Below are 288,358 nucleotides of genomic sequence, written 5' to 3'. Positions count from 1 at the left end.
GTCATATGCTTGGATGCGTATTTTTCAATTTTTTTTTTCTTCTCTTTTGATTTCTATTGGCCGTCCCTATTTAGGACAAGTGGGTGACACAAAATAAACAAAACATAGAACTAGTAGAGCATGTTACAGGGTGGAACAATAAATTGTCACCACCACTCAAAAAAAAATCATGATTCCATTATTCCCATTTGATGAAAACCGGTTTTCTTTTTTCTACTTTTTTTTTTCAGACCAGCAGATCATGACGAATTGTATACAGATCCCAGGTGCGATAGGAGCCTTCTAACATGTCTAGAAGTGGCACAATGTTCTTCCTCCCCCGACCATAACCCGCTGGACTACTTCGTTTGATCATATGTCGAGAACATAACCAATATGGCCGCCCACAACACCAAAGCCAGCCTAATTGCCGCCATCCGCCGAGTGTTCGCCGAGTACCTCTCCATCCCATGTTTAAAAAGGATGTGTCCTCTATAGTATTAGACCTGACCGAATGGTTACTTGTTTGCATAGACCAATTCATACCATCCAAATAATTCCAACAAAAACCTAACAGCCAGCCATGGTTCTCCCCTGAATGTGCTGAATCTCTCGACAAAGGCTTAATTTCTAGGGCAATTGCTCTTGACATATCAAAGCGCTTCGATAAGGTATGGCATAAAGGCCTACTTCACAAGATTTCCAGCTACGGTATAACTGGAAATGTTTTCTCTATCATTAAATCATTTCTCTCTGATAGGCTCATAAGAGTAGTGGTTGATGGGCAGAAATCAGAGGCCCACAGTATTAATGCTGGAGTCCTTCAGGGGTTAATCCTAGGTCCAACTCTCTTCTTGGTCTACATCAATGATCTTCCAAAACACATACTAAAATGATTCGTTGACATCTATGCTGATGACACGACTATATATGGCAACACATCAAAAGCCGTAAATGGCAACGATCTCTCTGATTATCTCCTCAGATCTTGAGCGCGTGGTTCAGTGGGGGAAGAGGTGGCTGGTTACCTTTAACGTATCTAAGACCAAGCTCCTATCATTACATCATAAACCCTCTGATCCCCATCTAGCATCGATTGAAATGAATGGCTCTCGTCTAGGGGAGGCCCCATATTTTGATAAGTTTCTGGGTTTGACTTTTATTCCTGATCTGAAATGGAACACATACATCAAGTCTGTGGCCAAGGTCACTGGGAAAATGGTGGCATCCTTCTACCGCTCCAGAAGATATCTCACTAATGATGCAATTCTCTATCTGTATAAAAGCCAAGTACATCCAAGGATGGAGTACTGCTGCCACATCTTGGCAGGAGCTGCTAAAAACAGTCTATCCTGCCTTGACAGAGTACAAAATAGACTTCGTGGCTTAGTGGGGGATGCCCTTTTCTCCTCCCTGCAACCTCTCTCCCACAGAAGAGACGTTGCGAACCTGTCTCTGTTTTATCGTTATTTCCATTGCCAAGTGCTCGTCTGAGCTCCATTCTCTGGTCCCCCCTCGCCAATCTTTTACAAAAAACACCCGACTAGCTGAAACCACTGTCAATAATTTTCCTCACTCTTTATCCGTGCCTAAATCAAAAGTAGATTCCATGAACAAAGCTTCTTTCTCAGAACTGCACGGTTGTAGAACTCTCTGCCGCTTGCCTGTTCCCCCCCCCCCGAATTCAACTTGGATGTCTTCAAGTCCAACACGAACAAATTCCTGTTGAACCGCCCCCTTAAGTAATGACACCTATCAAATCCCCAATACTAAAAATTACTACGATACTATCCCACTGATTAGTGTACACACAATAACCCTTATCAACGAGTGGCTCCTGGGCCTTGATAAGTGGTGACCCCCATGTAAAAAAGAGAGCTCCCGCCACCGCTTGTGAAAAAAGCATGCTATCAGTTCCGAATCCGTATCTAGGTGGTGATTGAGGCTGAAGGCGGCTACATTGAATAGCTGTCTACTCTACTACATAATCAAGTTACCTGGATTAACCTTTGCAATAAAGTTTTAAAATAAATCTGTAGTGTTGTTTTCTTTAGGGAGACAATTTTAGTGTTTGTTACGTTGTTATATCTTTTTTTTTTTACACAGTGATCACCACTTATCAAGGCCCGGAAGCCACTCAGGGATAAGAGTTATTGCAAGTACATTACGTTAGTGTGGAGATTTGATGAAGTGTTTACTTAGGGGGCGGTTCATTAGGAATTTGTTAACGTTGGCCTTGAAGACATCCAAGTTGTATTACGGTGGGAAGCAGGCAGACGCAACAGAGTTCCACATGCGTGAAGTTCTAAGAAAGAAGCTTTGTTCATGGAATCCGCGTTTTGATTTAGACACAGATATAGAGTGGGGGAAAGTTTTCACAGTGGATTCAGCTAGACGGGTGTTTTTCGTGAAAGATTGGCGAGGGAGGACCAGACATTGGAGTTCAGACGAGCACCTGCCATGGAAATAACGATAAAACAAGAATAAGCTCGCAACGTCTCTTCTGTAGGAGAGAGGTTGCAGGGTAGAGAAAAGGGCATCCCCCACTAAGCAAAGAAGTCTATTTTGTACTCTGTCAAGGCAGGATAGCAGCTCCTGCCCAGATATGGCAACAGTATTCCATCCTTGGACGTACTTGGCTTTTATATAGATAGAGAATTGCATCAGTAGTGAGATATCTTCTGGAGCGGTAGAAGGATCCCACCATCTTTCCAGCGACCTTGACAACAGACTTGATGTACGCGTTCCATTTCAGATCAGGAGTAAAGGTAAAACCCAGAAGCTTGTCAAAACACGGGGCCTCACCCAGACGAGATCCATCCATCAAAATATCATAATGGATTGAGTGTTTGATTATCTTATCAGAGTTAATGTCGTTGTGTGTGTGACATGCATTTTCAACATACCTTCTCTGTCTTGTTGGTCCATCTGGAACATCTCGTCTGGGAGGGAGACTGGTACCTGTTTTTGGGGACGAAGATTCATTTCACTCCAATACAAGAAATTGGTTCTATAGTTTTTTATTCACCTTCCAGATCGATCGCAGAAGAATGGAAAGTGACTTTGGCCTGTGTGGTTTCTTCTTCTAGGTCTTATTTCTACCACATCAGCGTTCGTCCCCTCCTCCAGCGAAGAGGCTGGAGACAACGGCGAAGCCGTCCACTCTCTTCCAAGTCCCAACCAAATCTCCCCGATTCAGCTAACCTGATCACATGACTCACACGCAATGCGATCAGCTGATCTTGACTTCCGGTCAACGTGTCTACACTATAACTCACTCCCCCTCTCTCTCTCTCTCTCTCTCTCTCTCTCTCTCTCTCTCTCTCTCTCTCTCTCTTTCTCTCTCTCTCTTTCTCTCTTGATCCATTCTATAACACAGGTACTTTTTCCATCTCAGGCGAAGTGATCAAGATCAGCAAATCCTTTCTCCTCAAGTCATTATACTAACTTTTGCTACGTTGTTCGGAAGAAGGCGCTGTGCCCAGGACACGAGAAACGTAAACATAGTCACGCTATACAAGAGTAAAAGGGACCGCAGAGATACAATACAATAATTTAAGAGTTATCTCGCTACTGAGCCTCATTGGCAAACTGTTTCCCCGCATCGTTCTGATGAGACTAACAGTTTTTGGTAAGAGAATATACCCTGAATCACAGAGTAGCTTTCGCTCCCAACGTTCCACCATTAAATTAATCTTCTGACTACTCCAACTCCAGAAGAAGTGCAGAGAACAAAATAGGCCACTGTATCTTGCCTTCATTGCCCTTACAAAGGCATTCGACCTAGTCAGTAGAGATGGACTATTCAATATGCTGCCTCTCAATAGCTGCTCTCCTAAACTCCTGAACCTTATAAATGTCATCTTATGACGGTATGATAAGCGCCGTGCAATTAGATGGAAACACCTCGGCTTAATTTGGTGTAAAAAGCAGTGTAAAGCAGGGATGTGTGCTTGACCCTACGCGATTTGGCATTTTCTTTGTCCTTCTCCTGCGATATGCTTTCAATTCGTCAGAATTCGGAGTTTACCTTCGCTCCAGATCGGATGGCCGCCTTTTCTGCATAAACCGCCTTCGGTCCAGGACCAAAGTACAAGTTAACATCAGGAATCTGTTGTTTGCTGATGATGCGGTGGTAACATCTCACACTGAAAAGGGACTTCAAAGACGCATGGACAGGTTTTCCAATGTTTGCAAAGAATTCAGCCTCACCTGAAGAAAACCCAGATTATGAGCCAAGAAACCTCATCTTCTCCCATGATCAAGGGCAATGCTTAGGTGTAGTCCATCATCTCCAATGTCTCAGGTCTACAGTCTCAGACAACCTATCTCTTCATGTAAAACTCAACATGCGCATCGAAAAGACATCGACCACGCTTGCAAAATTGACAATTACGGTGCGGGGAAATAAACATCTCATTATCTCCGAAAAAGTGAACGTTTATATGGCCTGTGTCATCAGCACCATTTTGTATCGCAGCGAGGCATGGACAACCTACAACCACCAAGAACGGAAACTGAACACATTTCACATGCGTAGTCTGCAGAGAATTTTTGGAATTTCTTGGAAAGACAAAATTACAAACAATGCTGTGCTCGCAAGGGCTGGTATCTTTTCCATTTTCACTCTCCTTCGCCAAAGATATCTACGCTGGATAGGACATATGCACCGCATAGACAATGCTGTAACTTAATCCCCCATTGAGGAGCGTTAGAACTACGCTGAAGTAGCTTTTTATTCCCGAGTGACCCCAGATAAACCAAGGATTTAAGATAGAGAAGATAAATATAGATATATTTTAATTCACTGTCAAAAGGATATATTCGTTTTTTTTTCTGGTTGGAAGACCTGAGATATTTTGTTATTTGGGAAAAACTCAAGAACAGGAAATGTGAGAATGTTAGACGAACATATTGTACTGGCTGAGTGATGGCTGATGACCTCGAGGTTATGGGATATTTAGTCTTGAATGGGGTCTCAGATAGTTGGGGCTTAGCGTGATTTGATTGGCTGGGGAGATTTCCACCCCTCCCACATCAGGACGATACGCTATAAAATTAAACAGTTGGTGTCGTGACCAGGATGATCTTGTGTTGCCACGGAAGAAGAAAAAAACGGTGTTGGGATTGCGTTATAATCCTACATTATTGGTGCAGAAGAAAGAGACAGATAGACAGACGAGGATATCTGAAAACAAAGGAAGGGGAGACAGAAAAGAAAACCAATAATGAGATGCCCGAATAAAAAGAAGAAGAAGAAGAAGAAGAAGAAGAAGAAGAAGAGGAAGAGGAGGAGGAGGAATAAAGAAAACAGCGCCTGAAGGAAGACTTTGAGCCAGAAAAAGAATTCGCACGCGTGAAAAAAAAAAAACGTTTGAAGATTTTGAAAAAAAAAAGAGAACAGAGAGAGAAACAGAAACGCCGGTTAAAAAAAAACGGTTTAACATTTTGAAATAGAAAAGGAAAAAGAGAGAAGAAAAGAAAGAGACACTTTTGCGCGCCGCGAAGCGACGAGGGAAAGAGGGATGGAGAGAAAGAAGAGTACAACACAGGCGGGTAAGCGAACCTTTTTTTTCTTACTTCTACTGTCTGTGCAATTTGGCCTAGAGAGAGAGGGTAAGAAGGATAAGAGAGAGAGAGAGAGAGAGAGAGATAGATAGAGAGAGAGAGAGAGAGAGAGAGATCGTAAGATAGCGTATTTTTTTTGCTGTCGCTGTGAAATTAACAGTTGGTCCTGCATGTTTCCAATCCCATAGCAGTAATAGCAATGAATTAATGAAAGGAAGGGGTACAAGCGAAAGTTGTTTTAGAAGCGTAGAGTTTTCCTTCTGGGATTGAGTTATATATATATATATATATATATATATATATATATATATATATATATATATTGTTGAATTAAAAGGCAGGCTTCAGAGAGAAAGAAGAGAAAGCTTGTTGTTTTAATGCTAAAACAATTGATTGTAGCCCAATTGACGCTTAAACGAAGCTTATATTTTTTCTTTATTGAATTAAAAGCTTGAAAGAAAAAAAAATGAAAGAAATTGGAAAAAGGTTTTATTGTTTTTGCTTGAAGATTTTTTTTTTTTGGTGATTGAATAATTGTTTTTTATTATTATTCTGTTGGTGTTGTAATTTTTCTCTCTTGTGAAGTAATTGATATTGCGTGTATTTGAATATTTTAATATCATGGGGGAGTAGAGAGATAATCCAGAATGATGATGAGATAAATCCTTGCGAGAATGTCTAGTTAAAACGTAGATGAGCGGATCGCGTGATTAGGGCATTATAACAGCAAGCAAGGGTCATGTCTGGAACGGTGGTAATGGTGGCAGAAGTCAGGGTGGAATTAACTTTTTACGATGAAGGAGAGAAGGCCTTAGCAACCCTCTCGACCATGGTGACTTACGAAGATATCAAGAAACAACCCGGCAGCCCGGAGAAATCTCTGGAGGGCCGGTGGACTGACTTGATTCTGGTTGATGTCACCAGGGGTCAGCAACAAAAGGTTCGAATGACCTTGGGTTACATGCGGTCAAGATTAAATGAGAATTGTGGAAGAACGCCTACCTCCTGGGGAACGAGAAATCGGAACTGGGATGATGTGTGGCCCCATGACCCACCCGATGTGAGATTGGAAGGAAAAATGAGTACCCTACCTCGAGAATACGCCTATACTATTTTAGCGATATCACTGGTTGTTGTCGAGAATTAAACTGTTCAGAGTTGTGTTTTATGTATTCAAACGAGAATAATTGAAGATATAAATTTTTGAGAGTTGAATTAATTTTTGAAGGAAAATTGTTTTTGTTACCTAAGTCTGCAGGGATTTCGTCACTAACTAAAAAAATTTTAGTTGAATTCAGTTGAGAATAACTAGAAGCGTTCATTTCGGCGATTGAACTGACTTTTGGAGGAATTTGAATTTTGCCTCAGTCAGAAAGGATTTCTTAACTTGCGAAATAAGGGTCAAAGAGGCCGCAAGAGAAGACTGAATGAAAATAATTGGAAATAATTATTAGCGTCACTGAGTGAGTAATTGTGCGCGAAAAGTGATTTATTATTTTTTAGAGGGATTTTCTATTACGAGTAAAACAGGTACGTGATGTTCGCACCTGGAGATATTAATTGAAAAAAAAAACAGAATTTCTCGTGCGATAACTAGGCGTTAACTGAGTCTCCTTGAAGGGCGCGACCCGCGAAGTCGTTAAATATCACGCCGTTTGGTAATTGATTTTTTTTAAATTAATTAAAATGAATTACGGAGCATTTAAACTGAATTCTGGGAGTAAGAAGTTCGCCGATTCTTGCTAACCTCGTGTTGCATCTCTGGATACGGGTCCATTCGGACATGCTCCCTGGGGGGACGCTGGGGCGTGTGGATAGCTCTCTGTAGTTGTTTTATTAATCGTCCATAAGGAGACAGATGCCGAAATTGAGGTCGTTGTCTGCACGAGCGTGTGTGCGTCGCACGGAGAAAAGAGTATTATGAGAACGTCTTTTGAAATATCGAAAGGAATTCGATAAATTAGGGGGCGGATCTAGCTTCCTGTAGTTTTGTTTAATATTTTGACTGTCCACGAGGGTACGGAGTAATTTTAGTGAAACTGAATTGGTTGTTTAAACAGCCTGTGACAAAAAGGTACTCGACTTTTTGTAAATAATTGTGTACTGACAGACGGAATTTTCCTCGCTTGTTCCGAGCGTGGGCGTGATCAAGCTGATGTATCTGTGGAGACCAGGAGAGATGGTCTGTTAGCAGAGCAGCGAGCGGTAGCTGGCAGAAGGAGGGAACTGTGTAACGCGACGTGGACATTGACGCGAATTGTTAACCCTCGGTGGCCCTGAGCACCCCGTTCGCTCTGCTTTTGGTTATGAAAAATAGCATTGATGAACGCTCCGCCTGGAGGACGGTTGGGGAGATCGATGCCTGTCAGTCATAGCTGCGTTAATTAATACAAGAAATATTTGAGAAGTAGACTAATATATCCGAATATTAAACTCTTGGAGGATAAAACATTAGTGTTTGTGTTTGAATTATCAAAGAGGATTGGGTAGAGCGAGGAACCAAATATAAGGTTAATCAAGTGTACCCTATTTACTGGACACACCCAAGCCAGTTACAGAGTGGAGTCAGAGTATGTAGCATTTTATATGGCAAAAGATAAATTTATGCTGTTGAATCGGCGAGAGACAGGAATATGCCGAAATAATGGTCTTGGAATTTGCCGGTCACAGAGTCTGTTGTATGTCATTGGAGATCATAAGTTGCGTGTGTTGGGATTATTTCAGGGGGGTGAGAGAGTGATATATAGCGTCTGCAGGATTGAAGTGGCAAGTGAAGGTCTTTTGCCACTGTTTATACGAGTAGCTGAAGGCACCTGGTTGGCATCCACGCAACAGAAGATGGAATTGTCTAAGGTATGCGGTAACACGGCTGCTGGGATAATCAAGGTGGGACCACCTTTAACTATGGTAAAACTGGACAGGGGTTGTGAAGCCCAGGGAAAGGGCATATGATTACCTGCGTATTATCAGGTTGAGGGACGGTATTTGTTAAAAGCACCTGAGGTAGAGTGGGCGAATGACTAATTGACTAACCTCACTGATCTCTGGGATCCCCTGATCCATTGTTCAACGCCACATACCCGACTTAGGCTACCAAAAGCTATGGGAAGAGCAATCCAAATAGATTCGAGTGAATTACAGGCCCGATTAAACGGTCTGGAGATTACAGAAGCTAGGGATAGGCTTCATATATATATATTAATTTTAAAATATACTTTATTTTTAAAATATAATCATCCTCTTTCTCTCTCTCCCTCTCTCTCTCCCTTTCTCTCTCTCTCTCTCTCTCTCTCTCTCTCTCTCTCTCTATATATATATATATATATATATATATATATATATAAGCCTGATTATTTGTATTATTGATATGTGTACAATTTTTAGTATTGTATACTTCATTGCTGGAAAATGAAACCTGATCACCCAAATGACACACAAGGCTTCTTTTCTTTTCTTTTCTCTCTGTTTTATCTAAGATTCTAGCAGGGCGCTGAGCTGAGAACCGTCGAAAGAAAGTCCCAACGATACCTTGAATGACCGTCTATTGAGGTGAGAAGAAGTCCTCAATGAAAGAAAATCTCACAAGATGCTTATGAAAGAAGACTTGAACTGTGAAATAAAAGGTGAAGGTTCAACTATAACTGCTTAGGGTGAGAAAATTCCCCTAGCTCAATAAATAGCGGGTCCTTTGAGAACCCTGATTAGGGCTGCATACCCTTTATTACGAGACTGTGCTGTTGATAGCAGCGAAGCGAAAAAAAACTTGAAAAAATAAGAACTCTTGTAAATTGTGACTGTAACTCTGTGGAAAGAAAATTGAACTATGATAAAATTGATGAGAAGTAATTGGAAAAAGGGTAATAACTATTATAAAGGATTGAAAACAAAATGGGACAAAACTTTTAAACAAGGGAAGTAACTCTTATGAGCTACTTGATGAACTTAATGCATTTTATGGAGTGACAATTTTTAAAATAATGATTATCTTATCTTTGAATTATTAATGTGAATTGGAAAAAAAGAATATATAACCAAAGAAAAAACATTGCATGTAAAAAAAAAGAGAAACTGTATTAGCCCTGACGAACTTTGAACTCTTTACATTTTTGATGATTTTACGAATTTTTTTGAATTAACTTTCTTATGAACTTTTGAATGTAAAAGGGGGAGAACCCTGCATAAAAAGGATGGATATGGGATTGTGTATATGTTATCTTGTTGACGGATAATTTGAGGATGGAGAGAGGGATTTGTGGGGAAAAAAATATGACGGCGAACTGTAAAAAGGGATGGAGCGGTGTGTTAAGGAATATATAGTCTAATTGGGGTGAATGTAACGTAATCCCCCCATTGAGGAGCGTTAGAACTACGCTGGTAGCTTTTGATTCCCAAGTGACGCCAGATAAACCAAGGATTTAAGATAGAGAAGATAAATATAGATATAATTTAATTCACTGTCAAAATGGATATATTTGTTTTGTTTTTTTTGGGGGGGGTGGAAGACCTGAGATATTTTGTTATTTGGGGGGGGGAGACCTGAGATATTTTGTTATTTGGGAAAACTCAACAACAGTAAATGCGAGGATGTTAGACGAACATATTGTACTGGCTGAGTGATGGCTGATGACCTCGAGGTTATGGGATTTTTAGTCTTGAATGGGGTCTCAGATCGTTGGAGCCTAGCGTGATTTGATTGGCTGGGGAGACTTCAACCCCATCAACATCGGGTCGATACGCTCTAAAAATTAAACAGATTGCTTGTTGAATTCGGGGAAAACAGGTCGTATAAACCCGCCGTTCCCTTGAGAGGGGCCCCTCCATCTACCTCATCCAACCGTCTGTCGCTGTCTGTGAAGAGATTTGAGAATTTGGAAAAACTTACTACGAATTGAATGAGAATTGTAAAAACATTTTTGTACATAATTTTGTGAAAATTAAGCTTCTGCAGATAGACTACACTTGTTTGTCTTTCTTCCTGCCTGCCGCTTTGATATTCACTTTCAGCATACCAGATTTCATGTAGCAACCTCAGAGAAGGCTAGATGACACGAGCCGAGAATTCTAGAGAAATAAGAGTCCTTAACCACCTTCTCCCAAAATATATTTTCTACGGTGAATTCATTACTGGCAAAAGGAAAGTTAGTCGTCCTTACCTCTGCTATGTCGACGTAGGCAAACGCAACATCAAAGCATGTGATATTGACCCTACACGCTTTGAGCCCAAAGCCAAAGTCCGCAACATCCGGAGACAAACAGTAATTAAATGTATGACTACTAGTGAAAGATACGTCGCAGAACGGGCGGAGACCAAAAATACTATTCAATATGGCCAGTCAACAAAATCCTATAGATCACTAACACAATACACCGACTTTCACCTGCGACGTTTGCAACCCACAATGTAGATCGAAAATTGGCTTTTTCAGTCACATAAGACGGGCTTACATCATCTTTACAGGTGCAGCTCCATAGTCTTCTAATCTGACGGATGCCAACAATAATAATGTAAGTATTACGATCTTTTAATCAATTTTGAGCACTATACATATTGCTTCACCAGTGAGTTCATTGGAACTTACAATATTCTTATGCTTTCCAACATTAATCCTCTACTACAGGGGTCACCAAACTACGGTCCGCGGGTCGAATCCTGATCCAAATATGAATTTCCTTGATAAAACGTATGGAACACAAAACTTTGTGATAAAATTTCAATCTGAATATTATGTTTAGAATACTAGTTTTCATGCTTGCGGAGACCTCCTGATTGCTTTGTTCTTTTAATGCGATATTTTATTTCTTCCAGCCCTCCCCTACTTTTGGTGAGCCGTAACTTCACCAGTGACCCACAAATCCTCGGCTTTTCTTGTGTTTCAACAGGATTTTGATTACGTTTCTAATTCAATGTTTCTTTTTCATTTCCAGCTTCCATTTTCTTCATCCCTTATTATGGCGCACCACCCCATGGCTTAACATGGAATGATGAACTTAGTTTTTCGTCTTTCCCCCCCCCCCAGAGCTTCCGTTCTGGCTTGCAAGTATTGAATAGAATGATTAATCGGCTTACGTTCGTCATTCTTTCAGTTAACCGGTTCGCAGTAAAAATAAAAAAACATTGATGACCGCTGCTCTAGTATACCTTCTAATATAACATAACTAAGATACTGAGAAGAAACATAAAAGGACAGATATAAGCATTTTAGACGATTCAACAGGATTCTGCTAAATACCTTTCTTGTCCAATTCAAACGAGATATGCGTTTATAGTTGCTGCACATATTTTTCAATTGCACAAGGAAACCATAATGTAGCCATGACAATATTGGTAAACATGCCCGTCAATCAAAGTGTTGTAAATCAACTGTTTAATTTGCACTACAATTAGTTTTCCAACACAGTAAAAGGCCAATACATGTATACCGTCTACGTCAGGTGTTCATCATTTCAACTGCCTCCTAAATTTTACTGAAGACTGGAACAGAATCCATTTCAGCAATGACACCATTCTTAGACAAGCTATCACGCCAGTAATGATTAAAGACGAAATAGTGAACGGATCATTAGGTTACTTGCATCTTTAATCGACATTGTGCCATCTGTTTATTTTAATGACGTTATATTAGAATCGCGATGACCATTGATGGTCTTCATCAAGCCATAGATTACTTTATTCTCTTTAATATCAGCAACATCAGCTGGATATCACGAGACTTTCATCCTCATCATTTATTATACATCCTCATCATTCATCATACGTTTATCTACGTTCCATCTGCATTCCAGATTTAATAGGTAAGTATGACGATTCCGCCTACTTCAGATTCTGCAATCCGCCATCAACGCGCCTTGATGAAATCCATGTTGCGTGTGTAGTTGTGCGATTTAAACATTATTTTAATCGATGCAGTTTGATTGTTTTTTTCTTTGTTAGTTCAAGAACGTCTATTGTCGTCTCATAGATACATTTGTTATAACACTCCAGCATATCATCAAAGACTTTGTAGGTGAAGCCTATTTCGTAGGTCTAGAGTCGTTTTCACATCCTTCAGCTTGGTAATATTTATTCTATAAAAACACTTGATGTTACTGAATCGTCTCTCCGCTCGAATTAATAAACTCATATGAGCACATACCAGACAATTATCGCCATAGCACTTGGCTTTCACTTTAACTCGAACCTAGAAGGTCGTGTCTATGGGTGATGACGTAATTAATCAAATGCCATTACTTGGATCGTGAATGCCCACATGTTAGTTATCACTTTTAACTGGAAACACATGCTAGTTATCACTAAATCTAACTACGAACATATTTGCAGTAGATATGAGGTGCGTTCAATAAGTTTCCAGACTTTTTCCGTATGGGAACTTTTATTGATAGCACGCACATGAAACTCTAGTCTCCTTCGAAGTAATCTCCTCTGGCTGCAATGTACGTATACTCTTCCAGCAACTTCTAGAAGGTCCCATGGAAGTTCTCTTGTGTGAGCGTGTCAATGACCCTCTTCACAGCCTCTTTCATCCTCTCAATTTTCTCATAATGAAAACCTCCTTTAAGAAAAAAAGATTTTCCTTGGGCTTAAGGAATAATCAAAAGTTACAGGGAGCAAGGTCTGGACTATATGGAAGATAGAGAACTGTCTTGATGCCTATCTTGATCAAATAGTCAGTGACAAGGATGGAGTTGTGAACTGGTGCATTCGCGCAAATCTTCCACATCTTCAGTTTCTTGCGAATAATTAAGTGTGTAAAGTTGACAATGACATCAAACTGTGCACTTATTGTCTCTATAGACACACGACGGTCCTTATCCATGAAATTCTTTATTTGGCCAATCAACTCTGGTGTTCCAACTTCTTTACTTCTCCCACGCTCATCATAATCACTCACATGCCCCCTGCCTTATTTGAATCTCTTATACCACTTCAAAACTGATGCTCAATTAATATACATGATGGTCCAAAATCAGTCTGAAACATTTCGTACGTTTTTCTGTCATTTTTCCTAAGACAGAATTTTATTGCATATCGTCCTTCTAAAGTATCCTCCCGCACAGATTGCATTTTTGAAATTAACCCGTTGTGACAATCAGGCTGAAGTAAGATGTATTCCAATTCCTGCAGTAGCTGTTCATTTGAATCTGAAATCATAAAAATTGGTCAGTCATCTCATATGTATAGCAATAATATACTGAATTGTCAAGAGTCCACGACAATTTTATATGCCTGTACAAAAAGTATGAAAGCTTATTTAAGACACCTCGTATTTACACGCTGCCCAACTCAGCAAGATGAGACACAAGGTAAGAAAGTGGGGATGTCAAGCCAGCCTTCCTAAAGGAGGGGCACACTGGCCTAGCAAAAATTGTCTGGTCATCCCCATCGGCATTCTCCAGCAGAGGATCTTCAGGCAACAAGAAATAAATTTGTCCCACCCGAAAGCCGGGTAGCATGACTTTGGAGGGTGGACCTCCTAGTTAATATCTGGACGACGTACTTCAGTCCGACAGGTACTGGGCCAGATCCTGGCCTCGCACCTGTCAAGAATGGATTTTTGACTAGTACTAGTACTGTCTATCCAGTTTCCAAGCAACTGAGGCAGCAAGGAGACTCATCCTTCAACTTAAAAAATAATGGGAAAATATTTGCCGTAAAAAACGCTACCTTCTCTTGTTCCGATTTTATAACATTTGAATGAACACCATGTTTGATAATTTCTATCAAAACTCTCATTGAGATTTCCCAGCAAAACATTTTATCATCTCGGAGAGAAGACAGGATTACTCTGCAGATTTTTGTAAAATAAAATCTTATTAGTTTAGATAGACTGTCCAATGCAGGAACATAAACAAAAATTAAGTTGCATGCCGCTGACCAGCAAGCGGCAAACATAAATGTACTTATTTGGACGACAAGAAAGATTCTCACCGTTAAAACATCCTATTTTATCAGTGAAAATCCTTCACCATGATGCATCGTTCTCTGTCCGGTTTCTGCTCTAGTAAAATCCAAATTCGGACAAATTTACACAACTATTATGCTAAAACAATCTTGTCTATAAAATTAAGAGTTAAAAATAATAATAAATATTCATCCAAACTTCTTGCCAACTCCCGACCAACTGTAATCTTCACCAACCGTTCTCACTGTCTCTCTCCCTCTCTCTCTCTCTCACTCTCTCTCTCTCTCTCACACACTCTCTCTCTCACTCTCTCTCACACGCACACACACAGAGTAAATACTATGTTAATGTGTCAAAGGTATCTGATGTGTCACTTGACACTGATGAAATAATGTAAGAGAGCCTTCTACTCCAATAGTTTCTTCCCCAAAACCGCTCAACTTTGGAATTCCCTCCCGGGTTCCTGCTTCCCCAACTGTACTGATATGCAGAAGTTCAAGTGTAACGTGAACCGACATCTTTCTGTCCAACTCCCCACATAGTACCCTGTAGCTTATGTCCCTGATAGTAGCCCCCTACATCAAAGTGGCAATGTGCCTTGTTTGGGGTGAAAATGTAAAAAAAAATTTCATTTAATAAGAAAGAGAAAAGTAAATAATAGGCCAATTGATCAGCAAATTAGCCTATTACTGATTAATCTGCAAAGTGGCAGATTATGCCGATTACCTGCCGACCACCCTTAATATATATATATATATATATATATATATATATATATATATATATATAGTCATCCACAAACAGTACTGTTTTGCTGTTTCACAGCTCATTAGTGCGGCTAGACAAGCCAGGATCGAAACCCGACCTCTCAAATAACAGTCAAGGCTTCTCACCATTGCACTATACGGCTAATGCTGTGTGGGTTATGAATTAACGATGTTTTGACATTATATATATATATATATATATATATATATATATATATATATATATATATATATAATTTTACGTATCTTTTTTTATTAATATTATTCAATTTCCACCCCAAATAAGGCAAGTGCCACTTTGAATTAGGGGGCTACTATCGGGGACATAATTAGCGGGGGGATTATGAAGGGAGATGAGTAGAAATATGTTTCTTCACATTACACTTGACATTTCGTCGATGGGACAGAGGCTGAAGCCTAGATGACAGTTCATGACCTATCAGGTTGGCGGCTCTCTTTTGAACCCTGTCCAGAAGTGAGTGACAAGCTGCAGATGCACCAGCCCAGATGTGACAACAATACTCCATATATGGACGAATGGTGGCCTTATAGAGGTACAGGATACTTTCAGGCGTAAGTAATTTTCTGGCACGGCAAAGGGAACCCACCTTCTTTGCAGCAGACTTGGCAATGCCTTCAATGTATATATTCCAGTTCATGTTCCCTGTAAACGTTAGGCCGAGGAGTTTAAAGGATGTACTTTCAGGCAATGTGTTCTTGGCGATTGCTTTTGGAGGTAGAAAAGGTTTCTTGTAGTTATTGAAGGAAACAAACTTAGTCTTGGCAGCATTGAATGTGAACATCCATTTTTGTCCCCATTCCACTACAGATTGGAGGTCTTCCTCTAGTGTTTCTGCCATTTCCTTAGATATGTGTTCATCTGTTTTCCCCTCATGCCTGTTATAGAGGGTGATGTCATCGGCAAATATATCCATCTCCGAAACAATTTATTATTTATTATTATTCAATTTTCACCCCAAACAAGGCACAGTGCCACTTTGAAGCAGGGGGCTACTATCAGGGACTTAATTAGCGGGGTCATTATGAAGGGAGATCAGGGAGGTCATTAATGAATATCAGGAATAATAAAAGTCCAAGGATAGACCCCTGGGATACTCCCGCATTTATGTCATATTGTTTAGATGTAAGATCGCCGAGGACAACTTGGCTTTTTCTCTTACTTAAGAATGATTTAATTACATTATGAATTCTTCCAGTGATATCATATGATCTCATTTTCCTTAGAAGACCATCGTGCCATACCCTGTCAAAAGCCTTAGATATATAAAGGGCTACCGCTCTACCCTCTCCTGTTTTGTCCAGTGAACGGTATATACGTTCAGAGACTACAATTAAGATATCTGCTGTTGAACGAGCTTGCCTGAATCCATATTGTTTGTCAGTCAGGAGTTTAGCAGCTGTTAGGTGCTGGACTAGGGCTTGATTAACTAAGGACTCAAATATTTTGGCGACAAGCGGGAGGAGGCTAATGGGGCGATAATTTAGTGGGTCAGTTCTTTCACCAGAATTCATGAAGACTGGTACAACAGAAGCGGTTTTCCAGCAGTCGGGAAAGGAATACTCGTTAAAGTATTCTAAAGTTTGGAGAAAACTGGAGCAACTTTAGCAGAGCATTTTTTTAATAGCACAGCCGGGATGAGATCTGGTCTACATGCTTTTGAGGTATCTAGGTTCTTTTATGATACCATGCACCTGAGAAGGGGTGATTTTCAAATCGTCTAGAGTGGCGTCTGTCCGCAAAGGAAAGTCGGGGAGGGAGTGGTGTGCCGGGTCCAGTGTGGAGTTGAAGGCAAACCGACTGGCAAGCAGATTATCCTTGTCGGTTTCCGTGCAAGCAACTTCAGGATTTTTTGATAGTGGGGAATTGCTTACTGCCCATTATTTACTATACTGTTGTAGATTTTCCAAAAATCACGGGTTCCCAATTTCTGTGCTTCGATGCGTTTTCTTGTGGTTTCAGGGTAATCTGTCTTAGCTGTTGCTATTACTCTCTTACAATTATTTCTGGATTCTATACACTTCTGTCTGTTTGAACTGGACTTATGTCGATAGAATCTGCGGAACGCATGCTGCCTTTGAGCAATGGCAGTTGCACAAGCAGAGGTAAACCATTGGGGAGAGTGGTGTCTGCTATAGAATTTATGTGTGGGAACATGGACTTCAATTGCAGTTTTGAACCATTCACTGTTCAGCTGGAAGAGAAAAGATATTTTGCCATGGGGCATCTCTAATGAGTTCCCTGATGGCTACCTAGTCAACCTTTTTGCAACACCTCGTTGTTTTGAGTAGTGGGTTTTAGGGTGAGAATTTAGGGTGATTTCTACCATTATCACAGCGTGATCAGCATTCCCGAGTGGGCTGTGGGCATTTGTTGTACAATCATTGGGAACTGTTGTCAGAAATAGATCTAGAAGTGAGGCATGTTGACCTTGCTGGTCTGGGAAATGTGTCGGGAATGTAACCGTCTGAGATAAGGAATGGGATATAGCGAAACTATGTGTTGTGCTACCAGCTACGTCTGTGTAATTAGAGAATCCAAGCCAGTTACTGTGGTGGACATTGAAGTCACCAAATACATGTACTTGCTAGTATCGAGGGAAAGTGCTATATCTATGCTGTCAGAGACTTTGTTTATTAGGGTACATTCCTGGGTTGAGGGAGAGCGGTAGGAATGGGATATAGCGAAACTATGTGTTGTGCTACCAGCTACGCCTGTGTAATTAGAGAATCCAAACCAGTTACTGTGATGGACATTGAAGTCACCAAATACATGTACTTGTGCGCTAGTATCGAGGGAAAGTGCTATATCTATGCTGTCAGAGACTTTGTTTATTAGGGTACAGTCCTGGGTTGATGGAGAGCGGTAGAGAAAATACAAGTAGCTAATATTATATTGCATATTTAGTCTGAAACACATAAAGGCCTGGTCGTCTGATTCTAGTTTTATTTCTCTTGTCAGGAGAGGGTGTTACGAATATAGATTCCAAGCCCATGTATATGTATGTCCGGCAGAGTGAGAGAAACCCAGGCATGTTAAAGTGGTTAGAGGGAATGGAGGAGTGAAGGTTAGTTTCACTTAAGCTAAGATATCCAGGGTCTTTGCAAGGAGATACGATTCAACATCATCTAAGTTAGTTCTAAGCCCGCGGATATTTGTAAATGAAAGCCTCAAGGGAGGAGACAGGTTGGTTTTCTTTGAGTTTGGTCCTTGTTTAAACGTAACTTTTGCTTGAGATGTCATTTCATTTTGTTTAATTTAAAAGTGTCAGTTATGGTGAGGGGGTTAGGGGTGCTGCACAAGTGGTTGTGCAGAATATCAGACATGCAACACAAGTAGACCATCAGCTGTCCTCACCTGCAGGATTATGGCCCCAGGAAAGCCCACCGGGGATGAGTGCAGGGTCCGTTTCCATGCATAACATGACACTACAAACATCCCGATATTATACAACTGTTGATGGAGCAGCCGCTCTAAGCGCTACCAAAGAGTTAGGACACCTGTACTATCAGTCCGAACAGCAGCCAGGAAACTGCCAATCCAGTACCCTCAATCCATTAGGCAAAGTCAGCCCAGCCCAACTGGACCGTCATATATGGTACTGAATCACCCCCCCCACACACACACACAGTGTCCATTTTAGGGGGATGGGATGTGGCCGGAGCGGGGAAAAAACGGCGTTCATTGCCCTAGTCAGGAAACAAGGTCAACCACTGGGTGATTCTGACGAGTCCATGTGATAGCACCTCTACGCCTGGCTAACAGGCAAAGAAGGAGTATGAGATCCGGGCGATAGACAGAGCCTATCTCCTCCTTAAGCAGTTTAGGTTTGCCAATCGGTAATTTATTTGAGTCACCAGCTCTAGGAAGGTTGTTTTCCAGGACTGAAGAGATATCTCTCCCCTAGGTTTGGCTTCAGAGTTTTCCTTCTCCTAGACGGATGACCTGGGAAGATCTACAGGTCCATCAGCACCGAGAGGGTTCGCCTCGCGCCTGGGTCCTAATCCAGGTATTTCTGCGGCCCCGCATGTGTAGTTTATATTAATCGTTTTTTAGGTTAATATCTACTGAAAAACGGTTATTTAGGTTAACATCTACTGTGAAATTATACTTTTCGAAGTGATTAAAAGGACATTACTATGCTTTTCATTTTCATTGTTAATGGGAGAGGGGATAGGTAAAAATTCATGCAGTGGAAGCACTTTATTTGCAACAACATTGGTTTGACAGAGACGAGTTCATGTAAGGTTAGATATAGTTTTGTAAGTTCAGGAATAGGATAATATGTTAAAGTAATTAAAATTTGGCATATTCTGTAAGTATAGTTAAATATAGATGGATGGATAAGTGGCATGTTTTCAGTGTATACAAATGTATGGCATTTTAGACATTGAGTACGTTGTCTTCAGACTTCTAACCAGGGAAGAGAGCTTCGCCTTTCTCTTAATATCCGGAAGTTTGTATCAATATGAGTACCGGTTACGTTTATGCCCAAATTATTGCAATACTATCTCCTGTCAAAAGAAAGATATTAAGGGTTGCCTTTCATTATAGATCATTTTTAATATATGTATAGGACTATAACTAGTAAGTATTTACTTTGAAGCTTAGTTTTGGGATAAGAGTATAATCAAAAGCATGTCTAAAAATCTTTAGGTGTTAATGTGTATCGATTTACGAAAATTCAGTCTATTAGGGCTTAGGGTGACAGCTAGGACGCCCTCCAAGTTACGTACAATGGATTAGATTTAATGGCAACTTAGGAAATAGAGCAGTCAGTGATCAGGAGAGAGGATTTAAGTAACAGTGCAGCATACTTACACGTTAGGGTATAGAGTTTGGGATAGAGTTTTAAAAAGGGGAGTGTCATGCAAAACAGACAAAGGCAGTCATGTTGGAGGCAAAGTATCTAAAGGATATACGTAGCATACTAGCAGCGGTGTTTTTTGTGGTTATGAGAAGAATTACAGGTTTTGTGTAAAAAAAAAATACATAGTGTCGTGGTTTATTTTTCATGTCCATAGACTAGGTCAGGCACAAAACACTTCAAGAGAGTCTCTGATATTGTAACTGCGTCTATCTAATTTTTTAAAAGTTGAATAGAGTATTATGAGGTGTTTATCTTTGCTTGGGGATAGAATGAGGATTTAAGGTAAAATTCAAGTAATATAAGGAATCAAATGAGGATGTTGAACTGCTCAGGAGAAATTTTTGTATCTATTCAGAAAAGTGTCTTAGTGATATAAGATTTGAGAAATTAACAGTCCGAGGATACTGAAAGTTATGAGTTGATGAGGGTCCAGTATAGGCGATTAGATGTAGGTAGCAAGGTGGTTTTAGTTTAGCATGTGCGACTTGTACATATTAAGTATACAGCTTAAGTTGTATCCTCTATCGTAAAAGGAAATCCGTTTGTAATGCGGTTGGCTAATTTGACAAGAAAAGAAGCGTGTAAGGTTGTTTCAATAGAAAGAGCTTATCTAATTTTTTATGATATCAGCTTATAAACAATTGTAAAGATTGATGAATTGCTGACAAATAGGAGCCCATCTTCCTGGTGTTTCGATAAAGTAACGGATCAAAAGCATAGGTTTTATAACTAGGAAAACACACACCCGGAATAGGTGTCCGGAAAGGGGGTGGCAGTGTGCGAGGGGGGCACTTTCTTATTTATTTAATTAATTTTCTAATTTTTTTATTTATATTTATTTTTTTGCATCTTATCATGGCTGTTTATATCAAGTATCATACTTAAATCAAGTTTTCTGTCATCTACGTAATCTATAGGGATTTCCCACCTACCCACTACTACCTCGATATATCATGGTAAAAAAAATTTTAGTCAGGAAATTGTTTTAAAATAAGTGAAGTAAGAATGGTTAAGATGTGTCTGAGAAATAAGAAAAATAAAATGAAACTGGACAGAATGATATGTACACACACGAAAAAAGAGGGTTAAATTTTGTTGGACTTTTTAAGAATGTTCGAATAAAATGTACTTAGCTTAAATTTATGTTCAGTGTTTATTTCAACTGTGCTCAATACGCGGCTAGGTGCTACATTTTCAAAACTTACAACTTACTATGTATGAATGTTGGACATTGGCCGGATGATGCTGAGTTTTCGGGAAAATAACGGGAGTTCTGTTTCTTGACCTGTGACTTCAATCCTGACAGAACAAAGGATTTGAAGCTACATATAAACAAATGTTTGGGTTTTTTTGTGAGTCAAGAGAAACAGGAGACAGATAAACGCCGACGGTTGAACAGAGCAGTTGTCTGCATTCCTTCGTCGTCGCTAGAACCCGCCACCTATCTCTCTTTCCCTCTTCCGCTCTCTCTAGCTCCATAACTACCGGTTTGAATTGTCAAAATATAGTTGTTTTATAAACAAAAAGAAGTTAATTGTTATCTGAAGAACAGCAGATTTAAGACGCGCGTTTGCTGTCATTTAAACGTTTGACAAAAAACAAATATACATTCGCACGCACGAAAAACACGGCAATCGATTTTATGTATACATTTTCTACGCTCGCTTATAATAATATATATATATAAGTTTCGTGGTTCAATTTTAAATTCTGAAAAAACAACATATAGAGACATATATTCCATTTAAGAATTTATTTCTTGGCAAAGGAATATATAGAAGGGGTTATTTTTAATTTCCTTAATCCATGGATTTTCAACAATGACATTGGACTACTCCCGATAACGGACTACCCAGGTTGTATCAACTTCTCTTTTCGTATAATTTTCTCCATATAATTATCCACAACCACTCAAAAAACTATTTTCAATAATTGTGCTGAAAAGCAAAATAGCGTCCATTCGCAGCTGAACATTTTGGTAACTGCATTTCATTTCCTCTGATGATATTAGCCACTGTTGAAAATCCATGGATTAAAGAAAATTAAAATAACCCCTTCTATATATTCCTTCATCAAACATTGAATTCTTAAATCGAATGTATGTCTCTATATGTTGTTGTTTTTTTTTTTTTCAGAATTAAAAATTGAACCACGAAACTTATATATTGCTCTATTCTTAAATATTGAGCTTTTCCTTTTTGGCTAGGATCTCCTTGAAAGTATTACTTCAAGTAATATCTATCAGGATTTTTCATCTGAATTCTATCAGTGTCTTATCTCGCTTATATATATATATATATATATATATATATATATATATATATATATATATATATATATATATATGTGTGTGTGTGTGTGTGTGTGTGTGTGTGTGTGTGTGTGTGTATAACTACTTAATTTACTCACATAAAATTAATATACGAAAGTATAGATTTATGCATAAGCTTTAAGTATTTACTTCAAAAGTGCTCAATACGTAGGTAGAGCTAGTTAGTAAGTTATAAAATGCATATGGCGATTAAGCTACACTGGATATTCCGCGTTTCATCCACTTTAGGATTCTTCAGGCTCATGCGCGAATTCTGTTGTTGTGTATCGTTTTTATATGCTCCTCTTCTATTGATAAATGCATTCTCATTGGCTGATAGGAAGGGTGCCGGTGGATACTAGAAAGCTGATTGGCTAACTAAAATTTCAACAGAAGAGGAGCATATAAAAACGACAAACAACCACAGAATTCGCGCATAAGCCTGAAGAATCCTAAAGTGGATGAAACGCGGAATATTCAGTGTAGCTTAATCGCCATATACATTTTATAACTGACTATATATATATATATATATATATATATATATATATATATATATATATATATATACAGTTCAGATATTAATATTAGTTACAATGCATCTTCTCAGCTGTCCACCCTGAAAGAATGCATGGTATTGTGTAGTACTTGCCTCCAGCCATTGTTCAGATCGTAGCTGAATAGAGCTGATATAATTATTCCATTTAAAATGCTGATGGTCAAGAATGGTTGACTTACTCCAGGAGACTACGTATATTGCTAGAACAGTCAACCACGTACGCAGCTGTGTTAGCAGAACCAATTCCTGTAAAGTAAAATGATAAAATTTTTAATTCAAAGGGATATTACGACATTTATACACACGCACATATACATGAGGTGTCTTAAATAAGTTTCCAGACTTTTTCGTATTTTTTATTAATAGTACATAAAAACTCTAGTCACCTTCGAAGTAATCTCCTCTGGCTGCAATGCACTTGTTGTACCGTTCCAACAATTTAATGAAGGTCCCATGGAAGTCCTATTATTTGAGAGTGTCAGCGCCTCTCGTCACAAACTCTTTAATCTCCTAAATTGTTTCATAACTGCAGCGTATAGAGTTTTACTTGGGCTTAGGGAATAACCAAAGTCACAAGGAGCAAACTCTGGACTACAGAGAGGATGAGGAATTGTCTTGGTCATGATAACGTCTTTCTTTCTGATCTTCTCTGATTACTCATGCGACAAATTTCGCGCCAATCTTCTGCATCTCCAGTTCCTTGCGAATAATTGTGCAAAATTCCAACATTGACATCAAAATGTGCACTTATGTCTCTGTTGACACACGACGGCCTTATTCATGAATTTCTTTATTTGACAAATAAACTCTGGTGTTCTGATTTCCTTATTCCTCCCACACTTCTTCTCGTCATCCCTCACAGACTCACTGCCTTCTATGAATCTCCTATGCTACTCAAAGCTGTCTGCTTGAATATGCAATATGGTCCAAAAGCGGTCTGAAGTATTCCATACGTTTTTGTGTCATTTTTTTTCAAGTTTTAGACAGAATTTTATTGTATATCGTTCTTGTAAAGTGTCCTCACGTCTAGATTGCATTTTTGAACGTCACGTGATGTGACAACCAAGCTTTGGTAGCGTGCATTCCAATTTATGCTGTGGCTGTTCATTTGAGCCCTAAATCAGAAAAATTGCTCAGTCATCTGATAAGAAGTATAGTAATAATATACTGAATTTTCAAGTGTTTACACCTGTACAAAAAAGTCTGAAAACGTATTGAAGGCACTTCGTATAGATAGATAGATAGATAGATAGATAGATACAAACAATAATATACATTCAATATATAAGTATATATGGTGTTTTATAGAGGCGACGAACTTTATTTGCGTTGACTGCAGATTTGGCAACTGTCGGTTCATTCGAACTCGTCGTGGTGTGGCAATTCGTCATGAAGAGACTAACACCCGAGCAGAATTTACATAATTGACAATGATATGATCAATTTACCGAGAGAAGTAGTTGATGCTTGAATAATTTCACGAAATTCATCCGTCAACTGGCCACCTCGTTCGTACGATTTAACTCCATCAGATTATTTTCTTTGGAGATATTTAAAGACCGATTTCTACGCTGATAAATCAAACACAACAAGCACAATAGACCACTTGAAAGACAACATAGACGTATTAATGGCGTATACTTTGTGAAACTTGGACCTCTAGATTACGCCATATACACGGAAGCCGGTGGGGATCATATGCTCGAAATTGTATTTAAATTATAAATGCTAAAAATTAATTTTTGGAAAAAGCGTATATTTGTATAATCTATACTCTATAAATTTTGTATGTGTGTGTTTGTACATTGATATTTATATTAAAACCCCCTTTTCATATTTATAAAGAAAATACAACTCTGTTATATATTAGTCGTGGAATTTCATTTACTAGCAAAAGATCTAGCTAATTTGCATATGTTTTTAAACATTCATTTTAATTAACTTCCTAATAATCTTTCGTTTTTTTTATAAGGTGATCATCTTTAGTTAACTATTACGTGTAATTACATTAATGCAGATATTCTAAATGATTTATACTTGCGTAATATTTGCGTAAAAAGGTCATCATAAATAAAAACCTCTTTCTATACATATTTATGTATGCGTATATATATTTGTTTAAAAAGGTTTGCCTACCAAACACCTCTGTCAGTTTTTAGTCTGCATACATGAAACTTAATATATAGGGCATTCGAATCTATGCGAAACTTTATATTTGGGTCTTAGCCGGGGAAAATTGGTGGAAAAGTGTGAAAATTTAAAAAAAAATGGAATTTGGCAGGTAAAGTTCGAACGACGTATTACGAATATGCATGCGCAACGTAATAGATATTGGTTAATGATTTAATTTTTAGCCTTGCAGATAACATATCTTCATAGCTCAGGCATTAACGTCAAAGTAAATCGTAAGCTAAACGTTTTGGAGTATTGTTGAAAAAAAAAACTCACCCATAACTCCACGGGCTGCTTCAATAACAGGATTCATTTTATCCATGATCCGAATTTTTTAAATTCGTTTTCGAAAAATAGAGCAGATTCTTTGTGTTTAAAAGAATATAAAAAGTTGGTGCTTATAGCATTGTGGCATTTTCAGGAACAAATGCTGTGTTCCAAAGTGGTTCTGAGGCCTTTAAATTGTTGATTAGAAAGTAATTTCACGATACAAGTAAAGATTTTTTATGTCTATAACTCAAAGAATATAAAAAATTCTAGAAAAGCGGCATACTGATGGTCTATCTTCTACCCTATAGTTTTTCTCTATACAGTCTTTACTTTTATAATGTTCGACTTCTTTTTAATCAGCAAAACATTCACTATTAGAACTCATCCTGACTACAATGACTTTATTCATTTGTGTACCAAAAGTAAATGCAACTTCTATGAACAGGGTTTCTTTTCAAGTACTTGTTATCCGTCTGCATCATGGTCATTTTCCAACCTTAGGCTAACAAATATTGTACTCTTAAGTTATCCATTTTGTTTTTGAATCTTGTAGATGAGGTTTGATTGCAAAAACCTGTGGCGTAACGGATAAAGTCCTTGATATGATCTAGTTGTAAAGTTACAATCTTCTGAAATTTGAAGGTTCAATCTCCAGTAAAGGCGATACTCAAAATACAATTGCGAGTTACTTAGGATTTCTATCCGGTCACAGCCGATAGAACTAGAGCATACTACCTCCGAGGATTAAATCAAGTATTTTTTTTTTAATTCTGTGTAGATTCCAGAGTTCCGTAGTAAGATTTCCAAGTTCGACAAAATACATCTGGAGACGGTCGGAGGTTACAGCGATTGAAACGTTGTAAAAACAAATTTAAGATAAGAATAGTAGTCCGAAAAATCTAAATAATACCAATAATTAAATTCTATCCATTACACTTATTGTTTCTAAACCTTTCATAATATGGTTCATTAGCAAACTAACAATGCCATAAGCCCTTATCGTCGAGGTGTAATATAACGGACACACAGCATATATACATATATATATGATGATTGCAACGTCTTGTCAGACAAGTGCCACTCTCTCAGTCACTAAACGTCCATGTGCCCGAAGATGACTTTTCAGCTCGGCCACCGACTTGCACACTCTCAAGCAGACATGACACTGAAAGCGTCCATTGGTTTGGATGAAACTAACAACAGCAGAACTTGTATTATCGTGCGCTTTCATGTGATTAACAAAACCTGCCTTAGACAACAGAGTCCGATCACACACCTCACAGATCCAAAAATTTCCATGGTTGCGCAGCAGGGTTTGGCATTTCTTACCTGCTCTCTTGAGCTTTCCTTGGTCTATTTTGGCTGCTCCAAAGTGTTCTGTGCACCTGTATATCAGTGTCCTCCACCGCTTGCGATCATACGCTAGGGATTCCCAACTGTCAACAGGAATATGAAAGCTCACCAGACTCTCCTTGATACTTTCATGAAAACATTTTTGGGCTTGTGCCGAGGTCTTTTTCCAAGAAAGAGCTCACCATAGAACAACTCTTTTGGGAGTCGATAGTCTTCAAGCCGGATATGATGACCCTTCCAACGAATCTGGTTCTTAATAACAATGCTAGCAATACTGGTTGTTTTGGCCTTATTTAAGACGAACGTATCAGGAACAAAGCTATCCCACTTTAAATCAAGAATGTATCTAAGGCAGTGCTGATGGAACCTCTCAAGAAATTCTATATGTGACCGGTACAAGGTCCATGTTTCAGAGGCATAGAGTAGGGATGGCACTACACATTGCTTAATATACTGAAATTTTAGTTGTCAGAGTTAGATCACCGTCAGACCAAACTCTATCTTGTAACTTTCCAAAAAACATCATATGCCTTGCTGATTCTCTGTCTTAATTCCGCATCGAACTTTTCCGTAAAAGCAGGTGTACAGCCAAATTTTTCCAGCACTTTCCAGTGAGCCTCACGGTTGACTGTCAAATGCCATGGTTAAATCCACAAACACCTGGCAAAGAGGCATACTGTGAAGAAAGAAGTGGCTTACCGTTAAAGCGGCTGCGCGTTTGTGCATGCAAAGCACAAATTGAGAATCAAGATGGCGCCCGCATGCGTTTATGTGGAAAAAAGTCTCGTGGAATCTCGAGGAATCTCAGAGAATCTCGTACCCTAATTCCATAAATAACGAGGAAAGAAAAGCGGGAGGACAGACGATTTTTAGTCACTAAAGCGAACGGACATGTGTAAAAGAAGAGGTAGAAGAAAAGAGTGTGGTGAACGAAACAAACAACGACTCGGTTGAAAGTAGAGTTGTAACGAACACAAGCTATTCCGGTATGACGTCAGGATTTGACCCCAAGCTAATTCCCCTGTTTGATGGCAGTAGCACTGATCACTCAGTGCAGGAATGGGTGGAAAAAGCAGAATTAATATGTCAGCTCAGTGGGATGAAGCGTATAGAATGCGTGGTCTCAATACGCCTCACTGGGGGAGCATATGCAGTATACCAGCAGTTGGCGTATGAGAAGAAGACAGATTTTGCCTGCATCAAGCGCGCCCTTTTTACAGCATTTGCGTTAGTTCCAGTTACTGCATGGAAGGAATTCATGGCCCTAAAATTACATCCCGGGGAAACGGTGGATGTGTATCTGTTTTTTTTTTTTTTTTTTTTTTTTTACACGGTGATCACCACTTATCAAGGCCCGGAAGCCACTCAGGGATAAGGGTTATTGCAAGTACATTACGTTAGTGAGGAGATTTGCTGAAATGTTTACTTAAGGGGACGGTTCATTAGGAATTTGTTAACATTGGACTTGAAGACATCCAAGTTGTAGTCCGGAGGGAAGCAGGCAGACGGAACAGAGTAGGTTGTTCCGATTTCAATACACCCAAGAAAGTTCAATGGCGTAGTCTTGATCGCTTACTCGATGACGGGATTGATGTGCGATTTCTGTATTTCTTGCCTCACCAGTGGTTCGTAGGAAAAAGTAGGCTGAGCTAAAAAAGCTATCGGTCCTTTTTGGAGGGATATCAGACAAAGGCTTGGTGTGCGCCTTTGTTGCAGGATTACCTAAGAGTGTGGAAGATCTGCTCCGTGCCTCATCCCAAGTGGACGAGATGGACATATCGGAAGTATTGGCGCGGGCACGAGCAATACTAAAGAAAGCCCTAACACTATAGACCAAGCGGCAGCTGTACAACCATCACAGGTTAGATTGCAGGACCTGGGCGCAGCTACAACCTACTATAAGTGTGGAGGACCCAACCATTTGGCCCATGATTGCCTTTCGTCACGTCAATCAACTCGGAAACTTGACGGGTCGCAGTGCTACAAGTGCAAAAAACGCGGACACCTGGTCCGCACCTGTCCGGGAAACGGGCAAGGGGAAGAAGCTACAGCGCCAGTCTTCTCCCCAGATCGTCATTGAGCAGGGCGCTACCCACTGTAAGCATACACATTAATGGAAGCGAGCGCCTCGCGCTTGTGGACACTGGGTGCACCCAGACTCTCGTAAGCAAGATATGCTGTGCCACTTGGAAAGCAGAGAGAATTCCGGTACTAACTGTAGGCGGAGGTTCACTAGCCTCTTGTGGGTTTTTTTTTTTTTTTTTTTTTTTTTTATTCAATTTTCACCCCAAACAAGGCACAGTGCCACTTTGAAGCAGGGGGCTACTATTAGGGAATTAATTAGCGGGGTCATTATGAAGGGAGAAGAGTAGAAAGATGTTTGTTAACATTACACTTGAACTTCTGCATATTATTGCAGTTGGGAAAGCAGAATCCCGGAAGGGAGTTCCAAAGACCCGCAGTTCTGGGGAAGAAACTATTGGAGTAAAAGGCTTTCTTGCACCTAGGGATCTCCACTGTAAAGGGATGAGACTTAGTAGCTTGTCGGGTTTGTCGGGGGTAGTTACGTCGGGGAGGTACAAGTGTTTGCAGTTCGTCAGAGCATTCACCATTAAAGTATTTGTAGAACAGGCAGAGGGATGCAACATCTCGTCGATGGGACAGAGGTTGAAGCCCAGATGACAGTTCAGGACCTATCAGGTTTGCGACTCTTTTTTCCGCGCAAGCATCAATGACGGGCCTGCAGTACCCGTGCGAGCCCTGGTTGTGGAGGGAGAGCTCCTCGGGTACGACCTACTCATGGGTATGGACTTGATTACACAACTGGGTGGAAACTTGCACGGTGTAGAATAGTAGATACCATTGTTTTGTCTTGGATATGAACCCATGGTCAAGGTTTTAGAGTTGTCTGTGTGAGAAACTTCTGGTGGGAAGTTACTTAATTAATATGCACAGGTGATTTTACCAATTTAGCCAATCAGGGTGAATTCAATTTTGACGTTATGAAGATAGATCGCTTGTTCCTCCGGAGACTTTGAGTGGTTCACTTTCTTTTTTCTCCCATATTTATAATTACTTCTTTTTATTTTTTTATTATTTTGTACTTTTCCCTACGAACCACTGGTGAGGCAAGAAATACAGAAATCGCACATCAATCCCGTCATCGAGTAAGCGATCAAGACTACGCCATTGAACTTTCTTGGGTGTATTGAAATCGGAACAACCTACTACTATACTTATGTACCGGTGAACACCATGGACTTCACCGTGTTATATTGGTCAAGTTTGACCAGGATATGACTTTTGAATTGGTTTATTTAAAACAATATCAATGAACTATCTAATTATTTAAAACAATATCAATGAACTGCCTAATTATTTAAAACGATATCAATGAACTATCTAATTATTTAAAACAAATAAAAAGAATGTTTATTAACGTCACAAATAGAATATCAAATCTCTCCGCTAGCAAGGAAATATTTAACGAAAACAAAGAATATTGCGATAATACACTCAGGATACAGGGAATGTATTAAATATTTAGGTAAATATAGCCAATGTTACTAAAAAGTTGAAAACAATGCAAAGTTAATAACGTATCTCATATAGTATGTCTTAAAAAAACTGCAGTGAGAAAAATTAACAATAACATAAACCTTACAAATAATAATAATAATACAGGGGATAATACTATAATAGTGACCTGGAACTTAATGGAAAATGTAAATACGGTCAACATAGGAGAAAAAACACAAAATAAGATAATAATAGTAAAATGAATACTAACAACGGGAAAAATAGGAAAGGGGAAACATGTTAGTTTAACCTTCCATTTAGCGATTATATAAAACTGATACGCCTGAAGAATTTATAAAATTATTGATAATAGTTTTAAATAGAATGTGACACTAAACAAACTTCTTAATAAAAATACATTCTTGGACTCCTTTTGTTCGGCTGACTGTTGAAGAACTCTAATTTATTTTCTTCGCCAAATCTTGTAAGAATATCTAAGTTGGCAGTTGTTTACTATATTCACATATATGTGCTACTTTTGGAAGATTAGAAAATTCTAAGATTTAGCAACTTCATGTTAAAAACTTGCTAGCTTTAGCAAGTGAACAAAAACAGCATATCGAAACGAACCAGAGAAAGAAAAAAAGTTAACATTTAGCATTCATTCAAATCACAACTCAGTGTCTAATCTTCCACATCACTTCCATAAAAATTTTACTTTTCTCTAAAACCATTCAAATAAAATTTAAGTAATGAATATAAACAATTACTTAGGCGTTAAGCATTAATCATTTGGAATTTTCAGGCGTTCGTATGTAAAATGTTATCACTATAGGCGTTTATTTTAATGTAATTATATATATATATATATATATATGTATATATATATATATAAATGAATATACATGTACATATATATATGCATATTTTTTATTTGCGCCTTCAAAGAATGTCTCCGAGCCCACTCTGAAAACTCATACAACGCATACATAGGCCACACAACAACAACCTATAATTTAGCTGACAATAGTGCCATAAAATAACACCTAACATCCCATGCTAAAAACTTACAGTCATCAGACATTAGAAATATCCTAACTAACAATACAAAAAATTCGATACATTAACAACTGTCCACGACGACTAAAATTGCTAGAAGCCATACTTATAAAAAAAACTACTGCCCTTTTTTCATCGAATCTCATTTAACACCGGGATAAATATACTAACAGTATTTAATAACTAACAAGAAACTAAATAAACAAACTATAAAATGCGAAAATCAAAATTAAAAATAAACATTAATCGGCCCTAATCTTCCTGCACCCACCTTTATAACCAATAAAAAAAAGAAAATTATAAATACACCAAGCCTCACAGTAAAAGGGAAAGAAAACAATAACAACAACAATCGCTCTCGCTGATAATCGGACGCACCGATAAAGAGCGCTTGAGAAGAATATGGCTAGACAACAACGTTTGGGCACCATTTTATACAAAGCCAGCTGAAATTTTTAAAAAGACCGCTCGGCGATTGGAAAATATATCCAGAAAAATCGAAAAAGATTAATTTGTCGTGTTCAATCAGACTTGCTTGAATAATTACTTGCTGCCAAAATATACAAATATATATATATATATATATATATATATATATATATATATATATATATATATATATATATATATATATATAGGGTGTTCAATAATTAACGTTACAAAATTTTTGCCCATATTTATTAAATAAATCCAACAATACAGATCACCAAAACGTAAATATATATGATAGTATTACTAGATTCAAAATATCCTAACTTTATTTAATGTAATCTTTGCATCAATAACCTGCTGCAAACACTTCACACGAGTTATGAATGATTTTTATGGAATTTTAGCTCATTCCTAACGTAATTTCTTTTTCAGAACCTCCAAATTGGTATCGTTGAAAGCTGAAATTTTGATCTCTAAGACAGACAAAGGAGTAGACTAACCTACACTCCTCCACCCCCTCTAACTACTTTAACATGCCCGGATATCTCCCACTCTGCCGTAAGGACTCTGACAGACATATGCACGGACTTGGAGTCTATATTCGAAACACCCTGGACTAGAGAAAGAAAACTAGAATCAGACGATCAAGCCTTTATGTGCTTTAGACTTAACATGCAACATAATATTAGTTACTTTTATTTTCTCTGCTGCTCTCCCTCGACCCAGGACTGTACTCTAATAGACAAAGTCTTTGACAGCATAGATACAGCACTTTCCCTCGACACTAGCGCACAAGTTTATGCATTTGGTGACTTCAATGTCCATCACAGTAACTGGTTTGGATTCTCTAATTACACAGACGCAACTGGTATCACACACATAGCTTCTCTATATCTCATTCCCTATCACAGGCGGTTACGTCTCCAACCCGTTTCCCTGACCAGCAAGAACAACACGCATCACTTTCAGATCTGTTTCTGACTACAGTTCCTGATGATTGTGTTACGAACGCCCGCAGCCCACTTGGGAATGCTGATTATGTAGTGATAATAGTTGAAATCACCCTAAACTCTAGAGCCAAAATGGAGAGTCATTGCTCAAAACAACGAGATATTATAAAAAGGCTGACTGGGAAGACATAAGGGATCTCATTAGAGACGCCCCATGGCGAAATATCTTTTCACTTCCTGCAGAACAATGCGCAAATGAGACCACTGAATGGTTCAAAACTGCAATTGAAGCACATGTCCCAACGCGGAAATTTTATAGCAAGCCGCACTCTCCCCAATGATTTACGTCCACATGTGCAGCTGCCATCACGCAAATGCAGCACGCGTACCACAGATTTAACCGACATAAATACAGTTCAAACAGACAGAAGTATATAGAAGCCAGAAGTAACGGTAAGAAAGAAATAGCGACAGCTAAGAGAGAATTTACTGAAACCACCCAAAATCGCATCGAAGCTCAGCAATTAGGAACCGGTGACTTCTGGAAAATCTACAACAGTGTAGTAAATAATGGGCAATCAACAATTTCCCCACTATCCAACAATCATGAGGTTGTTTGCTCAGCAACCGAGAGGCTAACATGCTTGCCAGTCGGTTTGCCTCCAACTCCATACTAGACCCTGCTAACCACCCTATTCCAGACTTTCCTTTGCGGACAGACGCCATACTGGACGATCTGAAAATCACACCTTCTCAGATGCATGCTATCATAAAATCTTGACACTGCAAAAGCATGCGGACCCGATCTCATCCCAGCTGTGCTATTAAAAAAGTGATTTGCCGAAGTAGCTCCAATTCTCTCCAAACTTTACAACAAATGCCTTAATGAACCTTGCTTTCCTGCTTGCTGGAAAACTGCTTCTGTGGTACCAGTTTTCAAGAATTATGGCGAACGAACTGACTCAGTAAATTATTGCCTCATCAGCCTCCTCCCACTTTTCGCCAAAATATTCGCGGCCATAATTAACCAAGCTCTAGTCCATCACCTTACAGATGCTAAACTTCTGACTGACCAACAATATGGATTTAGGAAAGCCAGTTCGACAGCAGACATCCTAACCGTAATATCCGAGCGTATATACCATTCACTGGACAAAGCTGGGGAGGGTAGAGCGGTAGCTCTAGATATATCTAAGGCTTTTGACAGGGTATGGCATGAGGGTCTTCTCGGGAAAATCAGATCATACGGTATCACTGGAAGAATACTTTACATAATTAAATCCTTCTTAGATAAGAGAAAAATCCAGGTTGTCCTTGATGGCCGTATATCTAAACAATATGATATAAATGCGGGAGTGCCTCAGGGGTCTATCCTTGAACCTCTATTTTTCCTAATATTCATAAATGACATCCACGACAAAATTTCCTCTGAAATGGGTATATATGCTGATGACGCCACGCTCTATAACAGACACAACAGGAAAACAAATGAACACATATCTAAAGAAACGGCAGAAACACTAGAGGATGACCTCCACTCTGTAGTGGAATGGGGACAAAAATGGATGGTCACCTTCAATGCTGCCAAGACTAAACTAGTTTCCTTCAATAACTACAAGAAACCTTCTCTACCACCAATAGCAATAGCCAAAGACTCTTTATTTGAAAGCGCACCTTTTAAACTCATTGGCCTAACGTTCACAGGAAACTCCACATTAACGTAATGTACTTGCAATAACCATTATCCCTGAGTGGCTTCCGGGCCTTGATAAGTGGTGATCACTGTGTAAAAAAAAAAAATAAAAAAAAAAAAAATCGGTCGGAACAATTATATTGAGAACATAGCCAAAACCGCTGCGAAAAAGGTAGGTTCTCTCTACCGTGCTAGAAAGCTACTAACGCCCAAAAGTATCCTGTATCTCTATAAGGCCTGCATTCGCCCATGTATGGAGTATTGTTGTCATATTTGGTGCATCTGCCACTAGTCTCTCGCTCCTAGACAAGGTTCAAAAGAGAGTTGCCAATCTAATAGGTCCTGAACTGTCATAAAAGCTTCAGCCTCTATCCCATCGACGCAATGTAGCATCCCTCTTCCTGTTCTACAAGTACTTTTACGGTGAATGTTCCGACGAAATACAAGCACTTGTACCCCCTCTACGTAAATACCCCCGACAAACCCGCTAAGCAGTACAATCCCACCTCTTCACAATAGAGATCCCTAGATGTAAAAGACCCTTCTACTGCAGTAGTTTCTTTCCCAGAACCGCTAGACTTTGAAACTCCCTGCCAGGTTCCTGCTTCCCCAACTGTACTGACATGCAGAAGTTCAAGTGTAACGTGAACAGACATCTTGCTGCTCAACTCCCCACCTAGTACCCCTGTAGCCTGTGTCACATTGACACTTTGACATCAAAGTGGCAATGTGACTTGTTTGGGGTGAAAATGTAATTAAAAAAAAAGACCAAATATCTTGATCGCACTTGTTGATTTAAAACGTTTTAGTGCTCTCCACACCAGTATTCGGTTCACATATAAGGTTTCTCAATGTTTCCTGCAGACTTTCCGAATTAGAATAGCTCTACAAAAGCAATTTTCATGTTAAACTTTATCCATACACACCGGAAAATATATAAAAACTCATGAAATGTCATCAAATATAGATAATAATAGAAAGTTGTAACGGAAAATATTGAACACCCTGTAGACGTTCATTTTAATGTCATTAAAATCTAAACAGTAAGGTGATAACGTACGTATAAACATAAATGTGTGTGAAAGGTGATAACGTTCGTATATGGTATATGGACTTCCGGTTTGTTGACTCTCATGAATCTTGTGAGCTGCGACGTTGTCTGGCTGTGGAAATATATATATATATATATATATATATATATATATATAGAGAGAGAGAGAGAGAGAGAGAGAGAGAGAGAGTATTTTTCATGTAGGATGTTCTTACTTGCGTCGGGTTAGGGTTAGGTCTGTATTGTCTTGCATTCTATAAACTTACATTTCTCTTTATATACACAGGCGGCAAAAAGAAATCCGCACTGATAATTTTTTTCAAAAATTACAAATTTAAGCTAAATATAATGTAATTGTTTAAACAAACTATACCTCATTTGATTGGCCTTTTATTCTTCTATAATTTTACCTGTTCATATTTGATATTTAATTGAAATATTATAGTGTTCACGTCAATTTAAAAAATAACTTAAAATGGAGGAGCCAAAAAAGAAAGTCTGCACAATGGAAAATTGTTATTTAAATGTAACTTTAGGATATTAATGCAACACAAATACAACAGGAATACGATGAACTGGTTAATATTTAGTAGCATGGCCCTTCTGCTATTTGACAGCCTGCAATCTTTTGAGAATTCCTTGTAATTAGACTGCAGCAATATCCCGGAGAAAGGGCATCCCACTTTTCTTTAATTTTTGTCCAAAGTTCTTCCAAATTTGAAATCTTATCATTGCGTAGCTGTTGCTTGATACGTTTTTGATAGGATTGAGGTCTGGAGATTGTGCAGGCCAATCCAAACACGGAATATCATGCTCTTCTAGGAACCTCTTGACATTACCAACTGTGTGAATGGGAACATTATCCTGCATGAAGAAGGGACTATCATCCAAATTCTGACCAAAGTAGTGTAGAAAATGCTCAGTCAACATATTAATGTACTTGGTCGAATTTATTCGATCTTGCAAGTGTATTATAGGCCCTAGATCATTGGTACTAATAATGCCCTATACCAAAACTGAACCTCCACCACCTTGCAGCGTTGAAACTGAGCACCTAGGATTAAATTCTTCGTCTTTCCTCCGAGGGACGTACTGCCTACCATCACTGCCTAGCCTTGTGAACTTGCTTTCGTCACTAAAAAGCACTTTTGACCAATATGAAGAGTCATGATCTTCATTGCATCTGACGAAATCCAGACGGCGCTTCTGTTCAGAAATCATTGGCTTGCGTCTTGCAACATATCCTCGCAAATTAAATTTCTTTAATCTGTTCTTGACATTAGAAAGAGAGCACTTTTTAACAAGATTGCACTGCTGTTGGATTTGGGGAGCGGTTTCAAATCTGTTTCTTAGGCTGCGGATCTTGATAGCATTATCTTCCCTGTTAGACGTAAGACCAGAACGACAAGATTTAAGGGCATCACGAACACTGCCGATGTTTTGGTGCTTTTGCACAGTCTTTCGTGTCGTTTTCTCATCACATTTCAATCTGCGGCCGATTTCTCGATTGGATAAACCAGAAAACTGAAGATTAATGAACTCCTGACGATCACCGAGAGAAATTCGTTGCATATGGACTAAATGTTACGTTGTATAACCTGAAACAACAATAATTACGATTAGAGATGATTTGTTGCATTTTGATGGATATTCTAAACTGATTTAAGAGCGATAATTAAAGATGGTTTTAAGCGAATTAGTTGCTGCGGACTTTCTTTTTGCCTCCTCAATTTTAAGTTATTTTTTTAAATTGACGTGAACACAAGAATATTTCAATTAAAACTCAAATATGGACAGATAAAATTATAGAGGAATAAATGTTTTCCATGTTTAAAAAGGATGTGTCTTCTATAGTATTAGACCTAACTGAATGGTTAATTGTAGGTATTGACCATTTCATACCCTCTAAAAAGTTTCAGCAAAAACCTAACAGCCAGCCATGGTTCTCTCCAGAATGTGCTGCTGCCATTGCGCACAGAAATCACTTTTTCCACTGCTTCGAACGTAATAGATGTATGGAAACTAAAGCCGTTTTCAGGACTGCCAGCAACCATTGTAAGAAAGTAATAAGGAACGCAAGAGAGTTGTATGCTCAATCTGTTAAGTCCAAAGTAGCTGAGCAGCGGCTTGGTTCCCACCAATTTTGGCAAATAGCAAACAGAATCCTGAACAGAAGCGTGTGCTCCATTCCAACTATTATCAATGGACCTGAGGTAATCTCGTCAGCATCAGACAAAGCCAAACTCTTTGTCAAAAACTTTGCAGCTAATTCTACCCTTTGCGACCAAGACCGCCAACCCCCAATATTTCCTCCTGTATCAGAAAACACGCTATGTGATATACGTATATCTGTACGTGATATTGCCAAGCTAATCAAAAACCTTGATTCGAGTAAAGCAACTGGTCCTGATGGTATTCCAATTATAGTACTCAAAAAACTTCAACCTGAACTAGCGCCCATACTTACAAAACTGTTTTCTAGTTTCCCATCTCCCTGGAAAATCTCATCAGTATGCCCTGTATTTAAGAATTCAGGTGATCGCTCATCCCCCTCTCAGTACAGGCCAATAAGTCTCCTGTGCGTCATGAGTAAGTTGCTAGAATCTGTGTTAAATACAGAAGTAATCAAACATCTCAACAAAAATAACCTTCTTAGTGACACTCAATATGGTTTCCGTTCTGCTAGATCTACAGCAGATGTCCTTACAGTTATATCGCATAGGATTAGCAAATCTCTCGACGGTGGCAATCTTTCTAGGGCAATTGCTCTTGACATATCTAAAGCCTTTGATAGGGTATGGCATAAAGGTTTACTTCATAAGATCGCTAGCTATGGTATAGCTGGAAAAGTCTTCTCAATTATTAAATCATTTCTTTCTGATAGGTTCATAAGAGTAGTAGTTGAGGGGTAAAAATCAGAAGCTCACAGTATTAATGCCGGTGTCCCTCAAGGATCCATCCTGGGCCCAACTCTTTTCCTGATCTACATTAATGATCTTCCAAATCATATCCTTACATCATTTGTAGACATTTATGCTGACGACACTACCATTTATGGTACCACATCTAAGACAGTAAACGACCAAGTTCTCTCCAATTCTCTCTCTTCTGATCTTGAGAACGTAGTACAATGGGGAAAGGAGTGGCTGGTTACTTTTAATCCATCTTAAACCAAGCTTCTCTCTTTACATCATCAACATTCTAATCCACATTTGTCATCAATTGAAATGAATGGCTCTCGTCTTCAGGAGGCCTCAAGTTTTGACAAGCTTCTGGGCTTGACCATTACTCCTGATCTTAAATGGAACACATATATCAAATCTGTTGCCAAGGCCGCTGGAAAAATGGTGGGATCTTTCTATCGATCCAGTAGATATCTCACTGCTGATGCAATTCTCTATCTATATAAGAGCCAGGTACGTCCAAGGATGGAATACTGTTGCCACATCTGGGCAGGAGCTGCTAGAAAGGACTTGTCCTGCCTTGATAGAGTTCAAAATAGACTTCGTAGCCTCGTAGGAGATGTCCTTTTCTCCTCCTTGCAACCTCTATCTCACAGAAGAGAGGTTGCGAGTTTGTCTCTGATGTATCGTTATTTTCATGGAAAGTGTTCAACTGAGCTTCAATCTATGGTCCCCCCTCGCCAAACTTTCACAAGAAACACTCGTCTAGCTCTAAACACTATCAATAATTTCCCCCACTCTTTATCTGTGCCTAAACCTAAACGTAGATTCCATGAACAAAGCTTCTTTCTTAGAACTGCACGCCTGTGGAATTGTCTTCCGTTTTCCTGCTTTCCGGCTGACTACAATATGGTTGTGTTCAAGTCTAAAGTAAATAAGTTCTTGATGAGTCGTTCCATATAAGTTATTAAATTTACCAAATTTTCATTACTAATGATTACTATATTGACCAATTTCTACTGTACACTCTTTAACCCTTATCCTTGAGTGGCCTCTGGGCCTTGATAATGTGGTGATGCCTTTGTAAAAAAAAAAAAAAAAAAAGGCGAATCAAATGAGGTAGAGGTTGTTTAAACAGTTACATTAAATTTAGCTTAAATTTGCAGTTTTTGAAAAAATACAAGTGCCAACTTTCTTTTTGCCGGCACTGTACATATTAATGGAATTATATATATATATATATATATATATATATATATATATATATATATATATATAACCATTCAATTTCTTTCATTGATTTTTCTAAAATCAGCCCAGCCTTGACAGTCGTTTTGAATTCTTTTTTCTACGCACATCTTATTTTCTTTTTAATAATATCATTTAAACTCATTCCCTTTTCCTTGCCCCCATTTGTGAATTATTCCACGGATTTCTGCCTTTTGGATTACCATCTTCCAATTATGCGATTCCCTTGGATTTTACTTGTGGAAATGGAAATTTAACCAATTTTTTCGGATTTGGGATTTTTGTATTTTACTGTTATTGGATATTTTACCCTTCACCAGACTCTTCACGTGAAATCATCTTTTTCTTCGTCCTATTCTCTCTGCTTTATTATTTGTTACCAAGTAAGATCTATGACTTACTTGTAGTTTCATTAAATACTTTTGCAAGCAAAATCCGATCCCACATTTTGCTAAATCCTACGCTCTAATGAGAAGGGAAGTATTTATTCGAAACTCCGCGGATTAAGGACTATCCACTTATTTTGTGCTTCCTTTTTAAAATTAAATATGTTTTTAACTCTTTTTCAACATGTAAACACAAAAGATGTAGCACGGTTGTGCAACTGCATAATAACAATTATTTAGCGTTTAAAGAAATAATATCAGTCAACCGTACTTTCAAACATATTTATCTAGCTTTTTAAAAAAAGATGAAAAATAACTTATAATATGACGATGTGGCAAAAAACAATATTTAATAACATGTACGATCTACATACACACAAAAGATTTAGCACGGTGGCGTAATAATTAACGTCTACAATAAATTTCATGTGAAAAATAAAAGAATTCTTAGGTTTATGAACATGTCTCGATTTGTTGCAGTTGGTTATTATGTTTGTATTTGGTTTATTTTATACATATGGCGTCACTCTCTTGTAGAGATTGACGCATATTTGAAAATTTCTGGAGAGCTTGTTTTTGTAATAAGATTTAGATTCGGTAATGAACCAATTATCAGCTCTCTGTGAATGTGAAGAAAAGATAATTTATTATTTTTGAATTGGGAAATGGAAAGATCATGGTATGTCTATGGGTATATGATCGAGTTAATAAGGATGAAATCCGATATTTGTTGAAAGTGCAGAAATCCTCCCGGTGATACGTGGGGGTGGTAGGATGACTTGTAATTTCGAGGGGAAAAAATAGGAACTACTTCCTCTAAAGGTGGTTGCGATTGTAATGACTTTGCTCCTAGGATGTAATGTAGGATTTTATCATAACGACTAAATGTGTCTAAAAAGGCGTTCTAAAGTTACATAAGATAATGACTAGATATAAAGAGTTTGTATGTGGCATATGCTGTCGTAAACCTAGGGTACTTTGGTCCAGAGGGAAATTTCTGCAATCAAAATATTATATATATATATATATATATATATATAATCATCCAAATACAGTACTAGTACCAGCACCTTTCCCTGGCCAGGGATTGAATCTATATCCATCGAGTTGATAGTCGGCAGTTCGAACCTCCGACTCATGTGATCGGTGCTCGCAAACAACTTCATAAAATGTCCATTTAATATAGACACTCGCCTACTTTTTTACAGCGCTCGAGCAACTTACAAACAAACAGCGAGCCTCAATTGAGTAGTGGTTGATATATATATATATATATAATATATTTATATTATATATACACATATATATAATGTTAAAAGTCCACATATGCTTCTAGAATAGAGATGTCAATGTCATGAGGTTTTTGAAGCATGAAAATAATATTATTTGTTATTTAATATTTTATTTTATTATATTTCAAGCGATCCTCTGCTTTTGGTCACAAAAATGTATCGAAAATACTTTGCTTCAAAAAAGAACTAATAACCTTGTAATTGTTATATATATATATATATATATATATATATATATATATATAATCTTTAAAATAACTTTGGAAGGTTGAGATGTAGGTAAAATATTTTCTCATTTTTTTTCCTTATAAGGGAAATGGATTCCTTATTATTCATTGTTAAAGTGTTTTTATTCAATACGTCTGATGAAAGGCTGTTCTTGTAAAAATTGCAAACGATATAGGATTTGAATTTGTCCGAATGGTCTTGAAGCAATTGTAGCTAACGAGTAAATACACTATTTGTTGCTATTTATTCCTTGATGTCTTGATTTTTTTAAACAATATATGCAATGTGATAATTTTCAAGCTTAAAGTTTAAGTCATATCATTTTGTCTTAAAACTTATTGCTATATGAACGGTTATCGAATTTTCAATTATATAAACCCAATAAAATTCGGGATACTATAAATAAATATATATATATATATATATATATATATATATATATATATATGTATGTATGTATGTATATATATATACATATATATATATAAATGTAAATTTGGTTCGTTAAAAGCGAATAAAACCATATTTCTACGTTACCAATTTAATTGAAATTTTCAGAAATTCTATTTTTAACGTCAAGGAATGTGTTTATGTCATTAAAATAATTTAACATTGCAAATTATAAAAATATTAAATTAAATAAAAAAATATTTCTCGTAACTGCGAAATTATCGCCATTTTATTTCCGGTAGAAATTAGCCTTTCAGTTTTTGAGATAAGTATTATTTGTATTAATTTTTATGATACTCATGCAGAGAGTGATCCGTGCTGAAATAATGTTATTATTTAAAAAGTCATTCTTAACATGGGGAGGGAAGGATGTTTTATACCTATTCTGTACTTTAACCTTACAATTGAATAAAAAAAAACATCGTAAAACGTTAATTAAACGTGGAAATATGATTTAAAAAATAGCGCGGATCGCTCTCTGCATTAGCGCCATTTTTATTTATTGCGGACTATTATTCTCACCTTTATTAGTTGTTGTTTCACGACTTTTCGGCCAACTATACCTCTGGCCTTCCTGAAAAGAAGTAAGTCATTTTATAAATGTTCAATAACTTTTTCCTTTTATTATTCTTAAAGAGTAAAACTTTTCTTATTCATGAAAGGTGTTAAGCCCAACGTAACTAAATAAATGTTTGTACACGTGACAAATTATCAATAAATGGTTTAGTTACTTTTTTTTTAATTATTTATGAAAAGAGTTAACGTAAATAATGTTTGTAAAAGTGCGAAAGGCGATGTTGTACAACCATCACTCCCATGCTTAATTTCTATACTTATAGGTTTTTGGAATTTTTTCACTAGATTATTATTGATTGGACACTAATTAAACAGATTATTAAAAAAAAATGTAAAAAAGAAATCATTATTTCGACATTTGAAAGTGGTGCTCACTTTTTAGTTACAACGTTCTGATAGATCAGTCACCCATTTTGTAAGCAATAAAAACGCGGTATATCAAAACCATAGACAGTAAAAATAATGAGTCGCTACCGCATTTGTAAGTCAGAAATATATTTGTTTCTCAAAGAAAAAAAAATAGATTGAACATGACTTTTTTTATTGTTTTTATGAAAATAAAGTTTCGAGTTTTTTTATTTATTTTTTTTTTTTACTTATTTAGTCAGTTTGTGGGTTGTTTTTTTAATTGTTTTTATGAAAGGTGAGTTTTGTTTGTTTTTTTCAAAACTTTTTTTTTTAATTTTTTTTAAAGTATTATAAATTTCACTAACATGCTGGAGAAATGTTTAATAATTTGGTATTATTTTAGATTAGGTCCACCGCCACAGTTTTCCTTTCAATGACGACATTTATAGGTTTCCGCGTATGCTGAACACGCAAATCGCATTGAAATTTTGCGGAAATAAATAGTTGTATTATGCATTGTATTCTTCGGCGGCCACCTTTTTACATGCACACGCGCCTTAAACAAATACACACACGTAAAAAAGATGGCCGCCAAAGATTACAATGCATAATACAACTTTTTATATCTTGATAACTACTAATTTCTGCAAAATTTCAATGCGATTTTCGTATTCAGCATAGTCGAAAACCATTTCAAGTCGTCATTTAAAAGAAAATTGAGGAGGTGGACCTAATCTAAAAATTTACCAATAATTTTTCATCCCGTACGCCTCCCGATACATTGCTTCGTCAACATGCGACCATTTTATATCTCCCGAAGACACTTCCGTATTTAGAAAAAAAAAAATGGGTGACCGATTTACCAGAACGTGGTAACTAAAAAGTGAGTACCCCTTCCAAATGTTGAAATGATTTTTTTTTCAATGTTTTTTCATAATCTGGTAAGTGTTCAATCAATAATAATCCAGTGAAAAAATTTCAAAAAACCTATCAGTATAGAAACTCCACCACGTAAGTAAATAAATAAAAAATGTTATGTGCGCATGCGTTAGCCTTGACTAGGGGGGGGTACTAAGGGAACGACCATTAAATAATTCTGCGGGTCGCCATGGAAATCAACGCCCAAGGAGTACCAAAATAGTTTTCATGATATGAAGAAATTTTTTTTCGAAAGAGGGTGATCACTTTTCCATGTACATTTAACTTAAAATGAGCACCCACTTTCTGGCCACCTGAGGAAGGGGCATTTATTTTCGTGTTTATTGGCTTAAAGGTTTTTTGACAAGGCAGTTTGGTACGCGAATGCATATTTAACAGTTTTCATTTATGCTTATGCATAGTATAAACAAAGGCTACGTCTGTGAAATGGAAAATAGTCCCATAGTTCAGGGGTTAATACCATGCAAAAGAAATCAAACAAAAACTTTTTAGCCAAGAAACACACAGAAAAAAAATAGCATCCATTTTTTTCTATCGTATTCATTTGCTGTTTTTATTGAAAACTATTTTCCCCCGGATTTTTTATATAATTTTCCATTAAGGGGCGTGCGTCTCACGTTCGTAAATAACAAAAAAATTTTTTGTAGATTTTGGTGTGCTAAAAACGAATCTGCAAACCGTTTCCGTCGCAAAAACATAGTTTTTATGATATGAAGAAATTACTTTTTCGAAAAAGTGGGGATCACTTTTCCATCTGAATTTAACTTAAAATGAGCACCCACTTTCTAGCCATGTTTATTGGCTAAACAGCTTTCGTTTATGCTCACGCATAGCGTAAACGAAGGCTACGGCTGTGAAATGGAAAATAGTCCCAGAGTTCAGGAGTTATTACCATGCAAAAGAAATCAAACAAAAAAACTTTTTAGCCAAGAAACACAGAAAAATGCCCCTCTCTCGGGTGGCCAGAAAGTGGGTGCTCATTCTAAGTTAAATTTAGATTGAAAAGTGATCACCCACTTTTCGAAAAAGTAATTTCATGAATATCATGAAAACTTTCTTTTTGCTACGGAAACGGTTTGCAGATTCGTTTTTAGCACACCGAAATCTACAATAAAATATTTCGTTATATATGAACGTGAAACGGGCCTTAAAGTAAAATAATACCGGATTTTTTGGAGCAGATTTGCCGTTTAGTTGTACAAATATCCTCAAACCAGGTAATCACTAAAAGAGACTTTTAAAAGTCGTCACCTGTATCGAGCAAAAGTTTAAAACCACCGATTATATGCCAGCCTACGTCATGGTAACATATATTGAGTGAGTTCCTAACAGTATTTTGTATAGTTTTTTAGTTTAAACTCATTTTCCCAAAATTTCCCCAAACTTAACGTGTTCTATACAGTCTGCCGCCATTTGTATTTTTCAGATATACCGATAAACATTGAATGTTTTTGAACCGATTATACATTACATAAAAACACTAAAATCTTATCTAGTTAGGTAGAACACTTACTTTTCTTGCCTTTGATAACATTTATTTGTTATATATTTATTTTTTGACAACTTCTTTGTATCTGCGTTTAGGAATACAAACCCTTCTCATTTAATGTAACGTTTAGTCGGCTCGAAAAACAGTGTTTATCGGGGAGATTGAAAGCTACAAATGGTGGTGGACACTGTTGATTACTTTAAGTTAGAGAAAGTGAGTTAAAACTAAAAAACTATACAAAATACTGTCAGAACCCCACCAATTATGCCAGCCTATGTCATGGTAACATATATTCGGTGAGTTTCAGACACTGTTTTGTATAGTTTTTAGTTTTCAACTTACTTTCCCAAACTTAACGTATTCAACAGAGTCCGCGACCATTTCTGTTTTTGAGCCAATTAAACATTTTACATTACATAAAGACACTAAACAATTATCCAATTAGGTAGAAACGTAAATTACCTTACCTTTGCTTTCTGTTTATTTGTTTTTGGAAAACTTTTTCGAATCTGTGTATAGTAACCCCCCTCCCCCCACCATCAACCAAATATTAATTATTAACTCACATTTTTGTAAAGCAACAACAAAATAAAAAACATTTAGCGTTTCAACATTTTTGCTACGTTCGGCTTCATCCACTGATTGTTGCTCAAGTCCAAACCATGAATGATTGCCAGAAACTCCCGAGGATCCAGATCAAATTCTGCAAGAGTACCATTTTTTTCATTTTGGCCTTCTTTTTCATTTTTTGCAGTGGATTGCTGTACTAATATATGAAACATGCATTTTCTGTTTTTATTAAATTTTTCCATTACACCAAATTGAGCCACTGCAACGCGTGGCAGGGTACAGCTAGTATATCTATATATATAAAAATGTAAATTTGGTTCGTTACAAACGAATAAAACCATATTTCTACGTTACCAATTTATTTGAAATTTTCAGACAACCCATCTTAAGAGTCGAGGTATGTTTTTATTTTATTAAAATAAATTTACCTCGCGAATTATTAAAATATTAAATAAAATAAATATATTTTTAACCGTTACTGCGAATCTGTTCTGTTGGTAAAACTGAACTTCCGGTTCGATTCTTTTTACAGCCACGAATTGACGAAAGATTTCATTTTCTGTTAACTCGATAAGTAAAATAAGTATTGTGATGTTTAATGTGCATTATATTTCAATTTAACTTTTATTATAAAAAGTTTGAGTTTATGATTTGTTTCCTGCAAAAAAAAAATACCCTCTCTGAAAAAAAAACAAGCAAAACTAGCTGATAAAATATGTAAGCCTTCTGGGGAGCTAACCGCTTCAATATAATTCCAGAAACATATAGTGAGAAAACACGGAACATTTTATATATTGAATATACTATATTAATAATTTTTTTATTGTAGGATTCTCCTGATCTCGCGGTTTTTTTTTTTAAATCTCAGTTGACAACATTGCATCACTAAAAAAACACTACAGGCTTAATGTAAACAGAATGTGTTTACAATATCGGTAAATTTTCAATGGGTTTAATTACATGATTATTGATAATGTAGCCATTTGATTGAAATTTAATTTAAATTAACCACACGTGGTCGCTTGGTAGGTACACACAAAATGAATGCCGAAGAGTCAAAATGTGTATACACATTTTGACTCCTCCCTTTACTTAAAAATGCACCAAAAATCAGGAAATTAACGAATTTTAATGAAAACTGCAGTATTTTTCAAATAATGATCGCAGAATATAATGAACTAATTATTTTTACTTAACTCGTAGTGAAAATGTTTTATTTTGTTTAAACAAAAAATACCTTTACTAAAATTATGTTTTTCAGTAGTAAATAAAAAACGCAAGAATTTATTTTTGCTTTTTTTAAAGCATCGTAATTTGTAACAATAAAAATAATTTTTACAGTAACATTACGAAAAAAGCCCCTAAAGTCCGTATTAATGAATTCGATATAACTCGAAGAAAAATTAATTCTCGCATACTATTCAGGAAATTAAAGATTCAATTAGATTCCTATTTCAGTCACCTAAATTATTTAGGGTGAAATGAGTTTAGGAATTTATAGCCAAACCTAAATATTTTTTTTTTTGGGGGGGGGTAAATATCCAGATACGCTACTACAGACACCGACCACTCTAATTTGTTTGGGGGGATGTGATGATGGGGGGCGCGCGTGCCCCAACATCACATCCGCCCCTTCCCCCGCTCGCGCCCCCAATGTACAAAGTAAAATCTTCGGAAAATATTAAATGGTGTTCTAATTGGTAAATGTCGGTGCGTTACTTACGGAAAATTTGAAAATTCTATGTTCCAGGTAAAAAAAAAACAGATAAATTACCCCCCCTACTCCAACTTGGTGTGCTTTCCTTTTCTTATGTTATTTCTTTTTCAGTTAATTTTAAATTTTCCACCCAAAAAGCGCTATAATGTATTTTTGAAAATTAGAACATTCTATGCTCTGGAAAAAAAAATCCCCTCCCCCCAACGTAGTTTGCTTGGTGAAGCCGTCGTTTATGCTACAGCGTGCATGCGCGTAGCATAAACGGAAGCTGCAAAATAGTGGAAAGAAGTTCGTGGGTTCAGGGGTAAATACCATGCAAACGATAAATTTGCCCCAAGTTTGACTATCAGATCCGTTTTCAGCGACCTCAATTACCTATGAAAAAAACAAATTAGAATGGTCGGTGTTCTGTAGTAGTTTATCTGGATATTTACCTTTTTGTTCTTGCTTAAAAAAATAGCATTAATACAGTAAGTTAGGTAAAATTTGCATAGAATGCTCTGCTTTACGGTTGTAAAAATGGAACAGAAATTTGAATTTCGTTCCCTTTTAAATTGGGTACATTTTTACATTACGTCCAACTCATTGTTCACATTCGACACGTCAACTTTATAGCTTTTCGGGTATTCTGGCAAGGTTAGGGGTATCTATTACGAAAGCCGTTCTTAACATGGGTAGATTGGTAGGTGTGTCAGAAATTTCGTGAAAAATAGTGAATAATTCCACCCCGTCTTTCCAAGCTTATAACTACTCGAAAAATGTAACTCAAGCCCTAATTTTTTTGTTCCAATTAAAGGAGCAAGGACCAAGGTTTCATTAAAAAAAAATTTAAAAAAAAAAGGTTTTAACTTCGGATTTTACAGGTAAATTTCTAAAAAAAAAAACACAACTTTTTTGTTTTAAATTTGAATATATTATTTATTGACATTTTCTCTTCAATTTGTGATATATAACAATTTGGTGAATAAATTATTTACTTTTTAATAGACATTTCAAAATGGGAGGCGTGAATTATTCTACCCCCTGTGTTTCCAAGCTTATAACTACTCGAAAAATGTAATTCAAGCCCTAATTTTTTTTTCAATAAAAGGATGCAAGGACCAAGGTTTCATAAAAAAAAACAAAAGAGAAAACAAACAACGTGGTTTAAAAAAAAGGTTTTAAACTTCGAACTTTACAGATAAATTTCTAAAAAAACACTACTTTTTTGTTTTAAATTTGAATATATTACTTATTGACCTTTTCTCTTCAATTTGTGATATATAAAACTTTGGTGTGTAAATTAATTATTTACTTTTTACTAGACACTTCAAAATGGGGGGACGCGTGAATTAAAAAAAAGGTGTGTCTAAATTATTAAATTCGGTTTATTGGAAAAAGCATAAAATTTCACATTGGCCCTTAACATTGAATCAATAAAAAAATTTTGATAGATTTTTAAAGTTTAAAAATTGAAAAATATTGAGTTCGTAAAATTCATTACTGTTTTTTAAAAAATAAAAAAAATATTTCTATTACTTTTAAAACAACTTTAATAGTTTATTTTGGAAGTATAATCCATAAAGAAAATATACAACCCACTTTTAAAAGAGAAATTAGGAGATTTTTATATTTTATTCGCAGTTTCGTGATAGGGGTGTAAAAAATTCCTACAAAAATTCTGATACATTTACTAGATTGGAGTGTTTATTCATTATAAACGTACCCGACAACCTATAAATGGCGACATTTCCAATGTGAATGGTAAGCTGAACTTATGTAAAAAATAACAAAAAGATATACCAAACTGGCTTTTTCGTTTAAAAATGGAATTATTTCCCTTTCGTTATCAACTTTTTTTTTTAATAAATATCTTGTGTTTTATATACATAAAGTACAATTGTTGAATGTTATTGTTTTGATTATATTCGCGTGAGGGGGGCACAATTAAAAAATTAAGAAAGATTAAAACGAAGCGAAATTTAAGTTTTCGTTCCATTTTTACAACAACCGTAAAACAGTGCCTACTCAGCAAGTTTTATCGTAATTTATAAGCATATTGAAAAACTAAATCAACATTTTATTTATTTTTTTGCATAATTAATGATGGAAGTATTTTTCTGTTTATTTTCTTAACATCTGTTAAAAAAAAATTGTACATTCTCTTGAAAAAAAGAATCAAACTTTTCTCTACTGTCACGGGTACAGCTAGTATATATATATATATATATATATATATATATATATATATATATATATATATCACCATATATAATAAAAATGCTATCATTTGACTCGGCTAATGGTGCTCTGTACCCTAGCGTCTCGGTAATTTTAGTGAGCTTTATATGTATACAGCTTTCTATTGATAACCTTATTTGTATTGAAATTGTATATGAAAATCTTTTGTCATGTTTCGTAGACTTTTTTGTATAGAGGAGTGTACACATTTTTAGCGGGAGGGGGTGGGGAAATACTTGACAACTGTAGGAAGAGGACACGCATGCATAAACAATACTATTTTATCTAATATTATTTGCATAGTTGTTATTTTTCACTGGAAAAGAAACACAGAAAGAAGTACACATTAACACATACCAAGTTAATTGAAATTAGTCATGTAATCAATTTCTTTGTAAAGTTTCGAATTTAATCATTTTAATCTTTTTCTTTGTTTAATCAGTTTTACAATTCAGTATATTATGGGAATGTTGTTTGCGGCTCGGCTTTACAGAAATCATTGGCGTGCGTCTTGCAACATATCCTCGCAAATTAAATTTCTTTAACCTGTTCTTGACATTAGAAAGAGAGCACTTTTTAACAAGATTGCACTGCTGTGGGATTTGAGGAGCGGTTTCAAATCTGTTTCTTAGGCTGCGGATCTTAATAGCATTATCTTCCTTGTTAGAAGTAAGACCAGGACGACAAGATTTAGGGGCGTCACGAACACTGGCGGTGTTTTGGTGCTTTTGCACAGTCTTTCGTGCCGTTTTCTCATCACATTTCAATCTGTGGCCGATTTCTCGATTGGATAAACCAGAAAACTGAAGATTAATGAACTCCTGACGATCGCTGAGAGAAATTCGTTGCATATGGACTAAATATTACGTTGTATAACCTGAAACAACAACAATTACGATTAGAGATACTTTGTGTATTTTGATAGATATTCTAAACTGATATAAGAGCGCTAATTAAAGCTGGTTTTAAGCGAATTTGTTGCTGCGGACTTTCTTTTTGCCTCCTCAATTTTAAGTTATTTTTTTAAATTGACGTGAACACAAGAATATTTCAATAAAAACTCAAATATGGACGGATAGAATTATAGAGGAATAAAAGGCGAATCAAATAAGGTATAGGTTATTTAAACAGTTACATTAAATTTAGCTTAAATTTGCAGTTTTTGAAAAAATACAAGTGCCAATTTTCGTTTTGCCGGCACTGTACATATTAATGGAATTATATATATATATATATATATATATATATATATATATATATATATATATATATATATATATATAACCATTCAATTTTTTTCATTGATTTTTCTAAAATCAGCCCAGCCTTGACAGTCGTTTTGAATTCTTTTTTCTACGCACATCTTATTTTCTTTTTAATAATATCATTTAAACTCATTCCCTTTTCCTTGCCCCCATTTGTGAATTATTCCACGGATTTCTGCCTTTTGGATTACCATCTTCCAATTATGAGATTCCCTTGGATTTTACTTGTGGAAATGGAAATTTAACCAAATTTTTCGGATTTGAGATTTTTGTATTTTACTGTTATTGGATATTTTACCCTTCGGCAGACTATCCATTCACGTGAACTCACCTTTTTCTTCGCCCTATTCTCTCTGCTTTATTATTTGTTACCAAGTAAGATCTATGACTTACTTGTAGTTTCATTAAATACTTTTGCAAGCAAAATCCGATCCCGCACTTTGCTAAATCCAACCCTCTAATGAGAAGGGAAGTATTTCTTCGAAACTCCGCGGATTAAGGACCATCCGTTTATTTTGTGCTTCCTTTTAAAATTAAATATGTTTTTAACTCTTTTTCAAAGTGTTTTTAACTACTTGTTCTTTTATAAATATATATATATATATATATATATATATATATATATATATATATACTCAAACGTCGTCCATCGTAAAATGCGCTAAAATATAATATTCTTATTAATGCAGATTTCGTATTTATTATTATAGATCCAATTATTTATTAATTATTATATTGTATCCAAAATATAGTAGTGATTACAAAATTTTTTTTTAAATATATGGTTTGAGTGCGATTAGCTAAAATCGAACCAAGACATATAGCTCTCTAGCGTTATTCGTTACAAGCACACACACACGCACACACATACACAAACACGCGCACATATGCAAATAGTCAGGAATAGACAGTTGAAAGGCTTTAAAATCACACACAAGGAGATTTTGAAGTATATAAACTGTTAAGTTCTGTTCATGATAAAATTTTATAGTTAAGCGATATAGTTCACTGTGTAAAGTTTCGGCAAAATCCGTTTCTTGACTACATTATTCGCTTAATCTGTTTTTTTTATTATTTAGCGCATAAAGAAAGAATTTTAGTCAATCGCATTTTCAATAAAAAAGAAGATTTATTTAGCTTAAAAAAGATTAAATAATGGCTTATCAGCATATGCCGATGCGTCGGAAAACAATATTTAATAACAACATGTAAACACAAAAGATGTAGCACGGTTGTGCAACTGCATAATAACAATTATTTAGCGTTTAAAGAAATAATATCAGTCAATCGTACTTTAAAAAATATTTATCTTGCTTTTAAAAAAAGATGAAACATAACTTATAATATGACGATGTGGCAAAAAACAATATTTAATAACATGTACGATCTACATAAACACAAAAGATTTAGCACGGTGGCGTAATAATTAACGTCTACAATAAATTTCATGTGAAAAACTAAAGAATTCTTAGGTTTATGAACATGTCTCGATTTGTTGCAGTTGGTTATTATATTTTTATTTGGTTTATTTTATACATATGGCGTCAATCTCTTGTAGAGATTGACGCATATTTGAAAATTTCTGGAGAGTTTGTTTTTGTAATAAGATTTAGATTCTGGAATGAACCAATTATCAGCTCTCTGTGATTGTGGGGAAAGATAATTTATTATTTTTTAATTAGGAAATGGAAAGATCATGGTATGTCTATGGGTACATGATCGAGTTAATAAGGATGAAATCCGATATTTGTTGAAAGTGCAGAAATCCTCCCGGTGATAAGTGGAGGCGGTAGGATGACTTGTAATTTCGAGGGGAAAATAGGAACTACTTCCTCTAAAGGTGGTTGCGATTGTAATGATTTTGCTCCTAGGATGTAATGTAGGATTTTATCATAACGACTAAATGTGTCTAAAAATGCGTTCTAAAGTTAAATAAGATAGTGACTAATAGACTAGATATAAAGAGTTTGTATGTGGCATATGCTGTCGTAAACCTAGGGTACTTTGGTCCAGAGGGAAATTTCTGCAATCAAAATATTATATATATATATATATATATATATATATATATATATATATATATATATATATATATATATATATATATAATCATCCAAATACAGTACTAGTACCAGCACCTTTCCCTGGCCAGGGATTGAATCTATAACCATCGAGTTGATAGTCGGCAGTTCGAACCTCCGACTCATGTGATCGGTGCTCGATCAATGACCTCCCTAAACGCATACTTAAATCATTCGTTGACATCTATGCTGATGACACGACCATCTACGGCAACACATCAAAGGCTGTAAATGACAAAGTTCTCTCTGATTCTCTCTCCTCTGATCTCGAGCGTGTGGTTCAGTGGGGGAAGACCTGGCTAGTTACCTTTAATGCGTCTAATACCAAACTCCTATCCTTATATCATCAACGCTCTGATCCCCATCTGGCATCAATTGTGAGGGATGGCTCTCGTCTGGGTGAGGCCCCGTGTTTTGACAAGCTTCTGGGTTTGACCTTTACTCCTGATCTTAAATGGAACACGTACATAAAGTCTGTTGCCAAGGTCGCTGGAAAGATGGTGGGATCTGTCTACTGCTCCAGAAGATATCTCACTACTGATGCAATTCTCTATCTATATAAAAGCCAAGTACGTCCAAGGATGGAATACTGTTGCCATATCTGGGCAGGAGCTGCTAAAAACAGCCTATCCTGCCTTGACAGAGTACAAAATAGACTTCGTGGCTTAGTGGGGGATGCCCTTTTCTCTACCCTGCAACCTCTCTCCCACAGAAGAGACGTTGCAAGCCTATCCTTGTTTTATCGTTATTTTGATTGCAGGTGCTCGTCTGAACTCCAATCTCTGGTCCCCCCTCGCCAATCTTTCACGAAAAGCACACGTCTAGCTTAATCCACTGTGAAAAATTTCCCCCACTCTATATCTGTGCCTAAATCAAAACGCGGATTCCATGAACAAAGCTTCTTTCTTAGAACTGCACACCTGTGGAACTCTGTTCCGTCTGCCTGCTTCCCACCGGACTACAACTTGGATGTCTTCAAGTCCAACGTTAACAAATTCCTAATGAACCGCCCCCTTAAGTAAACACTTCATCAAATCTCCACACGAACGTAATGTACTTGCAATAACCTTTATCCCTGAGTTGCTTCCGGGCCTTGATAGGTGGTGATCACTGTGTAAAAAAAAAAAAAACTTCATAAAATGTCCATTTCATATAGACACTCACCTACCTTTAATTAAAAAATTAAGAAAGATTAAAACGAAGCGAAATTTAAGTTTCCGTTCCATTTTTACAACAACCGTAAAACAGTGCATACTCAGCAAGTTTTATCGTAATTTATAAGTATATTGAAACACTACATCAACATTTTATTTATTCTTTTGCATAATTAATGATGGAAGTATTTTTCTGTTTATTTTCTTAACATCTGGTAAAGAAATAATTTGTACATTCTCTTGAAAAAAAGAATAAAACTTTTTTCTACTTTCACATGTGTTCCATTTTAACAAACTGGGCCACAGCAACACGTGGCCTGGTACAGCTAGTATATATATATATATATATATATATATATATATATATATATATATATATATATATGTATATATATATATATATCACATAAAAAATGCCATCATTTGACTCGGCTAATGGTTCTCTGTACCCTAGCGTCTCGGTAATTTTAGTGAGCTTTATATGTATACAGCTTTCTATTGATAACCTTATTTGTATTGAAATTGTATATGAAAATCTTTTGTCATGTTTCGTAGACTTTTTTGTATAGAGGAGTGTACACATTTTTAGCGGGAGGGGTGGGGAAATACTTGACAACTGTAGGAAGAGGACACGCATGCATAAACAATACTATTTTATCTAATATTATTTGCATAGTTGTTATTTTTCACTGGAAAAGAAACACAGAAAGAAGTACACATTAACACATACCAAGTTAATTGAAATTAGTCATGTAATCAATTTCTTTGTAAAGTTTCGAATTTAATCATTTTAATCTTTTTCTTTGTTTAATCAGTTTTACAATTCAGTATATTATGGGAATGTTGTTTGCGGCTCGGCTTTACAGAAATCATTGGCGTGCGTCTTGCAACATATCCTCGCAAATTAAATTTCTTTAACCTGTTCTTGACATTAGAAAGAGAGCACTTTTTAACAAGATTGCACTGCTGTGGGATTTGAGGAGCGGTTTCAAATCTGTTTCTTAGACTGCGGATCTTAATAGCATTATCTTCCTTGTTAGAAGTAAGACCAGGACGACAAGATTTAGGGGCGTCACGAACACTGGCGGTGTTTTGGTGCTTTTGCACAGTCTTTCGTGCCGTTTTCTCATCACATTTCAATCTGTGGCCGATTTCTCGATTGGATAAACCAGAAAACTGAAGATTAATGAACTCCTGACGATCGCTGAGAGAAATTCGTTGCATATGGACTAAATATTACGTTGTATAACCTGAAACAACAACAATTACGATTAGAGATACTTTGTGTATTTTGATGGATATTCTAAACTGATATAAGAGCGCTAATTAAAGCTGGTTTTAAGCGAATTTGTTGCTGCGGACTTTCTTTTTGCCTCCTCAATTTTAAGTTATTTTTTTAAATTGACGTGAACACAAGAATATTTCAATAAAAACTCAAATATGGACGGATAGAATTATAGAGGAATAAAAGGCGAATCAAATAAGGTATAGGTTATTTAAACAGTTACATTAAATTTAGCTTAAATTTGCAGTTTTTGAAAAAATACAAGTGCCCATTTCCGTTTTGCCGGCACTGTACACATTAATGGAATTATATATATATATATATATATATATATATATATATATATATATATATATATAACCATTCAATTTTTTTCATTCATTTTTCTAAAATCAGCCCAGCCTTGACAGTCGTTTTGAATTCTTTTTTCTACGCACATCTTATTTTCTTTTTAATAATATCATTTAAACTCATTCCCTTTTCCTTGCCCCCATTTGTGAATTATTCCACGGATTTCTGCCTTTTGGATTACCATCTTCCAATTATGAGATTCCCTTGGATTTTACTTGTGGAAATGGAAATTTAACCAAATTTTTCGGATTTGAGATTTTTGTATTTTACTGTTATTGGATATTTTACCCTTCGGCAGACTATCCATTCACGTGAACTCACCTTTTTCTTCGCCCTATTCTCTCTGCTTTATTATTTGTTACCAAGTAAGATCTATGACTTACTTGTAGTTTCATTAAATACTTTTGCAAGCAAAATCCGATCCCGCACTTTGCTAAATCCAACCCTCTAATGAGAAGGGAAGTATTTCTTCGAAACTCCGCGGATTAAGGACCATCCGTTTATTTTGTGCTTCCTTTTAAAATTAAATATGTTTTAACTCTTTTTCAAAGTGTTTTTAACTACTTGTTCTTTTATAAATATATATATATATATATATATATATATATATGTATATATGTATATATATATATATATATATATATATATATATATATATATACTCAAACGTCGTCCATCGTAAAATGCGCTAAAATATAATATTCTTATAAATGCAGATTTCGTATTTATTATTATAGATCCAATTATTTATTGATTATTATATTGTATCCAAAATATAGTAGTGATTACAAATTTTTTTTTAAATATATGGTTTGAGTGCGATTAGCTAAAATCGAAACCAAGACATATAGCTCTCTAGCGTTATTCGTTACAAGCACACACACACGCACACACATACACAAACACGCGCACATATGCAAATAGTCAGGAATAGACAGTTGAAAGGCTTTAAAATCACACACAAGGAGATTTTGAAGTATATAAACTGTTAAGTTCTGTTCATGATAAAATTTTATAGTTAAGCGATATAGTTCACTGTGTAAAGTTTCGGCAAAATCCGTTTCTTGACTACATTATTCGCTTAATCTGTTTTTTTTATTATTTAGCGCATAAAGAAAGAATTTTAGTCAATCGCATTTTCAATAAAAAAGAAGATTTATTTAGCTTAAAAAAGATTAAATAATGGCTTATCAACATATGCCGATGCGTCGGAAAACAATATTTAATAACAACATGTAAACACAAAAGATGTAGCACGGTTGTGCAACTGCATAATAACAATTATTTAGCGTTTAAAGAAATAATATCAGTCAACCGTACTTTAAAAAATATTTATCTTGCTTTTAAAAAAAGATGAAACATAACTTATAATATGACGATGTGGCAAAAAACAATATTTAATAACATGTACGATCTACATAAACACAAAAGATTTATCACGGTGGCGTAATAATTAACGTCTACAATAAATTTCATGTGAAAAACTAAAGAATTCTTAGGTTTATGAACATGTCTCGATTTGTTGCAGTTGGTTATTATATTTTTATTTGGTTTATTTTATACATATGGCGTCAATCTCTTGTAGAGATTGACGCATATTTGAAAATTTCTGGAGAGTTTGTTTTTGTAATAAGATTTAGATTCTGGAATGAACCAATTATCAGCTCTCTGTGATTGGAGGGAAAGATAATTTATTATTTTTTAATTAGGAAATGGAAAGATCATGGTATGTCTATGGGTACATGATCGAGTTAATAAGGATGAAATCCGATATTTGTTGAAAGTGCAGAAATCCTCCCGGTGATAAGAGGCGGTAGGATTACTTGTAATTTCGAGGGGAAAAATAGGAACTACTTCCTCTAAAGGTGGTTGCGATTGTAATGATTTTGCTCCTAGGATGTAATGTAGGATTTTATCATAACGACTAAATGTGTCTAAAAAGGCGTTCTAAAGTTAAATAAGATAGTGACTAATAGACTAGATATAAAGAGTTTGTATGTGGCATATGCTGTCGTAAACCTAGGGTACTTTGGTCCCGAGGGAAATTTCTGCAATCAAAATATTATATATATATATATATATATATATATATATATATATATATATATATAATCATCCAAATACAGTACTAGTACCAGCACCTTTCCCTGGCCAGGGATTGAATCTATAACCATCGAGTTGATAGTCGGCAGTTCGAACCTCCGACTCATGTGATCGGTGCTCGATCAATGACCTCCCTAAACGCATACTTAAATCATTCGTTGACATCTATGCTGATGACACGACCATCTACGGCAACACATCAAAGGCTGTAAATGACAAAGTTCTCTCTGATTCTCTCTCCTCTGATCTCGAGCGTGTGGTTCAGTGGGGGAAGACCTGGCTAGTTACCTTTAATGCGTCTAATACCAAACTCCTATCCTTATATCATCAACGCTCTGATCCCCATCTGGCATCAATTGTGAGGGATGGCTCTCGTCTGGGTGAGGCCCCGTGTTTTGACAAGCTTCTGGGTTTGACCTTTACTCCTGATCTTAAATGGAACACGTACATAAAGTCTGTTGCCAAGGTCGCTGGAAAGATGGTGGGATCTGTCTACTGCTCCAGAAGATATCTCACTACTGATGCAATTCTCTATCTATATAAAAGCCAAGTACGTCCAAGGATGGAATACTGTTGCCATATCTGGGCAGGAGCTGCTAAAAACAGCCTGTCCTGCCTTGACAGAGTACAAAATAGACTTCGTGGCTTAGTGGGGGATGCCCTTTTCTCTACCCTGCAACCTCTCTCCCACAGAAGAGACGTTGCAAGCCTATCCTTGTTTTATCGTTATTTTGATTGCAGGTGCTCGTCTGAACTCCAATCTCTGGTTCCCCCTCGCCAATCTTTCACGAAAAGCACACGTCTAGCTTAATCCACTGTGAAAAATTTCCCCCACTCTATATCTGTGCCTAAATCAAAACGCGGATTCCATGAACAAAGCTTCTTTCTTAGAACTGCACACCTGTGGAACTCTGTTCCGTCTGCCTGCTTCCCACCGGACTACAACTTGGATGTCTTCAAGTCCAACGTTAACAAATTCCTAATGAACCGCCCCTTAAGTAAACACTTCATCAAATCTCCACACGAACGTAATGTACTTGCAATAACCTTTATCCCTGAGTTGCTTCCGGGCCTTGATAGGTGGTGATCGCTGTGTAAAAAAAAAACTTCATAAAATGTCCATTTCATATAGACACTCACCTACCTTTTTTACAGCGTCGAGCAACTTACAAACAAACAGCGAGCCTCAATTGAGTAGTGGGGCATATATATATATATATATATATATATATATATATATATATATATATATATATAAAGTAATGTGATGGATAATTTAAAATTTAAAAATCAAATTATAATTAAATTAAAAATCCGTTTTATAAGAATGAACAACAACAAAATCAATTATCTGTACGATCGTTTCGGAAAACAATGCTTTTTATTGTGGTATACATCAAGTTACGTTCAATAATTACATATAGTTTTTTAATAAGCAAGGTCTCCTCGTCAGCAAATTTTGAAGGGTTTTTATTAAATTTAAAAGACACCATAAATAAACCTAGCATTAAGAGTAAGGCAGCTGTATCTGAAAAAAATTGAAATAAAAGGTCTGGATTTAAAATTTATAAGAGAATTAATATGGGTTAGAGATAGAAAAGAAATAGATTAAAATATAGATTTGAAATTAAATTATAAGTTTTATTTAAGTACCACATTTCAAATATATATATGAATATATATGAAAAGTAGACACATATATATACACATATACATAGATATAAAGGTATATATAAAAAAAATATGGAGAGAGAAATTTACCTTTTAATTTTTCGCTTTTTGAAGTCAGGAACTATGGTTAAAATACTCATTTAGATGTTAGCTATAGCTTTTTACCTTATTGAATGATGAATTTTAAAGGGGGGGACGCCCGTGCAATAAATTATTTCCGTTAGCGTATTTTTGATTTAAAGACGCTACGGTTTATATTTCGAATGTTGCAAGGGGAGATAATTGTCATATTTTCTTTATATTTATTTAAAGGGTGTTTAAGGGGATAATTAGTCTAACTTAATTTATTTAAAAAAAAAATTGTAATCTATTTTTACTAATAAGTAATTTCTAATGATTTAAGGTGGTTTATATTTATTAAATTTAAACCAACGTTTATGACTGCATGTAAATATTAGCTCCTGTCTTGAGTTTAATAGTGCTGTTGTATTTTTTATATCTTCATATTTTAAAATTTTTAGAGTCTCTTTTGTACATAGTACACAAAATTTATCTCCTGGTTTATATGATTTGCAAGTCTCAATTATTCGCCATTTTAAGTTGAAAGAAATATTGCTATTTTTTAGTTGCCAAATATAGCTGGATAGAATAGTTTGGTTTGACAGAGAGTTATTTTTAAAAAGAATGTTTGTGCGTTGAAATTCTATGTTTTATTAGGCCAGATGTGGAACCAAAATATATTACCTCTTGTTTATTGTGATTATTTTCCGTTAGGTCTGGTGCTGGATTATTATATGGTGGGTTTATTTGTAATTGATCGGTAGATTGGTTTAAGTTGGTGTTATTATTTAATCTGGTAGTTGAGTTATGGCTGTTAATAGGTTCATGTAGATTTGGAGTGTTTGATACTGTGCAGCTATAGATAACATTTTTAATTTTACATGAGCCTTGTAGGGGACATTTATTTTTTTCTTCTACAACGAGCACTTTCTCTTTCCTGTATTTTAATTAAACTAGTAATTTCACTGTTACATTGAAATACACTCAGCTCTTTAGACTATTGTTCTAATCTCCTTTAAATTATATATATATATATATAATATATTTATATTGTATATACACATATATATAATGTTAAAAGTCCACATTTGCTTCTAGAATAGAGATTTCAATGTTATGAGGTTTTTTGAAGCATGAAAATTATGTTATTTTTTATTTAATGTTTTATTTTATTATATTTCAAGCGGTCCTCTGCTTTTGGTCACAAAGAAGTATGGAAAATTTTCGATACTTTTTTTTACTAAAATCACATTTCATAAAAAATGTCATCATTTGAGTCGCCTAATGCTGCTCTGCACTCAAGCGTCTCGGCGGAGATGAAGTTTGAAAAGAATTGGACAGACAAGACACATAATTTTAGTGAGTTTTATATGTATACAGCTTTCTACTGATAACCTTATTTGTATTGAAATTGTATATGAAAATCTTTTGTCATGTTTCGTAGACTTTTTTGTATAAAGGAGTGTACACATTTTTAGCGGGAGGGGGTAGGGAAATGCTTGACAACTGTTGGAAGAGGACACGCATGCATAAACAATACTATTTTATGTAATATTATTTGCATAGGTGTTATTTTTCACTGGAAAAGAAACACAGAAAGAAGTACACATTAACACACACCAAGTTAATTGAAATTAGTCATGCAATCAATTTCTTTGTAAAGTTTCGAATTTAATCATTTTAATCTTTTTCTTTGTTTAATCAGTTTTACAATTCAGTATATGAAATATTTTTTTTAAATGAATTCTGTAGAAATAAGAGAAAATAAACCGAAACGTTTATGGATGACAAAAATGAATTCTGAAAAAATGAAGGGAGATGACATCAAACGTCCATTGATGGTGTATATATTGACAGTTTTTGTGCAGTTGTCTTTGGTCACCACGGGTTATGACATGGTGTCTCGTCAGGGGCGATTTTGCTTGCCAAAGACATCGACTATCTTCGCCTTACTCAAGTATGGAAGCAACTTATCATGGCTGGACCGATGGTTAGCGCTGGTGTCTTTAGTTTAATTGGAGCCTTTCTCAGTGATAAATATGGTCGACAAAAAAGTTTGTTGCTGTCTTCAAGTTGTTATATGTTGGGGAATGTTGTTTGTGGCTCGGCTTTCAACAGAGAGACATTGTTTATCGGACGGTTACTTATCGGATGTGGAATTGGTAAGTACAATATAAAATTATGTTTCTAATTTTTTAGATAAGGATTGATAATTCGTATAATTTGGATAATTCGGACTATTGTTTTCATCTTCTTTCTAATATTTACATCTCGACTTCCTTGAGGTGAATCTTGTTGAACTTGGGAATCTCTCTGTCGAACGCGGGAATCTCCACGGAATTTCGAACGGAGGCATTTATTCAGTTCACGAATATAGCATGCCCCCGTTCCGTCAGCATTTGGTAGGAATACTAAATAATGCACAAATGTATTCGTAGTATGGTCCACTTTGAGGATTTACCCTTTGACCTCCAGAAGAGTATAACGCAAATTAATTTTATGAAGTACTTTATCCAGTACGGGATGGACTCTTACTAACGATTCTAATATGAATTTTTGTAGCCTTTAACCAAATTTGATTTTTAGATGCATAATCATACTATATATATAGCCGTATTTATTTATTTTTATTTATTTTTTATTCAATTTTCACCCCAAACAAGGCACAGTGCCACTTTGAAGCAAGGGGCTACTATTAGGAACTTAATTAGCGGGGTCATTATGGAGGGAGATGAGTAGAAAGATGTTTGTTAACATTACACTTGAACTTCTGCATATCATTGCAGTTGGGAAAGCAGAATCCCGGAACGGAGTTCCAAAGAACCGCAGTTCTGGGGAAGAAACTATTGGAGTAAAAGGCTTTCTTGCACCTAGGGATCTCTACTGTAAAGGGATGAGACTTAGTAGCTTGTCGGGTTTGTCGGGGGTAGTTACGTCAGGGAGGTACAAGTGTTTGCAGTTCGTCAGAGCATTCACCATTAAAGTATTTGTAGAACAGGCAGAGGGATGCAACATCTCGTCGATGGGACAGAGGCTGAAGCCTAGATGACAGTTCAGGACCTATCAGGTTGGCGACTCTCTTTTGAACCCTGTCCAGGAGCGAGAGACAAGAAGCAGATGCACCAGCCCAGATGTGACAACAGTACTCCATACATGGGCGAATGGTTGCCTTATAGAGATACAGGATACTGTCAGGCGTAAGTAGTTTTCTAGCACGGTAGAGGGAGCCAACCTTCCTTGCAGCAGCCTTGGCAATGCTCTCAATGTATCTATTCCAGTTCATATTCCCTGTAAACGTTAGGCCGATGAGTTTAAAGGATGTACTTTCAGGCAATGTGTTCTTGGTCATTGCTATTGGTGATAGAGAAGGTTTCTTGTAGTTATTGAAGGAAACAAGCTTAGTCTTAGCAGCATTGAATGTGACCAACCATTTTTGTCCCCATTCCAATACGAGTTAGAGGTCATCCTCTAGTGTTTCTGCCATTTCCTTGGATATGTGTTCATTTGTTTTCCCCTCGTATCTGTTATAGAGCGTGGTGTCATCGGCAAATATACCCATCTCCGAAACAATTTTATCAGGGAGGTCATTTATGAATATCAGGAATAATAGAGGTCCAAGGATAGACCCCTGAGTTACTCCCGCATTTATGTCATATTGTTTGGATGTACGACCGTCGAGGACAACTTTGATTTTTCTATTACTTAAGAAGGATTTAATTACATTATGAATTCTTCCAGTGATTCCATATGATCTAATTTTCCTTAGAAGACCATCGTGCTATACCCTGTCAAAAGACTTAGATATATCAAGGGCCATCGCTCTACCCTCCCCTGTTTTGTCCAATGATACGTTCAGAAACTACAGTTAAGATATCTTCTGTTGAACGGGCTTGCCTGAATCCATATTGTTTGTCAGTCAAGAGTTTAGCAGCTGTTAGGTGCTGGACTAGGGCTTGATTAACTAAGGACTCAAATATTTTGGCGAAAAGCGGGAGGAGGCTAATGGGGCGATAATTTAGTGGGTCAGTTCTTTCACCAGAATTCTTGAAGACTGATACCACAGAAGCGGTTTTATTTAGAATCGTCTCTCTTTCCCTCCTTCCTCTATCTCATTCACTCACTATATTTCCTCTCACTTTCTCTCTCTCTCTCTCTCTCTCTCTCTCTCTCTCTCTCTCTCTCTCCTATTATATTAACTTAATTTGTTACAAATTGTTTAAATAGAAAGGATAAAAAGTATCCGTCTATATCGTCAGATGATTCGAGTTAAAATAAAAATAAAAAGGAAAACTAGTTTTTTGTGATTACATGTGGATGTTAAATACCAAGAGAATGGAAGTAATGCAGAAAATGGGAAAAGAGGGGAAAACAATAAAAATGTAATTGAGCGTCAAAAAAAGGGTTTGTTGGGGTCTGGATAATGACCTGCATGTGTCTCAAAGCCGAAAAGGAATTAAAAAGTCAGCAGACATCCACGACGACGACGGTAGTGGAGATGGACAAACGGAGCTAAGATGCGTCCAGTTCAAAAGCTTGACCTCAACAGTGAAAAAGTGTGATTTTTGACTTTTAGTGACCTCAACAGTGAAAAAGTGTGATTTTTGACATTTAGTGACCTCAACAGTAAAAAAGTGTGATTTTTTACATTTAGTGACCTTAACAGTGAAAAAGTGTGATTTTTTGCATTTAGGGACCTCAACAATAAAAAAGTGTGATTTTTTACATTTAGTGACCTCAACAGTGAAAAAGTGTGATTTTTTACATTTAGTGACCTCAACAGTGAAAAAGTGTGATTTTTGACATTTAGTGACCTCAACAGTAAAAAAAGTGTGATTTTTTACATTTAGTGACCTCAACAGTGAAAAAGTGTGATTTTTGACATTTAGTGACCTCAACAGTGAAAAAGTGTGATTTTTTACATTTAGTGACCTTAACAGTGAAAAAGTGTGATTTTTGACAATTTAGTGACCTCAACAGTGAAAAAGTGTGATTTTTTACATTTAGTGACCTCAACAGTGAAAAAGTGATTTTTTGCATTTACTGACCTTAACAGTGAAAAGATGTGATTTTTGACATTTAGTGACCTCAACAGTAAAAAAGTGTGATTTTTGACATTTAGTGACCTCAAGAGTGAAAAAGTGTGATTTTTGACATTTAGTGACCTCAACAGTAACAAAGTGTGATTTTTGACATTTAGTGACCTCAACAGTAAAAAAGTGTGATTTTTGACATTTAGTGACCTCAACAGTGAAAAGGTGTGATTTTTGACATTTAGTGACCTTAACAGTGAAAAAGTGTGATTTTTTACATTTAGTGACCTTAACAGTGAAAAAGTGTGATTTTTGACATTTAGTGACCTTAACAGTGAAAAAGTGTGATTTTTGACAATTTAGTGACCTCAACAGTGAAAAACTGATTTTTTTCATTTTGTGACCTTAACAGTGAAAAAGTGTGATTTTTTACATTTAGTGACCTCAACAGTGAAAAAGTGATTTTTTTCATTTCGTGACCTTAACAGTGAAAAAGTGTGATTTTTGACATTTTGTTACCTCAACAGTGAAAAAGTGTGATTTTTGACATTTAGCGACCTCAACAGTAAAAAAGTGTGATTTTTGACATTTAGTGACCTCAACAGTGAAAAAGTGTGATTTTTGACATTTTGTGACCTCAACAGTGAAAAAGTGTGATTTTTTGACATTTAGTGACCTCAACAGTGAAAATGTGTGATTTTTGACATTTAGTGACCTCGACAGTAAAAAAGTGTGATTTTTGACATTTAGTGACCTCAACAGTAAAAAAGTGTGATTTTTTACATTTAGTGACCTCAACAGTGAAAAAGTGTGATTTTTTGCATTTAGGGACCTCAACAGTGAAAAAGTGTGATTTTTTACATTTAGTGACCTCAACAGTGAAAAAGTGTGATTTTTGACATTTAGTGACCTCAACAGTGAAAAAGTGTGATTTTTGACATTTAGTGACCTCGACAGTAAAAAAGTGTGATTTTTGACATTTAGTGACCTCAACAGTAAAAAAGTGTGATTTTTTACATTTAGTGACCTCAACAGTGAAAAAGTGTGATTTTTTACATTTAGTGACCTCAACAGTGAAAAAGTGTGATTTTTGCATTTAGGGACCTCAACAGTAAAAAAGTGTGATTTTTGACATTTAGTGACCTCAACAGTGAAAAAGTGTGATTTTTGACATTTAGTGACCTCAACAGTGAAAAAGTGTGATTTTTTGCATTTAGGGACCTCAACAGTGAAAAAGTGTGATTTTTGACATTTAGTGACCTTAACAGTGAAAAAGTGTGATTTTTGACATTTAGTGACCTCAACAGTGAAAAAGTGTGATTTTTGACATTTTGTTACCTCAACAGTAAAAAAGTGTGATTTTTGACATTTAGTGACCTCAACAGTGAAAAAGTGTGATTTTTGACATTTAGTGACCTCAACAGTGAAAAAGTGTGATTTTTGACATTTAGTGACCTCAACAGTGAAAAAGTGTGATTTTTGACATTTAGTGACCTCAACAGTGAAAAAGTGTGATTTTTGACATTTAGTGACCTCAACAGTGAAAAAGTGTGATTTTTGACATTTAGTGACCTCAACAGTAAAAAATGTGATTTTTTACATTTAGTGACCTCAACAGTGAAAAAGTGTGATTTTTGACATTTAGTGACCTCAACAGTAAAAAAGTGTGATTTTTGACATTTAGTGACCTCAACAGTGAAAAAGTGTGATTTTTTGCATTTAGTGACCTCAACAGTGAAAAAGTATGATGGTTTGCATTTAGGGACCTCAACAGTGAAAAAGTGTGATTTTTTACATTTAGTGACCTTAACAGTGAAAAAGTGTGATTTTTTACATTTAGTGACCTCAACAGTGAAAAAGTGTGATTTTTTACATTTAGTGACCTTAACAGTGAAAAAATGTGATTTTTTACATTTAGTGACCTCAACAGTGAAAAAATGTGATTTTTGACATTTAGTGACCTAAACAGTAAAAAAAGTGTGATTTTTTACATTTAGTGACCTCAACAGTGAAAAAGTGTGATTTTTTACATTTAGTGACCTTAACAGTGAAAAAATGTGATTTTTTACATTTAGTGACCTCAACAGTGAAAAAGTGTGATTTTTGACATTTAGTGACCTCAACAGTAAAAAAAGTGTGATTTTTTACATTATAACCCTAACCCCCCTCTCAGAGGGCTGGGCCGCATCCGTCGCTAACCTGGTTACCGGGGCATACTTGTGATGCACTTCTGTCCGTGTTCGTATCTCTCAGTTCACAGGACCATGGATGCAACCCAACAGGGCTACATTCTTACTTGTCTAGTGGTGGACCCCTTTAGGGTCATCAGACTCTCACTGGTCACTGGAAAATATCCTTCTGCTGCTCAGGGCATGCGAAATGTGCATGACCCTATGTCCGTGTGGCAACATTGTCGATTTCGGCCGTCACTCTGGCTTCGTGCTGGCTCCAGTCGATCTCTTTCATCATCTGGCGTCAGGGCATACCTGAAAGAAATCTTCATTCAGGCCGGCAATCGAGAAAGAAAGAAAAACTCTGGTTCATTTTCGTAAAAACCAACAAAATAATTATTCATAAATCGTTCTACACTTGTTTAAAAGTCGAGTTTCTTGATCCGAGCTTCATGATGCAGGTTGTATAACTTAAGTTTCTCTAATTAATTTCCCAGCAAAGAATAAGAGCTTTCCAACTTAGCTCTTATGAGGTTTCGCCCCCCCCCCGCCCAGATGGGGTGAGATCGATGTAGACACCTCGATGCAAGTCAGTAAAAAGAGGCCCAAAGACCCTAACTCCAAAAAGTCAATCGTTTTTATCAAATCAGTAGTTCCCCTTCCACCTTTCTGGAGTTATTCTATCTTTTTTCCATTATCTTATTCCTTTTTCTTCTTTTTCTCTCTTTCTCTTCGTTCCCTATTAATCTTATTCTTTTTTCTTCTCTTTCTCTCTTTCTCTTCGTTCCCTATTAATCTTATTCTTTTTTCTTCTCTTTCTCTCTTTCTCTTCGTTCCCTATTAATCTTATATTTTTTCTTCTCTTTCTCTCTTTCTCTTCGTTCCCTATTTATCTTATTCTTTTTTCTTCTCTTTCTCTTCGTTCCCTATTAATCTTATTCTTTTTTCTTCTCTTTCTCTCTTTCTCTTCGTTCCCTATAAATCTTATTCTTTTTTCTTCTCTTTCTCTCTTTCTCTTCGTTCCCTATTAATGTTATTCTTTTTTATTCTCTTTCTCTCTTTCTCTTCGTTCCCTATTAATGTTATTCTTTTTTCTTCTCTTTCTCTCTTTCTCTTCGTTCCCTATTAATCTTATTCTTTTTTCTTCTCTTTCTCTCTTTCTCTTCGTTCCCTATTAATCTTATTCTTTTTTCTTCTCTTTCTCTCTTTCTCTTCGTTCCCTATTAATCTTATTCTTTTTTCTTCTCTTTCTCTCTTTCTCTTCGTTCCCTATTAATGTTATTCTTTTTTATTCTCTTTCTCTCTTTCTCTTCGTTCCCTATTTATCTTATTCTTTTTTCTTCTCTTTCTCTCTTTCTCTTCGTTCCCTATTTATCTTATTCTTTTTTCTTCTCTTTCTCTCTTTCTCTTCGTTCCCTATTAATGTTATTCTTTTTTATTCTCTTTCTCTCTTTCTCTTCGTTCCCTATTAATCTTATTCTTTTTTATTCTCTTTCTCTCTTTCTCTTCGTTCCCTATTAATGTTATTCTTTTTTCTTCTCTTTCTCTCTTTCTCTTCGTTCCCTATTAATGTTATTCTTTTTTCTTCTCTTTCTCTCTTTCTCTTCGTTCCCTATTAATGTTATTCTTTTTTCTTCTCTTTCTCTCTTTCTCTTCGTTCCCTATTAATGTTATTCTTTTTTATTCTCTTTCTCTCTTTCTCTTCGTTCCCTATTAATGTTATTCTTTTTTATTCTCTTTCTCTCTTTCTCTTCGTTCCCTATTAATCTTATTCTTTTTTCTTCTCTTTCTCTCTTTCTCTTCGTTCCCTATTAATCTTATTCTTTTTTCTTCTCTTTCTCTCTTTCTCTTCGTTCCCTATTAATCTTATTCTTTTTTCTTCTCTTTCTCTCTTTCTCTTCGTTCCCTATTAATGTTATTCTTTTTTATTCTCTTTCTCTCTTTCTCTTCGTTCCCTATTTATCTTATTCTTTTTTCTTCTCTTTCTCTCTTTCTCTTCGTTCCCTATTAATCTTATTCTTTTTTCTTCTCTTTCTCTCTTTCTCTTCGTTCCCTATTAATGTTATTCTTTTTTATTCTCTTTCTCTCTTTCTCTTCGTTCCCTATTAATCTTATTCTTTTTCTTCTCTTTCTCTCTTTCTCTTCGTTCCCTATTAATGTTATTCTTTTTTATTCTCTTTCTCTCTTTCTCTTCGTTCCCTATTAATGTTATTCTTTTTTATTCTCTTTCTCTCTTTCTCTTCGTTCCCTATTTATCTTATTCTTTTTTCTTCTCTTTCTCTCTTTCTCTTCGTTCCCTATTAATCTTATTCTTTTTTCTTCTCTTTCTCTCTTTCTCTTCGTTCCCTATTAATCTTATTCTTTTTTCTTCTCTTTCTCTCTTTCTCTTCGTTCCCTATTAATCTTATTCTTTTTTCTTCTCTTTCTCTCTTTCTCTTCGTTCCCTATTAATCTTATATTTTTCTTCTCTTTCTCTCTTTCTCTTCGTTCCCTATTTATCTTATTCTTTTTTCTTCTCTTTCTCTTCGTTCCCTATTAATCTTATTCTTTTTTCTTCTCTTTCTCTCTTTCTCTTCGTTCCCTATTAATCTTATTCTTTTTTCTTCTCTTTCTCTCTTTCTCTTCGTTCCCTATTAATCTTATTCTTTTTTCTTCTCTTTCTCTCTTTCTCTTCGTTCCCTATTAATCTTATTCTTTTTTCTTCTCTTTCTCTTCGTTCCCTATTAATTTTATTCTTTTTTCTTCTCTTTCTCTTCGTTCCCTATTAATCTTATTCTTTTTTCTTCTCTTTCTCTCTTTCTCTTCGTTCCCTATTAATGTTATTCTTTTTTCTTCTCTTTCTCTCTTTCTCTTCGTTCCCTATTAATCTTATTCTTTTTTCTTCTCTTTCTCTCTTTCTCTTCGTTCCCTATTAATCTTATTCTTTTTTCTTCTCTTTCTCTCTTTCTCTTCGTTCCCTATTAATCTTATTCTTTTTTCTTCTCTTTCTCTTCGTTCCCTATTAATCTTATTCTTTTTTCTTCTCTTTCTCTTCGTTCCCTATTAATTTTATTCTTTTTTCGTCTCTTTCTCTTCGTTCCCTATTAATCTTATTCTTTTTTCTTCTCTTTCTCTTCGTTCCCTATTAATCTTATTCTTTTTTCTTCTCTTTCTCTTCGTTCCCTATTAATTTTATTCTTTTTTCTTCTCTTTCTCTCTTTCTCTTCGTTCCCTATTAATCTTATTCTTTTTTCTTCTCTTTCTCTCTTTCTCTTCGTTCCCTATTAATCTTATTCTTTTTTCTTCTCTTTCTCTCTTTCTCTTCGTTCCCTATTAATCTTATTCTTTTTTCTTCTCTTTCTCTTCGTTCCCTATTAATCTTATTCTTTTTTCTTCTCTTTCTCTTCGTTCCCTATTAATCTTATTCTTTTTTCTTCTCTTTCTCTTCGTTCCCTATTAATCTTATTCTTTTTTCTTCTCTTTCTCTCTTTCTCTTCGTTCCCTATTAATCTTATTCTTTTTTCTTCTCTTTCTCTTCGTTCCCTATTAATGTTATTCTTTTTTCTTCTCTTTCTCTCTTTCTCTTCGTTCCCTTTTAATGTTATTCTTTTTTATTCTCTTTCTCTCTTTCTCTTCGTTCCCTATTAATGTTATTCTTTTTTCTTCTCTTTCTCTCTTTCTCTTCGTTCCCTATTAATCTTATTCTTTTTTCTTCTCTTTCTCTCTTTCTCTTCGTTCCCTATTAATCTTATTCTTTTTTCTTCTCTTTCTCTTCGTTCCCTATTAATCTTATTCTTTTTTCTTCTCTTTCTCTCTTTCTCTTCGTTCCCTATTAATGTTATTCTTTTTTATTCTCTTTCTCTCTTTCTCTTCGTTCCCTATTAATGTTATTCTTTTTTCTTCTCTTTCTCTCTTTCTCTTCGTTCCCTATTAATCTTATTTATTTTTCTTCTCTTTCTCTTCGTTCCCTATTAATCTTATTCTTTTTTCTTCTCTTTCTCTTCGTTCCCTATTAATTTTATTCTTTTTTCGTCTCTTTCTCTTCGTTCCCTATTAATCTTATTCTTTTTTCTTCTCTTTCTCTTCGTTCCCTATTAATCTTATTCTTTTTTCTTCTCTTTCTCTTCGTTCCCTATTAATTTTATTCTTTTTTCTTCTCTTTCTCTCTTTCTCTTCGTTCCCTATTAATCTTATTCTTTTTTCTTCTCTTTCTCTCTTTCTCTTCGTTCCCTATTAATCTTATTCTTTTTTCTTCTCTTTCTCTCTTTCTCTTCGTTCCCTATTAATCTTATTCTTTTTTCTTCTCTTTCTCTTCGTTCCCTATTAATCTTATTCTTTTTTCTTCTCTTTCTCTTCGTTCCCTATTAATCTTATTCTTTTTTCTTCTCTTTCTCTTCGTTCCCTATTAATCTTATTCTTTTTTCTTCTCTTTCTCTCTTTCTCTTCGTTCCCTATTAATCTTATTCTTTTTTCTTCTCTTTCTCTTCGTTCCCTATTAATGTTATTCTTTTTTCTTCTCTTTCTCTCTTTCTCTTCGTTCCCTTTTAATGTTATTCTTTTTTATTCTCTTTCTCTCTTTCTCTTCGTTCCCTATTAATGTTATTCTTTTTTCTTCTCTTTCTCTCTTTCTCTTCGTTCCCTATTAATCTTATTCTTTTTTCTTCTCTTTCTCTCTTTCTCTTCGTTCCCTATTAATCTTATTCTTTTTTCTTCTCTTTCTCTTCGTTCCCTATTAATCTTATTCTTTTTTCTTCTCTTTCTCTCTTTCTCTTCGTTCCCTATTAATGTTATTCTTTTTTATTCTCTTTCTCTCTTTCTCTTCGTTCCCTATTAATGTTATTCTTTTTTCTTCTTTTTCTCTCTTTCTCTTCGTTCCCTATTACTCTTATTCTTTTTTCTTCTCTTTCTCTCTTTCTCTTCGTTCCCTATTAATCTTATTCTTTTTTCTTCTCTTTCTCTTCGTTCCCTATTAATCTTATTCTTTTTTCTTCTCTTTCTCTCTTTCTCTTCGTTCCCTATTAATGTTATTCTTTTTTATTCTCTTTCTCTCTTTCTCTTCGTTCCCTATTAATGTTATTCTTTTTTCTTCTCTTTCTCTCTTTCTCTTCGTTCCCTATTAATCTTATTCTTTTTTTCTCTTTCTCTCTTTCTCTTCGTTCCCTATTAATCTTATTCTTTTTTCTTCTCTTTCTCTCTTTCTCTTCGTTCCCTATTAATCTTATTCTTTTTTCTTCTCTTTCTCTCTTTCTCTTCGTTCCCTATTAATCTTATTCTTTTTTCTTCTCTTTCTCTCTTCCTCTTCGTTCCCTATTAATCTTATTCTTTTTTCTTCTCTTTCTCTCTTTCTCTTCGTTCCCTATTAATCTTATTCTTTTTTCTTCTCTTTCTCTCTTTCTCTTCGTTCCCTATTAATCTTATTCTTTTTTCTTCTCTTTCTCTCTTTCTCTTCGTTCCCTATTAATCTTATTCTTTTTTCTTCTCTTTCTCTCTTTCTCTTCGTTCCCTATTAATCTTTTTCTTTTTCCTTCTCTTTCTCTCTTTCTCTTCGTTCCCTATTAATCTTATTCTTTTTTCTTCTCTTTCTCTCTTTCTCTTCGTTCCCTATTAATCTTATTCTTTTTTCTTCTCTTTCTCTCTTTCTCTTCGTTCCCTATTAATCTTATTCTTTTTTCTTCTCTTTCTCTCTTTCTCTTCGTTCCCTATTAATCTTATTCTTTTTTCTTCTCTTCTCTTTCTCTTCGTTCCCTATTAATCTTATTCTTTTTTCTTCTCTTTCTCTTCGTTCCCTATTAATCTTATTCTTTTTTCTTCTCTTTCTCTTCGTTCCCTATTAATCTTATTCTTTTTTCTTCTCTTTCTCTCTTTCTCTTCGTTCCCTATTAATCTTATTCTTTTTTCTTCTCTTTCTCTTCGTTCCCTATTAATCTTATTCTTTTTTCTTCTCTTTCTCTCTTTCTCTTCGTTCCCTATTAATGTTATTCTTTTTTATTCTCTTTCTCTCTTTCTCTTCGTTCCCTATTAATGTTATTCTTTTTTATTCTCTTTCTCTCTTTCTCTTCGTTCCCTATTAATCTTATTCTTTTTTCTTCTCTTTCTCTCTTTCTCTTCGTTCCCTATTAATCTTATTCTTTTTTCTTCTCTTTCTCTTCGTTCCCTATTAATCTTATTCTTTTTTCTTCTCTTTCTCTCTTTCTCTTCGTTCCCTATTAATGTTATTCTTTTTTATTCTCTTTCTCTCTTTCTCTTCGTTCCCTATTAATGTTATTCTTTTGTCTTCTCTTTCTCTCTTTCTCTTCGTTCCCTATTACTCTTATTCTTTTTTCTTCTCTTTCTCTCTTTCTCTTCGTTCCCTATTAATCTTATTCTTTTTTCTTCTCTTTCTCTTCGTTCCCTATTAATCTTATTCTTTTTTCTTCTCTTTCTCTCTTTCTCTTCGTTCCCTATTAATGTTATTCTTTTTTATTCTCTTTCTCTCTTTCTCTTCGTTCCCTATTAATGTTATTCTTTTTTCTTCTCTTTCTCTCTTTCTCTTCGTTCCCTATTAATGTTATTCTTTTTTCTTCTCTTTCTCTCTTTCTCTTCGTTCCCTATTAATCTTATTCTTTTTTCTTCTCTTTCTCTCTTTCTCTTCGTTCCCTATTAATCTTATTCTTTTTTCTTCTCTTTCTCTCTTTCTCTTCGTTCCCTATTAATCTTATTCTTTTTTCTTCTCTTTCTCTCTTTCTCTTCGTTCCCTATTAATCTTATTCTTTTTTCTTCTCTTTCTCTCTTTCTCTTCGTTCCCTATTAATCTTATTCTTTTTCTTCTCTTTCTCTCTTTCTCTTCGTTCCCTATTAATCTTATTCTTTTTTCTTCTCTTTCTCTCTTTCTCTTCGTTCCCTATTAATCTTATTCTTTTTTCTTCTCTTTCTCTCTTTCTCTTCGTTCCCTATTAATGTTATTCTTTTTTCTTCTCTTTCTCTCTTTCTCTTCGTTCCCTATTAATCTTATTCTTTTTTCTTCTCTTTCTCTCTTTCTCTTCGTTCCCTATTAATGTTATTCTTTTTTCTTCTCTTTCTCTCTTTCTCTTCGTTCCCTATTAATCTTATTCTTTTTTTCTCTTTCTCTCTTTCTCTTCGTTCCCTATTAATCTTATTCTTTTTTCTTCTCTTTCTCTCTTTCTCTTCGTTCCCTATTAATCTTATTCTTTTTTCTTCTCTTTCTCTCTTTCTCTTCGTTCCCTATTAATCTTATTCTTTTTTCTTCTCTTTCTCTCTTTCTCTTCGTTCCCTATTAATCTTATTCTTTTTTCTTCTCTTTCTCTCTTTCTCTTCGTTCCCTATTAATCTTATTCTTTTTTCTTCTCTTTCTCTCTTTCTCTTCGTTCCCTATTAATCTTATTCTTTTTTCTTCTCTTTCTCTCTTTCTCTTCGTTCCCTATTAATCTTATTCTTTTTTCTTCTCTTTCTCTCTTTCTCTTCGTTCCCTATTAATCTTTTTCTTTTTCCTTCTCTTTCTCTTCGTTCCCTATTAATCTTATTCTTTTTTCTTCTCTTTCTCTCTTTCTCTTCGTTCCCTATTTATCTTATTCTTTTTTCTTCTCTTTCTCTCTTTCTCTTCGTTCCCTATTAATCTTTTTCTTTTTCCTTCTCTTTCTCTCTTTCTCTTCGTTCCCTATTAATCTTATTCTTTTTTCTTCTCTTTCTCTCTTTCTCTTCGTTCCCTATTTATCTTATTCTTTTTTCTTCTCTTTCTCTCTTTCTCTTCGTTCCCTATTAATCTTGTTCTTTTTTCTTCTCTCGTGACTCCTTTCTCTATCCCCTTATTTTAGATTCTTTTCATTTCTTCTTTCTTGTGAACGCCTTCTTCGTCTTTCGTGACAATATCTCTCCCTAGGTTCAATTTTATTTATTTATCTGTCCAACTTATCACTGGCTTGGTGGCTTAGTGGCTTGGTAGTTAAATATAACAGGTGGACCGAAATGACAACATCTCACAGACACCAAAGCAGAACTTTTGAACCCAATTCATTGTACCTGTCTCACTCAATTAGTAGTTAAAATTCATATTTTTTTACCAAATCCAACTAGAAAATCAATCTCTTGTTCCACTTCTCTTCCTCTATTTGAAAAGCAAGATCATCTGGTGTCGCCAGGGATCTCGTCATATCCGCCCCTTCCTTTCACTTGTCAATTAGTCATAATTGGCATATATGCGACCTGCACCAGAAGCCTGGACCTAACTAGTAATTCTACAATCAGTCAATAAAAAGCAACTGACAAAAATTGTCCATTTAGCATGCAAAAATGTTCTGGTCCAATGGTTCTGGTTGTACTGCTGTGTATATTATAATGTAGTATGTATCCGTGCATAAGTACTTGTATGTAGTTCATGGTTCTTATCATCAGAGAAAATGGCACTCATTCAATAATTAAACATGCACCCATGCAATTATAAGCTTCCACAGCTCACGAGTTATGGATTTTTATATTCGCCTACACATGCATTTTTTCAATTGATAAACTCCCTTTTTTCACTTTACTAATCCTTTTAAGGTGACTGCAACTACGTACAAGCAAAACAGTTTCTCTTCTTTATTTTCAGTCCTTCTGTATGACTGTAACTCATCAAACCATGTACATGCAAACATGGGGTTTCTTTCATTTTTTTTTCTTCTTTACTTTCAGTCTATCTTCACGACTTTATGTGCATGCAAAACATTTTTTTTTCATTTTCGGTCCTTCTCTATGACTTAACCTAGGTGCATGCAACCGTGAAAAGATAACCATGTTCAGTTCACTATCAAAGGAGGGCTCATACACCCTTTAAACTACTTGCTCATTTTCTCTTTCTCATAAATCATAAACAATCAGAAAAATATTTGCGCTTTTGATACTTGTTTTTCATTCTTTTTTCTTTTTTAATAATGGCTTAGGGACTGAGTTTGGGGTCCCTGCTTGTAACCTTGGGTTTTGTCGATGGTTGCAACTCATGCACGCTATCCAAGTTTTGGTAGAGGGCACTCATTGGTATCCCCACTCCGCTCAGGTGTGCTGTTTGTCAGCTGTCAGTGGTTTGTGGTTTGTGGTTACTTGATTTCTTCCTACATTTAAAACTGGGGAATTCTTTCATTATTGACACCCACATTTTTATCCAGCTATCTGCTAATTAAAAAAAACAATCTCCAGATTTCTCTCACACCTCATTGAGTAAAAGAAAGGTCAGATCCTTTCCACATATCCATTTTTCTGATATTTCTCTTCTTTTCCAAATTTAGTTAGTCCTCAACTAAACTATTTCTTTTCAATCAGAATTCCCAAATACAATACAGAATTCCCAATACAATTAATTCTCTATCCTACAAGATCGACAGAAGTTTCAAAACACTATTTTTCAAAAAATCTCACTTAATTCTCACATGATTATCTGAAGCCAACAAAATGAAAACGAGGTAAATGTGGTATTAAGAAAATTGCACTTCCCACACTACAAAACAAGTTTAGTTGTATACCAGTGTAATGCTGACTACGTGGGTCGTACGTTTCAACCTCTGGGAGTCAGATTGGCACAGCATGTCCCTTCGTGTTTTCTAAAGTCCCAGAGATCGAGAATAAACACATTACTGAACACATCCGGACGTTCACAGAACACATGAGTCATCAATTGGTGCGCACTTGTATGACAATAAAACATGTGCTGAAGCGTATTCGGCTGGCTGTTTTCGCATTGTACACAAGGTCCGTTCCAAACAGCATCTCAATATTTTGGAGGCAGTAAGTGTACTAATACGTAGACCATCTCTCTGTAGGCAAAGAGAGCTGTCGCATAAATTAGACCTTTTTAAAGAGCTCTAATTAGCAACAACAAAAAAAGCCTACATTGCGTCAATATTCCTTGTTTCTGCACTTATTTGCAGACAAGTTTTTTTCTTCATCCGTCTCGAGTTCTGAATTATGGACAACCTTCACGGGTGATTCGTTTACTTAATTTTCCGCGTGTTATTTTATTCTTTGTGTAATGTTTAAAGTAAATGAAGATGTAAAACAAAACCTCTTTCCAGGGCTTTATTGAACAAAATTCAAAGCAAGAGAGAAAGAACTCAGTCTTTTAAAGAAAAAGGAACGCGTGCAAAATCACGTGGCAAGAAACTGAATTTGCATATCTATTTTCTTTTTAATAGTAAGAACAAAACAATTTAAATGAAAACATAACACTTTGGTTTTACCACTCCCCTCGTCTCCATTTTCAGTTATGTGTAAATCGTTATATTTTAATCGTTACCGATGTTATCGCTTGAAAAAGGTCGGTTGAAACGTTCCTCGAGGTTTGTAATTTTTATATTCGAATAACTTGACAATTTTTCTCCCGTGTATTTTTCCCGTTAATCTTCTCCAAATTTTATATAATGATAGCACTTATCCTTTTTAAAGTTTTAATGACATTTTGTACCACTATACATTATATATATATATATATATATATATATATATATATATATATATATATATATATATATATATATATATATATATATAAAGCTGAACGTATGTGTGTGTGTCTGGTCACGAATAGGCTCCTATATGGTTGACTATTATAGAAAACTGATTACATATAATGATAGAAGATGTATCGAGAAATAAGACTGGGTATGTTTGATCTGGCATAATGATGATTCATTACAATTGTGGGGTCTGCGTAAGCGCATGGGCCACAATGTATGGAAATAAAAAATTAAAACTTAAAAAAAAACGTTTACAAGTGTTTTTGATATAGATGTACATAACAATACTTTGATAAATATGTTTTAACTTAAATAAGGAGGTATAATAAAATTGTGGTGTCTGCGTTCGCGCCTGGCCTCCATAGAATGAAAATAGGCACAAACTTTAATAAAGACTTTTTATATCTATCTGCGTCAGTATACTTTGATAATTATATTTCAGTTTGAAGAAATATGGTATAATAAAATTATGGGGTGTTCGTTCGAGCCTGACCCCCATCGAATGGAAATATGTCACAAAGTTTAACAAGGTTTTTTAATATAGATCCACAGAATATTGTGATAAGTGTTTCAGTGTGAACAGGTATGGTATAATAAATTATGGGGTTTATCTATTTTATTTTTACTTTCATCATATTTTGCTTTGGTTTTGATACCTCCAAATTCGAAGCTATCTCTCTACAACCGTTCCTTTTCATAACCTATCATACTTTCATAAATCAGAGTCCATTTTCCGTAGGCTGTTTTGAACCCAGTCAACGACGGGTACTTTTGCTAGTATATATATATATATATATATATATATATATATATATATATATCAGTTGCTTTCAAAAATATTTCTTTAATGTTTATATATGTATATAAAATGCATATTATTGTGTTTCTACATGTATACCTGTGTATCCGTATGTAACAATCGCATAATGTTTCTTTGAATGGTAAATGTTGTCATTTTATTTTACAGGAATTGCTTCTGCTAACACAGCTGTGTACGTGGCTGAATGTTCTCCTATCAATATACGTGGCCGCCTTATTGGAACAAGTCAACCATTCTTAACCATCGGCATTTTAATTGGAATAATCATATCAGCTCTATTCAGCTCCGATCTTAACAACGGCTGGAGGCAAGTACTACACAATAGCACGCATTCTTTCAGGGTGGACGGCTGAGAAAATGCTTTCATGTATAATGCGAATATAAATACCTAAACTGTGTATGTATATATATATATATATATATATATATATATATATATATATATATATATATTAGCGGAGGAGTTTAGTAGAGTCTATAAAGGTCAACTCTCTCAACTTTGACCTCTTAAAAGCTTGCTGCATGTCTGAATACCATTTATGTAAATTTTTAAATGATTAGACTAAAAATTGGCTGAATAGTTTGCTAGAGACCACAAAAGTCAACCTTTTTTTAACTTTATCCCCTTGATAGCCACATTTACGGCTAAAATCGATAAACAAAGTTTACCGTATGTCTGAATACACTTTATGTAAAATTTCAAATGTTTAGACCAAAAATTGGCTGAGTAATTTGGTGGTAACCGTTAAGGTCAAATTTTTTTTAACTTTGGCCTCATTTTTGACCCCAAATCTCAATATCCTTTATGTAAAATCTCACGTCTATATACTGAAAATTGACAGAATAGTTTGGTAGGGATATATATGTATAAACCCCATAATTTATTATACCATACCTGTTCACACTGAAACACTTATCACAATATTCAGGGTACAGCTAGTATATATATATATATATATATATATATATATATATATATATATATATATATATATATATATATACTAGCTGTACCCTGCCACGCGTTGCTGTGGCTCAAATTGGCGCAATGGAAAAAGTTCCAAAATGAGAAAAAGCATGTTTCTTATAGGTTTAAATTTCCTTTTTGCATGGGTACAGTTTTTGTTGTTCCATTTTCTTAGCTGATATAGAGATTTTCCGGTTTGGTGACTCTTGAATATGTAACATAAATTATCCATGTGAAAAAACAGTCAGTGTGTAACTGTAAGGCCCACAATTGTAAAGATTGTTCCCTGTGCTTTGTTGATGGTTATTGCAAATGACTATAAAATTGGAAAGTTCAATTTCCTAAAGTGTAATGATGTATCCGGTGGAATCATAGGAATGCATGGAATGAAGATATATTCATCTGTGAAAGGTCATGTTAAGATTGTTATTTCTATGATATTGTTTGTTAAATTTGTTTTTACTTCAAGCTATATGCCATTGCAAAGCTTGGATTGTTTTATATTTCACAACATGATAATTAGTACACCAAATTTCAGTTGCAATACATGCGGTGGCATCCCTGGCAAATATAGCTGTTGGATAATTAACCACTTTATCTGCTTTCACAACAGTGTCGATGGATTTGTATTTGACTACCTCACTTGGAATTTTACATTGAATAATAGCGTTAAGTTCATGGACATCTTTGTATTGACCTGCAAGAATAGCTCATTCACTCAGTCAAATGGAATTCTTATAATTTGAATATCTGCAAAAACCTTTAAAACTAACTATTCTTTGGATGAAATAAAATTACAGAAATTACAGAAGTTAAAAGTCAAAGAATTTTGCCCTTAACTTTGATCAGCTGGCATTTTTTCGTACCCAATTTCCCACAAGTGATGCAAAAGTTCTTGTGCGGATCAAACAGTCTGCAACTGTACATGCATATTTTGAGTTAAGTTTAATGTCTTCACATGGAACAAAAAAGTAGAGTATTTGAGGCAAGCATTTATTTCATCTGCTGATGTTGATTGAAGAATAACAGGTAACATTTGTCTGAAATCTCCTGCAAGCAATATTACTGCATTTCCAAATGGTCTTACATTGCCACGCAAATCTTGCAAGGATCGCACAAGAGCCTCAAGTGATTTTTTGCGTACCAGTGTGCATTCATCCTAAACAATAAGTTTGCATTTCTGCAATATTTTTCCCCATATTGGATGTTTTGGAGATGTCAAACATGAGATTTTTGAAAAATTGAATGTTTTAAAGTAGAATAAAAAGTTCTTCTACTTGGCAGCAAGGGCGCAGGTATTCCTCATGCAGCAAGGGCTAAGGCTATGTCATTTTGTTACCAAATGGCTGCCAAAATCAATTTAATTAGAAAGGTTTTACCAGTTACTTCTGGTGCTGTTCAAGGTAGCAGTAATTTCCAAATAACTTCTATTCTCACAGTCAGTAAATTAGGTGACTAAAATAGGATTTATCCATGTTTTGACAATGCCTTATTCACTGTAATTAATTTAGGAGACTAAAATAGGATGAGGGATTAGAGATGGACAGATAGAGAGGAAGATATATAGATAGAAAAGAGAAAGTGAGAGGAAAATAGAGAAAGAGAAGGAGATAGAGAGATAAAGGGATTGATAGATAAACAGAGAGGGGGGAGTTAGGAACAGAGAGGGCTGAGACAGAGGAAAGGAGATATAGAGGGAGTTAGAGAGAGAGAAAGGGGCTCAAAGAGAGATGGAGAGGGTGATATAGAGAGAAACATAGATTGAGAGAGGGAAAGGGACAGATGGATAGAGAGATATTAAGAGAGGAAGAGAGAGGGGGAGAGAAACAGAAGAAATCTTTCGAGACTGGGGCAATTTTAATGTTTTGTTATTATCCAGAGTACCCCTTTTTGGGGGGCTAGATTTTCCTCACATTAGAAACCGACCGGGTTATCTGTACTTTCACTTAACAAATTAATAAAAGAAAACATATTGTAAAAATTGAATTTAACATGAAAATACTATTTTAAAAAATAGCACGATAACATAAGTGCATAAGTGCCACTTTAGGTACTCCTCGGGCGTTCAGTTCCATGGCGACCAGCATAATTATTTAATGGTCGCTCCCTTAGCACTCCCCCTAGTCAAGGCTAATGCATGCGCACGTAACATTTTTTTTATTTACTGACGTTGGCTTAGTAACTAAACGATTTATTGATAATTTCGTAACCCTTAAAGGCATGCCGGAAGATTTAAATTGGTTCATTATTGCTGTAATGAAAAAAAAAAGTTTCATTCAACACAAAACCAAAAACACATATTAATGATAAATGATTTATTATTCTATTCATTGAAATTTACTAATTTTTAAATAAAAAAGTAAAAAAAAAAGTTAATTTAAAAAAATAGTTGCTTATGTGCGCATAAAAAAATTGTTTTTTCTTTTTTGTTTTAGATTAGGTCCACCTTATAATCACCCTTCAACATCCTCATCTTAAGAACAGCTTCCAGAATAACTGATATTTGTTGTCAGCATACCCACCCGAAAATACTATTACAAAAAAGGAGGGGTTCAGTGCCCGTGGCAAAGAAGTAGATTTATTTATCAATAAAAGTTGCGGAGAAGTAAATTTATTTATCAATAAAAGTCGTCATTTAAAAAAGAAAATTGTAGAGGTGGACCTAAATGTAAATATTTACCCAAAAAATTATTCCGAAGTTTATTACAATAACGTTTTGTTTTCGCACTATTCAACAATTTGTTCATCCGCGCATATAAATTAAAAAATATTTGTAAAAGTGAGAAGTTATCAGTAAATGATTTAGTTTTTTTTTTTATTTATTTATTTATTTATTTTTTACATTAGGTCCACCTCCACAAATGTTAAGAACGGCTTTCAGAATAAACACTCTGAACCTCTCCATGTTAACAACGGATTTCGGAACAAACACCATTGGGGGGGGGATATTTAAAAAAAAGTCGATAAAAGTCGTCATTTAAAAAGAAATTTAAAATCAAATGTTTGTAAAAGCGAGAAATTAATAAATGTTTAGTAACATTTTTCGGTGCTAATGCAGAGAGTGATCCACGCTATTTTTAAATCGTATTTCCACGTTTAATTAAAGTTTTATGATATGTTTTTTATTCAATTGCAAGGTTAAAGTACAGAATAGGTACAAAACACCCTCCCATCCCCATGTTAAGAATGGCTTTTTAAATAATAACGTTATTATTTCAGCATGGATCACTCTCTGCATGAGTACCCATTTTTCTTTTAATATTCATAAAAAGTAAAACTTTTTTCAAAATAAATAAATAAATAAATGTTTGTAAATGTGACAAATAATCGTTTAGTTACGGAAACGTCAGTAAATAAAATATGTTACGTGCGGGGTGGGGTGGGAGACTAAGGGAGCGACTATTATTTTTTTCTGCTGGTTGCCATGGAACTCAACGCCCACGGAGTTCCAAAATGTCACTTTTTTTGTCAAATAAATTTCAAGCAATTTTTGCAATAAATAATAGATAGAAACTTCGTTAATTTTACGACTCACCCCAGCATATTATAAACACCCTAACTTCCCCATGTTAAAACGGCTTTCGGAATGAACACCCCCAACCTCCCCATATTAAGAACGGCTTTCGAGGTTTATGGAAGGGCGTTTTTTTAACATGGGGAGGTTAGGGTGTTTATAATACGTTGAGGCATGTCGTAAAAATGAAACATTTTTAAAAAGTTAAAACTTTTTATGTAAACAATGCCGTGAAAAGAAACTAAACAATTAAAACGTAATGTTTCATGAGTGAAAAGCCTTAACATAAATAAAGGAATTTAAAATTAAAATTAAATTTACCGTTTTTTTATTCAATTGTAAGGTTAAAGTACAGAATAGGTACAAAACACCCTCCCTTCCCCATGTTAAGAATGGCTTTTTAAATAATAACGTTATTATTTCAGCACGGATCACTCTCTGCATGAGTAAGTTTTTTTAGTAGTTGAAACGGAAGTTACCAGAAATAAAACCGAGCAAGTCTCGCAGAAACGACTTCGAAAAATATTTATATTTTATTTAATATTTTAATAATTCGCGAGGTAAATTTATTTTAATGACATAAAAACATCCCTCGACTCTAAAGATGGGTTGTCTGAAAATTTCAAATAAATTGGTAACGTAGAAATATGGTTTTATTCACTTTTAACGAACCAAATTTACATTTATATATATATATATATATATATATATATATATTCTTTTCCCAAAGTAGTGAACACACACACACACACACACACACACACACACACATATATATATATATATATATATATATATATATATATATATATATATATATATACTAGTGTACCCTGCGACGCGTTGGTGTGGCTTAATTTGATGTAATGGAAAATTCTAATAAAAAGAGAAAATGCATGTTTCTTATATTCTTAGTACAGCAATCCACCCCAAAAAGTAAAAACAAAGAGGCGAAAATGAAAAAAAAATGGTACTCTTGCAGAATTGGATCCGGATCCTCGGGAGTCACCGTCAATCATGGCTTGGGCGCGACCAACATTCAGTGGATTAAGCCGAAAGTTGCTAAAACATTGAAGCGCTAAATAGTTTTCTTTTTTATTGTATTGAAAAATGTGAGTTTTTAATTAATATTTGGGTAAGGGCGGGTACTATACACAGATTCGAAAAAGTTTTCCAGAAACGTATAAATGAAAGCAAAGGTAAGGTAAATTACGTTTCTATCTAACTGGATAATTTTTTAGTGTTTTTATTTAATGTAAAATGTTTAATCGGCTCAAAAAACTCAGTGTTTATATATGTTTTTGAAAAAGACGAATGGTCGCGAACTTTGTTGAATACGTTAAGTTTGGGAAAATCAGTTAAAAACTATACAAAACAGTGTCAGACACCTACTGATTATATGTTATTGTTACATAGGCTGACATATTCGATGGGTTTCTGATAGTATTTTGTATAGTTTTTTAGTTTTAAATCATTTTCTCGAACTTAACATCATCAACAGTGTCCGTCACCGTTTGTATTTTTCAAATACACAGATAAACACTGTTTTTCGAGCCGGCTAAACGTTATAGTAAATAAAAGCCAGGTACGTCCAAGGATGGAATACTGTTGCCATATCTGGGCAGGAGCTGCTAAAAACAGCCTATCCTGCCTTGACAGAGTACAAAATAGACTTCGTGGCTTAGTGGGGGATGCCCTTTTCTCTACCCTGCAACCTCTCTCCCATAGAAGAGACGTTTCGAGCCTATCCTTGTTTTATCGTTATTTCCATGGCAGGTGCTCGTCTGAACTCCAATCTCTGGTCCCCCCTCGCCAATCTTTCACGAAAAACACCCGTCTAGCTGAATCCACTGTGAAAAATTTCCCCCACTTTATATCTGTGCCTAAATCAAAACGCGGATTCCATGGACAAAGCTTCTTTCTTAGAACTGCACGCCTGTGGAACTCTGTTCCGTCTGCTTGCTTCCCACCGGACTACAACTTGGATGTCTTCAAGTCCAACGTTAACAAATTCCTAACGAACCGCCCCCTTAAGTAAACACTTCATCAAATCTCCACACTAACGTAATGTACTTGCAATAACCCTTATCCCTGAGTGGCTTCCGGGCCTTGATAAGTGGGGATCACTGTGTAAAAAAAAACAAAAAAAACGGGTTTGTATTACTAAACACAGAAATGAAAAAGTTGTTAAAAAATAAAAATAACAAATAAATGTTCTCAAAGGCAAGATAAGTTACTTTTCTACCTAACTGGATAAGATTTTAGTACTTTATTTAGTGTAAAATGTTTAATCGATTCCAAAACATGTAGTGTTTATCCGTATATTTGAAAAATACAAATGGTGGCAGACTGTGTTGAACACGTTAAGTTTGGGAAAATGAGTTAAAACTAAAAATAACTATACAAAATACTGTCAGGAACTCACACAATATATGTTACCGTGACATAGGCAGACATGTATTCGGTGGGTTTTAACAGTATTTCGTATAGTTTTTTTTTAGTTTTAACTCATTTTCGAATCTATATGTACAGTAGTACAAACCCAATAAAAACACTAAAAATTATCCAATTAGGTAGAAAAGTAACTTATCTTGCCTTTGAAAATATTTACTTGTTATATATTTGTTTTTGTTGACAACTTTTTCAAGTCTTTGTGCAAGTACAAACCAAAAGGTGTATTTTTCTGTATAATTTTATTTTTAGCACCGCGCTTAAATTTAAATTTCACGATATCTTTTTGGGGGGAGGGTATTTTTTTACATTAGGTCCACCTCCACAATTATCGACTAGGCTGAATAAGAAAATTTCATTTAAAATTTGCAGAGACAATTAGTTTTCGAGATATAAAGACCTGTACTATGCACTATAATTCACTGACGGCCATGAATAAACACTCCCAACCTCCCCATAATAAGAAGGGCTTTCTGAATAAACAACACCCATGCCTAACGACGTGTTTTAACCTTTTACCTGTCTTTCGTCTTTTAAAAACGGCTTTTGGAATAAACATCACCATTCTCCCCATGTTAAGAACGGCTTTCAGAATAAACACCCCCAACCTACTCATGTTAATAATTGGTGAGGTGGACCTAATGTGAAAATTTACCTTTTGTTTTTTTTAATAAATTGTTAGTTGAAAGCACAGAATAGTGACAAAACACCATCCCATCCTCTTGGTAAGAATAGCAAAAAAAAAAATAAATAAATAATAATGGTTTTCTTGGTAGAAACTTTTCTGTATTTCACCTAACAATTTCTGGTGCTAATGAACTTGCTGATCAGCGCTATTTTTTAAATCGTATTTCCAAGTTTAATTAAAGTTTTATGATATGTTTTTTATTCAATTGTAAGGTTAAAGTACAGAATAGGTACAAAACACCCTCCCCTCGCCATGTTAAGAATGGCTTTTTAAATAATAACGTTATTATTTCAGCACGGATCACTCTCTACACGAGTACCTAATATTTTTTCAGCCATTCTTACCATAGAGAGGGGGTGGTGCTTTTTTAACTATTCTGTGCTTTTAACTAACAATTTATTAAAAAAAGATATTGTGAAATTATAAAAAAAATAAAAAGATATTGTGAAAGTTGAATTTAACTTGAAAAAAAAAGAATGTGAACGGCGTTTTCAACATTGTAGCCGAAGCATATTTGGCAATAAGGTCACGTTAGTTGATTAATAGGTGCTAATACGCTTACTGATCCGCGCTATTTTTTAAATCGTATTTCCAAGTTTAATTAAAGTTTTATGTTTTTTGGTATTTTTTTAGATTATGTCCACCTCCAAAATTTTCTTTTAAATGACGACTTTTAAAAGTTTCCGACTATGCTGAATACGAAGATCGCATTGTAATTTTGCAGAAATAATTAGTTATCGAGATATAAATAGTTGTTTATGCATTATATTCTTTGGCGGCCATCTTTGTTACGCGCGTAGATTTATTTATGACGCGCACAAGCGTGTAAAAAAGATGGCCGCCAGATATTACAATGCATTATACAACTTTTTATATCTCGATAACTACTTATTTCTGCAAAATTCCAATGTGATTTCCGTATTCAGCATAGTCGAAAACCTGCAAAAGTCGTCATTTAAAGAAAAATGTGGAGGTGGCCCTAATCTAAAAATTTACCGTTTTTTTATTCAATTGTAAGGTTAAAGTACAGAATAGGCACAAAACACCCTCTTCTCCCCATGTTAAGAATGGCGTTTTAAATAATAACGTTATTATTTCAGCACGGATCAATAAATGCACGAGTACCCAATTTCTTTAATAAAGAAAAAGTATTTATATTTTCTTATATAGAAACAACTTCTGTAAAAAAAAAGAAAAAACGTGTACTTTCAATTTTTGTTAAAAAAAGGTTTTCTTAAAAAAAAATACGGTAAAAAAAGCAAACAACAAAACATTAATCGGTATTCATTCAGAGAGTGATCCGTGCTGAAATAATAACGTTATTATTTAAAAAGACATTCTTAACATGGGGAAGGGAGGGTGTTTTGTACCTATTCTGTACTTTAACCTTACAATTGAATAAAAAAAATATAATAAAACTTTAATTAAACGTGGAAATACGATTTCAAAAATAGCGCGGACCACTTTTTGCATTAGCACCAAATATTATTTAAGCACGTCATCAATCCGTAAAATGTCTTTGAAAAAAAAACCTGTACTTTTACCAAACAATTTATAGTGTTAATAATAAAAAAAGTTCATACTTTCTTATATCGAAAAATAAAAAAACAAAAACAAAAAAAAACGACTTTGACTCAAAAACCAAGCGACAAACTTTTTTTTGCCTGATATAATAAAGAAAAAAATGTTTAAATTAAAAAATTTGGAAGATAAACAAATGAATTATGTTTTTTTTTTACTTATCGAGTAAATAGAAAATGAAATGTTCTAATTCGTTTCGTCAAATCGTGGTGTGTGAAAAGTTCAGTTCTATCAACAAACAGGTTCGCACTAACGGCTTACGAAAAATATTTTTATTTTATTTAATGTTTTAATAATTTCCGAGGAAAGATTATAACCGCATATAATATCTCTAATAATGTTCATTTTTATTTAATTATAGCTTGTCCATCCCTATTTCTATATAATTTGTTTTAATATAAAATTTTCAATTATTTATTTTATTAATATATTTTAGTAATTATCTGTTTAATTTATTTTGTTTTATTTATTTTGTTTAATTTATTTTGTTTAATTTATTTTGTTCTATTTTGTCCGTAATTTACATGCCTTCCGTTCTTGGTCGGTTATTTCTGACGAGTCCAAGGGAAGTAATCCACGCCTCGTTATAATTCTTTAATCTTTTGATTCATTTTTATGTTAATTGAAGAGGGTAACTCATGAATCATTGATTTTTATACGTCTTTAATTTTCATTATTTAAAAGTTAACGGATCACAATTTCATATGTTATTTATGTATCAAAGTTCAACGATTTCATCTTTTGAAAACTCTACCAAAGTCCTCCGCCAATTTTGGGTCTAAACATTTGAAATTTTAAATGTAAGTTACTTGGATATGGATCGGGTGTGTAGACGTGTTGCATTAAGGGTATTGAATAAAAATTTAAAAAAGAGATAAAGCAAGGAAAATGTAAAAGAAGCGAACGAAAAAAGCACATGAATAAACCTGTTTAAATGTTAAAACTAAAAAAAAAACTGTTAAAGTAGTGTGAACTTGAAACCCGTATGTTCCGACTCGACCCCTTTATCCACTTATCCACGGTGAATTGATCAAAATAACGTAATGTTATCTTACTATTTAAACCAAATCATGAAAGAACGGCAGACGCACACGCGTGATTGCTGAAAGAACGAGTTTTTGCGACCCTCATTGAATTCGCTGTTTTTATAAAAAAAAAAAACACGTTAACGTACATTTATAAATAATGAACCCCACCTTCCCCCTCCCCAAAAAGAAACAAAAAATACAAGAAATGTGGATTATATATTTTTTCTATCTTGTTATATTTTTTACGTCTTGTTACGTATTTTTGAATGCATTTTAGTTGGTTAAAATGTAATTGAGCTAAATATAGGATGCTAAAACCGGATATGATAAAAAGAAAGCTGGGACGCAATTCTTTTAAATCTAACAATATGTAAATAATGTTAATGTAAGTATTAGGAAATAGAATGTGGAACTAACAATATGTAGATAATGTTAATGTAAGTATTGGGAAATAGAATGTGGAACTAACAATATGTAGATAATGTTAATGTAAGTATTGGGAAATAGAATGTGGAACTAACAATATGTAGATAATGTTAATGTAAGTATTGGGAAATAGAATGTGGAACTAACAATATGTAAATAATGTTAATGTAAGTATTGGGAAATAGAATGTGGAACTAACAATATGTAGATAATGTTAATGTAAGTATTAGGAAATAGAATGTGGAACTAACAATATGTAGATAATGTTAATGTAAGTATTGGGAAATAGAATGTGGAACTAACAATATGTAGATAATGTTAATGTAAGTATTGGGAAATAGAATGTGGAACTAACAATATGTAGATAATGTTAATGTAAGTATTGGGAAATAGAATGTGGAACTAACAATATGTAGATAATGTTAATGTAAGTATTGGGAAATAGAATGTGGAACTAACAATATGTAGATAATGTTAATGTAAGTATTGGGAAATAGAATGTGGAACTAACAATATGTAAATAATGTTAATGTAAGTATTGGGAAATAGAATGTGGAACTTTAAACTGAATAAATGATTTAGAACAATGCGTGGCGATTAAACGGCTGTAATGATTTAGGGCTGCGGTGTTCGGTTTTTTTTTTTTTTTTTTTTTTTTTTTGAGGGGGTGTTGTATTTTTGTGTATAATCCGGAATAATAGAATGTCATGGTTGAAGCCAATGAGAATAGGCGGAATGTTATGGGTGAGAAATCATTATTTTCGAATCGCGAAGTGTAATAATAGTTGTAAGTGTACGAGTGTGCAATCCATTTAATAAGGGTGTCAGGTCAATATAGTTATAATGGCTATATAAATACCCGGTCTTGTCTGAGAGATGGGGGTATTTTTCAGTTAGAGGGAGAAATATGAACTACTTCGTCTTTAGATCTCGGCAATCGTGGTGATGTCTCTCGTAGGAAGTAAGATAAGGTTTTATTATAACGAATAAATGCATCTGTAACGATGTTCAAAAGTTACATAAGATGGTGGGTAAAAGTTTAGAAAAAATAAATTTGTATGTAGCATCTGCTATCGCAAAACTACCGTAATTTGGTCTAGAGGGGGATTTCTGCAATCAAATTATTATATATAGAAGATTTTATGCTACAGAAGATCGAAACAACATCAAACATACGTTCTAATCAGGATATGAAGAAGACGAAATAAGGATGATCTTTTTTCGTGATTCGAACCCCTCCCTCTGGCTAGCAGTAATCATCATTTCCTACCTTGATGAGAACGTAAGTTCGAAATATATATATATAAATTTATAAAATATATATGGCGATTAAGCTACACTGAAGAGTCCTAGAGTGAATTAAACGCGGAATATTCAGTGTAACTTAATCGACATATATATTTTATAAATTACTAACTAGCTCTCCCTACGTATTGAGCACTTTTGAAGTAAATACTTAGTTTACGCATAAATCTATACTTCCGTATATTAATTTTATGTGAGTAAATTAAGTAGTTATATATATATATATATATATATATATATATATATATATATATATATATATATATATATATATATAAAATACTAGGCGGAAGTTTCTCGAGAGCTCTTTCGGCTATCATCTCTTCAGGAGTAAATCGATAGCAATTTAAATAATATTGTAACGAAAATAAAGAGTTCTATTGGGGAACTTATTTAATGTGCCAACATACGGGGACATTAATTAAATTTATTTACGTTTAAAAAACGATTAAAAATGTTGGCACAACGAGGGAGAAGAAAAAAAAAGCGGGAGAAAAAATTCAAAGTTCCCCAAAGAGAAATAATGCGTTTGATGTTTCTTTTTGCCGGCACAAAGAAAGTTTACGCACCGCGATATAGACGGCCTCCAAAATCTTTAAATGGTTTTTGGAGTCCGCTCTATGTAGCACCTCGAACCAATCTATTTTATATCTATCGGCACAGCACGGGTTGTCAACCAAATGCTGGCCAATAGCAGAGTCCAAGGCTGCAGAAGGAGGGAGACCACCGAAGCCCATCCTCCCTTTTCTGATCTTCGATGGAACATGCTGGTTTATACGAGTCAAAAGGTGCAAGGTTGTTCGCCCAACATAACCAGCATCGCACTGGCATCTAAACTGATATACAATATTACTATTTTGGATGTAAGGCAAACTATCCTTGCGGAAAGACGGAAAAGCAGGTCTCGTAGTATATACCACACGCAAGGTCACCGAATTGAAGCAATCGTAAATACTTTTCGAATCTGTTTTGAAATTATATTACTCCCCTCCCCTATCCACGGTAATTTCAAATAAACCGGGCATTTCAAGGGTCCAAACTTTTTAGGGGATTTAACATCCGCAACCTTTTTGAAAATACAATCATCAATAAGGTCAACAGGATAACCATTATTGATGAATATTTCCCTGATCTTATCGAGTTCGACATCTAATCTGTTAGGCGAACAAATCATGAGGGCTCTATGTACCAAAGTATTAATTAAGCCGACCTTACGTGATTTAGGTACAAAAGACAACCAGTTCACATATAGGCCAGTAAATGTCGGCTTTCTATAAATTGTAGTGAGAAAGCCCCCCCCTTGAGCGTTCAACAAGAACATCCAAGAAAGGAAGCGAATTGTCCTTCTCACTTTCCATAGTGAACTTAAGAGCCCCATGTAAAGAATTCAACCTATTAAAAAATATCGACGCTTCACTTTGCGAAGGAAAAATAGCAAAAGTGTCGTCAACATATCTGAAATATGCAGTGGGTTTAGATGTAGAATTAAACATAACGGATTCATAGTACCCGACGAAAATATCCGCTAAAGTTGGGGCCAACGGACTCCCCATTGAAACCCCGTCAACCTAACAGTACATAATATTACAAAAACTAAATTCCACGGATTTCGTACACATTAAAATGAGTTCAATAAGAATCTCTTTAGAAAACCGTGGAGCAGTCAGGCGACCATCATATAAAGCGTCGGCACATATGCGTATAGTCTCATCCAACGGTATGTTGGTGAAAAGACTAGACATCAATGTGAGCACATGAAAGACGTCTCTGCATTAGAATCCAACCCACGTACACAATCAACGAACCGAAAAGAATCTGGGATACAATGCGTGGTGTATAGCTCACGCACAGGTTGCAAAATTTCCACAAGCCACTGAGCCAAAGAATGTTGTGCTGAACCAACCATTGATAAAATGGGTCTCAGTGGAACACCTTGCTTGTGGATTTTGGGGAGACCATACATTCTGGGACGTTGTGACCCAGAGGGCCTGATCCTGTCATAGACATCCTTGCAAAACACCTTCTTTTTAAATAATGCAAGTAAACGTCTCTGCATTTTAGCCTCGTTCTTGCAAGTATTATCTGTCAACTCGACAGAGCCGAGTTTACGGAATTTCGAACCATCATTGAGAATAACTGCCATTTTCTCAACGTAGTCCGATTTATCCAAAATCACCACTCCTGCACCTTTGTCTGGTTTACACATATAAATATCGGTATTAGATTTTAACGCTTTCATCGTCTTAAATTGCGTTATGTTCCAGACAAAGTCGCTATGATCGACAAGATTGTTACTATATCCGTGAGCTAAGGCAACTAAATTGGATTTCATCCCAACAATTTTTTTCTGGGGAATTAGGCACATTATGTCTAAGTTGAGAGAACAAAACTTCAAAGGCAGAAAGTGTTCTCTCTTTATTTAAACTCGTGGGGGAATACAAAAATCTAATCCCCTAGACAAAACTCTATTTTCAATTTCTGTAAGGACAGTTTTTGAAAAATTGAAAATATGTTTGCTTCCATTAGTGGGTTCACACCCATATCTTCTGCGAACCAGAAGAGCAAGGTGTTTACTATTATCTTTGGAAGCATTTTGCCTAGCAAATTGATCACCGATAGATAAATATTTGCAAAAACGGAAAAAATCACAAAAGGACAGGAACCCGACCAAAGTTGATGACGATTCCTAATATACGTCTCAAGATTCTCCATCAACTTATTCATGTCGTCACGTATAAACGCACGCTCCATAGACAAACTTGGTTTCACTCTAGATGGAGCAATACGTTTACTAATGTAAACTGGGGCTACATCTTGTTCCAGACAAGAACGCAAAAAAGAACGCAAAAAAGCTAAGGAGAGATTGGTAGATCTAATTCTACTCCTTAATCTTACAATATTATTACACAATTCTATTTATGGTATGTGTACCTCTTCCGAAAATATTTAAATAAATGTTTAGAGGTACAGAATTTGTATATGGTTTTAAATAAAATACTAGGCGAAAGTTTCTCGAGAGCTCTTTCGGCTATCATCTCTTCAGGAGTAAATCGATAGCATCATTTAAAGATTTTGGAGGCCGTCTCTATCGCGGTGTGACGCGGTGTGACGCGGTGTGACCTTCTTTGTGCCGGCAAAAAGAAACATCAAACGCATTGTTTCTCTTTGGGGAACTTTGAATTTTTTCTCCCGCTTTTTTTTTCTTCTCCCTCGTTGTGCCAACATTTTTAATCGTTTTTTAAACGTAAATAAATTTAATTAATGTCCCCGTACGTTGGCACATTAAATAAGTTCCCCAATAGAACTCTTTATTTTCGTTACAATATTATTTAGATTGCTATCGATTTACTCCTGAAGAGATGATAGCCGAAAGAGCTCTCGAGAAACTTCCGCCTAGTATTTTATTTAAAACCATATACAAATTATGTACCTCTAAACATTTATATATATATATATATATATATATATATATATATATATATATATATAACTACTTAATTTAATTTAAATGCTCAATACGTAGATAGAGATAGTTAGTAATTTATAAAATATATATGGCGATTAAGCTACACTGAATATTCGGCGTTTCATCCACTCTAGTACTCCTCAGGCTTATGCGCGACTTCTGTGGTTGTTTATCGTTTTTATATGCTCCTCTTCTATTGAGATTTTAGTTAGCCAATCAGCTTTCTAGTATCCACCGCGACCCTTCCTATCAGCCAATGGGCATGCATTTTATCGGACAAAGGATCTGCTTTAAAACTAGGTTAGTGTTTTTTATTGTTAGTTTATATATAAATATATATATGTGTGTACATACATATATGCACATATATATACACACATATAGATATACATACATATATGTGTGATCGTTTATGTATATTCATGTTTATTTAATTTATTTATTTGTTTATTTTCTATTGGTTTTTGTTAATTTGAAAGCAACCATTGAAAAAAGATGTATCAACATACCAATTGAACTGTTAAGGAACGTTTTCAACTCAATCAGTGAGCGTTGTAGGCTGTTCATGGGCCACAATAATTTGAAGACTTTCGATAAATAGCTGGTTTCTATATTTGTTCAGAGTATATTTATGCATAAAACTTTTCTTTTTTATTATAAATTTTGGTTTTATGGTCATTTAGTGCGTGTATACATTTTATTGGAACACCCCATATTTATATATATAAAACATTTATGCCCGGCGTTGCCGGGTGTTTGGATGTGTATGTTGAGCAAAAAAAAAAAATAGTGGTAGTAGGAAAGCAAGCTCGAACCCGTACCGCGCAGGAGGGAGAGAACGGAAAAAAACCTGGTGTCTTTGCTGTTACGACCACCGCCAAACCGGAATGACTTATTTTTAAATTAAGGCTAGACAATCGAAAGTAGAGGATAATTTAAAAAAATATCGGCGAAAATAGCGAAAAAACGACCCACCCCTGTAGAAAAGTGCCCAGTTGAATGTCTTTAGCGAATTTTTCGATGTTTGTCGTCTGAAATGTCGAGCTTCAAAACTATACTAATCTTGGTAAAATCCGTCGTCTCTGTCGAATGTTTTAAGCAGGCATGCAAACATACATGCACACATACATTTACATATTGGTAACTAAAAATTTTCGACCCAAACAAAAAAGCTTTCGCCATCTCTGAATACCCTTTATGCAAAATTTACAAATGTTTAGACAAGAAATTGTTTGAGTAATTTGGTAGAGACCGCAGTGGTAATTTTTTTTAACTTTGACCCCTATTATGACCCCTTAACATTTATTGTTTTGGGCTCAAATCATGTTATAAGTTAGATCCATGTCCAAGGAACCTATATCTAAAATTTCAAGTGTTTAGACCCAAAATTGGCGGAGGAGTTAGGTAGAGTTCTCAAAGGCCAAATCTTTGAACTTTGACCCCTTACCACTCAAATTTCTGGTCGAAAACTGATTACAAAGATTTTCTCAAATCTCCATACCCTGTGTATCAAATTTCAAGTCTGTAGACTTAAAATTGACAGAGTTATCGCGTAGGAAAATGTACACACACAGACACACACACACACACACGCACACACACAAAGACACATTCACTTTTATATATACAATATACTAGCATTTCATCCCGGTGTTAGGAGGTGTATGCTGAGCAAAAAGAAAACGCGTCATTTTTTTTTAAATTTGACCCCTATTATGACCCCTTAAAATTTATTGTTTTGGGCCCTAATCAAGTTATTAAGTTAGATTCATGTCCAACGAACCTATATCTAAAATTTCAAGTGTGTAGACCCCAAAGTGTCGGAGGAGTTTAGTCAAGTTCTCAAAGGTCAAGTCGTTGAACCTTTACCCCTTAACAGCGAAATTTTGGCCGAAAATCGATCACATCGATTTTCCAAAATCTCAGTACCCTGTATATCTAATTTCGAGTCTGTAAGCTAAAAATTGACAGAGTTAATGCGTAGGGAAATATACACAGATACACAGACAGACACACACACACACACACACACACACATAGACACAGAGACACGTTCACATTTATAGATATACTAGCATTTCAGCCCGGGAGTTTGGAGGTGTATGCTGAGCAAAAAACAAAAAACAAAAAAAAACGGTCAATTCTTTTAACTTTGACCCCTATTATGACCCCTTAACATTTATTGTTTTGGGCTCAAATCAAGTTATTAAGTTAGATCCATGTCCAAGGAAACTTTATCTAAAATTTCAAGTGTTTAGACCAAAAATAGTCGGAGGATTTTGGTAGAGTTCTCAAAGGTCAAACTATTGCAAATTTCTGGCCGAAAACGGATCACAAAGATTTTCTCAAATCTCCATACCCTATGTATTAAATTCCGAGTCTGGAGACTCAAAATTGACAGAGTTATCACGTAGAAAAATGTAAACACAGAGACACACACACAGACACATTCACTTTTATATATATAATATACTAGCATTTCAGCCCGGCGTTGCCCGGGTGTTAGGAGGTGTATGCTGAGCAAAAAAAAAACGGGTCAATTTTTTAAAAACTTTTATCCCTATTATGACACCTTACCGTTTATTGCTTTGGGCTCTAATCAAGTTATTACGTTAGATCCATGTCCAAGGAACATATATCTAAAATTTCAAGTGTGTTGACCCCAAAGTGTTTGGTCGAGTTCTCAAACGTCAAATCGTTGCACTGACCCCTTAACAGCCAAATTTCTGGCCGAATACCGATCAAATAGATTTTCCCAAATCTCAGTACTCTGTATATTAAATTTCGAGTCTATAGACTAAAATTTGACAGATTTGACGTAGGGAAATGTACACAGTCACACAGACAGACTCACAGACACACAGACACGTTCACTTTTATACATACATATATATATATATATATATATATATATATATATATATATATATATATATATATATATATATATTCACAAGCATCAAGTAATGTGGGGTCAAATTATTTTATGACTAGTTATAAATTCTTCTCCCGGTTGGAGGGCATCAAAAAGTAAGCTTCAAGCATATACGTTTGCCAGGACGGTCGGCGTGGATTGTTGCCTTAAATAATCGCACGAAATGTGAATTTTTTCCTTTTGTTTTATTATATTTTCACCCTAAACAAAGCACAGAGCCACTTTTCTGTAGACGGTTATTATCAGGGGCATAAGTTGCAGGAATACTATGTAGAAATTTGAGCAGCAAGACGTTTGTTCGCATTACAATTAAACTTCTGCATGTCAGTACAATTAAGAAAAAAAAAAGTAGGAACCTGGAAGGGAATTTTACACTTTAGCAGTTCTGGGGAAGAAACTATTGGTGTAGAAGTCTAAGTATCTCTACTGTGTAGGAGTGAGACTTTGCTGCATATCGGTTTGACAGAAGTGTTTACGTCGAGGGGTACAAGGGCTGGTAGTTCGTCGAATATCCACCATTAAAATATTTATAAAACAGGCAGAGGGATGCAACATTTCGTCGATGAAGCTTATGTGACAGTTCAGGACCTATCAGGTTGGCGACTCTCTTTTGAACACTGTCCATGTGTAAGAGACTAGTAGCAGATGCACCAGACCAAATGTGACAACAATACTCCATACATGGGCTAATAGTGGCCTTATAGAGATAAGGATACTTTCAGGCGTAATTAACTTTCTATTAATATAGAGAGAGCACACCTTTGTTGCTGCAGCATTTGCAATTATCTCAATGTATCTGTTCAAATTCATGTTCCCTGTGAACGTTAAGCCAAGGAATTTAAAAGAAGTATTTTCAAGTAATGTAGCTTTAGCCATAGCTATTTGTGGTTGGGAAGGTTTCTTGTAATTATTGAAGGAAACAAGCTTAGCCTTGGCAACATTGAATGTGACCATTCATTTTTGTCCCCATTCCCCAATGATTGGAGGTCTCTCTCTAGTGTTGCTACCATTGCCTAAAATATGAGTTCATTCGTTAGTTATAAAGCGTGGTGTCATCAGCAAATATAAAAATCAGGGAGGAAGTGGTCTGCTGGGTCTAATGTAGTTTAAAACAAACCGATTGCCAAGCATGTTAGACTTTTCGGTTGCTGAGCAAACAACTTCATGATTGTTGGATAGTGGGGTAATTGTTGATTGCCCATTATTTACTACACTATTGTAGATTTTCCAGAAATCGCGAGTTCCTTATTCTACGTTTCAATGCGTTTTCTGGTGGGTCCGGGATATTCTCTATTAGCTGTCGCTATTTGTTTTTTACAATTACTTCTAGCTTCAATATACTTTTGTCTATTTGTACTGGATATATGTCGGATAAAACTGATGTATGCATGCTGCCTTTGAGCAATGGTAGCTGCACAAGTAGAAGTAAACCATTGGGGAGAATGGGATTTGCTATAGAACTTCCGCATGAGAACATAAGCTTCAATTTCCACTTTGAACCATTCAGTGGTCTCATTTACGCACTATTCTGAAAAAAGACAAAAGATACTTCCCCATGGGCATCTCTGATGCTTCCATGTCAGCCTTCCTATAATATCTTGTCGTTTTGAGTAATGGTACTTTAGCTTTGAGTTGAGAATTTAGGGCAATTTCAACCATTATCACAGCGTGATCAGAATTCCCGAGGGCGCTATGGGCATGCGTTATACAATTATCAGGAACTGTGGTCAGAAAAAAGTCTAGAAGTGAGGCTTGTTGATCTTGCTGGTCTGGGAAACGTGTCAGAAACGCAACTGTCTTTAATAGAGAATGAGATATAGAGAAGCCACGCGTTATGCTACCAGCTACGTCTGTGTAAGTAGAGAAACCAAGCCAATTACTGTGATCGACATTAAAGTCACCAAATACATACACTTGCGAGATCGTATCATTGGAGAGTGCTGTATCTATGCTGTCAGAGACTTGGTTTATTAGAGTACAGTCCTGGGTCGAGGAGGAGCAGCATAAAAAATATAAGAAGCTTACGCTATGTTGCAGGTTAAGTTTAAAGCAGCTAAAAGTCTGGTCGCCTGATTCTAGTCTGATTCTTCTTCACTTCGTATCTTCGACTGTACTTATCACTTCCTACACTGATGCATTCTGGAAAAATTTTATTTAAAAATTATCTTCTGACTTCAAGACTCGTTTTAAGTCTGTGCAAAAGGGTTGATTGGTTGTTACGGCATATCAACCCTTTTCAGGTTATTTAATGCCGAATCCAGTGATTTTGAAGAACAATTTTTTAATAGAGTATATTTGTTTTTTCCAAGTCGGTTTCTATTTAACCCATAGTTGGGGCCCTAACAGGTACGACCATTCCGGGTCAGAGTGGACATTGGAGCAATGGCAATTAAAGGGTGGCTTCACACTCCCCAAAGCCCGCAAGCTGGGGCCTCAACATCGGATATAGTTTTAGGTCATATCCAGGACCTCCATGCCAGATGGGGAAATAGTGTAACATTGATCGATCCGTGTAGACTTCTTATATATACATATATATCTATATATATTTATGTGTGTGTGTGTATATATATATATATATATATATATATATATATATATATATATATATATATATATATATATATATATGCAAGAGAGAAAAATATCGACATTACAAAAATATATACCGGAACATATAGATTTACTTATCAATTCAATAAGGAAGATACATCATGACCAAAATGGGCATAAAGATAGTTCCTCACCCTTTCTATAGTTCATACCTTGCTCCTTTTGACTTTTGGTTATTTCCTAAGTTCTAAGAAAATGTTAGAGGCTGTCGTTATGAGACAATTGAGGTGATGAAAGAGGCTATGATGAGGGTCATTGAAACGCTCACACAAGAGGTCTATGGAGCCTTCCAGAAATTGTTCGAACGATACAACAAGTGCATTCGCCCATGCATGGAGTATTGTTGCCACATTTGAGCTGGTGCATCTACCATTAATTTCTACCTCTCCGTCCAAAGATGTCTTCAATTTAATCGGTCGCATGTTGTCAACTAAGCTTCAACCCATGTTTCATGGCCGCAATGTTGCATCTCTGTACCTGTTTTACAAGTATTTTAATGGAATCTGCTCTGATGGAATCGTTGCACTTATACCCCCACCTGATGTACATATCCCTGACAAATCTGCTTGGCAAAAAAATCACACCCCTTCACTGTTGAGATCGCTAAATGTCAGAAAGCTTACTACTCTAATAGTTTTATCCCCCAAAACACTAAACTTTCCCTTCCTGCTTCCCTGACTGTACTGATATTCAGAAGTTTAAATGCAACATAAACCAACATCTTTATAGTTCCGAGACCTTGTCCCAAACAGTAGCCCCTTACGTCAAAGTGGCGACGTGCTGGAACCTAAACAGCAGGAAGGTCTGAAAGGACAGGGATGCTGTCTCTGAAACCTGGATAGCAGAAAAGATTTGGTAACGTATCTGGAACCTGGACAACAAAGATGTCGTATTTGGAACATGAGCAATAGGACGGGCAGGGATAACTTCTCTGAAACCAGGACAAGAGAGACTCGAGCGATGTGATAAAACATGGGCACAGAGAGTTTGATGTGGGCGTTTCTGATGTTTAATGAGGTTCCTTATGCTGATATGGCTAGGAATTGAACCGGCTATTACAGGTAACTGTACAACGTCGACAGACGCCAAAGCTTAATTATAAAATCATTACATTATTATATTAAGTATGTATATAATACAATTAATAAGCTTTTTTTTTGTTTTTTGTTTTTTTGTAATTCAGTTGCATCTTGTTAATGTGTTGTTATTTCAGGTACATGTGGAGTTTAGGGGCTGTTTTGCCTTCAATCCAGTTCATCGGTACGCTTTTCTGTCCGGAATCTCCACGTTGGTTCATTCAACAATCTCGAAAAAGTGAAGCGAGGGAATCATTGATGAGAATACGAAATGGTCGAAATGTTGAAGAAGAATTGAAAGAAATTGAAGATAATTTTAAAGAAGTGCAGGAATCGATTGAAAAAATAGGTAAATATCATTTTTAATAACTGAAACTTTTGCCTATGTTGAATTGCCACTAGTCTCTCGCTCCTAGATGAGGTTCAAAAGAGAGTCGCCAATCTGATAGGTCCTGAACTGTCATCTAAACTTCAGCCTCTGTCCTATCGACGAAACATTGCATCGCTCTGCCTGTTCTACAAGCACTTTAACGGTGAATGCTCTGACGAACTGCAAGCACTTGTGCCCCCTCGACATAAATACCCCCGACAAACCCGACAAACAGTACAATCCCACCCCTACACAGTAGAGATCCCTAGATTTAAGAAAGCCTTCTACTCCAGTAGTTTCTTTTCCAGGACAGCTAGACTTTGGAATTCCCTTCCGGGTATCTGCTTCCCCAATTGTACTGACATGCAGAAGTTCAAGTACAACGTGAGCCGACAGCTTGCTGCCCAATTCCCTACACAGTACCCCTGATGTCTATGTCCCTGATAGTAGCCCCCTACAACAAAGTGGCAATGTGCCTTGTTTGGGGTGAAAATGTAATAAAAAAATTGAAATGACTGAGGCTATTATTGTAAAATAGTTTATCGCTGCTAATTTTGCAGAGAGAAAAATAAAGCAAAAGGTTATGGGCCTTTAGAAACGACCTCCTCTTACCTGCAACAACAAGATGGCGTTATGTATATTGGGCTTATATTTAATATAAACTCATTTTTATGAAAGTATTCATGATAAACATGAGACATATATCCGGGTTGTTCTTTTCTGAAAGAGACACGAAAACTTAATTATGTAAAAGTGCGCGTTTTGTTATTTTAAACAAAGTTAAGCGTAGTAATCCATGGTAAAGTGCACCGACATGAATTTATAGCACTCGACGAGATGAACCTGTGTTTATCGTTAAATCTCCCATTATGACAAAGGGGAAAAAGTTGCTGCTTTTTTTTCCGAATCGACTGTTGTTTAGTGTGAACAGTTTCTGAAGATGCTTTTAATTGTGTTTCTTTACTTATTGGCATATTACTAATAAGGATGCTGGAAATAAACGTTTTAATGTGGATATCGTTATCCGCCTGATAGACCAAGGATTCAGACGTTCACTAACTCTTACCCTTGATTAGCTTTTGGCCTTGATAAGTAGTGACCTAATTAGAAAACACACATCCGCAGGTGCATATTACAACGGCTTCTGTTATGCTATTAGGGGAATGGACTCTGTGCCAGGAAATAGATTCGCTATGGCCCCTAGCTATCATATTAGTGAGAATTGTTATGACCTTTTTCTACAATGGATTAGAAATATCGTCTATTTACCACTTTTATCTGTTCCTTGCTTTTTACTTTTCTGCTTAACTGTGTCACATTTCATTTCTTATTTTAAATAAAAGTTCGAAAACAAAAACTAAGAGTAATATTAGTAACTCAATTCCTAACAAAAAAAAAAATATAACCAAGTTTCGGTATCCAACCCAATGCACCTGACTTCTAAATTTCAAGAAGTTAAAATCTCTTGACTACAACTTAAAGCAGGTTTATTTACGTGTGAAACTGGAATTGGTCTGTCATTTTCTGTCTAAAACTTTAACAGGGTGCCACGTCACTTAAAAATAATCCTCAAAACCCGAGCTTTAAGATCGCAATGTACATTGAACTTGTGTGCATATGTTTTTTACTTATGCGCATAATGTTAATGTAAGTATTAGGAAATAGAATGTGGAACTAACAATATGTAGATAATGTTAATGTAAGTATTGGGAAATAGAATGTGGAACTAACAATATGTAAATAATGTTAATGTAAGTATTAGGAAATAGAATGTGGAACTAACAATATGTAGATAATGTTAATGTAAGTATTAGGAAATAGAATGTGGAACTAACAATATGTAGATAATGTTAATGTAAGTATTAGGAAATAGAATGTGGAACTAACAATATGTAGATAATGTTAATGTAAGTATTGGGAAATAGAATGTGGAACTAACAATATGTAAATAATGTTAATGTAAGTATTAGGAAATAGAATGTGGAACTAACAATATGTAGATAATGTTAATGTAAGTATTAGGAAATATAATGTGGAACTAACAATATGTAGATAATGTTAATGTAAGTATTGGGAAATAGAATGTGGAACTAACAATATGTAAATAATGTTAATGTAAGTATTGGGAAATAGAATGTGGAACTTTAAACTGAATAAATGATTTAGAACAATGCGTGGCGATTAAACGGCTGTAATGATTTAGGGCTGCGGTGTTCGGTTTTTTTTTTGTTTTTGTTTTTTTTTGAGGGGGTGTTGTATTTTTGTGTATAATCCGGAATAATAGAATGTCATGGTTGAAGCCAATGAGAATAGGCGGAATGTTATGGGTGAGAAATCATTATTTTCGAATCGCGAAGTGTAATAATAGTTGTAAGTGTACGAGTGTGCAATCCATTTAATAAGGGTGTCAGGTCAATATAGTTATAATGGCTATATAAATACCCGGTCTTGTCTGAGAGAGTGGGGGTATTTTTCAGTTAGAGGGAGAAATATGAACTACTTCGTCTTTAGATCTCGGCAATCGTGGTGATGTCTCTCGTAGGAAGTAAGATAAGGTTTTATTATAACGAATAAATGCATCTGTAACGACGTTCAAAAGTTACATTAGATGGTGGGTAAAAGTTTAGAAAAAATAAATTTGTATGTAGCATCTGCTATCGCAAAACTACCGTAATTTGGTCCAGAAGGGGATTTCTGCAATCAAATTATTATATATAGAAGATTTTATGATCGAAACAACATCAAACATACGTTCTAATCAGGATATGAAGAAGACGAATTAAGGATGATCTTTTTTCGTGATTCGAACCCCTCCCTCTGGCTAGCAGTAATCATCATTTCCTACCTTGATGAAAACGTAAGTTCGAAATACATATATATAAATTTATAAAATATATATGGCGATTAACCTACACTGAAGAGTCCTAGAGTGAATTAAACGCGGAATATTCAGTGTAGCTTAATCGACATATATATTTTATAAATTACTAACTAGCTCTCCCTACGTATTGAGCACTTTTGAAGTAAATACTTAAAGTTTACGCATAAATCTATACTTCCGTATATTAATTTTATGTGAGTAAATTAAGTAGTTATATATATATATATATATATGTATATATATATATATATATATATATATATATATATATATATATATATATATATATATATATATATATATATATAAAATACTAGGCGGAAGTTTCTCGAGAGCTCTTTCGGCTATCATCTCTTCAGGAGTAAATCGATAGCAATCTAAATAATATTGTAACGAAAATAAAGAGTTCTATTGGGGAACTTATTTAATGTGCCAACGTACGGGGACATTAATTAAATTTATTTACGTTTAAAAAACGATTAAAAATATTGGCACAACGAGGGAGAAGAAAAAAAAGCGGGAGAAAAAATTCAAAGTTCCCCAAAGAGAAATAATGCGTTTGATGTTTCTTTTTGCCGGCACAAAGAAGGTTGACGCACCGCGATATAGACGGCCTCCAAAATCTTTAAATGGTTTTTGGAGTCCGCTCTATGTAGCACCTCGAACCAATCTATTTTATATCTATCGGCACAGCACGGGTTGTCAACCAAATGCTGGCCAATAGCAGAGTCCAAGGCTGCAGAAGGAGGGAGACCACCGAACCCCATCCTCCCTTTTCTGATCTTCGATGGAACATGCTGGTTTATACGAGTCAAAAGGTGCAAGGTTGTTCGCCCAACATAACCAGCATCGCACTGGCATCTAAACTGATATACAATATTACTATTTTGGATGTAAGTCAAACTATCCTTGCGGAAAGACGGAAAAGCAGGTCTCGTAGTATATACCACACGCAAGGTCACCGAATTGAAGCAATCGTAAATACTTTTCGAATCTGTTTTGAAATTATATTACTCCCCTCCCCTATCCACGGTAATTTCAAATAAACCGGGCATTTCAAGGGTCCAAACTTTTTAGGGGATTTAAAATCCGCAACCTTTTTGAAAATACAATCATCAATAAGGTCAACAGGATAACAATTATTGATGAATATTTCCCTGATCTTATCGAGTTCGACATCTAATCTGTTAGGCGAACAAATCATGAGGGCTCTATGTACCAAAGTATTAATTAAGCCGACCTTACGTGATTTAGGTACAAAAGACAACCAGTTCACATATAGGCCAGTAAATGTCGGCTTTCTATAAATTGTAGTGAGAAAGCCCCCCCCTTGAGCGTTCGACAAGAACATCCAAGAAAGGAAGCGAATTGTCCTTCTCACTTTCAATAGTGAACTTAAGAGCCCCATGTAAAGAATTCAACCTATTAAAAAATATCGACGCTTCACTTTGCGAAGGAAAAATAGCAAAAGTGTCGTCAACATATCTGAAATATGCAGTGGGTTTAGATGTAGAATTAAACATAACGGATTCATAGTACCCGACGAAAATATCCGCTAAAGTTGGGGCCAACGGACTCCCCATTGAAACCCCGTCAACCTGACAGTACATAATATTACAAAAACTAAATTCCACGGATTTCGTACACATTAAAATGAGTTCAATAAGAATCTCTTTAGAAAACCGTGGAGCAGTCAGGCGACCATCATATAAAGCGTCGGCACATATGCGTATAGTCTCATCCAACGGTATGTTGGTGAAAAGACTAGACATCAATGTGAGCACATGAAAGACGTCTCTGCATTAGAATCCAACCCACGTACACAATCAACGAACCGAAAAGAATCTGGGATACAATGCGTGGTGTATAGCTCACGCACAGGTTGCAAAATTTCCACAAGCCACTGAGCCAAAGAATGTTGTGCTGAACCAACCATTGATAAAATGGGTCTCAGTGGAACACCTTGCTTGTGGATTTTGGGGAGACCATACATTCTGGGACGTTGTGACCCAGAGGGCCTGATCCTGTCATAGACATCCTTGCAAAACACCTTCTTTTTAAATAATGCAAGTAAACGTCTCTGCATTTTAGCCTCGTTCTTGCAAGTATTATCCGTCAACTCGACAGAGCCGAGTTTACGGAATTTCGAACCATCATTGAGAATAACTGCCATTTTCTCAACGTAGTCCGATTTATCCAAAATCACCACTCCTGCACCTTTGTCTGGTTTACACATATAAATATCGGTATTAGATTTTAACGCTTTCATCGTCTTAAATTGCGTTATGTTCCAGACAAAGTCGCTATGATCGACAAGATTGTTACTATATCGGTGAGCTAAGGCAACTAAATTGGATTTCATCCCAACAATTTTTTTCTGGGGAATTAGGCACATTATGTCTAAGTTGAGAGAACAAAACTTCAAAGGCAGAAAGTGTTCTCTCTTTATTTAAACTCGTGGGGGAATACAAAAATCTAAGCCCCTAGACAAAACTCTATTTTCAATTTCTGTAAGGACAGTTTTTGAAAAATTGAAAATATGTTTGCTTCCATTAGTGGGTTCACACCCATATCTTCTGCGAACCAGAAGAGCAAGGTGTTTACTATTACCTTTGGAAGCATTTTGCCTAGCAAATTGATCACCGATAGATAAATATTTGCAAAAACGGAAAAAATCACAAAAGGACAGGAACCCCTTAACTACCGACCAAAGTTGATGACGATTACTAATATACGTCTCAAGATTCTCCATCAACTTATTCATGTCGTCACGTATAAACGCACGCTCCATAGACAAACTTGGTTTCACTCTAGATGCAGCAATACGTTTACTAATGTAAACTGGGGCTACATCTTGTTCCAGACAAGAACGCAAAAAAGCTAAGGAGAGATTGGTAGATCTAATTCTACTCCTTAATCTTACAATATTATTACACAATTCTATTTATGGTGTGTGTACCTCTTCCGAAAATATTTAAATAAATGTTTAGAGGTACAGAATTTGTATATGGTTTTAAATAAAATACTAGGCGAAAGTTTCTCGAGAGCTCTTTCGGCTATCATCTCTTCAGGAGTAAATCGATAGCATCATTTAAAGATTTTGGAGGCCGCCTCTATCGCGGTGCGTCAACCTTCTTTGTGCCGGCAAAAAGAAACATCAAACGCATTGTTTCTCTTTGGGGAACTTTGAATTTTTTCTCCCGCTTTTTTTTTCTTCTCCCTCGTTGTGCCAACATTTTTAATCGTTTTTTAAACGTAAATAAATTTAATTAATGTCCCCGTACGTTGGCACATTAAATAAGTTCCCCAATAGAACTCTTTATTTTCGTTACAATATTATTTAGATTGCTATCGATTTACTCCTGAAGAGATGATAGCCGAAAGAGCTCTCGAGAAACTTCCGCCTAGTATTTTATTTAAAACCATATACAAATTATGTACCTCTAAACATTTATATATATATATATATATATATATATATATATATATATATATATATATATATATATAACTACTTAATTTAATTTAAATGCTCAATACGTAGATAGAGATAGTTAGTAATTTATAAAATATATATGGCGATTAAGCTACACTGAATATTCGGCGTTTCATCCACTCTAGTACTCCTCAGGCTTATGCGCGACTTCTGTGGTTGTTTATCGTTTTTATATGCTCCTCTTCTATTGAGATTTTAGTTAGCCAATCAGCTTTCTAGTATCCACCGCGACCCTTCCTATCAGCCAATGGGCATGCATTTTATCGGACAAAGGATCTGTTTTAAAACTAGGTTAGTGTTTTTTATTGTTAGTTTATATATAAATATATATATGTGTACATACATATATGCACATATATATACACACACATAGATATACATACATATATGTGTGATCGTTTATGTATATTCATGTTTATTTAATTTATTTATTTGTTTATTTTCTATTGTTTTTGTTAATTTGAAAGCAACCATTGAAAAAAGATGTATCAACATACCAATTGAACTGTTTAGGAACGTTTTCAACTCAATCAGTGAGCGTTGTAGGCTGTTCATGGGCCACAATAATTTGAAGACTTTCGATAAATAGCTGGTTTCTATATTTGTTCAGAGTATATTTATGCATAAAACTTTTCTTTTTTATTATAAATTTTGGTTTTATGGTCATTTAGTGCGTGTATACATTTTACTGGAACACCCCATATTTATATATATAAAACATTTATGCCCGGCGTTGCCGGATGTTTGGATGTGTATGTTGAGCAAAAAAAAAATAGTGGTAGTAGGAAAGCAAGCTCGAACCCGTACCGCGCAGGAGGGAGAGAACGGAAAAAAACCTGGTGTCTTTGCTGTTACGACCACCGCCAAACCGGAATGACTTATTTTTAAATTAAGGCTAGATAATCGAAAGGAGAGGATAATTTAAAAAAATATCGGCGAAAATAGCGAAAAAACGACCCACCCCCTGTAGAAAAGTGCCCAGTTGAATGTCTTTAGCGAATTTTTCGATGTTTGTCGTCTGAAATGTCGAGCTTCAAAACTATACTGATCTTGGTAAAATCCGTCGTCTCTGTCGAATGTTTTAAGCAGGCATGCAAACATACATGCACACATACATTTACATATTAGTAACTAAAAATTTTCGACCCAAACAAAAAAGCTTTCCCCATCTCTGAATACCCTTTATGCAAAATTTACAAATGTTTAGACAAGAAATTGTTTGAATAATTTGGTAGAGACCGCAGTGGTAATTTTTTTAACTTTGACCCCTATTATGACCCCTTAACATTTATTGTTTTGGGCTCAAATCATGTTATAAGTTAGATCCATGTCCAAGGAACCTATATCTAAAATTTCAAGTGTTTAGACCCAAAATTGGCGGAGGAGTTAGGTAGAGTTCTCAAAGGCCAAATCTTTGAACTTTGACCCCTTACCACCCAAATTTCTGGTCGAAAATTGATTACAAAGATGTTCTCAAATCTCCATACCCTGTGTATCAAATTTCGAGTCTGTAGACTTAAAATTGACAGAGTTATCGCGTAGGAAAATGTACACACACAGACACACACACACACACACACACACACAAAGACACATTCACTTTTATATATACAATATACTAGCATTTCATCCCGGTGTTAGGAGGTGTATGCTGAGCAAAAAAAAAACGCGTCATTTTTTTTTAAATTTGACCCCTATTATGACCCCTTAAAATTTATTGTTTTGGGCCCTAATCAAGTTATTAAGTTAGATTCATGTCCAATGAACCTATATCTAAAATTTCAAGTGTGTAGACCCCAAAGTGTCGGAGGAGTTTAGTCAAGTTCTCAAAGGTCAAGTCGTGGAACCTTTACCCCTTAACAGCGAAATTTTGGCCGAAAATCGATCACATCGATTTTCCAAAATCTCAGTACCCTGTATATCTAATTTCGAGTCTGTAAGCTAAAAATTGACAGAGTTAATGCGTAGGGAAATATACACAGATACACAGACAGACACACACACACACACACATAGACACAGAGACACGTTCACATTTATAGATATACTAGCATTTCAGCCCGGGAGTTTGGAGGTGTATGCTGAGCAAAAAACAAAAAACAAAAAAAAAACGGTCAATTCTTTTAACTTTGACCCCTATTATGACCCCTTAACATTTATTGTTTTGGGCTCAAATCAAGTTATTAAGTTAGATCCATGTCCAAGGAAACTTTATCTAAAATTTCAAGTGTTTAGACCAAAAATAGTCGGAGGATTTTGGTAGAGTTCTCAAAGGTCAAACTATTGCAAATTTCTGGCCGAAAACGGATCACAAAGATTTTCTCAAATCTCCATACCCTATGTATTAAATTCCGAGTCTGGAGACTTAAAATTGACAGAGTTATCACGTAGAAAAATGTAAACACAGAGACACACACACAGACACATTCACTTTTATATATATAATATACTAGCATTTCAGCCCGGCGTTGCCCGGGTGTTAGGAGGTGTATGCTGAGCAAAAAAAAAAACGGGTCAATTTTTTTAAAACTTTTATCCCTATTATGACACCTTACCGTTTATTGCTTTGGGCTCTAATCAAGTTATTACGTTAGATCCATGTCCAAGGAACATATATCTAAAATTTCAAGTGTGTTGACCCCAAAGTGTTTGGTCGAGTTCTCAAACGTCAAATCGTTGCACTGACCCCTTAACAGCCAAATTTCTGGCCGAGTACCGATCAAATAGATTTTCCCAAATCTCAGTACTCTGTATATTAAATTTCGAGTCTATAGACTAAAATTTGACAGATTTGACGTAGGGAAATGTACACAGTCACACAGACAGACTCACAGACACACAGACATGTTCACTTTTATATATATATATATATATATATATATATATATATATATATATATATATATATATATATTCACAAGCATCAAGTAATGTGGGGTCAAATTATTTTATGACTAGTTATAAATTCTTCTCCCGGTTGGAGGGCATCAAAAAGTAAGCTTCAAGCATATACGTTTGCCAGGACGGTCGGCGTGGATTGTTGCCTTAAATAATCGCACGAAATGTGATTTTTTTTCCTTTTGTTTTATTATATTTTCACCCTAAACAAAGCACAGAGCCACTTTTCTGTAGACGGTTATTATCAGGGGCATAAGTTGCAGGAATACTATGTAGAAATTTGAGCAGCAAGACGTTTGTTCGCATTACAATTAAACTTCTGCATGTCAGTACAATTAAGAAAAAAAAAAGCAGGAACCTGGAAGGGAATTTTACACTTTAGCAGTTCTGGGGAAGAAACTATTGGTGTAGAAGTCTAAGTATCTCTACTGTGTAGGAGTGAGACTTTGCTGCATATCGGTTTGACAGAAGTGTTTACGTCGAGGGGTACAAGGGCTGGTAGTTCGTCGAATATCCACCATTAAAATATTTATAAAACAGGCAGAGGGATGCAACATTTCGTCGATGAAGCTTATGTGACAGTTCAGGACCTATCAGGTTGGCGACTCTCTTTTGAACACTGTCCATGTGTAAGAGACTAGTAGCAGATGCACCAGACCAAATGTGACAACAATACTCCATACATGGGCTAATAGTGGCCTTATAGAGATAAGGATACTTTCAGGCGTAATTAACTTTCTATTAATATAGAGAGAGCACACCTTTGTTGCTGCAGCATTTGCAATTATCTCAATGTATCTGTTCAAATTCATGTTCCCTGTGAACGTTAAGCCAAGGAATTTAAAAGAAGTATTTTCAAGTAATGTAGCTTTAGCCATAGCTATTTGTGGTTGGGAAGGTTTCTTGTAATTATTGAAGGAAACAAGCTTAGCCTTGGCAACATTGAATGTGACCATTCATTTTTGTCCCCATTCCCCAATGATTGGAGGTCTCTCTCTAGTGTTGCTACCATTGCCTAAAATATGAGTTCATTCGTTAGTTATAAAGCGTGGTGTCATCAGCAAATATAAAAATCAGGGAGGAAGTGGTCTGCTGGGTCTAATGTAGTTTAAAACAAACCGATTGCCAAGCATGTTAGCCTTTTTGGTTGCCCTGCAAACAACTTCATGATTGTTGGATAATGGGGTAATTGTTGATTGCCCATTATTTACTACACTATTGTAGATTTTCCAGAAATCGCGAGTTCCTTATTCTACGTTTCAATGCGTTTTCTGGTGGTTCCGGGATATTCTCTATTAGCTGTCGCTATTTGTTTTTTACAATTACTTCTAGCTTCAATATACTTTTGTCTATTTGTACTGGATATATGTCGGATAAAACTGATGTATGCATGCTGCCTTTGAGCAATGGTAGCTGCACAAGTAGAAGTAAACCATTGGGGAGAATGGGGGTTGCTATAGAACTTCCGCATGAGAACATAAGCTTCAATTTCCACTTTGAACCATTCAGTGGTCTCATTTACGCACTATTCTGAAAAAAGACAAAAGATACTTCCCCATGGGCATCTCTGATGCTTCCATGTCAGCCTTCTTATAATATCTTGTCGTTTTGAGTAATGGTACTTTAGCTTTGAGTTGAGAATTTAGGGCAATTTCAACCATTATCACAGCGTGATCAGAATTCCCGAGGGCGCTATGGGCTTGCGTTATACAATTATCAGGAACTGTGGTCAGAAAAAAGTCTAGAAGTGAGGCTTGTTGATCTTGCTGGTCTGGGAAACGTGTCAGAAACGCAACTGTCTTTAATAGAGAATGAGATATAGAGAAGCCACGCGTTATGCTACCAGCTACGTCTGTGTAAGTAGAGAAACCAAGCCAATTACTGTGATCGACATTAAAGTCACCAAATACATACACTTGCAAGATCGTATCATGGGAGAGTGCTGTATCTATGCTGTCAGAGACTTGGTTTATTAGAGTACAGTCCTGGGTCGAGGAGGAGCAGCATAAAAAATATAAGAAGCTTACGCTATGTTGCAAGTTAAGTTTAAAGCAGCTAAAAGTCTGGTCGCCTGATTCTAGTCTGATTCTTCTTCACTTCGTATCTTCGACTGTACTTATCACTTCCTACACTGATGCATTCTGGAAAAATTTTATTTAAAAATTATCTTCTGACTTCAAGACTCGTTTTAAGTCCGTTCAAAAGGGTTGATTGGTTGTTACGGCATATCAACCCTTTTCAGGTTATTTAATGCCGAATCCAGTGATTTTGAAGAACACTTTTTTAATAGAGTATATTTGTTTTTTCCAAGTCGGTTTCTATTTAACCCATAGTTGGGACCCTAACAGGTACGACCATTCCGGGTCAGAGTGGACATTGGAGCAATGGCAATTAAAGGGTTGCTTCACACTCCCCAAAGCCCGCAAGCCGGGGCCTCGACATCGGATATAGTTTTAGGTCATATCCAGGACCTCCATGCCAGATGGGGAAATAGTGTAACATTGATCGATCCGTGTAGACTTCTTATATATACATATATATCTATATATACTTATGTGTGTGTGTGTGTGTGTGTATATATATATATATATATATATATATATATATATGCAAGAGAGAAAAATATCGACATTACAAAAATATATACCGGAACATATAGATTTACTTATCCATTCAATAAGGAAGATACATCATGACCAAAATGGGCATAAAAATAGTTCCTCACCCTTTCTATAGTTCATACCTTGCTCCTTTTGACTTTTGGTTATTTCCTAAGTTCTAAGAAAATGTTAGAGGCTGTCGTTATGAGACAATTGAGGTGATGAAAGAGGCTATGATGAGAGTCATTGAAACGCTCACACAAGAGGTCTATGGAGCCTTCCAGAAATTGTTCGAACGATACAACAAGTGCATTCGCCCATGCATGGAGTATTGTTGCCACATTTGAGCTGGTGCATCTACCATTAATTTCTACCTCTCCGTCCAAAGATGTCTTCAATTTAATCGGTCGCATGTTGTCAACTAAGCTTCAACCCATGTTTCATGGCCGCAATGTTGCATCTCTGTACCTGTTTTACAAGTATTTTAATGGAATCTGCTCTGACGGAATCGTTGCACTTATACCCCCACCTGATGTACATATCCCTGACAAATCTGCTTGGCAAAAAAATCACACCCCTTCACTGTTGAGATCGCTAAATGTCAGAAAGCTTACTACTCTAATAGTTTTATCCCCCAAAACACTAAACTTTCCCTTCCTGCTTCCCTGACTGTACTGATATTCAGAAGTTTAAATGCAACATAAACCAACATCTTTATAGTTCCGAGACCTTGTCCCAAACAGTAGCCCCTTACGTCAAAGTGGCGACGTGCTGGAACCTAAACAGCAGGAAGGTCTGAAAGGACAGGGATGCTGTCTCTGAAACCTGGACAGCAGAAAAGATTTGGTAACGTATCTGGAACCTGGACAACAAAGATGTCGTATTTGGAACATGAGCAATAGGACGGGCAGGGATAACTTCTCTGAAACCAGGACAAGAGAGACTCGAGCGATGTGATAAAACATGGGCACAGAGAGTTTGATGTGGGCGTTTCTGATGTTTAATGAGGTTCCTTATGCTGATATGGCTAGGAATTGAACCGGCTATTACAGGTAACTGTACAACGTCGACAGACGCCAAAGCTTAATTATAAAATCATTACATTATTATATTAAGTATGTATATAATACAATTAATAAGCTTTTTTTTTGTTTTTTGTTTTTTTGTAATTCAGTTGCATCTTGTTAATGTGTTGTTATTTCAGGTACATGTGGAGTTTAGGGGCTGTTTTGCCTTCAATCCAGTTCATCGGTACGCTTTTCTGTCCGGAATCTCCACGTTGGTTCATTCAACAATCTCGAAAAAGTGAAGCGAGGGAATCATTGATGAGAATACGAAATGGTCGAAATGTTGAAGAAGAATTGAAAGAAATTGAAGATAATTTTAAAGAAGTGCAGGAATCGATTGAAAAAATAGGTAAATATCATTTTTAATAACTGAAACTTTTGCCTATGTTGAATTGCCACTAGTCTCTCGCTCCTAGATGAGGTTCAAAAGAGAGTCGCCAATCTGATAGGTCCTGAACTGTCATCTAAACTTCAGCCTCTGTCCTATCGACGAAACATTGCATCGCTCTGCCTGTTCTACAAGCACTTTAACGGTGAATGCTCTGACGAACTGCAAGCACTTGTGCCCCCTCGACATAAATACCCCCGACAAACCCGACAAACAGTACAATCCCACCCCTACACAGTAGAGATCCCTAGATTTAAGAAAGCCTTCTACTCCAGTAGTTTCTTTTCCAGGACAGCTAGACTTTGGAATTCCCTTCCGGGTATCTGCTTCCCCAATTGTACTGACATGCAGAAGTTCAAGTACAACGTGAGCCGACAGCTTGCTGCCCAATTCCCTACACAGTACCCCTGATGTCTATGTCCCTGATAGTAGCCCCCTACAACAAAGTGGCAATGTGCCTTGTTTGGGGTGAAAATGTAATAAAAAAATTGAAATGACTGAGGCTATTATTGTAAAATAGTTTATCGCTGCTAATTTTGCAGAGAGAAAAATAAAGCAAAAGGTTATGGGCCTTTAGAAACGACCTCCTCTTACCTGCAACAACAAGATGGCGTTATGTATATTGGGCTTATATTTAATATAAACTCATTTTTATGAAAGTATTCATGATAAACATGAGACATATATCCGGGTTGTTCTTTTCTGAAAGAGACACGAAAACTTAATTATGTAAAAGTGCGCGTTTTGTTATTTTAAACAAAGTTAAGCGTAGTAATCCATGGTAAAGTGCACCGACATGAATTTATAGCACTCGACGAGATGAACCTGTGTTTATCGTTAAATCTCCCATTATGACAAAGGGGAAAAAGTTGCTGCTTTTTTTTCCGAATCGACTGTTGTTTAGTGTGAACAGTTTCTGAAGATGCTTTTAATTGTGTTTCTTTACTTATTGGCATATTACTAATAAGGATGCTGGAAATAAACGTTTTAATGTGGATATCGTTATCCGCCTGATAGACCAAGGATTCAGACGTTCACTAACTCTTACCCTTGATTAGCTTTTGGCCTTGATAAGTAGTGACCTAATTAGAAAACACACATCCGCAGGTGCATATTACAACGGCTTCTGTTATGCTATTAGGGGAATGGACTCTGTGCCAGGAAATAGATTCGCTATGGCCCCTAGCTATCATATTAGTGAGAATTGTTATGACCTTTTTCTACAATGGATTAGAAATATCGTCTATTTACCACTTTTATCTGTTCCTTGCTTTTTACTTTTCTGCTTAACTGTGTCACATTTCAATTCTTATTTTAAATAAAAGTTCGAAAACAAAAACTAAGAGTAATATTAGTAACTCAATTCCTAACAAAAAAAAAAATATAACCAAGTTTCGGTATCCAACCCAATGCACCTGACTTCTAAATTTCAAGAAGTTAAAATCTCTTGACTACAACTTAAAGCAGGTTTATTTACGTGTGAAACTGGAATTGGTCTGTCATTTTCTGTCTAAAACTTTAACAGGGTGCCACGTCACTTAAAAATAATCCTCAAAACCCGAGCTTTAAGATCGCAATGTACATTGAACTTGTGTGCATATGTTTTTTACTTATGCGCATAATGTTAATGTAAGTATTAGGAAATAGAATGTGGAACTAACAATATGTAGATAATGTTAATGTAAGTATTGGGAAATAGAATGTGGAACTAACAATATGTAAATAATGTTAATGTAAGTATTAGGAAATAGAATGTGGAACTAACAATATGTAGATAATGTTAATGTAAGTATTAGGAAATAGAATGTGGAACTAACAATATGTAGATAATGTTAATGTAAGTATTAGGAAATAGAATGTGGAACTAACAATATGTAGATAATGTTAATGTAAGTATTGGGAAATAGAATGTGGAACTAACAATATGTAAATAATGTTAATGTAAGTATTAGGAAATAGAATGTGGAACTAACAATATGTAGATAATGTTAATGTAAGTATTAGGAAATATAATGTGGAACTAACAATATGTAGATAATGTTAATGTAAGTATTGGGAAATAGAATGTGGAACTAACAATATGTAAATAATGTTAATGTAAGTATTGGGAAATAGAATGTGGAACTTTAAACTGAATAAATGATTTAGAACAATGCGTGGCGATTAAACGGCTGTAATGATTTAGGGCTGCGGTGTTCGGTTTTTTTTTTGTTTTTGTTTTTTTTTGAGGGGGTGTTGTATTTTTGTGTATAATCCGGAATAATAGAATGTCATGGTTGAAGCCAATGAGAATAGGCGGAATGTTATGGGTGAGAAATCATTATTTTCGAATCGCGAAGTGTAATAATAGTTGTAAGTGTACGAGTGTGCAATCCATTTAATAAGGGTGTCAGGTCAATATAGTTATAATGGCTATATAAATACCCGGTCTTGTCTGAGAGAGTGGGGGTATTTTTCAGTTAGAGGGAGAAATATGAACTACTTCGTCTTTAGATCTCGGCAATCGTGGTGATGTCTCTCGTAGGAAGTAAGATAAGGTTTTATTATAACGAATAAATGCATCTGTAACGACGTTCAAAAGTTACATTAGATGGTGGGTAAAAGTTTAGAAAAAATAAATTTGTATGTAGCATCTGCTATCGCAAAACTACCGTAATTTGGTCCAGAAGGGGATTTCTGCAATCAAATTATTATATATAGAAGATTTTATGATCGAAACAACATCAAACATACGTTCTAATCAGGATATGAAGAAGACGAATTAAGGATGATCTTTTTTCGTGATTCGAACCCCTCCCTCTGGCTAGCAGTAATCATCATTTCCTACCTTGATGAAAACGTAAGTTCGAAATACATATATATAAATTTATAAAATATATATGGCGATTAACCTACACTGAAGAGTCCTAGAGTGAATTAAACGCGGAATATTCAGTGTAGCTTAATCGACATATATATTTTATAAATTACTAACTAGCTCTCCCTACGTATTGAGCACTTTTGAAGTAAATACTTAAAGTTTACGCATAAATCTATACTTCCGTATATTAATTTTATGTGAGTAAATTAAGTAGTTATATATATATATATATATATATGTATATATATATATATATATATATATATATATATATATATATATATATATATATATAAAATACTAGGCGGAAGTTTCTCGAGAGCTCTTTCGGCTATCATCTCTTCAGGAGTAAATCGATAGCAATCTAAATAATATTGTAACGAAAATAAAGAGTTCTATTGGGGAACTTATTTAATGTGCCAACGTACGGGGACATTAATTAAATTTATTTACGTTTAAAAAACGATTAAAAATATTGGCACAACGAGGGAGAAGAAAAAAAAGCGGGAGAAAAAATTCAAAGTTCCCCAAAGAGAAATAATGCGTTTGATGTTTCTTTTTGCCGGCACAAAGAAGGTTGACGCACCGCGATATAGACGGCCTCCAAAATCTTTAAATGGTTTTTGGAGTCCGCTCTATGTAGCACCTCGAACCAATCTATTTTATATCTATCGGCACAGCACGGGTTGTCAACCAAATGCTGGCCAATAGCAGAGTCCAAGGCTGCAGAAGGAGGGAGACCACCGAACCCCATCCTCCCTTTTCTGATCTTCGATGGAACATGCTGGTTTATACGAGTCAAAAGGTGCAAGGTTGTTCGCCCAACATAACCAGCATCGCACTGGCATCTAAACTGATATACAATATTACTATTTTGGATGTAAGTCAAACTATCCTTGCGGAAAGACGGAAAAGCAGGTCTCGTAGTATATACCACACGCAAGGTCACCGAATTGAAGCAATCGTAAATACTTTTCGAATCTGTTTTGAAATTATATTACTCCCCTCCCCTATCCACGGTAATTTCAAATAAACCGGGCATTTCAAGGGTCCAAACTTTTTAGGGGATTTAAAATCCGCAACCTTTTTGAAAATACAATCATCAATAAGGTCAACAGGATAACAATTATTGATGAATATTTCCCTGATCTTATCGAGTTCGACATCTAATCTGTTAGGCGAACAAATCATGAGGGCTCTATGTACCAAAGTATTAATTAAGCCGACCTTACGTGATTTAGGTACAAAAGACAACCAGTTCACATATAGGCCAGTAAATGTCGGCTTTCTATAAATTGTAGTGAGAAAGCCCCCCCCTTGAGCGTTCGACAAGAACATCCAAGAAAGGAAGCGAATTGTCCTTCTCACTTTCAATAGTGAACTTAAGAGCCCCATGTAAAGAATTCAACCTATTAAAAAATATCGACGCTTCACTTTGCGAAGGAAAAATAGCAAAAGTGTCGTCAACATATCTGAAATATGCAGTGGGTTTAGATGTAGAATTAAACATAACGGATTCATAGTACCCGACGAAAATATCCGCTAAAGTTGGGGCCAACGGACTCCCCATTGAAACCCCGTCAACCTGACAGTACATAATATTACAAAAACTAAATTCCACGGATTTCGTACACATTAAAATGAGTTCAATAAGAATCTCTTTAGAAAACCGTGGAGCAGTCAGGCGACCATCATATAAAGCGTCGGCACATATGCGTATAGTCTCATCCAACGGTATGTTGGTGAAAAGACTAGACATCAATGTGAGCACATGAAAGACGTCTCTGCATTAGAATCCAACCCACGTACACAATCAACGAACCGAAAAGAATCTGGGATACAATGCGTGGTGTATAGCTCACGCACAGGTTGCAAAATTTCCACAAGCCACTGAGCCAAAGAATGTTGTGCTGAACCAACCATTGATAAAATGGGTCTCAGTGGAACACCTTGCTTGTGGATTTTGGGGAGACCATACATTCTGGGACGTTGTGACCCAGAGGGCCTGATCCTGTCATAGACATCCTTGCAAAACACCTTCTTTTTAAATAATGCAAGTAAACGTCTCTGCATTTTAGCCTCGTTCTTGCAAGTATTATCCGTCAACTCGACAGAGCCGAGTTTACGGAATTTCGAACCATCATTGAGAATAACTGCCATTTTCTCAACGTAGTCCGATTTATCCAAAATCACCACTCCTGCACCTTTGTCTGGTTTACACATATAAATATCGGTATTAGATTTTAACGCTTTCATCGTCTTAAATTGCGTTATGTTCCAGACAAAGTCGCTATGATCGACAAGATTGTTACTATATCGGTGAGCTAAGGCAACTAAATTGGATTTCATCCCAACAATTTTTTTCTGGGGAATTAGGCACATTATGTCTAAGTTGAGAGAACAAAACTTCAAAGGCAGAAAGTGTTCTCTCTTTATTTAAACTCGTGGGGGAATACAAAAATCTAAGCCCCTAGACAAAACTCTATTTTCAATTTCTGTAAGGACAGTTTTTGAAAAATTGAAAATATGTTTGCTTCCATTAGTGGGTTCACACCCATATCTTCTGCGAACCAGAAGAGCAAGGTGTTTACTATTACCTTTGGAAGCATTTTGCCTAGCAAATTGATCACCGATAGATAAATATTTGCAAAAACGGAAAAAATCACAAAAGGACAGGAACCCCTTAACTACCGACCAAAGTTGATGACGATTACTAATATACGTCTCAAGATTCTCCATCAACTTATTCATGTCGTCACGTATAAACGCACGCTCCATAGACAAACTTGGTTTCACTCTAGATGCAGCAATACGTTTACTAATGTAAACTGGGGCTACATCTTGTTCCAGACAAGAACGCAAAAAAGCTAAGGAGAGATTGGTAGATCTAATTCTACTCCTTAATCTTACAATATTATTACACAATTCTATTTATGGTGTGTGTACCTCTTCCGAAAATATTTAAATAAATGTTTAGAGGTACAGAATTTGTATATGGTTTTAAATAAAATACTAGGCGAAAGTTTCTCGAGAGCTCTTTCGGCTATCATCTCTTCAGGAGTAAATCGATAGCATCATTTAAAGATTTTGGAGGCCGCCTCTATCGCGGTGCGTCAACCTTCTTTGTGCCGGCAAAAAGAAACATCAAACGCATTGTTTCTCTTTGGGGAACTTTGAATTTTTTCTCCCGCTTTTTTTTTCTTCTCCCTCGTTGTGCCAACATTTTTAATCGTTTTTTAAACGTAAATAAATTTAATTAATGTCCCCGTACGTTGGCACATTAAATAAGTTCCCCAATAGAACTCTTTATTTTCGTTACAATATTATTTAGATTGCTATCGATTTACTCCTGAAGAGATGATAGCCGAAAGAGCTCTCGAGAAACTTCCGCCTAGTATTTTATTTAAAACCATATACAAATTATGTACCTCTAAACATTTATATATATATATATATATATATATATATATATATATATATATATATATATATATATATATATAACTACTTAATTTAATTTAAATGCTCAATACGTAGATAGAGATAGTTAGTAATTTATAAAATATATATGGCGATTAAGCTACACTGAATATTCGGCGTTTCATCCACTCTAGTACTCCTCAGGCTTATGCGCGACTTCTGTGGTTGTTTATCGTTTTTATATGCTCCTCTTCTATTGAGATTTTAGTTAGCCAATCAGCTTTCTAGTATCCACCGCGACCCTTCCTATCAGCCAATGGGCATGCATTTTATCGGACAAAGGATCTGTTTTAAAACTAGGTTAGTGTTTTTTATTGTTAGTTTATATATAAATATATATATGTGTACATACATATATGCACATATATATACACACACATAGATATACATACATATATGTGTGATCGTTTATGTATATTCATGTTTATTTAATTTATTTATTTGTTTATTTTCTATTGTTTTTGTTAATTTGAAAGCAACCATTGAAAAAAGATGTATCAACATACCAATTGAACTGTTTAGGAACGTTTTCAACTCAATCAGTGAGCGTTGTAGGCTGTTCATGGGCCACAATAATTTGAAGACTTTCGATAAATAGCTGGTTTCTATATTTGTTCAGAGTATATTTATGCATAAAACTTTTCTTTTTTATTATAAATTTTGGTTTTATGGTCATTTAGTGCGTGTATACATTTTACTGGAACACCCCATATTTATATATATAAAACATTTATGCCCGGCGTTGCCGGATGTTTGGATGTGTATGTTGAGCAAAAAAAAAATAGTGGTAGTAGGAAAGCAAGCTCGAACCCGTACCGCGCAGGAGGGAGAGAACGGAAAAAAACCTGGTGTCTTTGCTGTTACGACCACCGCCAAACCGGAATGACTTATTTTTAAATTAAGGCTAGATAATCGAAAGGAGAGGATAATTTAAAAAAATATCGGCGAAAATAGCGAAAAAACGACCCACCCCCTGTAGAAAAGTGCCCAGTTGAATGTCTTTAGCGAATTTTTCGATGTTTGTCGTCTGAAATGTCGAGCTTCAAAACTATACTGATCTTGGTAAAATCCGTCGTCTCTGTCGAATGTTTTAAGCAGGCATGCAAACATACATGCACACATACATTTACATATTAGTAACTAAAAATTTTCGACCCAAACAAAAAAGCTTTCCCCATCTCTGAATACCCTTTATGCAAAATTTACAAATGTTTAGACAAGAAATTGTTTGAGTAATTTGGTAGAGACCGCAGTGGTAATTTTTTTAACTTTGACCCCTATTATGACCCCTTAACATTTATTGTTTTGGGCTCAAATCATGTTATAAGTTAGATCCATGTCCAAGGAACCTATATCTAAAATTTCAAGTGTTTAGACCCAAAATTGGCGGAGGAGTTAGGTAGAGTTCTCAAAGGCCAAATCTTTGAACTTTGACCCCTTACCACCCAAATTTCTGGTCGAAAATTGATTACAAAGATGTTCTCAAATCTCCATACCCTGTGTATCAAATTTCGAGTCTGTAGACTTAAAATTGACAGAGTTATCGCGTAGGAAAATGTACACACACAGACACACACACACACACACACACACACACACAAAGACACATTCACTTTTATATATACAATATACTAGCATTTCATCCCGGTGTTAGGAGGTGTATGCTGAGCAAAAAAAAAACGCGTCATTTTTTTTTAAATTTGACCCCTATTATGACCCCTTAAAATTTATTGTTTTGGGCCCTAATCAAGTTATTAAGTTAGATTCATGTCCAATGAACCTATATCTAAAATTTCAAGTGTGTAGACCCCAAAGTGTCGGAGGAGTTTAGTCAAGTTCTCAAAGGTCAAGTCGTGGAACCTTTACCCCTTAACAGCGAAATTTTGGCCGAAAATCGATCACATCGATTTTCCAAAATCTCAGTACCCTGTATATCTAATTTCGAGTCTGTAAGCTAAAAATTGACAGAGTTAATGCGTAGGGAAATATACACAGATACACAGACAGACACACACACACACACACATAGACACAGAGACACGTTCACATTTATAGATATACTAGCATTTCAGCCCGGGAGTTTGGAGGTGTATGCTGAGCAAAAAACAAAAAACAAAAAAAAAACGGTCAATTCTTTTAACTTTGACCCCTATTATGACCCCTTAACATTTATTGTTTTGGGCTCAAATCAAGTTATTAAGTTAGATCCATGTCCAAGGAAACTTTATCTAAAATTTCAAGTGTTTAGACCAAAAATAGTCGGAGGATTTTGGTAGAGTTCTCAAAGGTCAAACTATTGCAAATTTCTGGCCGAAAACGGATCACAAAGATTTTCTCAAATCTCCATACCCTATGTATTAAATTCCGAGTCTGGAGACTTAAAATTGACAGAGTTATCACGTAGAAAAATGTAAACACAGAGACACACACACAGACACATTCACTTTTATATATATAATATACTAGCATTTCAGCCCGGCGTTGCCCGGGTGTTAGGAGGTGTATGCTGAGCAAAAAAAAAAACGGGTCAATTTTTTTAAAACTTTTATCCCTATTATGACACCTTACCGTTTATTGCTTTGGGCTCTAATCAAGTTATTACGTTAGATCCATGTCCAAGGAACATATATCTAAAATTTCAAGTGTGTTGACCCCAAAGTGTTTGGTCGAGTTCTCAAACGTCAAATCGTTGCACTGACCCCTTAACAGCCAAATTTCTGGCCGAGTACCGATCAAATAGATTTTCCCAAATCTCAGTACTCTGTATATTAAATTTCGAGTCTATAGACTAAAATTTGACAGATTTGACGTAGGGAAATGTACACAGTCACACAGACAGACTCACAGACACACAGACATGTTCACTTTTATATATATATATATATATATATATATATATATATATATATATATTCACAAGCATCAAGTAATGTGGGGTCAAATTATTTTATGACTAGTTATAAATTCTTCTCCCGGTTGGAGGGCATCAAAAAGTAAGCTTCAAGCATATACGTTTGCCAGGACGGTCGGCGTGGATTGTTGCCTTAAATAATCGCACGAAATGTGATTTTTTTTCCTTTTGTTTTATTATATTTTCACCCTAAACAAAGCACAGAGCCACTTTTCTGTAGACGGTTATTATCAGGGGCATAAGTTGCAGGAATACTATGTAGAAATTTGAGCAGCAAGACGTTTGTTCGCATTACAATTAAACTTCTGCATGTCAGTACAATTAAGAAAAAAAAAAGCAGGAACCTGGAAGGGAATTTTACACTTTAGCAGTTCTGGGGAAGAAACTATTGGTGTAGAAGTCTAAGTATCTCTACTGTGTAGGAGTGAGACTTTGCTGCATATCGGTTTGACAGAAGTGTTTACGTCGAGGGGTACAAGGGCTGGTAGTTCGTCGAATATCCACCATTAAAATATTTATAAAACAGGCAGAGGGATGCAACATTTCGTCGATGAAGCTTATGTGACAGTTCAGGACCTATCAGGTTGGCGACTCTCTTTTGAACACTGTCCATGTGTAAGAGACTAGTAGCAGATGCACCAGACCAAATGTGACAACAATACTCCATACATGGGCTAATAGTGGCCTTATAGAGATAAGGATACTTTCAGGCGTAATTAACTTTCTATTAATATAGAGAGAGCACACCTTTGTTGCTGCAGCATTTGCAATTATCTCAATGTATCTGTTCAAATTCATGTTCCCTGTGAACGTTAAGCCAAGGAATTTAAAAGAAGTATTTTCAAGTAATGTAGCTTTAGCCATAGCTATTTGTGGTTGGGAAGGTTTCTTGTAATTATTGAAGGAAACAAGCTTAGTCTTGGCAACATTGAATGTGACCATTCATTTTTGTCCCCATTCCCCAATGATTGGAGGTCTCTCTCTAGTGTTGCTACCATTGCCTAAAATATGAGTTCATTCGTTAGTTATAAAGCGTGGTGTCATCAGCAAATATAAAAATCAGGGAGGAAGTGGTCTGCTGGGTCTAATGTAGTTTAAAACAAACCGATTGCCAAGCATGTTAGCCTTTTTGGTTGCCCTGCAAACAACTTCATGATTGTTGGATAATGGGGTAATTGTTGATTGCCCATTATTTACTACACTATTGTAGATTTTCCAGAAATCGCGAGTTCCTTATTCTACGTTTCAATGCGTTTTCTGGTGGTTCCGGGATATTCTCTATTAGCTGTCGCTATTTGTTTTTTACAATTACTTCTAGCTTCAATATACTTTTGTCTATTTGTACTGGATATATGTCGGATAAAACTGATGTATGCATGCTGCCTTTGAGCAATGGTAGCTGCACAAGTAGAAGTAAACCATTGGGGAGAATGGGGGTTGCTATAGAACTTCCGCATGAGAACATAAGCTTCAATTTCCACTTTGAACCATTCAGTGGTCTCATTTACGCACTATTCTGAAAAAAGACAAAAGATACTTCCCCATGGGCATCTCTGATGCTTCCATGTCAGCCTTCTTATAATATCTTGTCGTTTTGAGTAATGGTACTTTAGCTTTGAGTTGAGAATTTAGGGCAATTTCAACCATTATCACAGCGTGATCAGAATTCCCGAGGGCGCTATGGGCTTGCGTTATACAATTATCAGGAACTGTGGTCAGAAAAAAGTCTAGAAGTGAGGCTTGTTGATCTTGCTGGTCTGGGAAACGTGTCAGAAACGCAACTGTCTTTAATAGAGAATGAGATATAGAGAAGCCACGCGTTATGCTACCAGCTACGTCTGTGTAAGTAGAGAAACCAAGCCAATTACTGTGATCGACATTAAAGTCACCAAATACATACACTTGCAAGATCGTATCATGGGAGAGTGCTGTATCTATGCTGTCAGAGACTTGGTTTATTAGAGTACAGTCCTGGGTCGAGGAGGAGCAGCATAAAAAATATAAGAAGCTTACGCTATGTTGCAAGTTAAGTTTAAAGCAGCTAAAAGTCTGGTCGCCTGATTCTAGTCTGATTCTTCTTCACTTCGTATCTTCGACTGTACTTATCACTTCCTACACTGATGCATTCTGGAAAAATTTTATTTAAAAATTATCTTCTGACTTCAAGACTCGTTTTAAGTCCGTTCAAAAGGGTTGATTGGTTGTTACGGCATATCAACCCTTTTCAGGTTATTTAATGCCGAATCCAGTGATTTTGAAGAACACTTTTTTAATAGAGTATATTTGTTTTTTCCAAGTCGGTTTCTATTTAACCCATAGTTGGGACCCTAACAGGTACGACCATTCCGGGTCAGAGTGGACATTGGAGCAATGGCAATTAAAGGATTGCTTCACACTCCCCAAAGCCCGCAAGCCGGGGCCTCGACATCGGATATAGTTTTAGGTCATATCCAGGACCTCCATGCCAGATGGGGAAATAGTGTAACATTGATCGATCCGTGTAGACTTCTTATATATACATATATATCTATATATACTTATGTGTGTGTGTGTGTGTGTGTGTGTATATATATATATATATATATATATATATATATATATATATATATATATATATATATATGCAAGAGAGAAAAATATCGACATTACAAAAATATATACCGGAACATATAGATTTACTTATCCATTCAATAAGGAAGATACATCATGACCAAAATGGGCATAAAAATAGTTCCTCACCCTTTCTATAGTTCATACCTTGCTCCTTTTGACTTTTGGTTATTTCCTAAGTTCTAAGAAAATGTTAGAGGCTGTCGTTATGAGACAATTGAGGTGATGAAAGAGGCTATGATGAGAGTCATTGAAACGCTCACACAAGAGGTCTATGGAGCCTTCCAGAAATTGTTCGAACGATACAACAAGTGCATTCGCCCATGCATGGAGTATTGTTGCCACATTTGAGCTGGTGCATCTACCATTAATTTCTACCTCTCCGTCCAAAGATGTCTTCAATTTAATCGGTCGCATGTTGTCAACTAAGCTTCAACCCATGTTTCATGGCCGCAATGTTGCATCTCTGTACCTGTTTTACAAGTATTTTAATGGAATCTGCTCTGACGGAATCGTTGCACTTATACCCCCACCTGATGTACATATCCCTGACAAATCTGCTTGGCAAAAAAATCACACCCCTTCACTGTTGAGATCGCTAAATGTCAGAAAGCTTACTACTCTAATAGTTTTATCCCCCAAAACACTAAACTTTCCCTTCCTGCTTCCCTGACTGTACTGATATTCAGAAGTTTAAATGCAACATAAACCAACATCTTTATAGTTCCGAGACCTTGTCCCAAACAGTAGCCCCTTACGTCAAAGTGGCGACGTGCTGGAACCTAAACAGCAGGAAGGTCTGAAAGGACAGGGATGCTGTCTCTGAAACCTGGACAGCAGAAAAGATTTGGTAACGTATCTGGAACCTGGACAACAAAGATGTCGTATTTGGAACATGAGCAATAGGACGGGCAGGGATAACTTCTCTGAAACCAGGACAAGAGAGACTCGAGCGATGTGATAAAACATGGGCACAGAGAGTTTGATGTGGGCGTTTCTGATGTTTAATGAGGTTCCTTATGCTGATATGGCTAGGAATTGAACCGGCTATTACAGGTAACTGTACAACGTCGACAGACGCCAAAGCTTAATTATAAAATCATTACATTATTATATTAAGTATGTATATAATACAATTAATAAGCTTTTTTTTTGTTTTTTGTTTTTTTGTAATTCAGTTGCATCTTGTTAATGTGTTGTTATTTCAGGTACATGTGGAGTTAGGGGCTGTTTTGCCTTCAATCCAGTTCATCGGTACGCTTTTCTGTCCGGAATCTCCACGTTGGTTCATTCAACAATCTCGAAAAAGTGAAGCGAGGGAATCATTGATGAGAATACGAAATGGTCGAAATGTTGAAGAAGAATTGAAAGAAATTGAAGATAATTTTAAAGAAGTGCAGGAATCGATTGAAAAAATAGGTAAATATCATTTTTAATAACTGAAACTTTTGCCTATGTTGAATTGCCACTAGTCTCTCGCTCCTAGATGAGGTTCAAAAGAGAGTCGCCAATCTGATAGGTCCTGAACTGTCATCTAAACTTCAGCCTCTGTCCTATCGACGAAACATTGCATCGCTCTGCCTGTTCTACAAGCACTTTAACGGTGAATGCTCTGACGAACTGCAAGCACTTGTGCCCCCTCGACATAAATACCCCCGACAAACCCGACAAACAGTACAATCCCACCCCTACACAGTAGAGATCCCTAGATTTAAGAAAGCCTTCTACTCCAGTAGTTTCTTTTCCAGGACAGCTAGACTTTGGAATTCCCTTCCGGGTATCTGCTTCCCCAATTGTACTGACATGCAGAAGTTCAAGTACAACGTGAGCCGACAGCTTGCTGCCCAATTCCCTACACAGTACCCCTGATGTCTATGTCCCTGATAGTAGCCCCCTACAACAAAGTGGCAATGTGCCTTGTTTGGGGTGAAAATGTAATAAAAAAATTGAAATGACTGAGGCTATTATTGTAAAATAGTTTATCGCTGCTAATTTTGCAGAGAGAAAAATAAAGCAAAAGGTTATGGGCCTTTAGAAACGACCTCCTCTTACCTGCAACAACAAGATGGCGTTATGTATATTGGGCTTATATTTAATATAAACTCATTTTTATGAAAGTATTCATGATAAACATGAGACATATATCCGGGTTGTTCTTTTCTGAAAGAGACACGAAAACTTAATTATGTAAAAGTGCGCGTTTTGTTATTTTAAACAAAGTTAAGCGTAGTAATCCATGGTAAAGTGCACCGACATGAATTTATAGCACTCGACGAGATGAACCTGTGTTTATCGTTAAATCTCCCATTATGACAAAGGGGAAAAAGTTGCTGCTTTTTTTTCCGAATCGACTGTTGTTTAGTGTGAACAGTTTCTGAAGATGCTTTTAATTGTGTTTCTTTACTTATTGGCATATTACTAATAAGGATGCTGGAAATAAACGTTTTAATGTGGATATCGTTATCCGCCTGATAGACCAAGGATTCAGACGTTCACTAACTCTTACCCTTGATTAGCTTTTGGCCTTGATAAGTAGTGACCTAATTAGAAAACACACATCCGCAGTTGCATATTACAACGGCTTCTGTTATGCTATTAGGGGAATGGACTCTGTGCCAGGAAATAGATTCGCTATGGCCCCTAGCTATCATATTAGTGAGAATTGTTATGACCTTTTTCTACAATGGATTAGAAATATCGTCTATTTACCACTTTTATCTGTTCCTTGCTTTTTACTTTTCTGCTTAACTATGTCACATTTCAATTCTTATTTTAAATAAAAGTTCGAAAACAAAAACTAAGAGTAATATTAGTAACTCAATTCCTAACAAAAAAAAAATATAACCAAGTTTCGGTATCCAACCCAATGCACCTGACTTCTAAATTTCAAGAAGTTAAAATCTCTTGACTACAACTTAAAGCAGGTTTATTTACGTGTGAAACTGGAATTGGTCTGTCATTTTCTGTCTAAAACTTTAACAGGGTGCCACGTCACTTAAAAATAATCCTCAAAACCCGAGCTTTAAGATCGCAATGTACATTGAACTTGTGTGCACATGTTTTTTACTTATGCGCATAAGCCTGACGAATCCTATAGTGGATGAAACGCAGAATATTCAGTGTAGCTTAATCGCCATATATATTTTATCAATTACTAACTAGCTCTACCTACGTATTGAGCACTTTTGAAGTAAATACTTAAAGTTTACGCATAAATCGATACTTTCATATATTAATTTTATGTGAGTAAATGAAGTAGTTATATATATATATTGCTGCAAATGTAACACGAAATATTCCTGTGCCAAATCTGTTAATATCAACATTGCTGAGCATATTCTTGGCTTCTGTAAGTTTCTTTTTTAGAATTAAAAACACGGTACCGAACATATGTAAGACTTTATTCAGACTATTATTAATCTGCAATCTGTTATTAATACTGTGATCTGCTGAACATCTTATGCAATCAACTTTTAGCAGAGAACTTTACTACAAACGTCACTCTTTGCAACAAAAATAACAGTTTCTTGTAATACCCTTCTATGACGGTCAATATTGTCAATGATGTTCATATATTTATCTTTAACGTTGTGAAACTTGTCGGAGATAACAACCTGTCCTGAAAATATTCAAGTTATTGTGTTTAAGAAGCTGCTTGGGCAATTTTTTTTTTTTTTTTTTTGACAATTTCACCCCAAACAAGGCACATTACCACTTTGTTGTAGGGGGCTCCTATCAGGGACATAAGCAGCAGGAGTACTGTGTAGGAAGTTAGGCAGCAAGATGTCGGTTCACGTTGCACTTGAACTTCTGCATGTCAGTACAGTCGGGGAAGCAGGGACCCGGAAAGGAATTCCAAAGTCTATCTGTTATGGAGAAGGAACTACTGGAGTAGAAGGCTCTCTTGCATCTAGGGATCTTTACTGTGAGGGGTGGGATTTAGCTGCTTGTCGGGTTTGTCGGGTGTATTTACGTCGAGGGGGCACAAATGCTTGCAGTTCGTCAGAGTATTCACCGTTAAAGTACTTGTAGAACAGGCAGAGAGATGCAACATTTCGTCGATGTGACAGAGGCTGAAATTTAGATGACAGTTCAGGACCTACCAAATTGGCGACTCTCTTTTGAACCTTGTCTAGAAGCGAGAGACTAGTGACAGATGCACAAGCCCAAATATGACAACAATACTCCATACATGGGCGAATGGTGGCCTTATAGAGGTATAGGATACTTTTAGGCAGGATAGATTTCTAGCACGGTAGAGAGAACCGACCTTCTTCGCAGCGGTCCTGGCAATTTCCTCAATGTAATTGTTCCAACTCATGTTTCCTCTGAACGTTAGGCCGAGAAATTTAAAAGATGTACTTTCAGATAAAGAGTCTTTGGCCATTGGTATTGGCGGTAAGGAAGGTTTCTTGTAATTATTGAAGGAAACAAGTTTAGTCTTGGCAGCATTGAAGGTGACCATCCATTTTTGTCCCTATTCCACTACGGATCGGAGGTCTTCCTCTAGTGTTTCTGCCATTTCTTTAGATATGTGTTCATTTGTTTTCCTGTCATGTCTGTTATAGAGCATGGTGTCGTCAGCATACATACTCATCTCACAGAAAATTTTGTCAGGGAGGTCATTTATGAATATTAGGAATAAGGATAGACCCCGATTTTTTGTCAGGGAGGTCATTTATGAATATTAGGTATAAGGATAGACCCCGAGACACTCCCGCATTTATATTATATTGTTTAGATGTACGACCGTCAAGAACAACCTGGTTTTTCTCTTATCTAAGAAGGATCTGTTATGTATTCTTCCAGTGATGTCGTATGATCTGATTTTCTTGAGAATACCCTCGTGCCATACCCTGTCAAAAGCCTTAGATATATCTAGAGCTACCGCTCTACCCTCCCCCGCTTTGTCCAGTGACTGGTATATACGCTCTGAGATTACAGTTAGGATTCTGCTGTGGAACGGGCTTGCCTAAATCCATATTGTTGGTCAGTCAGAAGTTTAGCATCTGTAAGGTGATGGACTAGAGCTTGGTTAATTATGGTCGCCAATATTTTGGCGAAAAGTGGGAGGAGGCTAATGGGGCGCTAATTTATTGAGTCAGTTCTTTCGCCAGAATTTTTGAAAACTGGCACTACAGAAGCAGTTTTCCAGCAGGCAGGAAAGCAAGATTCATTAAGTCATTTGTTGTAAAGTTTGGAGAGAACTGGAGCTACTTCGGCGGCGCACTTTTTTAATAGCACAGCCGAGATGAGATCAAGTCCACATTTTTTTGCAGTGTTAAGCTTTCTTATGATAGCATGCACCTTAGCAGGGGTGATTTTCAGGCGTCTAGTGTGGCGTATATCTGCAAAGGAAAGTCAGGGAGTGGGTGGTTAGCAGAGTTCAGTGTGGAGTTGGAGGCAAACCGTCTGGTAAGCATGTTAGCCTTCTCAGTTGCTGCGCAAACAACTTCATAGATAGATAGTGGGGGAATAGTGGATTGCTCATTATTTACTACACTGTTGTAGATTTTCCAGAAGTCTCGGGTTCCTAATTTCTGTGCTTCTATGCGGTTTTGGTTTCAGTAAATTTGCTTCTGTCCTAACAAATTACCCAATGATTGCTTAAAAAAAGAAAACGTTTAATCTATTTGAAAAAAAAAACTTGAAAGTTTCCACACTATTTAGAAATACTTGTGACCCGTATTCGGTATATCAGTATAGACTGATCATGTGTTATGAGAAAGTTGCTGGAATGTCTATGTGCTAATTGTAATATCAGTAGAATCGCTCAATAACAGTATCTTCATCCTTGGTTGATAAAAGAGAAAGTGAAAAAAGTTCTGTGTACAGCCACAACCCAAAAATACATAATAGGCAACGCAGTATCTATATTTGAAATGCCCACCTAATGTTCACGAACTCACTCTCCATCGAACTGCATATCGATACTCTATAGCTGATGGGGCTAATTTCTGAAGATTCATATCTGATATACCTCTGCGCTCCATGTTCAAAAAGAACGTGTTCTTTATAGTATCTTACCTTACTGAATAGTATAGTTAATTAATTAGTATAGTATTAATTAGAATAGTATAGTTAATTAATTAATAACCATAACCATAACGGCTTCATACCCTTCAAACAAAGTGATAGCCATTAGTCGCGTGTTCTCGTGTAATTAAATGAATGCGTAAATGTAGGATTGACATGAAATTCTTAAAGATAAACTAAAATGACCATAAAATGGACTGAAATGACTTAAATAAATAAAAAGTAAATGACTTAGAATGACTTTAATGAACTTAAGGATGAACTTTAATGAACTTAAGGATGAATTGAATGACCTTAAGAATGCTTAAAAAATAACTGGAATCCTTCAAAAACAACTTGAATGATCTGGAGAATGAGTTGAATGGCTTTGAGACCGACTGGTTGTAAAATTGGTGATCATTTTACATTAGATTAATACAGAAAAGTGATTCCTCTCTTTATATCACAAAGTTACAAACATAAGTACAGCATGTAGTAAGACAGATACTACACTTTGATCTTGGCCAAAAGTCAAAGAAAAGGGTATTTATTTGCTCCCCCACCGAGCAAATTAGGCACAAGGCCGATTTGTAATGTTGGAGTGAAGGAAAAAAGGGGACCAATCCTCGGGGAGTAGGGGAGCTGGATAGTGACAATTAGTATGAAAGGTTGGTATTTATTTGCTCCTCCACCGAGCAAATTAGGCACAAGGTCGATTTTTAATGTGAGGAGGGAAGGGGAAATAGGGGACAATTCCCCGTGGAGTAGCGGAGCTGGATTGTGACAATTGGTATGAAGGGTTGCCCCTACATTGACCAAGGTCTTATATGTGAGGTTGCCCCCACATATGGTCTTTGCTTGCAGTATCTGCTGGAACAGATGGTATTTATTTGCTCCCCCACCGAGCAAATTAGGCACAAGGCCGATTTTTAATGTGAGGAGTGAAGGGAGGGGGAAGGGAAAAAGGGGACCAGCTCCCGAGAGGTGGGAAATGGGAGCTGGTTAATGGTCAGGCATGTGGGGTTGCCCCCACATCTGGTCTTTGCTAGTCATAGCTAGTCATAGCTTGCAGCATCTGCCGGAACAGATACTACACTTTGATATATTAAATCTTTTATTCATGTTAAAAAATACAGTAAAATTAACGGTGAACAAAAAACTTAGGCACATGGCCAACTCAAAAGGGGGGATTTTGGGGGTCGTTGGTCATCCTTGTCACTCCAGAACTAAACAAAGTCAAAAGTTTCTCCCAGCTAGTATCTTCTTTCACCATAATACCGCATTCACCCTTTCATATTGGGGGACGTCCTAGTAACTCCCAATTTTTAAAACATTTTTTATTGACGTGTAAAAACAAAAAAGATAACAATAAAATGGTACAATAATTCATTTGTGTCGAGGGCGGGGGAAGAAAAAACAAAAGGTGATTAGTAGGACCCTCCCAACCCCGTCTAATTGATAAACTGCCCGTTCCACTAGGTTTGTAAAAGGAACCTCGCTTCTGCGGGTCAGTCTCTAGGTGGGGATGCCCTCTAGATGGGGGTGAATGGAGAAAAGAAATTTTTTGTGGGTAAGGGATGGAGGTTAGTTTGTATTTCTTTTTCTCCAAGATGGGTAAAATTTAGAGGAAGGGGTGAAAACAAAAATTGCAGGTAAGAGGGGATGGGGATCTTGGAGGCTTCCTAATCGGGGAGGGATGGAACACACACTCAGCTAGCTGAGAGACTACTTGTTTAATTTTACTTTACAGAACTGCGCGTTCCACGCCTAGGCGGGGAACACGTATTCAAATTTGGCTCCTCTTCGTACACACAGACTTGCCACATGTATCCATCTTCTGTCAAATGCCGCGCGATGCAGCCTTCTTCTATCACATCTGATCTTCACCCGTAGTTGGTGTTTAAAGAACGCGATCAGATCTTGATCAGAAAAAGACAACACCCCCCGGCAACCTTGCAGACGCAACGTCCAAATCACCATTCTCGCCAGTGCCAGGATCGTAACGTAGACCATTTGTCTTTCCCGGTCCCACGGCGGCCTCACGTTGTCCACAACATTGGATACAGTAATTGGGCGAGGATGCTCAGGATCGATGCGAGCCGTCACCCCACTGACATACGACCAGTACTGGCGGAGTTCGCGGCAATCGAAGAAAGCGTGATCCGTAGTTTCCACGGCCGTTGTCCCACAACGGGGACAATCAGACGACTCCAAAAACCCAGAACTGCATTGTATGTTCTTGAGTGGAAGTGCATTTCGGGCCAATCGCCAGGTCAGAGAGAACTCCGAATTGTTCAGATGACTCGAACCTGGCGCCCAGCTCCACGCGGAGCGGATCTCACTCTGCTGCCACCCCAAACGCGCGCATAGCGGGTCGTCAGCGGCCTCCTTCACTAGATCCCTGTGGAGTTCCCTACGGGTAGCAGCCACAAGGTCACTGGACCTTGGTAGTCGTTTTAGCGCGGCTCGGCACTCTTTCATGTAGGCAGATTCTCCCCGCGGCCTGCGACGACTCTCGATGGGAGGGTCGAGAACGAGGTCGGGGAAGGCGGCAGTAACCACGGGGTGCGACGGTTGGTCCTCCTGCATATAGTGGCTCAGGAAGGCCAGCCTCTCAGCATCTCGATGACACTTCAAGTCAGGCATTCCCAAGCCTCCCTCACACGGACGTTGAATACAGACCTGTCTGCTCACCCAGTGTCTTCCTCTGTCCCAAAGGAGCGAGGAAAAGAGTTCGACAAGAGCTTTTAGGTGTTGTGCAGGCAGGGGAAGTACGGCCAGTCGGTAAAGGATGAGAGGAAAGACGTAAGTGGCGCACGCCTCAGCTCTACCCTTTAAGGAAAGTTTCCTAGGAAGCCACGAATTGACTGCAGCCTCCACCTTTGACCGTACCTCCAACCAATTCTTGTCAAGCTGGAGACCCGGTCCGAACCACACGCCGAGGATCCGGACCGGGCCATCTGTCCAGCTGAAGGGCGCAGGGAGGTTTGCGTTGCCACTCCATGCGCCCAACCGCAGTCCTACCGACTTGTTGCGGTTTATCTTGGCCCCTGTGATTCTTTCGTACTGTGTGAGTGCCTCCGACACGACCTCAATGTCTCTGAAGCCCGACGCGAAGATCGTGACATCATCGGCGAACGCGGATACCTTGGCAGCTGAGCCGCCAGGCAGAGCAATTCCGCGCAGGGCCGAATTTGCCTCCCCATGTCTCAGCTTGCGGAGAAGAGGCTCCAAAGCCAGGACATAAAGCAGGGGCGACAGCGGACAACCCTGACGAACCGACCGAGAGATAACAAAGGGTTTCGAGCGCTTTCCGTTGACTTGCACGACAGCGATGGGCTGTCGATACATTATGGAGATCCACTTGCAAAAGTCCGGTTTAAAACCGGCGGCCTCTAAGACAGATGCCAGGAAACGATGGTCGACCCTATCGAAAGCTTTGGACTGATCTAAGTTTATCAGCGCGGCTTCCGTGTCGTCATGTATTCCCCCCTCTAGGATCGTGCGGATCAGGTGCAAGTTGTTCTGAATCGATCTCCCCTTCACAGCGTAGTTATGTTCCGGTTCAACCAACTCGTCGATAACAACCTGCAGCCGATTCGACAGGACCTTGGCCAAAATCTTCAACTCTGTGTTTAGCAGAGTTATGGGCCTGTAGTCGTCTAACTCTTCCCCTCCATGCCCGTCACCTTTCTTCAGTAATGTGATCACTCCCTTGGTCACCTGCCCTGGGATGGATCCCTGAGCAAACCAATGGTTGAACATATCCGTCAGAAGAGGCAGAAACATGGGCGACAGCCTCAAGTACAGTTCGTATGGCAGACCATCAAGTCCTGGCGATCTGTCACAGCTGACCTGCTTCAGCGCAGTAAAGACCTCCCGCTCCGTCACCCGGCCCTCGCAACTAGCCGCTCTAGCCGCCTCGAGGCGGGGAGAGTCGGCCAAATAGTCGCTAAACTCAAGGACCGGAAGATCGGGCTGCTGCGTAAAACGCTCCTCGAAATGTTCTCAAAACCCCTCGCAGATCTCCCGAGTCGATTCCAGGGTGCGTCCATTCGGATGTTTGATTTTTGCAATGTATTTGTCCGAGCCACGCCTAGAAACCTCACGGCGCACGTCTGCATCAGAATTGACTGCTTCGTTGCCTATCTTTCTAAGCCTAGCTCTAACTACTTGGCCTTCGTAACGCTCGCTAGTCTCGCGTAGAAGGTCCTGCTTAGCTAGTTCCTGACTAACCCTATCACCCTCCCCCGTAGCCTGGGCTAGTTTCTGCTCTAGCTTCTTCTTCGTCTTGGCCTTATCTAGTGCGAGGCGCTGGGCATACTTGACGGAGAAGCTTCTGATCTTGGCTTTGAGACCTAACCACCACTTACTCCCGGTAACCGCCCCCACTAGTGCCTTTTTAATCAATTCTCTTAACTGATCTTGGAAGTCTTGTATCTCCAGAAGGGAGGTGTTTAACTTCCAGTACCCCGCTAACTTAGGCCTATTTCCTAGCTTCAGCCGGGCCATAACTAATTTATGGTCCGTCTGGCCTAGCCAAGTGAACGTGGGACAAGATAAGAAGTCTACTTCGCCTCTCCTAACTAACATCCTGTCCAAATAGGTATTTGGATAGGAGGAAACACTATTGGTCCACGTCCACATCTCCCGCCCCGGATGCTCGAACCGAAACCTGTCGACCAGACCGCATCTAGCCATCAGATCAGCCAGGCTGGACTCGCACCTCTCCGATCCTCTAGCTCCGCCTCCTACCTTATCTATGTCGGGGTCTAAGATGGAATTCCAATCTCCCATTAGCACTACCCGCTTCCGACAATCTACAAACGCGTCAAGCTGACTGAAGAATGAGACCCTCTCACAAGCGGTGATGGGCGCATGAACCGCAATTACCCGAAACACAGAATCTTTTACGGCAACATCGGCCACAACCAGCCTACCCACCGCATCTCTATGGACAACGTCGACCGTCGCCGACAGGGTACGTTTAACCAGCACGGAAACTCCCTTTCCCCGCGGGCTGCCATATGCTGAGAAAACCTCAAAGTCTCGGGCCAGCACCTGACAGTCCACAGAGGAAACGAAATGCGTCTCCTGAATCGCAGCAACATCCACTCCCAGGGACAAGAGGTCGTGCCGGAGGCGAGCCGCCCGGCCCGATGATCTCAAGCCCCTCGCATTCAGACTAGCCAAATTCAAAGCCATGGTACCTACCTTAAGGTGTGTTACACTCAGCTCCGAAGTCAGCCGGGGAAAGGACACCAACGTTGTGTGCAATGCTCAAGGTGGTCAGGTTTTTAATGTCCTGACCTTCTCTCACAATGCCGCCGACATCCAAAGGGTAAGTCAATTTAAGGGCCCTATAGAGTGACGGATGGACCAACACTGGGACCCTTCCCTTGCATTGTTTTGCGAGTTCCTCAAGGGAAGGGTCATTTTTCCTAATCAGTTCAAATCCCGGACCAGCCCCTTCAGCGGCTTCCAGCATTGTCCACACGTTGGTTTTGCAGGCCTCAGGAAACCTGACGAAAGTTGTTAGCCGTGGGGCGTCCGGGAAATTAGAGGGGACATTAACGTCTTTTCCCCCTATCTGTTGGAAGTCCAGCAGAGGTTTTAAATTTTTTCTCTGTCGGTGTGGTAAGCCCATTGCCACAGACAGGGGGTCTACAAAACAAAGTTCCTCTCTCGTTTCGAGGGCGAGAGTCCCTGTTGGAGTGAGTCCGTAAGTGGGAGAATCTGAAGGGTCTCTCTCCCTCCCGGGTTCATTCTTTTCTTTCTGGGATGGCGGCTCAATTTGCATTGGTGTGGGGACGAGTGTCTGTGTGGTGCCTGGTGTTGGTGTTGGTGCGGTGTCTGATGTTGGTGTGGTGTCTGGTGTTGGTGTTGGTGCGGTGTCTGGTGTTGGTGTTGGTGCAGTTTCTGGTGTTGGTGCAGTGTCTGGTGTTGGTGCGGTGTCTGATGTTGGTGTTGGTGTTAGTGCGGTGTCTAGTGTTGGTGCAGTATGTGGTATGGGGGTGGAAGTGGGTTGTGTTGTTGTTAGAGGTGGTGTATGCTCACAGGGAGTGGGGGCTGCCTTTTCTTCCCCTTTCCTTTTCTTTTTTATTCTTTTGAATGAACCGGGGAGTGGTGAGGTTGAGTTCCTCTCCCTCTCACTAGCAGATTCATCCTCAGAGGAGCAGTGTTTTCTTCGCTTGATCCCCGTCTCAATTGGTGTGGGGACCGTTGGTTGTTGCTGCTCCTCTAATTGTTGTTTCTCCGGTTGATGCTGTTGCTTTTCTGGTTGCTGCAGCCGTTTTTGTTGCTGCTGCTGCTGTTCTGGCTGTTGCTGCTGCTGTTTTTGTTGTTGCCGCTGTTTTCGTGGCATTGGTTGTGGCATTGGCCGCGGCAGCTGATGTTGTTGCTGCGGCTGGTTCAACGGCTGGTTTGGCTGCTGCTGCTGCTGTGTCTGCTGCCATGGCTGTTGCTGCGGCTGTTGTGGAGGTTGCTGTTGTTGTTGCTGCCTCAGTTGTTGGGTTGGTTGTGGGACGGTGGCAGATGGGATTGTGGGCTTCCGTTTCCGCCTCATTACCGTGATCCATTCCTCCCCTTTGGCCTCCTGCACAGTTTTGGGTTTCCTCGGTGCTGGGGTTGGTGCTCCGGTTGCAGGAGTTGTGACAGCCTGTTTGGACACTGGTGCTGTCTCAGAGGTTGGGACCGCCTTTAGTGTCACTTGAGTAGGAGTTGACCTTTGAGGGCAGCTCTTGGCCATGTGACCCTGTTTTTGGCAGAACCAGCAGTGCGGACGACGCCCCTCCACTACTACTGTCATAGTTGTCTCCTTAAATGTCAGCTGTGCTGGTATCGCCTGGAAGCCTTCTTTCTTTAGCCTCATGGCCACAGTGTAGCTGCCCAAGTGCATGCCGGTTTTCGACCGCACTGGGGTTATTTTTTCCACCTCGCCGAACTGTGTGAAGAAGGATCCCAGGATTTCTGCTGATATTTGCATAGGTACATTGAATACCTGCACCCGGATCCTTGTCCTGCCCTGGTATTCGGGCTTTAGTTTTATTCTCCCATACTTAATTTCCTGTAGGGAGAGTCTCTCCGCATCTTCCTTGGTGGGTAGGAGGATGTCCCACATGGCGTAGCTCCTCTGGTACAGGTATAATACCGGGATGTTTAGCTTGTGTAGGAGCCCTGCCATGTCTTCCTTTTTCATCCCTAGGAGGCGGTTTTCCGGCATATCCGAGATGATGAGGGAGAGCACTCGGTCTTCGATTGCCTCCCAAGCGCCTGGCGCTGGTTTAATTTCTGCCCCCTCTATGTATTGTCTGTACTTGGTCAAGTACAAGTCTCTATACTCTTGAGGGGACAGTTGCTTCTCTACAGTCTTCCCCCATGCCGACCCTCTTGTTGGTGTTGAATCTTTGGTGAGGTTGGACTGTTTTTGCTGTTCCTTGGCGGAAGGGTTGCTATTTTGAGGGGCATTTCCCTTTCCGCTTTCCTTTGGGACCGACTCTCCCTGCTCTATACTTCTTCCAGGAAATACTTCCCTTTTTGGGGAGTCGGCCTCCTGAGGAGCATTGTCCTCTTTATTGTCCTTGGGAGCTTTTGCCCCTTTTGTTTTGGGGAGGTCTAGGCTGTATGCCCCCTCGTTTTCTTGATTTGCTCCCCTTTTGGGGCAGTAGCCCTCCTGGGGAGCACTGTCTCTCTTATCGTCCTTTGGGGCTACTGCCTCTTGATTTTTGTTGTCAGAGCGGGATGCCCTGTCCAACATTGTTTTTTCTCCCCTTTGTGGGGAGTCGCCCTCTTGGGGAGCACTGTCTCCCTTATCGTCCTTTGGGGCTACTGTCTCTTGATTTTTGTTGCCGGAACGGGATGCCCCGTCCAACATTGTTTTTTCTCCCCTTTTTGGGGAGTCGCCCTCTTGGGGAGCTGCTGGTGAGTTTTCTCCCTTCTGGGGGGCGTCCTTCGGTTTAGTGTCCGGGCGGTATGCCCCGTTGCTTTTTGCTTCCCCTGTTGGGGAGTCGTCCTCTTGGGGAGCAGTTTTTCTTGTGGTAGCCCCCTGGCTGGGGGTATCGGTATTGGTGGTCCCCGGGCTGGGGGTGTCCATTTTTGAAAAAAGCTCTCTCTTCCCTGTATAATTCACCAAAATGAGTGACGTGGAGTCGGCGTCCAAAGTGGGAGCCGACTTTGGCGCCAAAAAGAAGTGGCGCCAAAGGCGGCAAGAGGGGAGATAGAACTGAGAGAGGGAGTGGGAAGTTAGTGGAGGGAAGAGAGAAAGTGTTTCCGACCCTCCTTCGCGGGAAGGTCGTAAATTATCAGCTCGGATCCCCCCGTGAGGGGGAAGAGCAGAGAAAGACAGACCAAGTGGGGGTGCGGACAGAACGCTACCCAACAAGCTCGCCGGGCACGAGAATGTGTCGCCAGAACAACACTGCCTATCGCTGTGTATGTATCAGAGAACAGATGGTATTTATTTGCTCCCCCACCGAGCAAATTAGGCACAAGGCATATTTTTAATGTGAGGAGTGAAGGGAGGGGGAAGGGAAAATGGGGACCAGCTCCCGAGAGGTGGGAAATGGGAGCTGGTTAAAGGTCAGGCATGTGAGGTTGCCCCCACATCTGGTCTTTGCTAGTCATAGCTAGTCATAGCTTGCAGTATCTGCCGGAACAGATACTACACTTTGAGATATTTAATCTTTTATTCATGTTAAAAAATACAGTAAAATTAACGGTGAACAAAAAACTTAGGCACATGGCCAACTCAAAAGGGGGGATTTTGGGGGTCGTTGGTCATCCTTGTCACTCCAGAACTAAACAAAGTCAAAAGTTTCTCCTAGCTAGTATCTTCTTTCACCATAATACCGCATTCACCCTTTCACATTGGGGGACGTCCTAGTAACTCCCAATTTTTAAAACATTTTTTATTGACGTGTAAAAACAAAAAAGATAACAATAAAATGGTACAATAATTCATTTGTGTCGAGGGCGGGGGAAGAAAAAACAAAAGGTGATTAGTAGGACCCTCCCAACCCCGTCTAGTTGATAGACTGCCCGTTCCACTAGGTTTGTAAAAGGAACCTCGCTTCTGCGGGTCAGTCTCTAGGTGGGGATGCCCTCTAGATGGGGATGAATGGAGAAAAGAAAATTTTTGTGGGTAAGGGATGGAGGTTAGTTTTATTTCTTTTTCTCCAAGATGGATAAAATTTAGAGAACGGGGTGAAAAAAAAATTGCAGGTAAGAGGGGATGGGGATCTTGGAGGCTTCCTAATCGGGGAGGGATGGAACACATGTTATGTAATGAATGGCTGGAACCATCATACATAACTGAAAAGAAAAAAACTTTAATAAAAGATTTAAAAGAGTGGGCATCGAATAATCGATTGTCTACCGGTTTAAAAGAGGAAGGGCTTACGTCATAAACAGAGAAATCGGACGACGATTTTTTTGTTTACAAAACAAAGAAACGTGACATTCCTCGTAAGCTCTGGAATTACAGATATTGGCATGAGTGGGTAATTCACGTGTCGCTCGGTTGAAGACAAAATCAATGATTTTCTGAGGTCAAAACGTGACTTAAGAACGCATGTTCTATTATCTATCAACCGATTGACAGGACGCGTGGATAGAAAAAACAAAGCGGTTGACACTTAGAACAATCAGCCGTAACTTAAAAATATGCATTAAAAGACGTAAGTCACAATTGTGTTTGTTTTTGTATAAAATTATATTTTATAATATAGTTACAATTTAAAACAGATCGTCTTTTTTCTTTTGGTGGTTCTGAAGTTCACAGCAATAGTAACAGTTTTCTCACAGTGCTCTGAGGAGGGAAAATGACGCTTCAACGATCCGGTCTTCAGCAACACATGCTGTTCCGTGTTTCTTTTCTCTCTGCTCTGCTCCGCTCTGCTGATTCACCGTTTTTATTGGCATTTTGTCGCTTTGTTTTTTCTATCCACGCGTCCTGTCAATCGGTTGATAGATAATAGAACATGCGTTCTTAAGTCACGTTTTGACCTCAGAAAATCATTCGATTTTGTCTTCAACCGAGCGACACGTGAATTACCCACTCATGCCAATATCTGTAATTCCAGAGCTTACGAGGAATGTCACGTTTCTTTGTTTTGTAAACAAAAAAATCGTCGTCCGATTTCTCTGTTTATGACGTAAGCCCTTCCTCTTTTCAACCGGTAGACAATCGATTATTCGATGCCCACTCTTTTAAATCTTTTATTAAAGTTTTTTTCTTTTCAGTTATGTATGATGGTTCCAGCCATTCATTACATAACACCCGTCCATTAACCATTTTTTTTTTTCAATCGTCTATCGGTCCATCGACATTATCAATAATGTTTTTAATGTCACAATTTTTTTTTTCATCCCTTTTACTGTATTTTTTTTTTCGTTTAACTTAGAAAAAAAAAATAAAATAAAAATAAACAGCAACACGAAAAGCATAAGGTCTTCTTCGGTATAAGTGCATCGGCCGCACTTAACAGCAAAATATACGCTGCAAATTTACCAATTTTACCGAAGTGGTCGATTTGTCCAATATTCTCCACTACCTCGGCTCTTTAATTAATATGACTAATTAACTAAATACGAGTCTTACATTTTAATGACTTGTTTAAAATGTGGGCAGCATATAGTACAAAAATTTCGACCAGAACGCCAGGATCCTAAATATTGGTGGCAACTCCGAACTCCCTATGATAAGGATGTTGCCTAACATCAACAGAGTAATTTTCTTAACCACTCCAAACATCCTGTTCCGCGCTCCCGACCCGCAGTTCGATTATAACCTGAGTTCCCAACCCCCGTGCTAGCCCTAGCTACGGTTGGCTGATCCCTACTATCATAATACAACATAGTATTAATTGGTGCCTTGATGACCAGTTCACTCCACAAGAGTGATAAGTAAGAACTTTTTAACAAAAACAAAACTAAACAAAAAGAACTCTTACACTAAAAGAACTTGGTTACCACATACACAACAACAAAGAAGAAGAAGAAAAAAAAAACACAACGTGAATCAATCGACGAAGAGAAACGCGAACGCAGAAGCAAGAAAGAGAAGAAGAAAGAACACTGGACCTGAGAAAAAGCAAAGGTTAGTTGATTTTTTCAATATTTTTCTCAACCTCGGCTCTTTAAAAAGTTTTGTAAAAAAAAAAAAAAAAAAAAAAAAAAAGTTATATATATTTCTTTTCTTTCTTCTTTCTTTCTTGTATAATTTTGAAAATAATTGTAAAAGATGGAACAGCAGTTTTTCACAGATTTCGCTCAGATCCTAGGGGCTGAACTACACAATGTAGGGAAGGCCATTTCGAACTCTCTGAGGGGGGAGGCGTTGTTATCAAAAATAAAACCATTAGACACTAGACGATCGCAGGAATACAGAAGATGGCTAAATGATATAGATAAATACACTAGAATAGTTAGCCAAACAGAGGAAGAAAAATGCCAATTAGCGTCAATTACGACGGCTGGCCAAATAGGACAGTTTGTTTCAGGACTACTAGCCAACAATGAGAGTGTGGCATGGGTAGACTTGAAGCGAGCTCTAGATAATTATTTTGGAGTCTAGGCAGATCCTACCAAGTTTGTTAGGGAGTTAGCAAATATTAAGCAGGGTAGAAGCGAAACTGTGCAGGACTACATGCAGAGGTTAGTGCACTTGGCTATAGGTTCGTATGGTAGTCTAGATACGAACAATGAAGTAATAAAAAGCCAAGTGATAGGTTTCTTCATCGAGGGGCTATATGACAGACAAGTCAAAATCGCTGTCATGAGGGAAGAACCATCGGACCTCAAGGTAGCCTATGAAAAGGCCCTAATCGAGGAACGGTGGCAAACCCGCATAAGAGGCAATGACCGAGAAGAAGAACCTATGGAAATAAATTATAGTGGGCGCCAGAGGAATATAGAAGCGATAAGGAAAAAAAGATTCACAGAGCCAGATAGGGGGCAGAGGAATTATAGAGGATTTAATAGGGGACCCGGCTTCAAGGCAAGAGAAACAGAGCGCCCTTGGCCGGGGATTAAGTGTTACAATTGCGGCAGAAAAGGCCATATAGCCAGGAACTACACCTTCCCTAAGTCGGGAAACGAGCAGACCCCACTCGCAAGACGCCCAGCGAGAGGAAGAGGGGTGAACAGTCAAAGATCGTAGGACATATGGGCGCCGCTAATTGCATCCCTATTAAGATAGAGAAAAATAAGTTTAGGGCTTTAGTAGATACTGGCGCCGAAATTTCTGTAATAAAAAGTACTGTATTAGAAGGTCTCAGAGAGAAGCCTGAGATAAAGAAAATAGAGATGAATTTAAGGACTGCAAACGGGTCACCTCTCATAGTGCAAGGAGTGGCGCGTTTACAAATTAAAGTAGGAAGCCAGTACATTCGACATGATTTTGTAGTGACGAAAAACCTTAAAAGGAACGTCATATTGGGCCGAGACTGGCTCAAGCAAAATAGTGTTAGAATGTACTTTGATTTAGGAGCAATCCGATTAGGCAGCGAGTACATAGCGCTGCAAGAGGAGGCTTATATTTCGAGTATAGTTAGATTAAGGCACGATGTCACCCTGAAACCGCAGCATTTACATGCGTGCACAGCTCGTGCCGAAATGAGAAACGGTCAGGGTTTAGATTACGAAGTAGTGCAGATAGATAAAGGCTTCCTAAGTGATCTAAGTGGTGTATCCGTAGCGAACACGGTAGTTAAAATTAAAGGTAGGAAAAGTTTTCCCTTGCTAATTATGAATAACACGAACCAGACAGTAAAATTAAAGAAAGGTTACAAGATAGGTAGATGTAGAAGAACAGAAGTAGTAATGGCAATATCAAAGCCAAATAAACAAAAGAAGTCGGGAAACAAAAGTAACCTCAACGGCATAAAAGTGCCGGAAGAAATGAGGAAAGTTTTAAATAAAGTCCTGCAACGAAATACTGATTTATTCGTCACAGAGGATAGATATTTAGGCCGGACTGACACAGTAGAGATGAGGATCGATACAGGAAAAACGATCCCATAAAGAAAAACCCGTATAGAACACCTCTCAAACAACGAGAAGAAGTTAATGTAGCACTAGAGGAAATGCTACAGGCAGGGGTGATAGAAGGGTCAAACAGTCCGTGGAGTTTCCCGATAGTTTTGGTAAAAAAGAAAGACGGAACAAAGAGGTTCTGTGTAGATTTTAGGGCCCTGAATAAGATAACAAAGAAGTATGCCCGAGCGCTACCAGTAATTGATGATATACTGTCCTCGCTTGGGTCAGCAAAATACTTCTCAAAGTTGGACTTGAAATCAGGGTATTGGCAGGTAAAGTTGAACGAAAAAGATAAAGAGAAAACTGCGTTCACCTGTCATAGAGGACTGTTCCAATTTAATGTAATGCCATTCGGACTTGCTAACGCTCCGGGAGTGTTTCAGGAGCTAATGTCCGTAGTGTTACAGGGACAGGAAGAATTCGCCGTGCCTTATTTGGATGATATTTTGATATTCTCTAAAACAAAGGAGGAACATGTTAGGCATATAGAAAAGGTGTTAGGTAGTTTACGTAGGCATAATTTAAGGTTAAAGGCGGCGAAGTGTGAGTTTTTCGGCAAGGAAGTGCAATATCTGGGATTCCGAGTAAGTGAGAAAGGTATCCAGCCGGAGGGGGACAAGGTTAAAGCAATTCAGGCAATTGCGACCCCAACCACTGTGAAGCAGGTTAGATCCTTTATAGGCATGACATCCTATTACAGGCGATTTATCAAAGATTTTTCTGTAATCGCCGAACCGTTAATTCGGTTAACTAGGAAGCATGCACGTTTCTGTTGGGACGATGCATGTCAGTCTGCTTTTAATCGATTGAAATCGAAGCTTGCAGAGATGGTGATGCTGGCATACCCGGACACTAACAAAGGATACAGGTTATACACGGATGCCTCCGATTATGCGATCGGAGCAACCTTGTCTCAAATGGTCTACGACCCGGAGGAGGGTCGGGAGATAGAGAAACCCATTTATTTTCTATCTCATAAGTTGTCTGATACCCAGACTAGATGGTCAACAATAGAGAAAGAAGCATATGCGATTCACTATGCCTTAAGCAAGTTGAATCACTACTTGCATAGTGCTACGTTCACCATCTACACGGATCACAGACCATTGGAGTACTTGCTGAAATCTCCGATACAGAATAGGAAGATACAGACGTGGGCATTAAGTATGGCTGGCTATGATTGCACCATACAGTACCTAAAAGGAAAAGATGATGTATGTGCGGATCTCTTATCCCGTGCGGTAAATGCGAGTCGGGATGAAGACGATCCTCCAGTAGAAATAGATGATAGGAATTACACGGTGAGTGCGATAAACTCGAATCGCTTTGAACCAAGAGAGTTTGTATCGCATAAGGATGACGAAGACTCACCGGTAGTAAGCGAGCGTCCTACACTATCAGGTTTGGATATGTGTAAAGAACAAGACGCCGATAGTCAGATCGTCGAATTAAAGAAACGGATGAGGAGCGGTAAAACGTCCAAGATGGAAGAAAAAAAGTACATCATAATGGACGATATCGTATATTATTTATCGCAACCCGACGACGATCCTGTAATTAGATTATATATTCCGGCACATTTGAGGATGAAGGTATTGAAACAATACCATGATGAGAATGGTCATATGGGTGTGGAAAAAACGTTCCACTCCATTAAACAGAAGTATTTCTGGCTTGGTTTGTTCAAGAAGGTAAACGAACACATAGGGAAGTGCGTCCCATACCAGACCAGAAATTTGAGGAAGCAACAACCTCAAATGCAGGAGACCGACATGCCTTCTTTTCCTTTTGCTAAGATTGCATTGGATATTTCCGGACCCTATCCGAGGACTTTGTCAGGCAATCAATACATAGTCACGTTCATCGACATGTATAGTGGTTGGCCTGAGGCTTTCGCTGTACCTAATAAAAAGGCAGAGACAGTGGTGCATCTCTTAATTGAGGAAATATTTCCCAGATTTGGTGCACCATTGCAGTTACTTACGGATAACGGACCGGAGAACGTCAATGGGATCATGAAAAGGGCTTTAGAAGAGCTTAATGTTGATCACGTGACCACCTCATTTTACCACCCGCAAAGTAACGGGAAAATAGAAAGATTCCATAGGACGATGCATGACGTACTAGCAAAGAAAATAGGGGACAATGACCGTTCATGGGACATGTACTTGAACCAGATGCTGGCTGCTGTAAGGTTTCATGTCAGCGAAACAACAAAGTACTCCCCCTATTATTTGCTCTATAATAGAGACGTTGTCTTGCCGTTAGACAACATACTGAGGCCGCGTAGAATTTACTACGGGGAAGAGGATCATGAGATCGCTCTGCAGGACATGCATCGGACCTTTACATTAGTCAGGAACAATGTAAAGAGAGCTAGGAAGAAAATGATAGATAGGGCCAACGAGAAAACAAAAGCAGTCGATTTTCAAGTTGGCGACTTAGTTTATTATAAAAATAATAGAAAAAAGGGAAAGCTAGACGTAAGATGGTCTCCATATTACGTAATAATAGAGAAGACGGGGCCAGTCTCGTATAGAATTAGAAGTCAACTGACGGGGGCAGTAACAAAAGCCCATGGGGAACACCTTCGGAAAGCAGAACTGGAGGAATGGGATATCCCCAACAAGCAAGAGGGCTGTAGAAAAACAACCCTGTCAGCACCGGTAGAGGATAGTAGTTCAGATCAAGAATCCTCTAGTGGGGAGGAAGAAAATTATCCCCAACAGAGCAATCGCCATCAACGAGAATCCCCAAGTCAGGAAAACAGGGTCCCGTTGATGGAACGGAAAATAATCACGCGTAGCATGACGGCTTAAAGGGCTAAAGAAGTTGATGAAATATCGAAGGAAGATATATATAACTTAGTGCCCAGGTCGTGCAGAGTTGATTATGATAGTAGGGATCAGCCAACCGTAGCTAGGGCTAGCACGGGGGTTGGGAACTCAGGTTATAATCGAACTGCGGGTCGGGAGCGCGGAACAGGATGTTTGGAGTGGTTAAGAAAATTACTCTGTTGATGTTAGGCAACATCCTTATCATAGGGAGTTCGGAGTTGCCACCAATATTTAGGATCCTGGCGTTCTGGTCGAAATTTTTGTACTATATGCTGCCCACATTTTAAACAAGTCATTAAAATGTAAGACTCGTATTTAGTTAATTAGTCATATTAATTAAAGAGCCGAGGTAGTGGAGAATATTGGACAAATCGACCACTTCGGTAAAATTGGTAAATTTGCAGCGTATATTTTGCTGTTAAGTGCGGCCGATGCACTTATACCGAAGAAGACCTTATGCTTTTCGTGTTGCTGTTTATTTTTATTTTATTTTTTTTTTCTAAGTTAAACGAAAAAAAAAATACAGTAAAAGGGATGAAAAAAAAAATTGTGACATTAAAAACATTATTGGAAATGTCGATGGACCGATAGACGATTGAAAAAAAAAAAATGGTTAATGGAGGGGTGTTATGTAATGAATGGCTGGAACCATCATACATAACTGAAAAGAAAAAAACTTTAATAAAAGATTTAAAAGAGTGGGCATCGAATAATCGATTGTCTACCGGTTTAAAAGAGGAAGGGCTTACGTCATAAACAGAGAAATCGGACGACGATTTTTTTGTTTACAAAACAAAGAAACGTGACATTCCTCGTAAGCTCTGGAATTACAGATATTGGCATGAGTGGGTAATTCACGTGTCGCTCGGTTGAAGACAAAATCGAATGATTTTCTGAGGTCAAAACGTGACTTAAGAACGCATGTTCTATTATCTATCAACCAATTGACAGGACGCATGGATAGAAAAAACAAAGCGACAAAATGCCAATAAAAACGGTGAATCAGCAGAGCGGAGCAGAGCAGAGAGAAAAGAAACACGGAACAGCATGTGTTGCTGAAGACCGGATCGTTGAAGCGTCATTTTCCCTCCTCAGAGCACTGTGAGAAAACTGTTACTATTGCTGTGAACTTCAGAACCACCAAAAGAAAAAAGACGATCTGTTTTAAATTGTAACTATATTGTAAAATATAATTTTATACAAAAACAAACACAATTGTGACTTACGTCTTTTAATGCATATTTTTAAGTTACGGCTGATTGTTCTAAGTGTCAACCGCTTTGTTTTCAGGTTCAACGTTGTTATGACATTTTTGACAATTGACGAGAGGCAAGATAAGGAAAAAGTGCCAGTCTAAGGTGAGATAACTCACTAGTCTTAACTCGTTGTCATCACAACCGCTTAGTAAACAAGTGAACCTACGGACGACCGACGTAACTAAAACTGCTATGTACCACAGCCAGGAAGTCCTACGCACTATTACGATTTCCCAACCTGGGAGCAACCCCACAATACAACACACACACTCAGCTAGCTGAGAGACTACTTGTTTAATTTTACTTAACAGAACTGCGCGTTCCACACCTAGGCGGGGAACACGTATTCAAATTTGGCTCCTCTTCGTACACACAGACTTGCCACATGTATCCATCTTCTGTCAAATGCCGCGCGATGCAGCCTTCTTCTATCACATCTGATCTTCACCCGTAGTTGGTGTTTAAAGAACGCGATCAGATCTTGATCAGAAAAAGACAACACCCCCCGGCAACCTTGCAGACGCGACGTTCAAATCACCATTCTCGCCACGGCCAGGATCGTAACGTAGACCATTTGTCTTTCCCACGGCGGCCTCACGTTGTCCACAACATTGGATACTGTAATTGGGCGAGGATGCTCAGGATCGATGCGAGCCGTCACTCCGCTGACATACGACCAGTACTGGCGGAGTTCGCGGCAATCGAAGAAAGCGTGATCCGTAGTTTCTACGGCCGTTGTCCCACAACGGGGACAATCAGGCGACTCCAAAAACCCGGAACTGCATTGTATGTTGTTGAGTGGAAGTGCATTTCGGGCCAATCGCCAGGTCAGAGAGAACTCCGAATTGTTCAGATGACTCGAACCTGGCGCCCAGCTCCACGCGGAGCGGATCTCACTCTGCTGCCACCCCAAACGCGCGCATAGCGGGTCGTCAGCGGCCCCCTTCACTAGATCCCTGTGGAGTTCCCTACGGGTAGCAGTCACAAGGTCACTGGACCTTGGTAGTCGTTTTAGTGCAGCTCGGCACTCTTTCATGTAGGCAGATTCTCCCCGCGGCCTGCGACGGCTCTCGATGGAAGGGTCGAGAACGAGGTCGGGGAAGGCGGCAGTAACCACGGGGTGCCACGGTTGGTCCTCCTGCATATAGTGGCTCAGGAAGGCCAGCCTCTCAGCATCTCGATGACACTTCAAGTCCGGCATTCCCAAGCCTCCCTCACACGGACGTTGAATACAGACCTGTCTGCTCACCCAGTGTCTTCCTCTGTCCCAAAGAAGCGAGGACAAGAGTTCGACAAGAGCTTTTAGGTGTTGTGCAGGCAGGGGAAGTACGGCCAGTCGGTAAAGGATGAGAGGAAAGACGTAAGTGGCGCACGCCTCAGCTCTACCCTTTAAGGAAAGTTTCCTAGGAAGCCACGAATTGACTGCAGCCTCCACCTTTGACCGTACCTCCAACCAATTCTTGTCAAGCTGGAGACCCGGTCCGAACCACACGCCGAGGATCCGGACCGGGCCATCTGTCCAGCTGAAGGGCGCAGGGAGGTTTGCGTTGCCACTCCATGCGCCCAACCGCAGTCCTACCGACTTGTTGCGGTTTATCTTGGCCCCCGTGATTCTTTCGTACTGTGTGAGTGCCTCCGACACGACCTCAATGTCTCTGAAGCCCGACACGAAGATCGTGACATCATCGGCGAACGCGGATACCTTGGCAGCTGAGCCAAGATACTACACTTTGATCTTGGCCAAAAGGCCAAGAAAAACTTAAAAAGCTAAGAAGAGCATCTATTAACAATAAACCTTTGATCTTAACCAAAAAGGCCAAGCACAAAAGTGTTACGGACAGACCGTCAGACCGACCGACAGACCGACCGACGGATCGATGGAGTGACTTATAGAGCCATTTGCATGCGACTAAAAATTCCAGCAAAAGCCAAACAGCCAGCTGTGGTTCACCCAATAATATGCCGCTGCCATTGTGCGCAGAAATCACTATTTTCATTACTTCCAAAATAACAGATATTGTGAAACTAAAGCCACTTTTAAGACTGCCAGCAACCATTGTAAAAGACTAATAAAGAAAACAAGAAATTCGTATGCTCAGTGCATCAAGTTTAAAGTAGCTTAGCAGTCACTAGTTTGGATGAATAATAAACAGGGTCCAATGGGCCTTAAGTAACTGCGTCAGCATCTGACAAAGCACAAAGCAAAACTATTTGCCAAGAACTTTGCAACAAATTCTACCCTTTGCGATCAGAGCCGCTTACCCATTGTATTTCTTCCTGTGACTGAAAACACTCTATGCGACATACAAATATCTGTATGTGATGTTGCCAAGCTTATCAAAGGTCTTGATTCCAGTAAAGCAACTGGCCCTGACGGCATTCCAGTCATAGCGCTAAAAAAAACGTAAGCCAGACCTAGCGCCCATACATACAAAGCTGTTTAACGTTGCCTTAAGAAGAAATGTTTCCCAACACCCTGGACACTCCACCAGCCCGCTCTGTATTTAAAAATTCTGGAGATCAGTCATCTCCCTCTAAGTACAGACAAATCAGTGTCTTGTGCGTCATGAGTAATTTGCTAAAATCTGTGATGAACAGAGAAGCAAACATAACCTTCTCAGTGACATGCAATATGGTTTCTGTTCTGCAAGATCTACAGCTGATGTACTTACTGTAATATCACACAGGATTAGTGAATCTCTCGACAAGAGCTTGATTTCTATAGCAATATCAAAGTTTTTTGGTAGAGTATGGCATAAAGGTCTACTTCACAAAATCGCCAGCTATAGAATACCTGAAAATATCATCTCAATTATTAATTTTTTTTTCTCCTTGATAGACTTATAAGAGTAGTCGTTAATTGGCAGAAATCAGAAACTCATACTATTAACGCTGGCGTCCCTCAAGGTTCCATCCTGGGCCCAACTCTCTTCCTAATCTTCACCAATGATCTCCCAAATGACATTCTAAGATTATTCGCTGACATTTATGCAAACGATACCACAATCTATGACAACCCTTTTAAGGTCAACAATGATCAAGAACTTTCTGATTATTTCTCTTCTGATCTTGAGAATGTGGTTCAATAAAGAAAAAAGGTAGTTGGTTAATTCTAATGCATCGGAAACACAAACTGCTCTCCTTTCATCATAATCGCTCTGACCCCTATCACATCCCAATTGAAATGAATGCCTCTCATATTGGGAAGCTCCATTTCTTGACAGGATTCTGGGACTGACCTTCACCTCTGACCTGAAATGGAACACATACATCAAATCTGTTGCCAAAATCGCTGCCAAAATTGTTGGATTATTCGACCGCTCCAGCAGGTATCTCACTTCCGATGCAATCCTCTACCTGTATACACTCTAAAACGGAGCACTTTTGTCATATCTGGATAGAGGCTGCTCGGCGTGCCCTATCCAGCCATTTCAAACCTGGATTCGAAACCTTAGTAAGTGGTGCATTTTTCTCTTCCCTGCAACCTCTTTCCCACAGGTAATGTTGCAAGCCTGCCTCTATTCTATCTTTTTTTCATGATAATAGTTCGTTGGAACTCCAATTTATGCTACCCCCTTGCCAAACTTTAACAAAAACACTCGACCCTCTACAACCACTATAAACGATTTTCTCCACTCCCTATCTGTGCCTAAATCGAAACGTAAATTCTATGAACAAAACTTCCGGTCCGCTGTAGTGCTTCCCGGTTGAATGCAAGATGGTAGCCTTGTTGAGCCGACCTCATAAATAATCAAAGTACTCAATTTACAAAAATAACGACTACTCCTTCCACACTTTCCATCATACTTCACAGTCTTCACGTCTTCCTTGAATCTCTTATACCACTCAAAAACTCAAGTACCCAATTTACAATAATAACGATTACTACAACCTTACATTTGTTAACCTTGTGACTCCCCCCCCCCAAAAAAAATGTGCACACAAGTTTTTCTGCGACATTTTTTTCTAAGCTGAAAACAATTTTATTGCATATCGTTCTTCTAAACTGTCCTCCCGTCCAGATTGCATTTTCGAGATTCACTGCCTATGATAACCCGGCTTTAGTAGGGTGTATTCAAATTCCTGCTGTAGCTGTTCATTGGAATCTATAATTATAAAAATTGGTCTGTCATCTTATAATATGTATAGCAATAACATACTGACTTTTCAAGAGTCAACACCAAATTTAAATTCTAATACAAAAAAAAAGACTGAAAACTTATTGCAAGCACCTCATACCTGGAATTATCATTATTTATACTTGGAAATGAATTATTGTCGACTATTGATTTATTTTGCTATTTATTGCAGTCGGTTTCTGTTGCATTCCTGTAATATCATTTTTCTTTTCGTTCATTCTTTTTTTCATGAGAAGGAAGAGGAGGAGGAGGAGGAGGAGGAGGAGACGCAGTAGGAAGAGAAGAAGAAGAAGCAGGAGGAGGAGAAACAGGCAAGGGAAGAAAGGTGAACATATTTATGACAATGCTTAAAACAAGCACTGTAAGACGAGCACTTCTGGTCGGCTGTGGATTGCATATATTTGCCCAGTTTTCCGGTTCGAATGTTATCATGTAAGATTTGATTTACTTAAAATTAAGACTTCAGACCGGCGTTGCCCGAGTATTTGGAGGTGTATGTATAGCAAAAAACAAAAATTCGGTCAATTTTTTTTTAACTTTGACCCCTATTATGACCCCTTAACATTTATTGTTTCGAGTCTGTAGACTTAAAACTGACAGAGTTATTGCGTAGGGAAATGTACACACACAGACAGACACACAGACACACACACAGACACACAGATACACAGACACGTTCACTTTTATAAATATACTAGCATGGGTGCCCGGCGTTGCCCAGGTGTTTGGAGGTGTATGCTAAGAACAAAAAAAAACAAAACGGTCAATTTTTTCTTTAATTTGACCCCTATTATGACCCCTTACATTTTATTCTTTTGGACTAAAATCAAGTTATTAAGTAAGATCCATATTCAAGGAACCCACATCTAAAATTTCAAGTGTTTCGACCCCAAATTAGTGGAGGATTTTGGTAGAGTTCAAAAAGGTCAAATCGTTGAACTGAGACCCCTTAACAGCAAAATCTCTGGCCGAAAACGGATTACAAAAATTTTCCCAAATCTCAGTACCATGTATATCAAATTTCGAGTCTGTATACTAAAAATTGACAGAGTTATTGCGTAGGGAAATGTACACAGACACACACACAGACACGTTCACGTTTATAGATATACTAGCATGGGTGCCCGGCGTTGCCCGGGTTTTTGGAGGTGTATGCTGAGAAAAAAATAAGTTGTAGTTATTTTTGAATTTGACCCCAATTATGACCCTTTAGCATATATTGTGTTAGGCTCAAATGAAGTTATTAAGTTAGATCCATGTCCAAGGAACCTATATCTAAAATTTCAAGTGTGTAGACTCAAAATTGTCAGAGGAATTTGGTAGAGTTCTCAAAGGTCAAATCGTTGAACTGTGACCCCTTAACAGCCAAATTTCTGGCCGAAAACCGATTACAAAATTTTTCCAAAATCTCAGTACCCTGTATATCCAATTTCGGTTGGTTGGTTGGTTGGTTGGTTGGTTGGTTGGTTGGTTTTGTTTTACGGCATGTCAACCCTTTTCAGGTTATTTCATGCTGAATCCAGTGATTTTGAAGAAAATTTTTTTAATAGAATATATTTGTTTTTGTTTTGTTTTTTTTTCAAGCTGATTTCTATTTAACCCATAGTTGGGACCCTAACAGGTACTACTACTCCTGGTCAGAGTGGACCTGGGATCAATGGCAATTAAGGAGTTGCTCCACACTTTCCAAATCCTGCAAGCTTGGACCTCACCATCGGATATAGTTTAAGGTCATATCCAGGACCCTTCAAATTTCGACTCTGTAGACTAAGAATTGACAGAGTTATTGCGTAGGGAAATGTACTCAGACACACAGACACGTTCACTTTTATAGATATACTAGCATTTCTGCCCGTTTTTGCCTGGGTGTTTAGAGGTGTATGTTGAACAAAAAAAAAAATTTTTAACTTTGACCCCTATTATGACCCCTTAAAATTTATTGTTTTAGGCTCAAATCAAATTATTAAGTTAGAACCATGTCCAAGGAACCTATATTTAAATTTTCAAGTGTTTAGACCCCAAAATTGTCGGAGGAGTTTGGTAGAGTTCTCCAAGGTTAAATCATTGAACTTTGACCCTTTAACAGTCAAATTTCTGGATGAAAACCGATCACAAAGATTTTCCAAATCTCAGTACCCAGTATATAAAATTTCGAATATGTAGCCATTAAATTGACAGAGTTATTGCGTAGGGAAATGTACACACACAGACACACACAGACACGTTCACTTTTATATATATACTAGCATGGGTGCCCGGCGTTGCTCGGGTGTTTGGAGGTGTGTGTTGAGCAAAAAAAAAAGTGGTAGTAGGAAGGCAGGCTCGAACCCGTACCGCGAAGGAGGAAAAGAATGTGAAAAAAAAACGTGACGTTTATGCTGTTACGACTACCGCCAAATCGGAAGTGATGTAGGTTCAAATTAAGGCTAGACAATCGAATAGCGGGGATGACTTTTGAAAATATCGGTTAAAAAAGCGACCCATCCCTATAGAAAAGTGCCTAGTTGAGGGTGAATAAATGAATGTTTTTAGCCAATTTTTCGGAATTTGTCATCAGAAGGGTCGAGCTTCAAAACGATACTGATCTTGTAAAAATTCGTCGCCGCTGTCGAAAGTTATAGGCAGACTTGCAAACATGCATACATAGATTTATATATTGGTAGCTCAAATTTTCGATCAAAACCGATTAAAAAGCTTGTCCGATCTCTGAATAACATTTATGTCAAATCTCAAATATTTAGGCAATTGTCTGAGTAATTTGGTAGAGACCGCAGAGTTCAATTTTTTTAAAACTTTGACCCTATTATGACCCCTTGAAATGTATTGTTTTTTACTCAAATCAAGTTATTAAGTTAGATTCATGTCCAAGGCAACTATATCTAAAATTTCAAGTTTTAGACCTAAAATTGGTGGAGGAGTTTGGTAGAGTTCGTAAAGGTCAAATCGTTTAACTTTGACCCCGTAACAGGATTATTTCTGGCCGACAACAGATCCCATCTATTTTCCCAAATCTCGGTACCCTATATATCAAATTGACAGGGTTATTGCGTAGGGAAATGTACACACACAGACACACAGGGACAGACGCACAGACACATGTTCACTTTGATAGATATACTAGCATGAGTGCCGATGCCCGGGTGTTTGCAGGTGTATGCTGAGCAAATAAAAAATAAAAAAACGGCCAATTTTTTTAACTTTAACCCCTATTATGACCTCTTTAAATTTATTGTTTTGGGCTCTAATCAGTTATTAAGTTAGACCCATGTCCAAGGAACCTATATCTAAAATTTCAAGTGTTTAAACCCAAAATTGTAGGAGGAGTTTGGTAGAGTTCTCAAAAGTCAAATCGTTAAAATTTGACCTTTAATCGCCAAATTTCTGGCCGAAAACCGAGCAAATCGATGTTCCCAAATCTCAGTACCCTGTATATCAAATTTCGAGCCTGTAGACTTAAAATTGCCACAGTTATTACTTAGGGAAATGCATACACACAGAAACACAGACAGCTTTACAGACAGACAGATACACAGATACGTTCACTTTTATAGATACACTAGCATGGGTTCCCGGCGTTGCACGGGTGTTTGGGGGTGTATGCTGAGCAAAAAAAAATTTTGACCCCTATTATAAGCCCTTAAAATTTATTGTTTTCCACTCAAATCCTATTATTAAGTTAGATCCATGTCCAAGGAACCTATATCTAAACTTTCAAGTGTGTTGACCCAAAATTGTTAGAGGAGTTTGGTAGAGTTCTAAAAGGTCAAGTCGTATAACTTTGATCCCTTAACAGATAAATTTCTGGCCGAATAGCAATAAAAAAAAAAAATAAATAAATAAAAAACGGTAATTTTTAAAAATTTGAACCCTATTATCACCCCTTAATATTTATTGTATTGGGCTCAAAAGTTATTATATTAGATCCATATCCAAGGAACCAATACCTAAAATTTCAAGTGTTTAAACCCAAAATTGTCGGAGGAGTTTGGTAGAGTTATCAAAGGTCAAATCGTTGAACTGTTACCCCTTTACAGCCAAATTTCTGGACGAAACTCAATCACATAGATTTTCCCAAATCTCAGTACCCTGTATATAAAATTTCGAGTCTGTAGACTGAAAATTGACAGAGTTATTGCATAGGGAAATGTACACAGACACACAGACACACGGAAACGTTCACGTTTATAGATATATAGATAGATACTAGCATTTCAGACCGGTTGTTTGGATGTGTATGTTGAGTCAAAAGACAGGCTCGAACCCGTACCGCGAAGGAGGAAAAGTACGGGGAAAAAACCTGACGTCTTTGCTGTTACGACCACCGCAAAACCGGAAGTGACTTACAGTTAAGTTATGGCTAGATAATCGAAAGGAGAGGATGACTGTCAAAAATATCGGCGAAAAAAGCGCCCACCTCCTGTAGAAAAGTGCCTAGTTGAAGGTAAAGATATTAATGTTTTTAGGCAATTTTTCGATATTTTTCGTATGAGAGGTCGAACTTCAAAACGATACTGATCTTGGTAAAATCCCCCCCCCTCTGTCGAAGGTTTTAGGCAGACATGCAAACATACATACATACATACATACATACATACATACATTTATATTAGTAACTAAAGATTTTCGACCCAAACCGATTAAAAAGCTTGCCCTATCTCTGAATATCCTTTATGTAAAATTGCAAATTTTTAGACCAAAAATTGTCAGAGGAGTTTAGTAGAGTTCTCAAAGCTCAAATTGTTGAACTTTGACCTCTAAATCGCCAAATTTCAGGCCGAAAATCTATCACACAGATTTTCCCAAATTTCAGTACCCTGTATATCAAATTTCGAGTCTGTAGACTAAAAATTACCAGAATTATTGCGTAGGGAAATGTACACACAGAGAGACACAGATTCACGAACAGGCAGATACACAGAGACGTTCACTTTTATAGATATACTAGCATGGGTGACCGGCGTTGCCCGGGTGTTTGGAGGTGTATGATGAGAAAAACAAACGGTCAATTTTTTTAACTTTAACCCCTATTATGACCCCTTAAAATTTATTGTTTTGGGCTCAAATTCAGTGATTAAGTTAGATCCATGTCCAAGGAATCTATATCTAAAATTTCACGTGTTTGGACCCAAAATTGTCGGAGGGGTTTGGTAGAGTTCTCAAAGGTCAAACCGTTGAACTTTGACCCCTTAATAGCCAAATTTCTGGCAGAAAACCTATCACAAAGATTTTTCCGAATCTCAGTACCCTGTATATCAAATTTTGTAGTCAGTAGACTGAAAATTAACAGTTATTGCGTAGGAAAATGTACACAGACACACAGACACACGGACAGACAGATAGACAGATACACAGACACACAGACACGTTCACTTTTATAGATGTATAGATATATAGATAGCTAGATGGATTAAACAAAAATATATACGTATACATAAATATATATGGAAACAATTTTGTGTTTACTGTAAGCTTTTTACGCAAATATTATGCAAGTATAAATTATGTAGAATATCTGCATAACTATAATTACACATAATAGTAAACTAAAGATGATCATCCCATAAGAAAACCGAAACAACTAATAGGGAATTAATTAAAATGAATGTTTTAAAGAATATGCAAATTAGCTAGATTTTTGCTAGGGAATGCAATTCCAGAACCAATATATAACAAAATGATATTTTCTTTTTAAATAAATAGAAAAGAGTTTTTTTAATATGAATATCAATACACACAAAAAAGAAAAACGAATTCATAGGGGTATAGATAGATGTGCACATGTTCTTCTGTTTTCTTTTTTCTTTTTGTTTTTACGTGGAGGTCACCACTTATCAAGACCCGGAAGCCACTCGGGGATAAGGGTTATTGTGTACAGTAATTAATGGGATAGTATCGTAGGAATCTTTAGTATTGGAGATTTAATAAAATGTCTTACTTAAGGGGGCGGTTCATCAGGATTTTTTTTTTGTTGGACTTGAAGACATCCAAGTTGTAGTCAGGTGGGAAACAGGCAAACGGAAGAGAGTTCCATAGGCGTGCACTTCTAAGAAAGACGCTTTGTTCATGGAATATAAGTTTTGGTTTTGGCACAGATAAAGAATGGGGAAAATTATTGACAGTGGTTTCAGCTAGACGGATGTTTATTATGAAAGATTGGCGAGGGGAACCAGAGATTGGAGCTCAGACGAGCACCTGCCATGAAAATAACGATAAAACAAAGACAGGCTCGCAACGTCTCTTTTGTTGGATGAGAGGTTGCAGGGAAGAGAAAAGGGCATCCCCCACTAAGCCACGAAATCTATTTTGTACTCTGTCAAGGCAGGATAGGCTGTTTTTAGCAGCTCCTAGAAGCATATTTCCTCGGCTTGTTTGACGTGTACATGTGTTTTGCTGCTCAGTGTTTTCTATCTGCAACGTGGTAGCGTCTTGTTTGCGTTCGTTTCTGGTCAGGTAACATTTGTGTCGGTTGATGTGTCGACTGATACCATTCACTAATTGAGACTATGCAATTTAGAACCAAACATCTCATCGGCCGGTCAATATATCCGTATGTTGTGTTTTGGCCAATGCTGCCCTGGAGGCACCTCAACTTTGTAGAGGGCAAGGACAACTCGTTTGACGTGTAGATGTGTTTTATTGCTTTGTGCTCTCTTACAACCTGATATCGTCATGTTCGCGTTCGAACAAGTTTTATTTGTTTCAGGGATGGTAACTTTCGCATCGGTTGATGTAAACGCTGATGCCATTCGCCCTTCGTCAGCCGGTCAAAATCTCCCGTACGTCGCGTCTTGTTCTAGTCGAGAAGTATAAACCAGTGCTGCCCTGGAGGCACATGCACTTGGTAGAAAACAAGAACGATAAAATATACAATAACAACAAAACAGGGAAATTAAACAATTTAAATCAAAAGAAAGTTCCTGATTTTTGCTTTAGTAAAATGTATATGCTCGCTTTTAAATTGGAATATACGAGGAATTTTCTGTATTTTCATATGTAGAGGTGTTATTGTGTTTGCTCTTGAATATCACATAGGGTAGCCATGGGGTTCTGCGAGTGACGTTAAGGGGCTCTGCACGTCCTTTTTTTTAAATACTTTATACTGCGAACATTTACTTATTGATCTTTTTTACTGAAAAGAGATATGATAGGTGTGTCAGAAATTTCGTGAAAAATATTGAATAATTCCACCCCGTCTTTCCAAGCTTATAACTCCTCGAAAAATATAATTCAAGCCCTAATTTTTTTTTTCAATTAAAGGAGCAAGGACCAAGGTTTCATTATAAAGAAAAAACAAAAACAAACAACATGGGTTTTTTTAAGGTTTTAAACTTCGGACTTTACAGGTAAATTTCAAAAAAACACTACATTTTTGTTTTAAATTTGAATATATTATTTATTCATCTTTTATCTTCAATGTGTGATATATAACACTTTGGTGAGTAAATTAATTATTTACTTTTTAATAGACATTTCAAAATGGGGGCGTGAATTAATTCGACCCCCTGTCTTTCAAAGCTTACAACTACTTGAAAAATGTAATTCAAGCCCTAATTTTTTTTCAATTAAAGGAACAAGGACCAAGGTTTCATTAAAAAAAAAAACAAAACAAAAAACAAACAACATGGTTTTAAAAAAAATTTTTTACTTCGGACTTTATTCACAGGTAAATTTCTAAAAAACACTACTTTTTTGTTTTAAATTTGAATATATTATATATTGATCTTTTATCTGCAATTTGTGATATATAAAACTTTGGTGAGTAAATTTATTTTTTACTTTTTAGACACTTGAAAATGGGGGGGGGCGTGAATTAAAAAAACGTTTGTCTAAAATATTATATTCGGTTTATTGGAAAGAGCATAACATTTCACGTTGACCCTGAAAATATCGTAAAAATTGAATCAATAGAAAAGTTTTGATAGATGTTTAAGATCTAAAAATTGAAAAATACTGAGCTCGTAAAATTCAGTTAATTTCATTAGTTTTTTTTTTAATAAAAAAAATATTTCTATTACTTTTAAAACAACTTTTAATAGTTTATTTTGGAAGTATAATCAATAAAGAAAATAAACAACCCACTTTTAAAAGAGAAATTACGAGATTTTTATATTTTATTCGCAGTTTCGTGTTAAGGGTGTCAAAAATTCCTACTTAAATTCTGATACACCTAATGATACACAACTACGCAAAAACGCTGGGGGGCGTCTTCTCTCTTTAAGACAAATCTTTATCGAAATCTTTTGCATAAAAAATGATTAAAATAAATAAAATTAAAATAATATTCAAATGAACAACTTTTTTTAAGATGTAGGTAATAAATAATTTCAAAAAAAATAAAATTAACGGATTTTTTTTTAAAGATTTAGGTTATAAATTGATTGAAAAAAGATGCAATGAACACATTTTATTTGAAAGATTTATGTATAAAATTGCCTAAAAAAAATTAAATGCACTAATTTTTTTAAAGATTTAGATAATAAAGTGTCGCTAAAAAAACGAAATGGACGAATTACTATCAAAAGATTTCAGTAAAAAAAGTGCTTAAAAAAAGGTGCAAAGACATCGGTATTATTTATTTCGTTTTTTTTTGGGGGGGGGATCTTTTTTTGCGTCCAAAACTATTAAAACGCATTTCGTTCCTATATCCGCATTTCGCAATTTGAAGTTTCCAAGTGATGTCAGCATCGATCAGTCAATTCAAGCTACGAAAGCCCATATTGCCAGTTATTTTATAACTCGACTAGTGTCTAAACAAACTCTTGAATACAGAGAAAATATATTCGCTTAGACCTTTCTTCTAAATTATTGACCAGTGGAGTTAAGGGAGATAAGGAAAGATTGATAATCGTAAAAGTATCTTTACATTTTTCCGTTCCCATTTGTAACGTCAAACAAGGTCCTACTTCCCCCTACCTAAGAATACAATAGAAACTTTTGTAGTATCATTCTTTATTGTCATCATTATTTTCATATCCACCTCGGTGTTGGTCACACATGATCTGCCATAGGAGTATAAGGTCAAACGTTAACATCTACTGCCACGCGAAACTTTATCGATAACAATCGATCTATCGATCCTGGTTTCACCGCGGGAATTGTTCAGTATCATTTTCATTTAATCGAGAGTTGGTCGCTCCGTTCCGTACTACCTGTTCATCAGACACCCAAGAAAAGATAAACAAACAGTCTGAACCACACGGAATGATTTACTAAAGAAAAAACAACAACAATAAAACAGATTCTAATTAACTACGCTTGCTAAACTAGTTCCATATTTCCCAAGTCAGTTGGCTAACCTTTAATTCAAATTGAATATTAACATAATCTATTTGATTCACAGCTTTTAGCGTTCCGCCGCCCATTCGACTCAAACAGGAGTGCCATTGCAGCGTAATACGTAGAAGAAGAAAGCAAAAAATAAAGCTAAAACCCAACATCCAAGCATATCATCACTCTAATCTTTCTTCTGAATGTTTCTACATGTGCGCAACTATTGTCCTTCTTTTCTTCGTTTTTGGACCAGTGCATATAATTGTCATGTTTTTCTGTATTTTCTCTGGATGTTCTAATAATGAAATGTCTATTTTTACATCTTTTTTTTACATAGGCATCACCACTTATCAAGGCCAAGAGGTCACTCGAGGATAAGGGTTAAAGAGTGTACAGTAGAAATTAAAGAATATAGTAATCGTTAGTAATATAGATTCGGTAAATGTGTTACCTTATATGGAACGGCTTATCAAAAACTTGTTACGTTAGACTTGAAGACAACCATATTGTAATCAGCCGGAAAGCAGGAAAACGGAAGACAATTCCACAGGCATGCAGTTCTAAGAAAGAAGCTTTGCTCATGGAATCTACGTTTAGGTTTACGTACAGATAAAGAGTGGGGGAAATTAATGATAGTGTTTTCTGCTAGACGGGTGTTTCTTGTGAAAGTTTGGCGAGGGGGGCATAGATTGGAGCTCAGCCGAGCACTTGCCACTTCATTTATTTGTTCCTGTGCAACGCGTTGCCAACTTCTCTGTCGCCATTTTGTTTTTCTTTTCCGCGTCTATCCTTCTCGCTGTCGACATTAAATTGTATGATATTTTTCTTTTCTTCCCCCACCCTCTTTCTTCAACGCTCAATTATAAATAGTCGCATGTCTCTCTTTTCCAATGTGTCTCGTAGATATAATTTGATTTTCATTCTTTAACTAGACCCATTTCTAAATTAATATTAAAATCGATTATACATTGTGCCTGTAACTCTTTTTCCGTACTGCTAAATCCTGCTTACAGCACTAAAAAGACTTGCGTTTAAACCTTGTGCCATACATGAATGAGAGTTTATAATCATATCCTAGTAAGCTGCTTGCTTATGTTCGCGCCATTTCTACGATGTTTCAAACTGCAAATAAGGTCTTTCATTACTCAAAAATTAAAAAAAATTGTTTAATACACAGGGAATTTATTTGCGTTGATCTTCGTTCCAAATTACTGACCAGTTGAATGAAAGGGACAGATTTACCGATAATGACTGTTTAATTATATTTTATCAATTCTTTTTGGAAAATACATATACACACTTCTATATATTCTTCTAGTCAGATTTCTTTCTAGAAACACAATGAGTACTTACAAAAAGGGCCGTGTGAAGGTTGCCAACATCCTAAGTAAAAGTGATTTCATAAAAAAATTGGATTCGAACGGGAGACACCTGTAGTCTGACTCCCGTGCTGAGGTCAAACATTGACCTCTGACCTGCTTCGGAAACTGTAGCTCGTGATGTCTAGTTCCGGGAGTTCTCCACATGAATTCTGAACGCCTCTGTGTCGAATTCTGCTGAAAGCAAACAACGAAGCTCGCATACGCTAGAAAGAAGGAAGACAGACAAATCAGGATTCTATCTACTAAAAATTAATTTCACAAAAATTACAGTCTTTTTACACACACACACACACACACACAAATATATATATATATATATATATATATATATATATATATATATATATATATATATATACACGTTCAGTTCTTAACACATTTTAAATTCACAAATCTCTCTTCTTGGTGGATGGCACTCAGGCGGCTGGAGAGAGGGTATCGTGGGGCGTTTTGGGGAAGCTGATTCCTTCTCGATATTCCGGCGCAAAATCTTTTTATTTTCGAGCGGTATTGACTTTTATAGTAAGGTCGCAGGTCGGGGTGAACAATCCACGCAACAAATCAAAGGGAGCTACGTATCTGCGGAATAGCGTGTGTGCCATTCCGCAATAGTCTAGAGTTTTGTAAATCTGAGACCAAAATTAAATCAATTTCACATGATCTCGGGGTCAACCCCCTGTCAATTTTCCTTGCCTAGAACTCAGAGCACCTGGGCCGGTGTTCTTCAGGCCAGACGAATGTCATTGTCCCTTATTCTAACATTTCCTGTCATTGTTTTTCAAATAACAAAATATATCTCTGGCTTTTCAAACAATAAAATATATATCTGACTTTGACAATAAAACAGAATATATATCGATATATTTCAATTCAATTATTTTTGATATCCGACGTTGTCCGGGATTCAATTAGACATTCTTAGCACAATTACCCAGTATTTCTCAGGTCTCGGGGGGGGGAGGTCTCAACCTCCCCAATGAGGAGCAAATCGCTCCCTCAAGTCGATCACGTTATACACCCATGTCGTCAGTCCGTGTAGTGTACCACTTACGCACTGTCACCTCTACCTTATTTTTAAAACTACATGTTTACATTTGTATTACTTCCAAGAACTGACAACTTTTTTGACTCACCCTCCCTTTGATCCATATGACGCCATATAAATTTCTATTCCCACAACTCCAGTAATTTTAATTTTAATTTCAGGAAGTTGACTCCGATTGAACTTTCATTCCCTAATATTCTCAGTTATGCATCTTATATACGAGTGTATTTAGTTGGTCAATATTTAATCCTGAGGCAAATGATATTTAAAACCAAAACATGACTGATCATTAGACGAGCGGAAATCGACTTTTTAGATTCTTTCCAAATGTTTTTCGTTACTTAGTCACTCTTCTTTTGTTTTTCGTTACTTAGTCACTCTTCTTTTGTTTTTCGTTACTTAGTCACTCTTCTTTTGTTTTTCGTTACTTAGTCACTCTTCTTTTGTTTTTCGTTACTTAGTCACTCTTCTTTTGTTTTTCGTTACTTAGTCACTCTTCTTTTGTTTTTCGTTACTTAGTCACTCTTCTTTTGTTTTTCGTTACTTAGTCACTCTTCTTTTGTTTTTCGTTACTTAGTCACTCTTCTTTTGTTTTTCGTTACTTAGTCACTCTTCTTTTGTTTTTCGTTACTTAGTCACTCTTCTTTTGTTTTTCGTTACTTAGTCACTCTTCTTTTGTTTTTCGTTACTTAGTCACTCTTCTTTTGTTTTTCGTTACTTAGTCACTCTTCTTTTGTTTTTCGTTACTTAGTCACTCTTCTTTTGTTTTTCGTTACTTAGTCACTCTTCTTTTGTTTTTCGTTACTTAGTCACTCTTCTTTTGTTTTTGTTACTTAGTCACTCTTCTTTTGTTTTTCGTTACTTAGTCACTCTTCTTTTGTTTTTCGTTACTTAGTCACTCTTCTTTTGTTTTTCGTTACTTAGTCACTCTTCTTTTGTTTTTCGTTACTTAGTCACTCTTCTTTTGTTTTTCGTTACTTAGTCACTCTTCTTTTGTTTTTCGTTACTTAGTCACTCTTCTTTTGTTTTTTCGCAGTTATTACAGTGGAATAATTATCCAAATGTCTGGAATTGGAAACGTGACAAACGCTTTGTGGAATTCTGTCATTGTCAATTGTGCCAGCCTAGTCTTTGCTATCATTGGAGTTTGGTTGGTAGACACAGTTGGGAGAAGGAAACTGTCTATCATTGGACTCTTTGGTAATCCTCCTCATATTTTCATCTTGAAATCTAATTGTAATAGAGCTTCAATATCTCTTTCTAACCAACTCTAATTAACTTAATTAATTTTTAATCTTTAAAATATTTGTTTATTTTGAAGTGTTGAGAATTATAGTAAGATTAAAATATCTACACGTGTATATAGAATGATAAAGTAAATATCGTGTATATATCCATTTATCTAGATAGATAGATAGATAGATAGATAGATAGATAGATAGATAGATAGATAGATAGAATGATTTGGAGGCAATTAAGAAGGGGAGGCTTATTTTGTTAATATTCCTGATTAAAAAGTTATCCGACCGGTTTCGCCTTGAGAGCTGAATCGAGAGAGATTTTTATTAAAAGGAAAAATGCCCCCCTCGCTATTTTTTCTGTTTTTTTTTTTTTTTTTTTTTTTTGATGTTGTTGTTTTTGTCTTGTTTTTGTTTTTTGTGATTTGGTTTTACTCTTTAATAAAAATCCCTCGGTTCAGCCGTTGACGATTGAGGGTGAAACCAGTTGCGTAACTTATTTTTTCCTATTTCTAATCACTTTTAATTATGAACATTAATAAATAAGTCTTGCCTTTCTAATTGCGATATACATGTATATTAGATCATTGGTAATACCGTGAAACTGCAATAAATTGTTAAGTTACGTACGATTATATATACATATATATATATATATATATATATATATATATATATATCGAATAAATTACAAGAAAACTATATTCCAAAATTCATGATGTTGACAATCTTATAATCTATTCCTTTAATTCAGTTAACATTTACAATTCTTGATATTATCTGTTTCGTAGCGCGAAATCAATCACTTAATTATTATATCAATCAGTGAATCTGAATGAGTTAATGGCATAATAGATTCACTGAATGATATAATAATTAAGTGATTGATTTTGCGCTACGAAACAGATACTGTCAAGAGTTGTCAATGTCAACTAAATTAAAGGAATAGATTATAAGATCGTCAACATCATGAATTTTGGAATATGGATTTTTGTCATGTATTCACTATATTGCTCTGTAATTACATTACAAGGATTGGTATATATTATAAGAGAATATATCTCTTCATAAATATATATATATATATATGTGTGTATTTATTTAAAATAAAATATATGATACAATATACATATACATACGGCACAATGACATTGACACACAGGTTATCGCTAGATCACCGAAGTTAAACAACGTTGAGCCTAGCCAGTACCAGATGGGTGACCATTTGGAAGGCTAGGCGCTATATCTACCGCGCCGTGTCGTAGAAATATTCAGGTTGGTATCTGGGGGTGCATTAATTCACTGGGAGAGATGCACCTCCATATTCATTAAGACATGCATCTTGAAGAAGGAACTCTGATATAAAAACCTGCAGTCTACTGCATACTCTGTCCTGCACAGAAAAAGATTAGCAGTAATACCAAAAAGTGTGGGTGGTTCTACACAAGGCCTTCACCACTATAAACAAATCATGTGTTGTAATTTTCGAGAAACTTAGTTGTTGTGGTGGAACCTCATGCGTCGAAATCGACGGGAGAGTCTATTGCTTGAGGTAGTTGCTAATCTAGCCGCACTGATGAGCTGTGAAATAGCGAAACAGCACTATATGTGGATGTATATATATATATATATATATATATATATATATATATATATATATATATATATTAAAAACTGAAACATGTTCACAATTATTGATTAAAACTTTATCAAGCCAACCACAACTACAACCAATAATTTCAAAAAGTTTAGAAGAAAGATTTCGTTTTAGAAATTTCAAGAATAATTTCTGACCAGATCTACTATAATTTATGAATTTTCAAGTTAAAATCAAGGAAGTAATAATAGTTAATATACCCAAACAGATCTTTTTCTCTCAACTTCCCCTGAGCTATGTTCATGTTCCGTTCATTCTCCTCTAGGATCCTCCGACCACTTCGTCGTATCAGTTAAGATAAAAACGAAATGTAAGAAGCCCCCAGACGTACCCCTCCACCGTACTGTATACCGATACTCTATGGCTGACTCGGATAGCTTCCGTACATTCATATCTGATTTACCTCTGCACTCCATGTTTAAAAAGGAAGTGTCCTCTATAGTATCAGATCTGACCGAATGGTTAATTGTAGGCATAGACAAATTCATACCATCTAAAAAATTCCAACAAAAACCTAACAGCCAGCCATGGTTCTCCCCAGAATGTGCTGCTGCTATCGCGCACAGAAATCACTTTTTCCATAGCTACCAACGTAATAGATGCACTGAGACTAAAGCTGCTTTCAGGTCTGCCAGCAACCACTGTAAAAGAGTAATAAAAAAATGCAAGAGAGCTATATGCCCAGTCTGTTAAATCCAAGATAGCTGATCAACGGCTTGGATCCCACCAGTTTTTGGCAAATAACAAATAGGATCCTGAACAGAAGTGTGCGTTCTATCCCAACCATTATCAATGGACCAGAGGTCATCTCGTCAGCGTCAGACAAGGCCAAACTATTTGTAAATAACTTTGCAGCTAATTCTACCCTATGCGACGAAGGCCATCAACTCCCCATATTTCCTCCTATAACACAGAACAAGCTAGGTAACATACAAATATCCGTGCATGAGGTCGCCAAGCTAATAAAGAACCTAGATTCCAGTAAAGCAACTGACCCTGATGGCATCCCAATTATAGTGTTAAAAAAGCTTCAACCAGAACTTGCTCCCATACTTACGAAACTATTTAAGCGCTGCCTTAAGGAGAAGTGCTTTCCGACTCCCTGGAAGACCTCATCAGTTTGCCCTGTATTTAAGAATTCAGGTGATAAGTCATCTCCCTCTCAGTACAGACCTATAAGTCTCCTGTGTGTTATGAGTAAGTTGTGGAATCCATATTAAATAGAGAAATAGTCAACCACCTCAGCAGGAATAAACTTCTTAGTGACACACAATATGGTTTCCGCTCTGCAAGATCTACCGCAGATGTGCTGACGGTTATATCCCACAGGATTAGTGAATCTCTTGACAAAGGTTTCCTTTCTAGGGCAATTGCTCTTGACATATCAAAGGCCTTCGACAAGGTATGGCATAAGGGTCTACTTCACAAGATTTCCAGCTACGGTATAACTGGAAATATTTTCTCAATCATTAAATCATTTCTCTCCGATAGGCTCATAAGAGTAGTGGTAGATGGACAAAAATCGGAGGCCTGCAATATAAATGCTGGAGTCCCTCAGGGGTCAATCCTGGGCCCAACTCTCTTCCTGATCTACATCAATGACCTCCCTAAACACATACTTAAATCATTCGTTGACATCTATGCTGATGACACGACCATCTACGGCAACACATCAAATGCTGTAAATGACAAAGTTCTCTCTGATTCTCTCTCCTCTGATCTCGAGCGCGTGGTTCAGTGGGGGAAGATGTGGCTGGTTACCTTTAATGCATCCAAAACCAAACTCCTATCCTTACATCATCAACGCTCTGATCCCCAGCTGGCATCAATTGTGATGGATGGCTCTCGTCTGGGTGAGGCCCCGTGTTTTGACAATCTTCTGGGCTTGACTTTTACTCCTGATCTGAAACGGAACACGTACATCGTCTGTTGCCAAGGTCGCTGGAAAGATGGTGGGATCCTTCTACCGCTCCAGAAGATATCTCACTACTGATGCAATTCTCTATCTATATAAAAGCCAAGTACGTCCAAGGATGGAATACTGTTGCCATATCTGGGCAGGAGCTGCTAAAAACAGCCTATCCTGCCTAGACAGAGTACAAAATAGACTTCGTGGCTTAGTGGGGGATGCCCTTTTCTCTACCCTGCAACCCCTCTCCCACAGAAGAGACGTTGCGAGCCTATCCTTGTTTTATCGTTATTTCCATGGACGTGGTGCTCGTCTGAACTCCAATCTCTGGTTCTCCCCCCCCTCGCCAATCTTTCACGAAAAACACCCGTCTAGCTGAATCCACTGTGAAAAATTTCCCCCACTCTATATCTGTGCCTAAATCAAAACGCGGATTCCAGGAACAAAGCTTCTTTCTTAGAACTGCACGCCTGTGGAACTCTGTTCCGTCTGCCTGCTTCCCTCCGGACTACAATGTTAACAAATTCCTAATGAACCGCCCCTTAATTAAACACTTCATCAAATATCTACACTAACGTAATGTACTTGCAATAACCCTTATCCCTGAGTGGCTTCCGGGCCTTGATAAGTAGTGATCACTGTGTAAAAAAAAATGGGCGGTATAGTGCGTATACATATACATTTGTCTGTGGATAACACATGCATACATACTGTTATGGCGGTCTTCCTTGAGCAGAGGAATTTACACCGATTAGCACTATAAATAGCGCTAGTTATTCCAACACCGGTGAGAGAGATGCGACTTCACTTCAACTGCTAGCCGAGTGCTCAGCAGATATACACGCTTCCCTATCTTTGTACATTATTGTTAATACACTTGTTCCTTAACCGAACCTCGACTTGATTGTTCTTATTTTCACTGTTGTTCCACGACACAACAGATTGGTGACAAGGAATCGACACGACCGTCACTGTAGAGAATGACCAAAAGTGATTGGAATGAAGATCCGAAAATCTTTACGACAGAACACCTTCGTCATTTCAACAGATATTTGGATACGCAAGGATTAACAGCGAATTAATTACTACAATAGTAATTTGGCGACGGGAAAAAACTTGCTACCAAAATCTACAGCGAAAAACGCGAATGTTGTCAATTATTTAATAATTGAACACACTTACCAAGTATTTTAGAAAGGGAAAAAGGGTTCATTTTTTTCTTCACCAGAAGCCATTTTTCCTACGGTAAGAATTTTCTTCTGCAAAGTTAAATGTTCAAAACCAACTAGCAAATACGGTGTAAGCTTATCGTTATTTCGATAATATCTGGGATTGAAAAAAAAAACACGCTTGACTTTGTCAAGAGAAAAAGAGAGACCGTGAAAAATAATTATTCGCATACGTCATTTGTGCTTAGCAAACACGTAAAGAATCAAGTCATTTTTTTGCAAAAGGAAAAGAGGATAATAAAAAAAAAATTTTTAACCAAAAAGTTTCCCATACGAATTCGTCGGATATTTAAAGCGACGGATTTTATTTTTGCTACGTAAAACGCGTGCAAATAAAAAAAATGTTAAACAAATGTTATTTCGTGGATTGTTTCTAGTAAGACTAGAAATATAACGTTCAACAAATTAAGTTACAACAGGACTGCTAAACTGTTGTTCTTCAAACAAAGAATTGGGAAAGAAAACTTGATTGATTTTTTTTACTAAGGAATATTTCTTTAATACAAGCGTAAATTGTTTACTGAATTCGTATGATGGATGTGAAATTCAAAGATTCACTGTTGGAATTGTTTCAATTCCAGGCAGGACAAAATCTCGCGTTGCAAAAGCAGCAAATTCAACAAGTAAAAAGAGAAGAGAGATTTAAACATGCATTTGAAGAAAAAATGCTTCAACAACAGAAACACTTCGAGGAAATATTGATGAAAACACAGGAGGAACAAAGAAAAATTCTGGAGGCGACACAGTTAACTAAAGCGGATGATAATCATTTTCTCAAACAGCTGTGTGGGCCGCTATTGAAATTTTCAATTATAATCCAGAAGACGATGTCACTTTCGTCTAGTACTATAGACGATATGAGGATATTTTTATATCGGATTGTAGTACCTGGTCAGACGCGAAAAAAGTTAGGTTTTTGCTAAGGAAATTGGGAACAGCCGAGAATACAAAGTTTGTGAATTTTATTCTCCCAAAATAAACAGTGAGTTGAGCTTCCAAGAAACAGTTACGCTACTTACAGAACTGTTTTCTGCAAAAACGTCTCTTCCATAGGCGATATAAATGTATGAATGCTACTAAAAGAGAGGACGACGACAACACTACTTAAGCAAGTATAGTGGACAAGCATTGCGAAAATTTTAAACTGGAGGAATTATCATCAGATAATTTTAAATGTTTAATATTTGTGCAAGGGCTGGTCTTAAATAAAGACGCTGAAATCAAGCGTCGTATTTTAGATAAACTCGAAAATGAACCGATTTAAAAACTACAAAACTTAGCGGAAGACTGTGAACGGTTTATTGCGTTGAAACAAGACAGTCGATACATAGAGGAAATCGGAGTGTCGCATATTAAAAAGATCCATCAAAAGAAAAATTCGACTTCAAAAATAACCAGAAAAAGAAACAGGGAAAAGATCCACCTGGACCATGTTGGAGGTGTGGAAATAAACATTGGTACAATGAGTGTCCCTACAAATTCAAACAATGTGATAACTGCCACCAGAAAGGGCATAAAGCATCGCATTGTAGAAAAAAATCTGGTAGAAAGACATCCATTAAACTTACGAAAATTGAACCTGAGGAACAAAATATCCGGAAATATATACAGGTCAAAATGTTTAAAACGAAAGTAAGGCTACAGCTTGATAGTGGGTCTGACATTTCCATTATTAATGCACAAACATGGAAGAGGCTTGGGAGACCCATTATGATTAAATCACATAAAATTACCTTCGAAGGAAAATAATTGACGAATATTTTTTTTTCCAGAACAGGGCCGAAAAAACTAGAATTTTTGTCATGCGAAAATCAAGCAACCTCTTTGGAACTGATGTGTTCAAAAAGTTTAGACTATGGGATTTGCCTTTAAGCTCATTTTGCCAAAATGTTGAGGATTCGAATCTGGAGGCAGAAAAACTCAAGAGGGAGTTAAAAGAGAATTTCCCAGACGTATTTTCAGGCGGTTTGGAAAGGTGTACAAAAGCGGTAGCAAAATTTGACGTAAAAGTAAATGAACAGCCAGTGTTCAGAAAGAAAATAAATGCTCCATACGCCGCTATAGAACAGATAGACGGTGAATTAGAAAGACTCGAAAACATGGGTGTCATCGGAAAAATTGATCACAGTGAGTGAGCTGCAGCAACGGTTGGCACCAAAAAGAAGAGTAAGGAGATTCGTGTCCGGCTTAAACAGGGCATTACAAGATCACCATTATCCTCTTCCGAGCTCTGAAGATCTATTTGCGAAACTGAGTGGAGGAAAATATTTTTCTAAAATCGACCTCAGTGACGCGTACTTAAAGTTCCAGTCGATGAGGAGTGTTCAAAGCTACTATATTAATACCCAAAAGGGATTGTACACGTTTAACAGACTTCCTTTTGGTGTCAAAGTCGCCCCTGCGATTTTTCAGCAAATTATGGACATTATGTTAAATGGGTTGGATTTCGCAGTAGGGTACTTGGACGATGTGTTAATGAAAAGCGCTAGCAAAGAACAACACAAAGCTCATGTAAACCAAGTATTCAAAAGAATCCAGGATTATGGATTTAAAGTAAAACAGGAAAAAAATTTTCATGGAGAAAAATAAAATGCTTGAGGCAAATCATTGATAAACATTGAAGAAGGCTGGATCCAGATAGATCGAGTGCAATAAAGAATATGCCTACTCCAGAAAATATTGCGTCTTTACAAAGTTTCTTAAGTTTGGCAAATTACTGCCATGTATTTGTGCCAAATATGCATAAACTAAGGTCGCCATTAAATGAACTTTTAAGGAAAGACCAAAAATAGGTCTGGACGTAAGAATGCGAAGAAGCATTTCGGGAAATTAAAGAGACTTGAACGTCTGACTTGTTTCTGGCACATTATAATCCTAAGCGTGAAATTATAGTTGCAAGCGATGCCAGCTCCTATGGCATAGGAGCATGCATTTTACACAAAATGGATGATGGAAAAGTGAAACCCATAGCACATGGGGTACCATACTTCTGAATTACAATTTTCAAATGGAGTATGTACCATCTAAAAATTTGGTCATGCGGACGGGTTATCGAGGTTAATACCTAAGCAGACATAACCATTGGAGAATATGGTAATAGCAGCCATTCAAGCAGAAGTTGAAGTAAAAAATACGTTAGATGACACAAAAGGAGAACTTCCAGTAACGCTTGATGAGATTAAGAGTAAGGCAGAGGTGGACGAATTTATTATACGCACGAAAGAAAGGATCAACAATAACGAACTGGATGAAGAAATTTATTCAATTTGCGATAACGTCCTGTTATATAGCGACAGGGTCGTAATTCCTGCGACATTACAAAAATGAATGCTCAAGGAATTCCATGTAGGACATCCAGGTATATCAAGAATAAAAAGCTTTATACGTTCTTTCATTTATTGGCCAAACATGGATAAGGATATAGAAGGAAAAATCCGGGAGTGTAGAGGATGTGCATTAGCTATGAAAGCTCCTCCGACTCAATTCGGATCGTGGGCAAAAACCAGACCGACCTTGGTCTAGAATTCATTTAGATTTTGCAGGATGGCTAGATGGGTTCTACTACCTCATTGTTGCAGACAGCCTATCTAAATGGCCGGAAGTATTCAAATGTAAGAATCCCACATCCGAGGTAACTATCAACTTCCTGTATGAACTATTCGCTAAGTTTGGAGTGGTAGACTGCACTGTTACAGACAATGGAACGCATTTTCGTTTACCGAATTTAAACATTTTTGCGAGGCTCATCTAATCGAGCATATAACCATTCCGCCATACCATGCAAGAAGTAATGGACAAGCAGAGCAATTCGTTGACACATTCAAGAGAGCTCTGAAATAAAGCTAGTGGGTCGCCGACGAATAAGTCAATCCAACAGTTTTTACAAGTCTACAGAGTTACTTCGAATGTAAACATCGAAATGTCGAAGACACCTGCTGAGGTTATGTTCGGACGCAAAGTTAGATCGATTTTTCCCAAGCTGTTACCAAACCAGGTTAGGCCAAACCTCAAAAAAAACGATAACAAAAACAAACGGTATAAAGTTGGCAAAAGAGTCTTCGATAAAATTCACAAAAATAATAAGACTTAGTCCTGTCTGTGATGCCACAATCAGACCACACTCTTTTCTCAAACTTTCCAAAAGCTACAGATGCCTTCTGAATTCGCCTGTGGATTTCAGTGTCGAGACAGCCATCCCTCGATAGAGAACTACCAAGGTACAAAAATGAATCAACTACTCCCAGTCTAGCACCTCAGACCATGATATTCGGCTCCACGTATGACTGGCCCGGTGAAGGAGTGAACATCACCTTTGTTTTAGACAGACTGATCCTCAGACTAAAGGCAGTGCAGGAGTCAGCAAAGCTATCCATTATATGCTGCATATCAGTCTCAGTGTGTGACAAAAACAGCATCGTCTGCATACAGTAACTCCTTGACCAAGACATGATGTAGCTTGATTCTGGCATTAAATTTTCAAAGGTTAAAAATGCGACCTGAGGTTCGAAACTTCAACATGACACCCCTATCGCAATCTCGAAACGTATTAGCAAGTAGAGCAGCAAAATATATATAGAAAAGAGTAGAGGCAAGAATATCACCTTGTATGGCATCATTGTCAACTGGGATTTCATCAGACAATTTTCCGTTAAACGAGACTCGAGCTTTCATGTCCCTGTGCAGTTCCTTGAATATTCTAACAAAGGTTGGAGGACACCCTAATTTCTCTAAGATTAACCAGAAAGCATCCTTGTTAACGGTGTCAAATGATTTGGGTAGATCCACAAACACTTGACTGTATCTGTTGTTCAATACATTTCCCCTGAACTTGCCGGGCTTAAAAAATCATATCCATAGTTCCTCTTCCAAACCTAAAGCCACTTTGTGACTCTGGTATAGCATTAGGACAACCATCCTCCAGTAACCTGTTTAATAAAAGTCGTGCGAGAACTTTCCCAACAGCTTCAAAAAACATAATCCCACGGTAGTGGTCACAAACATTCTTCTGTCCCTTTCCTTTAAACAGGGTTACCAAGACACCATCAATCCAATCCTTTGGAACAGGAGCACCTTCCCAGATTTCCTCAACAAAACCAAGGATAGCATTAGCAATATTAGCACCTCCAATCTTAAGAAGCTCCACCGGAATACCATCCAAACCAGGTACCTTGCCACTGCTGATTTGTGCGATAGCCAACTGCACCTCAACCAGATTAGGCAAACGATCCATTCTGAATATGATATCACATTGTGGTAGGTTATCAATTGCATCAGCATCTACTGCTGAGGGATTGTGAAACACATCAGTAAAGTGCTCTTGCCATCTTTTCAAGATATTTTCTGGATCCTTAATGACAACAGAACCATCTTTCGACATCAGGGGAGATATTGAAGAGGTAGGAGGACCAAATATTTGGCGCAGGAGTCCATAAAATTCCTTCGAATTTTTTGTGTCAAACGCCTTTTTGATCTGCTCCGTTATATTCATCCACCATTAGTTTTTCATTTTTCTTAGCTCACGTTGCAATGTGGCTTTGACCTTTTTGTATTGTCGCAAATTAGTTGTATGATCAGAATGATCTTCACGAAGTAAAAATTCATAAATTGTCTGTTTATTCATCAGCAACTGATTAATTTCAAGATTGTTGTCCTCAAACTAATCCTTGTTCTTATCCCTCTTGAAGCCAAGAACTTCAGCACCAGCAGAATAAACCTGAGTCTTAAAATTCACCAATGTACCATCAAATGCAAAATACTATGATACTATGGAATTTCTTTCCAGTATCTGTGATCGCATCATGAAACTTTGTGCTCCTCTCTCACATAACAGATTCATCTCTATTCTTTCGGTCTATGCACCAACCCTTCAAGCGAATGAAGATGACACCTTGTGTTTCTATGAGTCTCTGCGCTCTGTTGTTGCATCTACGCCAATTAATGAAAAACTTGTTATTCTTGGTGATTTCAATGCCCGTGTTGGGAAAGACTATGAGACCTGGAGTCCTCGGCCGCTATAGTATCGGTACTATGAATGCTAATGGCCTTTAGCTATTAAAGCTGTGTTCAGAATTTAATCTTGCTATCTGTAACACTTTTTTCACCGTAAACTGAAGCACAAAGCTACTTGGATACACCCACGTTCAAAGCATGGTCACCTAATTGACTTCATCATAACTCGAACACGCGACCTTCGAGATATAATGTTGGTGCCATGCGCATTGCTGAATGTGCAACTGATCACAAGTTGGTGAGAGGAAAATTTAATTTACGAATCCGTAAGAAAGTTCGTCACAATCGTGTTAAGGTGCCTAGCCGTATTGATGTCGCCAAGTTAAAGTTGCCTGAAGTTCAAAAGAGTATGGCGGAAAAGCTCGATAACATACATACATACATACATACAGACATACATACATACATACATGATGATAGATACATACATACATACATACATACATAAATATATCTGTAGATTCAAACACATACATACACACATACTTATATATGTCTGTAAATCACACACATATGCATACACACATATATATTTGTCTGTAGAGCACACATACATACATACACATACATATACCTGTCTGGAATCATAGGCATATACATACATACACACATGCATATTTATCTGTGGATTACACACATAAATACATACATATATACATATCTCTATGGATCATACGCATACATACGCACATAAATATATATGTCTGTGGATCTCACACATACGCACACATACACACACGTACATATATATATATATATATATATACACACACGAAGTGCCGTATATATACATATATATATATATATATATATATAGTCTTTGAAGTTTTTAACCTTTAAAACTATACAAAAAATTATTTTTTATCATTCGTTAGAAAACCATCTAGTCAGTAAGTCATTTAATCACCTGCAATCACTGCATCAACTCGCTCTCGAATTTACTATAATACCAATATTTTATTTTTCAAGGGATCATCAGTTGTTTACCATGAAACACTGTTTCGGGGATTTAATATATATATATATATATATATATATATATATATATATATATATATATACGGCACTTCGTGTAGGAGCCCGTTTCACCAGAGAGAATTGTCTCCTTTCACATTCGAGCAGCAATCTTTTCTACTAAAGAGCAGTGAGTTAATCGTGTCGAGGTGTGTTACATTGTTGATTCCTGGAAAATGCCGGAGAGCCTGATCGTCAGTGTTTAGTTAGTAGAAATATTTCGAGAACAAAAACGAAATGTTATCGAAGCGGATTAAATATTTAGAATAGTCAAAGATATATGTTAAATATTTTACAAGTAATAGGAATGTTAACTTGATGAAATGGAATTTTTAGTTAAACAAACAACTTAGAAAAATTAGCTGACTAACATAATAAATAGATTACGTGACAAAACATGAAATGATGATTCTATAGGCTACGGGTATTGGTGACGTAATTATGAAGGGAAAACAGTTTGTATATGCACGTAGGGTTTAGTCAGTTTGTAGTTAGAGTTTGAGAGGAACACACGAGATAGTGACCGGTTGTAATACCTGAAACCTGGAGCAAACTCTCGGGGCAATGTCGACAGAATGTTGAACTTAGAACAAGCGTGCAAATTTCCAAGTTGAGAAATATTTTGGTAATAAAAGTTGCTGAAAATACATCCCAGGCTAATGGTCGTTTCCTTGGGATGAAACTTCATATGCAGCTTCCACGATCCGTCAAAACTAGACTCAAAGATAGGCAAGGTATGTTTACTCTACTGGCCTGATTTAAAACTGCTTTGTATTGTACGTGTTTGTTATATATTCTGTTAAACACGTGTTATACACGCATCAACTCGAGAATAATTGAGAAGCTAAATGATCACAAATATTAAAGACTCTCGCATACATGAACATTTATATACACTCACAAAGAGCTGTAGATAAACGCTAGATGATCATAGAAGCTCTATCATAAATATATACACCGCACATCTTGTATAGACATTACAAAGAAATTATTAAAACTGTTATATACACCAGTTATAAAGATCCGACTATATAATAGAGACGTTATACACGGCTATATAACAGGTGTTAATTGCTTAAGATGTCCAGACTGAAGTTGATAAGGAAATTCGTCGTTAATTAAGGGGTAAAAAGTACAAAAAAAGAAGACAAGTGAACGAAAAAATTATACAAAAAAAAATAAACTAATATTTCCATGAAATTTTTAGTTAAAATAATAATGTATTTCGTTGTTTTTTACTGGTTATAATCTACTGTATATAATTCTGTTTCTGGACTTCAAGAAGCGATTCTTTCTACATTAGGGCAGTAGTTCTTTCTACCTTCTAGTAGACATTTCTTCTATTCGAAAACAGTAAATCATTATATTTTCGAGCAGGGAGTATTTCTATCTTGGAGCAAGGATTATTTTTTTCAATTTGATTTCAATTCCAAAACACATATCTGTATTTTTTACAGGTCTTTTCTTAAGCAATTTGTGTTTGGCAACAACCTTTCTTATGGCAGACAGATATTCCCCCTGGATCAACACAACAGATGGTGTCTTCAGTAACCCCTGCACCAAATATAGGTAAAGATTTGACTTTTCAAGAAAAAATATATATATTATCTGAGTTTATTGTTTACCAGAGTAATAAATGAAGTTTAACGAGGTTAATACAAGAGTGCTCAATACCGAAGTTGAGCAGAGTATACTCTTTATTTGTTTTTACATAAGCGGTAATATGTTGCTACAGTCATAAGAATGTTTTCGTATAAGCTGTACCGCCTGAAGAGGTCTCTAATTACTGGCAACTAGCTGACTGAAACATGTCCATTACTGTGTAGCAACATATAACTGCTTATGTAAAAACAAATAAAGAGTATATATATAGATAGATAGATAGATAGATAGATAGATAGATAGATAGATATAAAATTTAAATATAAAAAAACCTTTACAAATATTTTTGATATAGATGTACATAAGAATACTTTGATAAGTATGTTTTAACTTAAATAGGGATGGTATAATAAAATTGTGGCGTCTGCGTTCGCGCCTGGCCTCCATAAAATGGAAATAGGCACAAACTTTAATAAAGACTTTTCATATCTATCTGCGTAAGTATACTTTGATAATTATGATTCAGTTTGAAGAAATATAGTATAATAAAATTATGGGGTGTTCGTTCGCGCCTGACCTCCATAGAATGGAAATATGTCACAAAGTTTTACAAGGTTTTTTAATATAGATCCACAGAATATTGTGATAAGTTTTTCAGTGTGAACAGGTATGGTATAATAATGGTATAATAATGGTGAATGCTCTGACGAACTGCAAACACTTGTACCTCCCCGACGTAACTACCCCCGACAAACCCGACAAGCTACTAAGTCTCATCCCTTTACAGTAGAGATCCCTAGGTGCAAGAAAGCCTTTTACTCCAATAGTTTCTTCCCAAGAACTGCGGGTCTTTGGAACTCCCTTCCGGGATTCTGCTTTCCCAACTGCAATGACATGCAGAAGTTCAAGTGTAATGTTAACAAACATCTTTCTACTCATCTCCCTTCATAATGACCCCGCTAATTAAGTCCCTGATAGTAGCCCCTTGCTTCAAAGTGGCACTGTGCCTTGTTTAGGGTGAAAATTGAATTAAAAAAAAATAAAATAAAAAATTTAAAAAAAAAAAAATTATGGAGTTTATTTTTACTTTCATCATATTTTGCTTTGGTTTTGATAACCCCAAATTCGAAGCTATCTCTTTACAACTCTTCCTTTTCATAACCTATCACACTTTCATAAATCAGAATCCATTTTCTGTAGGCTGTTTTTGAACCCAGTCAACGACGGATACTTTTGCTAGTATATATATATATATATATATATATATATATATATATATATATATATATATATAGGGTTTTCAAGGGATTGTAGCATTCGTTTTATTTGTTCATCAACAATGTAATTAGGAAAATGATTGTTGATGAGTACTTGTTTAATATTTTTTTTATTTCAATGAGTAATGCTTTTTTGTGGATGATATCATTTTAGTGCGATTTAATTTTTTATTTTGGCTATTTTGTACCGTTTTGGGCACTCACTTTTAAAGTTCAGGAGGCTGGAGTATATGCTAGTTGGTTTTTCTATATACAGAAGTGTTAACTGTTTTATTGGGCACGTCAATAAAGACATCAAGAACTGAAATTTTTTATTATTATTATTATTATTATTATTATTATTATTATTATTATTATTATTATTATTCAACTCTACGGTAAATTTAGTGATTGAGTTTTTTTTAAAAAAAAGGTACTTAAGTTAGTATATCATTTCATTATTTTCAGATAAAAATAAGATTTCATCCACGTAGCATACATATATGGGAGCTTTCTATTATTTATATAAAACACAACTCAATACTAACTATTTAAAGAAAAAAAATATATATATATATAAGTGGTGTACAAACCATCGACTCTTACGAGCATCCTTCTCCCCCATTAAGCAGATTTGCCTCTCCGTAGAATAGTTTTTACTTTGTAAAATTACATAGGAATATACTATAGAAGATATATATATATATATATATATATATATATATATATATATATATATGTGTGTGTGTGTGTGTGTGTGTGCGTGTGTGTGTGTATTTTAAGACTTTAAATCCCTTTCAAATCATATCCAAAATAAATTGTATAAAAGAAACAAGTCAAAACAAATGTGAAAAAATCAAAAGAATTAATTTATTGTTAAATACTTCGATAAATTATTAAATCAATTCCACATCAAAACATAAAGAATTAATAAAGACTAAAATTATATATACGTATCGGTATATATGAATTAATAAGGAAAGCACGATATAGAAAGAGGAGTCATAAGCGTTTTTTTATCTAGGTATTTCGAAGCCTAGTGCTTCTCGTCAGAAGAGGAGAAAAGGACTAGGTTACAGATATAAGAGGATGCGACATCAAACTTAGAATTTATTACGATGGAACTGTAAAATAGTCGCACAACATAACGACATTTGAATTAATTATATCATAGGTCAAATCGATACCTCACTCCCGAAAAAAAACAGTAAAGGTAAACTCCGTGGGCAAAAAATGAAACAGTAAACCATATTAGTGAATGCAGGAAATTTACTACTGTAGCAGAATTAGCAGTAACCAAAATGAGAAATAGAGCTTACCTATTACGGATACGTCTGTTTTGGGTTGAGCGAAAGAGAGAGTTCCAAGATGGCGTCCATGGGCTTTTATTAGCGTTTACCCAATGTAATTATCGTTGAATCACGTCTGCTCTCGCGCGATTATGCAAATATGTTGTTCTCGGCCGCTATAAAGGAAGGACACTGAAAAGGAGAGGGGGCGTTCTGCAGATTGTGTGTAGGTGATTCTGGCGAGTAGATTGTGCTTGTTACGACCCACGTGTCTGCGAGAAGCGAGTTTTTGTTCCGTCTGTTTTTAGTTGTATTTTTTTGTTTGTTTTGCCTACTACATTTTTGTTTCAAGTTATTTCGGCCCGACTATGGCGAAGGTGCGGATAAGCAGCGATATTATCAAGCCGTTCTCTGGCGAGGGAGACGTTGTATCGTGGCTGAAAAAAGTGAGACTTGTCGCACAACTTCAGCAGGTCTGCTACCTTTATATCTGGAAGGTGATGCACTGGCCCTCTACATGGAAATGGAGGAGGACGATCAAAGAGAAATAGACCAGATTCAGGCCCGATTAAAGGATGCATTTACCGACGACGCGTTTGCAGCATACAGAAAAATAACTATGGTTAGATGGGCTGGCGAACGTGTGGATGTTTACGCCAACAAAATCAGGCAGTTGATTGGATTGGCCGGATTCACAGGAGATGGCTTAGAGAGACTCACAAAATTGACTTTCGCCACTGGGTTCCCTGACGCTATCTCAATTGCTCTTCAACAGGTGCCGAACATCAAAGTCCTGACCATAGGGGAACTAATGTCGAGAGCAAGGATTTTGACGACGACTGGGGAACACAATCAGGACGTGGTTGCGGCCACACGCTCACCCAACAACCACAGGGCCCAGAATATTCCTGTTAGTGTAACCTGTTTCAAGTGCAATACGAAAGGCCACTTTACAAAGGACTGTCGAAAACGTGGAACACGGTGTTACCGTTGCGGTGAGAGTGGACACTGGGCTCGAAATTGCTCGGGAAACGAGCACGGGGAGGACGCATAAGCGCCAGTCTCCTTTCCCACCAAGATGCGAGCACGACGCTCCCGGTGATAAGCATCCAGGTTGACGGGACGCGATGTTTGGCGCTTATTGATACAGGATGCTCTAGGACTATTTTACATGCAGACCGGTGTCGATCTTGGAGAAAAACGAACGTAGATGTCAAAACGATTGGCGGAATGTTCCATGCGTGCTGCGGTGTGGGAGCGGTCTCTGTGTCCACTGACAAAGGTGTGTCTGCCAGAATCGATGTGTTGGTGGTGCGTGGCAAACCGCTGGGGTTTGACTTACTTCTAGGGATCGACGCCATAAAAGCTCTGGGCGGTGTCGTTGTCAACCCTGCGGGATCAGTGCGGCTGGGCGACAGGAAAAATATTAAATGCGCAGCCATTTCTATTAATGAACCAGATTTCACCGCCACCTTTGATCATCAAAACCGAACGTGGACCGCATCGTGGAAGTGGTCTGAGGACCACCCCCCTGAAAGACTACACAATCGAGTGTCAGAATACCCAGTGCCGGCGGAAATCCGTGAAGAATGCACGCAGGAGCTCCGCACTTGGATAGATAATGGTTGGCTCGTGCCGTACCCAGAGGATAAATTGGGACCTCCCAAAGGCCTAATTCCCCTGATGACTGTGATGCAGCAGAACAAAGCCAAAGTGCGCCCGGTAATGGACTACCGGGAGCTAAATCATTACGTAAACGCGTTTACGGCCAACACAGATGTTTGTGCGGTTAAGCTGCGCGAATGGAGACAAAAAGGTGCTAACGTGTCTCTACTGGACCTCAGGAAAGCATACCTACAAGTGCGGGTCCATGAGACACTGTGGCCATACCAGACTGTGGAAATCGATTGGAAAAAATATTGCCTGACCCGTCTGGGGTTCGGTTTGAATGTGGCTCCCCTGATCATGAAAGCAATTGTCAGCGAAGTACTGTCTCAGGAAGAAGTTGTAAGCCGTGCAGCATCTGCTTACATCGATGATATTTTTGTCAACGATGACGTGGTGCCCGCGACCCATGTAAGAGAACACCTAGCGCAGTTTGGGTTGGAGTGCAAGAACCCGGAGCGGTTGAAGGACGGTGCACGGGTGCTGGGATTGGCGGTCTGGATGGAACACAGTGAACTACGGTGGAAGCGAGGAAATGCAATTCCAGAAGCTCCCAGCATTGTTACACGACGGATAATGTTTTCCCTGTGTGGTCGACTTGTCGGGCACTTTCCGGTGTGCGGTTGGCTTCGTGTGGCTTGTGGAATACTTAGAAGGGGAGTAGGTTCGGTAACGAAGGGCTGGGACGATGAAGCAAGGGACGCCGTACTGCATCGTATGATGTTCAAAACCTTGGAATCTATGCAGCGGAACGATCCGGTCCGGGGAAATTGGTGTGTGGATGGCAAAGAGCTGAATGTATGGGTCGATGCTAGCTCCCTAGCAATTGGTGCAGCCTTGGAGATGCGCGAAACTGTGTTGGAGGATGCATGTTGGCTGCGACTTGAAGGTGACTCTCAACATATCAACTTAGCCGAGCTGAATGCCGTATTAAAAGGTATTAATTTGGCTCTACAGTGGCAGAGCAAAGTGCTACACATAAAGACAGATTCTGTCTGCGTATACCATTGGGTCTCGGACACACTAACTTGAAAGGCGCGAGTGCGCACGAAAGCAGCAAGCGAGATGCTTATTAGGAGGCGACTAAGCACTCTAAAGGAGCTCGTGGAAGAGTACGGGCTGACAGTGGACGTGACGCTGGTTCCATCAGCACGAAACATTGCTGGCCGATTGAAACGAGTACCACATACATGGTTTAAGGCAATGAAAAAGAAAAACGGGCCTGGCCCGGTGATAGGCGCGGTTCACACAGACGAGCTGGATGAGAATCAAATAATGACTATTCACAAAGGTAGTGGACATCCGGGGGTGCGACGCACTACCTACTTTGTCAGGAGAAGTTGCCCAACCACGACAAAAGCAACCCTTAAAACGGCCATACGGAAATGTGAGAAATGTCAGTCCATTGACCCAGCGCCAGTTAGGTGGAAAAAGGGAAAGCTGGAAGTTAACGAGAATTGGCAAAGAATTGGAATAGATATCACGCATTATGGCACCTTCCATTTTTTAACTCTGACAGACTGTGGTCCATCGCGTTTCTCCATTTGGAGGAAATTGGCAAGGCAGGACTCGGCAAGCGTGATCCATCAGTTGGAGGCAGTGTTCCTCGAGCGTGGCTCGCCGCACGAAATCCTTTTAGACAATGACACGGCTTTCTGCAGCAACGCATTTCAAGCATTTTCACATAAATGGGGAGTCCACTTGCGATTCCGTTGTGCGTACGCTCCAGCCGGGAATTGCATAGCGGAGCGATGTCACCGTACAGTGAAACGAATAGCGGCTAGAATGCGCTGTCCCATACAGGAAGCTGTCTACTGGTATAACATCACACCAGGAGACGACGAATCTCCCTTCACTGCGCCTGCCAACAGGATTTATCGATACGAAGTTCGAGTAAAGGAGACCAATCTCGCAACTGCGTCCGCAGATCCCAAGGACAGTTCTTACCAGGTTGGAGATCGCGTGTGGGTCAAAAGACCGCAAAATCGGTGTACCACGAGGTTTGGCAAGGGTGAGGTGACCAAGGTAGTCAGCCCTCAATCGATTTTGGTGGACGGTGTGCCTCGCCACGTGAAAGATCTGCGCCCTCGCCATTATGTTGTTACATCAGAGGAAGAGGAAGACAGTACAACATCTTCTGAACGAGCAGAGAGTATAATGCAGGACGATGAGGAGCCATATAATGCACATACTGAATAAGCGGAAGAGGGACCACCCGTCTTGCCTTTACGAAGGAGTACCCGACAAAGACGGATACTACCCCCTGTCTCTGCCCTGATTGTGAAACACCGCCTATGTAACAAGCTGGCGGCAATAACGGTGGTAATGAGGAAGATGACAGGGAGGAAGTGCTGCCTCCAGTTCTTCGAAGAAGTACCCGACAAAGAAGACTGCCCCCATGCCCCGTTTGTGATCATGAGATCAGGGGGGAGTGTAGCAGAATTAGCAGTAACCAAAATGAGAAATAGAGCTTACCTCGGATACGTCTGTTTTGGGTTGAGCGAAAGAGAGAGTTCCAAGATGGCGTCCATGGGCTTTTATTAGCGTTTACCCAATGTAATTATCGTTGAATCACGTCTGCTCTCGCGCGATTATGCAAATATGTCGTTCCCGGCCGTTATAAAGGAAGGACACTGAAAAGGAGAGGGGGCGTTCTGCAGATTGTGTGTAGGTGATTCTGGCGAGTAGATTGTGCTTGTTACGACCCACGTGTCTGCGAGAAGCGAGTTTTTGTTCCGTCTGTTTTTAGTTGTATTTTTTTGTTTGTTTTGCCTACTACATTTTTGTTTCAACTACAAAATATACGAATAGACATGACCAGTTGGAAAAAGAAGTACACTAGGAACTATATAAACAACTTACTTTTGGACATGCAAAGTCACGATAAAAATCTGAACTGAAATAACTATTTTATGCTGAATAAACTACGTTTTTCAAAACTATTTCTCTATTCTTCTTTCAGCCAATGTGCCGAGTGTATTCGAAATCCAGACTGTGGTTTTTGTTATGAAGACACATCTGACGTCATTGGCGGCGATTGTCTCAGAATCAGCGCCACTCCTAATCTAGTATCGGAACAAGGGTCATGTATCTCTGCATTTACCCTTTCTAAATATTCCATGATATGGGCTTACGACTATTGTCCCGTATCTTTCGCATGGATTGCCGTGGTCGGACTGGCATTTTTCCTCATGTTTTATGCTCAAGGTAAATGAATATTTCTTTCTTCTGAAGATATCGACTTTCATTTCTATTGGAAAATGATTGCATTTATAAAGTGAAATAAATTTTGTGTACGAAAACATAAAAATATATAAATCTTTAAGTACAATGTATTCAAATAAAGTTTCATTAAATTTATACAAGATGTAAGATTGTAAGTTCGAGCTCGTTGATAGGTAGGTTATTTATTTAAAAAAGTAAGACCATTTATTTAAATATGTACTGATGAGTCACCAAAAGACGAAACAGGTCTGACTGTAGATAAAATAAATATATTAAATCATTTAATTTGTATTATTTTAACGTCCGTTATATAAAAAGAACGTACTGACTACAATATGGTTGTGTTAAAGTCTAACGTAAATAAGTTCTTGATGAGCCGTTCTATATAAGTTATCAAATTTACCAAATTTTCATTACTAATGATTACTATATTGTCCAATGTCTACTGTACACTCTTTTACCCTTATCCTTGAGTGGCCTCTTGGCCTTGATAAGTGGTGATGCCTATGTAAAAAAATATGAGCTTAATAAAAAACTTTTTAAAATCGAAAGTGTAGAAATATAATCATAGAAGTATATATTTATAGAACAACAACCTTATCGAGAGTTTAAAGCTCAAAAACTTCTTATGTCATTTTTGTATTCTTTGTTTCGCATAAAATATTGTAAATTCAATTCTACAATATCTTGACTTTTTCTACTTATATGTGTATATATATATATATATATCTTATGTGTGTATGTGTGTGTATATATAGAGAAAGAGAAAGAGAGAGAGAGAAAGTGAAAGAGTTAAAGGGAGAGAGAAATTATCGTCTCAATTCATAGCCCGAGAACAACAAAAAGAAATGATATAACTATCACTTATAAAAAGGGAGGCGCATATGAATGTAACACTTTATATATAAAATCCGTTCAGTAGGGGAGGGTAATCCTTTGGGGTGGGGGGTAAATGAATTGATTGAATTAGAATTAGAATAAGTTCATTTACATAATCAAGATAAAAACAACCAGGGGCAATGAACGATCGTTTCAGCTATGATATCCTGTTTTTATTTTTGTGTCTGAATAATTTTGGCTTTTCTCCTTTTCTTATGAGAAGCATTTAGCTTCGATATGCCATGGCTAAAAGAGGTTTTCTTTTTTATCGTTTTTCTTTTTTATTGATCTGCTGATATAATAAATTCCATATAAACTTATTTTTTACTCACGTTCACCAGCATTATCTAGTGCATGTTATATACGTTTAGAGATGACTGTAAAAATATCTGCAGTGAAACCACATTGCCGAAATAAATTTTGTCATGATAAAGTTTGTCAGATAGAAAATTAGCTTTTGCGAGAATTAGTGTTTGATTGCTTAATGTCTCAAAGGTTTATGCGAAGAGGACAAGAAGACTGATAGAACGATGATTGAGAGAGTCAGTCCTTTCACTTCTTTTTGTCTTCCTTTGAAGATTGTAACGCTGGGTATTTCGCAACCAAACCAGCTGCCAACATTGCCCTGCTTTTTATTGAAACCAACCGAGAGCTCATTTTAGTATCCTCTTTGTTTCCTTAAGTGCAATTGTTTGGATCTCTTTTGCCCTTGGTTCACCAGGAATATTAGTTAGGTAGGACGTCAGGTTCACAGAGCCAATGGGTTAGAGAAGCAAGATTCAGTAAGACATTTATTATAGAGTTTGGATATACGGGGCTAGCTCAACTGAGCATTTCTTATTTAGTATAGCAGGGATGAGATCAGACCTAAACGTGTTGGAGGTGTCTAAGTTATTCATGATATCACGGACATAAGAAAGGGTGGCTTTTAGATCATCAAGTGTAGCTTCAGTTCGTACAGGGAAATTTGGGAGGGAGTTGTTTGTTGGATCTAAGATGGAGTTGGAGATGAATCGCCAGGTAAGCAGTCCCGTCTTTTCGGTTGTCGTGCATGCGGCATTCTGGTTGTTGAATAGTCGATGAATTACTGATTGTCCTTTATTCACTAAAGTATTATAGATTTTCCAGAAATCACAAGTTCATATCTTCTGCGATTCTATGGGTTCTTAGTTATTTCAGCATGCCTTCTTTGGGGTTTGGCTATTTTACGCTTCCAATTATTTCTAGCATCTATCAATAATTGTCTATTTGTATTTGACTTATGATGTACGAACCGGCGGAATGCATGCTGTCTTTGTGCAATGACAGCTGCACAATTTGTAGTGAACCAAGAGGGTGAGTGGGGCTTGCTATAATGCTGCGGGAACATGTACTTCAATGCCTACTTTGCACAATTCGGTCGTCTCATCGCACACTGTTCAGCATGACCCGAAAGATATCGGTCCATGAGGCATCTCTGATGTGTTTTCTGATGGCTTTCCAGTCAGCCCTTTTGTAGTAACTTGTCGTTTTGAGCAATGTTTCTGTTGCAAGATTTTTTTTTATGTATAATGGGGGTAGATATTTGAATGCTGCCCATCACAGCATTGTGTGACACAAGGGGTGTAAAGCAAGCTCCCCTAAAGGAGGGGAACTCTTGCCTAGCAAAAATTGCCTAAGCATCTCCGGCGGCATTTCCCGGTGGAGGGCGCCTCAGGCAGTAAGCAATTAACTTACTCCACCCGAAAGCTGAGTGGCAAGGCATGAGAAGGTGGACCTTCTGGGTGACACTCAGACGGTGTACATCATTCCGACAGATACTGAACCAGTTCCTGGCCCAGCATCTATCGGGCTGAGTGTCAAGAACGGATTCTCCAAGCAACCGAAGCAGCAAGTAGACTTATCCCCACCATATCTAATGGGGATATGCTTCCCTCAGAGTTGGGAGATTCTATTTATAAAGGCTGCTGATATTAACTGACGAATTAAATTAATTCACGTTTAGCTATCAGCCGATTAGAAACCAGAATTGATCCACAAAATAATATATGCATGTATATATGCATTAAAGAGCATTACCTTTTTACTTTTAATGACATATGATGTAATCTCTTGATAAGTTTTTTGTGGTCGCTGAATCCCAGAATTATTTTCATTACGGACTAAGCATTTGTATAAGCAATATCGCCTGAAGAGGTTTCTAGTTACCAGTAACTGGCTGACCGAAACATGCTCATGAATGTATAGCGATATATTAATGCGTATGTAAAACAAATAAATGTATATATATATATCTATAATTATAAAAGTCAAATAACATTGTAATCCAATCTCCGGTTTACGACTTCCGGTTGCGCATGTGTACACAATCATAAACCATAACAGCGTAAATAATTAACTCAATAATAAAACGTATTGTTTTACTGTGTACGTTTTCAGCGTCCCAATTGTTTTTTTCGCATTTAAATTATCCAAATAAACAATTGTTAATACTTTCTGCTTTTTTTACATCGTTCATTTCTGCATTGTCTTAATTAGTTTTATTGACCTTATTATTAACATATAAATTAAATATTTGACCCAATGAGTCATGAATGTTTGTTAAAAATAAATTTAAAAAAATGCATCTTATTTTAAGTTTCTATTTAAAAAGCCATTCTTAACTTGGGGAGAGTGTTTTTAACTATTCTGTACTTTCAACTAACAATTTCATTAAAAAAAATTGAATTTAACTTTAAGTATTATGGTATATGTTCAGTGCACATTTACCTATAAATATGGCAAACCACTTATAATGTAATGACTGTAAGTTCTTTTTTCAAAAATAAACAATTATAAACAGAACGACTCATAGAAATCTATCTATATTCTTTTTTCATTTTAATATACTTTCATAGAAATGTTTCTGTTATGTCAGAAAAAACTATTTTCTTAACGTCACAAGCGTCACGCTCATACATTAATTCCTTAATTCCATAGCTAATTAGCTAATATAACATACTGCAACGGGTCACGGGTAGTCTAGTCTAGTATATATATATATATATATATATATATATATATATATATATATATATATATATATATATATATCCTCGGGGGGGTTAAAAGATATTGAAAGATCATTTAAAAGGAAACTTGAAGATCAACGTGTGACGAAGTGTATAATTATATAAAGAATGTAAAGTAAATATGGATTTATTTGTCAGTTTAATAGGGAAGAAAACAACGATTAGTAGGGGGCTAAACATGCTCTTTATGCCTAGGCATTTTGAAGCCTAAAATTATCGTCAGAAGAGAAGAAATTGGCTAGGTTACAGATATAGAGAAATGTGACATCTAGCTTACAATATATTAAGAAAGAAATGTTAGAATGTTAAACAGAAGAATAAAACATTGAGATAAATGTAACAAAAATAAGGATGGGATAATATGAGAATAATTATAAATTAATGAATAAAAGTTAAAAAATAGAAAGAATATTAATTAGAAGAAATGCAGAAGTATAAGGTATGCGATAGGAGCTAGAAGTGAGTAATTAGAAGAAAGATAGGGAGCTGGAAATTGCGATTATACATTAAAGTTTTCGCCGACTCGTACCCTGTTCCGAATGTGGAAGTAGCCTTACAAGATTTTATGTCGGTACATTGAATAATATACACTGGCGTGTGCGTGTATTCGATTATAGTTATTTCAATTCGACGATAGTCATTACAATATAAAGATACCTGCTAAATATTTTTTGCAATTATATTATTTTCATCTATATAAATTATTTTAAGGTGAAATTTCAAATACTCTTATTTGTTAATAAATGACAAGTGTTTTATTTTTTGTTTTTCTATATCTAAGGTATTGGAAACCTTTTTTCCTAATAAATGACATTTTTTTCTTTAATCAAGGAATGGGGACCCTTCCTTGGACAATCAACGTTGTTGGACTTGTGTCCTGATCACTACGTCCTCGTTTCTATCATTTATTCAACTCGTTCGAACTTCAGGTAAGATTGTGTTGCGTTATTTTCTTGTAAGTTTTTTGTGTTAAATTCATGTATGTTATGATGGATTTCCTTAACGTGAACATAAAACAAAGAGCAAAGAAAAAAACACCTTTCAGCATATATATATATATATATATATATATATATATATATATATATATATATATATATATATATATATATATGTATGCTGTCTCGTTCAAAATTTTAAAATATTTTCAATATTAGAACTATGCTTCGAATATATATATATATAATTATTTTCATTTATTATATATATATATATATATATATATATATATATATATATATATATATATATACATAAGAGAAAGAAAATTAAAACGGTAAATTGAATTTTACAATTACAATTTATTGTTCGACTGAATACTCCAAAATACAATTTACAATGTCCTTATTCAGTGAAGTTTCAAAGAATGCTATTCTTGTTATTCTTCTCATCAGAGGGCAGAAAGAAATCAGCAAATTATATTTGTAGCAATGATAGAATTTGCTGGTTAAGGTATTAAGTGAAACCTTAATTTATTATAGTCATAAATTGCCAAGAAAGTGAAAACATATTAAATATGTAAAAATAATATAAAAACAAACCGCGCATATTTCAGTTTGCATGGAGATTCTCTCAAGGTAATCTGAAAGGCGAAAATAATTCTTTAGAGGGAATGAAATCCAAAATTAAATCCAGTATGATGTTAATTGGGCAGTTTTCAAAGCAGCTGAAATAATGAAAATTGTTTTTTTTTTTTTCGGACAGTGCAGTAGTGCAAGGAAAACTTACTCTCCAGTTAAGTGGGATCGCTGGCTTAATTAGAAAAGGTGATTTCAAACTAATTTAGTCGGCACGTGAAAGTTTGTATTACTCTAACCGGATATTGTCTTCTTTTTTTATTTATTACATTTTCACGCCAAACAAAGCACATTGCCACTTTGATTTTTGGGGCTACTATCAGGGGCAACAACTACTGGGGTACTATGTAGGGATTTGGGCAGCAAGATGTCGATTCACGTTACACTTGAACTTCTGCACGTCAGTACAGTTGGGGAAGCAGTGACCTGGAATGGAATTCCAAAGTCTAGCGGTTCTGGGGAAGAAACTACTGGAGTAGAAAGATCTTTTACATCTAGGGATCTCTACAGTGTAGGGATGGGATTTAGCAGCCTGTCGGGTTTATCGAGGGTGTTCACGTCGTGGGGGCACAAGTGCTTGCGGTTCGTCAGAGCATTCACCATTAAAATACTTGTAGAACAGGCAGAGGGGTGCAAAGCTTCGTCGATGAGACAGAGGATAAAGCTTAGATGCCAGTTCAGGGCCTATCAGGTTGGCGACTTTCTTTTGCACTTTGTCAAGTAGCAGATGCACCAACCCAAATATGACAGCAATACTCCATACATGGGCGAATGGTGGCTTTATAAAGGTACAAGATAAATTCGGGTTGTCTAGAAAGATCGAAGCAATTCTTTCTGCAAAATGTTGCAATTCGATGCCAATATTAGAAGGGTGGCGAGTGAGGATTAGAAAGTTTTAAGCGTGGCAAAAACTTACCTCATTAGTAATTATGAGGCGATGGAAAAGTCATGATGTTAATGATGATGATGATGATAATGGCAAAATAATAATAATAATAATAATAATAATAATAATAATAATAATAATAATAATAATAAATGCAATCTAATTCTAATAATGGGAATAATGTCAATGATAATCATGATGAACATTAACAATAATAATAATAATAATTATTATTATTATTATTATTATTATTATTATTATTATTATTATATTAATAATGTTATCCCTAATGAAAACGATAAACATAATAATGATAATGAAAATGTCAATGATCATGTATAATAATAATAATAGTAATAATAATAATAACAGTAAAACCACTAATAATCATAACAATCTCAGTAATGATAGCAACAAATTTAGTAATAATAATAATGATAAAAAAGCGGTATTAAAAATTGCGATTATAATAACGATGATAATGATGACATTTTGAGTATTTATGATATAATTTGTCTTTGAAAAACTTTGTAAAAATTATTTTTTCTAAAAATAAATCGCTGTTCGACAAATTTCCACCTTTTCTAGCGACGACTCTGTATTTATAAATATACTACTAGTAAAATAATATTAGTAATAGAAATCTATCTATGTATAAAAGTGAACGTGTCTGTCTGTCTGTCTGTCTGTCTGTGTACATTTCCCTACGCAATAACACTGTCAATTTTTAGTCTACAGACTCGAAATTTTATATACAGGGTACTGAGATTTGGGGAAATCGAGCTGATAGGTTTTCGGTCAGAAATTTGTCTTTTAAGGGGTCAAAGTTCAACGATTTGACCTTTGAGAACTCTACCAAACTCCTCCGATTATTTTTAGTCAAAACACTTGAAATTTTCGATATAGGTTCATTGGACATGGATCTAACTTAATAACTCGATTTGAGCCCAAAACAATAAATAATAAGGGGTCATAATAGGGGTAAAATTGAAAGAAAATATACCGCTTTTTGGTTTTGGGTTTTTTTTTTTCTTTGCTCAGCATACACCTCCAAACACCCGGCCAACGCCGGACCGAAATGATATTTATCTATATATCTATAAAATGAACGTGTGTCTGTCTGTCTGTCTTTCTTTCTGCCTGTCTGTGTACATTTCCCTACGCAATAACACTTCTAATTTTTAGTCTACAGACCCGAAATTTTATATACAGGGTACTGAGATTTTGGAAAATCTTTATAATCGGTTTTCGGCCAGAAGTTTGACTGTTAAGGTGTCAAAGTTCAACGATTTGACCTTTGAGAACTCTACCAAACTCCTCCAACAGTTTGGGGTCTAAATACTTGAAATTTTTAATACAGGTTCCTTGGACATGGATCTAACTTAATAACTTGATTTTAGCCAAAAACAATAAAAGTTAAGAAGTCATAATTTGACCGTTTTTTTTTTTCTTTTCTTTTTTTTTTTTTTTTGCTTAACATACACCTCTAAACACCCGGGCAACGCCGGGCACCCATGCTAGTATATCTATAAAAGTGAGTGTCTGTCTGTCTGTCTGACTGTCTGTCTGTCTCTCTGTGTACATTTTCCTACACAATATCTCTGTCAATTTTTAGTCTACAGACTCGAAATTTTATATACAGGTATGGAGATTTGGATCAGATCAGAAATCTGGCTGTTAAGGGGTAATAGTTCAACGATTTGACATTTGAGAACTCTACCAAACTCCTCCGCCAATTTTGGGTGTAAACACTTGAAATTTTATATATAGATTCATTGACCATGGATCTAACTTAATAACTCAATTTAGCCCAAAACAATAAATGTTAAGGGGTCATAATAGAGGTCAAAGTTGAAAAAATTTTGACCGCTACGGTCTCTATCAAATTACTCAGAAAATTTCTGGTGTAAACATTTGAAATGTCACATAAAAGGGTATTCAGAGATAGGGGAAGCTTTTTAATCGGTTTGGGTCGAAAATTTGAGCTATCAATATATAAATGTATGCATGCATGTTTGCATGTCTGCCTAAAACTTTTGACAGAAGCGACGGATTTTCACAAGATCAGTATCGTTTTAAAGCTCGACCATTCAGACAACAAATATTGACAATTGGCTAAAATCATTAATTTCTTCACCCTCAGCTCGGCACTTTTCTACAGGGAGTAGTCGCCTTTTTCGCCGATATTGTCTTACCTTAATTTAAACTATGTCACTTCCGGTTTGGCGCCGGTTGTAACAGCAAAAACGCCACGTTTTTCCCCATTTTTTTCCTCCTTCGCGGTACGGGTTAGAACCTGCCTTCCTACTACCACGTTTTTTTTTTTTTTTTTTTGCTTAACATACACCTGGCAACGCCGGGCTGAAATGCTAGTAAACATAATAGTGGCAATAATTATAGTGATAGGAATGGTGTTAACGATGTTAGGACATATCGATTATAATAAAAAGCGGTAAAGATATATATATATATATGTGTGTGTGTGTGTGTGTGTGTGTGTGTGTGTGTGTGTGTGTGTGTGTGTGTGTGTGTGTGTGTGTGTATATTAACAAGGTCTGTATACAGGATAAGCTGTTTGGCTTGGGTGACTTCAATGCTCGTGTGGGTAGTAATACACAATTTTAGAGAAATGTCATTGGTTCACATGGAATTGGTAAAGTCAACTCAAATGGTGTTCTCTTATTGTCTCTTTGCAGTGAATTCGATCTTTTGCTCACTAATTTCAGCTGCCTAATTGCAAGAAAGCCAGTTGGAAACATCCCCGGTCTAATCATTATCATCTCATTGATTATGTCATTGTACGTCGTTCTGATAGACAAAATATAAATGTTATACGCTCTTACAGCATCGGGGAATGTTAGTCAGACCATAAATTGATCTAGGCAAGTTGAAGGTTAAGGAGATAATGCACTCATTTCAAAAGGCTACTGATGAAAAGCTGTCCTCCGTTGTATGTGGGAATGATATTGAGGCATCTTGGAGAGAGTTTAAAACTGCAGTGTATGACTCTGCCAAAGAGTCATTAGGATATGTTCGAAGGAAAAACCAAGATTGGTTTGATGAAAATGATCCAACTATCGTCCCACTGCTCAATAACATGCATCAAGCCCATCAAGTATGGGTTACTGACAAAAATTCTTCAGTGAAACACAAAGCTTTCAGAATGGCCAAAAGGTATGTGTGAAAACACTCTTTAAAGAGCGTGTCAAGCTGGCTTAATGGTTATCGTATTTGACTCGTTGTCTTTAGGTTATGGTTTCAATCTCAGCTTGAGTATTTTTTTTTTGGCTCCGGAAAATGAAACAAAACTGGTGGGAGCAGAAAGCTGAGGCCTTACAAGATGCGGCGGATAGGTGTGATTTTAAATCATTCTACCAAAACCTCAGGGAGGTTTGTGGCCCCATTTTCAGGGGACATCTCCAATATTTTCGTCGGATGGCAATGTCCTCACTGATAAGAAATAAATTACTAAGCGCTGGGTTGAACACTTTTTAAATGTTTTAAACAGAGAATCGACAGTGGATCGAGGAGTGATTGATGATATTCCTCAGAGGCCAATCATCAGGCGCTTGCTGATACTCCATCCATGTCGGAGATTGAATGGGCTGTAAAGCAACTTTCGAATGGTAAGGGTCCAGGTGATGACGTCATACCTGCAGAAATATACAAATGTGAAAGCCAACTGTTAATCAGGAAACTAAGTGCCCTGTTTTAATTAACATTGGAACTTGGTACCGTGCCACAACAGTTCAAGGACGCGTCAATTATTCACCTGTTTAAGCACAAAGGAAATAAGTGTGAGTGTGATAACCATAGAGGAATTTCTCTTTTGTCTGTTGCTGGTAAGATTCTAGCTCGTGTAATCCTAAACAGACTCAATGGTTCAATCTGTAAAACTGTGCTCCCAGAAACCCAGTGCGGTTTTAGGACAGGAAGAGGTACTGTGGACATGATCTTCAGCCTTCAGCAACTACAGGAGAAAGCAAGGGAGCAGAGTAAGGACTTGTTTGTCACATTCGTTAACCTCACAAAGGCATTTGATACCGTCTCTAGGGATGCTTGTGGACTGTTTTGAGGAGGCTTGGTATTGCGGACAAGATGTTGAATGTGATTGTCTCCTTTCAATGGGGAATGGTGGCGACAGTACGATCTGGCTATGAACAAAGTGAACCATTTGAAGTGTCAAATGGAACTAAGCAAGGATGTGTCCTTGCTTCGATCCTATTTGCTCTTTTCTTTTCGGTGATGCTTGAGACAGCTTTCAGGAACACCTCAGGAGGCATAGGTGTTGAGTATCGATCAAGTGGAGGATTATTTAACCAAGAACGGTTCAAGGCCAAAACCAAGACTTCTGTGCAGACTGTTCTTGACCTCCTTTATGCTGATGACTGTGCTCTTGTCACCCATAGTCTTGATGACATGCACAACATCCTCAACAGCTTTTCTAGTGCATGTAAGGCTTTCGGTCTTACAATTAGCATAAACAAGACTGAAATTATTCATCAGTCAAAACCAAACGCTACGTCCTCTTCTCAACCAGTGGTATATGTGGATGGTGAAGCTTTGAAAACAGTATCTTCTTTTACATACCTCGAATCTGTTGTGTCTGATGATGCTAAATTTGAAAAGAACATCCAAAGTAGAATTAATAAAGCTAGTGAGGCATTTGGTAGGTTGCGACAGATTATGTCTCTAAAAGTAAAGGTGACAGTCTACAAATCTGTTGTTCTGCCTACTCTTCTGTATGGTGCTGAAACGTGGACCTTGAACCGCAAGCATATAAATCAGCTTGACTCCTTCCATATGAGATACCTGCGTTTTATTTGCAATGTTGGATGGCAGGATCGTGTTCCGAATAGTGAATTACTGGAGAGATGTAAAATCACTGGTACTGAATCATTTTTGATCAGGATACAAATGCGGTGGTCGGGTCATCTTGTAAGAATGGATGACTCAAGAGTTCCTAAGCAACTTTTTTATGGGCAACTGAAAAATTCTTGCCGTCCAATAGGGCGTCCCCTGCTACGTTACAAGTTCCCTGGGGACCAAAGAATTTGAACATAACCGCCTTTGTCATAGGGACGCCCTTCGTGCAAATATGAAGGCAAAACACAAGAAAAATCCACCTTAAAATGAATATGTATGCCACTGTGGTTTCAGAGCACATAGCAAATCAGGGTTATCTGTTCACTCGAGAAGGCATCTTTGACCGACGAGCATATGAAAGTTCACCAATTACGCATGAGTTGTCACAGAGCTTCGTCTTCGATGAGAGAATCCACCATATATGTTTGTGTATGTATATATGTATATATATACACACACTTATACACATATATACACATACATACACACATACGCATATATATAAAACTCGCAAACATGTACATATATACATACATAGATATATACAAAACATACATATTGTTGGAGACGCCCCTCCAGGGGGATAAATGGACTATCTCATGATGTTACAACAGTTTTGCTTTTTCCCAAAGTACAATATGGAACGCTTTAGAAACGTTCATCTGTCAGCCGGAGTTGGAGGGGAGGTGACGCTTGCTATCGGAGATATGAGGACCTATTCACCGTGGACTGTCAAGAGTGGAGCAACGCTAAGAAAGTTCGCCTACTTTTGAGGAAATTAGGAACCACAGAACATAGTAAGTTTGTGGATTATATTCTCCCCAGGAAGACGAGTGAATTGGAATTTTCTGAAGCGGTCAAACATTTATCCGAACTATTCAGCCCGAATTCTACACTCTTTCATAGAAGATGGAAGTGCTTGAACCTGCAAAAAAAGCGACGACGACGATTACCTAACCTTCGCGTCCCTGGTAAATAAACACTGCAATGATTTCCGTCTATCTGACTTATCGACAGGTGATTCAAGTGTTTAATTTTTGCGCAGGGTCTCGTCTCATCCAAAAACGCTGAGATTAGACGACGTGTTCTCTTTAGACTTGAGAGCGAGCAGGGCCTCACCCTCCAGAAGTTGGCCGAGAATTGTCAACGGGTAGTTTGCGTAAGGAACAACTCGAGACGTGTCGAGAAGACAGGCGCAACATTCACTAGAAGGACGACATGCAGACCGACAAAAATACTCACCCCAAAAAAGCAGGCTGGACTAAGAAAACTCAGGCTACAGTTAGTAAGTACCACCCAGTCACAAGACCCGGATCTCCTACAAGCCCGTGCTATCCCTGTTGCGAGAAACATTGGTCAAGTCAATGTTTTTACAAATATAAGTACTGCAACGAATGTGGCAGGAAGGGCCACAAAGCGGCCCAGTCCATGAAGAACAAGTCAAGAACAGCGTCCGACAGACTAGATTCGACTTGGATTCGGATAAGAACCGGCGCAAATATGTCTTAGTTAACATCGCAATGAAAGCGTGCATCTACAATTGGATTCCAGATCAGACCTGCCCATCATTAACCTTAAGACGTGAAAAAGGTTAAGGAAACCAACGATGCGGAAGACGAACAAATCAGCTCGAGCTGTGACAGGCGATAAAGTAGAATTTGAGGGAGAGCTCATACTCCCGGTGATCTTAAATGATGTTACTAAAAAAGTGAAAGTGTATGTACATAGGACATCCGAAAACCTGTTCGGTACTGATTGGATGGAGCGATTCGAATTGTGGGACCAACCTATAAATAAATTCTGTCATAGGGTAGAAGACTCGTCTACGGAAGCGCAACAACTAAAGGACGAGTTAAAAGTGGAATTTCCAGAAGTAGTCTCATCTGGACTAGGAAAATGTACAAAGTCTATAGCAAGATTCGAACTAAAAGAAAACACTCTGCCCGTTTTCAAGAAGAAACGAAAAGTCCCATTCGTAGCAACAGAGAAATTGAAAAGAAAAAGCTCCAACGGAATCTGCCAAAGGAGGCATAAAAACTGAAACTGCAAAACCGGAAGCTAAAAAAACGCGCGCTAAAAGAATCTCCCAAGCCAAAGCAACAATTTCTACACGTGTATAGGATTACACCCAACCTGAACACACCAACAGCAGTCCCACCTGCAGAAACATGTTTGCGCGGAAAGTGAGATCCGTTTTTGACAAACTCTTACCCAAATAGTCAAAGCCACTAGTAACCACATGTACCCAGTAAACGTTTCATACCAGGTGAACGAGTGTTTTTCAAAAGTTATAAAAACAGCACATCATTCTGGGAGGTGGGTACAATTACTAAGAGAGTCGATGACAACATATACCCACAAACGTCACTAGAACCTACTAAGAAGATGTTGATTAGTTGAAACCAACGACAGTCAACCATTGGAAGATGAGCCGATAGACACTGTCTTCGAAACTTTTGATCTTGAACCTCCTCAACCAACACCTGAACTGCGGCGGTCGTTCCGTAAGAGAAAGTTTACCGAGCAATTGATGGTATATCCTAAAAGGAAGAGGTACTGACATCTTTTACGAACAAAAAGCTTGGGAAGGGGGTGTTGAGGACGCCTTTCCAGGGGATTAATGGACTATCTCAGGACGTCACTTCCGGTATCGCGTATTGGTGCCTGGCAGTCTGAGATTAGCAAGCGACCAAGCGAGACGTGTGCAAACATACTACCGTTGAGCAATGATATTCTCAACTCGACTTTGCCTGTAATACATGTGAATACGTTTCGTTCCTAAAAATCCTGCACTTTTGTTACCATTTAAACCCTTAACACACATATATATACATAGACACACATAAGGATAAATATATACATATATATAAATTATAAGGATAAATATATACATATATATAAATTATAATAGATAATACTACTATTACTACTACTACTATTACTATTACTATTATTACTACTACTACTACTAATAATAATAATAATAATAATAATAATAATAAAGAATACAAAGTGAAAGATTTAGTAAACCTTTTAGTAAACCGTTTAAATTAAATTAAATATTGAAAAAATATTGGTAAATAAATTATTTTAAATATATATATATGTGTGTGTATGGCTATATAATTTTTTATATGTATATTATACATATTTATATATTTTTTATATTATTTTACGCATATATATATCATATATGTATTATATATATTGAAATATATATTATTTATTTATTTATATATATATATATATACATACATACATGCATACATACATACATACATATTTTTAGGGAGATTTTTAATAACGTCATATAGCCGTTTATATATTTTTAAAAGATATGACGCAGTTAATATTCTTTCTGGAAAAAATATTTTCGTTAAAATTTATGTTCTTTTAATAAAATTTTACTAATTAATGGCGCTACATTATAGGAACCTCCACGTTGTTTAATTATGCTTGAATTTGCGATAAGCGCTGATTCAAGAAGTCTTCGTTGCGGTTTATTTGAAATAATTTGACTATTTTTGCTGTTTGAACTTAAAGGTATGATTATGCTGCAATGAATGAGAGAATTGCTATTTCTTATATCTCTTTTATGTTCATTGGGCCTTTTTTTCTAATTTACGCTGGGTTTCACCAACGCATGTATCCATGATGGCAATTTTGGCAAGGAATAGTGTATATGCCTGCATTGGAAACTGGTTTGTTTTGGAGATGTTTTGTTGGTTTAGTATTTGATTTATACTTTTGATGTTGTCTGTATGATTAAAATTCAAATATAGGTGTGTAACTGAAATGTAATGAGTTTTTTTTTTTTAAATGTAAACTAGGAATTCCAATCATTTTTTATCCGACACAACCAACAACAGGTTAACTATCACCTTGAAATTTCACCTTTCAATTATTTGGAGTCGTCAAATGAAAGGAATTAGTTTCACCTCGAACTACATTTAATAAAGAATTTTGCTGTCTATAAACCCTTTTCTCTCTTGCTCTCCTTTCATTTTCGCTCTGTCTCTCCCTCTCTCTCTCTCTCTCCCTCTCTCTCTCTCTCCCTTTCTTTGACTAAATTATCTAATCCAATGCTGCAGCATTTAGTTTTCTTTCACTCTGACACTAGAATGTAACACTAAGACTGTCTCAACACTGTCTCCTCACTCTAAAAGCTTCTACTACACTTCTAAGTATGAACATTTTATATATATGAATCTCTTCATAACACGAATACAGAACGCAACATCTCTCTTAATAAGAATCGCTAAGACTCACTTTTAATAAGACTTCCTAACAACGAACAACAACAACAACAACAACAACAATAATAATAATAATAATAATAATAATAATAATAATAATAATAATGAAACTCCTATATAACAACTAGAATAGGTTGGTTGTTGAACGCTTGCTTAGCATTATACACGACATACCAATGGCGTCGACGAAAGGATACTCTCTGGTCCTTGAAGACCCAGAATACGTAAATACGTGCATTCGTTGCTTCGCTGCTAATGCGAGAAGCAAAAAGTTGAAAGACAACAAAAAACGAGGCGGGGAAAATGAAACCACTAACTTGTTCATGGCTAGCGCTGGTTATGAAGCAATTATGACGGTTGCTACAATGGTTTTCCCTCGAGAACTAGAAGACATGACTTTCGAAGAAATAAGTGCGGTTATCAAGGAAAACAGGATGCAAAAAAAAAGACTGGTGATTGCAGAAAGGACCAATTTTATGGCAATGAAGCAGAAAGTAAATGAACCGATAGTAAAATATTTACACCGGTTAAGAAGTGCGAGTAAATACTGTGAATTTGAAAAACTAGAAACAGAAGAAGAGTTAATCCAACTAAGATTAATTGAAGGTATGCATAATTCGGCACATAGATATAAGCTTATGGAACAGTTATAAACTTGCCCTCGAATGTGTCTAGAATTTATACAACAGGAATTAATACATACCTACAACCAAAATAAAATAACTCCTACGAAGAAATAATAGCTGAAACACTTACGGTAAAAAAAAAGTATATACAGTGTTAAACAGAATAGTGTTGAGGATAAAAGAGAGTCGCCGAGAAAATTGTCCAATCGCTGAAAGACCATTCAAAGAAATAAGACATAAACTGACTATAGAAAATTGGGTAATATGTAATGGATATTTGTTAGTTCCCCCAGAAACACAGAGGAGACAGATTATAAAAAGTGTACACGGTGACGTACATTGTGAAGTGGTTAGGGTTAGGGTTAGGGTTACGCAAAGAAGATTAAAATCGGAAGCATGGTGGCCGGGGTACTCAAGAGATGTAAAAGATTACGTAAAAAGATGCAATAAATGCACAGAACTCATGAATTTCAAGCAAAAGAAAATACATGTGTGGCCCCGAGAATCAGAACTGTGGAGCAGAGTAAATATAGATCATGCCTATGTCAATGGGATAGGACTATTATTAATATTAGTAGACGCATATCCAGGTTGGCTTGCAGTGGTGAGAGTACCTGATAAAAATGTAACGCCGTAAAACAAATATTAAGGTTAATATTTTCGAAAAATGGGGTACTGAGAACATTGCTGACTGATAACGAGCCAGAATTTGCGGATGCTGATTGGTATGAATGGCTGAAAAAAATAGGATGCAGACCTTACAAGATCCCTCCTTACTACCCTTAAAGTAATGGGATAGCGTAAAGGATGGTCCAGACGGTAAAGAAGGGCATAAAATTATGCTTGCAATGGAAGGTGAAAACCGATGCTTTCCTACTAGGAATATTACTAAGTTATAGAACAATTCCGCATGCAGGCAGGCAAGAAAGTCCATTTGCTTTAATGGGCAGATAATTAAGATCCCCTTTGACTATGTCATATGCCACGAATCAAAAGATGTGGTACAAAAGAAATAGGAATATGGAAGCCGAGACAGCAGAATTTATTATGCAGAAAGAACACAATACTGCCATATTAAATAAAGAAAATGGGAACTGTGTTCTAGCTCTGCTGACCAAAAAAGATCCCAAGGAGATCAATCGGATGAGGAAATGCCTCCGGAGCTTCCTACTATTACGTAACGGAAGAGCTAATGCAGAATAAGACTGTGGGGAAGAAGTAGAATGGGACAAGTCAGAAGAGGGGGATTAGAGTATGCAAGAGGAACAGTTCGCTTATAAGAAAAGATGTGATAGACCTAGATCTCCAAGGGAAAAAAGAGAGATAAAGGAGGATGTTCAGGAGGGCACAAGAAGAAATAGAAGCAGTAGTCGCGGCATAAAACCCCTCCGTTATAGGGACATGCAGTGATATGCAAATTAAGTATAATTTGTATATGAGCAGATAGCTCATATTTATAAACTGACATCAACGAGAACACGTTGGTAGTTGAACACTTGTTTAGCATTGTACACGACATTTACGTAATGCAGAATTCTTGTGCCATGTTTAGGTGAATATGAGATAAAAAAATAAATAAACAATTAAGAATAAGTTTAAGGTTGAAATTTGATTCGGCATTATTTATCAAAAACCAAATGCAGAAAAAAGCTTGAAGGTTAGGACCGCTTTTTCTACTACTCTTTTCTCTCTCTCTCTCTCTCTCTCTCTCTCTCTCTCTCTCTCTCTCTCTCTCTCTCTCCTTTGCTCTCTTTCTTTCACCCCTCTCTCTGACGGCTTGATGTAATCCAATGTTGCAGCGTAAAATTTTCTTTCGTGGTACTTGAATAAAATTATTTCTTTTTTGTAACATGGAGGAATCGCCTCTCCCCAAACCGTGTCATTTGTATAAGCAAACTCCTATCATTGCACATTTATAAAAAAAAAAGAACAAAAAGAAAAAAACAATCCCCTTTTATAATCGTTTTGAGTTCAATCCCGAATCTATACCCGATGGATAAAACACGGCGCAATCCTTACTCTCTTCCTTTCTTGACCTGCATAATAACTGCTACAGTTCTCCCACATAAAAATGTTGTCAAAGTTGCCCTCATGAGGAGGCAATTATATCACTTATTTATTCTATTTATCTCCTAAAAAACATTTTTTCCTTTATTCTCTTTTGCAGGTGTTTTGTACGTGATGGCATCTGTGGCCCTGATTGGTTCACTGTTTTGTTTCTTTTTTCTACCTGAAACAAAAAATAAATCTTTGGAAGAAATCCAAGAATTATTTTCAACCAAGAAAACAAAAACAGCATGTCAAATGAACAAATTTTAAACAAATGTTTTTCTTCCTTTTAACGTTTTTCTTTGTTTTAATTGAAAAGAGAATTCAATTATAAAATATATTGATTTTATTTCGTAAAATCTAATATATAAACGACTAATGTCTGTCTGTCTGTCGGTCAGTCTGTCTGTTTGTCAGTTTGCTTGTCTCCATATTTTCAAACTCTATCTCCTCCAAAACTAAAAAGTCGCAGAACAACGCTAGGGGCCTCAAATGATTCGATCTTTTATGTGTCTTTCGCCGGTCAAAATAGTTTTTAAGGAGTCAAAAATGGGTCAAAATAGTTTTTAAGGAGTCAAAAATGGGTCAAAATAGTTTTTAAGGGGTCAAAAATGGGTCAAAATAGTTTTTAAGGAGTCAAAAATGGGTCAAAATAGTTTTTAAGGAGTCAAAAATGGGTCAAAATAGTTTTTAAGGAGTCAAAAATGGGTCAAAATAGTTTTTAAGGAGTCAAAAATGGGTCAAAATAGTTTTTAAGGAGTCAAAAATAGGTCAAAATAGTTTTTAAGGAGTCAAAAATGGGTCAAAATAGTTTTTAAGGGGTCAAAAATGGGTCAAAATAGTTTTTAAGGAGTCAAAAATGGGTCAAAATAGTTTTTAAGGAGTCAAAAATGGGTCAAAATAGTTTTTAAGGAGTCAAAAATGGGTCAAAATAGTTTTTAAGGAGTCAAAAATGGGTCAAAATAGTTTTTAAGGAGTCAAAAATGGGTCAAAATAGTTTTTAAGGAGTCAAAAATGGGTCAAAATAGTTTTTAAGGGGTCAAAAATGGGTCAAAATAGTTTTTAAGGAGTCAAAAATGGGTCAAAATAGTTTTTAAGGAGTCAAAAATGGGTCAAAATAGTTTTTAAGGGGTCAAAAATGGGTCAAAATAGTTTTTAAGGAGTCAAAAATGGGTCAAAATAGTTTTTAAGGAGTCAAAAATGGGTCAAAATAGTTTTTAAGGAGTCAAAAATGGGTCAAAATAGTTTTTAAGGAGTCAAAAATGGGTCAAAATAGTTTTTAAGGAGTCAAAAATGGGTCAAAATAGTTTTTAAGGAGTCAAAAATGGGTCAAAATAGTTTTTAAGGAGTCAAAAATGGGTCAAAATAGTTTTTAAGGAGTCAAAAATGGGTCAAAATAGTTTTTAAGGAGTCAAAAATGGGTCAAAATAGTTTTTAAGGGGTCAAAAATGGGTCAAAATAGTTTTTAAGGAGTCAAAAATGGGTCAAAATAGTTTTTAAGGGGTCAAAAATGGGTCAAAATAGTTTTTAAGGAGTCAAAAATGGGTCAAAATAGTTTTTAAGGAGTCAAAAATGGGTCAAAATAGTTTTTAAGGAGTCAAAAATGGGTCAAAATAGTTTTTAAGGAGTCAAAAATGGGTCAAAATAGTTTTTAAGGAGTCAAAAATGGGTCAAAATAGTTTTTAAGGAGTCAAAAATGGGTCAAAATAGTTTTTAAGGAGTCAAAAATGGGTCAAAATAGTTTTTAAGGAGTCAAAAATGGGTCAAAATAGTTTTTAAGGAGTCAAAAATGGGTCAAAATAGTTTTTAAGGAGTCAAAAATGGGTCAAAATAGTTTTTAAGGAGTCAAAAATGGGTCAAAATAGTTTTTAAGGGGTCAAAAATGGGTCAAAATAGTTTTTAAGGAGTCAAAAATGGGTCAAAATAGTTTTTAAGGAGTCAAAAATGGGTCAAAATAGTTTTTAAGGAGTCAAAAATGGGTCAAAATAGTTTTTAAGGGGTCAAAAATGGGTCAAAATAGTTTTTAAGGAGTCAAAAATGGGTCAAAATAGTTTTTAAGGAGTCAAAAATGGGTCAAAATAGTTTTTAAGGAGTCAAAAATGGGTCAAAATAGTTTTTAAGGAGTCAAAAATGGGTCAAAATAGTTTTTAAGGAGTCAAAAATGGGTCAAAATAGTTTTTAAGGGGTCAAAAATGGGTCAAAATAGTTTTTAAGGGGTCAAAAATGGGTCAAAATAGTTTTTAAGGAGTCAAAAATGGGTCAAAATAGTTTTTAAGGAGTCAAAAATGGGTCAAAATAGTTTTTAAGGGGTCAAAAATGGGTCAAAATAGTTTTTAAGGAGTCAAAAATGGGTCAAAATAGTTTTTAAGGAGTCAAAAATGGGTCAAAATAGTTTTTAAGGAGTCAAAAATGGGTCAAAATAGTTTTTAAGGAGTCAAAAATGGGTCAAAATAGTTTTTAAGGAGTCAAAAATGGGTCAAAATAGTTTTTAAGGAGTCAAAAATGGGTCAAAATAGTTTTTAAGGGGTCAAAAATGGGTCAAAATAGTTTTTAAGGAGTCAAAAATGGGTCAAAATAGTTTTTAAGGGGTCAAAAATGGGTCAAAATAGTTTTTAAGGAGTCAAAAATGGGTCAAAATAGTTTTTAAAGAGTCAAAAATGGGTCAAAATTGAAAAAAAATGTTAAATAGTTTGTACATTCACCTTAGTTTATTTTTCATTTTTCATTTTGAATGGCTTTATATATCAAGTCCAATGTTAATAAATTCCTAATGAACCGCCTCCTAAAGTAAACACTTCATCAAATCTCCACACTAACGTAATGTACTTGTAATAACCCATATCCCTGAGTGGCTTCCGGGCCTTGATAAGTGGTGATCACTGTGTAAAAAAAAATATGCGTGTCACGTTGGTACAGCTGTAACGTCGCTAGATTTGAATATTACAGTTTCAGTTTCTAAATACTTTTTTTTTACTTATAAAATCACGATTCTATAATAATATATACAAGATCTGGATAAATTAAAATATATTTAAGCGTATTTTACGCCCTGGCAAAGCCGGGTGCCCCCGCCCGCCCGCTAGTAGGCATAAATATATTTTAATGCATGCAGATTTCGTGTTTATCCCACATTTGTAAGCATTAACAATTTTTGCTGTGATTGATATTTAAAACAAAACCTATTTATTCTTCATTCAAAAGTTTTGTTTAGTTAATTGTCGGATATAAAGTAAAACATTTTTTTCTGTGGTTCTAAAACTTCGATTTAATCTTTTAATACAGCACATTAAAAAGTAGTGAATAATTATTAAGGCTTATTAAAATTCTGGATCGTCCGACCGCACATACTTGCATCTTGTCTATCAAAAACATTGTTGTCATCGAAACTAGTTTGTATTTTTTTTTTTTAAATCACACTCTTTTAACAGTCCAACTATATTGAGTACCAATAAACTTCAGTCTTTACCCATGAAACTATGTCTTGTTCGTTTCGGTTTCGATTCTAACCGATGGCTCTCAAATCATTTTTTCCTTTACTTTTGAAATGATGACTATGCATTGGGTACAATATAATAGGAAAATATTGACTCTATAATAATAAATACCAGATCTGTGTTAATTAAAAAAGCACATTTATGTGTATTTTACTACCGGGAAACGCCGGGCGCCCCTGCTAGTTGTTAGATAACCGCTGAGAGTTGGCAATCTTCTGCCAATTACTTGATTGAATTGCAGTGAAAAGGGAAAGTAACGGAAAGAAAAATGCGGTTTTTGTTCATAATCAAACAAAAATTTTTAATATGTATGATGTACGCCCCTGTGATAAAACGATATATCATATTCTAAAAATCGCGTAAATTGATGACGTAGTTTTATTTTCATAAAGTAAATCATTATAAGCGATTAATGAAAATTTGTACGCATTACAACATTAACCTAGTAGGTATAGATTTTTGTTGAATTATCTCCCTTTGTTTATTGAAATGTTTTTTTTAATGGCGGGTGAGATAGTCACTTCGCGAATATTCATAAAATGTGTTTTTTTTTATTTCAAAATAAAACAATTTACGTGATTTTGGGAATATTATATTTTATTTCTGTACATCATACATATTTTTCTTTATTATTTGTTTTTTAAAACTAGCGAGACACCTGGATAAGAACCAAATATACAGAGAGGGAAAATAATGAAACAAAGAGGCGGGTGAAAGAGAGGAAGAAAGGGGAGAAACCAGAAAAAAATCAATAAATTACTTTAAAAAACAACAACATTCAAAATTGGACAATCGTTTATTGATTTTGGAATTTTTTTTTCTTATAAGAAGAATCGCTTGAAGCACATTACAGATTTAATAAGAAACTATTTTCTTTGCTGAAATTATTTCTCCATATCCATGATAGTAAACAGTTTAGCTTTTTTTGCAGGAATTAAAAAAGCTATTTTGTTAGAAGAAATCGAAAATGGTTGGTGTGGAATTGAAGAGGCAATAATGATCAATGTTTTTTTTTTTTCAAAATAAAAGAAAATTAAAAACAAAAAGAGTTGGCTCATCTTCGAAATTCGCCAATTTAGTATCTTCTAATGTTAAAGAGACTCTACCGGTTATTTGTCTCTACTGAAATTGTTCTTCCAAAGAATTTTTCTTCCAAGAAGGTACATTCAAAGTTTATAAAAAAAACAACGCTATAAGAAATCGTTTAAATAAAAAAAAAGTGGGGGGGGGCAGAATAATCATTGAAAGTAAACATTTCATGCCTGCCTCTTTTTCGTCTTCAAAACGAATCCACGTTTTAATATGAACATTTAGTTTCATCGAAATATCATCAAAAAAGTTTAAAATTAATTGTACTTCGTTATTCTTTTGGGTTTTTGTTTTTCAATATCAGCTGTTGTCCATCCAATTCATAAGATTTCTCTGATTGCATGGAAATCCTGCAAAATAAGATTTCAAACGAAATTAAAAAATTGTCAAAAAATGAAACGATTAGAAAAGTAAACTGGAAATCAATTTTAAGAAGACTGACACCGGTGACATGCTGTTATACAATGTGCTACCCTGCTCGGTGACATCGCCGACCCCATCGTTGTGTGCTGTGGTTTTCATTTTCTTCTTTTCTGTCGTATCGTCGTCTCTCATATTGGCGGCTGTCGATGGGATGCATACGGGTTCACAAGTATAAAATTAAAATAAAATACAAAAAACACAAACTCCGACAAATTCTATAAATATCAGTTGCACTCTGGGGCCGTGTGTGGGACACCATCGATATATATATATATATATATATATATATATATATATATATATATATATATATATATATATATATATATATATATATATTGTTATAACATTTTTCTTTACAGTTAATAAAACTTAAAATTTAAGGTAGGTTTTCTTTTCTTGTTATGCTTTCATCAGCGACACTTGGCTTAATTTCCTCGGCAACGCTCGGCTTACTCAGGCTGTTGACGTCATGTTCCGGGGAAAGCCGGGCGAACTCTGTTACGTCTGAATCACTCTCTGAGTGAGTGCCTCCTTCTTCCTTGTCGTGACGTCACCTTTGACACGGCTCACTCATTTGGATACAGCTGTCAAAGGCGCATTCGCGGTCTATTACAGTTTGTTAATTGGTGTCACTCATCTAGATCTCCTAAAGCTCTCTCGATTTGGTCTAAGCCACAATCTGCGTTCTACTGTGTCCAACTGGAACCTGTTCTCAACTATAACTGTCGTCAACCGTCACAAAACCAATACTGTCTCCAAATTGTTTCATTGCCACTCCTCAAAACAATAGTAAATTTATTCTAACCATAGTAACTATTTTTGTCCCAATCATCGCCACACCTTGACCAACAAATCTATCACATTTTGTGAACAACTTCCTATTCAGTGCCTTTCCACCAACCCTATTTTCTATAGCTTTGTTTTCCCGATAAACCGATTTCCATTTTGTCGTATTTCTTTTGCTTTTTCTCCCTTACTTCCTGAGGCGCTGATAGTATCACAATACCTCCGGCAAGTTATGACCCTTGGATCATCATCATCATCATTGGTTTTACACCCGTTTTACATATTTACATGTGTTGGAAGGCTTTTAGAAATTGACTCTTAAACTAATCTACCTCTGGCCATGTTTTCATTTATCCTTTTTTTTTTACACAGTGATCAACACTTATGAAGGCCCGGAAGCCACTCAGGGATAGGGGTTATTGCAAGTACATTACGTTAGTGTGATAATTTGATGAAGTGTTTACTTAAGGGGGCGGTTCATTAGGAATTTGTTAACATTGGACTTGAAGACATCCAAGTTGTAGTCCGGAGGGAAGCAGGCAGACGGAACAGAGTTCCACAGGCGTGCAGTTCTAAGAAAGAAGCTTTGTTCATGGAATCCGCATTTTGATTTAGGCACAGATATAGAGTGGGGGAAATTTTTCACAGTGGATTCAGCTAGACGGGTGTTTTTCGTGAAAGATTGGCGAGGGGGGACCAGAGATTAGAGTTCAGACGAGCACCTGCCATGGAAATAACGATAAAACAAGGATAGGCTCGCAACGTCTCTTCTGTGGGAGAGAGGTTGCAGGGTAGAGAAAAGGGCATCCCCCACTAAGCCACGAAGTCTATTTTGTACTCTGTCAAGGCAGGATAGGCTGTTTTTGGCAGCTCCTGCCCAGATATGGTAAGAGTATTCCATCCTTGGACGTACTTGGCTTTTATATAGATAGGGAATTACATCAGTAGTGAGATATCTTCTGGAGCGGTAGAAGGATCCCACCATCTTTCCAGCGACCTTGGCAACAGACTTGATGTACGTGTTCCATTTCAGATCAGGAGTAAAGGTCAAACCCAGAAGCTTGTCAAAACACGGGGCCTCACCCAGACGAGAGCCATCCATCACAATTGATGCCAGATGGGGATCAGAGCGTTGATGATGTAAGGATAGCAGTTTGGTTTTGGATGCATTAAAGGTAACCAGCCATATCTTCCCCCACTGAACCACGCGCTCGAGATCAGAGGAGAGAGAATCAGAGAACTTTGTCATTTACAGCCTTTGATGTGTTGCCGTAGATGGTCGTGTCATCAGCATAGATGTCAACGAATGATTTAAGTATGTGTTTAGGGAGGTCATTGATGTAGATCAGGAAGAGAGTTGGGCCGATGATTGAACCCTGAGGGACTCCAGCATTTATATTGCAGGCCTCCGATTTTTGACCATCTATCACTACTCTTATGAGCCTATCAGAGAGAAATGATTTAATGATTGAGAAAACATTTCCAGTAATACCGTAGCTGGAAACCTTGTGAAGTAGACCCTTATGCCATACCTTGTCGAAGGCCTTTGATATGGCAAGAGCAATTGCCCTAGAAAGGAAGCCTTTGTCAAGAGATTCACTAATCCTGTGGGATATAACCGTCAGCACATCTGCGGTAGATCTTGCAGAGCGGAAACCATATTGTGTGTCACTAAAAAGGTTATTCCTGCTGAGGTGGTTGACTATTTCTCTATTTAATATGGATTCCAGCAACTTACTCATAACACACAGGAGACTTATTGGTCTGTACTGAGAGGGAGATGACTTATCACCTGAATTCTTAAATACAGGGAAAACTTATGAGGTCTTCCAGAGAGTCGGAAAGCACTTCTCCTTAAGGCAGCGCTTAAATAGTTTCGTAAGTATGGGAGCAAGTTCTGGTTGAAGCTTTTTTAACACTATAATTGGGATGCCATCAGGGCCAGTTGCTTTACTGGAATCTAGGGTTTTTATTAGCTTGGCGACCTCATGCACGGATATTTGTATGTTACCTAGCTTGTTCTGTGTTATAGGAGGAAATATGGGGAGTTGATAGCCTTCGTCGCATAGGGTAGAATTAGCTGCAAAGTTCTTTGCAAATAGTTTTGCCTTGTCTGACGCTGACGAGATGACCTCTGGTCCATTGATAATGGTTGGGATAGAATGCACACTTCTGTTCAGGATCCTATTTGTTATTTGCCAGAACTGGTGGGAACCAAGCCGCTGATCAGCTACCTTGGATTTAACAGACTGAGCATATAGCTCTCTTGCATTTTTTATTACTCTTTTACAGTGGTTGCTGGCAGTCCTGAAAGCAGCTTTAGTCTCAGTGCATCTATTACGTTGGTAGCTATGAAAAACGTGATTTCTGTGCGCGATAGCAGCAGCACATTCTGGGGAGAACCATGGCTGGCTGTTAGGTTTTTGTTGGAATATTTTAGATGGTATGAATTGCTCTATGCCTACAATTTACCATTCCGTCAGATCTTATACTATAGAGGACACTTCCTTTTTAAACATGGAGTGCAGAGGTAAATCAGATATGAATGTACGGCAGCTATCCGAGTCAGCCATAGAGTATCGGTATACAGTACGGTTGAGGGGTACGTCTGGGGGCTTCTTACATTTCGTTTTTATCTTAACTGATACGACGGAGTGGTCGGAGGATCCTAGAGGAGAATGAACGGAACATGAATATAGCTCAGAGGAAGTTGAGAGAAAAAGATCTAGGAGGCTTGCATATTGACCGGGTGTATCGGGCACACGGGTGGGTTTGCGAACAATCTGAGTGAGGTCATAAGCAATGGCAAAATCATGACAAAACCTCCCCTCATCATCTGTCTTATTTGAATGGGTCAGCCATTCCACATTATGGACGTTGAAGTCACCACAGATGTGGATTTGAAGACAGTATGTGGTCTATTTTCTCAGATATGCTCTTAAAGATAGTAACTCCGCTGTTGTGGGGCCTATAGAGGGCAAATATAAATGCAGTGGTGTTAGCAAGTGCAACCCTGAAGCACATATAGGGTGAATTAGGATCTTCTCTAGAGATATCCCTGCCACACGGGAAGCCATCCTTAATGTAGGCACATATTCCATGCCCATGGCGATCTTGGGTGTCAGATTTAGCTGTTAAATTAGAGTATCCGTTAATTATGAACTCATCTAGGGAAGTGGTCGGCCCTATTCCAGTTTCACTTAGAAATAATATATCCGGTTTCGTCTCCTGTAATTGGGTTTCAACCTCTGGAAGGTTGGAACGTAGACCCCTGATGTTGGAGAAGGAGACCTGGTAGTAGAGGTCTATGTTGTAAGATGGGGTTCTAGGTTTAATCGAGTTTTTATTCTGGAGATATTTCATGTTGAGGTTTTGGGATGTGTGGAATAGGCTGGCATCCTTGGTTAGAGCAGTACAGAGAGGGAAAGTAAGAGAGAAAAAGACAGGAAATTTTTTTTGTAGCACACGAAAAGGTAAAGCCGTAACAGTTACCCACTAGTATGGCATCGAGAGGCCCCACCAGAGACTACTGCATGGTCCAGATCCACTCACCAAATGGCAATACAGTAGTCCCAGTACTTTGCGCCTGCTGATAGGACAGTCTCCTTAGTGGTTTATCCAAGGTTCGGGTCCCTGACTATCAGGCGGATAACGTCAGCCCAGACAAAACGTTTACCTCCAGCACCCTTACTAGTGACATGGCCACAAGGACAGACAGAGACAGAAAAATTTCCGACATCTCAGACTACTGGTCACCAAGTACTACCGACCTTTAAGCAGCTTTTTCTTCACCCTTTGTCAGAAAAATCACTCATTGAATGAGGACTGAATTACAAAATAGGAGAAGCGAGAGTTACTGGAGCTGCCGATAATACATCCACTGTATTACCCTTCTGACCCTTAAGTTCATACTTTCACTTCACACAATGTTTTTCTTGTGAACTTAATCTGCTTCCCAGATTTCATCTTCCTCTTAGGTCATCAGATATAAGTCTGTCTTAAACGCCCACATTACATATCATTCTTATATCATTTCTTTCATGCAACGCATGTCCTCAGCCCTCACTAGTCAGGATTTTCTTCCATACACATTCCTGATAGACATTTTGATCGACAGTACTAATTCTCTGCTAACTAGTTAGGAATGATGGAAGTCCTCTGAACTTACTATATCAACTCAATACCCTAAAAAACTGTCAAAGAGTAACTGAATTTTTAATCATAGGATGCCATATCATTTGCGCAATGAATGTTATATGTTGTTGTAGAAAACAGACTCAAAAATCACTTACCAATTTCTTTAGAAGTCGTTAGACACAATTTCCATCCATCATGTGGCACATGGAATTACCAGAACAACCGCGACAAGGTAATTCACAGTTTCGGCCATAATAATCGGGCTTACAAACTGAAACAACACAAAAAATTGATTGATTATAAATGAAAGAAATGCAAGCACTCCGAAAGGGTAAACATTCACAGACATTTCAATAATGAAACATTAAATAACTAGCTTGCAGGTCAAAGAGTAATACAGCCTGCTTGAAACTTTATGTATATGTTGTTGATAAAAATAAAAAGAAAATGAGTGTCGACTTCTTATTGAAAAGGTTCTATTTGTGGGCTGAATAAACTTTTGAAATATTGTTTTGTTTTGTTTTTCTAACGCGCTGATGAAGTCCAAGTTTGTGCAAATTATAATTTGATGAACAGTGATATTCTTATATGCTAACACTGGGGGGGGGGGGCTGAAGCAATTGTATGCAATTCTATAACCAAATAAAAATTCTATAACGAAACATTTTCCGAAAATGAGTAATTACTTGTGTTATCTATCCCTATTAACGTGATATCTTGAAAGAAAAATATTTATAACTCTAGTATTGCATTATTGGACTATATATATATATATATATATATATATATATATATATATATATATATATATATATATATATATATATATAAGCGAAGCCACTGTTTGTTTATAAACAAACTGAACGTTTGAGCACTGTGCGACGGCCAAATGCTAATTTAATAGGCATTTGAAGAGAAATATTTACTGGCACTGATTCTTGGTCTAGTGGTTAGAGCTGCCGACTGTCAACACGATGGTTGTAGGTTCGATCCATTGTTGGGAAAAGGTGTATGTCTAGCCGCACTGATGAGTTGTGATACAACGAAACAGAACTGTATGTGGATGACTATATATATATATACATATATATATATACATATATATATATATATATATATATATATATATATATATATATATATAGTCATATGAGAATAATGGAAATAATCTTCCGACTAAATAGAGAAATAAAAACAAACAAACCGAGTCATGTGTTCATCAACGTTTCGGAGGAAGTCTTAAAGTAAAGACGAAACGTTGATGATCACATATCATGGTTACTTCTATTTTCATTTCTCTCTGTATATATATATATATATATATATTTACGTGGATAAAAGTTATCCATGGACACTAGTGTTTCTAGCTATCAGCTGTCATCAGCATGGCTAAACTTTTTTGGCAAGGTTCGAACCCATGACTACACTATCCAGGGTATGACGTTTTACCACTGAGCCACGAAGCCTTGTTTTATGCAATTCATGTAGTTATAAATATGAGGATTAATATAGGTATTCATCTCTTATGATACGAATTAACCTGCTTATATTAGACCATATGGATTTACTTAAAAACTGAATTCGTTATTTAATCAACAGAAATAAATGTTTCTCGCTCCGTCATCCTGATGTTATCGTATTTTTTTTCATTTTTAGTTTGCATTAAACCTTCAAGCATCAGAACACTGTAACTTAGAACAGATTATCTCTACTAATATATCAAAGTTACTTTGTGCGTGTGTGAATTCCTTTCTTATAGGTTCCGAAACGGCTGAGCCTATCTTTTGCAAATTTTACATAAAGGTTATTTATATATCTGGCAGTGTTCTTTGATAAGATTTCTACAGAAATTCGTCCGATAAGTATCGAAACCCGAGAAAATCCGATCTTAAAAATAGCTTTTCTGTCTTATAGATAAGAAAAGAATTTTTACAAGAGAATATTTTACGTTACACCAGCCAAGAGAGATAATAAAATTTTCACAAACCGTTTCTCCTTAAACAAATAAAACAGATATATTATCATCGGCAGATATAGCTTAGTGATAGAGCATTCGATTACAGATCGCATGAATCCCCTGTTCAAGCCCTGGTGTACCTCTCCATTATATTTTATTGCTTTTTTTATTAATGAGTTCAATTTACGATAATAGAAGTGTCACATTTAAAATTGCCGCAAATTATTTCTTCGTTTGCATATTTTAGGCTAAATGTTAATCAGAAGTGACTTTTCCAGGGCATTTATCGTCAAGCCCAAATATCAGTTGACGTAATATTGTTAACATACACAGACGGAATTTGATAAACAACATTACCATTATTATTATTTATTATTATTTTTATTATTTTTTGCGAATTAGTCCACTGGCCAAATTAATTATTTCTCGTGATATATAATAATCAATAAAGGATTGATTTTGTAATAATAAATACGCAATCTGCATGAATTAAGATATTATGTTTTAGCAGGCTGTCAGCCAGTTATGTAATAATTGTAATCATTGCATCACGTGACATTTATATTGAATATTAGATCTTGTGTTAATTAAAACAGCGAAGTCATGATACATTCGGGACGAAAGAAAGGTTTTATAATAATAAACTAAAGGATAGATTAAGGCTGTAACGAGCAGGAACACTGAATCAGCATAAGCGCTTCCGGCACAACTAAGTTGCTCGAAAATCCACACAGATGATGTGTTTTTGTGGTCAAAGCTTTCGGTAGAACCAACTACACTTTTTGGTATTACTGTTAACCTTTGTCGGTGCAGGTGACTGCCACAAGACAGAGTATACAGTAAACCGCAGGTTTTTAAATCAAAGATATGCATGTCTTGACGAAAACTGGGGATGCATATCTCCCAGTGAATTAATGCACTACCAGATACCAACCTGGATATATATATATATATATATATATATATATATATATATATATATATATATATATATATATATATATATATATATATTCCATGAATTGTAAACTTTTTCATTTCAACAATTTTCACATGAAAATGTTTTTAAAGGTGTTTCCAATCGTTTATAGAACAAGGTGCATGCAAGAACATCTTCATTCCTTCATGCTGTTTAATCGGCACTTTATGTTGACTTATGTGTTCACTTAAATCACGCATATTTATTTGTTATTCAAAAATGTTTACTTGTTCGTGTACACAACAGTATAAATCCATCCACAAAAACCATGTGATCTGCAACACTTTGTTGGTTAACATAGAATTAAGTAAGAATTGTAAAAAACTGAAAAAAATAAAAGAAAAAGATTGATGCATACCTTCACAAATATAAGGCAGTGTATGCCTTACGGCACATGTGCTAACGAAATCACCCTTATCATAAACAGCATGAGTGTTTTGTATGAGTGGGTGCGATTTAGCCCAATGTACTTGGTTGTGTATAGCGTATGCTCTGTCGCAAAAGCTCCATGTGTATTTTTCCGTGATGTTTTTTATGGCTCCAGTCCATATTTCTCCAGAATCTAAACAGAGATTAATAAAAACCGATTATCATAGTTATATAATATAATAACAATACAAAAACGACTGAAAATAAATACACGTATCAATTGTTATTATAAAACTCTTTGGACCTTCCTTGCTTTCATCTTGTCTTCGAAGACTAAGCGATTTCATCATCTTTTAAAAAGGGGATAACATGTATATATATATATATATATATATATATATATATATATATATATATATATATATACAGAGAGAGAGAGAGAGAGAGTCAGAGAGAGAGACAGATAGATAGATAGCAGTGAGAATGCGTGTGTGAGAACACTTCTCAACCTATATACTCAACGAATTTTTAACTTACAAACTGTGAATTTGGTATATAGAGAATTCAGACACGTGTTGTGTAGCGGGGGTACATATTTATGACAACATATATAACGGGGACTCAAGATGACAATGACATTTATATAGATTACACACACAGTTCATATTTATAACACATAGGAGATGCGAATTCATTATTGAAGGAGGGCAATGTGTAATACAGTTCTTTTGCATCGGAGGGGAGAATCATTAATGGGATGGAAGAGGCGGACACCTAATACTTTTAGAGGTTTATACACAAGTTCGTTTAAGGTGATAGACAAAACACATTTACCTTTCAGTTGTAATGACGACGACGAGACAAGTTTATGAATATATGATGATTCTTTATTCATACCAGCCGGATGATTGAGGATTGTCAGGAATTCAAGCATTTACGACTACATGGTCTCCTCTTTCCCCCTTCTCCTGAAAGGGGCATCAGCTCTCAGTGTGGCTAACTCGAGCTCTCTCTGGCTGTCTTTCACTGTCTGTCTGACTGACTATCTAATTTCGAACAATATATCGGGAATCTCCTCTTTTGATTACGTCAGAGGCTTGCTTCCTCACGTGAAATTTATTCACGTAGATTTTACCTATGTATGTCCAAACACACTTTTGGCAAACAAAAAATTCCAAATTTTTATTGTTCAATAACTAACCTATTTGTTAATCATTATTTCTAAAACTCGTATTGTTCATTCTTTTAACCGACATATTTAATATCCAGTTATTTCTAAAAGAACGAACGATCGACTGCATTTATAAATCAAATATCTCTGACATAAATAATATTTCCATATGTATTGTTTCTTTAAACTTTTCTTGCTGGGTTCGATTCAAATCTTTCTAAATCTCATTTTGAAACTTATCTAGTTTGCTTTTTTACTTCATAACACACGTTAAAAACTTGTTAATATGTTTCATTCGGAAAAAAGTTTGCTAAGAGAGAAAAATTAAAGAATTGGTGCGTGAGAGGCAAACGGATTTTTATCTGTTTTCAACTGTTTCACGATGAGAATAATAGTCCAAACAATTCATGTAATACAAAAATAATAATCAAGTCACATTTTAAAAATATATAAACATCATATTTGCAGATGCAAAGATTAGGAAATACTTACTAAAACCGTATCTATTTCGTATGAAGGCATGTTCCTCGTCGCTTTGACTCCAAAGAAGATGGCCGTTTAGTCGACAACATGTCCATGCAGCATCGTCGTAATTCTTTGGAGTTTTGAATAAATAATAACATGTGTTGCCATAACTATCCAATTGATCTTGTCCATGATCTACGCAAGTTGCTGTAAAACAAAACAAGAAAATGATATATCTTCATCTCTACCTCTACTCTTATAAAGAAAAAGTCACTTTGTGTTTGTGTGTGTTTGTGCGTGTGTGAGAGAGAGAGAGTTTCTTTTTCATAAGTTTCTTAACACCTGAGCCTATCTTTTACAAATTTCACACAAAGATAATTTATATGTCAGGCGGTGTTGTATATGTTTTGTACAGAAATTCATCCGATAAGTATCGAAAATCGAAAAAAAATGTCGATCTTAAAAGTAGCCTTACTTCTGTTATAGATAAAAATAAAGAAATTTTACGTTACACCGGCCGATGTAACGTAAAATAATGCCCTGTAAAAAAAATCTTCTTTTTTTTTATCTATGACAGATAAAAGAATATGGTTAAGATCATCAAGCTCAAATATCAGCAGACGTGATATTGTAAACTAACACAGACGGAATTCGATGAGCGACATTATTAGTATTACTTTTTTTTTTTTTTTTAATTAGTCCACCGGGCAAATTATTCCTCGTAATATATAATAATCAATAAAAAGAGAATTTATACTATAATAATAATACGCAATCTGCATAAATTAAAATGCCATGTGTAAGCGTATTGTACGACCGGGCAACGCCAGGTGGCCAGCTAGTGGCAAATAAACAGCAGAAAATATGGTCAACTCGTAACTCGTCAACTTCACAAGCATTTTAGATAGGTCTCTAATTATCGCCACACTTTTTTTCCTGGGGAGTAACCACTTATCAAAACCCAAAGTCCATCCGAGAATAAGGGTCAATTAGTGTACAGTGGCCTATGAGACAAAAGCGTAATAATCAGTAGCGGTGGAGACTGGCTAGAATTTTATTATTTAAGGGGATAGCTCTATAAGAACTTGTTTACATTGGACTTGAAGATAACCATATTGTAGTCAGTTCCAAAAGTCCCGACGAACTACAAGAACTTATACCCTCTCGATGTAAATACTCCCGACAAACCTGACAAGTAGCCAAATCCCACCCCTTTACAGTAGATATCCCTAGGTTTAAGAAAGCCTTTTACTCCAATAGTTTCTTCATCAGAACTGCTAGACTTTGGAACTCCCTTCCGGGATTCTGCTTTCCCAACTGTACTGACATGCAGAAGTTCAAGTGTAATGTGAACAGACATCTTGCTGCTCATTTTCCTTCATAATATTCCGGTAAATTATGTGCGCAATAGTAGCCCCCTACTTCAAAGTGGAACTGTGCCTTGTTTGGGGTGAAATAGAAAAAAAAGGAATCGCAGGAGCACTGGTCTGGTAGAAGAACTGGTCTTAAATGGAATTGGAAGAGAATACTGAGATTAAAAAATAAATGTTAATGATAAAAAAAACAGGCGAAACCTTAAAGAAGAAACTCGAATACAGAAACCAACAAATGTAAACAACAAACACTAACCGTCCACATGGAATTAAACATAAACGTGAACGTGAATGTACCAATACATAAACCATCTTTCAAATATAGAATTTGAGAAAATAAACATAACAAATATAAATCTTTCACATTTGTTGAATTCTAATTTGAGATAAATTAGGGTAAACAAATTTAAACATTCAACAATTTTTTTTTTAATATTTACCGATTTCACATCTGTATCCTTTTCGCCCAGGTCGGCATGGCAACGTACAGTGACCAGTTACCGTGTCACATTTCATATTGGTGCAAGATGTGCACCTTTCACTGCAACGCGGTCCATAAAAACCATCACTACACGCTGGAAAATATTTTATTTAAAATAACACTTGTTTTAAAAGGGATAATAATATTTATGGTCTAAATAGAATACGGTGAAAAAGATTAATGTTTCGACATTTTACCTACAAACATTTATTTTATATACCAATAATTATTGGACAATGGAAAATTATTAAAATTTATTCATAATTCGCACGCAAATTTCTGGCCGAAAACCGATCACGTAGATTTTCCCAAATCTCAGTACCCTGTATATCAAATTTCGAGTCCGTAGACTAAAAATTGACAGAGTTATTGCGTAGGGAAATGCACACACACATACACACACACAAACACACACACACACGTTCAAGATAGATAGATAGATAGATAGATAGATAGATAGATAGATAGATAGATAGATAGATAGATAGATTTTATAACATTTTTGGATTTTTTTTAAACGGACTAAATGACTAAAACTGATTAAATGATTACCGAAAAATTTCAAACATTACCAAATTCGTTAATCTTGAGGATTCGCCTTCCTTAGGAATCTTTTACTTCGGTTGACTGTTGAACTGCCATCGACAGCAAGGAGGGAGGAGATAGGGTAAAGGAAATGTGTAAGCGTACTCCGATATAATTCCGTATTCCCTTCGCATATTTTTAAGGGTAGCCATTTTTTAGGACGGCCATAAATAAATGATTTTTACTATTGTTAGACTCTCACTTGGTGGAGAGGGTATCACATTCTTCTTTTTATGGGCGATTACATTTACATGTTTATATCTGTTCTTTTATTTTTTGTATGTGTGTGTGGGGGGGAGGGGTATCGACGTTACCCGCCATGAAAATAGTTATAATCCTTAGTATAGTAGGCGTGTTCAAAACGGAACTTTATGTCGACCCGGGCAACGCCAGGTATCCATGCTAGCATTTTATAAGGACAATCCCATCTAAATAAAAATTGCTCAATATACAAGATAGAGCAAAGAAATCAAAATTTCCGTAATTCAATAAATTTTAAATTTATGGCATAAAATGGTTAAATTTTGAATCAAAAGATAGTTATTATTCTATGTAAGACAAAGAATACGTTTGATTTATTTATTTATCCTTTTCATGAACTTCCCTTACTTTTTGATATTAAAAGATTAAAAAAAATTGTAATTGTGATTTTCTATGTCTAATTGGCTTTAGCAAATAAGGTGTAAACCTTTATAATTATTTGCTAATATTTTCTCCCCTGAAGAGATGGTAGATATCGAAATCTTATAGGATAAGGAGTTATAATATATCAAACCTATTCTCTGTCATACATAAAATAATATCTTTTGATTTGAAATTTAACCATTTCATGTCATAAATTTTAAATTTATTGAATTACAAAAATTTTGATTTTATATATTTATATATATATACATATATATAAGGCGTTTTATATATATATATATATATATATATATTTATATAAAATTATATAAAAAATTTCAGTCGAAATTAGGTTTTAAAATTAAAATAATTCAAATTTTAAAGTTAACGAAATCATCATCATCCGAGAAATAAACGGGGACGGGGTATTTAGCAAAACGAGAGTTAAACGTGAACTCGTGATGTATATATATTCTCCACTTCCGGTTATTACATAGATGAGTATTGGCTGAAGAGAGCTTGATATGGATATCTAAAACGGTCCTTATTATCGGGCTTGAAACCGACGGTACCAATGACTTATCTCATCTAACAACTTTCTGTACACAAAATACAAAATATAAATACGCTCTTATTTTTCGGGTTTTCCTTTTAATTGAGCATTCTGCTGGATTTCTTTTTCCAAAAAAAACTATTTACACTCGTTGTTTTGGCGATGCGGTATAATGGATTGGAATTTGGGAGATTATGGGTCATAGAGGGTATACTGTTTTATTAGTTATAAAGATAAAGAAATAATTCACCCATATCCACTCTGCACTTACCTATATAACCTATATATGATCTATATGACCTATATGACCTATATAACTAATATGACCTATATAACCTATATGACCAATATAACCAATATGAAATAAAAATGAAATAGAACTAACTATAAATACACCCAAGTCTCAATAAAGAAAAGAACGGCAACAACAACAACGATGAGGAAAACTATTGTTCGAGATAGACGAGTGTTTTTCGTGAAAACTTGGCATGGGGGAGACCATAGATTGAAACTCAGATGAGAACTTACCATGAAAATAAAGATAGAGCAGAATCTGGTTCTGCTTTTTTTTTTCAAAGGAATCACAACTTATCAAGGCCAAGAGGCCACTCGATGCTTTTTTTATAGAGATAAAATGATTTGCGTACGATACAAACCCCCTTAACCGAATGTGTTTTATGTCGCAATATTTTGGGCCAAATGTCAGGATATGCCCCCAGAAAAATTGAGCGATTCTGTTTCTAACCATGTGGAACGACTATCGTATGATAAAGCGCCCTCCAGACGCCTATCACAGCCATTTTTCATCGCTGATAAAAGTGCATTAAGAAGGTGGTAACTATGTAGAAAAATAATTTCTTGGGCACAAAAGCTCGATTTAATGATACAAGTTCCATCTTTTTAGTTCTTCAACTTTTTGCTTTTGAAATGTTATAGAACAGATATTTTTTCTGTTACATCATAACAAAATAAAGTTTTAAAAAAAAACTGATTCACTCACATTGTTTGCAAAAGTGTCCTTTCCATCCTGGAGCACAACCACTCGGGCAAAATCCTGTGACTTTGTCACATGGTGTATTTCCTAAGCAATGTCCACACACGAAGTTACAGTTGGGGCCATAAAAACCATCTTCACAAACACGTTCTATATTTATTTAAATAAAGAAATGTCAGAATTAAATGAAAATATGTATTCAACATAAATTGTGTCTAAGAGAAAAATCAACCTTCCCACGGGTTATTGTAACACTTATCAAAGTATGTTTGCAGGTTGGTCAGTCATCTTTCTGGGAATAATGTTTTATATTTATTCTGATGGCTATTCGTGAATAGCCAACTGGTTGCTTTCGGTGATAAGTAAGAGAAGCCGTTGTTTTCTTTCAATAAAATCGCACGAAATCTAAGCAAACAATCGATATACAATAGCACACAAAAACATCTAAGATTCACATACAAAATCTCTACAAAGTTATACAAAATCTCTACAAAACTCAAATCGCCATTAAACAAGTATACACGTTTATTTTAGTTCACAAAACTTTCATTGTAATTTCAAGAAATTGTGCCTTTTTTCCGATGCCAAAAACGAGTCCTTTTATCACCTTTTTATTTTAAAACAACATCTTCTACTGCTGGTAGTAATAAACAGATAATAAATATTTATTTATTTACTTTAAACTACCAGTAAAACATAAATATACAGATCATCTTCTACAAGTGTGTTTTTACGTGTGAGAAAATATGTGCACATTTAACATGAATTTAAGATAATTGTGAAAAAATAACAATTTTACAGAAAATTATTTAGTGATTCGTAAAGAATTAGAATCGGTAATTGTATTGGAATCGGGAAAATTTTTTGAATCGTCCCATCACTAGTTAGTTTTCTAATTCAGAGTTATTAAAGTACTTTATTTTCATTAATTCTCTACTAGCTAATTTTTTTTTTCACACAAATATCCTATCATTTTACGGAATAATCTTTTATTTTAATAGATAGAGTATAATTTACATAATAATCGTCTATTCAGCAAAGTAATATGCATTTAGAAGCTATTTCTTATATAATATAATATAAATGTGGAATTTTCCCAGGGACAATAGAAATGATTGCCAATTTTGTTTCAATGGTAATTATTTCCAATTAAAGATATTTTTATAGAATTAAGACATTTAACTTACTCTGAGTCAATTATTATTTTTTAAATAAACCATGACACACGTACGTACCTTAAAGGTACTAATAAATCGGTCCTGGATATTACTTAAACTATATCCGTTGATGAGGCCCCAGCTTGCGGATTTTGAGGAGTGTGGAGCCACCCTTTAATTGCAATTGCTCCCAGGTCCACTCTAACCTGGAGTGGTAGTACCTGTTTGGATCCCAACTATGGGTTAAATAAAAATATATTCTATTAAAAACTTTTTCTTCAAAATCACTGGATTCGGCATTAAATAACCTGAAAAGGGTTGATATGCCGTAAAACGAAAACAACCAGCCAACCAACTAATAAATCATTAAATATTTCACTACAATGTTTTCATTAGAATTTTAGTACAGGATAAAAAGATTTCACTAAGAAAATCGACATAAAAACACGTAATGTACAGCCCAAAAGCGATATTTATTTAATTTTTTTTTTATTTTTTTTTATTTATTTATTTATTTTTTTTTTTTTTAATTTATTTATTTATTATTTATTTATTTTTTTATTTATTTATTTTGTTTTTATTTATTTATTTATTTATTTTTTTATTTATTTATTTATTTATTTATTTTTACATTGCGTCTTCGGTGATTTGAGGAATCTTATTTGTTAAAAAGGAGGGTAAAAGGTGATAACTAGGGCTATGACAACAGCATATTCTTATCATTGTTTTAACTCTCGTGTATATATCCAACACAGTTTGACACAGTTAATCAACCGAGAACCAGATCACTCTATACAAAAGCATATATCAACGAATACATACCTGAGAAATGAAAATAATATGCTGTTGTCATAGGCCCAGTGATAACATACTACGAACATTAAATTAGGGTATCTATATACTGATGATTTAATATTCATAGTATGTTATTGCCTTCTATCCTCTTTTTTAATAATTAGGATCTCCCGATCGAATAATTTATAATCTGGTAACCGTGACACAAGTACGTACGTTAAAGGTACTACGTTATAAAGATTCTAGTTATGAGACGCTTTTTATTTTTATACCTTTTTCTTATTTTCGTTTTATTTTAATGAAATTAAAATACATTGTCACAAAAATGGCAAAAGTCTACAATAATCATAAAACTTATAAACATTACACGTTTGTAATCATTTTTATAGAATCCGTTTCCGTTGTGGTGTGGTCATCGTTTATCGGTTTTTCAACTTTGTCTGATGATCTTTTTTGCCGTCATCTGCTTTTGTTATGTATGCGCTGCAGCCGGTTATTTAAAATGCGTTTGTCCCTCTATATAATTGTTAACATCTACTTTTGTTGCCGATCCAAGATATATATACACACTGAGAACGAGTAAAATACAACACAGTTGATCTATAAAAATATATTATTTGTATTTCACACCGACAAATCAGCTTTTGCTTATAAGTTATTGATGATTTTTTGACATTTCTGAAGGCGGTTAAAGTGCGTGCGTGGTTGGGTCGAATGTTGGCGGTGAATAAATGTAATAGCCTCGCTTTTCTCTGATCGACTGTTGACTTTTCTCTTTGTGTCGATTTATTTACATAAACATTATTTTCCCCTGGAATGTTTAACATTTCCTAATGTTTATTTTGACCGATATCCTCTCACATATTTCTGGGTCAAATTATGCATTCCAATAGACTATGGTGGAATATTCCGCATTCTTTACATGGAATCCATTTGCGGGTGTCCAACCCATCAAATATTTCTCTTCTCGGGGTCGCCTGTCGGTGTTGTGTTTCAATAACGCTATTAACACGGTAGTAAAGGTCGAGAGATTGAGACTGATAGGTTTTAAGCCAATTGACTTCCATTTACAACGCGCGCACCTGAATGCTAGCAAAAGGTTACGAGGTAGGTTAGTGCGTTTTGAGTGCAAGCTGGTTAACGGGTGTTACCGCCACACGGATACACATTAAAATAAATAGGAACGCACATGCGTTTTCTAGTCAGTTTGACAGACTAGAGTCTAGAGTCTACGGTCAATCACAGTCAGTCGGAACAGTAGATTCCAAGAAAATGAAAGACTTCTGGCGGGGGCGACGAGAGAGCAGGATGAATGGCAGATAAACTGATAGCAAAATTCCCACCCTCCCTCTAAAGATGACACAGAAAGAGAGACGTGACTTCGATTGTGAAGCTTAATAAAGATCCAATTGTCCAGAGAAATGAGGCTTGCATCTGTTTTTATGCATGCGAGAGCTTTTGTTCCAGGTGCGCCGACGTTAGGACACAAACCACTCGAGGACACGGTCAAGAGATGCGAAGAGAATATAAAAGGTACTTTCTGCTTCATTTTTATAAAGCTCTCGAAAGGGGCTGATGTGCCGTATAGTGAACATTGACGGAATATAAACACGCCCTTCTCCTCTCACGTAACACCAATATTCAACATTTTATCTGCTTAGTAGAGCAACTAGTAAAACTTGGTTGTTTTATTGTTGCGAATTTTTCCACTTTAGACTGATTCACAGACTCCGTAACTTTTTTATTTTTTTTTGTTACACAGTGATCACCACTTATCAAGGCCCGGAAGCCACTCAGGGATACGGGTTATTGCAAGTACATTACGTTAGTGTGGAGATTTGATGAAGTGTTTACTTAAGGGGGCGGTTCATTAGGAATTTGTTAACATTGGACTTGAAGACATCCAAGTTGTAGTCCGGTGGGAAGCAGGCAGACGGAACAGAGTTCCACAGGCGTGCAGTTCTAAGAAAGAAGCTTTGTTCATGGAATCCGCGTTTTGATCTAGGCACAGATATAGAGTGGGGGAAATTTTTCACAGTGGATTCAGCTAGACGGGTGTTTTTCGTGAAAGATTGGCGAGGGGGGGACCAGAGATTGAAGTTCAGACGAGCACCTGCCATGGAAATAACGATAAAACAAGGATAGGCTCGTAACGTCTCTTCTGTGGGAGAGAGGTTGCAGGGTAGAGAAAAGGGCATCCCCCACTAAGCCACGAAGTCTATTTTGTACTCTGTCAAGGCAGGATAGGCTGTTTTTAGCAGCTCCTGCCCAGATATGGCAACGGTATTCCATCAACTATTTCTATTTGGATTTCATTTAATCAATTGAACTTCGTCCAAATGGCATTTAGTGAATAAACTTTGAGCTTTACAAGTTGTAAAATCTTGTACTACTTGATTTTAGAGAAGCTTGTTCCAAACACCGAATTATTCATATTACTTACATGACCAAAACAAGGCAAGTGACTGTGGTTCAGTGGTTAACGATACGAATAGACGACCTGGGTGTCCCAAGTTCGAATCCAGTGCGTTCCAAAAAAATCAATTTCATTTAAAATGTTGTACGTATAAGTACACGATGTTTTTCGAGAAAAAAAATTCTAACTAAAAAATATCAAGGAAACCAATGCCGACAATAGAATCAATCGATTCATAAGATATAATGATGATGATCAAAAGAAAAGTAGGAAACTTGTTTACTTACTTTTTTTACAATCGTTTCCTATCCATCCTGTTTCACAACCGACCGGGCAAAATCCAGTGTCCTTGAGACATGGTGCATTGTCTCGGCAATGACCACAAATTAATTCACAGTCGACGCCATAACGGCCACGCGGACAAATTTTTTCTGTATGTATATAATAAATGATATTCAGAATTAAAATACAGATACAACATGAATTATGTCTAAAAGTAAAATTAATCCCTTGCGTGCATGTCATTGTAATATTTATCAAATTAAGTTTGTAAGATTGATCTGCAATTATCATATATATATATACATACATATATATATATATATATATATATATATATATATATATATATATAAGGTAATTTGTCTGTGTATGTATGTGTGAGAAAGAGAAGAGTGGGAATTCCCTATGAACTTCAAAACGATTGGGCCGATTTTTATAAAATTTCACACAAATGAATTTTATGGCTATCATCTCTACTTATATATAAAAGGCACTGTGTGTGTGTGTGTGTGTGTGTGTGTGTGTGTGTGTGTGTGTGTGTGTGTGCAGTCTATATGCGTTGAATGAGTTTCCTACGTTCCCCAAAACGGCTGGGTCGATTTTATGAAATTTCACACAAATGTACTTTATGTGTTTAGGAGTGTAATTAGACAGGTTTGGGAATAAGTATCAAAAATCGATAATCGGAAAGATCGCCTTAAAATATGGAAGAGTTTGATTCTAACCAAAGTTAACACTCTTATAGAGCCTAACATCACAAATACATTTGAAAATTTTTATAACTGCACAAGCAGAAAATCCGGCGTATGAACTCAACAGTAGATTCTTTGATAAGGTAGGGGCGCGTTAGAAATAAATATTTCTCTTTAGAGCACAATCGAACTTGATTTTTCTTTTTAATTCAAGCTATTATATAAAAATAATTCTATAAAATCAACAGCAGGTTCTCTACAGTGCAATGTTCGATGACAATAAAGTTATTGGAAGTGTGAAATATTTGTTGATCCTCATTCAATCATGGGCAACGTCGGATCTCTCGGCTATTTTGAGATAAACAGTAATACATTGGTCAGCCATGCACTGTCGTATTGAAAACAGTAGCTTTCATATGCTCGACTGAACTCCAATCTATGGTCCCCCTTGTCAAACCTTCACAAAAAACAATCGACAAGCTACAACCACACTATACAATTTCCCCCACTCTCTATCTGTGCCTAAATCTAAACGCAAATTCCATGAACACAGCTTCTTTCCCAGAACTGCCCGCCTGTAGTACACTGTTCTGCTGGCCTGCTTCTTGGTTGAATACAACATGGTAGCCTTCAAATCTAATGTAAAGAAGTTCTTGTTGAGCTATCCCCATAAATAATCAAATTTCTACCCATTTACACAATTAACGATTACAAAACTACAACCTTACATCCATTAACTCTTATCCTCGAGTAACCTTTGGGCCTTGATAAGTGGTGCCTCCCAAGTAAAAAAAAATGTTATATTTAAATTGAGTGACGTTTATGGAAATGTAGAATAGTAAGATAAAGTCTAATTCTAACATTTAAAAACAACTTTATTAATCATTTTCGTTAAATAAAAGAGAAATGAAAACGAGAAGGATATCCTCTACCTGCATAAGAGCCAAGTACGTCATAGGATGGAGTACTGTTGCTAGAAGCGCCTTATCCTGCCTAAACAGAATTCAAAATAGACTTCGTAGCCTAGTAGGTGATGCCCTTTTCTTTTCCCTGCAACTTCTTTCTCACAGAAAAGGCATTGCGGGCCTGTCTCTGCTCTCTCGTTATTTTGATAGCAAGTGCTCGTCTGAGCTCCAATCTATGGTCACTTTTGCTAAACTTTAGCGAAAACACTCGTTTAGCTTCCATGTCACTGCTGCTGCTGCTGGTGTGGTTGTCTGTAATTGTGGCTCCTACAGAATGACTATCGGATAATTTTGGTGACAACGAATGTACAACTTTGTTTTGTCTAAACAAATCAACAACATCAAACAGATAAATGATATATAAAGCAACGTGTAAAACTTGGTTTTGCCATAGAAAGTCTTTTATTTTACAAGGGAGTCAGCACTAATCAAAGCCCGAAGGCCACTCGGGGATAACAGTTAACGAATGTATGGTGGGCACCGGGACAACACAGTGTAGTAACCATTAGTCGTGGAAATCGGGTACAATTTGATTATTTAAGGGGATGGTCCAACAAAAACCTGTTTACAGTGGACTTGAAGACGACCATATTGTAGCTAGCTGGATAGCGGGCCAGTAGAACAGAGGTCTATACGTAGGCAGTTCTAGGAAGGAAGCTTTCTTCATGGAATTTGATTTAGAATTAGATACAGATATAGAATTGGGGAAATTGGTGATAGTGGTTGCAGCTAGATGAGTGTTTTTGCGAATGTTTAGCAAAGGAAGACAGGAAATTGAAGCTTAGATTTCTAATATAACTAATATAAATCAGTTATTTAACAAATGATTTCAGTTCAGAAAATTTTCATTGTAATTTTATTTCTACCACGGAAAGTACATACCACAAGGAGCCATATGAGTTGAGTCCCAGTATTGTGTAGCAGGAGACTCATATTGGGGACACATTAATATATTATATAATATAACTAGGACTCAGAACAGATGACGATGGTAATGAAGAAGACATTTATACATATTACATCATGACGACGACTGTGACAATTCTTGGAGGTTTCATATTAATACGGACTGCATGATATATATGATATAACAGTTCTTATACACATATAGAGAGGAGAGGGAGATTCTTCACTTATTACATATCCAAGGAAATGGCAGAAACACTAGAGGATGACCTCCAATCTGTAGTGGAATGGGGACAAAAATGAATGGTCACATTCAATGCTGCTAAGACTAAGCTTGTTTCCTTCAATAACTACAAGAAACCTTCTCTACCACCAATAGCAATGGCCAAGAACACATTGCCTGAAAGTACTTCTTTTAAACTCCTCAGCCTAACGTTTACAGGGAATATGAACTGGAATAGACACATTGAGAGCATTGCCAAGGCTGCTGCAAGGAAGGTTGGCTCCCTCTATCGTGCTAGAAAACTACTTACGCCTGACAGTATTCTATACCTCTATAAGGCCACCATTCGCCCATGTATGGAGTACTGTTGTCACATCTGGGCTGGTGCATTTGCTGTTTGTCTCTCGCTCCTGGACAGGGTTCAAAAGAGAATCGCCAACCTGATAGGTCCTGAACTGTCATCTAGGCTTCGGCCTCTGTCCCATCGACGAGATGTTGCATCCCTCTGCCTGTTCTACAAATACTTTAATGGTGAATGCTCTGACGAACTGCAAACACCTGTACCTCCCCGACGTAACTACCCCCGACAAACCCGACAAGCTACTAAGTCTCATCCCTTTACAGTAGAGATCCCTAGGTGCAAGAAAGCCTTTTACTCCAATAGTTTCTTCCTCAGAACTGCGGGTCTTTGGAACTCTCTTCCGGAATTCTACTTTCCCAACTGCACTGATATCAGAAGTTAAAGTGTAATGTCAACAAACATCTTTCTACTCATCTCCCTTCATAATGACTCCACTAATTAAGTCCCTGATAGTAGCCCCCTGCTTCAAAGTGGCACGGTGCCTTGTTTGGGGTGAAAATTGAATTTAAAAATAAAATTATGGTGGTAGGAAGGACCACTATTTGGAAGGCTTTACACAAGTCTTCGTTACAAGATGATTATAAAACACATTTACCTTTTTGGCTGTAAGGAATGACGACACAAGACAAACAGTTACAAACATAGTTGGTTTCTTTATTATTCAATCGGCCGGTCGGTGACGTCAGGAATTCAAACTTGAATCTACATGGTCTAATCTTCTACCCTTCGCTTCTAAGGGGCCCTCCTCTTCAGCTGACTATCACACCAAGCAAAATTCATTGGGACGTAAGGGACTTCTATGAATCAGGGACCATGCATATAGAGATATTCTAAGTGGAGATTTGAGTAGCAAGATATCTGTTTATATTGATTTAAAAAAGATATATATATATATATATATATATATATATATATATATATATATATATATATATCAAATATGATGTTTTATGCAATTCTTATTTCAGCAAGACATTAATGAGTAGCAGAATGGAGGAAAACGTGTTTGTTAATTTGAATGATTTAGTCGATGAAAATCCATTCTCATCATGTATTTACTGAGACCATATTCAACATATCTTTACTCAAATCAACATAATATGGAAATAAAAGAAATGACGAAAAAAAAGGGAAAAACTTTACCGATTTCACATCTGTTTCCTTCTCTGCCAGGTGGGCAGGGTAATTTACAATAACCAGTCACGTGGTTGCATTGCTGACTGACGCAATATATACATCTTTCCCTGCATTCATTTCCATAAGAACCAGGATGACACTCTGAAAAAGACAGCATTTTATTTGAAATCATACTTGCATCAACAATAATAATATTTCCATAGTGATAACGAGAACACGATAAAAAATTCAATTACATACGAGCTCGTAGGATTTTCATACAGAAAAATATTTTCTATAAATATAATTACCCAACAATGGAAACGTTTGCATTTTGTTTTTTTCAATCGCGATAATTATTATGTTATGATTACAAAGTTTTTAACATGTGTTTTAGAACGTTGTGACTATAACAACCAAGATGAGGAAGTCAGTCCGACAATCTCAATAAAAGGTGTTTTAGAATATCGCAAAAGTCAATCTTCAGTCCGACATAATTAGTTACCTCAGTAAGTAGAACTATTCAAATCAGATAATGATATTGATATATCAAATCTATTTTTTATTAGGGAGGGTGGAATCACCTCCACTAACAGGAGCAGTTAGGCGCCTGATTCACTCTGCTTCTAGTCGGAGACCCTTAGGCAAGGTCAAATACCCACTGAGCCACTATTGGAGTAGAAGGCTTTCTTACATCTAGGTATCTCGACTGTGTAGGGTGGGATTTTGCTGTTTTGTGTTTGTCAGGGATATTAACGTCGAAGGGGTACAAGAGCTTGTAGTTCGTCGGAGCACATTCCCCGTTAAAATACTTGTAGAACAAACAGTGGGATGCACCATCTCGTCGATGGGACCGAGGCTAAAGCTTAATTGACAGTTCAGGACCTATCAGGTTAGCAACTCTCTTTTGAACCCTGTCCAAGAGCGAGAGACTAGTAGCAGATGCACCAGCCCAAATATGACAACAGTACTCAATACATGGGCGAATGGTGGCCTTATAGAGGTACAGGATACTGTCAGGCGTAAGTAGTTTTCTAGCACGGTAGAGGGAGCCAACCTTCCTTGCAGCAACCTTGTATGTAAAAATACTTACTAAGAAGTATAAGGAGTTAAATTAAAAGTATGTCACAGGTATTTCTTAGACCATTTGTTCAGTCCCACACTATATGATCGCAGATAAGCACCAGACTTATAATACTACACCTACTTCTACTAATACTATTACAACTACTACTACTACTACTACTACTACTACTACTAATAATAATAATAATAATAATAATAATAATAATAATAATACATATGTTTACTATATTTTCATTACACATGTTATTGGTTAGTTCGAGTATCGTTTTCTTTGAACCTGTCTTTATTTATGACCAATACACTTTTATACTTTTAGACATTTTACCTTTTTTAAAAAACAAAACCTTACGTTGTATCAATTCTGAGTCGACACAAGTTTTAATTTAGTTTATTATTTTGTTTTTTGCTTTTTATATTCTCGTGCGTGATGAGTATAATATCTTTCTTTATATTTAACTTTATATGACTTTACATAACTTTATATATCTTTCTTTAGCAATATATAACTTTATATTATTTACATAACGTTATATAGTTTTATATAAATGTATACGACTTTAAATAATTTTATACAATTTTATATAATTTTAACTAACTTTATCAAACTTTAAATAATTTCATATCAATTATATAATTTATATGCTTTTATATAAATAATTTTATATAACTTTATTTAACTTCATATAACATTGTATTATTTTATATAACTTATATAGAATTTTATATGAAGTTATATAATTTTATAGAACATTATACAACTTTATCCAACTTTATACAACTTATTACTTCACATAATTTTCTGTAAATTTCCATAATTTTCTATAACTATGTAATTTTATATAATTCTATATAATTTTATATAATTGCATTACTTTATATAACTTTATATAACTTAATATAATTTTATATATTTTTATATAATTTTATATAATTTTTTATATTTTTATATACTTACCTTGTTTACAATATTGTCCTATCCATCCTGCAGCGCAACCGGTCTTGCAAATACCAGAAACTTTGTCACATTGTGACATATGTTTGCAGTGTCCACACTTGTATTGACAGTCAGGACCATAGAATCCATCTTGGCAAACCCTTCCTATATGGATATCATAAAAATAAGAAAGAATTAAAAGATAATCTATATCTAACATAAGTTATGACTAAGAGAAAATTTATCGATAACAATGTATCTATGTAACATTAATCAAAATACAGTTTTTTGTAAAAGAAGACACAGCTTATCAAGGATCGAACGTCACTCGAGGATATCGGTTATGAGTGTACAGTGAAAGTACAGCGTAGTGATCGTTAACCGTGGAAATTGGGTAGAATTTGATTATTCAAGGGAGCGGTACAAGAACTTGTTTACATTGGACTTGAAAACGACCATATTGTAATCAGCTGAAAAGCAAACGAGCATAAGAGGCTTTCACGGGCGGACAATACTAGGAAATAAATTTTCCTTAGGGAATTTGCGTTTATATTTTGGCACAGATAAAGAGTGTGGGAAATTGTTAATAATGGTTGTAGCTAGACTGTTAATTTTGTAAAAGTTTCGCAGGGAGCATAGATGGAAACTCAGACGAGTACATTTGCCTTAGAGTTAAATTAATCGATAACAATGTGTCGACATAACATTAATCAAAACACATTTTTATAAAAGGAGTCACGACTTATCAAGGCCCTAATACCACTCGAGGGTAAGGGTTTATGAGGGGTCACTAAGACTACAACGTAGCGTTAATGCTGGAAATTGTGGTAGAATTTGATTATTTCAGGGACATGAAAAGGATAAAGTTATTTACACACTCCATTGTATGACATTGTACAGAAGTCGACCCTCAGCAGAATCTTCAAACTAGATGTCAGGTGGCACACACTATCTGATTTTGTGTGCCAGAACTTGCACTTGTTATTATTAAGACTACTCATTTTTACGGCTGTGACAACAGCATATTCTTTTTATTGTTTTGACTCTTGAGTATATGTAACTTTACTTTGTCCTTCAGCTGGCTTTTATTACATATGTATATACACGCAGTCAGGTAAATGCTATTACTAAACATGTTAAATTTCTTTTGTTTTCGAATCTTTCGTTTTACTTATTCCCTTATTTTTAAAGGAAATCGCTTAAGACAAGGCATAATGCCATTTGATGTAAAGAGTTAAAACAATATTATTAAAGGTAAAAAACAAATAGTCAACGATAAGTATTAGATGGAATGGATTCTGACCTAAAAAAACACCACTTTTTCGCTCTTTGACAAAAACATCGTTCATACAACACGAGGAATAAAGACAAAAAAAGAGAAGCGAGAGTTACGAGATTACAAAAAGAAAACCAAGACTCACTTTCGACTCTCCTTAAATTATAATGTGACGTCGTGTTAGTAAGAAATCTATGAGACTCAAACCAGGAATAAATATCCGATTATATTAACTACATAATAATTTTCGTCATAATTTTCCATCCCTTCATTTTTTTTCAACTGCAAAAGCAAGGCGTTTCTCTAATCGATCCACTTTGAAAATATAAAGTTGAGTTGTTACTGATTTTTATTTGTTTATTTTTTGTTGTTGTTCTTTTAGTTTTTACTGATCCGCGACATTGTCTATAAATGAAACACACTTCTAACGTAGAAGAGTTCAACTATGTCCACTGAAAAACTGAGGCTTTTCTCCAATCGGTTCGTTTGGAAAACATAATATAGTTGTTAAGGTTGCTTCCGCTGCTGCTGCTGCTGTTGTTGTTGTTGTGGAGGAGGAGGAGGAGGAGGAGGAGGAGGAGGGGTTCGCTTTTTTTAAGTAAAATATATTAGGACGATACATTTAGTGAATGATAAGTAGACGTCATTCTAATAAAATGCTTACAGAGATTATTTTCGAAATATTTATGGTGAACGCCGATTTGCTCGATTCAACATCGCTAGAAATCTAATAAAGAAAATTCAAACATAGACGCATTACTGATTTCGCATCTTAATCCTTTTCTTCGAGGTGGGCATGGCAATAAACAATAACCATTAACTGGATTACATTTCAGTTCTGGGCAAAAGTTACATTTTTCCCTGCATTTCTCTCCATAATTACCACCACTACATTCTGGAAAAGACATTTCTTCTCAAAAAATACTTGCATAAACGACAGTAATAACGATTTCTTACTACTTCTGCTTTATCTTTCTTTCCGTTAAAAAATGTTCGAATATAACCGATTAGTATTAAACAAATAAAGTCATTACGAACAGCTTAAAAGTCTGCAATCAACTTAACTTTTACTTTCTATAACGAAAGATTTTATCAATATATGCGATTGGATTATCATCCCTTTCACCTACCTAAACACTATGTATGTAAATCCCTTATTTACGTAGTTGCTCAGTTGATTTCATAGAAAAGTGATTAAAACGTTCCATTATTAATTTAATACCTGAAAAGAGACTCGGAATGAATTAGAAAATTGCTTCCCTCAAAAAACACCCACGTGTCTGCACATCTTGTAAAGTTTAACTGTTAAATAATAGAAAAAAATGGAATAGCGATTCAAGTTGATTTTATTCTCAACGGTCGCGCGAACCAAGATGAATTCTCGTTGATCGTATGCAAACTAGACAACGTTGGGATGGATATAAGTAAGCGATTCGAAGAGCGAGATATTTCGCTTTTGAGGAAGGAGAGCTATGCATACGTTTCGTCATGGCGGAGCATGTTATTTTAAGCTAAGAGAACACATTGAACTTAAGAGGTGGTGAGAATTACGACATCGGTGAGAAGAGGTGCTGTACAAAGTTATTTATTTAAACACACAATTACTTACATGATAAAGAAAAGAAGGAAAACCTTTTACTTACGTTCTTTACAATATTGTCCTATCCATCCTGCAGCGCAACCGGTCTTGCAAATACCAGAATCTTTGTCACATTGTGACATATGTTTGCAATGTCCACACCTGTATTGACAGTCAGGACCATAGAATCCATCTTGACAAACTTTTTCTATATGGATATAATAAAATAAGAAAGAATTAAAAGATAATCTATATCTAATATCAGTTAACAAGAACTTAACATTTACATTGGACTTGGAAACGACCATATTCTAATCAGCTGAAAATGAATATATCGGCAGTGTACACACTTGTATTGCTAGGCAGGAACACAGAAGCCAATTTCACATACTATTTCATATGGAATCTAATGAAAATAGCCAGAATTCAATAATAATCTAGGTAGGAAGTATTTCGTAGGTAAATTATATTTAAGAGAAAATCTCTACTATTTTATAAAAGTCGCTTTGTGTGTAAGTTCCTCATAGGTTCCGAACGGCTTAGCTTATATTTTGCAAATTTCACACAAAGCTAATTCATATATCTGGCAGTGTTCTTAGATATGTTTTCTACAAAAACGCATTCGATAAGTATCGAAAATCGAAACAATCCGATCTTAAAGAAAGCTTTTCTTTTTTATCCATAATTGAATAATTTTACGGGGGAATATTTTATGTTACACCGGCAGGAAAAGATAATAAAATTTCAGTAAATCATTTTTTTTTTCTTAAAAAAAAACAGATTTCTTATAATCTGTAGATATATCTTAGTGGTAGAGCATTCAACTACAAATCGAATGATCCCGTGTTCAAGCCAGACTGTACTTCACCATTTTATTTCATTTTTGTTTTCCTATTAATTTACGATAAATGAAAAGAGAACCATTTAAAACTGCCGCAAATCATTTCTTCGTTTGAATATTTTAAAACTAAACATTAATCATAAGCGATTTTTCAGGACATTCATTTCAAGCCTAAATATCAGCTGACATAATGTTGTAAACAAACACAACAGAATTTGATGAACGACATTATCATTATTATTTTATTTATTTATTTGTGAATTAGTTCACTGGGTAAATTATTACCCGTAGTATATAATAATCAATGGAGTATTGATTATATAATACGTACGCAATCTGCATGAATTAAAATATCATGATTAAGCGTACTGTACGATCGGGTAACGCCAGGCTGCCAACTAGTCAATCCATATCCAGTAATAAAAAATGCAAGAGAGCTATATGCCCAGTCTGTTAAATCCAAGGTAGCTGATCAGCGGCTTGGTTCCCACCAGTTTTGGCAAATAACAAATAGGATCCTGAACAGAAGTGTGTATTTATCCCAACCATTATCAATGGACCAGAGGTCATCTCATCAGCGTCAGACAAGGCCAAACTATTTGCAAAGAACTTTGCAGCTAATTCTACCCTATGCGACGAAGGCCATCAACTCCCCATATTTCCTCCTATAACACAGAACAAGCTAGGTAACATGCAAATATCCGTGCATGAGGTCGCCAAGATAATCAAGAACCTAGATTCCAGTAAAGCAACTGGCCCTGATGGCATCCCAATCATAGTGTTAAAAAAGCTTCAACCAGAACTTGCTCTCATACTTATGAAACTGTTTAAGCGCTGCCTTAAGGAGACGTGCTTTCCGACTCCCTGGAAGACCTCATCAGTTTGCCCTGTATTTAAGAATTCATGTGATAAGTCATCTCCCTCTGAGTACAGACCAATAAGTCTCCTGTGTGTTATGAGTAAGTTGCTGGAATCCATATTAAATAGAGAAATAGTCAACCACCTCAGCAGGAATAACCTTCTTAGTGACACACAATATGGTTTCCGCTCTGCAAGATCTACCGCAGATGTGCTGACGGTTATATCCCACAGGATTAGTGAATCTCTTGACAAAGGCTTCCTTTCTAGGGCAATTGCTCTTGCCATATCAAAGGCCTTCGACAAGGTATGGCATAAGGGTCTACTTCACAAGGTTTCCAGCTACGGTATTACTGGAAATGTTTTCTCAATCATTAAATCATTTCTCTCTGATAGGCTCATAAGAGTAGTGATAGATGGTCAAAAATCGGAGGCCTGCAATATAAATGCTGGAGTCCCTCAGGGGTCAATCCTAGGCCCAACTCTCTTCCTGATCTACATCAAGGACCTCCCTAAACACATACTTAAATCATTCGTTGACATCTATGCAGATGACACGACCATCTACGGCAACACATCAAAGGCTGTAAATGACAAAGTTCTTTCTGATTCTCTCTCCTCTGATCTCGAGCGCGTGGTTCAGTGGGGGAAGATGTGGCTGGTTCCCTTTAATGCATCCAAAACCAAACTCCTATCCTTACATCATCAACGCTCTGATCCCCATCTGGCATCAATTGTGATGGATGGCTCTCGTCTGGGTGAGGCCCCGTGTTTTGACAAGCTTCTGGGTTTGACCTTTACTCCTGATCTGAAATGGAACACGTACATCAAGTCTGTTGCCAAGGTCGCTGGAAAGATGGTGGGATCCTTCTACCGCTACAGAAGATATCTCACTACTGATGCAATTCTCTATCTATATAAAAGCCAAGTACGGCCAAGGATGGAATACTGTTGCCATATCTGGGCAGGAGCTGCCAAAAACAGCCTATCCTGCCTTGACAGAGTACAAAATAGACTTCGTGGCTTAGTGGGGGATGCCCTTTTCTCTACCCTACAACCTCTCTCCCACAGAAGAGACGTCTAGCCGAATCCACTCTGAAAAATTTCCCCCACTCTTTATCTGTGCCTAGATCAAAACGTGGATTCCATGAACAAAGCTTCTTTCTTAGAACTGCACGCCTGTGGAACTCTGTTCCGTCTGCCTGCTTCCCACCGGACTACAACTTGGATAGGTTCAAGTCCAATGTTAACAAATTCCTAATGAACCGCCCCCTTAAGTAAACACTTCATCAAATCTCCACACTAACATAATATACTTGGAATAACCCTTATCCCTGAGTGGCTTCCAGGCCTTGATAAGTGGTGATCACTGCGTAAAAAAAAATATCCATGGATCTACGTCTGTTTCATCAAAATACATCTGTTATATGCGATGTTTGTTTGTTGAACTCTTCAAATCGATGAAGTTATTTTTCTTTTTCAATAATGCTATTCCTTATTTATTACTTGGTTCATGGTAAACGAACGATATATCAAGTAAATATCAGGAAGACCCGACGTTCCCCGCATTGACTTAGTCCACAATATACTGCACTCTACATTGCACTGTAGAGAACCTACTGTTAATTATATAAAATTATTTTTATATAATGTCAAGAATCAAAGTTTAAAATCCACAAGTCAAATATCATGGATCAATTGTGCTCTAATCAGAAACATTCATTTCGAACGCAAACCTGTCTTATAAAACAAAGTACTGTTGATTTTTATATGCTGAGCCTTTCTGCTTCTTAAATGTACTTGCAATGTTAAACTGTATAAGAATGTTAACTTCGGTAAAAATGGGACTGTTCCTGCTGTAACTGGATTTTTTTTAATTATTGATCTTGATACTTATCGAAGGCATTCCGATACTAAACCTATAGCGGATAAACTCACATACAAAGAAAAGTATTTACTATATATACGGATATGGATATGAGAGAATATATTTAAATTATATATTTGTCAGCGAAGTTCTCTAACCTTTCACAAGCCATTAAAAAAGCAAAACTATCGCTAATTATTTCTGTTAAAACCCCTTCATTATAATTCCATTTCTACTACAAAATATATAACACTAAACAATTTAAAATCAATTACTGAACTCTTTATAAAACTTCAAACGACAGTAAAAGCGAATAATAAGTGGAGGTCATGAAGCACGTCCATTCTTACAAAATGCTTACAAATATCATTTTCGAAATGTTTATGGTGAACGCTGATTTTCTTCGAATCAACATAAATAAATAAAAATCTCAAAAAATAAAACAAAAACAGAAACTCTTACCGATTTCGCATCTTAATCCTGTTCTTCCAGGTGGGCATGGCAATAAACAATAACCATTAACTGGATTACATTTCAGTCCTGGGCAGAAGTTACATTTTTCCCTGCATTTCTCTCCATAATGACCACCACTACATTCTGGAAAAGATATTTCTTTTCAATTAATACTTGCATCAACAACATTAATAACGATTTCTATAATAATAATAATAATAATAATATATATATATATATATATATATATATATATATATATATATATATATATATATATATATATATACTAGCATGGGTTCCCGGCGTTGCCCGAGTATTTGGAAGTGTATGTTGAGCAAAAAAGAAAAAACAGTCAATTTTTTTTTTAATTTGACCCCTATTATGACCCCTTAAAATTTATAGTTTCGGGCTCAAATCACTTTATTAAGTTAGATCCAGGTTCAAGGAACATATATCTAAAATTTCAAGTGTCTAGACCCAAAATTGTCGGAAGAGTTTGGTAGAGTTCTTAAAGGTCAAATCGTTGAAATTTGACCCCTTAACAGCCAGATTTCTGGCTGACACCCGTCACATCGATTTTCCCAAATCTCAGTACCCGGTATTTCAAATTTCGAGTCTATAGACTAAAAATTGAAAGAGTTATTGCGTAGGGAAATGTACACAGACAGACAGACACACAGACACACAGACAGACACACAAACAGACAGACACGTTCACTTTTATAGATTTTATAGATATATATAGATAGATATAGATATATAACTTTTTACTTACGTTCTTTACAATAGTCTCCTCTCCATCCTGCAGCGCAACCGGTTTTGCAAATACCAGAATCTTTGTCACATTGTGACATATGTTTGCAATGTCCACACCTGTATTGACAGTCAGGACCATAGAATCCATCTTGGCAAACCCTTCCTATATGGATATCATAAAAATAAGCAAGAATTAAAAGATAATCTATATCTAACATAAGTTATGTCTTAGAGAAAAATTTATTGATAACAATATGTCTATGTAACATTAATCAAAATACAGTTTTTTGTAAAAGAAGACACAGCTTATCAAGGATCGAACGTCACTCGAGGATATCGGTTATGAGTGTACAGTGAAATTACAGCGTAGTGATCGTTAACCGTGGAAATTGGGTAGAATTTGATTATTCAAGGGAGCGGTACAAGAACTTGTTTACATTGGACTTGAAAACGACCATATTGTAATCAGCTGAAAAGCAGGCGAGCATAAGAGGCTTTCACGGGCGGACAATACTAGGAAATAAATTTTCCTTAGGGAATTTGCGTTTATATTTTGGCACAGATAAAGAGTGTGGGAAATTGTTAATAATGGTTGTAGCTAGACTGTTGATTTTGTAAAAGTTTGGCAGGGAGCATAGATGGAAACTCAGACGATTACATTTGCCTTAGATTCAAATTAATCGATAACAATGTATCGACGTAACATAAAAGGAGTCACGACTTATCAAGGCCCTAATGCCACTCAGGGTAAGGGTTAATGAGTGATAATTAAGACTACAGCGTAGTGATCGTTAATGCTGAAAATTGTGGTAGGATTTGATTATTTCAGGGACGGTATAACAAGAACTTGTTTACATTGAACTTGAACAGGATAAAGCTATTTACACACTCCATTGTATGACATTGTACAGTAGTCGACCCTCAGCAGAATCTTCAAACTAGATGTCAGGTGGCACACACTATCTAATTTTATGGGCCAGAACTTACACTGGATGACTTACTACTTTGATATAAATAAGTCACTTGTACCCATTCCCCTTCCTCCTCCCCCCCTTTTTTTTTAAATGGAGAGTAGATAATACAGTGGATGTGTTATCGGCAGCTCCAGTAACTCTCGCTTCTCCTATTTTGTCATTCAGTCCTCATTCAATGAGTGATTTTTCTGACAAAGAGTGAAGAAAAAGCTGCTTAAAGGTCGGTAGTACTTGGTGACCAGTAGTCTGAGATGTCGGATATTTTTCTGTCTCTGTCTGTCCTTGTTGCCATGTCACTAGTAAGGGTGCTGGAGGTAAACGTTTTGTGTGGGCTGACGTTATCCGCCTGATAGTCAGGGACCCGAACCTTGGATTAACCACTAAGGAGGCTGTCCTATCACCAGGCGCAAAGTACTGGGACTGCTGTATTGCCATTTGGTGAGTGGATCTGGACCATGCAGTAGTCTCTGGTGGAGCCTCTCGATGCCATACTAGTGGGTAATTGTTACGGCTTTACCTTTTCGTGTGCTACAAAAAAAAAAAATTTCCTGTCTTTTTCTCTATTACTTTCCCTCTCTGTACTGCTCTAACCAAGTATGCCGACCTGTTCCACAAAGCAATTCTCTATCTATATAAATAGTGGGGGACGCCCTTTTCTCTACCTGCAACCCCTCTCCCACAGAAGAGACGTTGCGAGCCTATCCTTGTTTTATCGTTATTTTCATGGCAGGTGCTCGTCTGAACTCCAATCCCTGGTCCCCCCCTCGCCAATCTTTCACGAAAAACACCCGTCTAGCTGAATCCACTGTGAAAAATTTCCCCCACTCTATATCTGTGCCTAAATCAAAACGCGGATTTCATGAACAAAGCTTCTATCTTAGAACTGCACGCCTGTGGAACTCTGTTCCGTCTGCCCGCTTCCCTCCAGACTACAACTTGGATGTCTTCAAGTCTAATGTTAACAAATTCCTAATGAACCTCCCCCTTAAGTAAACACTTCATCAAATCTCTTAACGTAATGTACTTGCAATAACCCTTATCCCTGAGTGGCTTCCGGGCCTTGATAAGTGGTGATCTCTGTGTAAAAAAAAAAAAATATTCTGTTGTCACAACCCTACTCATTTTCTTAAAAGTTTAGTCATCGATCCTTTATCTTGGCCAGCTATTGTAATCTTCTCCTGATCGTAATGGAGCGATCTTTTTTTAGCCAGTCTATAGAGTCTTCTTTATCGATATACTCTTGAGTAGATTCACCCAAAATATACGCTGTTGGTTGGTCCATTTTTTTCTGTGTTAAGCAATGAAGTAACTTTGGGTACTTTTGGGATTCTGTTGCGCTATATGTGACGTCACTTCCGGTGGCAAGGTGTTGCTTTTCAGCAGTCTAAACGGAATATATATATATATATATATATATATATATATATACATTGAAGTGAAGAATGATAATCAAATACAGGTTAGACACTCCTCTATTGAACCATACCCGTCCACATCTGTTTGTTTTTCTTTTTTACTTCATCTTTTCCGGTCTTCCTCCACATTGTTGTTGGCTTTAAAATATATATATATATATATATATATATATATATATTTCTTTACCAACAATGCTTCAAGCCACCTACTACCTACTGTTATATATATACATATATATATATATATATATATATAGAGAGAGAGAGAGAGAGAGAGAGAGAGAGTCATAACTTTACTTTGTACTTCAGTTTGCTTTTATTACATATGCGTATAAACGCAGTCAGATAAATGTTCTGACTAAACATTTTAAATTACTTTTGTTTTCGAATCTGTCGTTTTAATTATTCCCTCATTTTTAAAGGAAATCGCTCAAGACAAGGGATAAAGCCATTTGATGTAAAGTGTTAAAAAATATTATTGAAGGTAAAAAAAATGCTAACGATAAGAATTTGATGGAATGGATTCTGACCTAGTAAGCAGCAATGTTTCGCTCTTGGACAGAAACATCGTTCATGCAACAAAAGGACTCAAGACAAAAAAAAGAGAAGCGAGAGTTACGAGATTGCCAAAGGAAAACCAAGACTCACTTTCGACTCTCCTTAAATTATAATGTGAGATTGAGTTAGTAAGAAATCTATGAGACTCAAACCAGGAATAAATGTCCGATTATATTAACTACATAATAATTTACGTCATAATTTGCCATCCCTTCATGTTATTTGAAGCTAAGAGAACACAGTGAACTTAAGAGGTGGTTCGAATTACGACATCGGTGAGAGGAGGTTCTGTACAAAGTTATTTATTTAAAACACAATTACTTACATGATAAAGAAAAGAAGGAAAACTTTTTACTTACGTTCTTTACAATATTGTCCTATCCATCCTGCAGCGCAACCGGTCTTGCAAATACCAGAATCTTTGTCACATTGTGACATATGTTTGCAATGTCCACACCTGTATTGACAGTCAGGACCATAGAATCCATCTTGGCAAACCTTTCCTATATGGATATCATAAAAATAAGAAAGAATTAAAAGATAATCAATGTCTAACATCAGTTATGTCTTAGAGAAAAATTTATCGATAACAATGTGTCTATGTAACGTTAATCAAAATACAGTTTTTTGTAAAAGAAGACACAGCTTATCAAGGTTCGAATTCCACTAGAGGATATCGGTTATGAGTGTACAGTGAAAGTACAGCGTAGTGATCGTTAACCGTGGAAATTGGGTAGAATTTGATTATTCAAGGGAGCGGTACAAGAACTTGTTTACATTGGACTTGAAAACGACCATATTGTAATCAGCTGAAAAGCAGGCGAGCATAAGAGGCTTTCACGAGCGGACAATACTAGGAAATAAATTTTCCTAAGGGAATTTGCGTTTATATTTTGGCACAGATAAAGAGTGTGGGAAATTGTTAATAATGGTTGTAGCTAGACTGTTAATTTTGTAAAAGTTTGGCAGGGAGCATAGATGGAAACTCAGACGAGTGCATTTGCCTTAGAGTCAAATTAATCGATAACAATGTGTCGACGTAACATTAATCAAAACACATTTTTATAAAAGGAGTCACGACTTATCAAGGCCCTAATGCCACTCGGGGTAAAGGTTAATTGTTGCATAATAAAGGGGACAGGCTGTGAAGAAATCGGAGAGGCAAGCCAAGAACGTGATATGAGGGACACGTTTCAACCATGACAACATGGAATGTTGCACGAGCGTCACCTGAACTAGTGACACACATTCGGAAATGTTTCAAGGCCAAACAAACAAAAGGAAATTGGCCTACAATCGAAAATAATAACATCAACAAATATTTTATGACCAGATCGGAATGCAGAGACATTCGCAGCTGGGCTAGAGAAACGTGACCAATATCAATATAAACAAAGATGTTTTGGTTTTTAAAAGAGAGTAGCGGCCGACGTGGTGAGGTCAGTCTGTCATCTGTCAACACCCCCGCCAAGCCACCTATCTCTAACAACACTCTCTCTCCTCGCTAGTGGAGTCAATGACAACCGACAAAAGTGTAAAGAAAGATTGTTGAAAATAAACTCGAGTTCTTTTGTAAACAGTCGAGTCTTTTAGTTGTCATTCAAAATATACACTCGTCGGTAAACTTGTCCGGCGACCATTTTTTCCACGCAATTATATAGACTGAGTGCACACAACGCAACAGACAGCGATTTGGTGCCGTGACCAGGATATTCCATAAAAGAGTAGGAAGGTCGAACCTGGAACAAAGCAAACAAAAATCCACGGAAGAAAACACAACAAAAAGAACAAAGCAACAAACAGAGCTGCTTCGAAAGACGAACAAAATCAAACAGAAAAACGAAAACAAGAAACAAGAGGAAAGACCAGAAATTCAGCAAACAGTAAGTACACTCGATTTTTCCTTTGTGTGTTTCTGCTTAAAAAAAAACTATATACAAATATACATACGTGTTGTTGTATGCATGAAAGTTCGTTAAAAATATATTTTCGCTTGTTAGCGACTATTGCATACGATTAAAATACGTAAAATATTGTTTGTTTTAAAAATATATGATGGAGCAGCAAGTTCTTTCAAGTTTCATGCAGGGGTTCGCAGCGGAGATGAAAAAGGCAATTAGTTCGGTGTCAAACACTATAAGGGGAGAATCCCTTTTAAAGAACATAAAACCTTTAGAGAGTAGAGATCAGGGTGGTTATAAGGCTTGGCGGGATGACTTCGAGAGGTAATCAAAGGTGGTTGGAGCTACAGACGAAGAAAAATGTAAAACAGCTCTTCTAACCACAAGGGGCCTAGTCGGCCATTATGTTAATAGATTATTGGCTGGCAATGCGCATGTAACATGGGGAGAGTTGAAGAGTTCCATGGAAGAGTACTATGGAATTGTCGCAAACCCCAATGCGGATATAGCAGAACTAGCTAATATTAGGCAGGGTAGAAAAGAGGGTATCCAAGATTATTTGCAAAGGATACTACGTCTAGCAGCGGGGGCTTATAACGGTATAGACCCGGATAGTGAGATAGTAAAAAAGCAAATGTTAGGGGTTTTTTAGAGGGTCTAAGTGATAGGGACATAAGAATGGCAGTGATGAGGCATGAGCCAAAGGATCTTCAGGAGGCGTATCAAAAAGCCTTAACGGAAATGAAATGGAAGATTCGGCTGGATGCAAACAGGGAGTCCGAAGAGGAACCCATGGAAATCTGTCAAACTAGGCGGCGGATTCAGGTTGATGTCTTGGGTCCAGCCAGATACCCCCTAAGATACGAGGATAGACGTAGAAGATGATACCAGGTAGAAAATAGGGGACCAGAACACAAAGTTAAGGATAGGGATAAAACGAGACAGCGACCAAGATGTTATTTTTGTGGCAAGGTGGGCCACATGCAGAGAGACTGCAGAAGCCGTATGTAGGGAAACGAAAAAAATCCGTTCGAAAAGCGTTCGTCGAACGGAACAAAAAATTACCGTCGTATGTAATCGGTAATATGGGCGCAGCGAATTCCGTTTCCATTGGTATAGGGAAGAAGAATTATAGGGCGTTGGTGGATACGGGGGCAGAGGTGTCTGTCGTAAATAGTAGTGTTTTTTACGCACTTAGACATGCACCTGAGCTGCGAAAGGAAGCAGTAAATCTAAGGACTGCCAACGGGTCATCATTAGAAGTAGAAGGAGTTGCCCGATTAAGGATGCGCATAGGAGGCTACTCCATCTATCAAGATTTCTTTGTAGTAAAGAATCTCGACAGGAGTGTGATATTAGGCCGAGACTGGCTTAGCCAAAATGGGGTAATGATGTATTTCGATTTAGGAGCGATAAAATTAAGAAACGAGTACATCGCATTAGAGGAAGATGCTCGTATTTCAGCATTAGTTAGATTGGCCGGGAAAATAACTTTGAAACCACAACACCTGCATACATGCATGGCTCAGGTGGGGTTTAAAAATGGCCAAGGGCTGGAATACAAGATAGAACAGATTAGCAGTGGATACGTTAGCAAGCTTAGTGGGATATCAGTAGCAAATTCGGTAGTAAGAATTAACAAGTCCCGTAGGCTGCCACTGATGATCATGAATAATACCAACCAGACAGTCACATTAAGAAGAGATTGTCCAATAGCTAGATGTAGTGTGGCTGGTAGTATTACTGAAATTACCATGCTAGAAAAACATATGAGAAAAGAGTCCGACAAAACCGTGAAGGGAGTTAAAGTACCCGAGGAATTTAAGTCGGAAGTTGATAAGGTACTAGAGAGGAATAAAGATTTGTTCGTTACGGAGGATAAAGATTTGGGCAGAACCAATACGGTGGAGATGCGTATCGATACAGGAACGCATGAGCCCATACGAAAATGCCCGTATCGAACACCGCTAAAACGAAGAAAAGAGGTAGAGTTAGCGTTAGAGGAAATGATGCGGGCAGGAGTAATCGAAAGATCAAATAGCCCGTGGAGTTTTCCAATAGTTTTAGTAGAGAAAAAGGATGGTAGTAAAAGATTTTGTGTGGACTTTAGAGCACTAAATAAAGTCACAAAGAAGTATGCCCGAGCATTACCAGTAATTGATTATATTCTAGCCTCGCTCGGGTCAGCAAAATACTTCACAAAATTAGATTTAAAGTCAGGATACTGGCAGGTTAAATTGAATAAGAACGATAGAGAGAAAACAGCGTTCACCTGCCATCGGGGATTATTTTACTTTAATGTGATGCCGTTCGGACTGGCGAACGCCCCCGGGATCTTTCAGGAGTTAATGTCCATAGTTTTGAGAGGACAAGAAGAGTTTGTGCTGTCGTATTTGGACGATATACTTATATTTTCCAATACGAAGGAAGACCATCTAAAACATATAGATAGGGTATTAGGTAGTCTTAGGAGACATAACCTCAAGTTAAAAGCCACAAAGTGTGAGTTTTTTAAACAAGAGATACAGTATCTGGGGTTCAAAGTTAGCGATAGGGGTATACAGCCAGACCTGGAGAAAGTCAAATCTATAAAATTGATTTCGACTCCAACCACTGTGAAGCAAGTGAGAGCTTTCATTTGTATGACGTCATATTATCGGAGGTTTATAAAAGATTTTTCCGATATCGCCGAACCTTTAGTCCGGTTGACGAGAAAGCATGCACGTTTCCAATGGGACGACGCATGTCAGTCTGCCTTTGATAGCTTAAAAGCAAAGCTCGCAGATATGGTGCTACTGGCCTATCCCGATCCAGAAAGGGACTACAGACTGTATACGGATGCATCCGATCACTCGATTGGGGCATGTTTGTCACAAATGGTCTATGATAAAAGGGAAGGTAACGAGGTAGAGAAACCAATTTACTTGTTATCCCATAAGTTAAGTGATACGCAAACAAGATGGTCAACGATAGAGAAAGAGGCATATGCGATACACTATGCCCTTGATAAATTAAATCATTATTTGCATAGTGCGACGTTCACCATCTATACGGATCATAGACCTTTAGAATATTTATTAAACTCACCGATACAGAATAGGAAAATACAGACGTGGGCTTAAAGTATGACTGGTTATAATTGCACCATACGATACCTGAAGGGAAAAGATAATGTTTGTGCTGATCTTTTGTCACGTGCGGTGAATCCAAGCCAGGACACAAATGATCCCCCTGTAGAGATAGATAGTAGAAACTATCGAGTGAGCGCAATAAACTCTAATCTCTTTGAGCCGAATGAGTATGCATCGTATAAGAATGCTGAGGACTCATCGGGTGAGCACGAACGACCTACGTTAGCGGGCATAGATATGATTAGGGAACAAGAAGAGGATAAGGAGATCGTGGACTTAAAGATGCGTATGAAAAATGGTAAAGCGTCCAAAATGGAAAGAAAAAAGTACATTGTAATGGACGAAGTAGTATACTATTTGTCGCAGCCCGACGACGAACCACTAATTAGGTTATATGTACCGTCGCATCTTGGGAAAAGGGTTTTAGTGTAATATCACGATGATAATGGTCACATGGGCGTGGAAAAGACGTTTCACGCAATTAAACAAAAATATTTCTGGCCTTGTTTATTTAAGGAAATAAATGAATACATAGGGAAATGTATTCCGTGTCAGACCAGAAATTTGAGGAAACAACAACCTCCAATGCAGGAGTGCGATTTGCCTCCTTTTCCTTTCGCTAAACTAGCGTTAGATGTTTCTGGGCCCTACCCAAAGACGCTTTCGGGTAACCAGTATATAGTGACATTTATAGACATGTACAGTGGTTGGCCGGAGGCTTTTGCGGTTCCAAATAAGAAAGCAGAAACTGTGGTGCATCTATTGATTGATGAGATTTTTCCCAGGTTCGGGGCACCACTCCAGCTTTGAACGGATAATGGGCCCGAAAATATTAATAAAATTATGGAAAAAGCATTGAAGGACCTCAATGTGCATCACGTGACCACGTCGTTCTATCATCCTCAGAGTAATAGAAAAGTTGAACGCTTTCACAGAACGATGCATGACGTATTAGCTAAGTAAATGGGGAACAATGAACAGTCGTGGGACATATATATGAATCAGATGCTAGCGGCTGTTAGGTTCCATGTGAGCGAAATGACAAAATACTCACCATATTACTTGCTCTATAATAGAGATGTGATTCTGCCTTTAGACAATATATTGAGACCCCGCAGAGTATACTATGGTGATGAACATCACGAGATCGCTCTACAAGAAATGCATCGGACGTTCACACTAGTTAGGAACAATATTATGAGAGCTAGAAAAAGAATGATAGATAGTTCGGAAAAAAGGACAAAGACTGTCGAGTTTGAGGTTGGTGATTTAGTGTTTTACAAGAACCACCAGAGGAAAATTAGATATGCGGTGGAAACCGTATAATGTAGTGATAGATAAAACGGGTCCTGTCTCGTATAGAATTAAAGACCAATTAACGGGCTCTGTAACAAAGGCGCATGCTGAGCACTTACGGGCAGCGTTTATTGAGGAGTGGGAGATCCCCACTACAAAGAGACCGTTAAGGAAAACTGCATTGGCAGCTCCGGAGGTATCAGAGGATTCGGAGAGCGATACCGAACCAGAAGAGACTGGTTTCCCAGTGCAGAAATCTCGACATCAACGAAGGGATTCCAAGGAGGAATCTAATATTCCGTTGATGGAGGGCCGTATATTGACGCGAAGCATGTCGTCGGGAAATGTGAACAGCATGACGGCACGCTTGGAACACTTGGAACGTTTTGCAGACTCGGATAATATTCCGCGTCGTGCAAGGAGACATATAGTCGACCCGGTAGCAAATAGGGCACAAGCTACGCCAGTTGCTGGGAGCAGGGAGAAAGGGGGATGTTTGGGATGGGTGAATACCATGTTGAGAAAGGTAGTCAAACCCTGCTAATAAAAGCCTTTTCTCCGCGGGTCGAACAATGAGTGACACTTGAGAAGATAGCAGCGGCTCCTCATTTCAATTAGTAAGTTGAAAGGGAAAAGTAGTTTTTTTTTTTGAAAAAAAAAAAAAAAAACTTTTGCAGAAGCACGCAGGGAAGCTGTCGAGTGTCATAACAACTGATGCTAATTTAATAATTACAGTGCAGTAACCACTGGTGGTCAATGAACTACGCATCAGAAGTGAAGAAGAAAAATGGAAACATTTGATCGCTGTTTGTTAAAATGTTTTGTGATGAACTTTTGAAAAAGAAAAAAGGAAAAGATGTATGCATTATGATTATTTTTGTTTGTTTTGTTTTGTTTTGTGTTGAAAAAGGACAATTGTTAAAAGACTTTTGTGGACTATATTTAATGTGAACTTGTGTGAAAAGAAAAAAGAAAAAAACCTGTAAATTGTTGTGAAATTATATGTGTTGTCAATGTAATTAAACTCCAAGGGGAGGAGAGAGGAAGGTAAAATTTTGAGGTCAAAATTTTGAAAATGGAGAATGGAAGAGGTGTTGTATAATAAAAGGGACAGGCTGTGAAGAAATCGGAGAGGCAAGCCAATAACGTGATATGAGGGTCACGTTTCAACCATGACAACATGGAATGTTGCACGAGCGTCACCTGAGCTACTGACACACATTCGGAAATGTTTCAAGACCAAACAAACAAAAGGAAATTGGCCTACAATTGAAAATAATAACATCAACAAATATTTTATGACCAGATCGGAATGCAGAGACATTCACAGCTGGGCTAGAGAAACGTGACCGATATCAATATAAACAAAGATGTTTTGGTTTTTAAAAGAGAGTAGCGGCCGACGCGGTGAGATCAGTCTGTCATCTGTCAACACCCCCGCCACGCCACCTATCTTCAATAACACTCTCTCTCTCCTCGCTAGTGGAGTCAATGACAACCGATAAAAGTGTAAAGAAAGATTGTTGAAAATAAACTCGAGTTCTTTTGTAAACAGTCGAGTCTTTTAGTTGTCATTCAAAATATACACTCGTCGGTAAACTTGTCCGGTGACCATTTTGTCCATGCAGTTATATAGACTGAGTGCACACAACGCAACATAATGAGTGATAAATAAGACTACAGCGTAGTGATCGTTAATGCTGGAAATTGTGGTAGAATTTGATTATTTCAGGGACGGTATAACAAGAACTTGTTTACATTGAACTTTAACAAGATAAAGTTATTTACACACTCCATTGTATGACATTGTACAGTAGTCGACCCTCAGCAGAATCTTCAAACTAGATGTCAGGTGGCACACACTATCTAATTTTATGGGCCAGAACTTGCACTTGTTATTATTAAGACTACTAATTTTTACGGCTGTGACAACAGCATATTCTTTTTATTGTTTTGACTCTTTAGTATATATCCGTTAATATCTTATATGTTTTTATATAGACAGGTGTGGTTCTCGGTGGATTGACTGTGTCTTACTGTCGGATATATACTTAAGAGTAAAGAGAATGAAAAGAATATTCTGTTGTCACAACCCTACTCATTTTCTTAAAAGTTTACCCATCGATCCTTTATCTTGGGCAGCTATTGTAATCTTCTCATGATCGTTATGGAGCGATCTTCTTTTTAGCCAGTCTATAGTGTCTTCTTTATCGATATACTCCTGAGTAGATTCACCCAAAATATACGCTGTTGGTTGGTCCATTTTTTTTCTGTGTTAAGCAATGAAGTAACTTTGGGTACTTTAGGGATTCTGTTGGGCTATATGTGACGTCACTTCCGGTGGCAAGGTTTTGCTTTTGAGCAGTCTAAACGGAATATATATATATATATATATATATATATATATATATATATACATTGAAGTGAAGAATTATAGTCTAATACAGGTTAGACACTCTTCTATTGAACCATACCCGTCCACATCTGTTAGTTTTTCTTTTTTACGTCATCTTTTCCGGTCTTCCTCCACATTGTTGTTGGCTTTAAAATATATATATATATTTCTTTACCAACAATGCTTCAAGCCACCTACTATCTACTGTTATATATACACATATATATATATATATATATATATATATATATATATATATATATATATATATGAGAGAGAGAGAGAGAGAGAGAGAGAGAGGGAGAGTCATAACTTTACTTTTTACTTCAGTTTGCTTTTATTACATATGCGTATAAACGCAGTCAGATAAATGTTCTGACTAAACATTTTAAATTACTTTTGTTTTCGAATCTGTCGTTTTAATTATTCCCTCATTTTTTAAGGAAATCGCTAAAGACAAGGCATGAAGCCATTTGATGTAAAGTGTTAAAAAAATATTATTGAAGGTAAAAATAAATGCTAACGATAAAAATTGTATGGAATGGATTCTGACTAAGAAAGCAGCAATGTTTCGCTCTTGGACAAAAACATCGTTCATGCAACAAAAGGACTCAAAACAAAAAAAAAGAGAAGCGAGAGTTACGAGATTGCCAAAGGAAAACCAAGACTCACTTTCGACTCTCCTTAAATTATAATGTGAGATTGAGTTAGCAAGAAATCTATGAGACTCAAACCAGGAATAAATGTCCGATTATATTAACTACACAATAATTTACGTCATAATTTGCCATCCCTTCATGTTATTTGAAGCTCAGAGAACACAGTGAACTTAAGAGGTGGTTCGAATTACGACATCGGTGTGAGGAGGTTCTGTACAAAGTTATTTATTTAAAACACAATTACTTACATGATAAAGAAAAGAAGGAAAATTTTTTACTTACGTTGTTTACAATATTGTCCTATCCATCCTGCAGCGCAACCGGTCTTGCAAATACCAGAATCTTTGTCACATTGTGACATATCTTTGCAATGTCCACACCTGTATTGACAGTCAGGACCATAAAATCCATCTTGACAAACCTTTCCTATATGGATATCATAAAAATAAGAAAGAATTAAAAGATAACACTGGTCAACAAATTTTTTTTTTTTTCTTTGGCAGACCATCTAGGAGTGTTTTCTGGGGTTTTGAAGGTCACTGATTACGAATATAACATTGGTTTTGCCAGATTGACTCTAGTTTAGAAGATACTGATAGCCCCAAATAAGCCTAAACTGCTAAAATTCTCCCTGAAATACTTCAATATAGAAGCAGTAAATAATAATTTTCTGATATTATTGAATCATTATAATGATTATGTATATATTGAAGTATTTCAGGGAGAATTTTTATATAATTATTTATATAGGGAGAATTTTTATATAAGTATATACTGTAATTACTTAATAACATGTTCCATAAATATAGTTGCAGTATAAATTAAACAGTAATTAAGAATTTTCTTTTTAATTCCACAGTTTAAAATGAGTTCCAGAGAGAAAATGAGTTCTTCTAGAAGATGTTGCAGATATGAACCGGATGTCTTTTGTTACATCTGTGGACAGTATATGATAGCACAACAAAAGAGGAATATTACAGACTTTGTCAAGAGGGCGTACAAAGCATACTTCGATATGATACTTGGTGACCAAGACAAGTCTTGGGCCCCACATATGGTGTGCAAAACCTGTGTAGAAAGTCTCCGCGGTTGGACCAACGGAAGCTGAAGTTGAAGTTTGCTGTACCAATGGTGTGGAGAGAGCCCAACAATCATTTTGATGACTGCTACTTCTGTCTCAATGACATGACGGGGTTTAACAAGCACAAGAAAGCAAATTGGCAGTATCCGAGCCTGGATTCTGCTATCCGTCCTTTTGCGCACTCTGAGGATCTACCTGTGCCTGTTTTCACCAGTTTGCCTGAAATCGATGAAACCGAAGAGATTCCAGCTGATCTTTCAATATCAAGTGATGATAGGTGTAGTGATTATGAAGAACCCTCAAATGGCCCTCAGCTTTTCAATCAATCTGAACTTAATGACCTAGTGCAAGACCTTTGTTTGTCGAAGGAGCAGTCTGAAGTTCTTGCATCACGACTCCAAGAGAAAAACATTTTTGATTCTGGCACAAAAGTAACATACTATAGGACAAGGGAAGGCAGCTTGCTTCGTTTTTTTTCTAAAGACGACCTGGTCTTTTGTAATGACGTTTCTGCACTTCTTAACTGCATGGGGATCTCATCATATGACCCAGCAAATTGGCGTCTCTTCATAGATAGCTCGAAAGCAAGTCTAAAAATTGTACTTTTGCACAATGGCAATAAGTTTGCTCCTGTACCAATTGGCCATTCTACCAAGATGAAAGAAGAGTATGATGCTATCAAATTTGTTCTTGAAAAGCTGAATTACAACACTCATATATGGCTGATTTGTGTGGACTTGAAAATGGTGAATTTTCTGCTTGGTAAGCAAAGTGGGTACACAAAGTATCCCTGCTTTCTTTGTTTGTGGGATAGCAGAGCAAGAATCCAGCACTGGAGAAGGGAGAACTGGCCAGAACGAGAAAGTCTCGAAGTCGGCACAGCCAACGTCATCAATGAGCCTTTGATACCCAGGGATAGAATCATCTTCCCTCCATTGCACATAAAACTAGGACTCATGAGGCAGTTTGTTAAGGCGTTGAACAAGGATGGGGATTGCTTCAAGTACATATGCAGGCAATTTCCAGGTCTTTCCATCGAAAAAGCTAAAGGTGGCATCTTCGATGGACCTCAGATTCGAACGCTTGTGAGGGATTCTGACTTCACTAATCATATGAACACGGTTGAGTTAAATGCTTGGGTGTCCTTCACAGATGTAGTGACAAACGTTTTGGGAAATCACAAAACTGACAATTACAAGCAATTGGTCCGTAAGATGATTACTGCATACGGAAAACTAGGGGCAAATATGAGCATTAAAGTTCATTTCTTGTTTAGCCACCTCGACAGATTTCCTGGTAATCTTGGTGATTACAGTGAGGAGCAAGGAGAGAGATTCCATCAAGACATCAAAACAATGGAAGAGAGGTATCAAGGCAAATGGGATGAGCATATGATGGCAGACTACTGCTGGAACCTTTTGAGAGACTGCCCAAAAGTTTCTCACAAGTGAAAATCGTATAAACGTCAATTTTAGTTTTGTGAATAAGATATTGTTTTGTGTGTTCATTGTAACTAAGAATCTAGTGTATACTGCTTTGCATTAATTTATGATATATAACTGATTATGTAAATGTTTTTTTTCACTTGGAGAATTAAAATTCAGCAAATTTTTAGCAATTTTTTTGTATATCCTCGAAATCTATGAAAAGTGTTCAGTTATAGGATAAATGAAATGATGTTATATCTAACTTAACTTGTTAGATTGAGATTTTACACTGTCTTTGTGGTTTAAGATTATCATAAAAATCAATATCTGACATTTATGCACTATTTAGCCGTTTTTTGTACGTTTAGCTATGGTCGCGAATGGGTGATTTCAGACAAACGACCCCCCTGTGATATCTCAAAAACTAGAGCCAATTTGAAAAAACTAATGTCAGATTCGGATTCAGCGCCCTTGAAAACCCCAGAAACCAGTCTTACTTTGCCTGCCAAAAATATTGTGTTGACCAGTGTAATCTATATCTAACATCAGTTATGTCTTAGAGAAAATTTATCGATAACAATGTGTCTACGTAACATTAATCAAAATACAGTTTTTCTAAAAAGAGACACCACGTATAAAGACTCGAATGCTACTCGAGGATATCGGTTAATGAGAGTACACTCTTGTCAAAACAATACAAAAAAAGAGATGCGCGTGTTTATTGGCTATAATATATGCGTGCTTGAATAACTAAGAAACTATTTATAAGTATTTCATTTTAATGCGATGCTTGTTGGTTGAAATATTAAACTCCAATCTATTTCATTATTATCTTAATAATATTAATAACTTTCTGACAGGTAGATCACGGGATATAAAGCAATACTAAACAATATGGCATGGTACCACCTCGACGTAAATACCCCATATAAACAGCAAAACCCCACACCTACACAGTAGAGATATATAGATGTAAGAAAGCCTTCTACTCTAATAGTTTCTTCCTCAGAACTGCTAGGCTTTGGAATTCCCTTCCGAGTTCCTGTTTCTCCAACTGTACTGACATGCAGAAATTCAAGTGTAATGTGAACAGACATCTTTTTGCTCAACTCCCTAAATAGTATCCTTACAAATTATGTCTCTGATAGTAGCCCACTACACCAAAGTGGTACTGCCCCTTGTCTGGTGTGAGAATGTAATAAAAAAAACTTATACATTTGTCAATGGAGCTCTGTAACCAATCCCAAACAAACAAACAAACAAATCAATACAAATATTCATTATTATTTTGCTTCACAAATCTATAGTTACAACTTTATTTACACTTAAAAGTGCCAGGTATGCAGTTGTAGGAATTGCATAGTAATAGTAGATGGTGTATAACTTATTTCCAACTGTTCTTTCTGGTAAACATGTTCCCAAGATTTGCTGCTACATTTGATATTCAAAATTTTAAAGATCGTCCAGTTTCGATATTTACACAATTATTTGTGTTGCATACATACAGCAATCGTCCCTCAGCAGAATCTTCAAACTAGATGTCAGGTAGCACACACTCCTCTGCCAAGGGGCCGTGTGGTGGCTGCAGACGCATCAGTTTCTCCACATTAAAAGACATCATGCGCAGGCGTTCTCTCGAAAGGGAACACATCCTACTCTACATCATGGATGGAAAAGTCTTATGACAGTTTTAGTCATTAAGCTCCCGGACTGAGGCAGAGAGAGCCCCGCTTAAATTCCCGGATATAAAAAGTCCTGTGGCGACCAGGAAGTGGTGACGGGAGCAGGACAGTGTAGTCTGGCAGCTCCTAGCTACAACCTGGCACATAGGCGGTGGGTGCCAGATTCAGTCGCTAACCTCACGGACCGAGGCAGAAAGAGTTTTTCGGCAGCTGCATCCATGACTGAGCAGCCCTGTTTAGGATCCACTCTGCTCACCCCAGTAGGGGAGGGGGGTAGAAAAGGTACCCCTAAATATAGCCTGCCTCAAAAAACCCGTCTGGACTACCGCATCCAGAGGGATCACCACCACGCGGTCGGAAAAAGAAAGAAAACCTACGCCTATATTTTGGAACCTGGAATGTGAGGACCCTCATGGACAACAAAACAAGTGATCGACCCGACAGAAGAACTGCCATTATCTTAAGAGAGCTAAGGAGGTTCCAGATTGACATAGCTGCGCTCTCTGAAACCCAACTGGCTGACGACGGGCAGCTGAGGGAGGAGAAAGGCGGGTACGCCGTCTTTTCGAAAGCAAGGCCTGCAGAAGAGGCATAGTACCACCTCAACGTAAATACCCCATATAAACAGCAAAATCCCACCCCTACACAGTAGAGATATATAGATGTAAGAAAGCCTTCTACTCTAATAGTTTCTTACCCAGAACTGCTAGAATTTGGAAATCCCTTCCGAGTTCCTGCTTCTCCAACTGTACTGACATGCAGAAATTCAAGTGTAATGTGAACAGACATCTTTTAGATAAACTCCCTAAATAGTATCCTTACAAATTATGTCTCTGATAATAGCCCACTACACGAAAGTGGTACTGTGCCTTGTCTGGGGTGAGAATGTAATAAAAACCTTATATATTTGTCAATGGAGCTCTGTAACCAATCCCAAACAAACAAACAAACAATCAATGCAAATATTCATTATTATTTTGCTTCACAAATCTATAGTTATAACTTTATTTACACTTAAAAGTGCCAGGTATGCAGTTGTAGAAATTGCATAGTAATAGTACATGGTGTATAACTTATTTCCAACTGTTCTTTCTGGTAAACATGTTCCCAAGATTTGCTGCTACATTTGATATTCAAAATTTTACGGATCGTCCAGTTTCGATATTTACACAATTATTTGTGTTGCATACATACAGCAATCGTCCCCCAGCAGAATCTTCAAACTAGATGTCAGGTAGCACACACTATCTAATTTTATAGGCCAGGACTTACACTTGTTATTATTTAGACTACTAATTTTTAGGACTGTGACAACAGCATATTCGTTTTATTTTTTTTACTCTAAAGTATATATCCGTTAATATCTTATATGTTTTTATATAGACTTATGTGGTTCTTGGTGGATTGACTGTGTCTTACTGTTGGATATATACTTAAGAGTTAAAAGAATGAAAAGAATATTCTGTTGTCACAACCCTACTCATTTTCTTAAAAGTTTTAGCTATCGAACCTTTATTTTGGGCAGCCATTACAATCTTCTCCTGATTGAAGTGGGGCGATCTTCTTTTTAATCAGTCTATATAGACTTCTTTATCTATATATTCCTAAATAGATTCATCCAAAATATAGGTGATACGCTGTTGGTTGGCCCATTTTTTCTGTGTTATACAATTGGGGTTTCAATGACTCTTTTGCGCTATTTTGGTAGCAGACTAGTTTTCTGATTCTGTCTCATCTGTAAGTGTTTAGATGGCACCACTAAAGATTCTACCAATGGATTATTCCTGGCGTCACTTCCGGTGGCCAGGTTTTGCTTTTCAGCAGTCTAAACGCGACTCAGAAAGGGAGACCGTTGTAACTTTACTTTGTCTTTCAGTTGAGCTTAGTTCTCACTCAACTAACATCGTTTCTGTATTTTCAGTTGAATCTACTATTCATTTCACTGTTTCCGAGTCTTCTCGTTATCCTTTCCAACGGATACATCATAACAGTAAAACAATCTTGTCTTAAATGTTTGATCAGTCTGGTAATGAAGGATATTCTGCTGGCTCTTGTTTCGTGATATTGATGTACAATTTCAATGTTCGATTTCGGGACTTCATTAAATATCGTCCGATGCTCACAATATTGGCACAATGATTATGGATGATCTCCGAGTGACCCATATCTCCCGCTCCTCTTGGAAAATACAGCCAAGGCAGACATTGATTTCTGTATGTCATTTGTAAGATTCTTGTCTAAAATATTTGGCCAGTTTCGTGATGGAGGTTAGTTCAGCTGGCTCTTGTTTACATATGAACGCAGTCAGATAGAAGATATGAAAAACATTTTAAATTTGTTTTGTTTTCAAATCTTTCGTTTTACTTATTCCCTCATATTTTATGAAATCCCTCAAGACAAGGCATTAACCATTTGATGTAAAGAGTTAAAACTAATTTTAAAGGTAAAAAAATTGCTAACGATAAGTATTTGATGGAAGGAATTCTTACCTAGAAAGCAGCAATGTTTCGCTCTTTGTCAAAAACATCGTTCATGCAACAAAAGGACTCAAGACAAAAAAAAGAGAAGCGAGAGTTACGAGATTGCGAAAGGAAAACCAAGACTCACTTTCGACACTCCTTAAATTATAATGTGAGATTGAGTTAGTAAGAAATCTATGAGACTCAAACCAGGAATAAATGTCCGATTATATTAACTACATAATAATTTACGTCATAATTTGCCATCCCTTCATGTTATTTGAAGCTCAGAGAACACAGTGAACTTAAGAGGTGGTTCGAATTACGACATCGGTGAGAGGAGGTTCTGTACAAAGTTATTTATTTAAAACACAATTACTTACATGATAAAGAAAAGAAGGAAAACTTTTTACTTACGTTGTTTACAATATTGTCCTATCCATCCTGCAGCGCAACCGGTCTTGCAAATACCAGAATCTTTGTCACATTGTGACATATCTTTGCAATGTCCACACCTGTATTGACAGTCAGGACCATAGAATCCATCTTGGCAAACCTTTCCTATATGGATATAATAAAAATAAGAAAGAATTAAAAGATAATCTATATCTAACATCAATTATGTCTTAGAGAAAATTTATCGATAACAATGTGTCTACGTAACATTAATCAAAATACAGTTTTTATAAAAAGAGACACCACGTATAAAGACTCGAATGCTACTCGAGGATATCGTTTAATTAGTGTACACTCTTGTCAAAACAATAAAAAAAAGAGATGCGCGTGTTTATTGGCTACAATATATGCGTGCTTGAATAACTAAGAAACTATTTATAAGTATTTCATTTTAATGCGATGCTTGTTGGTTGAAATATTAAAACTCCAATCTATTTCATTATTATCTTAATTATATTAATAACTTTCTGAAAGGTAGATCACGGGATATAAAGCAATACTAAACAATATGGCATGGTACCACCTCGACGTAAATACCCCATATAAACAGCAAAATCCCACACCTACACAGTAGAGATATATAGATGTAAGAAAGTCTTCTACTCTAATAGTTTCTTCCCAGAACTGCTAGACTTTGGAAATCCCTTCCGAGTTCCTGCTTCTCCAACTGTACTAACATGCAGAAATTCAAGTGTAATGTGAACAGACATCTTTTTGCTCAACTCCTTAAATAGTATCCTTACAAATTATGTCTCTGATAGTAGCCCACTACACCAAAGTGGTACTGTCCCTTGTCTGGTGTTAGAATGTAATAAAAAAACTTATACATTTGTCAATGGAGCTCTGTAACCAATCCCAAACACACAAACAAACAAACAAACAAATCAATACAAATATTCATTATTATTTTGCTTCACAAATCTATAGTTACAACTTTATTTACACTTAAAAGTGGCAGGTATGCAATTATTTGTGTTGCATACATACAGCAATCGTCCCTCAGCAGAATCTTCAAACTAGATGTCAGGTAGCATACACTATCTAATTTTATAGGCCAGAACTTACACTTGTTATTATTTAAACTACTAATTTTTAGGACTGTGACAACAGCATATTCGTTTTATTGTTTGTACTCTAAAATATATATCCGTTAATATCTTATATGTTTTTATATAGACTGATGTGGTTCTTGATGGAGTGACTGTGTCTTACTGTTGGATATATACTTAAGAGTTAAAAGAATGAAAAGAATATTCTGTTGTCACAACCCTACTCATTTTCTTAAAAGTTTTAGCTATCGAACCTTTATTTTGGGCAGCCATTACAATCTTCTCCTGATTAAAGTGGAGCGATCTTCATTTTAGTCAGTCTATAAAGTCTTCTTTATCTATATATTCCTAAATAGATTCATCCAAAATATACTTGATATGCTGTTGGTTGGCCCATTTTTTTTTTTGTGTTATACAATTGGGGTTTCAATGACTCTTTTGCGCTATTTTCGTAGCAGACTAGTTTTCTGATTCTGTCTCATCTGTAAGTGTTTAGATGGCACCACTAAAGATTCTACCAATGGATTATTCCTGGCGTCACTTCCGGTGGCCAGGTTTTGCTTTTCAGCAGTCTAAACGCGACTCAGAAAGGGAGACCGTCGTAACTTTACTTTGTCTTTCAGTTGAGCTTAGTTCTCACTCAACTAATATCGTTTCTGTATTTTCAGTTGAATCTATTATTCATTTCACTGTTTCCGAGTCTTCTCGTTATCTTTTCCAACAGATCCATCATAACAGTAAAACAATCTTGTCTTAAATGTTTGATCAGTCTGGTAATGAAGGATATTCTGCTGGCTCTTGTTTCGTGATATTGATGTACAATTTCAATGTTCGATTTCGGGACTTCATTAAATATCGTCCGATGCTCACAATATTGGCACAATGATTATGGATGATCTCCGAGTGACCCATATCTCCCGCTCCTCTTGGAAAATACAGCCAAGGCAGACATTGATTTCTGTATGTCATTTGTAAGATTCTTGTCTAAAATATTTGGCCAGTTTCGTGATGGAGGTTAGTTCAGCTGGCTCTTGTTTACATATGAACGCAGTCAGATAGAAGATATGAAAAACATTTTAAATTTGTTTTGTTTTCAAATCTTTCGTTTTACTTATTCCCTCATATTTTATGAAATCCCTCAAGACAAGGCATTAACCATTTGATGTAAAGAGTTAAAACTAATTTTAAAGGTAAAAAAATTGCTAACGATAAGTATTTGATGGAAGGAATTCTTACCTAGAAAGCAGCAATGTTTCGCTCTTTGTCAAAAACATCGTTCATGCAACAAAAGGACTCAAGACAAAAAAAAAGAGAAGCGAGAGTTACGAGATTGCCAAAGGAAAACCAAGACTCACTTTCGACACTCCTTAAATTATAATGTGAGATTGAGTTAGTAAGAAATCTATGAGACTCAAACCAGGAATAAATGTCCGATTATATTAACTACATAATAATTTACGTCATAATTTGCCATCCCTTCATGTTATTTGAAGCTCAGAGAACACAGTGAACTTAAGAGGTGGTTCGAATTACGACATCGGTGAGAGGAGGTTCTGTACAAAGTTATTTATTTAAAACACAATTACTTACATGATAAAGAAAAGAAGGAAAACTTTTTACTTACGTTGTTTACAATATTGTCCTATCCATCCTGCAGCGCAACCGGTCTTGCAAATACCAGAATCTTTGTCACATTGTGACATATCTTTGCAATGTCCACACCTGTATTGACAGTCAGGACCATAGAATCCATCTTGGCAAACCTTTCCTATATGGATATAATAAAAATAAGAAAGAATTAAAAGATAATCTATATCTAACATCAATTATGTCTTAGAGAAAATTTATCGATAACAATGTGTCTACGTAACATTAATCAAAATACAGTTTTTATAAAAAGAGACACCACGTATAAAGACTCGAATGCTACTCGAGGATATCGTTTAATTAGTGTACACTCTTGTCAAAACAATAAAAAAAAGAGATGCGCGTGTTTATTGGCTACAATATATGCGTGCTTGAATAACTAAGAAACTATTTATAAGTATTTCATTTTAATGCGATGCTTGTTGGTTGAAATATTAAAACTCCAATCTATTTCATTATTATCTTAATTATATTAATAACTTTCTGAAAGGTAGATCACGGGATATAAAGCAATACTAAACAATATGGCATGGTACCACCTCGACGTAAATACCCCATATAAACAGCAAAATCCCACACCTACACAGTAGAGATATATAGATGTAAGAAAGTCTTCTACTCTAATAGCTTCTTCCCAGAACTGCTAGACTTTGGAAATCCCTTCCGAGTTCCTGCTTCTCCAACTGTACTAACATGCAGAAATTCAAGTGTAATGTGAACAGACATCTTTTTGCTCAACTCCTTAAATAGTATCCTTACAAATTATGTCTCTGATAGTAGCCCACTACACCAAAGTGGTACTGCCCCTTGTCTGGTGTGAGAATGTAATAAAAAAACTTATACATTTGTCAATGGAGCTCTGTAACCAATCCCAAACACACAAACAAACAAACAAACAAATCAATACAAATATTCATTATTATTTTGCTTCACAAATCTATAGTTACAACTTTATTTACACTTAAAAGTGGCAGGTATGCAATTATTTGTGTTGCATACATACAGCAATCGTCCCTCAGCAGAATCTTCAAACTAGATGTCAGGTAGCATACACTATCTAATTTTATAGGCCAGAACTTACACTTGTTATTATTTAAACTACTAATTTTTAGGACTGTGACAACAGCATATTCGTTTTATTGTTTGTACTCTAAAATATATATCCGTTAATATCTTATATGTTTTTATATAGACTGATGTGGTTCTTGATGGAGTGACTGTGTCTTACTGTTGGATATATACTTAAGAGTTAAAAGAATGAAAAGAATATTCTGTTGTCACAACCCTACTCATTTTCTTAAAAGTTTTAGCTATCGAACCTTTATTTTGGGCAGCCATTACAATCTTCTCCTGATTAAAGTGGAGCGATCTTCATTTTAGTCAGTCTATAAAGTCTTCTTTATCTATATATTCCTAAATAGATTCATCCAAAATATACTTGATATGCTGTTGGTTGGCCCATTTTTTTTTTGTGTTATACAATTGGGGTTTCAATGACTCTTTTGCGCTATTTTGGTAGCAGACTAGTTTTCTGATTCTGTCTCATCTGTAAGTGTTTAGATGGCACCACTAAAGATTCTACCAATGGATTATTCCTGGCGTCACGTCCGGTGGCCAGGTTTTGCTTTTCAGCAGTCTAAACGCGACTCAGAAAGGGAGACCGTCGTAACTTTACTTTGTCTTTCAGTTGAGCTTAGTTCTCACTCAACTAATATCGTTTCTGTATTTTCAGTTGAATCTATTATTCATTTCACTGTTTCCGAGTCTTCTCGTTATCTTTTCCAACAGATCCATCATAACAGTAAAACAATCTTGTCTTAAATGTTTGATCAGTCTGGTAATGAAGGATATTCTGCTGGCTCTTGTTTCGTGATATTGATGTACAATTTCAATGTTCGATTTCGGGACTTCATTAAATATCGTCCGATGCTCACAATATTGGCACAATGATTATGGATGATCTCCGAGTGACCCATATCTCCCGCTCCTCTTGGAAAATACAGCCAAGGCAGACATTGATTTCTGTATGTCATTTGTAAGATTCTTGTCTAAAATATTTGGCCAGTTTCGTGATGGAGGTTAGTTCAGCTGGCTCTTGTTTACATATGAACGCAGTCAGATAGAAGATATGAAAAACATTTTAAATTTGTTTTGTTTTCAAATCTTTCGTTTTACTTATTCCCTCATATTTTATGAAATCCCTCAAGACAAGGCATTAACCATTTGATGTAAAGAGTTAAAACTAATTTTAAAGGTAAAAAAATTGCTAACGATAAGTATTTGATGGAAGGAATTCTTACCTAGAAAGCAGCAATGTTTCGCTCTTTGTCAAAAACATCGTTCATGCAACAAAAGGACTCAAGACAAAAAAAAGAGAAGCGAGAGTTACGAGATTGCCAAAGGAAAACCAAGACTCACTTTCGACACTCCTTAAATTATAATGTGAGATTGAGTTAGTAAGAAATCTATGAGACTCAAACCAGGAATAAATGTCCGATTATATTAACTACATAATAATTTACGTCATAATTTGCCATCCCTTCATGTTATTTGAAGCTCAGAGAACACAGTGAACTTAAGAGGTGGTTCGAATTACGACATCGGTGAGAGGAGGTTCTGTACAAAGTTATTTATTTAAAACACAATTACTTACATGATAAAGAAAAGAAGGAAAACTTTTTACTTACGTTGTTTACAATATTGTCCTATCCATCCTGCAGCGCAACCGGTCTTGCAAATACCAGAATCTTTGTCACATTGTGACATATCTTTGCAATGTCCACACCTGTATTGACAGTCAGGACCATAGAATCCATCTTGGCAAACCTTTCCTATATGGATATAATAAAAATAAGAAAGAATTAAAAGATAATCTATATCTAACATCAATTATGTCTTAGAGAAAATTTATCGATAACAATGTGTCTACGTAACATTAATCAAAATACAGTTTTTATAAAAAGAGACACCACGTATAAAGACTCGAATGCTACTCGAGGATATCGTTTAATTAGTGTACACTCTTGTCAAAACAATAAAAAAAAGAGATGCGCGTGTTTATTGGCTACAATATATGCGTGCTTGAATAACTAAGAAACTATTTATAAGTATTTCATTTTAATGCGATGCTTGTTGGTTGAAATATTAAAACTCCAATCTATTTCATTATTATCTTAATTATATTAATAACTTTCTGAAAGGTAGATCACGGGATATAAAGCAATACTAAACAATATGGCATGGTACCACCTCGACGTAAATACCACATATAAACAGCAAAATCCCACACCTACACAGTAGATATATATAGATGTAAGAAAGTCTTCTACTCTAATAGTTTCTTCCCAGAACTGCTAGACTTTGGAATTCCCTTCCGAGTTCCTGCTTCTCCAACTGTACTAACATGCAGAAATTCAAGTGTAATGTGAACAGACATCTTTTTGCTCAACTCCTTAAATAGTATCCTTACAAATTATGTCTCTGATAGTAGCCCACTACACCAAAGTGGTACTGCCCCTTGTCTGGTGTGAGAATGTAATAAAAAAACTTATACATTTGTCAATGGAGCTCTGTAACCAATCCCAAACACACAAACAAACAAACAAACAAATCAATACAAATATTCATTATTATTTTGCTTCACAAATCTATAGTTACAACTTTATTTACACTTAAAAGTGGCAGGTATGCAATTATTTGTGTTGCATACATACAGCAATCGTCCCTCAGCAGAATCTTCAAACTAGATGTCAGGTAGCATACACTATCTAATTTTATAGGCCAGAACTTACACTTGTTATTATTTAAACTACTAATTTTTAGGACTGTGACAACAGCATATTCGTTTTATTGTTTGTACTCTAAAATATATATCCGTTAATATCTTATATGTTTTTATATAGACTGATGTGGTTCTTGATGGAGTGACTGTGTCTTACTGTTGGATATATACTTAAGAGTTAAAAGAATGAAAAGAATATTCTGTTGTCACAACCCTACTCGTTTTCTTAAAAGTTTTAGCTATCGAACCTTTATTTTGGGCAGCCATTACAATCTTCTCCTGATTAAAGTGGAGCGATCTTCATTTTAGTCAGTCTATAAAGTCTTCTTTATCTATATATTCCTAAATAGATTCATCCAAAATATAGTTGATATGCTGTTTGTTGGCCCATTTTTTTTGTGTTATACAATTTGGGTTTCAATGACTCTTTTGCGCTATTTTCGTAGCAGACTAGTTTTCTGATTCCGTCTCATCTGTAAGTGTTTAGATGGCACCACTAAAGATTCTACCAATGGATTATTCCTGGCGTCACTTCCGGTGGCCAGGTTTTGCTTTTCAGCAGTCTAAACGCGAACTAATATCGTTTCTGTATTTTCAGTTTAATCTATTATTCATTTCACTGTTTCCGAGTCTTCTCGTTATCCTTTCCAACAGATATATAATAACAGTAAAACAATCTTGTCTTAAATGTTTGATCAGTCTGGTAATGAAGGATATTCTGCTGGCTCTTGTTTCGTGATATTGATGTACAATTTCAATGTTCGATTTAGGGACTTCATTAAATATTGTCCGATACTCACAATATTGGCACAATGATTATGGATGATCTCCGAGTGACCCATATCTCCCGCTCCTCTTGGAAAATACAGCCAAGGCAGACATTGGTTTCTGTATGCCATTTGTAAGATTCTTGTCTAAAATATTTGGCCAGTTTCGTGATGGAGGTTAGTTCAGCTGGCTCTTGTTTACATATGAACGCAGTCAGATAGAAGATATGAAAAACATTTTAAATTTGTTTTGTTTTCAAATTTATCGTTTTAATTATTCCCTCATTTTTTATGAAATCCCTCAAGACAAGGCATTAACCATTTGATGTAAAGAGTTAAAACTAATTTTAAAGGTAAAAAAATTGCTAACGATAAGTATTTGATGGAAGGAATTCTTACCTAGAAAACAGCAATGTTTCGCTCTTTGTCAAAAACATCGTTCATGCAACAAAAGGACTCAAGACAAAAAAAAGAGAAGCGAGAGTTACGAGATTGCCAAAGGAAAACCAAGACTCACTTTCGACTCTCCTTAAATTATAATGTGAGATTGAGTTAGTAAGAAATCTACGAGACTCAAACCAGGAATAAATGTCCAATTTTATTAACTACATAATAATTTACGTCATAATTTGCCATCCCTTCATGTTATTTGAAGCTCAGAGAACACAGTGAACTTAAGAGGTGGTTCGAATTACGACATCGGTGAGAGGAGGTTCTGTACAAAGTTATTTATTTAAAACACAATTACTTACATGATAAAGAAAAGAAGGAAAACTTTTTACTTACGTTGTTTACAATATTGTCCTATCCATCCTGCAGCGCAACCGGTCTTGCAAATACCAGAATCTTTGTCACATTGTGACATATGTTTGCAATGTCCACACCTGTATTGACAGTCAGGACCATAGAATCCATCTTGACAAACCTTTCCTATATGGATATCATAAAAATAAGAAAGAATTAAAAGATAATCTATATCTAACATCAGTTTTGTCTTAGAGATAATTTATCGATAACAATGTGTCTATGTAACATTAATAAAATACAGTTTTTATAAAAAGAGACACCACGTATAAAGACTCGAATGCTACTCGGGGATATCGTTTAATTAGTGTACACTCTTGTCAAAACAATAAAAAAAGAGATGCGCGTGTTTATTGGCTACAATAAATGCGTGCTTGAATAACTTAGAATCTTATAAGTATTACATTTTAATGCGATGCTTGTTGGTTGAAATATTAAAACTCCAATCTATTTCATTATTATCTTTATTATATTAATAACTTTCTGAAAGGTAGATCACAGGATATAAAGCAATACTAAACAATATGGCATGGTACCACATCGACGTAAATACCCCATATAAACAGCAAAATCCCACACCTACACAGTAGAGATATATAGATGTAAGAAAGCCTTCTACTCTAATAGTTTCTTCCTCAGAACTGCTAGACTTTGGAATTCCCTTCCGAATTCCTGCTTCTCCAACTGTACTAACATGCAGAAATTCAAGTGTAATGTGAACAGACATCTTTTTGATCAACTCCCTAAATAGTATCCTTACAAATTATGTCTCTGATAATAGCCAACTACACCAAAGTGGTGCTGTGCCTTGTCTGGTGTGAGAATGTAATAAAATAAACTTATACATTTGTCAATGGAGCTCTGTAACTAATCCCAAACAAACAAACAAACAAATCAATACAAATATTCATTATTATTTTGCTTCACAAATCTATAGTTATAACTTTATTTACACTTAAAAGTGCCAGGTATGCAGTTGTAGGAATTGCATAGTAATAGTAGATGGTGTATAACTTATTTCCAACTGTTCTTTCTGGTAAACATGTTCCCAAGATTTGCTGCTACATTTGATATTCAAAATTTTACAGATCGTCCAGTTTCGATATTTACACAATTATTTGTGTTGCATACATACAGCAATCGTCCCCCAGCAGAATCTTCAAACTATATGTCAGGTAGCACACACTATCTAATTTTATGGGCCAGGACTTACACTTGTTATTATTTAGACTACTAATTTTTAGGACTGTGACAACAGCATATTCGTTTTATTGTTTGTACTCTAAAGTATATATCCGTTAATATCTTACATGTTTTTATATAGACTGATGTGGTTCTTGGTGGATTGACTGTGTCTTACTGTGTGATATATACTTAAGAGTTAAAAGAATGAAAAGAATATTCTGTTGTCACAACCCTACTCGTTTTCTTAAAAGTTTTAGCTATCGAACCTTTATTTTGGGCAGCCATTACAATCTTCTCCTGATTGAAGTGGAGCGATCTTCTTTTTAGTCAGTCTATAGAGTCTGCTTTATCTATATATTCCTAAATAGATTCATCCAAAATATAGGTGATACGCTGTTGGTTGGCCCATTTTTTCTGTGTTATACAATTTGGGTTTCAATGACTCTTTTGCGCTATTTTCGTAGCAGACTAGTTTTCTGATTCTGTCTCATCTGTAAGTGTTGAGATGGCACCACTAAAGATTCTACCAATGGATTATTCCTGGCGTCACTTCCGGTGGCCAGGTTTTGCTTTTCAGCAGTCTAAACGCGACTCAGAAAGGGAGACCGTCGTAACTTTACTTTGTCTTTCAGTTGAGCTTAGTTCTCACTCAACTAATATCGTTTCTGTATTTTCAGTTGAATCTATTATTCATTTCACTGTTTCCGAGTCTTCTCGTTATCCTTTCCAACGGATACATCATAACAGTAAAACAATCTTGTCTTAAATGTTTGATCAGTCTGGTGATGAAGGATATTCTGCTGGCTCTTGTTTCGTGATATTGATGTACAATTTCAATGTTCGATTTCGGGACTTCATTAAATATTATCCGATGCTCACAATATTGGCACAATGATTATGGATGATCTCCGAGTGACCTATATCTCCCGCTCCTCTTGGAAAATACAGCCAAGGCAGACATTGGTTTCTGTATGCCATTTGTAAGATTCTTGTCTAAAATGTTTGGCCAGTTTCGTGATGAAGGTTAGTTCAGCTGGCTCTTGTTTACATATGAACGCAGCCAGATAGAAGATATGAAAAACATTTTAAATTTGTTTTGTTTTCAAATCTTTCGTTTTACTTATTCCCTCATTTTTTAAGGAAATCGCTCAAGCCAAGGCATTAAGCCATTTGATGTAAAGAGTTAAAACTAATTTTAAAGGTAAAAAAATTGCTAACGATAAGTATTTGATGGTAGGAATTCTTACCTAGAAAGCAGCAATGTTTCGCTCTTTGTCAAAAACATCGTTCATGCAACACGACGACTCAAGACAAAAAAAGAGAAGCGAGAGTTACGAGATTGCCAAAGCAAAACCAAGACTCACTTTCGACTCTCCTTAAATTATAATGTGAGATTGAGTTAGTAAGAAATCTATGAGACTCAAACCAGGAATAAATGTCCGATTATATTAACTACATAATAATTTACGTCATAATTTGCCATCCCTTCATGTTATTTGAAGCTAAGAGAACACAGTGAATTAAGAGGTGGTTCGAATTACGACATCGGTGAGAGGAGGTTCTGTACAAAGTTATTTATTTAAAACACAATTACTTACATGATAAAGAAAAGAAGGAAAACTTTTTACTTACGTTGTTTACAATATTGTCCTATCCATCCTGCAGCGCAACCGGTCTTGCAAATACCAGAATCTTTGTCACATTGTGACATATCTTTGCAATGTCCACACCTGTATTGACAGTCAGGACCATAGAATCCATCTTGACAAATCTTTCCTATATGGATATAATAAAAATAAGAAAGAATTAAAAGATAATCTATATCTAACATCAATTATGTCTTAGAGAAAATTTATCGATAACAATGTGTCTACGTAACAATTATCAAAATACAGTTTTTATAAAAAGAGACACCACGTATAAAGACTCGAATGCTACTCGAGGATATCGTTTAATTAGTGTACACTCTTGTCAAAACAATACAAAAAAAGAGATGCGCGTGTTTATTGGCTACAATATATGCGTGCTTGAATAACTAAGAAACTATTTATAAGTATTTCATTTTAATGCGATGCTTGTTGGTGGAAATATTAAAACTCCAATCTATTTCATTATTATCTTTATTATATTAATAACTTTCTGAAAGGTAGATCACGGGATATAAAGCAATACTAAACAATATGGCATGGTACCATCATCATCATCATCGGCGGTCACTAGTGTCCGAGTAAGACTGTCCTCCATTCTGGCTTCTGTGTGTCCTCAAGTGAGCATAGAGCCCAATCCTAGACCCAATTTGTTTTGTGCAATTTGGGCAGGTTAAGGTAGTGGTGGGGTGGGGTGGGGTTGGGTGTGTCTGGTTGATAATCTGTCCTTTCTGTGCTTGCGCTTATCCTCAGCAGCTTTATTTAGGTCACTACTATAAAGCGCAGCACCTTTGTGGACAGCTCTCCTCCATGCCAACCTGCTCCCAGCCACGTTCTCCCATGTCTCAAGGTCCATGTGAAACCGCTTTAGATTTACTTTGATGTTGTCCTTATACCTCATCTTTTGGCCACCCTGGGCACGCTTTCCCTCAACAAGCTGAGAGTAGAAAATCTCTTTTGGGAGGCGGAGTTCCGGCATTCGGACAACATGACCAGTCCATATGAGCTGGCGTTGAGCAACAGTAGCGGTGATAGTAGGAATGTCAGCTTCACTCAGGACGCTGGTGTTGTTGCGTCGGTCCTTCGAACTGATTCTGAGGATTTTTCGGAGGCATCTTTGGTGGTACGTCTCCAGGGTTTTTACGTGCCTCCTGTATGTGGTCCAGGTCTCCGATCCATAGAGAAGAGTGGGCAGCAAGACAGCTTTGTATACCATGATTTTGGTCTTTGCCAGAAGGTCACGGTTCTCAAATACTCTCTTCCTTAGCCTTGAGAAAGCCCCACTGGCACAGCTGAGACGGTGTTGTATTTCATCATCTATGTTGGCTTTTGATGATAGGATGCTGCCTAGGTATGGGAAGTGGTCCACATTTTCCAGTCTAGCGTTGTCGATGGAGATGTTTGGGGGTGAGACTGGATTACTGTTTGGTGGTGATTGATGGAGGATTTGAGTTTTTTTATATTGATTACTAGTCCTAGCTGTTTGTACGCCTTCGTGAAGGCAACCAGTGTACACTGTATGTCCTCTACTGAGAGGGCTACAAGGGCGTTATCGTCTGCATACTGTAGCTCCATAATGGATAGGGTGTTCGTTCGACCTTTCTTCAGGACTTCTGATGGGATGCCGTCAGAACCAGCCGCCTTGTTGTTTTTCATCTTCCTAATTGCATCCCGCACCTCTTCCAGACTGGGTGGTTCTCCCATTCTCTCAATTATGGGCTGTTGAGGGAGTTTTTCAAGGGCCTCCATCTCTGGAGTTGTGTCCCTGTTCAGAAGATCCTCGTAATGCTCTTTCCATCTATTTGTTATTTCCCCCTTTCCTTTCAGCAGCGTGAGCCCATCCTTAGACTGAAGGGGGGTCACAGAACGGTAGCTGGGGCCGTATACCACTTTTGTGGCTTCAAAGAATCCTCTGGTGTCCCCAGAGTCAGCAAACTGCTGGATCTCCTGAGCCTTCTTCATCCACCAGAGGTTCTTCAGCTTCCTGACCGTCGATTGGACAGCCGCTTTAGCCTTGGCATGGGCAGCTCTTTTAACCTTGCAATTGATGTTATTCTGCCAGGTGATAAAAGTTTGCCTCTTGATGTCTATAAGCTGTTGGACTTCGGTATCGTTTTCATCGTACCAATCCTGATGTTTCCGCTTTTTCTGTCCTAGGATGCTTATACTGGAGTCCATGATGGCAGAGGACAGCTTGTCCCAGTGCTCTTCAGCATCATGCGGATACTGCTTGGGCAGGTCCGCACTAAGAGCCGCCTGGAGGTGTTGTTGGTAGGTGATATCGCCCAGCTGCTCGATGTTGAGCTTTGGTCGGCTCTGTCTTTTTTGCATCCTTTGCTTCCGCATTAAATGGATAGACATGATGGAGCGAATAAGATGGTGGTCGGTCCAACAATTGTCTGTACTGGTCATTGCCCTGGTGTTCAGCACATCACAGCGGTCTTTGGCACGGACAATGACATAGTCAATGAGGTGTCTGATTTTACTTCGAGGGTGCATCCATGATGTTTTGAATGCGTTTTTTTTTGTCGGAAAAGTGTGTTCGTGATGATCAGGTTATGTTCTAAGCACTTTGTCAGTAGGAGTGTACCATTTGAGTTAATGTTCCCAACCCCCTCTCTTCCAAGCGTTACTCTCCAGTGCTGATGGTCTCGTCCCACTCTGGCATTGAAGTCTCCAAGTAGGATTATCTTGTCCCCCATGGGGGCCCCGGATAAAATGGTGTCAAGGTCAGCATAAACGGTCTCCTTTATTTCATCATGCGCATCAAGCGTCGGAGCATACGCACTAATCACAGTGGCCATTTGGCTGCCCGCAAGCATCAGGCGCATGGTCATTAGGCGTTCGTTGATGCCCACAGAAGGCTCATTGAGGTAGCGGATGAGGCTGTTCTTTATAGCAAAGCCCACGCTATGGATACGTTCTCCCTGGATCGCCACCTTGTCGTGGTGGAGAACCTTGTGTGTTCCGATGAACCTGAGAGCGATGCCGTCCGGAGCCTAGGCTCCTGGTAGGGCCACCCATGGCGGTAAGGTTGAAGGGGAGGTTCCAGACAAAGAGTAATCCAAAAGACCTCAACGGCTGATGCGGCGGATGATGACAATAATGACACAACGGCACTGAAGGCGGATGAAGGCTGCAGCAGAAGAGAGTCTCCAGTCGTCGTGGTACTCTATGCCATTGGAATCAGGCCCTCCTCTGCCAAGGGGCCGTGTGGTGGCTGCAGGCGCATCAGTCTCCCCACGTTAAAAGACATCACGCGCAGGCGTTCTCCCGAAAGGGAACACATCCTATTCTACATCATGGATGGAAAAGTCTTTTGACAGTTTTAGTCATTAAGCTCCCGGACTGAGGCAGAGAGAGCCCCGCTTAAATTCCCGGATATAAAAAGTCCTGTGGCGACCAGGAAGTGGTGACGGGAGCAGGACAGTGTAGTCTGGCAGCTCCTAGCTACAACCTGGCACATAGGCGGTGGGTGCCAGATTCAGTCGCTAACCTCACGGACCGAGTTTTTCGGCAGCTGCATCCATGACTGAGCAGCCCTGTTTAGGATCCACTCTGCTCACCCCAGTAGGGGAGGGGGGTAGAAAAGGTACCCCTAAATATAGCCTGCCTCAAAAAACCCCGTCTGGACTAACGCATCCAGAGGGATCACCACCACGCGGTCGGAAAAAGAAAGAAAACCTACGCCTATATTTTGGAACCTGGAATGTGAGGACCCTCATGGACAACAAAACAAGTGATCGACCCGAAAGAAGAACTGCCATTATCTCAAGAGAGCTAAGGAGGTTCCAGATTGACATACCTGCGCTCTCTGAAACCCAACTGGCTGACAACGGGCAGCTGAGGGAGGAGAAAGGCGGGTACCCCTTCTTTTCGAAAGGAAGGCCTGCAGAAGAGGCATAGTACCACCTCGACGTAAATACCCCATATAAACAGCAAAATCCCACACCTACACAGTAGAGATATATAGATGTAAGAAAGCCTTTTACTCTAATAGTTTCTTCCCAGAACTGCTAGACTTTGGAATTCCCTTCCGAGTTCCTGCTTCTCCAACTGTACTAACATGCAGAAATTTAAGTGTAATGTGAACAGACATCTTTTTGCTCAACTCCCTAAATAGTATCCTTACAAATTATGTCTCTGATAGTAGCCCACTACACCAAAGTGGTACTGCCCCTTGTCTGGTGTGAGAATGTAATAAAAAAAACTTATACATTTGTCAGTGGAGCTCTGTAACCAATCCCAAACAAACAAACAAACAAACAAATCAATGCAAATATTCATTATTATTTTGCTTCACAAATCTATAGTTATAACTTTATTTACACTTAAAAGTGCCAGGTATGCAGTTGTAGGAATTGCATAGTCATAGTAGATGGTGTATAACTTATTTCCAACTGTTCTTTCTGGTAAACATGCTCCCAAGATTTGCTGCTACATGAAGCCATTTGATGTAAAGAGTTAAAACTAATTTTAAAGGTAAAAAAATTGCTAACGATAAGTATTTGATGGAAGAGATTCTGACCTAGAAAGCAGCAATTTTTAACTATATAATAATTTACGTCATAATTTGCCATCCCTTCATGTTATTTGAAGCTCAGAGAACACAGTGAACTTAAGAGGTGATTCGAATTACGACATCGGTGAGAGGAGGTTCTGTACAAAGTTATTTATTTAAAACACAGTTACGTACATGATAAAGAAAAGAAGGAAAACTTTTTACTTACGTTCTTTACAATATTGTCCTATCCATCCTGCAGCGCAACCGGTCTTGCAAATACCAGAATCTTTGTCACATTGTGACATATGTTTGCAATGTCCACACCTGTATTGACAGTCAGGACCATAGAATCCATCTTGGCAAACCTTTCCTATATGGATATAATAAAAATAAGAAAGAATTAAAAGATAATCTATATCTAACATCAGTTATGTGTTAGAGACAATTTATCGATTATAAAAAGAGACACCACGTATAAAGACTCGAATGCTACTCGGGGATATCGTTTAATTAGTGTACACTCTTATCAAAACAATAAAAAAAAGAGATGCGCGTGTTTATTGGCTACAATAAATGCGTGCTTGAATAACTAAGAATCTTATAAGTATTACATTTTAATGCGATGCTTGTTGGTTGAAATATTAAAACTCCAATCTATTTCATTATTATCTTAATTATATTAATAACTTTCTGAAAGGTAGATCACGGGATATAAATCAATACTAAACAATATGGCATGGTACCACCTCGACGTAAATACCCTATATAAACAGCAAAATCCCACACCTACACAGTAGAGATATATAGATGTAAGAAAGCCTTCTACTCTAATAGTTTCTTCCCAGAACTGCTAGACTTTGGACTTCCCTTCCGAATTCCTGTTTCTCCAACTGTACTGACATGCAGAAATTCAAGTGTAATGTGAACAGACATCTTTTTGCCCAACTCCCTAAATAGTATCCTTACAAATTATGTCTCTGATAATAGCCCACTACACCAAAGTGGTGCTGTGCCTTGTATGGTGTGAGAATGTAATAAAAAAACTTATACATTTGTCAATGGAGCTCTGTAACCCATCCCAAACAAACAAACAAACAAATCAATACAAATATTCATTATTATTTCGCTTCACAAATCTATAGTTATAACTTTATTTACACTTAAAAGTGCCAGGTATGCAGTTGTAGGAATTGCATAGTCATAGTAGATGGTGTATAACTTATTTCCAACTGTTCTTTCTGGTAAACATGTTCCCAAGATTTGCTGCTACATTTGATATTCAATATTTTACAGATCGTCCAGTTACAATATTTACACAATTATTTGTGTTGCATACATACAGCAGTCTTCCCCCAGTAGAATATTCAAACTAGATGTCAGGTAGCACACACTATCTAATTTTATGGGCCAGAACTTACACTTGTTATTATTTAAACTACTAATTTTTAGGACTGTGACAACAGCATATTCGTTTTATTGTTTGTACTCTAAAGTATATATCCGTTAATATCTTATATGTTTTTATATAGACTGATGTGGTTCTTGATGGAGTGACTGTGTGTTACTGTTGGATATATACTTAAGAGTTAAAAGAATGAAAAGAATATTCTGTTGTCACAGCCCTACTCGTTTTCTTAAAAGTTTTAGCTATCGAACCTTTATTTTGGGCAGCCATTACAATCTTCTCCTGATTGGAGTGGAGCGATCTTCTTTTTAGTCAGACTATAGAGTCTTCTTTATCTATATATTCCTAAATAGATTCATCCAAAATATAGGTGATATGCTGTTGGTTGGCCCATTTTTTTTGTGTTATACAATTGGGGTTTCAATGACTCTTTTGCGCTATTTTCGTAGCAGACTAGTTTTCTCATTCTTTCTCATCTGTAAGTGTTGAGATTACACCACTAAAGATTCTACCAATGGATTATTCCTGGCGTCACTTCCGGTGGCCAGGTTTTGCTTTTCAGCAGTCTAAACGCGACTCAGAAAGGGAGACCGTCGTAACTTTACTTTCTCTTTCAGTTGAGCTTAGTTCTCACTCAACTAATATCGTTTCTGTATTTTCAGTTTAATCTATTATTCATTTCACTGTTTTTGAGTCTTCTCGTTATCCTTTCCAACGGATACATCATAACAGTAAAACAATCTTGTCTTAAATGTTTGATCAGTCTTGTAATGAAGGATATACTGCTGGCTCTTGTTTCGTGATATTGATGTACAATTTCAATGTTCGATTTCGGGACTTCATTAAATATCGTCCGATGCTCACAATATTGGCACAATGATTATGGATGATCTCCGAGTGACCCATATCTCCCGCTCCTCTTGGAAAATACAGCTAAGGCAGACATTGGTTTCTGTATGTCATTTGTAAAATTCTTGTCTAAAATGTTTTGCCAGTGAAGTGAATAGTATCAGTAAGTAAAGAATTGCCTTTTAGAAAGGTTTTATTAACTGTAAAATACACGTACGCTCTTGAAAGGATCGAGCGGGAAAATGAAACATAGGGCGCTTTTATTATGAATGTCAATCCCAAGGGGGATAACTCTTAACAACAAATTAAATCATAACATTTTCCCCGTCCTAAAGTATTCAAGTAAGGGGTAATTAATTATAGACAAATTTTTTTTTTTTTTTTTTTTTTTTTACAATCACATAAGAATCATTTTATTTACAAATAACATATGAACCCAAACTGCAGTTTTTTCAGTATTTAGTCACAAAATCCTTATATTTACTAGGGAATTGTCGAACTCGGGACGACCTCCGCACAGATTGGCAGGAATGCTGATTTTCAGTATTATTTTTTAGTGAAATCTGATTTTCTTCAAGATCAGACGATTGATTTTTGTCTTCCTCATGACCAATGTTTTCATTAGTAGAAGGTTCAAATAAAGTCTATGAAGTAGTAGGATTATTATTAGAGTTTTCTTCATTTGATGAGTTTGGAGCTAAGTCTCGAACGTTGACAGTGGTTTCAGTACCAGAAGGTAGTTGAACATAAGCGTAGTGGGGGTTGACATCTATTAGGGTGGCAGGCGTTACAGGAGGGTCATGTTTACTTGTTTTAGTGTGGTTTCTAATATATATTGGGCCTGGTTTAACCCAAGAAGGAATTGAAATTCCGGAAGCAGATTTACGACTATATTTAAATAGTCTATCATGGGGAGTCATATTAGTGGCAGTACAAAGTAATGATCTAATTGAATGAAGTGCGTCCGGTAGTATGTCTTCCCAATAAGGTAGTTTCATTTGATTAGAATGTAATGTTGTTTGAATGGCCTTCCATAAGGTACCGTTGAGTTTTTCAATCTGTCCATTACCTTCAGGATGATACCTACTTGTTTTAGAAGTAGCAATTCCTTTTTTGTGTAAAAAATCCTTTATTTCTCTTGCTAAGAAATCAGAAGCACTGTCAGTATGTATCATGTCAGGCAAACCAAAAATTGAAAAGAGTTTGTTTAGACAGTGGATAATGGTTTTGCTTGTCATATCTCTGCAAGGAAAAGCGAAAGGAAAATGGGAATACTCATCAATTAGAGTAAGTAGATATTTGTTGCCATGTATAGAAGTAGGTAGAGGGCCTTTAAAATCAAGATTTAATCGTTGAAAAGGTAATATGGCTTGAATGAGAGTCCCTCCATTGGTATTGGCGAATTTGGGTTTCAGTAATTGACAGGATGAGCAAGAGTCAGTAATATTCTTAATTTGATCCAAAGTAAAAGGGAGGTTCCTCGTTCTTATAAAATGGCTTAGTCTTGAAACACCAGGATGACATAATTGTTTATGTAAATCACGAAGATCTTGTAGGTTGTAAGTAAGAGCAGAGATGCGAGAGAATGTGTCAGCAGCAATATTTTCAGGTCCAGGTCGATAAACTATAGTGAAATTGTATTGGGATAATTCTATACGCCAACGACATATTTTGTCATTCTTAATTTTTGATTTTCTTTTATTGTCGAATATGAAGCTGATGCTCTTCTGATCTGTGATGACTTTAAAGTGCCTGCCGAGTAGAAAATGTCGCCACTTACGGAGAGCTTCTACAATAGCGGCTGCCTCTTTTTCTACTGCATGGTGCTTAATTTCGTTAGTATTGAGAGTTCTTGAAAAAAATGCAATAGGACGACCTTCTTGATTTAGTGTTGCAGCAATGCAATAGTTACTAGCGTCCGTTTCTACTTCAAATTCTTTATTTGGATCTACCGTTATTAAAGTGGCGTCTTTTAGATCATTTTTCAATGTTTGAAAAGATTTTAATACAGATGGAGGTAGTGCAAATTCTTTGTTTTGATTTAGTAATAAAATTTTATCAGAAAATTTTTTAATGAATTTGCAGTAATAGGAAAACATTCCAACTATTCTTTTTTGAGATTTAAGATTCAGCGGAGGTGGCATTTCGAGTAATGGTTTTAGTCTTTGATAATCGGGAGCTATTTGATTATTTTCTATGGTGTAGCCGAGTAGAGTAATAGAACTAGAAGAAATTATGCTTTTATTTTCATTTAAAGTGATGTTATATTGTTTAGCAATTTTGTAGAATTTTTGAAGATTGTAATCGTGTTCTTCTTGATTTTTTCCGCATATAGTTACGTTATCAACATACACAAAGGTATCGGTTAGATTTTCTTTTTCTATAATATAGTCTATGCTCCTCTGGAAAGCACTTACTCCATTGGTGACGCCAAAAGGAAGACGAGTAAATTGAAAAAGTTTGCCACTTACTTCAAACGCAGTGAATTTACGATCAGCATGATTTATAGGTATTTGGTGATAAGCAGATTTTAGGTCGAGAGTAGAGAAGATGTTATATTGAGCGATGTCGTCTACCATCTTATTGATATTAGGCATTGGGTAAGCGTCTAGTTCCGTGAATCTATTAATGGTATCGCTGTAGTCAACTACCATTCTTTTCTTATGATTCTCATTCGAAGTTACAAGAACTTGCGCTCGCCACGGAGATATCGAAGGTTCAATTATGCCTTCTTTCAACATTCTAGCAGTCTCTTCTTTTATGAATTTGTTGGCGGCAAAAGTGTAACGTCGGGATTTTGTCGCAATAGGAGTAGTATGAGGAGAAAGATTAGAAAAGAGAGGAGGGGGTGGAACGTTTATGGTAGGAAAAAAATTATTCGTGTTTATAGCTCCAATTATAAGTTTGTCTCTAGGACCGTCGAATTTAAGTGTTACTTTTTTATATTTTTTTAAAATATCTTTTCCGATTATTAAATCAATGAAAAGGTTTTCAATGATTTCAATTGTTATTCCAGAATGGGTTTTATCTTTCAGTATTAAATCCACGACAGCTTCGCCAGTTATTTTAGCATGTTGATCGGAAGCAGCCAGAGCTATAGTTTTGTTTTTAGGTATTGTGAAGAGTTTAAGTTTTTTAGCAGTATTTTCATTAATGAATGTTTTTACACTGCCGGAGTCCACCATAGCGTTCACGAAGTGCCCGTTAATTTAGCATTGAGTGAATGTGACATCTTTGGAGTTAGTTCCTAGTCAGGATAGAGAAGGTGAGGGGTAGTCAGAGTCGTCATAAAGAACAGCAGTATGAGTGTTAGAAATAGAAGATTTACACACTTTAGCGCAATGACCATTTTTTTGCATTTTTTACATTCGGCGTTTCGTGCAGGACATAAATATCGAGGATGACGTGATTTTCCACAGAAAAAACAAACCCCTTTTGGATGCATATTTTCTTTAGTCACAGCTATACGATTGTAGCCCGAAGGATTATTTGTAGCTGCTACAGTAAAGTTATTTGCGTAGCTTATCGAATGCTTTTCTGCTTGTTCAAGAGATCTGGCCGTGGCATATGTGTCTTGTAAAGTCAGGATGGGTTTTTCTAACAGTCGTTGTCGGATGGACGAAGAAGAAATTCCACCGATGAAAGCCTCCCGAATGTATTGATTTTTGTTTTCTTCATCAGAAACCGCTTCGAAGTTACATGTTTTGGCAAGCATTTCCAATTGAAGTATGAAGGCATCTATATTTTGTGTTGTTTGTTGCTTCGTCGTCATCAATCGATATCTATTATAAACAATATTTTCAGGTTTTAAATAAGCGGCGTCCAATGTTCTTAACTCACTATCGTAGTCGGTTTTATCGCTTATTAAATCGAAAACAGAGGCTGAAATACAATTGATCAAGGCAAAGAAATTATCTTAAGTGTTTTCGATTAATCCGTTATTATGCGAGCGGATATAATTCTGGAGGGTTAATTTCCAATGCCTATAGGATTTTTCGGAATTAGGGCATGTAGGTTCCACCTCGAATCTGTCGGGACGTAAGATTCGATCCATTACTTTTTTTTTTTTTTTTTTTTTTTTTTTTTACAGTTAATAAAATTGAAGTGAATAGTATCAGTAAGTAAAGAATTGCCTTTTAGAATGGTTTTATTAACTGTAAAATACACGTACGCTCTTGAAAGGATCGAGCGGGAAAATGAAACATAGGGCGCTTTTATTATGAATGTCAATCCCAAGGGGGATAACTCTTAACAACAAATTAAATCATAACAGCCAGTTTCGTGATGGAGGTTAGTTTAGTTGGCTCTTGTTTACATATGAACGCACTCAGATAGAAGATATGAAAAACATTTTAAATTTGTTTTGTTTTCAAATCTTTCGTTTTACTTATTCCCTCATGTTTTAAGGAAATCGCTCAAGACAAGGCATTAAGCCATTTGATGTAAAGAGTTAAAACTAATTTTAAAGGTAAAAAAATTGCTAACGATAAGTATTTGATGGTAGGAATTCTTACCTAGAAAGCAGCAATTTTTCGCTCTTTGTCAAAAACATCGTTCATGCAACACGAGGACTCAAGACAAAAAAAGAGAAGCGAGAGTTACGAGATTTCCAAATGAAAACCAAGACTCACTTTCGACTCTCCTTAAATTATAATGTGAGATCTTGTTAATAAGAAATCTATGAGACTCAAACCAGGAATAAATGTCCGATTTTATTAACTACATAATAATTTACGTCATAATTTGCCATCCCTTCATGTTATTTGAAGCTAAGAGAACACAGTGAACTTAAGAGGTGGTTCGAATTACGACATCGGTGAGAGGAGGTTCTGTACAGAGTTATTTATTTAAAACACAATTACTTACAATATAAAGAAAAGAAGGAAAACTTTTTACTTACGTTGTTTACAATATTGTCCTATCCATCCTGCAGCGCAACCAGTCTTGCAAATACCAGAATCTTTGTCACATTGTGATATATGTTTGCAATGTCCACACCTGTATTGACAGTCAGGGCCATAGAATCCATCTTGACAAACCTTTTCTATATGGATATCACAAAAATAAGAAAGAATTAAAAGATAATCTATATCTAACATCAGTTACGTCTTAGAGAAAATTTATCGATAACAATGTGTCTACATAACATTAATCAAAATACAGTTTTTATAAAAAGAGACACCACGTATAAAGACTCGAATGCTACTCGAGGATATCGGTCAAAACAATAAAAAAAAAGAGATGCGCGTGTTTATTGGCTACAATATATGCGTGCTTGAAAGAAACTATTTATAAGTATTTCATTTTAATGCGATGCTTGTTGGTTGAAATATGAAAACTCCAATCTATTTCATTATTATCTTAATAATATTAATAACTTTTTTAAAGGTAGATCACGGGATATAAAGCAATACTAAACAATATGGCATGGTACCATCATCATCATCGGCAGTCACTCGTGTCCGAGTAAGACTGTCCTCCATTCTGGCTTCTGTGGGTCCTCAGGTGAGCATAGAGCCCAATCCTAGACCCAATTTGTCTTGTGCAATTTGGGCAGATAAAGGTAGTGGTGGTGGGGTGGGGTTGGGTGTGTCTGGTTGATAATCTGTCCTTCTGTGCTTGCGCTTATCCTCAGCAGCTTTATTTATGTCACTACTATAAAGCGCAGCACCTTTGTGGACAGCTCTCCTCCATGCCAACCTGCTCCCAGCCACGTTCTCCCATGTCTCAAGGTCCATGTGAAACCGCTTTAGATTTACTTTGATGTTGTCCTTATACCTCATCTTTTGGCCACCCTGGGCACGCTTTCCCTCAACAAGCTGAGAGTAGAAAATCTCTTTTGGGAGGCGGAGTTCCGGCATTCGGACAACATGACCAGTCCATATGAGCTGGCGTTGAGCAACAGTAGCGGTGATAGTAGGAATGTCAGCTTCACTCAGGACGCTGGTGTTGTTGCGTCGGTCCTTCGAACTGATTCTGAGGATTTTTCGGAGGCAACTTTGGTGGTACGTCTCCAGGGTTTTTACGTGCCTCCTGTATGTGGTCCAGGTCTCCGATCCATAGAGAAGAGTGGGCAGCAAGACAGCTTTGTATACCATGATTTTGGTCTTTGCCAGAAGGTCACGGTTCTCAAATACTCTCTTCCTTAGCCTTGAGAAAGCCCCACTGGCACAGCTGAGACGGTGTTGTATTTCATCATCTATGTTGGCTTTTGATGATAGGATGCTGCCTAGGTATGGGAAGTGGTCCACATTTTCCAGTCTAGCGTTGTCGATGGAGATGTTTGGGGGTGAGACTGGAGTATTGTTTGGTGGTGATTGATGGAGGATTTGAGTTTTTTTATATTGATTGTTAGTCCTAGCTGTTTGTACGCCTTCGTGAAGGCAACCAGTGTACACTGTAGGTCCTCTTCTGAGAGGGCTACAAGGGCGTTATCGTCTGCACACTGTAGCTCCATAATGGATAGGGTGTTCGTTCGACCTTTGGCCCTAAATCTGTTGATGTTAAAAAGTCGCCCGTCAGTTCTGTACATAATCTGAACTCCACGGGGAAGATGTTTGTCCGTGAGATGGAGGATAGCAGTAATGAAGATGAAGAACAGGGTTGGGGCAATAATACATCCCTGTTTCAGTTCCGTGTCAACCCTGAACGGCTCTGTTTCATCTCCACTACTACTGAGAACTGTAGCTGACATTGTCATGTAGCAGTCTCAGTACCCGAATGTACCTCTCTGGGTATCCAAACCTTGCAAGAACCAGCCAAAGGGCTTGACGGTTTACAGAGTCAAAGGCTTTAGTAAGGTCTATAAAAGCCATGTATAATGGTAAATTTTGCTCCCTGCACTTTTCTTGGAGTTGACGAGCAGTGAAGATCATGTCCATCGTGCCTCTATTTGGTCGAAAGCCACTTTGGGATTCGGGAAGGATGGTTTCTGCAAGGGGTGTAAGCCTGTTGGCCAACACCCGAGCTAGGGCTTTCTCTGTGGTAGAGAGGAGAGAAATGCCCCAGTAGTTCCCACAGTTTGCCTTGTCTCCCTTCTTAAAGATGGAGACAACTAGGGCATCTCTAAGTTGTGCAGGGATTTTCTTTTGTTCCCATATTTTTAGAAGCAGGGCATGGATGTGTCTGAGAAGATCAGGCCCGCCTTTCTTCAGGACTTCTGCTGGGATGCCGTCAGAACCAGCCGCCTTGTTGTTTTTCATCTTCCTAATTGCATCCCGCACCTCTTCCAGACTGGGTGGTTCTCCCATTCTCTCAATTATGGGCTGTTGAGGGAGTTTTTCAAGGGCCTCCATCTCTGGAGTGGTGTCCCTGTTCAAAAGATCCTCGTAATGCTCTTTCCATCTATTTGTTATTTCCCCCTTTCCTTTCAGCAGCGTGAGCCCATCCTTAGCCTGAAGGGGGGTCACAGAACGGTAGCTGGGACCGTATACCACTTTTGTGGCTTCAAAGAAACCTCTGGTGTCCCCAGAGTCAGCAAACTGTTGGATTTCCTGAGCCTTCTTCATCCACCAGAGGTTCTTCAGCTTCCTGACTGTCGATTGGACAGCCGCTTTAGCCTTGGCATGGGCAGCTCTTTTAACCTTGCAATAGATGTTATTCTGTCAGGTGATAAAAGTTTACCTCTTGATGTCTATAAGCTGTTGCATTTCGGTATCGTTTTCATCGTACCAATCCTGATGTTTCCGCTTTTTCTGTCCTAGGATGCTTATACTGGAGTCCATGATGGCAGAGGACAGCTTGTCCCAGTGCTCTTCAGCGTCATGCGGATACTGCTTGGGCAGGTCCGCACTAAGAGCCGCCTGGAGGTGTTGTTGGTAGGTGATATCGCCCAGCTGCTCGATGTTGAGCTTTGGTCGGCTCTGTCTTTTTTGCATCCTTTGCTTCCGCATTAAATGGATAGACATGATGGAGCGAATAAGACGGTGGTCGGTCCAACAATTGTCTGTACTGGTCATTGCCCTGGTGTTCAGCACATCACAGCGGTCTTTGGCACGGACAATGACATAGTCAATGAGGTGTCTGATTTTACTTCGAGGGTGCATCCATGATGTTTTGAATGCGTTTTATTTGTCGG

At 36.8% G+C, this 288,358-nt stretch overlaps 2 protein-coding genes across 16 annotated transcripts in view; one reads left to right on the top strand and one right to left on the bottom strand.

The window, feature by feature from the left end:
- The first annotated feature begins 61,783 nt into the window (after positions 1-61,783).
- Positions 61,784-191,782, top strand: LOC145278291 (proton myo-inositol cotransporter-like). Its single transcript, XM_080130584.1, has 6 exons — positions 61,784-61,970; positions 78,437-78,596; positions 100,477-100,688; positions 179,393-179,504; positions 186,710-186,954; positions 191,733-191,782. Exons 1-6 carry the CDS (start codon positions 61,784-61,786, stop codon positions 191,780-191,782), a joined length of 966 nt encoding a protein of 321 aa, XP_079986710.1.
- Positions 191,783-209,432: 17,650 nt separating this feature from the next.
- LOC145278112 (uncharacterized) overlaps positions 209,433-288,358 on the bottom strand; it is a 274,399-nt gene continuing 195,473 nt past the window's right edge. For 7 of the 15 annotated variants that reach the window (XM_080130385.1, XM_080130395.1, XM_080130386.1 and 4 more), the window contains 21 exons: positions 285,182-285,325; positions 278,254-278,397; positions 273,510-273,653; positions 270,675-270,818; positions 268,028-268,171; positions 265,318-265,461; positions 262,606-262,749; positions 255,822-255,965; positions 246,517-246,660; positions 243,230-243,373; positions 242,461-242,595; positions 238,497-238,640; positions 235,599-235,742; positions 233,585-233,719; positions 229,300-229,443; positions 224,651-224,794; positions 221,848-221,982; positions 220,062-220,241; positions 218,388-218,591; positions 215,249-215,364; positions 209,433-210,094 (listed from right to left, as the gene is read on the bottom strand). In XM_080130385.1, the coding sequence (XP_079986511.1) occupies positions 215,267-215,364; positions 218,388-218,591; positions 220,062-220,241; positions 221,848-221,982; positions 224,651-224,794; positions 229,300-229,443; positions 233,585-233,719; positions 235,599-235,742; positions 238,497-238,640; positions 242,461-242,595; positions 243,230-243,373; positions 246,517-246,660; positions 255,822-255,965; positions 262,606-262,749; positions 265,318-265,461; positions 268,028-268,171; positions 270,675-270,818; positions 273,510-273,653; positions 278,254-278,397; positions 285,182-285,325 (2,903 nt within the window). In that variant the 3' untranslated portion in view covers positions 209,433-210,094; positions 215,249-215,266. The remainder of the gene's footprint in view (positions 210,095-215,248; positions 215,365-218,387; positions 218,592-220,061; positions 220,242-221,847; positions 221,983-224,650; positions 224,795-229,299; positions 229,444-233,584; positions 233,720-235,598; positions 235,743-238,496; positions 238,641-242,460; positions 242,596-243,229; positions 243,374-246,516; positions 246,661-255,821; positions 255,966-262,605; positions 262,750-265,317; positions 265,462-268,027; positions 268,172-270,674; positions 270,819-273,509; positions 273,654-278,253; positions 278,398-285,181; positions 285,326-288,358) is intronic. The other 8 variants (XM_080130390.1, XM_080130391.1, XM_080130393.1 and 5 more) reach the window with 8 other exon arrangements.

This window comes from Euprymna scolopes, chromosome 6 (assembly GCF_053919585.1).
Source record: "Euprymna scolopes isolate OS-2025 chromosome 6, ASM5391958v1, whole genome shotgun sequence".
Lineage (NCBI taxonomy): Eukaryota > Metazoa > Mollusca > Cephalopoda > Sepiida > Sepiolidae > Euprymna > Euprymna scolopes.
Note: the sequence above shows the minus strand (reverse complement) of the source record. Positions and strands in the feature narration are given on the sequence as shown.

Excerpts from the sequence above, each read along its gene's own strand:
- LOC145278291 (XM_080130584.1), top strand. The coding sequence starts at position 61,784 with ATGGCTGGACCGATGGTTAGCGCTGGTGTCTTTAGTTTAATTGGAGCC. Across the intron at positions 78,597-100,476 it reads GATCTTAACAACGGCTGGAG|GTACATGTGGAGTTTAGGGG; the intron begins GCAAGTACTACA and ends TTGTTATTTCAG. Across the intron at positions 179,505-186,709 it reads AACCCCTGCACCAAATATAG|CCAATGTGCCGAGTGTATTC; the intron begins GTAAAGATTTGA and ends TTCTTCTTTCAG.